We start from the raw sequence: 288,358 nt of genomic DNA on the forward strand, positions 1-288,358 counted from the left end.
TTTCACAGCTGCTAAAGGCAGAATGTTGTGATTTTGCTACTAATAAAAAAAACAAAACCAAAAAAAACACATTTATTCAGAGTTTATTCTCTGTTATAACAGAGCACTCAACTACATAAAAAATAATTAGAACTTTAAAAAAAAAAAGAGTTGAGAAGAAACTTCTACCAACCCTTTGAACAAAGATCTACAATGGTAAAATTAACCTGACACCCTCAGACATCAATGACCAACAAGCAAAATGTGTTTTTCTTTTCATCTGAGGCAAGTGCTTACAGCAGCTTATTGAGCAATTCTCAAGAGGGCTGAGAAATGAGGAGGGAAAGTGTGAAAAGAGGCCACCACAGACATGAACTGATTGTCTTGATAAAAGCTGACTACCGGAAGTGTACTGTATGATGTGTGCAAATTTTTTTAATCTTTATTTTATTGTACCCTAAAATGCAACTCAAATTTTCCATAACTTACAGGACATGCAAGTGAAACCAGAACCATTCACATGCCCGCAATATACTTTATGTTCCTGCACACAAGATATTAATTCCTTGTTAAGCAGTTTGTTTCCAACCCAAAGAGTAACTTTGTATTTAGTTGCTCTTTTCATCCGTGTCTCATTCTCTCCAGCTGTCTCCAGCTGTTTTAGGTTTCCCTTTTTTGAACCTTATGTTTTGCCTTTTTGATTTATGTGACAGTCAATAAATGGCTTGCTTTAAGTTCACATCTCTCAAGCTGTCTGTTGTGGTTTGTGTTTCCATGTTTAGTTAGTTACACGATGTTTCTGCTGCTGCTGATCAGGTCTGCCTGTCAAAGCCACCTCAGATGAAAACAGTCAAATGATGCAGTCAGACTGAAATTCACTCTTCATGCAGAAAGGAAACAGGAACACAGAAACATTCACTTCCAGCTACAAGCTGAACATCTCCTTCTCTCAGATTAGAATCAAGTCTAAAATTTGACCCACCTGTTTGAGTGAGTGGGGCTCACCTGTCATACAATCAGTGTTGCCTATAGCTCATTCTAAAAATGCTTGTTACTGTAACCACGTTACTGTAACCACATTACATTTTCATTAACACAGTATGTTGCTGTACTAAATTCAGTGAACACTTTACAGTTATAATTTTGTCATCACTTTCTCTACAAGGATTCTTCAGTTATCCCCATGCCAGGCAGTTAGAAAGAAAAATAATAACTTTGCTTTGTATTGTCGGCTTTGTGTTTATTCTTAAAGACTAGAAGAAAGTTTGTATGGATGTCCTCATTTGGATAGGGATTTGTATCAGTGTGTGGGTCTGCAACCTAAGGTTTATATAATTAAATCGTATATATGTGCTAAATATGCACCTCGGGTCATGTTACAGAGTATTAATGAAGTAATGTAATAAGTGCTGTAACACATTACTTTTTTTTTATTAAAGACCCCAACAACAAGGAATAATCTTTATTTTTATTATTTTTATAGAAGCATTGCAAAATACTACAGAAAGCACACAAGCAAGATGCTATTTAGCTGTAAGACCATAAACAGTTCAATGAAATGCATGTCTTGCCTTGTCCTGGTTTGCAATTATCATACACTGCATATATTAACAAGTCCAACTTTTTTTTTAGTACAGAGTCCAAAAACAAGAATTTTGGCAAAAATATCTTCATAAAGGGGAAATAAAGTTTCTGTCTAACAGAAAAAAGCAAATAATTTTATTCTTGATCCCATCACATTTCATTCACCAGAGGAATCACGTCTGTGTCAGTATTAAATATTCATTCTTCATGGGAACAGCCTTTTACTGGCACTCTCTAATGCCAGAGTATATGGTGTACTCTGGTGACTCCTTCTTACTCTTCCACCTTGAGGATTTTCTTGTGGGGTAATCCAGGGCCACATAGTTAAGTTCTACTTCTTCATCATCCTGCAAATTATTAACAGAAATTAGAGTTGTCATTTAACAAACTTTGTAAATATTTTATTAACAGAGATTAAATTGTTAAAAATCCAGAAAACATCACAAAGCTCCAAACTTCTCCCACACTTAGCTGCCTGTAACGGGATTCATCCTGCTGCCAAATCAAATCCTATCTGTTTTTACAATTGACGTTAAATGGCTAAAAATCAGAAGTGGAAGAAGATGGATGGATGGATGGATGGATGGATGCATGGATGGATGGATGGATGGATGGATGGATGCATGGATGGATGGATGCATGGATGGATGCATGGATGGATGCATGGATGGAAATCCAGAGAACATAGTCACAATAAGCTGCAAAGTCCTCCCACACTCAGCTGCCTGTAACGTGATTCATCGTGCTGCCAAATCAAATCCTGTCTATGTTTTACTTCCATTGCTGCACTGCAGTTATAATCTTTGTAGCAGCATATTAGGGAAATTAAGATATCAGATAACACTTTGTAGCACTGTTGAAAGAAAAAACAAAACATTGGAACAGCACATAGCTTTTATCAGCAAGACAACAAAATACTTTTGTCTATGTCTCAAAAAACACTACAATCGATGTTTTGTGATCTGGTGAAGGCCAAAAACAAAGAAACAAAGAATATTGTTGAAACAGACCAATTATCTAATGTTTCTCAATGTTCTTCCAGACAGAAATGACTCATTACAACTGCCAGTGCAGACTTTTCACACCTGAATGTTAACATTGCTGATTAGGTTGACTTGCTGAAATCTGTTTGTTTGTTTGTTTGTTTGTTTGTTTGTTTGTTTGTTTGTTTGTTTGTTTGTTTGTTTGTTTGTTTGTTTGTTTGTTTGTTTGTTTGTTTGTTTGTTTGTTTGTTTGTTGAGCAGAAAGTCTTTTTACATGAGATGACTTCATGTTTCAGTGCAAATGTAACCGCAGGTGTTTCCTGACCACTTAGTTACGATCATGAAAACACTTCTAGGTTGGATGTCAGATGTGATTGATTGCTATGCTGTCATTGTGCACCTCTGTTTCAAAGGAAAGCTTGTTTTGTTTTTTGATCTCTGCTGTCTGCACTACTTGCCTGAAACATCAAACTGTTTCCTGTTCCTTATACAAAATGCTCAGTTTATCACTGAATTCCTAAAATTCAGCATTCACTTTGTCATCGATGGTATCTGCCCAGTGCAAAATAACAATATTATGATCAGTGTCTAATCATGCATTTATTCATTTATTTATTTTATGTGCCATGTGTGTGTGCGTATGCACGTGTGTATACCTCATTGCTCACTTGACCCGCTGGGTATTTTTCCTGTTCAGCATTGGAGCCTGTTCCTTTTCCTGTTTATGAAAAAAGTCATTAACATCATTAAAAATAGTGGTTATTTCATATAAATGCTTATCAGGTCAAAAACAAGAATCTAATTATCAAGAGTGCAGTTATGCTGGATAGCTTCAGTTGTGCTATAAGCACGATGATGGGCAACCTTTGAGATTTTATTAAACTTAACGCGCATCTGCAGATTCGCACTGCTCACCTACATTTCTGCCACATTCAGAAATACTTGTGTTGCATTAAAATCTTTCTGCTGCAACAGCTGCTTAAGTCTAATGGAGTTTGAAACCACTCCAGCTTCACTTTCTGCATTTATGACTCATCCAGGAAGTAGCCATTTGAATTTTGGTAAAGTAGGTAACACGTTATTCTGACACTTTGCATGACTCAAAAGAAACTGAAATGTATCAAACTATGCATTATTTGTGAGTATTTCACCGGTTTTTCGGACAGTTTTCTAAACAAACACATTAGATGCTGTTTTTTTGTTTTTTTTTAAAAAGAAGAAGAAAAAGCGAAGAAAGAAAATTAAATTGATTCTTTCTAAATGCTTCAATAGACCAAATAATCAATTTTCTTAATATTAGCAAATAAGAAGTTATTTAAAATGCAAATTGTAGACAAATATGTAAAAAAAAATCATCCTCTTTTGAAAGATATTATGAATAACTGCAGAGAAACTTGATGTAAACTTTTATGAAGTTTGAAGAACTAACAGGTACAATAAATCTGAAATAAGAAAAGAATTAAAAACAAAAGGAACTGAATAATGATGGAAACTCACATTTAATGAAATACGTTAAACTATCAGTTCTTTAGTATTTGGAGGAAATTCACTTTGAAAATGAATATGAAATATTTCTTGACTCCAAAACTTTTATCCCATTATAATGGAAGTTTGGATTCTCCATACTGGAGAGGCTGTGGTGAGATCAATTCAAATGACAAGTTTGTGAGTTAGAAATTATTTACAAGTTATTATAAGTTTTATTCATGCAAAATCTTAAATAATATTTGGTTAGAAGTTCTTAAGTTTATAGAAGAGGGTTTTTTTAAAGCTTCTGTTTTTAAAGCCTGAACATATTAAATTAGGAAAATCTCCCATGGGCTTTAACCAAGAGCGATTTATTTAGAATTTTAATCAGCAGTACTCCTAGTTATATCTATTCAGGTATCCTGTTGGATAAATAGATAATGTCTGGTTTTAGTATGAGCTTTTAATATTTCACTGTCTCATTGGAATTTCATTTAATTGACTTATTATGTTTCATCTTTTGGCCGCACTGATAGCACTTGAAAAAAAAGGTAACACTGGTATTGTGAGGAATATAGACCCCACAAGGCTCTACTTCCATCTGCTAAGATCAGGAAACTGAGAACACAGTTCAGTAATAACAAAATGTCTGGGGAATGTTTCCAACACTTTCTAAAGACAACAGGACATCCAACCAGCTGCTAGCAAGGCAAGTATTACGATATACCACATTATGCTGCTGATCTATATTTGTACACTATGCTTTAAATGTGATGAACGTACCTTTGCAGTGTTCACAGGCTTGTTTTTTCTTTCTGGTGAAAATCAGAGCCAAATTCACAATCACAGAGCAGGTCAGCAGTGTTCCCTGTATCACAAACACAGTAATGAGCGGGAACCCGTCTGGAATGAGAAAATATCCCAGCAGACATTTAATATCTCACTTATATAGCACCATAATACTGTACATAACTCACAGAGTTTGATCATTTTCATATAGATGATTTTCATTAACTATATTAATCTTGAGTTTAAGAATAAAAGACACTTTTCAGGAAAAGCTAAAAACATTCTGGACTGCAGCCGCTTCACTGACTCCATTTCCATGTGCAGAATCTCAGTAATAAATTATAAATGTTAGTTCAGGCATTCATGATTTTTTTTTTTATGCATACATTAAAAGTTTATTCACATGACTTTAATAATAATTTAAAAATTCATCCCACACTGCAGTTTACAATGAAAAGCCTGCAGATAACAACTAGAGGGATGCACTCTGAAGCAGATTAATGAGTCAGAGAGCTATGTTGAGCTTAAAGTCAGTTTTCAGTGTCATGAACCTGGATAAATGAATATGGTGACATATGCTGAAAATATAAATTGGTCAGTATCAGGTTATGTTAAGAGTCTCACTTTAAAATCAATTGGAAGTGCTATGTTTTTATTAATTCTTTTATTTGCAGTATTATCAACCACCCCAGTCAGATACCCATTATCTGTCACATAGTTACAACAAAAGTCATCATGTAAACTGCACAAGACAACATGAGCAGCTGAAAGACAGAAACCTTTCTGTAACAGAGAACACTGCAGGAAATGAGGAGAAAACTCAGAGAGAAAAGTTCAGAGAAAGAACAAAGAGAACCAAATGATCAACGCATGTAGGCAGTGAACTGCAAAATTACTTCACAGATTTCCAGCTACTGTGGGCTCTGACCCTTTACAACTTTATAATGTTTATATAAAGTCTTTCAAGCTGTAAGCACTTAAAGCCAATCTAACTCAAATCAGTTTCAGATGTCTGGCATTTATAGAAATCAGTGCAACATAAAATACAATCAAACTAAATAAGTATGACTTTAAAAACATACTTATCTCCACTTCAGTTCCTTCACCAAACAGGATCTCTCCACATGTGACCACAGCACAGTAGTACGTCCCAGCATCAGATGAGGTAGTTTTATTTTTGGACAGACTGTAGACACATCTCCCTTTCTCTCTGTTTCTGATACCGCCATGGTAAATGATGCCTGGATGGGATTCTGATGCACCTTTAAACCAGTGCACTTCATCTTCACCTGGACACTCAACTGTGTCTTTTCTATTCTTGGAGAGGAGTGAACACTGCAGAGTCATTGTGTCGCCCAGATGGACTGACTCAACATCTGGTGTTTGTTTCACGAAGACAGATTTCTGCTGAGTTTTAGGATCTGTGTGATTCACAAAAACACATGAAATGGTATCAACTGTAACTGTTTGGGTTTTGACACAAATATGAAAAAAAAATTGAAGTTAATATACTTTACCATTCACTGTCAAAACTGTGCCATTAAGAAATTTAATTTTGAATGATGATCCTGCTTGACAGTAATATGTTGCTTCATCTTCTTTGCTTACATTTCTGATGGTAAGAGAATGCACATTTGCTACTTTTGTGGCACTGAATCTTGAGTTGGTAAATTGTCTCTCAACTGATATTTTGTCAAATGTTCCTGAGGTAATTGTTTCAGCCATATATCCAAAATTCAGCTTATACCAGTAAGACAACCCACTATCATCCTGACTGACACTGCATGTCAGAGTCACATTATCTCCAGGTTTAACCACAGTCAAAGAGATCTGCTGAGGTCCCTCATTCGTCTCAATCAGAGCTGAAGAAAACAAACAAACAGTAGCAGTTAGAATATGGCAGAACAAAGCACTTTAAAAAGGTACAATTTACATGTAAATCTAAAATGTAACACTGCCTTTCATATTTTTATTTTATATAGTTTACAATGCTACATATTACAGTACAGACTCACACACTGTACTTAGAAGAATCAAAGAGAGCAGTCTTCCAATCATTGTGGTTCTTCAGCCTTCTGTTGCATAACTGCCGCCTTCTCACTCAAAGGAAGATTTAGTCACAAGGTGATCATGGTTTACAAAGTGGAAATCATGGTGATTGGCTGAAGCACAGAAAATGCACTTCCTGTAAAATTTTACAAATCATTTTCAGCGAATCTGGCTGAGCAGTTTGTTTCCACTGATGATTGTGCAGGAATAACAACATAATCTGTATTTGAAAACCTGTTTTATACATAGATGGAAATACAGTTAGACATTTATACATAAGTCTGACTAAAAATTACATTTAAAAACTGTGTATTTCAGCTTGTTTATGATGTCCAGTTTGTTTTAAGCACGTGGTGATAAATACACTTTAAGTTAAGTACAATTCAATCAATAAATACATGAAAAGTCAAATAACCTTTAGTTGTAGTCACTTTCATCTTGCATCATTAAGGCAAAGTATTAATTAATTCCCACAGTTATAGAGTAGTGCAGATATGCCTAAAATGTAATATTAAAAGTTTTAGCACTCATAAAGTTTCTGTAATGATAGATTATAATGTGTTGGACAATATAATCCAGTGGCGCATGACTCAAGCATTGCAGTTTTGTTCTGATTTGTGTCTTTTTTTTTTCAGTCAAACTGATAATGGAGTTTGCAAAGTTGCTTCACAGCATAAAAAGAAGAAGAAGAATCAGAAACACTTTAAGGTATTTATAAGAAAAATCACTGAAAGCTGGTGATGGAGCAAAGAACATTTCTCAGCACAGTGTATTTACTAACTTGTAAACTATGTTACTATATGCTAGTTTCTACCTTTAATCTTCAGTTATTACATTTGATTGTTTGGTAAATTTAACTATGAAAAAATGGGTGGCATTAAAATTAGGTCCTTCTCAGTTAGTTAAATAATTAAAAAATGATACACAAGACTGACAATTTTACTGTGTGCTAATAAAACTTTTAACAGTTGTTTTAATACTTTCACAACTGCTAAAGGCAGCGTGACATGATTTTGCTAGTGAAATATAAAAAAAACTTTATTCTGTCAAACTGAGAGGACTCGACTAGACTAAAACCAAATTCAGTTTTACAACACTTTGAACAAAGCTCTAAAGTGATAAAAATTAACCTGATACCCTCAAACATCAATGATCAGCAAGCAAAAGACTTTTCTTTTCTTTTCTTTTCTTTTCTTTTCTTTTCTTTTCTTTTCTTTTCTTTTCTTTTCTTTTCTTTTCTTTTCTTTTCTTTTCTTTTAATCTGACATGACATTGTAGGCAAGTACAGGGGTGGCTGTAGCTCAGTAGGTAGAGCAGGTCACCTACTGATCGGAAGGTCAGCAGTTCGAATCCTGGCTACTCCACGCTACATGCCAATGTATCCTTGGGCAAGATACTTAACCCCAAGTTGCTCTCCGACCGTTCTGTCAGAGTATGAATGCGTGTGAATGTTAGTTAATTAAAAAGCACTTAGCTTCGTAAAAATGGAAGTGCTTGTATGAATGGGAGTGCATGGGTGAATGCACAGGTTGTATAAGCGCTTTGAGTGCTCATACTGAGTAGAAAAGCGCTATATAAGAACTAGTCCATTTACCATTTACAGCAGCTGATTGAGCAATTCTCTGAGACATGAAAAAAGATGAGGGAAAATATGAAAAAAGGCCACCAAAGACATGCGTTGATTGTTTTTATAAAAACTGACTGCAGGAAGTTTGTGCTGTGCAGAGGTGGGAAGTAACGAAGTACAAATACTTCGTTACTGTACTTAAGTAGATTTTTCAGGTATCTGTACTTTACTTGAGTATTTATTTTTCTGACTACTTTTTACTTTTACTTCCTACATTTTTACACAAGTATCTGTACTTTCTACTTCTTACATTTTCAAACAGACTCGTTACTTTTTAACACATCAGAGAGAAGTTTGCGTTTCCGGTCAGTGCGCCGTCAAACATCAAATGATCTGAGCCTAAACGGAGGAATAATAACACATAAGAGACAATCGTACTGCGTATCCTCCATCATCGGGGCTTATCTGGTACAAAGGGATTAAATACGCAAACCCATATAATTAATGTATCATTTATAGCGCTATAATCGGGCCGGACCGAGTCCGTAAGTTGCGCTGCGGCACATAAACAGCTTAATTAGCGCTACTGAAGAGGAGCGAGCATAAAGGGAGTAACGTGTGGCAGGTAAATGCAGCGTTTCTAAATGCTCAACAAATATCAGCAAACACACAAAGTGTGTGAAGTTTGTCACACAGTGTGTCTGCTAGCTAAAAGAAGAGCTTGTGGTGGCCACATATATGCACATTTCACACCAGAATGCCCCAAGCTGCTGTATTTCAGGGAGAGCAAAGAGAGAGAGAGGTTCACTCAGAGATGGAGAAAGAGGACAGGAGAGGAAGGAGAGAGGTTAGATTTAAAGGTAAGGACTGGAAAACAAACTGAAGTATGCTGACTTTGTGTAATTCAAAGATTGTATGAAAATACTGCAGTTTAGGTTAGCTTTTTGTACTGTATTTACAGTAAAGCTCTGTGTTGGTGCACAGAGGCTGTGTTCATGGTCAGAGTTACAGGTTACATCAGTGCAGCAGAGATGAGTTTGAATCAAAGCTGCTGATGCTGAGATTCATTCACTGAATCCAACATTTCTACAGCCTGTATGCTGTCAGTGTAGGGGATGGAGATCAGCTCAGATAGCTGTGAAATACTGGGTTACATCTTTGTGACTTCAGTTCATCCACACAGAGCAGCAAACCTCAGAGCAGCAGCAGCAGGTCAGCTGATCACAGCCTGCACACCAACATCATTTACTGCAGCTCACAATAGAAAGCTGTGATTCTTCTCCCCATGCAGAGCCACTACAGCTGATCTTAGGGTTCCTCCACCTGCTGAATCCCACTGTAACCCCTGAGTATCCTCATGTTGGTGTTTAGGTGGAGGCACAGTCACCCTCTACTATGGAGGACACAGAGAACAGAGCTGTGTTTAAACTCCCTTTCACAGCTTGTGTCCTACATAACAGATTCAAGCTGAGTGCATTCATTAGGATTAAAATTTAGATTGGAATAACGTTTGTATTCTCATGTAATATTATTTTATATTATTACAATAATATATAACAAAAATATAACAAAAATAGCAGGTAGAAACATCCTCCAAAGAACTACTTTTACTTTCTTACTTTGAGTACATTTCAGAGCCTGTACTTTTTTACTTTTACTTAAGTAGAGAAGTTGAACCAGTACTTCGACTTTTACTAAAGTATTTTTTAACTTAAGTACTTGTACTTCTACTTAAGTACAGAATGTCAGTACTTTTGCCACCTCTGGTGCTGGGTAGGCCTAGTGTGACAGGTCAGATTTTTTTTTTATGTACCCTAAAATGCAACTCATATTTTCCATAACTTACAGCACATGCAAAGCCTGAGTTTGGCGTGGTCCTATAGATCTGCAACCTAGTGCTTTTCTTCTGAGGGGACTTTTGTATTAGTTTTATGGTTCATATTGTTCTCTTTATGTATTCTTTAGTTCCTGGTGACTTTTGAATTTAGCTCTCCATGTGTTCTGTCCCACGGTGTTTCCCTCTCTGTGGACTTTCCTGTGTCTGTTTTCCTCAGTGTGCCTGTTTCCCCATGTTGTGTCAAGTCTGTGTCTCTGTTTCCTCGTCACACTTCCTGCTTTATTTTGCCAATCTGTGTGTTTATTCTCTGTCGTCCCCTTGTCTCTTATCAGAGTCTCATCATTGTATGCGGCAGTGTCTGTTCCCATGTCTCCAACATTCCTTAGTTATTAATCCTCAGTTTAGGATTTCCTTACTTCCTGTTCCCCTGGCTTTATGAGTTTATGTTCAGCCATAATAAACGTTCACCCTTTAAGTCACGCCGCCTGCCTCTGAGTCCTGCTATTGGGTCCTCACCTTTTCCGTGATAGAGTTGTCTCTCTGTACATAAAGAAAGCAGCACTCCTCTCACAAAACAAAGCAGTAGCACAACTCTGTAATGCTTTACTTTTGTTTCTGTGGGGATCAAAATAAGTGTACCAAAGTTTATTTGATAGTTTCTCAATTTTAGTGTTTCTGCAACTCTGTGTCTTAGCTTCTATGTCCCTTTATGTCCCTCATCAATTGGATAGGAAACATATTAATATAATATAATATAATATAATATAATATAATATAATATAATATAATATAATATAATATAACCACATACCCAAACCACAAAAGCAAACACAACTGAAGCAATATCAAAGCAGTTGAAAACATTGTTTCCATGATGTTGTTGAACTGCAGTCTCTGGTGTGAGGGGCATCTCCACTTCACCTCCAGCTCCATTAAAATGAACTCTTTAAAACTGGAAAAAATTTAATTAGTGTATATTTATATAAATCAATAGATAAAAGTTGCCGTTCTAATAAAAAAAGGGAAAAAATTGTGCAAGGAACACAAGTTGTTTTTCTGTTATTTCACTGACTGCTTTGAGACCGTGTTGTCAGTGCAGATGTGCTGAATGAGTTTTGTGTGGCTCAAAGTTTAGCTGCATCTCACTCACAAACATTTAGTCAACGGAAATGGATTGAACAAGAGTCTCTGTTGTGGTGTTGTTTGTTTGTCTGCTCGCTCGCTCGCTCGCTCGCTCACTTTCTACTAAATACAAAATTGTTATTGTACAAAATCAATCACTTTATGTCCAAAGGACACGCGAAACACATGAAACTCTTTACAGGTAAGAAATGATGAGAAAATCTTGAAAGAGGTCACCACTGAAGTTATTGACTCACTGATTGTCTTGATAAAAACTGACTGCAGGAAATGCATGCTGTGTGATACCAGACGGACTTTTTTTAGTGTTATATATGTTATGAGTTACTGTACCCTAAAATGCAACTCACATTTTCCACTCACATGGACATGCAAGTGAAACCAGCCCAGCTCACAAAAGTTCCCTGTCAGCACACTTGGTGGGCCTCATCACTTCAGAGCAGACTTTTAATCCTCTAATGTCAGGAACTGAGATACAAGACGCTGCCTATATGTTACATAAATACAGCTTGGCTGGGCTAAGACGCTATTTTTGTTTTGTGTAGAACAAAAGAAAATTAAACAACAAAATCATGCAACAGAAGACGCTGTGCAGTACTAGGAAAGTGGCTTTAATGTGACTGACTGTGTGTAGACCAGAAATGGATTTTGTTCACAGCGTATTGTAATGAGATGAACCAGTGTTCCTTATGTACATGTAACCCACATAAAATGGGGATGCCTCTTTAAGAAGCAGGGGTTAGGGAAGCTAGGTAGTCTACCTGGCCAATAAAAAAGTTTAGTTCTGGTGTGTATCAACCAATCAGAATGCAGACCGCCGCTGTAGGTCCCGCCCTCCTTCCCCGTGTCGGTAGCATTGTTTGTGTGAGCGTGAAGATCCGCCATGAGGAGAAGACTGCTAAGCTGTGCAGCGTGAGAGTCTGTGTGTTAAGACGATTATAGTACTGGATACGAACTTGAGGCGAGCTCTTTTGCAATTGCAATTGCTGTTTGCCATCTGACTTCTAAGCTGGAAGTCGTGAAGTGAGTAAATAGATTGAGCTTCAGTTTTCTGCCGAGCACTGTTAGAGCTTCCTCGTTAGCCTTGTTAGCTCTTATTGGCTACTGGTTTCCTTGAAGTTCATCTCGTTCTCCGTTCAGCTGAAGTGCCCCACGTGTCCGGACTGAGAGCCACCATATTGTTGTCCCAAACGTGTCGCATTGAGATTGGTGAGCATATTATGTGCCTTTCATTCAGGTTTTTTGTTCTGTTTATTACATTGTTGTTAAATAATAGCCCTTATCTGAACTGTTTAATTATTCAAATGTAAACTTTTACTGATTTTGGGTAAAATGTGATATTTTAAGGTTGCATTTGGAAAATGCTTGTGTAATCTACAACAAAGTGGGTTAGGAATGCAGTGAAATACTGCACTGAAGTGAAAGACAATTGTCTTATTGCAAATTTGAGTGCTTTGATGATGGATTGATGTCAACTATGATGTCTATAGAGATCTGATTTAAGGATTAAAGCTAGAACAGCTTAATAGAAATTCTATTATTTTGCTGGTCCTGTCTGTCGACAGGTCAGGTTTTTTTCCCATGCTGGATTGTTCCTGAGGTGGATTCCTCCTGTGACTGTGATGGCGAGCCTTCCCACCTGAACTTAGAGAAAGAACTGGATCCCTTCTTTTCCATTTGGAGTCTTGCTGCACCCTGCGGTGTGGTAGGCCTGTATCACTCATACCTTCACACACAGTTGGTTATGCGCGAGACCACTGACTGACATTTTTTGCTTATTGTTTCATCCTGGAATTTTGGACATTACCCTTTGGACAAGTTTATTTCAGACATTATAACAACCTGCTGTGTAGGAAATCCTCCTCATGTGAATGGTGTTGAGTTGAACCTGAATTGGAACTGAAATTGATTAATCTGTTGTTCTGTTATCCATTACAATTTGGAATTCAGATTACCAGGGTGCACCCAACAGATTTGATATTGAGAATTAGCACTTGGCCAAGTAGTATTATTATTTTATGTATTTTATTGTGTGTAATTTCATTTTCATAATTGTGAGCCTTGTATAACTGTTCGTCAATTTTATGGTTTATGTCACTAAAGTTGGTTGTCCTTTAAAATTATCCAGCTGCCTTTGTGTGTCACTTAAACACCTCATTGTGCTCCCATAGCCGAACCTATTGGCCCATTCATCTAGAATATATAATACCTTTCTCTACTGTGTTACAGAGAAGCTGTGGCGAGCCAGCCAGGAGCATGAGTGTGTGTGTTTAAGTGTCAGACCTCTTACACATATTGTTAGGACGTGCCAAGTACTCTTTCAAAAAAAAAGGGGAAAAATGGATGTAGTGCTCAGGGAGTCCATCAAAATTCCCCTCTCTGTGGTTGTTAGTGGTTTAACAGGGTCTGAGGCAGATGAGGAAGTGTCCACCTTTCTCCAGAAGTATGGTTCCATTAACCGTTACATTTGCTTAGATGATCCTAAATCGGATTACCATAAAAACATGATTATTGAGTTTGCACATGAAACTGGCATGCAGACACTAGAACCGTTTCTGCCTCTTCAGCTTCCAAGCACAACTCAAGCAGGCATTGTGTATGAGTTGAAGGCTTTAGGAAGTGTCTACACCGTAGATGCCAGAAGCAAAGCTACTAAGATGTACATGGAACAGCTCTCTGAAATTGCCAGGCTGAGTGGAAATTCATTAGGGGAAATGTTGAAGGAGGAACTTAAAAGTCTGGTTGCATCTGCAGAAAGTGCTTTTGCCCAACCACGTCAGACTGATTTAGAATCCTCAGCTTCACAGAGTCCAACCCCACAAAAAGACTCAACCAGCCAAAGAGATGTCACATCTTCTGAGAACCCTCAACCAGTGACGCTTACCGAATCCACGATTTTGACACCAGCAACTGATCCAAGTAAGTCTCTCACCCCTGCCATTTTCAGTGAAAACCTGATTGATCTCAACCCCCCACAGACTCTTTCAGTCCCCTCTGAATTCACTGCTACGCCCCTAATCGATGTCAACCCACCTGCAGTTCAGCGGGTGGTGGTTGAGCATGTGGTGCGCAGCAAGGATAACTCACCCCAGTTTGCTTCACCCGGTAGACTCAGAGCTTTTTCAGGCAAGAGTCCACGTCCAAGCCACGAAGCAGATTACGATACATGGCGTGCAAGTGTTGAAATTCTTATCAGAGATCCATCTGTGTCAGACTTGCATTGCACACATCGTATATTGGACAGTCTTCTTCCTCCTGCTTCTGAAATGATCAAGCATTTGAGCCCACAGTCTAGTCCCTCAACTTACCTTAAGTTGCTTGACTCTGCTTACGGGACAGTTGAAGATGGCGACGAGCTTTATGCTAGGTTCATGAGCACATTCCAGAATGATGGAGAGTTACCTTCTGTCTTTCTGCAGAGACTGCACACTGCTTTAAGCAAAGCAATGAGACGAGGTGGTGTGTCCACCCATGAGTTTGACCAACAGCTTTTGAAGCAGTTCTGTAGAGGCTGTTGGGAAAATGCTTTAATAGTTGATCTTCAGTTAGAACAAAGGAAAGAGAAACCACCTGCCTTTGCAGAGTTGTTGCTCCTTCTTAGGACAGAAGAGGATAAACAGGCTGCAAAAATGACTCGCATGCGGCAGCATTTTGGCCATGCAAAGTCTGGCCATAACTCCAGTAAGCAGCGTGTCATGTCACAAGTGCATCTCGCACATGACACTAATGATTTGATAAATAAGACTGATCTTGAGATGCTCAAGCAACAAATTGCTGATCTCAGCATTCAGGTGAAGAGCATTGTGTCAGAGGGCCAAAACCCAAAACGACCTAAGCAGCAAAAAGCAAGGTCTGTTCCTCTATGTGTCACACATGAAGCCCACGTTGTGAAACCAAAACCAGCCCGTCAGCATCCCTCCACGTTCAAAGCAGATGGCAGACCACGTCCCTGGTACTGTTTCCAGTGTGGAGAGGATGGCCATGTTGTTTCAGTCTGTGATAAAGCACCAAATCCTTCCCTTGTAGCAGCTAAGAAAAAACAGCTGAAAGAAAGGCAGGCTGCTTGGGAAGCTTCTAATGTTTCTCAAAGTGAGACACATTTAAACCAACATCTGCTCCCATAGAGGGACATATGGGAGCGAAGTTACAAAATGCCAGTCCCAAAACCATGAAACCTGTTGTCAAGAGTGTTGGGGTAGAAGGGTCAAAATTACCACATGGCCTTGTGGGAACTAAAACCACAGCCCAAGTATCCATTGCAGGGAAAGACATAAACTGTCTTCTAGACACCGGTTCACAGGTCACAACTGTGCCCCAGTCCTTTTATGAAGAGCAGCTTTCTGATCTGACCATCCACTCTTTGAATGACTTGCTTGAAGTGGAGAGTGCTAATGGCCAGTTTGTTCCCTATTTAGGATATGTCGAGCTTACCATCACCTTTCCTAAAGAGTTTGTTGGCTCTGATATTGAAATAAACACGCTGGCCTTGGTCATCCCTCACCTCCGCTCTGCAGCCCATGAACAGGTGCTTATAGGCACAAACACACTTGACATTCTTTATACGGACTATCAGAAACTTTCACCCTTTCAGCCTTTGATGAGTGGCTATCAGGCTGTTCTCAAAATACTTGAGCTACGACAAAGAGAGTCTAACCGCAGCAGCCTTGGTTGTGCAAAACTAATAGGCAATCTGCCTAAAGTTGTCCCTGCAAGACAGACCGCTGTTGTTGAAGCCTTTGTTCATGTGGATCGTCTGAACATTCAAAGAGACGTCATTCTTGAGCAACCATCAGCTTCTTCTCTACCAAATGGCTTACTGGTTTCAGCGATTGCAGTAACTTTACCAAGCAAACGTTCATGTCATGTTCCTGTCGTACTAAGAAATGACACCAACCATGACATTGTCATTCCCCCTAAAACTATTGTGGCAGATGTTAGTGCTATAGTGCAAGTGCTACACAAAGAACATACTGTCAGAGAACCAGACTGTTCTCAGTCTTCAGCAAAGTCTTCCCAAGAGCTAAGCTTTGATTTTGGAGATTCACTTCTATCCACTGAATGGAAAGAGCGAATAACAAACATGCTAAACAGTATGCCAAACGTCTTCTCTCAGAATGACCTGGACTTTGGCCATACTGATAAAGTTAAACACAGAATCAAGCTGAGTGATGAGACGCCTTTTAAGCAAAGGGCCCGTCCGATACACCCCAATGATGTGGATGCTGTGAGACAGCATCTACAGGAGCTTCTAGATTCTGGAGTCATACGGGAATCTGAGTCCCCATTTGCTTCCCCGATTGTTGTGGTTCGCAAAAAGAATGGCTCTGTTCGTCTGTGTGTGGATTACAGAAAGCTGAATATGCAGACCATTAAGGACGCCTACGCTCTTCCAAAATTGGAAGATGCTTTCACTGCACTTGCTGGTTCTAAGTGGTTCTCCGTCCTAGACCTCAAGTCTGGTTACTACCAGGTTGAAATGGAAGAAACAGACAAGCATAAGACTGCATTTGTGTGTCCAGTTGGATTCTGGGAATTCAACAGGATGCCCCAAGGAGTAACAAACGCACCTTCAACCTTCCAAAGACTGATGGAAAAGTGTGTTGGCGATATGAATCTAAAAGAAGTTTTAGTGTTCATTGATGACCTCATCATTTTCTCATCATCCTTGGAAGAGCATGAACAGCGCTTGCAGCGTGTCCTTGAACGACTGATGACATACGGTTTGAAACTGGCACCGGAGAAGTGCAAATTCTTTCAACCGTCAGTAAAATACCTTGGTCACATTGTCTCTGAGAGAGGTGTTGAAACCGACCCCGAGAAAGTTGAGGCCTTAAAGACCTGGCCGATCCCCACAAACCTTAAAGAGCTTCAATCCTTTTTGGGATTTGCTGGATATTACCGACGGTTCATTCAGGGGTACTCTGCTATTGTAAAACCACTTAATGAACTAACTTCCGGTTATCCACCACTCAGAAAGCTGAACAAGAGACAGAAGGTAAATCCAAGCTCAGAATATCGCAACCCAAAGGAGTCCTTTGGTCAGCGGTGGACATCCCAATGTCAGAAAGCTTTTGATGACATAATAAGGAAGCTAACATCAGCTCCAGTCTTGGGATTTGCAGACCCCCAACTTCCATATGTCCTGCATACAGATGCCAGCACTGTTGGCCTTGGGGCTGCATTGTATCAGGTTCAAGATGGTCAATCTCGAGTCATAGCTTTTGCAAGTCGAGGACTTTCCAAGAGCGAGAGGAAGTACCCGGCTCATAAGCTTGAATTCTTGGCCCTTAAATGGGCAGTCACAGAAAAATTCTCTGGTTACCTATACGGTACAGATTTCACAGTGGTGACTGACAGCAACCCACTTACATATATTTTAACGTCTGCAAAGCTTGATGCGACAGGGTACAGGTGGTTGTCCAGTCTTTCTACCTACTCATTCAGTCTTCAGTACAGAGCGGGAAAGCAAAACCTAGATGCTGATGCACTTTCTCGCCGACCTAACGACCCACCAAAGGATGATTATGCATCCAAGAAAGAAAGTGAGAGAATCCGGCAGTTCACACTGTACCATCTGAGCAATCCTAACAGTCCAGAAACTGTTCCCCAGGAGGTGGTTGAGGCTATTTGTGAACGTCATATGGTCACTTCACCTGTAGCTGATGTTCAAGCCACCAATCCTGGGTTGACATTAGTTGAATCCCTCACTCACCAGTCCACAGCCATCCCCGACTGCTTCCAGCAGGAGCAAGTGGATGGGTCCCCTCTTGTCCATTCATTTTCAGAAGAAGAGTTGAGGCAAAAACAAACATCAGATCCTACTATCAATGCAGTCATTGTACTCTTGGAGACCGGTGAAACTCCATGTCCCAGCCTCAGGTTGGAGTTACCAGAACTACCCTTGTTACTCAGAGAGTTGGCTCGGTTGGAGATGCAGAATGGAGTGCTCTATCGTAAGCGACAAGATGGTCCAAACATCTCATATCAGCTTGTGCTTCCTGAGGAGCTAAGAGCTACAGCACTTAGGAGTCTTCATCATGATATGGGCCATCTTGGAGTCGAACGAACAGTAGATTTGGCAAGAGCCAGATTTTACTGGCCGAAAATGCGCATGACCATTGAAAAAATGGTTAAAGCCTGTGAGAGATGTATTCGCCGAAAAACACATCCAGAAAAAGCTGCTCCACTCATGAACATTAAAACCTGCCGACCGCTTGAACTGGTGTGCATTGACTTTTTGTCAATAGAGCCAGATCGCTCAAATACGAAAGACGTTCTAGTAATAACTGATCATTTCACAAAATATGCAGTGGCTATACCAACTCCAAACCAGCGAGCACAGACCGTAGCGAAGTGCCTCTGGGAAAACTTCATTGTCCATTATGGTCTTCCTGAAAAGCTCCTTAGCGATCAGGGTGCTGATTTTGAATCGAGGACCATAAAGGAACTTTGTGAACTTGTTGGCATGAGGAAAGTGCGCACAACTCCTTACCACCCCAGGGGAAACCCGGTTGAAAGATTTAACCGCACTCTTCTTCAAATGCTTGGAACACTTGATAAGTCAGACAAACTCCGCTGGAAAGATTTTGTCAAACCTCTGGTACATGCTTATAACTGTACAAAGAGTGATGTAACTGGATTCTCCCCCTACGAATTAATGTTCGGGAGACAACCCAGACTACCCATTGACTTGATCTTCAGATTGCCCACCAATGCTAGCAAGCAGACTCATTCCCAGTATGTTGGCAATTTAAAATCTCGGTTGGAAGAAAGTTATCGTATTGCTACTAGTAATGCAGGAAAGAATGCAAGTTGCAACAAAGCCAGATTTGATCGGCGAGTGATTGAATCAATCTTGCAGAAAGGAGACAGAGTTCTTGTACGAAATGTGAAGCTGCGTGGAAAACATAAGTTGGCAGACAAGTGGGAGGAGGATGTTTATATTGTCCTCAAGCGAGCTGGAGACATGCCAGTTTACACAGTTAAACCGGAAAGTAAAGATGGACCAGTGCGGACTCTGCACAGAGACCTGCTTCTGCCATGTGGATTCCTGTCAGCAGCTGCAGAACCTGAGACAGTTAAATCTCGTACAAACAAGAGACCCAGAACGAGACAATGTCCAGTTGTTGAGAGTGAAGAGGAGATCATCTCCGACTCGGATGATGTTCCTGATTGGACGTTTTTCCCTCGTATTACACCTGATGCATTTGTCATAGTGCCTGAAACTCACAAGTCGAGTGAGCCTGCTTGTGCAGTCCGGCAGTCAGCAGAAACAGAGGAGTCTGTAGTTTCCCTTTCACCCGATGCTCCAGCAACTCAGTCCGTTGTAGGAAATGGAAATACTGGAGACATTCAAGGTGCATCAAATGTCAACTTACCTGAAAATGACAACCTACCTGAACATGACAACCTACCTGAACAAGACAGATTATCTGAAGCAAACGTCTTACCTGAACTGAACTCAGTTGACAGATCCCCCCAGTGTTTGGATTTGCAGCAATCTGAGGAAATTCCTCCAGATAATGAGATGAGTTCAGATGCAGTACCTGATGATGGGTGTTGTGATGCTAATGCACCTGTTACTGTCCAGCCTGAACCCTTAAAGTTTCAGACTGATGGACTTCAGGATGCTGAAACATCCCTTCGTCGCTCTCAAAGAGTGCACACAAAGCCTAAGAGATTGGATTATGTGAAACTAGGCAATCCTCTGATAATGGTGGTGAATTCTCTTTTCCAGGGTCTTAGTGAAGCACTGACTAGCTCCCTGAATGGTTTTGAGAATGCATCTCATGATTCCGTCAGGCTTGTGTAAGCCGTGTGACTCAGTGTCACATTGCAGATGCCCAGGGACGGGCATACCCTTCAGAGGGGAGGGTGTAACCCACATAAAATGGGGATGCCTCTTTAAGAAGCAGGGGTTAGGGAAGCTAGGTAGTCTACCTGGCCAATAAAAAAGTTTAGTTCTGGTGTGTATCAACCAATCAGAATGCAGACCGCCGCTGTAGGTCCCGCCCTCCTTCCCCGTGTCGGTAGCATTGTTTGTGTGAGCGTGAAGATCCGCCATGAGGAGAAGACTGCTAAGCTGTGCAGCATGAGAGTCTGTGTGTTAAGACGATTATAGTACTGGATACGAACTTGAGGCGAGCTCTTTTGCAATTGCAATTGCTGTTTGCCATCTGACTTCTAAGCTGGAAGTCGTGAAGTGAGTAAATAGATTGAGCTTCAGTTTTCTGCCGAGCACTGTTAGAGCTTCCTCGTTAGCCTTGTTAGCTCTTATTGGCTACTGGTTTCCTTGAAGTTCATCTCGTTCTCCGTTCAGCTGAAGTGCCCCACGTGTCCGGACTGAGAGCCACCATATTGTTGTCCCAAACGTGTCGCATTGAGATTGGTGAGCATATTATGTGCCTTTCATTCAGGTTTTTTGTTCTGTTTATTACATTGTTGTTAAATAATAGCCCTTATCTGAACTGTTTAATTATTCAAATGTAAACTTTTACTGATTTTGGGTAAAATGTGATATTTTAAGGTTGCATTTGGAAAATGCTTGTGTAATCTACAACAAAGTGGGTTAGGAATGCAGTGAAATACTGCACTGAAGTGAAAGACAATTGTCTTATTGCAAATTTGAGTGCTTTGATGATGGATTGATGTCAACTATGATGTCTATAGAGATCTGATTTAAGGATTAAAGCTAGAACAGCTTAATAGAAATTCTATTATTTTGCTGGTCCTGTCTGTCGACAGGTCAGGTTTTTTTCCCATGCTGGATTGTTCCTGAGGTGGATTCCTCCTGTGACTGTGATGGCGAGCCTTCCCACCTGAACTTAGAGAAAGAACTGGATCCCTTCTTTTCCATTTGGAGTCTTGCTGCACCCTGCGGTGTGGTAGGCCTGTATCACTCATACCTTCACACACAGTTGGTTATGCGCGAGACCACTGACTGACATTTTTTGCTTATTGTTTCATCCTGGAATTTTGGACATTACCCTTTGGACAAGTTTATTTCAGACATTATAACAACCTGCTGTGTAGGAAATCCTCCTCATGTGAATGGTGTTGAGTTGAACCTGAATTGGAACTGAAATTGATTAATCTGTTGTTCTGTTATCCATTACAATTTGGAATTCAGATTACCAGGGTGCACCCAACAGATTTGATATTGAGAATTAGCACTTGGCCAAGTAGTATTATTATTTTATGTATTTTATTGTGTGTAATTTCATTTTCATAATTGTGAGCCTTGTATAACTGTTCGTCAATTTTATGGTTTATGTCACTAAAGTTGGTTGTCCTTTAAAATTATCCAGCTGCCTTTGTGTGTCACTTAAACACCTCATTGTGCTCCCATAGCCGAACCTATTGGCCCATTCATCTAGAATATATAATACCTTTCTCTACTGTGTTACATACAGAACAAATAAAAATCACTGGGTCTTCTTCTATTAATGGTACATGATACCAGTTTATAGAGATTTATGAAAATCATGTATTAATGATATTACTAATTATGTGGTGTGTGAAAAAGTACATTAACCTTCTAATGTATTAAAGCTTCACATATCATTTGATGTGCACAACTGAGACCACTGTGGTCTCAATACCATTTGATTATTTTAATATATAAAACCTTTATTTACAGTTATTACAGTTCTGCCTATTTTTAAAAAACATACACCTGCTAACACCCTTATAGAAGATATTCTGAAGCGTACAAAACCTTTTGCGCAGACAAAGGAAATCATCCAAACTTGGACCTCATTATTTTATTGCTACATATGTTCTTAATTGCTTAATCAAGACTCTACAGATCTTCTTGTTGTTTATGAATGTTTACGTACAAAAACAGTGACCTTTACTCTCACTAGGTGCATGTGAACTAGCTAACAATAACCAGTGCTCATGCAAATGTGCAAAAATAGCTTGGCTGAATCAGCAAGAGTCTCGTACTTTTTCATTTCTGTGGTATGTGTGGTTATCAGTGTCTGTCAAAGAAGCAAAGCCACGCGTAGCAGCTGAACTGTGAGATACAGGCTGTGGGTGGCTACTTCTCTGTGTCAGACACGCCGCTTATCCTGTTTACTCAGAAAGCTCATGAATATCAACAGGACATGTAACTGGTTCACAACAAAGTCGCCGCTGGCTATTTTTATCTAAACAATGTTTTCAGATCTACCTTCCTGGATATGGCCTCATTTAGTTTCAATTAATGTACAAAAATAACTTTTTGACCACACAAACCCCACGCAACTACAACTCATAAATTAAAAAAAAAAAAATTAGGTAATGTTTTTGAGTATAAATCTTAAATATCATTAGCCTGATAGCATAATTGCCTAAGTCACATTTTAGCCAAAATTGAGATATCTATCTAAATGAATCTACACTGTTAGCAGAGTAGAATTAGGTAGGTATCTCAAAATATGCCAAAATATGACTTAGACAATTATGCTATTAGGCTAACGATATGTGACATTTAAGGTTTAATCTTAATCTTAATGTCAAACAAGGTTTGCAGACCACCAGATATTTGGCTTGTCTGTGATTGAGGAGATGAGAAATAAGTCTGGTTTCTTATGAGGTGAGTTGTGGGGGACTGAAAAACAACACGTGGTTAAACTGAACAATCTTTTGGCTTTTACACGCAGTTCAAGTTAAACCAAGTCAATGTTGGTCATTTAAACTTACCACAGAAGGCCTTGTGGTCCTTAGACTCTTGATGTTGATAAAGGACTGAAAAACAGGCATGTGAGGGGCAACTGTTTCAGCCCCTTACAAACAATGCAGGAAACCACATTGCTGCAGTGGAAATTCTCACAGACAGCAATTAAATCACAGGTAAAGTGTGTGCGCTATTTCTGCAAGCTGCTACTGTTTCTAAAAATTGACTTACCTTGTTAGAAAAGGCTCAAGCACGTTAGCTCCTTGCACAGCAATTAAAAATAAAAAGAGAAAAAGAAAGAATCCCCCCCCCTGTGGATTCACACCACAGTCAGATCACACAAGCATATTGATGCTGAATTTTACACGCATTATTTGTTTCTCACTGCTTGTGAAACATCAGCCAGAGAAACATGTATAAACCATTCATTTATAAGTTGCTTATTTATGTTTTTACTCACATTAAAGGAACTTAGTGCAAATCACCAATTACAGTGAGCTGATCAGACAGTATGGTTCAGTGCAGCTATGATCCCAAATCCAAAAACAGAAACTCAAGGAGGAAAAAATAGTGTTATAATGTAACTTTTTATTATGTCAAAACATGCATTGGGAAGGCTCTTTTAACTTTTAGTGTTACAAAGCAATATTTTAAAATCAAATGAAGGCTCATTTTAAAAGATTAAGAGCAAGAAGGGTTGTGTCTTGCTAACCCAAATAACTTTTATAAGGCGACGCTACCTTGGTGGCTATCTGAAAAGAAGCTTACACTCAATTTTTTTTTTAGCATCAAAGGTGATTAATAGATAACACTTTAAGGCTTTGATATGAACTTTAGAAAAAACTTTTAGAATTTTATAAATAATCTGATATATTTGATTATCTGTGCATAAACCACTGATCAATTTATCAGATAATTGTGGATTTTTCCAAGGCTGCTGAAAGGTGGCCATGAGAGAACAATATTTTTATCAGAAGAGGATGTGCGCTACATATTTACAGCACTCTCTTGCACTGCTTTCCACAGATGCAATTAAAGGCCCAACTTAATCTCATCTAACTATCCAGCTATGGTCAGCTATCAGCTCACTCCCAGGAGAGAAGACTTTTCCTCAGTGGGTGGTTAATATTAACTGAAGTTTCAAACCATAAAGTTGAACAGTGCATCTTTGTCACTGTGCAGATAAATGTCTTGTCACCACACCTTGTTTGTCTGTGTCTGCAATGAGCCAGTCAGCACATGCTAGGGCCAATCCCTTTTCTAAGAGGGTTTATGCTCCACTTTGTGTTTCAAGAGTACAGCAAGAGAATGAGCAAAGTATACATGTTTTAATTTAACTATCATGGCAAAGCATTGTCACGTGGTGTATCTATGGATCATTTGGCATTTTCAGACCTATAGTGTTGCGCCTTTCAACCTGGACACCGAGAATGTACTGCAGAAAAAAGGAGATCCGGGCAGCCTGTTTGGATTTTCTGTTGCCTTCCACCAGCAACTGAAACCTGCCAGAAAAAACCTGTGAGTGAAGACAAACATTTTTAAGTTTGGGTTAAATCAAATTTTTGTCTTAATGCTCAGTATTTTCCACCAGACTGCTGGTAGGAGCTCCCAGAGGAAAGCACCAGAACCAAGTGAATGTTACAGGAGTTGTTTACAAGTGTGATCTGACTACAAAATCCGAGCGCTGTCAGGCCATTGAGTTTGATGATTCAGGTACCTAATTTGTCTCAAGCTGTGTGTGTCAACTTTGTATGGTAAAAATAAGCATAATTTTAAAAGTAATGAGCAGCCAGCGACATTGATCACCTCACAAGCTGTCAGATTTGTCTGATCCATCTCAAAAGCAAAAGCATAATGCTGCTTAGGCATTGTAGAAACTGTTGATCTGCTGAGATATTCCAATACAATCGTCTCTAATGTTTAAATAGAGTGGTGTAAAACTGAGAAAATATCCAGTGAGCAACTGTGGGTGAAAATGCCTCACTGATGCCAGAGATCAGAGGAGAGCAATACACACCACACAAATGCAACCTAAAACTAAACCTCTTTGGCAGAGGTCAGAATATAATAGAAAGCCTTTTTGTCATTGTATATACAATACTGTGAGCTTGGGAGTGCCACTCTTGCTTGGTGTATTAAAGTGAAAGTTATATACATGCATTATGTTTATAAAAATTACATTAGGCACATAAAAAAGAACCACGTGCACACAATACACCAAAGGCGGCTGGATCATAAAGTGTCAGAGTTAATAAAGTGCTGGAGTCAACTGATGCATGGGTCAGTGTAATCCAGTAATCCACTTCAACTTTACTTATGTCCCTTGGGCTCACTCCGAGCCGATAAAAGACTCTGGTCGGTTACAAGTGCACTGATCAAGGGGCTGGCTGCTATCTGGACTGTGTTTTGGGTCGTCTGTGTGAGCCTTCCTGAACGATAGCATCAGAACACAGAGGTAGAGGGGCAGAGGATAGGATTATTAGCAGTTAGAGCCAGACGAGCAGCCCCGCCACAGCTTAAGTAGTATCACTGAGCTCGGAAGAGGGTAATACCCCACTGAGAAGTGATCGGGACCCTATGAAACGGAGAAGCTGTCACAGAGGTAAATACCTGTGGGATCAAACATATTGAAAAGTTAATTGAAAGTAAAATATAGCATAAAATATAATAAATAACCTAAAATAAAGATGATAATATGACTGTAATGTGAGGGTTATTGTGACAGTGAGTGTAGAAGCACAGGTAAGTTTGCTGAACAGAATATTCAGAATGATGGTGTTGAATGCCAAACTCTAATCAATGAAAAGCATCTGTATGTAGTTCCCTTTAGGATTTAGTGCTGAATGGAAAGCAGTGATGTCATCGTCTATGGACTCTATGGACATGTTTGCCCTGTACAAAAATTGATGTGAGCCAAAGTTGTGAGGTTAAATTTAAAGTGCCTCAGTACCAGTCACTAAAAACTCTTCATTATCATCGGAGTGAGTCCAACTGGTCTGTAATCATTCAAACTGTCCACACCAGGCTTTCTGGGGGGAGCAGGGATAATAGCGGCTGACTTTAGGCAGCGTGTGAGAGTGGCATGTGCTACACACAGATAAAAGGTGTTTGTAAAGAGAGCCGTGATTTGGTTGAAACACACCTTGCAAAGTTTCTTGGGTATTCCACTGGGGCCGGCAGTAACTCATTTCAACCAAGGTAGAGGAGAGGAGCATCTCTGAATGCACAACACATCAAACCTTGACAGATTTGCAGTTTCTGAGTGACACTATCATGTCAATATGGCCCAAAATCTGCAAGGAATGATTCCAGTGCCTCAGGGTAAAACAGGGTACAGCCTACTACAATCAAGGTTTAAGTAATGAAGTGGCCACTGAATGTGCACTGCTCAAAAAATTAAAGGAGCAATTTTTAATCAGAGTGAAGCATCAAGTCAATTAAGTTAAGTAGCAGAGGGGGTTGTTAATCAGTTTCAGCTGCTTTGGTGTTACTGAAATGAGCAACAGGACAAACAGGAATGGTTTTACAGCTGGAGGACACTGACATTTTTCCCTCCTTATAGTCTTTGTTGTTGTTTTTTTCACTAGTTTTGCATTTGGCTAGAGTCAGTGTCACTACTGGTATCCAGGATGGCACATCAATACATACCATTGCCAGAAGGTTTGCTGTATCTCCCAGAACAGTCTCAAGAACATGCAATAGATTCCAGGAGACAGGCAGTTACTCTAGGAGAGTTGGACAGGGCTGTCAGGCAAGCATACAAGTACATAAGAGCCATACAAACCACTCAGTACCATTTTGAGTTGCTGCAATGAGATTTTGGCAAAATGGACTAGAAAGCCACATAATTATGTCACTTTGATTTTTAGAGTGTCTTTGAATTCAGCCCTCTGCAGGTTGATCATTTTTATTTCCAACAAACAATGTTGCATCTTTTCATTCCTAACACATAAGTTCATATCAGTATACATATCCAGCATGTTTTTTTTCCTGTTGAGATCTGATGTCTTTTTGTTCCTTTAATGTTGTGCAGCAAAGTTATTACTTTAAAATCAGTTATTTTATTATCATAGCTCAATATCTAATAGAAAGATTTCAAACGTGGCGAAAAAGCGAGGAAGAAAAAGAAGAGGTAACAGCACTCCACCGCTTGCTCAAATTTCATCATCACTATTTAATGAAAGGAATCCACAGAATTTATTACTCTAAGACTTTGAGCTCGACTGTTGTAGGGTTCGGGGCTTAGACAGCAAAGTACATCCAGTTTCACTGTGATAATATAAATCTCTACATTTAATTTAAAAGTATTTCTGGGAAATAATCTTTAAGTGTCTCTGAAATAAAAGATGTCAGTAATTATTTACTGATATTGCAGTAACACAGTGAGCTCAACCTTCTTATTTTCCAGAGTTCCTCGATAGCAAAGGCATAAATAACCAGTGGATGGGAGTTAGAGTCACAAGTCAAGGTCCTGGTAAAAATCTAATGGTAAGGAATCCATTTGGATTGTAAATGAAAATATAAGAAAATCAATAGGTTTTGTGAATCTATTCTCCTTCCATTTCAGACTTGTGCTCATCACTGTCAGCAGTGGAACCCAAGCCCAGATCTTTATGTTCCTCACCTGCTCACGGGTCAGTGCTACCTCTTAGGAAATGACCTGAAGGTGGGGGAAGAAAATAGGAGGTGGCGGAGGGTCGTTTGTGATTCTGAACACCTAAGACGTGAAAAGAACCACAAGTGGTTTGTGTACTGCCAGCAGGGTCATGGAGCATCTTTTGCAAAGGATAATGTATCCCTCTTATTTGGAGCACCAGGAGCTTATCAGTGCATTAAAACACAGTAGCTAAAGTGTTTGATGAAATATATTCATATTTATTCATGTTTTCTAAAATGCTTCATCCTCTTTTCACTCCATTGATCCTGCTCAAAGGAATAGTGAGAATGGAAGTCTTGGACAATCTGGAAGTCTTCAGTGAGGAGCCCCGTGAGACCGGGAATAGAGATCAGTTTAACCCAGAACTCATCCCTCTTCTTTCAAACAGCTACCTGGGTCAGTTTCTTCTCTCTTGAATCCTGTTTAATAAATGTAAAGATCCTGAAGGTCATCCGTAAGAATATCGTCAAGAAGTGTCTGGATCTGGAAGCGAATGCCAAAATTAAGATGTGTATTATAATAGTGGCAATTGTCGTGTATTTTTATCTTGATGACATCAGTATTTTCTATCAATATTTTTATATCATGTATTGTTATATATATTAATCACACACTCTAATTAATGGTCACATTATATATTATTTGTCACCTATATTGTCACTCACACACTGGAGCACTGTATAGGTAGGTGGAAAAGGCCTGCCGCGACCTGGGATTTTTCCATTGAGTAATGCTAGCCCCCACCTTTGTGAGGAGCTTCACCTTTTACACAGTGCACTCTTGACCCAGCTTCTCCCGAGGGGAGGGCGAGTAGCCGGAGTGAGTCCTGAAAGGGAGGGGAAGAGGCGCACCTGGACTCCTTCCGTGGGAAAGTTGGGTGTCTTGCTAGCCCCCCGAGAACAATTCATAGAACTGTTGCCTAAAAAGCATCTTAATATGTCCCCTCCGCCTGATAACAGCTGGAGGAGGTGTGAGGTTGGTCTATAAAAGGGCATGGCAAACTTGGGAGGGAGCGCTCTTCTTTGCTCTTCCTCTCACCCGTGTTTGCAGCGGCTGCAGGCTCTCACTCCCGAGAGGGCTTCTGTTTTTTATACTCTGTTAAACTCTGGACGTTTATTTCATTGCTTTTCTACCACCTTGTAACAGCACCAAGGCACTCACTCTTGGGAGGCTTTTGCTTTCTTGCATTTTGTTTAACTTTTTGCTATCTTGTACTTTGTTTAACTTTGTGCTTCAATAAATCCTGGAAACGAAACCTGCTCATCTCCAGTGAGTTTCTGTGAAGTGTGGAGCTTTTCTCAAGGTGCATTTGCTCCCATTAGTCTCCCCTCCGCCTGGTAAGAGCAACATGGGGAGAGAGCCGCAAAAAAACCCGACACAATGACTAAAACTCTTAAATTCCTTTACAAAGTGCAACTTTGCAATCAAATGGCTTCATCCTACACTATCCAGGATTCTCCATTGACTCTGGAATGGCCCTCATCAGGAAGGGCGAGCTGACGATCGTATCAGGAGCACCTAGAGGAGGTTACAGTGGCCAGGTGGCTTTTCTGAAGGCAGACCCTGTGGCACAGAGAAATCTGTCTGTGGAGTTGGTCCTCTCTGGGCGAGATCTGGCCTCCTCCTTTGGCTATGATTTGACAGTGGTGGATCTCAATGGTGATGGGTAGGTTGAAGAGCCATTAAATCTGTAAAAAAGTCTAATAGAAGTCTTTTATTTGCTTTTTGTATGTCCTTGGCAGGTGCCACACTACATATTTTTTATTGGCTAGTCCATCCACATCTATCTTGAAATTCCATAAGAACCACCCATTTTCATGGTTCCTCATATTTATTCATTACTGGCATTGGGGAAGTACATAGTCAAGACTTCTGGCTCTATGTTTAGTAGAGTAGTCACTAGATTGTGCTGCTCTTTTGGTTTTATATTGTGTACTTTTGTTACGTGCAGGTGGGAGGACCTCGCTGTGGGAGCGCCGCAGTTCTTTGTCAAAGACGGCATGGTTGGAGGAGCAGTCTATATCTATATTAACAACAAGGGAAGAAACTGGGAGAAAATTTATCCAGTCCCACTTGTTGGGCAAAAAGAATCCATGTTTGGCCTTGCAGTGGAAAATATAGGAGATGTCAATCAAGATCATTATGGAGGTTGGAATATTTTAACTGCAATTACATGATGGTAAAAAGTGATTAAATAACAGCTAGCACGAGATATTGGATAAATCAGGCTGTAGAAGAAAACTCTCTGAGTAATACACAAAGGTAATAATCCACAGTCTTCCTCAGGGCAGGACGGAAGTGTCCTGTTGTTGAACTGAACTTTAAATATGTAACAGATAGGATATCTCATATCTGCTCAAATAATTATGAGGATTTCACTTTAAGGGTTAAAAATATCTGTAATTAAAAGACACAAAGAGAAATGGTACATGGTGTTACTGTGGTGGAAAATCTCCAGCTTGGACTCTTCTAGCATAGCTTTGCATGAGTCACAGGTTAAAAAAAATCATCATGTATCTTAGCCTGCTTACTTCTACTTACAGCTGTCTTCTAAATGGCTACACTTTGCAAACAGAAGGTTTGAATAGAAAGTGGGTGGAGCTTTTGTGCTCATAGTCAGACCTGTTGGCCTGCGATGACCATATTAGGGATGTCCTCTCCACTTGATATCATAGAGAGCCAAGAGTAGAAAAAAAATGCCTGAAACAGAGTGGTTGGAGCACTCTGAAACCTCAGTCTTGGCTCACAGGGATGACTTGTACATTCACTGACCTAATTATTTGAAACTTCATTTTTATTAATATGAGCATTCACCACTGTAAGAATATGTAAATGACAGTAAATAAGGAAATCATAAATGGGCCTCAGAAGTTTTTTTTTTTTTTTTTTTGATAAACCGCTGTCTTTGTGTTGTCACTCTGAGTCATGTTAATGCTGATCTTTATTGACAGATATTGCAGTGGGAGCACCATATGAGGCTTCTGGGTGAGTATACCTTTACTATGGTTCTTCAGATGGTGTCAACAAAAAGCCAGCGCAGGTGGGTATGCTGGGCTCATTAAGAAAAGACAACAATTTAATTAAATAATATATAAATATTTGCACTGCAAAAATGGCCCTTGAAATCACTTCTTTCTTTAGATACTCTCACCGGGATCGAAGGAAGTGAAACTGTTTGGATATTCTCTCACCGGTAACCTGGATGTGGATGATAATCAGTTCCCTGATTTGGCTGTTGGAGCGCTCTCAGATTCAGTTTTTGTTTTCAGGTATTTTTACAGTCACTGCTTTAAAAAAAAAAAAAAAAGTATATAGATATTCTCAGAAGTTATTTCAGGAGTTTATGCAGTGATTAGTTGAAGTTTGTGTTATTTAATTTCTTTTCTTTATTCTGGATAGAAACTGCTCCCAAATTAACAGTTTATATTTTTAGTTTCTGATAATTTAACTTTTTTAGATGTCATATTATATTGTTTTGTGCTATATTAATATTTTTAAACATATTTACTAATTTATTAACAAAGTGTCCATAAATCCAGCCATTCACAAATCACTGCATGTACTCTTTGCTGTTTAAAATTTCTCCCTTGCTTTGATTGCATAAATATGAAATTATAGAAAGTCTCAAATTAGTGAATTTAGATCTTTTTCTCATGTTGCCACCGTCACAGAGCGAGGCCAGTAGTCACCGTCAGCACCTCTCTTAAGATTACACCAAATGAAATAGACATCACAAAGAAACGATGTGATGAACAAACTTGGTGAGCTACTCAAAAATACTAATTATAACAGGGTCAAACTGCAATGCTATTTGGTTTTAATACATGTCTGCACAAAACTTTAAGTTTTTTTGCAGTGGAGGCAGGCTTTACCTACGCAGCACATCCTGAGTCATTCAGCCCTAAACTGAGTAAGTTTCCTCACTTCAGTATTGATTAAATCCACAGAAATAAGGCTGCCGTATAAGTCTGTTTGTCTCCAAAGGTCACCAGGGCTAATTATAGGACCTCAAGGTAACTATGTGCATCCTTTCGATGACCAGAAGGCACATACATCCATCCATCCATTTTCTTCCGCTTATCCGGGGCCGGGTCGCGGGGGCAGAAGCCTAAGCAGAGAAGCCCAGGCTTCCCTCTCCCCAGCCACCTCCTCCAGCTCATCCGGAGGGACCCCAAGGCGTTCCCAGGCCAGCCGAGATACATAATCTCTCCAGCGTGTCCTGGGTCTACCACGGGGCCTCTTCCCGGTGGGCCATGCCCGGAACACCTCACCCAGGAGGCGGCCAGGAGGCATCCTAATCAGATGCCCGAGCCACCTCAACTGGCTCCTTTGGATGTGGATGGATTTGGATTGGATTTGGATTCAGATGAATGGGTGAGTGTGTGAACTACAATCAAGTGCTTAGTGCTAGTAGTACATTGACTGCAGTCAGTTGTTCCTGATCAGCTGGATGGACTTATAATCCTGTTTATCTACTTTACAGTGCTCAACTACACTTTTAAAGCTGATTATGAGAGGAAACAATCAAGAGCCAGGGTTGAATTTCTGGGATCATCTCAAGGAAAACTGGAGCTCTCTGGTCAAGGGAGAAAAGCCTGTACACAAGCCAAACTCCAACTTTTGGTACTGCTTCAGTTTGTTAGAAGACACAAGATCTCCTATTACTGCTTGGTTTTTAACACTTTTATTTTTGGTGAATAGCTTTATTGCACATTGCAGAAAGTTTCTTTAATGTGAAAATGTTTCAACTGTAGTGTATTTTCCAATTTCAGAGATTATAACAGTTAAATAGAAGCATCATACCAAACCTCCTTGGTAAAAAACAAAAAAATCACATTGAGTCAGAACAAAGCTCTTCTGTTCCAGAGAGATATCAAGAACAAGCTGCAGAGTATCGCCGTCTCTGTCACTGTGTCTCTGTGGAGCTCCAGTCAGAAAACCAGTGCTGGTGCAGATCAACTCAATATTACTCCTGTCCTCAACCTCTACCAGCAGAAGACCACTGCCTCAGAGGTACAAGTGTGTATACATGCAGTTGTAATCAGTCACAATGATTCAACTTTTCTGAGTATATGAGGACTTAGAGACTGAAGATTTCTAATGAGCTTAAATTTTTACAAATTTAACCTGCATATGAATAGTGATATATGAACAGAATCTAGTTTTGTTAAGTTTAAAACTGTAAGAGTTTCTGCTCTGTTGATTTTTACAGATTACCCTGATAAATAGAGGCTGTGGCAGTGACAGGATTTGCCAAAGTAAGCTGAACTTACAGTACAAGTTCTGTTCCAAAAAAACACAAAACGGTCAAGATGTTTTCAAATCGCTGGCCAGGTAAACCAGAATATCCCAGCTCAGAAACAAAGTTATGTTTTTTTTTCCTTTCTGACAAAGCAAAGCATCAACCCAGCTGCATACTTATCTTTTACTGTCACTGCTCTAGAGAGGATGGCGTTGCAGTCATCACTCCATCAAATGAAGACATAGCTTTGGAGATCACTGTGACTAACAGAAATGGGGATGATGCACACCAGAGTCATTTGACCATCGTGCTCCCAGACACAGTGCGCTACTCATCCGTTGTCTTGAGTACCACAGAAGTGAGTTTTTAATCATGGTTTTGAGTTTTCGTATAGTATTTTTTTTATTTTTGGTTTCTGTTTTGATTTTTGTATGTATATTAGTTCTTGTGTTTCTGTGTTCTTACTTTTCTAGTGTGTCTGGTGTTTCCCTGTCTTTAACTTTCTTTTTTAGCCTTTTTACAGCTTTGTTTGAACACAGTGGAGAGAGACAGGAGGGTGGGGGGAGAGAGACAGGGGAAGGCATGTGGTAAATAGCGACAGGTTGGGACGCAAACCTGCGCCGTCCACACCGCCATGCAGCATACATGGTTGCCTGCTCAACCACTGAGCCACACCAGCTCCCTCTGTCTTTAACTTTCTGTCTTGTCAGTGTGTTAGTGTCTTTATTTTACCTTGATAAATAAAGTCATAACTCTGTATGTTTGCTGTTTTTTGTTTTTTTTACTCGGCGTATGCTGCTTTTTCATTTGTCAGATCAGGTTTTACTCCATGAGTCCATCTCCTGTTCCTTGTGCTTTAGATCTAGATCCCTGCTTTGTGTTACATTTTTTTAGCCAATAAGGGCTCAGCATTTGTTTATTTTCAGCCTGCCTCTGTATCATGCATTTGTGTCCACTCATTACACCACACAGTTTTGAGACTGTAGAATGTGGTGGACAAAAAGTTGATATATTGGGATATTTTGATGATGTATAATTATTCCAGAATTCAAGATGTCTTTGTTGGCACTAACAATTTTCCATAAACATTGTGTATTTATACATTTGGCTATGAGACTGTGTGCTTGTTTCCACAGGAAACACAAGTGAGTTGTACAGCCAATCACAAAGGGACACTAATAGCCTGTGATCTGGGAAATCCACTCCAGAAAGATGCTGAAGTGAGTAGCACTGCTCAGTTTCTTCCACATGGGCGTCACTATTTGCATGTATGATGGTTATTTTGTTGCTTTCAGGTAACGTTTTATGTCATGCTCACAACTTCTGGCGTCACACTGAGCACAAAATTAGTCAAAGCCACTTTACAGCTGGAACCGTAAGTAGGCTGATCTGAATGGAAAGTGCCACCAGTCACTGACTAATGAACAATAAATGATTATCGGTAAGCAATGATAATCATTTTCAAACCTTGTTGGTTCTTCCTGTGATGTAGGACAAGTGAGCAGACCATAGAGCCAATAGAGGCATTTGCCAAAGTTGTTTTTGAGCTGGAGCTGCAAGTTTATGGGTGGGTACTGCATTTTATTCACATTGTTTGTTGGGTTTGTCATCTAAAAATAATGCATGATGTAGATCAAAGGATTTAAAAATGATTAATGTTATATCATAATGGTCTGTGGTTCTTCATCAGGCTGGCCAGGCCTTCTCAGGTGTCAATTGGTGAACTTTTGCGGGGTGAAAGTGCCATTAACTCTGTGGAGCAAATAGGAAACTCGTTTCAATATGAATTCAGGGTGAAGATATTTGGTGTATCTTAATTTTAATTATATATAGTTGTTTAGTTTTTGCTCATAGGTCCAAGAAAACTTTTTGTTTTTAATAGATAATAAATTTGGGCAGACCACTGAAGCAATTTGCAAATGCATCACTAAGCATCTACTGGCCAAAGGAAAACTCTGTAGGAAAGTGGTTTCTCTACTTGACTCACATCAGCAGTGAAGGTGTGCAGTCTGTCCCCTGCTCACCTCAGGATGAGGTCAATCCACTTAAACACGTAAAGGTTGTAATTTCTGTCATTGTTCAAAATGTAAGCAATGCTTTAACAACATCTAACCACATCCTGTCTGATACTAAGAGCTGGAATGACCCACCAAGGAAAAGGCGTGAGGCTGAACACAAAGCCCTCTCTACTACTGATGGATTCTCATTTCTTCCAACACAAAGAAAATACAAAACACTGGTAGGATTTTTTTTTTTTTTTATGAAACTTAAGGTTTTAATTAATTAAAGGGCTGCAGGAGTTTGCTTTAACTATTGAACCGATACTTTATGTAAACTGGCTCATGATCATGGGTGTCTGCCCTTCCAGACCTGCTCAAATGGATTGAAGTGTGTGGAGATACGCTGCCCTCTGCTGGGAGTGGATAGTACTGCATGGGTTCTGCATTCTCGGCTTTGGAACACCACATTGGCAGAGGTGCTCTATTTCTGACAAGTGTTATTACATTGTTTATAGCCACAGCAAGTGAAGGAGCCATATTGCTCCATATGCCCCACACTATGAGGAAGACTGACAAAATTAGCTTTTTTAGCAGATATAGAAATATGTATATCCAGAGGTGACATGGAGTGAATTTTTGGATTGTTCATGTAATTCACTCTCACATGGGTACATGTGAATGTGATACAGGTGTGGGTAAAATATCACCAAGATAAAAAGTAGCTAAAGGCAAAAATGTAGCCTACTTTACTAACTTTTAAGAAAAATTGGCTTAATGTTTAATTAGAGATATTCATATGGACTTTTACCTTTGTTCCTCACTCTGTTACCCGTTTCCAGCCTCACCACCAGTCTCTTATTTAGTGTTCCTCTTCCATTTAGGATTACAGCTCTTTGAACTACCTTGAGATTGCTGTAGATGCGATTCTGACTCTACCCAACTCTCCAGAGAATATTGGACTTAAAGCAGAGAAGCTCAGGACAGAGGTGACATTTTTTTTTTTTTTGTTTGTTTGTTTGTTTTTTTTGGGGGGGGGGGGGTATAAAGAGGGACTTTACTTAATTACTCATGCAAGCATTTGCTTCTTTGTAATCTACCCTTTGAGTTTAGACAATATCTAACAATAATATATTAAAGTTATATGTATGTAACAGACTAAGATGGACAGAAATCCCCAGCCCCCTAGGATCTGTACATCTGGTTGTTTTGGGTCTGCACAGTATTATTTGAATGTCCACAGGTAAAGCTGACGGTGTTCCTTGAGAGAAGGTCTGAATTCCTGGTCAAAGTTGCGTGGTGGATAATTTTCCTGACAGTCATTGCAATGCTGCTGCTGTTGGCCTTTTTCGCCTTCATGTTGTGGAAGGTAACAAGAAATGGATTGTGTAAAATGTTTGTTGTGGAAATGTGCCAAACCAGGTGTGGAAGAACAATTTCTGACATTAACCTGCTTTTATTTTCCTATTTAGTCAGTCTAAATCAGTCAAGATGGCAATAAAACAAGTTTTTTCCAACTGTTGTGGACACTTATACTCCACTTTACTCTTAGCATTTCTCCTAAATTATGAATAATTTACAGTACATGGAAAATGTGAAATTCACTATACTGATTTCTGCAATGTGAAAGCGCTTAAAATGTGCATAGATAAGGACTTTTAGATGTACAGTGAGTATGGACAGCGTATTGGAACATTTACTGTTCGTCATTTACAAACTTCTCTATGTATTGTCTCACTAAACGCAGTCTTATGTTGTCCCTTCTCTGTGTGTGTGTCATTTCTTCCTGTAAGCGTGGGTGCATCCGATGCTTTGAGTATGAGAAGAAGCTCTCGCATGATGGAGATCCAAACACAGAGACAGCGCCCCTTAACGGCTAAAGGGCAAACCAACCTTAAGGACACCTTAGAGGTTTAAGGCGTGTGCAGTGACCTGGTAACGCGGTGGCTTCAGTAGTGAACTGTTGCTTTATACCAATTAACGCAGAATTATCTGATATTTTTCAGAGGAATTGAGGCAACCGGGATTAAATGAAATGAGACATCCTTATTTTGTAGTCTGATTTATGCCGATGTTGACTAAATATGACTTTTGATACAGCTGCATCATAGTTCTATTGTAGCCCAACTGCACTTGTACTCATGATCTCGGGAGTGTTCATGACTTTTTTTGGCATACATAGAAAATAATAGAATGCCACATTTACTCAAATTCACATTTTTTTTTTTTTTAAATAATCACACACAAACATTGAAGGGAAAGTTTCATCTTAAATATCCGAAACAACACATGGATAAAGAGGACAACTTGTTTATACAAAATATGACAAGGATTCTATTCAACTTCCATAAAACGCATTCTCAATTATACCCCCGCCCTCCTCCACCCCCCAGCAAACCTCTTCTCTCCTGTGCCCTCCATTTTAGGAAGTGGGCCATCCTTCAGCACGATGTACTGAGATTGATTTCCAGATCACAGGAAGGAGGACAGAGGAGACACAAATCAGAGAAATGATAAATGCCTCTAGTATGTATTTATAGGAGCTGAGGTGCAAAGGTTCACATCAGCACAAAATAAAGGACCAGTTGTGCTTTTTGCACTTTGTAGATGTCCTGTTCTGCCTCTTGCTCACTTGCCAGAGTACCTCCCGTCACCTCTCCTTGTCTCTGCTTTTACCCCAGGGAAAGATTGTTTTGGATTTTGTTGGATAACCTCGTAGCTCTCTGCAGTCACCTTGTGTTTAGTTTACCTCTCATTCAGCCTTTGTTCACCAGTCAGCTGACTCAAGTTCTCCTGTTCATCTGGTGACTTGTGCATTGGGTCTAAATCTGAACATTGAATCAAATATGCAATAAATTAAAGAACATCTGAGATGTCGACATATCTTGTTTAGTTGCTGCATTTTGGCTGCTATTGAATAAAAGTAAAGAATCAACATATTTTTCTTTAGTTTTTTAATGAAGCAGAAAATATCACTTGTTTGATACCAAAAAACTGTTACAACAACATGAAAAAAAAAAAAGGTTGTGCTATACTTTCACCATGGAGGAATGTGAGTTGTAGGAATGGGCCTCAAGAACAACTTTCCTAAAGTTTAATGGAAACACTGCAGCCACCACAGACATGTCTGACTGCTGAGCACTGAAAGCACACGATTAAAACACTGTTGCTTTTAAAATACTGTGAAACACTTTTGTCATTGTCTTTGTGCAATATAATGCTGTGTGTGGTGAAGTCTTCTATATGCTTCCTACTGAAGGTTTTCATTTCAAATGAACATATCCACCTTTGACTGCTGGCTTGTTGGCAGTAAAACGATTTCATGTCGTTGACTGAATATTTTCAGTCACTGAAAACAGTTGGTATTTGGGGCAAAGATGGATATGTTATAGAAGGAAATCCTTGTCTAGATCATATTCCTACTGTAGGTCATCTTAGTATATTTAATTCTGTTACAAGCAAGTGGGATTTCACTGTTTCTCTTTAAGTGTCCTTTTGCAGTATCTATACATTCTCTTATATCCTCAGTTTCTCTTTTCTCTCGAGCTGCTCTATACACTCACTTTCATCATCTCTGAGGAATAGTCGAGCATTTGGGGAACTGTGCTTATTTGCTTTCTTAAAGGTGGACCCAGTGCATGCAGCTAGCTACGATAGCTTAGCATAAAAAGTGTAACGTGACAAACGCTGAAACTTTACCCTATCAAGATGCAAATTAAACATGCTATACTGAATATTGTTTAAGATAATGTCACTTAAAGATGCTGAAAGCTCAGAGTTGTAAAATTGATACTGGGGCGATGCACTAACAAGCACTTCATTAAGAGCTTGCAGGTACCAGGTTGGACCCAATAATGCTTCAGAACTGCCTTAATTCCACGTGAATAGAATCTACAAGGTGCTGGAAACATTCCTCAGAGATTTTGGTCCATATTGATGGGAAACATCACACAGTTGCTTAAGATTGTCACCTGCACATCCCCCCATACAAGTCTCCCATTCCACCACATCAAAAAGGTGCTCAACTGGATTGAGAATCTGGTGACTGTGGAGGTCATTTAAGTTCAGAAAACCCATTGTCATGTTCAAGAAACCAGTTTGAGATGGTCTTTGTGACACAATCTGAAAACAGCCATCAGAAAGGGGGTACACTGTAGTGGTAAATGGATGGACTTAGTCCACAACAATACTCTGGTAGGGTGTGGTGTTTAAATGGTGTTAAATTGATGCTAAGGGTCCCAAAGTGTAACAAGAAAATATCCTCCACACTTTACACCAACAACAACAACAGTCTGAAGCACTGATACAAAGCAGGATGGATCAGTGCTTTCATTTCCCTTTTTCTTTTACACCAGATTCTGACCCATTCAGTGCATATGTGGCCATTTTCTTCTGACCTCTGGCATCATCAAGGCATTTTCATCCAGAAAACTGCCAATCACTGGATATGTTTTCCTTGCACAATTCTCTGTAAACCCTAGAGATGATTATGTGGGAGAATCCCAGTAGTTTCTGAAATACTCAGACCATCTGATACCAACAACTATGCTGAAAATCACTTAAATTGTTTCTTTTCCAATCCCAGCTTCAACTTAAGCAGGTCATCTTGATCTCATCTACATGCCTAAATGCACTGAGTTGTTTTAGCTGAATAGATATGTGTCAACAAGCAACTCAACATGTGTACCTACTGGAGTGGCTGTAAGTGCATGTTGGTCTGTATCGTGGCAAACAGCATTTTTACTAGTTAGTAGATATGTCAACTGGTTCCTGTCAATAAATAATCAGCATATAATTCCTGTAAAATGGCAGATTGTTTATGGACACATCAAACAAGCCAAACATTTGTGGATTTGCAGCTGCTGGTATGCAGATCTTATCAAGACAGAGCCAAGCTAGATGTTTCCCTTTAAACTAATCAGCAGCTGATTATATCTCCATGTTTTCTTAATCTTCTCATTTTACACTGTGTGAGCTAAGCATACTTCCCAAAAAGCCAAACTAATCCTTTGTCTTCCTGTCCTCTTTCCTAATGACAACTCCCCACAAGCCTCATCTTTTAAAGTCTTTGATTTTGTCTTCATCAAAACACATGAAAAGTTAGAGCCATTGTCTAAGTTCTGACATCCTGACCATTCAGTCCAATGTTACAATACATAGTGTGCTCACTCACTGTTTAACAACTTCTGGAAAAATAAGTACAAAAGCGCACTGTTAACCAAAAAAACGTCCCAACTTCCCCTCAACAAGACTTCAAAAAGTAACTTGAATCCAGCACATATAACAAGCCTTATAAAACAATCACACAAACACACTCACACATGATGCTCCTTAACACTCTCTGGTTAGGAGTGAAGAAGCCAGAAAACAACTACAGCTAATAATAAACGATGTGTGATTTTTTTTTAAATGATTGGTTTACAGAAAGGTAACAATTAATACTTGATTTTTCCTTTTTTTTGCCACCAGAGAAAGTTAAAGACAAACTTAAAAACAACACAGCCATTGCCTTAAAGCAATACTAAAAACAAAATATGATATTACAAATAAATTAAAACCAGCAATATATTACACTAATTTAAGCAACCCAACTTGGTTTGAGTGTTTACATTCAAAATCAGCCCATTGTTTGGTTTCAAGAGTCACACTTTCATCTTTTTAAAAATAAAATAAAATTTCCTAGCCAAAATATGGCAATTAAAAAAAAAATAAATCAAATCATATTATTTTTACTGCTTTCAAAAGATGGAAAAATTGAATGAACCATGCCTAAACTGAAATGCATTTAAATTAAATTTCATGAGAAAAGCAGCAAACAAATGTACTCACATTAAATCAGCTGCTCACTGAAACTACACAGTAATTACTGGAATGACTAATATCTACCTCACAGACCACCAAGCAGTCCCCTCCATCACCCAGACACGCTGCTAAATTCACGTGATGTTAAAAAGTTTGTTCTGTTGTTCCCTTTAAGACTTCCAGCACTGCACACCGTTCAGCATCTAACTCCAATCAGTTAAACATGGCACTAAAAAAAAATTGTTTTAAGTCTTGTATGTAATTATCACTGTGTGGTTAATGTCTCATTAGTTGCTTGGGGAGTAGGAAAAATATTCACTATTTATTTAGTGCTGTAAACAGGTCTTTGATTATTGCTGACTTAGCCTGTTTTTTTGAAGTGTTTTTTTAATGCTGGTGTAACCGAATGGAATGGCAATTATTTCTTAACAATGTGCTTTAGACTCCAGCATGAAAAATTCTCCTTCACCTCTGCACTGTAATAACCAGCTATCTCCACATGGTGGCAGCAGTGACCACAAAAGGTAAAGACAACAAAGAAAATTGGGAGAAAGCGGAGCAGACCGCCTCCAGATCGAACCCGTCCATTCCGTTTCTGTTCACTTGGACCCGTTTCGATCTCTGCCTCGAGGCGGCTTCGCAGGGTTGGAGGCAGGATTATTTGAGGGTTTGCTGTAGGGTGGAGAGTAAGGCCCATAACCGGCCAGTCATGATTGTATCTTTCCCCGAGATCCCCACCTCCTGAGCCACTGCCTCCTCACCCTGAAACAAGGAAAACACATTTTCAGCTAATGTATGGAGCAGATATAAAACAGAAAGGTCAAAAAACTCCTTTTTAGATAAAAATTAATTTTGACAGGAACACTTACTATCCATGAATCCATGTCCTGACCACTCATAGCGTGCCTCAGTTTATGGACACCACCCTCAGCTCCATAATCAGCTGCCTGGTTCTCACATCTGGACGGGCAATGTCCACCTCCACCTCAGGGTGTTGATCTGGCTCACCAGACCATCACCTGTCACATCTGGCAGGTACCTGAGCATACACACCAAGAGGCGTTCACATACAGAGTAACTTATGTTATGCTATTTAATTTCCTAAGAAAAGAAGTTAAAGTTTTCTTCAACATATAGTAATAGCTCTCATAATAGCATGGCTCTAGAGATGGTTTTGTTTTTTTGTTTATTATGGGGCTAAATCAGCCCCCCTACTTTGGTCCGAAGAAGCATCTCAGAGCCATCATCTATGGATTGATTCTGTGACATTTTGTACAGACACTAACTGTCCCCAGAGGATTAATCTACTGACTCCAGTTTCATGTAGCTGCTGCTGCACCACTGAGTGACATTTTTGGTACAGAGCAAATGTTTCTGCACCTGGGCTTGGTTTTATGGACCAGTTATTGAATTTGTAATAACTTATGTATTACCTTTTCCTAACAGGACAGTAAGCAGCACCAGATATTCTTAAAACTATTCCAAAAGGACATTTTAATAGTGGTCGATACAGTTTTAAACAAGATCTTAAAAATATGAGCATTCACTATTGCATGTGTGTGTATCTTTGACTAAGATCATTATAGAAGTGCCTCATTTGATAACAGCACGTCTGGCTTGAGCCCCCAATTTGTGACAGATGTTGCTAAGATTGATGTGCCTCTAACATAAAATGTTGACGATGAAGGTGGACTCCAAATCTGCCAGCGTGCACTTTTTTCCCCTTTTTTTCCATGTAGCACACTCAGCAGTGTTTCCTCTTCTGGAGCCTGATTCATTGGTGCTGAGCCAATGTGTGTGCACAAAACCAAGCAGACCCAGGTAAGAGACATGGGTGAGTTGGTGGATATTAAATAAACTCAGTTCCATCTGTGCATCTTCCACCTCTGGCACCATCACTCACTCACTCCTCCTCCTCCTCTGCCTGTGCAGACCCTCCCCTCGCAGCCCTTTGCTTCTGATCTCGCTCACTCCCCGGGTCTGCCCGTTCCAGCAGCGGTCCTCTTAGTGACGTCGGCAGGCCATCTTCTCATCGTTGAGATGGTGTGTGGGAGGGACACCCAGAAGCCCCGCATGGGCCGCAGTCGCTCTTTCAGCTCGGTAACCTGTGTGGAGGTGAAGGAAACTGGGATATGACTCAGACCTGGTTTTAAAGTATCCCTGTATTGAAGCTGCAGGGGATGCTGGGTAAAAGTAAAAAGCTAACACAACATTGCTTCTGGGTCAACTCTTAAAACCATACCTCTTTCAGTTCCTTATGAACAGATATAAATACCTAAAACCCTCCTCATCTGCTCCTGCTTTAAGATTCATTATTTTTTAAGCATTCAAGCTCGCAAATCCACTCTATTCACACAAATGCTGTCTGGGCTCTAACCGCAGGGCTCTCAGTTATGAGTTTCTCTGCTTATTTAGTTGCTTGTTTATCTGTTTTTTCCCCACTCGGTTCTGAATAAGATTACACACAGGGGCAACCACGGTTAGATCATTACAGTTACATTTAAATAATGCTCAACACAGAGAGATAACTTTGCACCATTATAATGGATTATTTTGGCAGCAGAACCTATTAGGCATTTTGGATGTGTTAACCATTGATCCAGAGCCACCATGCTGTTTGTTCCTTACCAGGCGATCCAGGTTGGTGCCTGCAGCAGTGGTGGGTTTCTCTTCAGGGGTGTAGGTGCGGAAGGGCCTCCTGTTACTCCCTGACTCTTTGGGTGAGCGTTTGGCCCGTGCTGAAGCTGGCCTGGGGTTTCCACAACCTTGGAACACCTGAAGTAAGCAACGACACCAGCGTAAGTAAACAGCTGTATGACAAACATTTTAAGGTTCTTCTATGCTGTGTCGTAGTTTAAGAAAATTAGATAGTCTCAAACTATCTCAGAATTACTTCTGGCAACACCTGAAGAGCAAGTGTAAAAGGCTTAGTGCTTTTTTCTGAGAGAACAAAAAGACAGGTTTGATTTAAGTTCTGAATTAAAGCTTTAAAAGAAGAAGAAAAAAAACACCGGGGACCTTGAGTTTCTGGGAAGGAGAGTCAGTGACGTCTGCAGACAAAAAATGTTGCAATTGAACAATATAACACTTTTGAAAAGGCTCCCTGTAACCTCAGCAGTCACGCTGTGTTAGTGAAAGAGTGCAGTCATACAAAGCTGGCCTGTAAAGCAGAGAGCTGTCTGTTCCTTAAAGCACTACCACCACAAACCAGCAGCTTTTCTGTTTCTAACAAGACGTGGGAGTCTCTCTGGTGGATTCACTCTTGGGATGTCTGCCATGTTTTAATCATACTCCGAGGCTATCGTGTTCTCATCTTTACTGCATGCTGTCTCATTAGAAAGATTAAAATTGAAATTAAACAATAATTAAGATTACAGCTCTTGCTTGAAGATGGAAGATCAGCATTTTATGTCCTCTCAACGGTTCAGTTAACATTTCAGTGGAACAGCTCAAGTGCCAAACGCTGGGAAAGCAATAAAAATGCATCAACGCTCATTTGGTTTTCATTTTTAAGTCCTGATCATCTGCTGCTCTTTCTTACTTTACTGGAGATGCTGACACTGTTTTCCTGCATGTGCATGATGGCCTCTGACACTTTGACAGAGATGGAGTCAGCTGCAAGCTCCATGTTGAAAGGTCCCTCCAGCTTCTCTGAAACCTGGTACAGAGCATCTGCAAAACATAGAGACAGAGATGGGAGGGTGATAAAGTTTGCTTTGACTCTAGTTCTCACTCTCAGATCATATATATATAGAAAACTCTGTGTGTAGGTGGCCTACTGAAGAACCTGATAAATGTCAAGACAATGGTTCCCTGTGCCTGGAATCTCCACCCCTGGCCAACCAGCTAAAAGAGTTTGATTTACATCTCTTTGGGGGGTGCTCAGTAAGATAAAGAAGCAAGCTGTCATAATAAAAAGAGAAGCGTGAAAAAGAGAAAAGAATGGTGGTTGGACAAAAGGGTGCATGAGGGTAAAATGGTTTTGAGTTCAGCAGCCATGGATGGAGTGATGAAAGGTAAGAGGAAGCACTCCAGATGAAAGAGGGCAAAAAAATAGAGAGAATGTAAGGGTTTGATGAAAGGAGAAAGGAAACACAGGAAGACAGATCAGTTGTGAAGGAGCAGAGAGGCATGAATGATTAATGGAGGAGGAACTCATTAGGGAAAAGGACGTGAAAGTAAATGAGTGACAGGGGAACAAGAAAGGATCCTACTTTTAGGTATGCCTCATTTAATTATAATGATAATAATTCAAAATGCTGTTAAAAGTCATTTAGACACAGATTTTTTCTTTTATGCTTAAGGACCTAAAAAAAGCTGAATTTAAGGTTCCTGAAATGCTTTAGGAGAAAAATGTAAAACATCATGCACCACGTATCAACAACATATGAGAATGTAGCTCCTTCTATCACCCACCAATGAAATTGTTCCATTCGGTGTCCAGGTCAGCCTGATTGGCCAAGCAGCCCTTCATCACATTAAGGCACAGTGAGTGACAAGGCTGCAGGGAGGGCATACCTCGACACAGGGGGCAGTACCACTGACGCATCAGGCCACGCACACACTCTGAATCTGCAGTTAACTAAAGACAAAGCCAAGAATAAAACAGAATAAATACACACAGGCACGCACGCACACACACACACACACACACACACACACACACTGACCGTCATTACGGCTACTTCACAAAGGAGTTTTACAAGTTTGCAGCTCCAAAGTTGATCCAAAATTTACATTTTAAATATAATTCCTTGCCAGTATATTTTAGACAGTAGAATATCTTGGATTAAAAATGCCATTAAAGATAAGCATGAGGAGATGCTGAATAGGAGCCACTTACCTTTGTTGCTTTGTTGACAATATCCCGACCAGTAGCAAGGCCTTGAGATAGCGCTCTAGCTGCAATGAAAGCTCTCGACACCTGAATATCAAACCAAAGATAACAGATTTGATCATGCTTTACCATTCTCCATATCTAGGTATAATACAAGTACGTATCAGCTCTGTAGAATTTACTATATACACACTTGTACACGAAGTTTGCGAGGCACATCCCCAAATGGCTGCAGCTGTTCAGCGTGCTTGCTGACACACTCCAGGTAGTCCTCACTGAACTGATACTGGGGGTTTACCAGAGAGAAGACCCGCTCCACCAGTCTTGACCAGAAATCTGAGAGAACCTCTGTCAGACTCACACTGCCCCCTGTGGACAAAAGAATAGCAGTTAGAGTCTCTTGGAATACATCGTTTTCTGATAAATGCTTTGAAAAAGAGTGACAGCAGAAATCCTTGAGCATCTTAGGGTGCATTTCATCATCTTAGGGTGATGAAGAGTATTTAAGAACAAACTTCTCTCATTTTCCTTCCAATAAAAGCTACATTAAGCTTGTAAAAGCCATAAAAGAAATTACTTTGGAAAGTAGGGACACATTTGAACAGCTAAAAGGAAAAATAAACCATGCAGAAATTTTTATGTGCACTGCTTGCTTGCATTTGGTGCCTTAATGACTAATGCTAAGGTGACTGCATAAAAATTCCAAGGTTGATGAAGGAAAATACAGAAAAATTATTTTACAAATATGTTATCCTTTCACTAAAGTGTTTTTCTCCTTGGCTACACACACAGTAAAAGATATTTGGAGAAATCTGATTGGCATTGCTTTAAATAACTCACTCAACTTGTTGATGCAGTGGAGAAATAATAATTTGGGGGAAAAGATGGTGCAACAAGAGAAGGTAAAGAGCGAGCACTTTCCTTCTTTCCTTCCTTTCTTTCCTACTTAAATAACACTCTAGCACAGTACCTCTCACTCTGGTGAAAAATACTGTAATCAAATAAAGTATAACTGGACAAAACTTAACCCAGCACTTGCTCGATAATAGCTGAAGAGTTCTTAAAATGACCGCATAGAACTGAACACTAAATCTTTTCTGCTTTGCAGCAGAGTACCATCCATAATGTGTTGTCTGCTTGAATGTCTGCACAGAATAAGCATGCAAATCTCCAATCTGTAGTCTACTATACAGCCCTAAATTAGCCATACGTGCTGTTTGGCAGACAATGACAGGCTGACTTAGCAGCCTGCAGATGGAATAGTCAGCGAGCGGCTGTGAAGCCAAAAACAGAGCGATCCGGAACAAAAATAGAAATGGTCTGGCATCTGTGGGATTCCAATTCTCGCTCTCCTTTTTTCCTCCGGTTTTTCCTGGCATTTCGGTTCTCCTCAAAAGACAATGATGCTTTTTTTACTGCTGTCCATAGCTGCTGATTTACCACAACATGAGAGTGGACTGACTGAACTATACATAACTGTCAGTGCTGGAAGGAATTATTGTACCTCTTTAACCAGAGTACAGCATTTCCCTGCAGTTATTCTTTCCTCATAGTGGTGTTGGAGCCCAAAGTAGGCTACATAAGCCAGGCGGCTTCCTTAAATTAGTGTTTTTTTTAACACTATGCAATAAAACTTGGATCCCCCTCACCCCCATTTTGTTTGGATTGGAAGCTAGCGCTTGCCATTTGTGTTTTAGATCAGTAAACCCTCATTAAATCCCCAGTTTCCTTGTTTCATATGGCAGATCCAACCAAAGTCCAGTCAGCAACCAGCCTGACAACTTACTGGGGCACTTATTAGGGCAGTTATTCTCAAGATTATCTAAATTAACTTTAATTTAAAACTTCATGTACAGAACTGCCAGTCAAATTTGATAAAAAAATCACTGACAAAGTTTGCTAACTGGTGGTATTCTCCCATAGATTTGAATTTCAGTGCTGTTTCTCTCCTTTATAATGTCTCAGATCCAACCGAGGTGTGATATAGCATTGCCAAAATCATGAGATTATCTGACTATCTATGACTGTCGAGGTGGCTAAAGGAGTGTTAAAACCAACCAGAATAATATCTGCGAAGCTCCAGGAACAGCTCTTGGAAGACATGTGCGTTCTGGGTGAAGAGCAGGCCATAGGTCTTAGTAAACATCTGGTTCATAGACTTCTCTGAAAGGTCTATAAGCTCTTTGAAGAACTCTGTGCAGAGACAGGAAAAAACAGCGATTAGATATAACCTGGTCACCCACCTTCTTTTTCTCTAATATCTCAGCCAGGTTTCTATGTAGGCGCTCCCTCACCCACCTCCCCTCCCTGAAAGATTACCAGCTCAGATCCTGCACACTGGTAAATGGGTTTAACAAAATGTACTCTATTTAAAATCCATCTTTAAGACTCATATGCAGTCTCCCACTCCTTAAGCATCTTTACGTGACTCATCATTATACATTATATAAAAGTGTGAAGAAGGGTGATAACAGTCTACTGCAGGTAGGAGGAGAAAGTGTAAATTCAGCTCTGTACAGCGACTGCTACAAACCTGCAGCTATAGACACAGAATTCGAAACAATAAGTGATAAATTCTCTCAGATACAGACAGCTATTAAAAATGTTTGGGTATCCAGTTTACAGTTTGCAAGCCATGATTAGTTTTCAGCCAGTGGAAATTTTTATAAAGACATCTATATCTGGGTGAAGTCATAGTAGTATAATCATGGTTAATTCAGCTTAGGCTACCAGGAAAACACTATAGCCTAAAATGCAGGATAGCTTGGCTCTGGTTGCTTCATTTGTAACTAGATTTATAAGTGCTCTCTTGTAAGTCCCCACCTGCATAAAAATGTCAGGTGCTGGAATTACATAAGTAACAAGCATGTTAATGTATGTGCTGTACTTCAAGCATCTAGCAGTCAGTTTAGTAGCTCAGAAGTATGACCTAAAGGGAATTAGGAATGTATTTTTTTTTCAATTCAAACCCACTGCTTTTATTTTGGTAGATAGAGAGGGTAATTTTTCAACTAAAAATTCCTACCATGGCATCAAAAGTAATAATTGCCTTCTAATCAGCTTCAAATCAGATAATGCTCCCATTAAAAACATGACAACTGTGAAAGTGTCAGCCTCTCACCATCAAACCTGCGGTGTCTCTGGGTAAAGGTGGTCAAGAGAAACTGGCTGTTGTCTGCAATTGCTTTGAGGAAGTCCCTCTCGCTCTGCTGGGACAGAGTCTCCTCCATCTGACTGGAGCAGCAGGTGTAGTCCTGAGGACAGAGCCGCAGGTGCTCACCTAGACCAAAGTACAACCAGGCCAGAAGAGAAAGCAGAGATTGATCACACAGTTAGAAAATGTACAGTGAGAAATCTGATTCTTCTGGGTTTATTAACAATATATAATTATATGTTTCTACTTTAAATCTGCACTTGGTGTTGTATAATTAAGAGCAAGGTCAATTTCCATTATGGGGGGGGGGGGGGGGGGGGGGGGGTTGCAAAGCACAGTTTCTTTTAGTTTGAAAGTCAATTCCTCCACTTGTCAGTCCATTCAGTGGGGAAATCTTATTAAAGATAACGGCGTGATAGAAAAAAAATTTAATTTCCATGCATGAATTATTCAACTTCAATCTGTCTCTCTTTGTCAGCACAGGTTGGGTCTTTGATAAGTCTGAGGTAATGATATATGCAAACGAAACACAGGAGGATTTGGGGGGGTAACCCACAGAGCACTCAACATATGCAAAAGGCTTGAATTCTTTGTTTCTATAATGTTGTATCTGACATAAATATTGCGACTCTTAGTAGAGCCGAAAGTCTGATTCCTAACTCCACCCTGGCCGATGTTCCTCTGTCTCTTTTGTTCTCTCTGTGTCTCTCACTATTAGCCCTCTCTCATCCCTCTATTTCCATTGCTAAACTGCCTCCCTTCATCCTTCACTCTCCCGGCCATCTGCTCCCCTGGCCCACGGGACAGTGAGCCAAGACTCAGGCAGTGATAGCCCAACACACACACACGTGCACACACACTCACGCACACACACAAAAATCAATTCAGCAGTTGCCTCACACACACTGAGCTGAATTGCTATGAAAAAAAAAAACCAAACAAACCAAACACTGCAAGCATAAATTTTATTCATAATTACTTTTAATAGTAGCCCCATGTGTGTCTGAGTGTAACAAACATCTTCTCACTGATTTACATGCAAAGCTAAACCTCCAACAAGTAAGCTGCATCTTCACTGTCATTTGCTTCCTCACGTGGTCAGACATACAAAAAAAATTTACATATAAAACCCACTTTTCTGCATCCCCTCCTCCTCGGTTCTACCCCCTGACCAACTTCAAATTATTCAAAATCTGACTGTTTGTAATCCACATCCAATCTTCTCATTCTGAAGATAAGATTATCACCAGTGAACAGAGCCTATGGGTGTATATGCAGGGATTTAGCAGTGAGCCAGTAGGCAAAGACTAATTAGGGGCGAGGTTCTTTGTTGCACCGGTGTTGGCAATTTGCTCATCCCCTTAATCATCCTATTTAAACCGCACAGAGGGGAGGAGGGGGCGGGTGTAATTTGTTTTAAACCATACTGCATTGTTTCTCTTGGGGGTGAAAACTCACCATGGTGTTCCTAGACCGGTTCTCTGAGGCGTTTTAGTGAGTTTAGAGCCACATTGTACTTCTTGGCATCACTTTTCATGAGTGATTTGTTATCTCTGTTTACAGGGCATTTTCTACAATATAATGTTCCCTTAAAAATGCCTGCGGTGCTGAGCAGTGAGTTTACACTGACCTTAATGTGCATAATGTTATTTTTATCCCATGCTGACGCGCCTACAGTTTCTGCTGCGACATAACTCACCCTATCTTAAAATTGACTGTTAAATCTGCCCCATACCATCATTACAGACCGTCCTGTGTGGGTCCCAAGAACTGTACAGTTTAATGTATCCCTGCTTTGGGATATACGAAGAGTCTTACCGGAATTTGAGTCTTGCGGAGCGGTGCTTGTGCTGTACCCCTTCTCCAAGTACACCTGCCGGGTGTCCGAGCAGCTTCTCCCCGCGGCAGCCAAAGGGCTCCGGGTCCCGAAAGGGGAAGCAGCCGTGCAGAGTAGCACCAGCAGCCCATACCTGGGGAAGACACCCGGGTATCCATCCTTCGTTTTTGAAAAATATTTCAGTGAAGGGTTTCAGATAAAGCCAGACTATGGTTCAGCTGCTTTATAATGAATGACTCTCTGGCCGGTTTAGATGCACGCAAAAGTGAAAGGAGTAACAGGATCCCAAAACGTCAGTCGTTGAAACAGTCATAGTTTTTTCCCCAATAAGTGCAATGAACATCCGGGCCGTGTTTACATCACACACGGGCTGCGTTTCCATCGGCCGTGTCCATTTAATTTGTCCTTCCTGGGAGACCCGCTGTTGTACGTAAATGCACTGTGAGTGTGAATGAGCGCTCCCGGCCCTCAGCATCATCTGACAGGCAAACTGCGTCAAAGACTCGGGACGTAACCAGGGGTGATACCGGAAAAAGACTGCTGTCAAAATAAAAGAGGCGACTTTAGTTGTAGTTGATGGGACAACTGGGAGAGTATAAGAAAAAGAGCATAAAACAACAGTATAAACATTTTGTTTTGTTTTGTTTTTTATTTTGAGAGAAATAGATGGTGTCCCAAAGTTAATAAGCACTGTTTTAATTTGTTCCAAAAATCATGTTGAAATGGCAGTCTGGGGCCTTTCTATAAGCAGATCTCCTAATGTCTGGGTGGATTTTTGCATGTACTCCAGCTCCCTCCCACGTCCAAAAACAATCCATGAGGTTAGGTTAAATGGTGATTCTAACTGGCAATGCAGAAGAAGATGGCTGGATTGATATTGAAATGGCTTGGGTGATCAGATCCCATCAAAATAAATGTGGGACAAGGAATGTTTGTGTGGGATATATGCAGCTTAAAAAATAAACACAACTATGCCTTATTGTTTGCAGTGGCGATGGACCGTTTGACAGATAAGGTCAGGTAGACATCTCAGTGATTATTGATGTTTGCAGAGTAACATTGTGATCTGTAGGGAGCATGTGGAGGTTATGCACTGAGAGAAGAGCAATGAAAATCAGTACAAGGAAGACAAAATACAAGTGTATGATTGAGAAGGAGACAGGTGGAACAGTGAAGCTGATAGGAGCAGAGGGCGTGAAGGTGGCTGAGTTTAAATACATGGGGTAAGCCATCCAAAACAACAGACAGTGCATATGAGAGGTGAAGAAGAGGGTGGAGTAGGTGGAGATGTTGGGGGTGATTTGTGACAAACGGATAGTAGCCAGGGGAGTTTTACAAATGGTACTGAGAACTGACAAGTGGCGCTGACAAAAGACAGGCGGACGATTTCACTGGGAGTGACCAGGATAGACAGGATATAATGAGAATATCAGAGGACCGGCTCAGGTTGAGCAGGTTTGGAGCCAAAGATAGAGAGGCAAGGTTGAAATAACTTGGACGTGTGCATAGTAGGGATAACGGATATACAAATGTTAAATATGGAGCTGCCAAGCAGGAGCAAGAGAGGAAGGAGGACATGTAGAGGGTTGGTGTGACAGAGGAAGATCCTAGAGACAAGTGAGATGTTTTTACATTTTCTTTTGCAATAACTGTTAAAACTATGAACTGTTATTTCACCTGCTGTTCTGTCTGAAAATCATCTTTGAGTTTCAATATGGATGTGTTCCTAAGTTACACTGGAATATTGTCCCAATATGTTGGACAGGAGGGAAAGGGATAAAATGCTGTGCAGGCCCATATAAAGTGAGCCACCTGGTACTCCTAGCACATTGTCTAATATTAGTTATATAGCAGTCTACACTATTGTTTTTGTAATCATCGAGAACAGTGTCAGATTAATATAATCAGACTTCAGGTAGTGCCTAAGGGTTAGCTTTTGTAGAAGGCGTAAAACGGCAGCAGCCCCAGTTATGAGCAGTGTCAGTCACGTGCTGGACAACTTACAGACATATATTGTAATTGTCCTTTACCTTTTTTTTTCCTCATGACCAGCCTTAATGTAAAAGATTAGAGTTTAAAAGCTCTTATTTTTATTGCCTAGTTAGCTGTTGAGGTGAAGGACCAGACTTCTAAATCAAGAGAACAGTTTTAGGCAAATTTCACAAGTTATTCAGAGACAAATTAGAATGTTATGGATAAGAATAGTATAGATCATCAAACATGTGGGCCAGGGACCAGAAAGAAAATATTTCTGGATCTTGTCAAGTTGAAGAAGAAGACTGAAGTACATTAGTTAGTTCTAAATATTTTTAAATCCACTGTGCATGTATCTTAATAGAGGTTGAAATTGCACTTATTTTAAATGCATCTCAGGCTGTCCATCATCTGGAACAGTGTGACATTCTGCAAGAGACATAAAAACAAAGAGGAAAATAATCATAGAAACATTAATTTATATGATATTTACAATTATTCCCATTGACAGCTTTGTGCTTTTATGGCTTAGCTTTCTTTAGAGTAATCTCGTGTCATCAGCAGGGGGCAATCAGTGTTTATTTGAAGGTGAAGACCAGAAGCTGTGTTTCACCCTGGCTGTTTTGACACTGGTGGTCACAGCCTCTCAAACACAGAACAATGGACCAACAGGGGAGAGAGGGGTGAGGTACCTGCGGTGCTGGGCAGGGCGCAGCAGTGAACCACCTCAGGGTGCTAAAAACTAGAGATAGAACCATGAAACATACGAACACAGTATAAATAAATAATAATAAAAAAAAAAACATATAACACTAGAGTAAATTAGCTGCAAGGTGAAACATTTAACTCACTGAGATATAGTTCCTTTTGCTGCCTAAACGACCAGGCAACCATGCTCAGGGACTGACCAATGAAAATCGTGTTATATTCTGCTAGGACCAATCACCTTCTAGTGACCATGCACAGCGGCGCGCTTTTGACGATTCTCGGTTTCTGAGGAAGAAAAGTTCGCTAAGGCAGAAAATTACTGCTCAGTAACATTATCAGGTGGTAACTTGTGTCATTAATCTGCTAGTGGTGGTTATTGATTGGTTTCATCTGAAGTACTTTGCTAAGTACGTCTTGGAAGCCGGATCTATCCAGTAAATTCGTGGGTTTATCAAATGGGCTAGCTAGGTTTCGCGGGTCATTTTAGCTCATTTAATTTTGCTAATTTTCTCCGCAGCCTCCACTCTTTCTACTGAATAAAGTGAGCCTGGTGCCTTCCTACAGCTAAAATGGCAAGTGGAAGCTCAACTTTGGACAGGTACTGCTTATACTTTAAGTTTACCGTGAAAAGGAACAGGTTAAGGATAACCTTATCTGGGGCCAGGACTCGCCCCGGATAAGCGGAAGAAAATGGATGGATGGAAGGTTAAGGATAAATTAAATAAATATAATTTGAAGGAGTTCATATTGAAAAGCACTGAAAATTGCCACTAATGCTTAAGGTGCTCTTGCTTAATTAGCTAATAGCCTAAGGGTTACACACACTGTAATTTCACTTTTTTAAATCATGATACTTATTCTAGTGCTGTAGTCTTTGCCTTTAATTTTAATTACTAAAAATAACGCTGAAATTTATCTAGACTCGATTGTTTTCCTTGTCTTTTAGTCTTGAGGAGTTAGATTGCTTCTCTGACTCAGGCAGTGGACTATGGAGGCCATCGTGAAAACAACAAAGCGAAGAAAACTAACAGTATTTAAGCATCAGGTAAATTTCTTATTCTCTTTAAAATAGTGCCAGTTGATTATTGGTGATTGTAAAAGATTAAACTGCCATCGCAATAGACGCAAATGTATATTTTTGTATTTACTGTTCTTTTAGACATTATTTTTGTGTTATATGGTGACTGTCAGACAAATATGACCACAACAATAAAGACATCTCAGTCACAGACATTAAAGAGATTTTTCTTTTAGCTGCTCCCTTCAGGGGTTGCTACAGCAGATCATCTGCCTCCATCTCACCCTATCTCTGGCATCCTTTTATGTCACACCAGTCCTCTGCACATCCTCATTTACTACATCCATGTCTTCCTCTTTTATCCTGCCTGGCAGCTCCAGACCCAGTATTAGGAGTACACACGCTTGTGCCCCAACCCCCTTGGCTGGGTCATTAAAAACATTAACAACAATAATAGCAAAAATAAATACATTTGCAGCAACGTCAGCAAAATCAAATGCAACTATGTGGAACTGACACTCATATCACCTGGATTTGTTCAACAGAATTATGTTACAAGGTATAAAAGACCTTTGTGTGCGAGACATTCACAAAGGTGGTATCCTGTCCCTCCATCCTGATAGTAGGAAGGTGTATTCACCATGAAGTGGGTGTGACCCATCAGTGAGGATATCTCACCCCTTTTCCACAACCCATTACCCCAAAGTTGCATCATACTATCTTGTTGCTGACATGCAGTCTAACTGCCCATGTTTACAATCCTGTTGACTTTGTTCTTATTAACTAAAAACAGTGAAAAATACCAGGAAATAAAACAAAAAGTTAGAATGCTCTCTGCAAATGAACAATCTGTCCATATTAAAACTGTCTCAACTTTTACATGACATATAAATGTTGGACATATTTTTGTAAAGAGACACGTTTGATGAAAGACTGCCATGGAATTCAGTCATTGTCCTCAAGTATTTGTACTCATTTACAGCCTCAATACAGACACTTTCCACCACTACCCGCTGATGTCTTCCTGCTGGACCTAAAATCCAGAAATTTATTTTGTTTTCTTGGTGTTTAAGTGAAGAAAAAGTAACAAACTCATCCAGATATGCACAATACTTTGTTTCATCTTCCAGGATCAAACCATTGATCACTGCATCATCAGCAAAACTATAGCAAACACTGTAGATGTCCAATATACTTTATTTTGGTATGTTACTAGTTCAGATGACTGTCTCAGTTCACTCTAAATCACTAAATAAACCTCTTTCATCTCAAGCCACCCAAGAGACCCGGCGTAATGGTGCATTGAAGGGGATGTCCAGCCCCAGTGGCAGATCTGTCCCACCCCCTCCAGGTCCTTCCCCCCAGCCTATGTCCCCGGGGACACCCAGGCAGGTCTCCCCAACACCTGCGAGGAGCACTAACGAGGAGAGCCAGGTTATCAGCGCAAAGGATATCTATGATGCTGTCTGCTCTGGAAAGAGTGCCATGGTGGTGAGCAAACCCTAAGCAAAGGAGTGTGGAAGGAAGGGGGAAGGTAGCACAGAGATAAAAACATGAAGGGAGGGAGGTGCTGAATGAGGCATGTGTAATTATAAAAGAAACAAGCAGACAATGAGGGGTTATCATGTGCTGTCAGTGGCTGACTGATGTGATCCTACAGAAGTGGCTCTGATACATTAAGAGAAAGGGGTGTTCTCATTGGACCATGTAGTCAATGATTGACAGCACTTGTCCATCCGAAGTATTGTTCTACTATAGCTGCTTCTGGGTAAAGACTACAAAAGAAGGGCCACAAAACAAAAGAAATACAGTAATAAATAGTAGCTGCAGTGTAGAGTGGCGAGACAATGCAGACTGGGGCTCTGGGGGAAGGCTCATTATGCACATTCAGAAATTCAGGCAAATGGCAGTTCAAGAAATCTGTTTTGAAAAGGTTTCTCAGTTCTCAGCTCAATTTGACTACAATAGGTTACACTTTCACTATCAAGAGAATGCAGCTCTGAAGGGGTGCCAGGTTTGACATGATTGCTATACAGTATTGTTCGTAAATAAAGCTGGAATTTAATGGAACCAGAAATAAAAAGGCCCTGAGTTATAGTGCAAAACATATAAAAAGCTAGTGTTAGGAGGAATGATTAAAGGTGAAATCAGTAATGTTTGATATATTCCTAACACATCCATCTGCTCTTTGATCTGAATGCAGTGTTTTTCACTGGCTGCTTTCTCCCTGTCAATCTTAAGACGGTGGTGGACGAGTGGCTGGACAGCTACAAGCAGAGCCGAGAGGCGGGGCTGCTGGTGCTCATCAACTTCATTGTTCAGTCCTGCGGATGCAAAGGTCAGAGGCTAAGAGGCAGGCCAGGAGATGGGTAGTGGGGGGTGGGGTTGAAACTTTTAGAGATTGAAATTTCAGCCAAGCAATTCTGACCCGCAGCGTTTCTGTCGGTATCCTAATGATGTAATGTCCAGACAAGAAAACTAGTATTTTGTGAGAGTGGAATGAAAATGAGAGAAAATTATTAATAAGTGAGGCAGGAGTGCCAGAATTATTGTAATGTTGGGTTTCTGAGGTGGATATTTCACTTCATTTCCTAATCTGGACTCTTGCTGTATCCTTTCTTGTTTTTATGTCCAGGTGTTGTCACCAGAAATATGTTTGACAGCTTGCAAAATGCTGAGATCATCAGCAAACTAACCAAAGAGTTCAATGAGGTGAGGGAAAGGTGGGAAAATAGTTCAGATATAGCTGGATTGAAATGTATTTTTAAAATAAAGCTCGATCTTACAGGAATGCAATTTTGAATCTAGTTTATAGTCGTCTGTCTGTCTTTTCCCTACAAATAATCCTTCTGGAGTTAGTTGAGAAACTCTAATAACCTTCATGTCTCAAGCGATTGTGATCTGAAGGATGGCGCACAGCATGATGGAAAACACTCATTAAAATCTAATGCTGATAAATGGACACATTAATGAGATAATCACTTTGGTTTTCCACTGATGTGATTGTCATTAGCAGAACAAACCAGAAGCTTGTGCTTCAGATAACTACACGAAGCAGAGTGTAGGAAGCTAAAAGCTCTTTGTCTCTCTCTGCTTCCCCCCCTTTTCCTCCAGGATTCAGTGAACTACCCTCTGTGCACTCCAGGGCCCCAGCTGAAGCGTTTCAAAGCAGGCCTGTGTGAGTTTGCTAGGGTTCTGTGCGCTCCTGTAGGAATAGCCTCGTTTATGATGAATACCTCTTCCATTCCCTGCTGGCTCTGCTCACCGGCCTGTCAGACTCCCAGGTTCGAGCCTTCAGACACACCAGTACCCTGCTTGGTAAGTGCTCTGATGCAAGTGTATTTTTTAAAAAGAGAGAGAGAGAGGTTTAGAAACACTAATAACAGCATGGCTTTCACCAGAAAACGACTGGGGAGGGGGGATTCAGTGCAGTTTACGTTTGCACTTGATTTGTGCAGTGCATTTCATCTCCTATAATGCTAATCATGCAGTGTGTTGGTTAAGATTAACTGATGGTGTTAGCTTTTGTCTTAAAAAAATGTTGGGGGTGTTTAACTAAAATCCTGCCCTTCGTGTCTGTGTTATCAGAGGTTTTCATCCTGTTGTGTGAGTCAGAATAAGTGGGATGCAGCAGATGTCCTTTTTGTGGTTAATGAGGTTTTTTTTTTTATAGTTTACTCCTCTCGTATAGCTCGTGTTTATCTGTTGTTTCTCACTTGACAAAATAAAGGTCATCAGCATTTCCAAAATGAGATTAGCCTGGTAACTTTTAGTTTTTGGCAAGGATTTACTTGTAGTTGTAAATTAAAGGTACATGAGTCTCTTCAATAATAACACATTATTTGAAAAGTTCTGTCATTTCTTTGTAGACTTTCTGTCTCCATGTTTTCCTCTATTAGCCATGAAGTTGATGACAGGATTGGTGGAAGTAGCTGTGGTAGTCTCTGTTCAGCTGCAGACCACCCAGCGGCAATACGATGTGGAGAACAGCAAGAGGGCACACGACAGAGCCTCTGACAGACTGGAGGAGCTGCAGGCCACCATCGCTGAGGTCACACACAAAGAGCAACCAGAGTTTAGACACGCAGCCACTTTTTCAAAAACACATAGGTCATGACAATGAACCAGTGACATCAGCTTTATGAAGAAATATCTGAAGGGAGAAGGGATGCAGGAATGTTTTTTTGCAAATATGACTTAAAACAGGTTCTATTTATTGGCACCAGTAGACCAACATTTTCTGCTCCTGTTGGTCACAGGTTGTTTAGTGGCTGTTGGGTTTGAAACAGTCTGTATTTTTTAACCAACAAAATGGATTTTTCAAAATAAAATAAATGTGTGTGCGTTACTTGAGTGTTTTAGTCGCAATGTATTATATGTTTGCTGCAGTTTACCATTTTGCTCATGTTAACTGTGAGTCACAGAAGTGCAGGGACAACAGGAAGTGCATGCTCTGTGAGGAAATATTGTTGACTAAGAGTAAAATTGGTAAAGTAGCATTAAAAGTGGTTTGGTGGTTTCATATAGTGTTTTGTATCCATGATAATCTCATAATCATCACAGAGTTATCACTTTGTGTTCTGTAAGGACTGGTGGTTGCTATGTGCTCTAGGAAATGCCCACTTCAACAAAAGATGGTTGCCATTGCTGACCAGTATACTGACAGACTTGGAGTCCTGGAGACTTGGTGACTGGGTTATTTAGAATGTGTGTGTGTCTGAGTGGCTCTGTTTTGTATTTGCATGTTGTAGTTGCAAGAACACAGAGAGGAGCTGTCCTCCATGATGAATGCCACTTTTCGTGGTGTGTTTGTGCACCGTTATCGGGACCGGCTGTCTGAGATCCGGGCAGTGTGTATGGAGGAGTTGGGCCTGTGGTTGAAAATGGACCCTGAGGACTTCCTTAACGATGGATGTCTTAAATATCTGGGATGGACCCTGCATGACAAGGTAAACACACACACAGAGGACAGAACAGTAGAAAATCTTTTACATCCAGGGTTTCTTCTGGACCAGAATTGGCTTTTGGGAGGGTGACTATGCATGTAAGCTAGGGTTTAATATTTTTCCCGAAAATGACATGAATCAAATCCCGGGAAAAGACGAGCCATTTCCCGGGAATCCCAGGAAAAAGTTTTTGTTTTGTTTTTTAAATTTTAATTAGGCCTTCTGTAGCCTGTGTCGGGCTTAACCTATTTTGATATTGTAGAGGTAGCTTTCCATCTATGTCCTGTTATGCCCAGTAGGGGTAACGTTGGCTTGATTAATGCAATAAAACCTACATCTCGGCATTCGAGTGCTCGAGCTATGCGGTGTTGTATCGTTCCTCAACACTCCCTTAACAAATATAATTCGAATATTCCTGCATTGTACATGGAATTATAACAAGCTATTTTACAATTGCTGGTGCAGAACAATACGGTTCATCTCCACACAGCATTGATAAAGGCTCAGCCAATTGCGCTGTCCACAGTGCACACCGTTCCACCAGTGGAACGCTGTAGTAGTCATTGAAAAGTTAACTACCGTACTACACTATAATATGACATAACACAGGGCCTTGAGTACTGCACTACGACTTGGTCATTGCCATTCTGGCAACAGCAAATTTATAACGCCGTGTCTGAGGGTTAAAGTAGGTTCGTTGTGAATCGTCTTTTGAAAAACTGGCCAATCCTTATAGCCTAAAAAATATACATTTTACTCAACTCCATTTTAAAAGCGAAATATGTTAAAGCAATCTATTTCATGATACTTTCTTCACACATGAGGCCCGCATCCTAATTCATGATTGTTAGTAAGCGGCTGCAAACGAGGAAAAGAAACACTCGAAGTTAAACAGATATTTCTTTATTGTTCAGGGCAGGCATATTTTATAGGCTATATAATGCAATATAATAATATAAAATTATATAATACAAAATACCTTAGGCTAAACACATTGCCTACGATTTCAACAAATTAAAGAGGAAAAAAGTACAACTGTGTAATACCTCTATTAAAATGCTTGAGATGAAGGTGTCATCCTATATACTTGAAGTCTAGACATTTTCTTGTATTTTTTGACCGTTCTTTAAATTTTAAAATGTATTTTTGTATATTTGTATGATCTTAAATGTGAAGGCGAGAATCTCTTTGGTGGATGCCAGAATATTTTATATGCAGTAAAAACCTTGACATCATGAAGGTCTGTTATGCCATCCCTTTATTCACATTCAGCACCATCATTTGTCACTGAGATAGCGGCTGCATGTCTGCACCCCAGCAGTAGAAATGGAAGTAATTGAATAGGAAATTGCATTTTCTTTAATGAGAAACTTTAATTTTGGTATTCATACTCTACAGACTTCCTACATATGACACTACTGCAGAATATCTGTAGACAGAGGAAGACTCACTTACACACAGAGAGAAATTCCACTATATGCAGGTTTGAGTCTGTATTCAGGTTATCAAAAGTGTGTTACTGTACTTTGTTTTTTCCCCCCTCAGCAAAGTCCAGTGCGTCTGCAATGTGTGCGTGCCCTGCAGGGTCTGTACCAGGAGAAGGAATTCATTGGCCGCCTGGAGCTTTTCACCAGCAGATTTAAAGTGAGGCATCCCTCTGGATTGCACCCGGCCCATTTAATTCTTTTCTCCCTCTTTTTTTCCCCTCCTTTGACTGTCTGCCTGTCTCAGCATCTGCCTTTAATCTATTGTTTTACTTTTTCTATTGTTTCTATTTTGTTGTCTATCTGCGTCTCCCCTCCCAGTATTTTGTGCCTCCTCCCCGTATTTCCTTGCCTTTTCAGTTTTTTTTTTCTTTTTTTATCATTCCTGTTTGTTGTTATGGTCTCATCCTTTGTCTGTGCATATGTCTGGGTGCATTAATTGCTGCCAATACTGATGGTTAATAAGCTCTTTTCAAACACATAAAAACCCTCCTAAGCCACATGTGCTGCAACAGATAAATTGTATTTATGCCATGGCTTAGTGCCTAATCGCTGGGCTCGTGTGTGCATGTATGTGTATGTGGGTACATTTATGCAAATCTAGCGATTGTCTGTTGGTATGATTGAACAGTTTTCTGTTTATGTGCCACTGTATATCTGAATGTGTTTAGGAGAGGATTCTCAGCATGGTGCTAGACAAGGACCCAGACGTGGCAGTGGAAGTGGTCAGGCTGCTGTTGCTGATCCAACAGTAAAGGGCTTTTTTCATGTTTTTTGCCACTATCTGAAGTTGATTTGGAGCTTAAACATACCAAAAACAGTGCTTTTTAAAGTATGAAGTGTTTTTATAATTATAGTTTTGAACTGCATTACAGAAAAGTCATGCAATTTTGAAAAGAAAGTGCTATCCAATTCTGAAATCCAGTCTTTGGTTTCATATTTGCAGTATTTGTCTAGAGGTCAGAATAAGAAACTTTAACAACCAAGACAGTATAATTATAATCTGAATCTAAATATAAAGATGCTTACTCAACCAACATAAGTGATGGTCCCGCGTACTGTGGCAGTCTGCTTGGTCATGATTGGTGATGATTCATAGCCTCAGTCGTGATCTAATGCTTGCCAACATCTCTGACTATAAATGAGATGGTTTTAGGGGAAATTAAAAAGAGATGTTTTTCATCTCTTTTTAATGTACGTAAGTAAATTGATCAATAAAAATTTGTGTGCACACTTGCAGGCAAACAGAGGAAGGACTGGAAGAACAGGAGTGTGGCCACATCTATCCCCTGGTTTACGCTTCACACCGAGGCCTGGCGTCTGCAGCCGGTTCCTTCCTATGCAACAAGTACGCTAGTTAAGTACTTTAATTTTTAATTGAGGTTTTGCGATTAATTGAGGTTATTTGAATAATTGCACTTTTAGTTTGGGTTAATATTATGTGACTTTTTTATTTTTTATGTGTGTATGTTAGGCTGAAAAGTATGATTAGCAGTGACAACCAGGAGAATGACAAAGCCAAAAATGCAGCCTTTGTTCAAATCCTCGTCTCCTTTTACATCCAGAGTGAGGTAGTATTCCTTTCCCTCCATGTCCTCTCTTTCACATTCTCTCCCCCATTTTAATTTAAGGCAATATGAAAGTATAAGAATGCAATTCTAGCAGAGCCAAGATAGCTTTACTCAAGTCAGTCATAACTTGTTAGCCTTCCTGTGACCCCATCAAAAACTTTCCAACAAGAGTTGGTCCAGAATCATAGATGGACAAACTGTGACCCCCAAACATCAAACAGCAGGGAAGCTAGTGTTGGATAAATTCAAAACTTATCAAAAACTAAGGCCACTCGATCAATCTCCAGAAAAGGTCTTTAATCTTCTTGCAAGAAAATCAGGAGCATGTAACATCAACACAAGCTCGGGCAGTCTCTCCCTCTGAGCCGTTTTTATGCACATAGGCGAAAAAAGGAAGTAACAGAAACACTGACGTCGCTAAAGTTTCACTTAGTGCAGCTCTGAAAGATCTCTTGTCTGGAACAGAAAGTCAATTTTGCACTTAGTATAGCTATAATTAAACACATGACATTAGTATAACATCTCACTTCTATCAGCCTTCTCGGTACTAACCCACACAGGTCAGCAGAAGGTCACTAGACATATAGTCTTCGCACTTCTGTCTTACACTTTATTTTAAAGAAACACATTCTGTACAAAGGTCATTAGGTTATAGAAAGTTTCCCGTTATGCAGGCATCTTTAACACAGTAATTTCAATGAGCAACACATATACGTAACATAAGCATAATTTTTGTACAAAAATGGTTATGATACTATTAAAGAACTTATTTTTCCAATACTAGTCTTGACTATGAGGACATGCTTTAACTCTCACTTAATTCCAAAGATAGAAAATGTATAATACTTAATAAAACACTGTAAACTTTTCTTCTTAAAAAAAAAAATGAATAGAAAAGCAGAATTTCCATCCATCCCTACTCTGCTGCTTATCTGGTTGTGGGTTGCGGGGCAGCAGTCTCAGCAGAGATGCCCAGAACTCGCTCTTGCTAGCCACTTCCTCCGGCTCGTCTGGGGGGGACACTGAGGCATTTTTAAGCCAACCGAGAGATGTAATCGCTCCGGCTTTTCCTGGGTCTGCCTCGGGGTGTCCTCCCGGTATGACATGTCCGTAACACCTTGCCAAGGAGGCACCCAGAAGGCATCCTTATCACATGCCCAAACCACCTCATCTGGCAACTTTCTATGTGGAAGAGTAGTGGCTGTACTATAAGCTCCTTCTGAATGGCCAGGTTCCTCACCCTATCTCTTACAGAGAGCCCAGCCACCCTTCGAGTGAAGCTCATTTCCATCATTTGTATCCACAGCCTCATTTTCTTTGGTCACTACCCAAAACCTTGTGACTACAGGTGAGAATAGGAATGTAGATTGATCAGCAAATCAACTACATCTCTGCTAGCATTGCACCAATGACTAATTTTACCTGTTGTGGTGCTAAACTAATACAAAAACCCAGCAAACGAGTCACTCTAGAGGAAACACTGTCAACTGTAGCTTTTAAATAAGAATTTAAAATTAAACCTGAACACTATCTTTAATCACTGGAATAATGTCAAAAGGTGATGTGAGAGGTGTTCTTACACAGAAAAAGAAAGCACCTCAGTTTCAACTGTAAGCCACCTGTTTTTTTTTTCTCTGGTGCAATAAATTATGGTAATTTTAGTTTAGATACATACTAAAACATCCACTACCCTAACAGTTCCATGAGCATGGAGCGTACCTGGTGGACAGCCTGTGGGGTGTGGCAGGATCTGAGCTGAGAGACTGGGAGACAATGACAGCTTTACTGCTACAAGACAGTGGTGAGGAACAAGACAAAACTGTAACCATGAGCCACAGGACAGAGTTGTTTTTTTTTTTCCAGCACTCATAAAGATGTCAAGTTAGCGATATCTGCTCCTTTTTGTTCCTGCTCTGTTTGTCTCAGCTGTCTGCTCCTGTCTCTGCCTTTGTGTTGGCAGGACTGATGTATGAGGAGGAGGGGGTGCTCATAGAGCTGATGATGTGTGCCATCAGACAGGCAGCACAGGCAACTCCACCTGTTGGGAGAACTCAAGGCAAAAAGGTGGTGACACATTCAAATGCAAGCATAATGCTCTGTACCTTGTGTTTAATGGAACAGTGGAGGCTGGAAATGAAATATTTTGTGATACAAAAGGTCTAGTTTTAAAGCTACAATTTGCACATTTTCTGCACTAAACGCTGAGTTTATTTCTTTTCTGATTGCTGGATGTTAATGTGGGATTAGATTCTGAGTATGAAGGATAAAAAAATCCAGGAGCAAGACAAGAGACGTATTACCACACACTTCACCCCCTTACTGCCACAGCTGCTGGCCAAGGTTACCTTGAGCACAAACATTCATTATCAGTATTTTTTTTTTTTTTATTGTTGCTTTACATTTTTAATGTAGAGTTTGTGTTTTTACTGACGTGCAGTACTCAGCGGATGCAGGGAAGGTGAAACTCCTTCTCAAAGCTCCCTTGTACTTTGACCTAGAGATGTACAGCAGCATTCAGTGGCTGGAAAAGGTAGGTTTATAAACCTAAATATGTAATGAAATCTGTTCAAAAAGCCGTGTTCTTGTGTATTTATGCTTCTCAGGGGCTTTTCTTTTCCAGTATCCAAGTTATAGTATGCCCTCATTGTGAATTGTTGGCACATTACATGGTAGCACTGCAAAGAACTTAGAGAAATCAAGGTTAGAGGATTTGCGTTAAAGAGAGAAAGAGGCCACTGCTGCTCAGAGAAAGTCATTTTTTTTATTGATTTCTATTATTTTGAGGCTTCACTGTCGTTTTATTATTTAGCATCTGCAAATTAATACAAATATTTAACATTACTCTGTATAAGGAAAAAGGTTATTCAAACTAATATTAGAGGGAAAATTGACAAACTGAAGCCTGTCAGGTCAACAGGAATGAAGTTCAACAGTAACTTTCAGGTTAAGGCAGCTGTGAGTTTTTAACCTTGCCTACAGTTATAGATCGGTTCAGCCAGATGCTGAACCAGTGGTTAGAGTCGATATCCTTGAGTGGGAGGGCAAACGGTTTACCTTTGAATAATTACCATCCTAAGCGCTACATGCATATTCCACTTCTTCTGTTCAGCATCTGGACCTGCTGCTGTCCCAGATATGTGGCATTGTGGAGAAGCACACAGAGGCCGCTGTATTGGAGGCTTGCGCCCACCTGGCCAGCACACTCTGCTCCGACTGCTACACCTTCTCCTCCCGCGCACAACTGGCATTCAGCCAGCTGTTTGATGGCCTGACTGAATGTTTCAGCTCCTACGTAAATGACCTGCTGCAGGTTGGAGAGTGTGTCAGTGGTGCTTGCATACCAGCAGATACTTTTTTTATTACGCATGCACATACTTTATACATTAATGAAAATTCTGATCAATTTTAATACATAATGCTGTATGTATCATTTTACAGCAACAGAGCCTCCTAAAAAAAATTCTGTGACTTTATCTTTCTTATATTGTTTAAAGGGGATGTGTTATGCTTATTTCCGTGTCCATATCTTTTATAAGCCTTGTACTAGAGTAGCTTTGCTTGATTCACAGTAAAATAATCCTAATTAAAAGCTTACATTGGGCCCTGTTGCTGCCCCTCAGTTCGTCCTCTGTCAAGCCAGCCCAGCTAATTTAGCTCCCTTCCCTTTAGGCTGGCTTTGTTATGATTGGCTGCCCTTCGTAACCTGGCAGGTGCGGCAGCATTTAAAGCAGTCTGAAAGCTGAGCTGTTCTGGAGGAATTATGTCAGTATACTGATCTCATGTGAAACCTATTTAATATGAGCATCAGTTGTGTATAAATAAACAGTATAAAGGAAAATAGATCATAACCTTCACAAAAATAGATTTTTGTTTGCTGGATTTTTATAGAATTGCATTCATTTCGTTTAGTTGTACAACAATACTATTATAATAATGGTGTATGATGAAAACTGGGCAACCATAAAAGCTCAGCTTGTATAGGTAAATGGCTCAATATGAGGTGTTAACCTGAAGTAGTATTATAGCACAAAACTATTGTATTCATACACCAACTGTGTATAAATTAACCAATGAAACAGACATGATTGCCCCTCAACATGAAAACAGTGTTGAAAGCTGCCTCAAGAAAAGCAAATTCAAAATGTCAAAATATTTAATCAAAGCGGTTTTAGAATTTTAGAAGGCTTTTGTGAAAATCAACATAAACTGCAGGTTGTTTTTCAAGTGTCTTTATCAATGTGTGATTGTGTACCCAGGATACCGCCGATGACGATGACACATACAATGCAGCCATTGCCTTGAAAAGGATTGCTGCCCTTAGCAGGTATGCTGTCATAATGCATGTGGCAGTACTGCTAAATAATCCTTAATCAGAAGTATATACATGTGTTGGTTGTTTTTGTGTGTGTGTGCATGATTTCCAGTGCTAGGGACCCGACTGCCTGGAAGCTGTTTGATTCCTGTCTTGAGCTGTTGAAGAGCAGGATGGAGTCCAGGGAGCTTGATAAGGAGGTTTGTGGCAGTGTTTCATATTTGAGGGGGAGGATTGTGAATGTCATGAATATTACAGTGCTATTTTTGTGGAAATAATAAGCAAAATATGGAATGTAATGAAATTCTAGTTAACAAAAAATGAATGCCTTATGAACTGTGAGGCTAAAAATTAATTTCTTACTTCGTATGTCAATATCTTGAGGTTTTTATACGTAAGAGTTTTTTTTTTTTGTACATTGAGTAGTTTAAGGAAATATTTTATGCATATAGCACCACAAAAAGCTAATTTTAATATCTTCTTTGTGTAATTTCAGCTGATGGTGTCAGCTATGAAGTGTGCAGCTTTTCACCTGATGTGGGCCAAAGTGAATGTGGTCAAATCCAAGCCAACTGAGGTGCTCGTTTCATGTTATAAAACTGCTGTTTTTCCTCCACCAACCTTTGAAATAGTGTGACTCCTCAGTGTTTGACACACAGTGGATCACGGATCCCAGTGGTGTCAGTCTACCTGCATGACATGAGCTAATCTGCATGATTAATACTTTCATAATGGCTATCACATCACGGGCAGCCCTAGGCGACCATGCTGGTGGCCTTCTTGTGTGTTTGTTAAGCTGCTCTTGTCTGTGTTGTCGAACAATTCACCAGCTGCGCAGACAGCAGGCAATTAACGCAACAGTCTGTTAGAGTGCATCTGAGCCCACAGCGACACTCGGATATTTATTTCCCACTGCTTCACACTTTTTCTTATTGATTGTTTTCACGTGTTTGGTGCTTCCACTCTTTCTTGCCTTTAGTTTTTATTCCGTCTTTTTGAGCTCGTTTTCACTTTTCTGCTGTTTTTCTCATTTTCACTCACACTGAGCATGTCATTATTACTCATGCAGTCATTTGTGTGTTTTTCTTAACACTGTTCCAGAGACAACACATCCAGATCCCTTCCTGTTGTTCAGTTATTTTCACTCCTTGTCTGCTCATGTTTGTTTTGTTGGATGACTCAAATAGCTTTTTCTCTTTCTGTGTAATATGCACTTAAAATGGACCAATTATGTTTTCCCATTGGTGTCACGTTATTACTGTTACAGTGGTGGAAGCTCAGACTAAACAAAGTTTTAAATAATGAGGTCAGCCAAAAGGATCTTAATGGGAGAGTAGCCAAAACAGCATGTAGATGAACTGAGGAGCTGCATTGAGGCCCAGTGAAAGATAAATAACAATTATTTCGAACTGGGAATCGTGCAAAGCGACTGTAGTAGTTATAAACTGGCCATTTTGTGTCTCACAAACTGCTATTTTAGTTAACAGACGAGAATGAAAGTGTCACATTCTGCCTTTAAAGCTCTGTACTTAAAGCCTTGAAGATTGTATTGCCTACAATTTAAGATAAAGAGGTGCTGCTCCTAGAATGTTTACCCACTTTTGTGCTAGACAAATATGTAATTTGTATTTAATATCACTTCATGGTTAACAGGTGGTTCCACAGTGCGGTGTTTACACATTCGCCTGACAGGCAAAAGATTCCCGGTTCGATCCTGGGACGAGACACAAATCCCGCGGGCGTTGTGTCAGGAAGGGCATCCAGTATAAAAATCTGCCAAATCAAATATGTGGAGCTACCCGCTGTGGCAAATTCTTGTGAATAATGAAACAGCCAAAAGTATCTTATCACTTGAAGGAGTTTAATTAGGATTTCTGTTATTGGTTTTTAGAAGGAGCTGAATTTCTAGGTTATCAAAGTAACTTCCCTTCCACCACCCACCTCCTTACTCTCTCACACATACACACACAAGTTTACACCTTAGTAAGAAGATAATGAGAAAATATTTTATCTGACTTCCTCTCTTTTTGTCCATCTGTCACTCCAGGCAGAACTGAAGTGCCTGAAGAAGGAAGTTCGGTCATTCTGCAGAGTCTGTCAGGATTGTTTGTCTTTGAACCAGATGGATATCAGAGATCAAGTGAGAGCTTTTTTTTTTTTTTTTTACTTTTACAATGAGCACCATCCCATATGTGAACTACTGATGAAGCCCTATCATTTTTAAACTCAAGGGTAGTTTATGCTTGGCTGTCTGAGGCAAAAGTCAATCTTAGGATATTAGTCCAAAACCACAGATAACTTAAAAACTGTTTGAAAATTACTGGGGATGATCTATTATTGTAAAAATCATAATAATTATTTGGTAAATATTGAGCTTCAACATCATGCTATTGAACTTTCAAATAGATTTTGTGTAGTTTATGCATTTGTTGTACTTTGCTGAACTCCTTGAAAGCAAACTTTTTCCAAAGAGATGCACAATACTCACAGTTTAATCTAGATTATCACAGCTCCTTAATCATTGTAACTGAGCATGATTTTTAAGTAATTACACAACCCCGTTTGGTACCAAACTCTGATCCAATATCTGCAAACCAGCCAGTGAGAATATGGTGTAAAATGATAAAGAATATATTGGCCTGTGTGACATTGTCAGGAAAAACAGCTGCACTAGAGCAATGGGGATGAAAGGATTGGAAAAATTGTGAGACTTTGATTTTCATTTATTTCTTTTATTTACTGATTATAACTAATTTGACCAGGTAGTTGCCAATTAGAGCCATCTCCAACAGTGTGATGTATAATGAATTTGGGCTTTAAAATACAGGTAAGTTACTGTTTGTTTTAATCAATATCTCTGTGCTTAAAACTTCCTGCTTTTAAATGATCAAACTTTAATGAAGAGCAGAGAACACGCAAAATGAGTCTTAGACAAACATACTGTGACTAAATCAAGATATAGCCACCATTGCTGTCGTTAATGAAGTCTCAATACCTATATAGATGTTGATAATCCTGGTACCCTAGGCAGTTTATACAAGTTTCATTCAGATTGATTAAGGCGTCTGTTAAGGAACAGACATACATATGATACAGTCATAGTAAGATGAACATTGTGACGTATACAGTGAGACTCTAAATTTGTGACTAAGCTCACAAACTGTTTGCTGAAGTGAAAAGTTTTGTCATTTTCTCAGACTTCATTTTGTAACCACAGGTGTCGCCCCCTGCTGCTTATTAGAAAGAATTCACTTCTGCTTAAGACACTTGAGGCTGAAGCTGTGTCCATTTTGTATTTATAGTCTGATTTTTACAAGCTACATAATTATTCATCAGTTTTGACATTCTTATAGATTTGTTTTTTAAAATTTGGGCTCAATAAATTCGGTGTTGGTCTTTCCCTGACAGGCGTTCGAGCTGCTTTGTGATTTGCTGTTGCTGTACAGTGTGAGTTCAGTCCGCTCTGAGCCCGCCCTTCAGTCTCTGGCCCACCTGCCATCTGATTCTCTGCGCTCCGAGTTGGCCGCTTTCCTTCTGGACTACGTCTTCACTGACACCGAAGATGTCGCGCTCGATGGTATCTTGACACCAACTGAAACATTTACACCTACTCTTAATAAATGTTTGCATGAACTGTGATACTTTCCAGAAGCAGTATGCCAGCCAGTTTTGACAGAGTGACAACGCTGTGAGCTGTCATCTTTTTAAAATAAATAAATTAAATGAACAATTAAAGGGATGTAGCTTTTCTTAACATGATATTTTGTAAATTGCTTCATTCTAACACTGCCAGAAGCCACTTGATACTTTACCCATCTCTGCCTATGGGTGTAGTTTTTGAGTCTTCTGTATCTAATCTTTATTTTCCATGTTTTATAATGTTCTGCCAATTCCCAAGAAAATACTTGTTTCATTAGTGTTCTTAGAGACACCACAGCATGCTTTTTCTCTGTCTCTGCATTCCTTAACTTAACTTTTATCCTCTTCTTTCTTCCACCTCGGCTCTTTTCTTCAGATGAGGGTGAAGAGGAGATGAAGATAACTCTTCTTCTGAAGAAGCGTAACCAACTTGCTGGTTACTGTAAGCTGGTCATCTATGGGGTGCTGGACCTCACTGCCGCCACCGATGTCTTCAAGCACTACAGCAAGGTTAAAATTCTTACCGTTTCTGTCTACAGTCGTGTGCAAATGTAGGCAAAATGTGTTAAAGGGTAAAGTCGTGACTTTAGTAATCCAATTGGAGATCAGTAGTTAGATTGACATTCTTTGGAGGAATTAATTGGGATAGAAATACAGGAAGCAGGTTTATAAAAAAGTAATAATGGAGAGGATGTGTAAGCGAGTGGAGGAAGGTGAGAAAATCTGTTTTAGAACCACTGAGGTGCTGAGAATGAGTCAGAGAGAGCGGTGGCTAAAAGAGGCACAGGTGACTAAAACAGGGTTTTAGTCTTTCGGATATTTAGCAGAGCTGTTAATTCAATAAATTTGATATTTTTTCCTCCCAGTTTTTTAGAGACTTTGGTGACATCATCAAAGAGACTGTGAGCAAGAGCAAGCTCATCAACCCCGTGCAGAGTGCCAAGACTGTCTGTCTGAGTCTGCAGCAGGTGTGCACTTACATGTCACTGTAATCTTTTGTATTTAGTGTAGAGGTTATCAAACTGTGTGGTGTGCCTCCCTGGCACAGAGTGGGAGGTTCGCAGCGGGGGTACAGAAGGAGAGAGGTGAGATGAAAAGTGCATGCTGGTCTTCTAAAAACAACACAAAGTTATTAGTGTTTCAGTCAGCTGTTACATGGTAGGGAGATGCTTTCACACTCTGAAACTTAGTAGACATAAATCAGTATTTAGAGTTTGACTTATCCAAACATAACAGTTTTCTTCACTATAAAAAAAATCCAGTTAACCATTTTCTGTATTCAGTTTTTTTTAATGTAGCACCAAATCACAACAGTCACCTGAAGGTGTTTTATATTATAAAGTAAAGAACATGCAATAATTGTGGAGAAACCCCCAACAGTCAAAATCACCCCCTGTGAGCAAGCGCTTGGAGACAGTGGGAAGGAAAAACTCCCTTTTAACAGGACGAAACCTCCAGCAGAGCCGGGCTCAGGGAGGGGCAGGACAAAAGACACACTGTGGACAGCCAGCGATTAATAATAACTAAGGATTAAATACAGAGTGAGAAAAGGTGAATGAAAAAAGAAATAAGCCGCATTTCCATACGGGTCGTGTTGTGTTTCCATTGCAATTGAGGACCACCACAGTGTGGGTGGAGTCGATATAGTAGTGCGGGCAGTACTCTCATGACGTGACTCGTGCGCGGCTCAAAACACAACACAACAATAGATGAGAAAGAGGCAAGCTAACAGCTAATGCCAGTTTAATATAATCATCATGCATAAGTCCCCCATACAATATATTAATGGATGAAGGTTATCATTGGTAAGTATAACCCTATACCCCCGAACATAATCGGCTCAGTGTACTTCAAAAGAGCCGCCGTTCGCGGACTTACGGCAACAATTACCGTAATAACACTGCAGTAATACCCTATATTGGTTGTGAAGTGCAGTTTCTCAGCTTTCAGAAACTATGAATTTTTCCGATAGGACAAACGGTCGCGTTATTACGGTAATTTAAAGTTCCTTTGATCAGCACTCCTGCCGGCTCTGTGCTAACCAGCTGTTCGGCTAGTAGGGGCAGGTAACGGTGCTTCAGCGGCGATCGCCCGGCAGCATAGGGTTATAATATGTATGCTGTGTGAGCGTTTCAGATGGCTCTCATGTTGCAAAACTACTGCTGCAAACTGTCGGTCTGGGGATTCAAACGGTGCTTTGTGCCTCCAGTTTCTTGCTGTCGGGTTTTAAAAATGGCAGGCTTGATTCTGGTGAAGGAGTCGCTCTCATGCCTCCGATAGTGACGACACTCCCTGGCCAATCAGTGGCATGCTGTCCTCCGCGTCACATTTTTGTATCACCTCGTATCGCTCAGAACCTCGGGTGAGTGGGTACGAAAAAGGACCGGCAAACTTGTACCAGTTACTAATGGAAACGCCGTCAAACCGCGGCGAGTCGAGGCGACCCGTGCCGAGTCGTCCCGTATGGAAATGCGGCTATAGTGCATCATGGGATGCCCATATTCATATTCATGTGTACTCTGTTGACAGAAACAGATATTACCTAAGTCAGCTCACCCTTAATGGTCCGAATTTCCAAAATGTATGCTTTTGTGACTTATTGTTAATAGTTGCATCACTTTTTATCATTTACTTGGTTACTTGAACATCAATAGAATGATCTGATGATGATTTTTGCTCTGTTTCCACCTTAAAAATGAAAAAAAATAAAAACAGCAGCTACCTAAAGCTGACAGGCATTTACATGTGGTTCTATGTAAAGTACTTTATTATATGCAAGGATGAATATCACAGATATAATAAACTATCAGTTTTAGTTTTCTGGGAACTACATTATATACTGAAAATAAATGAATACTATATGAGTTACTATGTGTCTGTTGAAGTACATTCTGAGTTGTTTTTCTGATTTAGATAACCAGCTGCACATATTTACTGTCTCTTAATTTGGCATTAAACACACATGTTCTTCATTTTCGTGGTTTATGTGGCAGCTCTCTTCTATAATTACAACCAATACTTGAATAACTTAAAAGTTTTCAGCCTTAACTAACCAGCAGAGGAAATTTGTTTGTGTATGTCCAGATATATATCATGCCTTTTATGCAACATGTCTGTGTGTGCTCAGCTGTTCTCTGAGATGCTCACGGAGCACCGCAGCAGGCAGGATCTCACTGAGATTAGAGACTTGGCCAAGAGGCTTGCCATGAGTTTTGGCATTGATCTTCATCGTGTCCGCAAACCACTGGTGGCCCTGCACATGTCAGTAACACACGTTTCTCTTGACAAGCACACACAGACCAACCTTGCCATGACCTAGTTTAACTTGTTGTCTGTTTGTTTTTTCAGTAACTTTTATGATTGCGTTTTTGGAAGGAGCTATAGTTTTATGAATGTAAACATTACTCCTAACACAGATTTCTTGCGTGATAATTAACTCTAGCTAGTAAGAAGTCGTCAGACTTGAGGATTGTAAAGAAAAATCAAGTATTTTCACACTGTAGCTGTTCATCCTTGTTTTTTATGTCAGAGTTTGTGTTGTTTTTCACCAGGGATGGCATACGTTTTGCATTTCGGGACCCACAGGAGGGAGAGGAGCCGTATCCAAATGTATCCTTCTTGGAGATCCTCAGCGAGTTCAGTTTTAAGTTACTGCAGCAGGACCGCACCCAGCTGTGAGAAGGAAAAACACAACCATGCTCACGCTTAACACTGCAGCTTTTCTACACATGCATTTCTGTATGCTCTCCATAAAAAAAAAAAAAAAAAAAATCACTTTTGTGAATGTAGCAATAGTGTCAGTGGATCTGAGTTATTCAGTGAATCCATATGAATTATTATATTACATGTAGCTGGTGGTAGAGGCATCTTCACGAGGAATTTTAATGATTAAAACTAAAGAATGGAGTCTTCGTTCTTGTTGCATAGTTGGTGTATTAATCATATTATTCAGTTGCATTAGATTCATCATCATTTGCTCAAATCCAGTAAAACTGAAAATGAAATGTAAACAAAGGCTTCCTTGGTCTTTGTCTCATCCTGTCATTCTGTCATCTCCTCCCAGAGCAGAGTTTCTGAAATCAGCGTGTCCCAGTGCTGCCCTCTCCTGGCCATCTGTCAGACTGTATCGGCGTTCTTTGGAATCTCGCTCCACCTCCAAACCCACAGAACAGGAGGAGGGAGGTGACGAAGTGTCTTCCCATGACACTCCTCTAGTCAAACGCAGGAGGACCACAGCTCAGGGTGACGCACATACTATATGAAACACTCCGTATGGATGTATTGTAAATCATAAAGGCAATATTTATCAAAAGGAATGTGCTGCTTAGAAGAGGGAGGGATTTTAGTGGATTACATTTACAATCAGAGGTGAGGGTCAGCAAAGGTAGATTATTGGAGATGATTTAATGCAAGGAAGTGCTCTTTAATCCTAAGCAACATGGCTGCAGCTGCAACCAATTATTTTTAATATTACCTACTTATTCGCCAAGGAGGTCACATTAAGAAAAAAAAAATGGAGATGCCAATCAAAACATGGGACATTTTCTGGGTTGGAGATGAACTGGGGAGCTGTCCGTGGTGCAGCCTACCTCTCACCCCATGTGTTGGATCGATTGAGCTTTCAGGCAGAAACAGATCTGATAGTTGAACTTGGAGTCATTCATGCTACTTTCCCACCGCCGAGGACCCGGTTCGCGTGCCAGTGCTCGTGCTGTTCCCAATGAACCGGCGAAAGGCTTAAGAACGGGCCCGCGTTCCCACCGCGTTTCTGTGAACTGCTCCTTTACGTATGAGCGTGGGCGGGTCCTCGTCCGGACACGGAAGCCGAAGCGCACAAACGTGGGAGAACACGCCCCCCTTTCTTGTGCTGCAAATATGTTTTACGGTCCAAACCAAACTACTGCAGCATCTGTGTGCAGCACAGAGGTAAACACAGACAGCGATTAGAGCAAGACGACAAGTACGCACTTTGTGTCCTTTTATCTGACATGAACTGATACAAAGCAGCAAGTTCAGCCTTAGAGCCCAACCTAATTCACAGCTGTGAAAATTGCTTCGCTTTTCTCATGTAATACACATGTAATATGGTAGAAAACTTGATGTTGAGATGGAAGAGTCACGCCCTTCTGCCGCTTTCGTCACGCGTTCGTGGTTCGAGACCAGCTAGCTTGCGGGGCCGGAATTTAACCCTTTTCGGCCGAGCACCGAGTGTTTCGGCGGTGGAAAACCCGCCTAACGGTTCAAATTACGGCACAGGCTCTAGAACCCTGTTGGTGGGAAAGAGGCAGAGGATGAGTGACCCCAGTGTCAGAGGAAAACTGTCATTTCAAGCCAGACTATTACTTTCAGTGCATGTCTGCCTCTTAAAATTACACTGTAAAGGATGAATGTGTGAAATCGTGCTTCATCATCAGTTATAGTAACAAGAATTCTTTTCTTTTTAGCACTTAAGCCCAGCGTAGTAAGAAGTATCAGGACTGTGACCTTATTCTCGAATTTTCAAGGTTATTCTTGAAATTTCAGCTGTGTTCTCAGAATGTAAAAAAATATATATATTTGTTTCTTCCTTCTTACACTAATAGTTTCCTTTTTATATGAATGGTTGTCTGTTTGTGGGTTGGTTAGTAGGATTACTCAAAAAATATGGACTGATTTATGTGATGATTTTACCAATGGTGGTACTGGGCCTAACTGGCTCTGACTTTTGGAGTTGATCTGAATTTGAATGCAGGAGATTTTGTAAAGAGTTTTTACTATTAAGAGAGACGGGGCAAAACTGGATATTTTAGATCTTATTTTCACAGATTAATACCACATTGAAATAAGAGCAGGCTGATTATTCCCTGTTGAGGAATCATCAAATTGAGCATTTGGGACTTTAACACCTACGTTAGTGTTTGTGAATCTACTGAATTTTACAAGAAGTGAATTTGCTGCTGTCCTCTGTTATATTTAAATTCTACATATCATTAAAAGTGTCATTACCAATAACCTTGTGTGGTGACTAGGGATGTTCCTGGCAACTAATTTCTTAGTCGAATAAACAAGGAAAAAAATTAGACTAACAGACTAGTCTATAACTAAGAAACACTCAGATATCAAGTTAAATTTTAGGAGTGTTTAATGGACAATGTCAAAACTGTCTAAACAAAGGCATTTGAAACCATTCATCACATTCTTCAATAATGAATCGCACTTTAAATGCTGCTTAACTGTGCGGCACCGCGCGTCATAAACACCGCATGTTATACTCCAAACAGACTACAAAGAAAAAAAACTTGAATTGATTTTAACTATATGAAAACAAATGACTGCAAACGATGTTTACGCATCATTAAAATCTGAGAAGATAACATTAAAATCAAATAAATTGCGACTTAAAGGTGTGGCGCATCGTGCCGCGCTTTATGAACGATTGTTGTGGTCGTTGTTGTACAATTCATAACACGCATCTCAATAAAAGTTAAAATCAAAAATTACAATAAAACAATACAATACAAACATCCATCCATTTTCTTCTGCTTATCCGGGGTCGGGTTGCTGCCCCGCAGCCTCAGCAGTGAAGTCCAGCCCTCCCTCTCTTCCTCCAGCTTACGCCTGATTCAGGGTTCAGTGCTGGGTCTTTGTAGCTACGACATATCATATGTAAGCGCCCGATGTTGTTGCCACATTTATGCTTGTGCGGGTGCGTTGTGTGTGTTAATTACCTTTCGGTCGTGTCCCGGTGTTTTACATGCGGTGTCAGCCGACAGAAACATAAAATGCTGAGACGTTTTCCCTGCTGGGTCCTACTCTTTGCTGTGGTCAGTTTTTTTTTAAAGGTACAAACACATTTGTCCCTCTAGTTTTTTCACTGCTTTGTACAAACTTGGGGGGGGGGGGTCAGAAATGCATGCAATGAAATGACGGTGTTTCCTGGGAGGTGCGCTTCAAGTTACATTGTAAAACTTCAAAAATAACTAACAATATTAGAACAAATAAAAATAGCAGGCCAAGACTAACAGAGTTATGGCATTTTTCTATAACAATGTCAGGGCTACAGCTCCATCTGGTGGCAGATGTCCGCATAACTTTTTGGACAACTATTTACGGCACCGGGCGTCAATTAAGATCTTAACAATTAGGCGAACAGACTAGTACGTCTGGTACTGACTGGTGACAGTAGCAACGATTAGTCGACTAGTCGCGCACAACCCTAGTGGTGACTTCTCTCTCCTGCAGGCTCAGCATCCAGCACTGCCAGAGGGTCCTGGTTTTACAACAGCAGTATCCAGAGCAGCTTGCACACTCCAACCCTCACCTCCACCGTCCAGAAACAGCCAGCCAAGCCGATGGCGTCCAGGAAACCCAGAGCCACAGAGTCAGATATCAGCAGCGGCTTAACTGAGCCGGAGTCAGAGGATGAGTTCTCCTCAGGGTAAGTAAAATGTTATCATCAACATGTCTGCAGTATCTCTGATTCCTACATTTGTAAATTACTGCTTTGGGTCAGTTTCTTTGAGTCTACCAGCCAACAGTCGGTCGGTCTCTGTTCTCTTCTGTGTGCTGTGTTACTGGTCAAACGGGCAGTCAGCTTTGCAGTCAGCCAGTCAGCAGAAGAAGGAAGATTAAAGCTCCTGCAGAGCTTTGCTGATGAAAGAAAGTTGCAAATTTAATTTCCCCAGTGTGTTAATGTATGTTCATAGACACAGATACAACAAGTAGACAATAAAGGTGGAAAATTACCTTCTCTCCAGGTTACAGATGCAAAAGGTGAAACCCAGCAAAAGACAGCAGGTCTCCTCCAGCAAGAATCCCCCCTCTGTGGGGCAGCAAGACCTGAACTCCCACCTCAACTTGTAAGGCTGATTTTTTTTATTTATTCTTTTAGACTGTTTTACTGCCTATTTAGAAAATGTGAATGTCTCATTTTACAAAAGCTGTTTTCAACCAGAATTAAGCAAAGATTGGATCTGTGTGTGCTGCACAGGCTTTCTCTGATTGAAGACATTTCAGAAAGAGATGAGGAGGAGATTGAAGCTTATCAAAGTGACTCTGACACTGGATACATGCTGGTAAGAAAAAAAATGACATGATATGTACTGTACTTTCTCTCATGACTCTAATCAGTTTAAGCAGCACATGACCAACTAAGATACAGCTGTATTAATTCTTTAAAAAACAACGTACTTGTCACCGCAGAGTCATACACAGAGGCCACAATTGTAGGATCACTACAGTATTAAAAAATATGTACAAGGCTCCATTGATTTCTGATGAGAGGAAGAGAAGTGCAGCTGTGATGTCTGAACTTTGCCTCTAGTGTTATTTATGTATTTTTTTGTTTTGTTTTTACTTACAATATTTTACATAAACCTAAATCTAGACTAGGAACTACATACCTGGAAAACTAAAAGTTCCCACCCTGTTTTTGGCATGCAGCCTTCCACCCGTCACACCTCAGTCAGTGTCCTCGACGAGCTCTTTGATTGAGGTCAGTCGTGGATCATCTCTTCAGGACTTCTTCAGTTTCAGTGTGATGAATATTAGAGTCATCTGTTCTTCTGAATGACCCCAAGTTCGCCTGTCAGACCTGTTTCTGTCTTTAATTTTGTTGATGATTATGAAATCTGGAAGCAAAAGGTGTTCTAGTTTAATATTGGGAGTGTTTGGAAATGTGGCAGAAGTTCAGATTAAATGTTTCATTCAAGTTCAGTTAGATTTCTGTCTTCGCTCCTCAGTTCTCTCCGACTGGTTTCCACATTTTGAATTCTTGCTTTTTCTAAATATTCTACACTGTTGACATCAACCTTTGTTTTTGTAAAACATGTCAATTTAATGTTTATTAAAAAAATGCCTAATTGTGCAAAGTACTACTTAAGGTGTCTTAAGATTTCAAGGTGTTTATTATAAAGTATTACAAGGTATTTATTGGTTTGTTCATGAAACAAACTCGTGGTAAAAATTGACTTTTTTTTTTTTTTTTACCAAAAACTCTATAAATGGGACACACACAAACTAATACACATTGCTTTAAAGTGTATCACATCATGAAGCACGAAGAGTTGAAAGAAATAAGTGGAGGGAAGCAAGATATACTTTTAATTTATAGTGATCACAACCCTGCTGGATGAGCTTTGTGTGGTCAGGTTTTCTTTAAGTAATTTAAGAACCTGCTTAATATATATTAATAATCAACTCTAGCCTTTACAAGAATCTTATTTAACTCAAATATTTTGCCAAAGCCTACTTAGTACTCAGTCTGAAGCTGTATATTTTATGGAAGTGCTGTGCAGTAGGGGAACCAGAGCTCACTAAAATCAAAGGTGGGACAAAGAGTGTGTTTGTGTAGGATGCTGTGAAATTCTGATACATCAAGACTGAAAAAAAAAGTATACCAGTTCAATCATGCAAAGAGCAAATCTCAGTTAGATGCAATTTTCACAGCACTTTATAAGTATGCTGTCACCTTCCTAAAATAATGGCCTATGTCATTTTTTGGCAGTTTTTTCCTTTTGCCTAAAGTATCATATTTTCAATATTCTGATCAGTTTTTCGTGTTTTCTGAAAAGTTTGAAAAAAAAATGACAGGCCATTATTTTAAAAGGGTGTCAGTGTGTATCTTTACAGACATGTTTTCTCTTCTTCTGCAGTAACTGTTACAACAGTAATCCCTGCTGCTGTTCTGGCTCGTAATCGACTTTGTGTATCATCAGGAATGCATTTTGAATACACACGGTTTTCTTTTTTTAAGTCTAGTTTTTAATCAATGAACTAAAACATTTTTTTTTTTTTTTAAATTTAAATAACTGAAAAACAAGATTTCAGGTTTCATATGTATGGAAGCTTGTTTTTGCCACTGGGAAAAAAAAAAATTGATGTTTGTAAGTCAGAATTTTGGTTTAGTATCTCAAAATTTCGACTTACTCTGAAGTAACAAAATTTTGAGTTAGTGAGTTGAAATTTTTTAAATATCTAACCTGAAATTTTAGAGATACCTCAAAATGTTGACTTGCACTATATTGCCAAAAGTATTTGCTTGTCTGCCTTCACACGCATATGAACTTTTGCAGCTATAACAGCTTCAGCTTTTCTGGGAAGGCTTTCCACAAGGTGTAGGAGTGTTTATGGGAATTTTTGACCATTCTTCCAGAAGCACATTTGTGAGATCATGTCGGATGAGAAGGCTTGGCTCACAATCTCTCCTGAAATTCATCCCAAAGGTTTTTCTGTCAGGTTGAGGTCAGGACTGTGCAGGCCACTCAAGTTCTTCCACACCAAACTCACTCATCAATGTCTTCATGGACCTGCTTTGTGCACTGGTGTGCAGTCATGTTGGAACAGGAAGGGGCCATTCCCAAACTGTTCCCACAAATTTGGGAGCATGAAATTGTCCAAAATGTCTGCTAACCTGAAGGCCACATGAAGTTGGAGGTCTTGTAGCAATTGACTCTCCAGAAAGTTGGTGACCTCTGTGCGCTATGCCCCTCAGCATCCACTGACCCCCACTCTTGTGGCTGAGTTACTGTTCCCACTCGCTTCCACTTTGTTCAAATACCACCAACAGTTGATTGTAGAATATTTAGCAGTGAGGACATTTCACAACTGGACTTGTTGCACAGGTGGCATCCTATCACTGTACCCTGCTGGAATTCACTGAGCTCCTGAGAGCGACGCATTCTTTCATAAATGTTTGTAGAAGCAGCCTACATACTTGGATTTATACACCTGTGGCCATGGAAGTTACTGGAACACCTGAATTCAATGATTTGGATGGGTGAGTGAATACTTTTGGCAGAAAAGTACCTGTGCCAGGCATTTTTTGTTTCTTTTATTTTTTTCCCAGTGGTGGAAACAAGCTTTCATACTTGTGAGACCATGCATGTTAATTTTTATAATCTAGGGCCAATCAAAACATGGGACATTTTCATACTTTAATATGTGTGATGGGAAAACCAGGATTAAAAACACAGAGGGACACCTTGACAACATACAGTGCAGGGAAACACAAATCTTGATTGTTTTCAGTGAGGTTTTACAGGAAAAAACATCTCATCTGCCTGCTCATGCATTGGTCAGTACTACTTTGAGAGGTTCGTGTATGTTGTAAAACAGGGAAATAAAGCTCTAACTTATGAGTTCTCTGTAGGTTCATTCACTCCATGTTTACCCTGTTGACACTGGGCTGTGCATGAATCCAATCATCGCATTTCGCGCCATTCCTGACAAACAAGGCGGAAGTTCGCGCAGTCAGGTGATACAAAATCGCCCGCAATTTTCGCGCCACCGTAAAAACCCGCCTCTCGTCGCTGGAAGAAGTGACACCATTGGCTGCTGGAGACGTCAGACTCGCGCCACTTCTTGTACCGAGACAGGGGAGAAGCGCTGGCTGCGAGTGAATGAGTCTCCGGTGTTTGTAAAAATTATAAAAAGGCTAAGCTTTGAATTTGAACTGCGTCCCATCTCACGTTTTTGGAAGCAAGTAATCTCACCTGAAGTTCAACGCCTGCAGTCATGGCTCGCAAGGATTACGCGGCAGAGAAAGGTAATGTTTCATCTTTAACGTCAGGGCAGCAACAGGTTGGCCCGTATTAGTTAACTTTTTTACAAAGTGACTTCTCTAAAACCCCACGCAGAAACTTGATGAACGTTTATTACGGCGTGTACTCACTATGAAGTCGGATATAATATAAAATCTGACTTAAATGTCATAACAACGTTGCCGCCTCATTTCCGTCCTAACTGAACTTTAATTGAACAACGATGATAGAAATAATAAGAGTGCATGCACGTGGTGTCAAGAAACTCACGACAGATAGGAGCAGTGTTAAATGTGAAGTTGCACAAACTTGTGTGAACGTTGGCTGCCCTCTTGGTAACGAGTGCAGCATTGTGTGCGAGAGGCTGCTGGCTTCACTGTGACCCGGATGGATCCTTAAACAAAGGAGCAGGCGCCACTGTGCAGCAGCAAGCACATGTCCCGAAACGACCATACGAGCCGCTCAGCAAAAGATAATCATTAATGTCGGGAATGTATTCATGTTTAATGTGTAACATTTAAAGTAAACGATAAAGCACCAGTTGAAAAGTTGCTCATCTTTTCACATACAATTTTATGAAGGCAAATCTAACGCTAGCTGTCGTTTTGTCAAAAGCGACCGCAGCCTGATAAAATTGGCACACAATAGCAGCAAGTTAACCCCTACCTTGCTTTTAAATATAGACTGTATAATGTCCACTTTTAGAGCTCAGTTCAGGCGTTTAAGCGTCCTGAAATCAGGTAACTTGGAACTGCTAGCGATCAGGCTAGCGCCCCGTAGCCGCTGTCAGTTAACCTGTTAATATGCGATTTATGCACGTATGTGCCGAGGGTTTAAATAATAAAGCTTAAGTCACCAAATAATTTTTACTTGGGTAAACAAACTTTATTTCTGTTGCACAAACGTCTAAAGAAGCGGGGTAAACGTCGGATAATTTCCACAATAGTTGGTTTAAATTTGCAGCGGTTCTTGAGCCACTTAAACGTCAAAGTAATCTAAACTTTACAAGAACCCGCGTCACCTTTCAATCCCACAATCTAACCGAGCGTCTAACGCCTGAAGTTTGCGGTTAATCAGCCGTCGAAAGCATTAAGTAAGCAACTTCTCATCGCTAAGAGATGAACAACTGGAAGCTCGCAGTGGTGGGGCCGCCTGTGCTTGTGTTCAGTACACCCTGGCTAACCTAGGCTAACGTTAGAAGATGGCTGGCTGTGGTTTGAAAACAACAGCCGGGACTGTTTTTAAGAGCGGAGGGATCGCGGAGGGATACCGTGAGTGACGGGGCACAAAAGCCATGTGCTGCTTTGTTTACAATAACATCCTCGAAGACAGAAATAAAAAAGCAGAGCTGCTGATTTGCTGCTACCGCGTCAAAGTAAGTGGAGTATTTTATGTATCACGGCCAAGATTAGTTTCGTTCTTCGCAGCGCGTAATTAAATATTGTTAGTTGTTGTGGCTCTCTTTCGAGAAGTGGGGGGATATTTTCCCAAAAAAAAAAAATGGACACTGAACTGAACGCGCCTGTTGTTGTATTTACATTATTGCCCAGGAGCTATCTGCTGCGTAGCGCTAGTTATTTCCTTCCAAAACTATCGTAGTGGGTACACTGGAGCGGAATTAGCTTCATGTAACACATCAGCGGCAGTTTGTGCTTTACTGTAAGGGAGTAGTGACTCATCGAGATTACAGGATGCCATGTTACTCAACAAAGGGGGTCGTCGCAGGACAACAAATTAGCTCCCAGTGTGTAGGCCCACTGCTGGTAGTGTTAATCAACAATTTAAACAGCTTTTAAACTCAGAAAATAGCTTTACTATCTAAATAAATATAAGGGGAACTTCAGTAAACAGAATTTTCTTTGTGTGTGTGTGTGGCTAACAAACAATCTCCACCTAGTGTTTGCTGCATGTGGCGTGTCTTTTTTTTTTTTTTTTTTTCTTGTTGTGAAATAGTGCTGAAGGTGTTTTTTTTGGTTGTTTTGCAGACAAATGCAAAAGGTTTCTGCAGGAGTTTTATACAGAGGATGACAATGGGAAGAAGGTGTTCAAGTATGGAGCCCAACTTGTAAGTATAATAAAGAAATAATGAACATAGGCTTAGTTTTCCGAGTTTGTGGTTGGTGGTAGATTTTCATTGATTATTGCACTAAAAGGGAGTTAAAATGTGGTGTGCTAATAAGCACTGATGCTTCACTGGTCATTACAGCGAATAAAGCATTTTGGTGGGGGTCTTTAGCTACACTATGTTCACTTGGATGTAATTTGTATTCTTTTCCAGCAGAAATTTATACCTGATTGCATGTATAATTGAAATTCAAATATTAATTAAATTTCAGCTTATAGTAGTTTTTTAAAAATGGAACAATTTTGGGTGGCTTGCATAAAAAATGTGAAAGTGAAAGCAAAACCAAATGGCTCTTAATAGAACCACCATATTAAAGATGTAAAAGGCCTTCACCTATTTACAAAATGCTACAGATTTGTAAGTGGATGCACTGCTCCTTCTGAGTCTAAGAGGGAGATAAAAGGTGTCTTTGGCATTAGTGGTAGCTGCAAATGTGGTTGTGTAATTGTTGGGTGCTCATCTAATTAATTGCCTGTGTACAGGTGGCGCTGGCCCACAGGGAGCAGGTGGCTCTCTTTGTGGATTTGGATGATGTGGCTGAAGAAGACCCCGAGCTGGTCGAGAGCGTCTGTGAGAATGCTAAACGCTACACGGGGCTGTTTGCTGATGCCGTCCACGAGCTGCTGCCAGAGTACAAAGAAAGAGATGTATGTTGCTCAGTTTAAGGTATCAAAATACATTGCTGTTGTAATTTCCCCAGAATTAATACCTCCATTAAATGTTTTTGTGTAGATTGTGGCCAAAGATTCTCTGGATGTGTACATTGAGCATAGGCTGATGATGGAACAAAGGGGTCGTGACCCTGCAGATACAAGAGACCCTCGGAATCAGTACCCACCTGAACTCATGAGGAGATTGTAAGCTGAATCAGATTCAGAGTTGAGTTTTTACTGCATGTTTTTTTTAATTTGTTCTTTGAATATCTAATTGTTGACTTCTCTTCACAGTGAGCTATACTTTAAATCTCCAAGCACCTCTAAACCCAAAGTGGTGCGTGATATTCGAGCTGACAGCATTGGCCACCTGGTTACAGTTCGGGGTATTGTGACCCGGGCTACTGAGGTCAAACCGATGATGGCCGTTGCTACATACACATGTGACCAGTGTGGTGCTGAGACCTATCAACCAGTAAGATTTAAAAAAAAAAATTTTTATCTATACATTTAGATGTTTTTACAGGCGCTATATTCATTATCATGTCCTCTCCTTTTCCTTCAGATCCAGTCTCCGTCCTTCATGCCCCTCGTCATGTGTCCTAGCCAAGAGTGTATCACCAACAAATCTGGAGGGCGCCTCTACTTGCAGACCAGAGGCTCCAAATTCATCAAGTTCCAGGAGCTGCGTATTCAGGAACACGTAAGAACCTACAAAACTTGTTTGTAACTTGTATCCTGTTATGTTAGTTTTTATTTGCTCATGAGTTTCATCTGGTATTCCACAGAGTGACCAAGTACCTGTTGGTAACATCCCAAGGAGCATGACGGTGTACGTGCGTGGTGAAAACACACGTCTTGCCCAGCCAGGAGACCACGTAGCCATCACAGGAGTCTTCCTCCCTCTGCTGCGCACAGGCTTCAGTCAGGCTGTTCAGGTATCATCTGCTTGTCTTAGTCCACATGGCTTACAACAATGACCTCCATCGTCTCCATGGAGAAACTGAAATGTGTTTTGGTTTTGCTCTTTTCAGGGTCTCCTGTCAGAAACATATCTGGAGTGTCACAGCATTACACTCATGAACAAGACCGAGGATGATGAACTCGGTAACGAGGAGCTGACTGATGAGGAGCTGCGCAGCATCACAGGTCTGCTTTTGGACATCACTACAGTGGGAACACACAAACTGACTTTTGTCACTCTTTAGCAGCTGAGGTGAATGTTTTCTGTTACAGATGAAGGATTTTATGAGAAGCTAGCTGGCTCCATAGCACCAGAGATCTATGGACATGAAGATGTAAAGAAGGCTCTGCTCCTGTTGCTGGTTGGAGGAGTGGAACAGGCTCCCAAAGGCATGAAAATCAGAGGTGAGCACAAAGGCACACTCTCTGAGCTCTTGGCAAACAATATTATAACACAGCAAAATAAATAAAATGTTTTTGAATTTCTGTTCAATCATGTTGGAGCCCAGTTTTGTAATACAGAGATTTTAATGTAATGAAAATTTTTTACATTTGTTATGATTCTGGCACAAGACATAACTGCTTTATTGCTTAAGTGCATTTCTGGGAAGATGGTTTTCCCTCATGACATGCTGTAATAACTGCAACACTATTTCTGTTTTGACTCTTCTTCCTCAAGGCAACATAAATATCTGCCTGATGGGAGATCCAGGAGTCGCAAAGTCCCAGCTGCTGTCCTACATTGACCGTCTGGCTCCTCGAAGTGAGTCGTCTTTGTTATCCCTGTCTGGTTTAATGCTTTATCTAGTAAGGTGTGTTCTCTCCATTAGGCCTTACACTGTGAAATATTAACTTCTGATGGGGTGGTGTGACCAGAGCACTTGCTGCTTTTGTTTTAATCCAACGTTTTGAATGCTAACTGCCTGTAGAGTGTTTAAATTGGAAGTCTTTCTTAGTGAAGCTTATTTTATTTGTTTGTATTCTACAAATGGGTTGAGTGCACAATTTATACTGCTACTGTTTGATCCACATCTGATTACCATTTTCTCTCATTCCCTGTCTGTTTTGCTTGTTTTCAGGCCAGTACACAACAGGCCGTGGTTCATCCGGTGTCGGTCTGACTGCAGCGGTGATGCGTGACCCCCTAACTGGTGAAATGACCCTAGAAGGAGGAGCCTTGGTTCTGGCTGACTTGGGCATCTGCTGTATTGATGAGTTTGATAAGATGGCAGATGCAGACCGAACTGCCATCCATGAAGTCATGGAACAACAGACCATCTCCATTGCTAAGGTATTATTAAGTACTGCGAGTGCTATAATTAGGGGAAATGTCTGGAAAAATCCAGTGCCTGTCAAACATCCCCACTCATGTTTTTTTTTTTTTTTTTTTTTTTTTTTTTTTTTAAAATCTCCCCTCCAGGCTGGCATCATGACCTCCCTCAATGCCCGTTGTTCTATTCTAGCAGCAGCTAACCCCGCCTACGGCCGCTACAATCCCCGGAAGAGCATTGAGCAGAACATTCAGCTGCCAGCTGCTCTGCTCTCCCGTTTCGACCTGCTCTGGCTCATCCAGGACAAACCGGATGCTGATGCTGACCTGCGTTTGGCCCAGCACATCACCTATGTCCACCAGCACTCCCGCCAGCCGCCCACTCACTTCACCCCTATTGACATGAAGCTGATGAGGTGATGATTTGCATATTTCAAAATTAATGCACTGATTATTGCTGTAGCTCAGATAATTAAAATAAATGGAGCACAGAATTTTAACAGTATTATTTCAAGCAGAGCTGCAATAGGCAATATTCCATATTAACTAATGGTAAGTGTAATTTTCCTTCAGGCGTTACATATCTCTGTGCAAGAAGCGGCAGCCTGTGGTGCCCGAGTCACTGGCTGATTACATCACTGCTGCTTATGTGGAAATGAGAAAAGAGGCTCGGGTCAGCAAAGACACCACCTTCACCTCCGCTCGTACCCTCCTCTCCATCCTGCGTCTCTCCACTGCACTGGTGAGAATTATACATCCACTCAAGTAGTCGTGGGTGGTTGGAAACCTTCAAAGGCCACTTGCACTGATTGAAATCCTACAGAAGGCTTGTAATTTTATCACATTTGTTTTCTTCAGACATGAAAAAGGGTTATTTTTTGTTTTCGCCCTCAAATTTCATAGCTGTTCATTGGTACAGAAATCTGTCCAGTGTAGGGTTTTGTTCTGCTAGTTTTGTGAAGCTTCCAATGGAATTAAATTGTCTTGATCAATAGTCTAATGTGGGATAAAGTGCTTACAGTGCAGGTAGTGATGATAATCTGGCCTACTGCAGTGTGAGCACTTGTTTCTCACGCTGGACAAAAGCTCTGATGGCCAGACCAGTATCCAGTAGCAAAACATACTAACATGAATATTAATTTGTTTTTTTGTTTTTTAAACTTGAAATGAGTGCCTTGGATCATTTCTGCCTCTGGTTGTCAAAAGTGCTGTTTGTGCAGGTAGCAGTCATCCACCTACTGCAAAACCAGCACTTCAGGTTAACAGGTAGGCAATGTGCTGCACACAGATGTCCACAAGGGGGCAAAACACAGCCACAAGCAGTGCTGATGCCACAGCTGCATGTCAGCATAATTCTGTGTTTTCAGATGACTCATTTGGTATTTTCCTCTTCATGACCACGAGGGAGCTGCTTTAATGTCTTTGCTGATCCTGGCCAGCTTTGCAGGGTGGGCAGTCAGCCTGTGTGCATAAGGACCAGCTGTGCAAACCCATGCAAAACTGACCATGGCCAGGAATGTCATCAGTATGTTCTACAAATAACACTTGACCAAATGGGTGTTAAGATTTCACTCTATAGAGAGACTAGCTGGTGTTGAGAGGCGGAGACTTGGGCAATTGCCGGGCATCCCAGAGGGCATTGCACTTGTCTCGGTCTGACAGTGCCGGCACAGCGCAGCCTAATTTGAGATGGATCTTGTAATATTGTGTCTAATATTTATTCACTCAAACTACCATCGTAACACTATCTCCACTTTTAATTTCCTCCTTCAGGCTCGACTTCGCATGATGGACACCGTCGAGAAGGAAGATGTAAATGAGGCCATGAGACTGATGGAGATGTCAAAGGATTCACTACAGGCTGACAAGTCCAGCACCACAAGGTTAGAGTTCAAACTAGAACCTCAGACTAACATGACCGGATATCATCTGATGCAGAGCTGTTTTATGAGTTTCTTGGATGACTTGAAGGAAGCTGTAAAACTTTCTGGATTTTTATGGAACTCTGTTCCCACAACAGCATGTTCACTGAACAGGGCAGGAAGAGTAGTGATGTTTACATGCCTTACTATACTTACTGTTCTCATAGGTCCATTCAGAGTTTCTAGATGTTTATAAGTTTACATGTTTCAATATTTCGGACTCCTCATCTGCAGGACCCAGCGGCCAGCCGACGTCATCTTCTCTCTGGTACGTGAGCTCGCCGCAGAGGGCCGTGGAGCCGGTGGGGTGGTTCGCATGGCTGAAGCAGAGCAGCGTTGCGTCTCTCGTGGCTTCACACCCGCCCAGTTCCAAGAGGCCCTGGAGGAGTACGAAGAGCTGAATGTGTGGCAGGTCAACCAGGCCCGCACCCGCATCACCTTCGTCTGAGCAACCCGAGACACGCTTTCATGCACATTTTTGTCATCTGAAAACTTTGTGGGCTTTCTACAGACTTGTATTGAGGTTCGGTGTGTTGTAAGTTCAGCAGAATGAAGATTTCCTTTTTAAATGGCTATTTTTGTAAGAATTCCTGCTATTGGAAATGCAGAACTTATAAGAGTCCTGTTAACAGTATATTGCTTGTAAATATGTATGTCAGAAGTTGGTATTGTGTAGTATTTTCTGTGGTTTAGCACTTAAAGCATCCAGCTGACGTTGAGCATTTCTGTACATTTTATACTTACTGATGCAAATTATACACATAAATTAATATTGAGCCTTGTATCGTGACCGTTAAAATAAAATGATGGTTCAATCCTGTGCCTGATGCTGAGTCTTCTGTGCGTATGAAATGAGATGAAGTGCAGCAGAATTTTGTGTGAACACCTGGTTTCACAGTGAAGCCGCTGCTACTTTGAGTTGCCCACTAAACAAAGGTTTGCAACTAATAATTTTCATGTTTCAAGACACCCCTCAACTTTGGTGTAGTGACTCAAACCCAAAGATGCTCAGGTTATCACACGACTTGGATTTTCAGAAAAGGCGAAGTATATAAATGTTTCAAAACCTCTCAAACTGTTGAAGTTGCATATTGAATTATCCTAAAACCACATACTGTATGCACAGGCTTGGTAAAATTAGTAGTTGTGGCATAAATGTTGTGGTCTAAAGTCCCTCTCAAACTGAAGTGAAAGTACAAAGTGTAAGCCTGTGTCCTCTGCAAAAGGTGCAGTATTGGGTGAACGTACTCGGATTGCACTAATTGGATGTAATTAATAATTACATTTAATATAGTAAGAAGCCAAAACAATGTAAAGTATGTTTAACCATGCCGGAAAGACGTTGCAAAGCTGATAAATAGTATTTTCTTAATACCCTCTGGCCACTTAAATCATTGGCAGTTATAGTGTTGTTCACTTACTGTTTACATTGAACACTGTTATGTTTAGGGCAGTGTGGGAAAAATAACATTAAACTGACATGTTTATGGCGTGTGTGTCTAGTATGACAGACTCCAGTAAGAATGCAGTCTGAATATTGAACGTGCCACGACAAAAAAACAAAGAGGCAGCTTTTTTCCTGTTGATGGCTGTCTTCTCTTAGAAAAAGCAGGTGTTCTCTGGGTAAAAAAATAACCACCTTTAGTAACTGACAGTATATTAGAAATCTGTAAAGGCTCATTATAAATATAAGTTAAAGCCATGTGGGTTTATCTATGTTCTTTTTTTTTTTCTCTCTAAGCTTTTCTGGCAGGGATATTGTGTTAGTAGGCAGCATTTTCTCCACAGTTGCAGTTGTCCCAGCAGGTGATGCTTCACTTCCAGACTTAATGGGGAGTTTCCATTTGAAGTCTCTTAGCTTTTTATGGCTTTGGTGCAAAGGTCCTGAGGCTTTCTGTTCTTAATTGGTGCCAAAGGCCCCACATTAAAGAGCATTAAGAGGAAGGTGGAGACAAGAGTTCGGTCTCAAAGTCGGTAGAGTCCGATTGGACAGAAGATATTGTTACAGGGGGACCTACACAGAGATATGTATTTAACCCACTCAGCCCTGTTCAGACCAGTGAAGACTGCCTCCTGAGTCAGGTGAGTAAAGCATGGATGGATGTTTTCTCTTCACAATGCTGGGTCTCACAATGAGAAACAAAACTATTATTTGGATTGATAAAAATCTTTTGGACCTATAAATTCTGTATTAATCTGTGCATTTAGAGCATCTGTTTGCACAGCAGTTTCACCTGAAGACATATTGTAGGCAAAATATCCAGATGAATGTCTATATTCTATAAACAGTGTAAAACAATTTTGAACATGTGGAGCAAGATGTTACCAACATATCTTTGAATAAATTATATTTCACATCCACACATTTAACTAATAGTTATTTAGTTTGAAATATACCTTTTCCTTAAAATCGACTTTTCCTCATGATTGCAGAGGTTCAAGATGATTTCTTCATCATGTTTGGCGGGGGCACTCTTCTGTCTACTGTTTCTCCCAGGTCAGTTCAGATTCTTTAACTTCACAGCTTCACATTTAAAAAAAAACAATCAAAATCAACATCCACCAATTAATTTTCATCCTCTTTCAGGTCTGATGGAGGCCAAATCTTTGTTGAATGCCATAAAGCAGGAAGGTAACTTAAGAAAGAATAACATTTGAACCCTCATGCAGCAGTGCTTTTAACTCTTTTTGAAGGACTCATTTCATCTTTTCACAGAGATGGTCCCTGCCGGTGATCTTAGCATTGATGCAGAGAAAGCAAATAACTTTCTGACTCGCTCCAGACCGAAGCGCAATGTGGATCCCCGGTGGTACAGAGGAAACCCAGACTTCCAGGCTTACTACAAATACTACAGCAGCATTGGACACACTGAGGGGGTAAGAAACACTTCAGGCTTCCTGCTGTGACGCAATAAATAAAACCTTCATCCAAGTTTAACGTGATATTCACTGTCTGTATAGGCTCTTCAGAAGCGCTTCTCTTCATGTCACTGCAGGTGTTACTATGTTCTTTAAAAGACTTAATATTGTAACACAAAACTGGAATAACTAACCCTTGCAGACCAGCAAAGTACATTCAGATTTTAGTTGAGAAGGATGTTAAATTTTAATCTCAATCCAAGTTCCAGTTGTTAGAATTTACAACCAGTATGATTACCTCTCTGATGAGGAAGATTTTAAATCTAAACTGCCACATATTTAAAAAGATAATTTTGAGCTTCTTTAAGGTCACAGCAGGAGGTCATGATTTTGGGATTCAAATCGGTTGTGCTTTTTGGCCGCAGTCTTGCAAGTGTTCATCATAACTGAGATATTTAATGCAGAAATACGTGTAATTCTCAAGGATTTCAGATTGTTTTTACAAACTAGTTTAAAATGTTTCCTTAGGGGTGTTTTCCCTAAACCAAATAAAGGTTTTTAACAAAGGCAATCCACACAGATTGTAACTCTACCTGAAGCAGCTTTGTGATTTGCAGTATCACGCTAAATAAATACACTTTTCCCACCTCTCAGCTCTATGAGATCGACAAGCTGCGTATGCTCTACCAGCAGATGAGGTACCTGGAGCACACCTATGGTCCTGATGCGTCCTACTTCCAGAGCAAACTGGGAGTGCCTATGATCATGTGTGACCCGACCACAGATAAGAAGTGCAAAGTTGTTTCTCCTACTCCTCCTCCACTTCCCATGAAAGGGGTCCCAAGACCCACGGATGGCCCTCCTCTTCCTGCTGCTCCAGTCATTTCCCAGGCTGATGTGCTCTACCTGTGTAACCAAAAGGACCCCCTCTGCAAGCCTCACATTGTCTACATGCCCACAGGTGCTGTACCTGTGCTTTGTGACCCTCGGTACCACCCCCACTGCACCCCCCAGAAGGCCCCACCAGCTCCTGTGGCAGTGCCTCAACGACTTCCTCCTCCTCCTCCTAAGAAGTCTGGCCCACCTCCACCTCCCCCAATTTTTATCAAGAAGTCTCCCCCAGCTCCCATCCGCACCTTTAAGGGCATGGAGTATGATTGTGACCCCTACTGGGACCCCGACTGCCTGATTGACCACCCACCCAGGGCCATCAAGGGGAAGGTTGTGGTCCCCCCACCACCACCCCCTCCAGTGGAGGAGGAAGAGGAGGAACACGTGGAGGAGCCAGCACCTCCTGCACCCATTGAGAAGAAAGTAACCCACTACCCTTACCCTTACTACTATCAGCACCCTTTACCCTACAACCCCAGGGATGATCTGTATGATCCAGCCCGCTTCCAGTACCCACAGCCTGCTGATGCTGCTGACCAGCCTGCAGAGGACAGCCAGTAAAACAAAAACAGACTATGAAAACATCCAAGTTGCACAATTTCACATCTTTTAAATGTAACGTCAATGAAAGCAATATGTGTCGGTGCATTATAAGATGCGACGTAATTAAATTGATGGCTTAATGTGTAACTGTCGGTATGTGAAAAAACAGTTTCTGACAAGAATAAATTGTAACAAATCACTTTTTCATCAGTGAGCAGCATTTTGAGTTTTCTGAGAGGTGCAAGTAGACCGACAGGAAAGCTTTGCTCCTCCCATTGCCACATGGCAGGTAAAATCACTTGTAAAGTACCGCCATGCATGCTGGGAGGTCATTATGTCCTGCTGTACATTTAATAGCCAAATAAATGCTGACTCCTGTTATTTCCCTTACACTCTGGAGCAATAAGTCGCCCTGCAGTATTTTTTCCTGTCTGTCTGTCCAAAACCTCTAAGGGCAATCAAACAGCAGGAACCCAACTTCAGAAAGGGCTCTAACTACAAACACTCTCAGCTACTGCCAATAAACCTCCAGCTAGGCAAGCCCCACGTAGCACACACATTCACGTGCTCATTTAAAAGTGCAGATCGGACATTCTTGTGTGCTCCGTTAACGTTACAGTCAAAGTCTCATAAAAAGAAAAGAAGAAAAAAAAAAAATCAGCAGATCATTTATTACATACAGGAACATGAAACAATAAAACAAACTGGGTAAAATAATAGAATGTTCATGTACAGTGGACACACCGCTGTGCAGACCCACCAAAGAGCTGAGTGACTTTGTACATAGCTTTTAATGATCGGTGCTTTTAGATACACTTGTGGTTGGAAATTTTAGACCGCTCTGAAAAGCTACGGTTGGCTTAAGAATAGCTTTTTAGCTAATCAAAGTACAAACAGACAAAAAAAAAAAAAAAAAAAAAGAACAGAGAAAAATAAACTGCGGTGCTCGTTTGTTTCTCTGCTTCGCTCAAAAGAAGAGTCCTCTCATCCTCCGGCCGATCCCCTGTCTGTCGTACAGGACGTTGAATTTGTTGATGAACTGGTTCATACTGTTGCAAGTCTTGGTGATAGTGCCTAAGTAAGCCATGAGGCCGACGTCATTACATTGCTGCGGGGTAAACAGGAACACTGTGTCAGAGAGGCCTCACTTTAACAGCACTAGAACACAGTAACATTGTCAGAACATGAGAGCACTTCACCTTAAATCAGGGTTTTTCCTGCATGGAGAACTTTTTTGGCCAAATGTGCACTTTATCCTATCTTATCTTTATTTACCAGAGTTTAGCACATATTTCTGTTTAATAAACGGCACCAAATTATGTCAAAACTTTACCGTGGACAGATTGTGCTTACTGTTATCCACTAAAGGACCACTCTGAGCCAGGATAAACCCTGTTTAATTATCCAAAATGTGTCTTAAAGACGTCAAACAGAAATGCCGATCTCACCTGCGAACACCTGCGTATCTAAACTCTGATAAATCTTATTCTTTTGTGGTTTGGAGCTTTGTTTGTGGGATTATATTTGTCTCAGTTTATGGATCCAGTACTTTGCTGTGAAAGTTTTATGTAACATGGGTAAAAAAGTAAACACACACAGAGAGACTGCAGTACACTGTGGAAAAGTGACTAAACAACCACCAGCTGGTACTGGAAAAAAATTAATTCCCTTGCTAAATGAATTTCTTGTATGCTGGCAGCTTGAAAAATCCAACATAAATAAAACTTGTTTGGCTGAATTCTGTAAGCCACAGCCTCTAAACTCTGTCCACTGAAACACTGTAGGTCCATCTTTATAATCACCTGTGAACACATCACATTTTAATACACTGATCCCTGAGTCTTCTCTGTGTGTCTCCCTGCCTGTGCACTGTCACTATTTATTATTTCTTTTCTCATTTTTCCAGGGATTTTCCAAAGATGCCAGGCTTGTTCTTTGCTGACACTTCACTGGAAACACTAGCATAGATTAAGGGTACGACATTTTTGTGTGGGAGTGTGTGAAGGAGCAACAAAGTTTACTTACATCATAGAAATCGGTTTTGAATTTTATGGTGCTGAGAACGGGCAGTCTGTGGCACAGGGCGTTTGCTTCTCGAAGGATCTCGTGGTTAAATGGCACCTCTCCTGTGAGACATAAACAGAGCGTGCAAAAAAAAGATGGCAAGTTAATTTAATGCTGTCAAGAAACTGTCAAACAGAAGCTTGTAATTACAGAGGCATGTTTGAGAGGCCTCCTTTAACGGTTTTTAGAAAAATGAAGGAGAGGAAACGTCTCATTTAGAAACATCTGCTTTCCTGATTTATTTTCACATTCTTCGCTCTCACTCCATCATTAAATGACCCTCTCACCTGCTTCCACGGCTTTGACGTACTCTAGAATGATCTTCACTCGGCTGTGGAGCATCTTTATCGCACTGTGCTGTGCTATAAGGTGTTCAGCAACTAACACAGAAGAAAGACACAAAACATCACAGTTAAACCCTGATTCATTTTGATGGTGACCGATGCAATGCAGGTCACAGGATGACTTGCTATGCCTCAACTAAAGACATTTTAATAATTCTTTCCTTATTAGTCTTATTAGTCTTCCTTAGTCTAGCTTTACATTGTTATATACTATAAATCTGTCCCCCAGGGTGAGGTTGTCAAAGCAGAGTTCTACTGTAATGTCCCGATGGGCCTGAGGGAGAAAATTCAGCTGAAACCATCTGAACTGTGGTGCCTGCCACCATAAATGTGGCAGCACAGTGAGCAGATTCACCTCTTTTTGACTTTGCCCACTTCCCAAAAATTAAAATCAAGGTGAAAGAACTGGATTTTAACACTCGAGAAGCTCCAGTATGTGTCGCAGAGGCACAAAAGAAGACAGAACAGGACTTTTACTGAGAGAGCTAAAAATATGAGCTCTATTAAAAATGGTCCAGAGGTGCATGAGAAGATGATCTTAAACTAGAGACTGGCCAAATGAAATCATACAAGTTTTTTTTATTTTATTTTATAGGGCTGTTATCAGAATTGATTACGCTGATCAACTCTTATTATAAATGCTCTTCAAAAACAAATCATTTGTATGCTGTAGTTTTTGTAAGAAGCCTGTCTTTAATTTCTTCTAACCTAACTTCACTCTACAATTATCTTACTAGTACAAGCTAGAAAAGCCATTTCTTTCATAATTCATGATAAGCTGGAGATAGGGTAAAGGCTGATTTACCATCTTTTATGGCTTACTGTAAAATAAACAATGCTTAATTAGAAACAGTTTATGACTATTATTGGTGTGCAGCTGTCAAGATAGTGGCACGTGTACACATAATTCTTCGGGTAAGGCCATTAGCAACAGCCTGTCTTGCCTGTTGAGTTTTCTCCAGTGCCGGTGGCTGTCATACGCGCTACATGGTCAACACCAATTCTCTCCGCTTCCTCTGTGGCCAGAGTGTACGTCAGCTCAGCAAATAACATGGTGGCCTGAAAAAAGGAAAAAAAAACAAAAAACTGAACTGAATTATTTGTGTTAAATCAGGTTATCTCTGAACTACATAACAGTGGAAGGACACACTACCTCGCCATTGATGATGTCAATCACAGATTCATAAACGCTAACAGGAAGCTGCGGGACAAAAGAAGACTACAATTAAAGCAGATGTGTTTGTATTCCTCCCTGTACTGCTGTCGTTATTCTAATAAAACTGTAGATAAACTCACGTCGGTGTGTTTGGTCATTGGGTTGAGCTTGAGGAAAAGAGGGCTCTCAATGATCTCACACACCTGCCAGAAATAAGAGCAAGAAAATGTACACAATTTGAAATATCAGGTATCAACTATTTGTGTGCAGATTCTACAACAGAAAAAAAGCATGCCATTTATATAATTGGAGCCACTGTGTAAAAAAAAATACATTAAAAAAAAATTAAAACAGGAGCAAAAAAATGGATAAAATTCACGTTTCTGACCAGGAATAGTTGACAAAATATGTTAGAATCAATGCTATATTAAAGTTACTGATCTGTTACTACTGTTATATTTTTGGAGCTTGTATATCAAGAAATTTTCATACATTAACTCCATACAATGTTTGGAGAATTACTGTTTAATATTGCTCTTTGACACGAGGAACTGAAGATGAAATTCAGACTTGTTCTGAGTTCTGAGGTCGGGGAACTGCCTATATACAACATGCAGGAGGCAGGACAAAGAATCACTCACTAGCTGTGAATTATTCAGAATGTTACCTGTACTATTCTCACATCAGTGCAAAACAGCACAATTGGGCATCACAAAATTTCTACTGGGAGCTCGCAGGTTAAAGACTGTGTCCAGTCGTACCGTGTCCATCACTAGCCTTCTCCCATGCACCTCTGTCATGTTCAGGGCCACAGCACATGAATCAAAACAGCAGCATCCTACCACCTGTCAGTGGACCTACCTGCTTGTGAATGTGTATATCCGACTGGTCTGGAGGACCACCTGTGGTGTACCAGCCCAAGAACTCCATGTCTTTGAAGACCTGTTTGACTAATAGAACAGAAAACAATTTTTAAAAAATTATCTGACTTGATTTACTAATAATAAATAAATCTGAGGGGGAGACCACAGTCATCCACCAAGAACAATGACCGAACTCATAGTTTCATCAAACTCTTCCGCTGCTCATGCTCTGCTTTTACCAAGGTTATTAAAGTGAACTAAAACTAACTAAAACAATATTATTAACTTATAACACTTACTAAAATTAAATAAAAATATAGATGAAATGTCCCTGATTCAGTCTTTGTCGGTTGAGTAAAAACCTGCCTGATGAGGCTTTGCTGCAAATCTTTACTGAGACTCAGGATATCTACAAGACTGTTGGTCAACTGCCTTTGCAAAGAGCTGTGTATTAATTGAAATACCTGTTCTGATTTTCTGGAAACTTACATAAACTGAACTGACTTGAAAAAACAAAAACTCAAAACGAAATAAAAATAAAAAAATAATTAGAAAATGTAGAACTATGAAAAGAGTTTTTTTTTTAGGTAATTTTGAGCTCTGAGGACTTGTGAGTAATCAGAAATAATTTACCTAGGAATGACTCAACCACTGGACCCGATGCTGCCATCTCTTGGTCAAATATTAGAAACCTCCCATCACGTTTTACTCATTGCACAGCCAGAAATATTAACAATGTATCGGTACTCTTTGGCAACTAAAATGTAGCACTCTCAGACTCAAAGACTACCGATTATCATTCTCACCTTCAAGACTTATCAGCTGCATTGTTTATTCATTACTTTGTACTTTGTATGAGAAACTCAGAACACAGAAACAAAACATCTCATATTAATAAAGCAAGCAAGGACAAAACTAAAGTCTACAAAAACAAATCAGGACAAGCTGCTCTGTGAACTAATCTCATGGATGATGTTTATGTTTATACCAGTATTGCTAATTTTTGGACCTTCCTGCAGACCAGAACTCTAGCTGCCAGGACTTTCAGGTCAGAGGGTGGCAACATTTCAAACAACTGAGTCACTAAAGAAGATAGACACACAAATAGGTGCATTCTTATCCTTGACACTTGAACAAAGCTTACACTGTTCCTCCTTGGTGTAGTAGTACTCCTTGTCAATGTGCACTTTGTCATCTATGGTGTGAGACAGCAGCTCAAAGGAGTTCATCACCTCTATGTTTCTACCTTCCTGTTTCCCAATCAGAGCTCCAATCACTGAGCAGAGAGAAAAAAACACAACAGCACAAGCTTATCTCTGACATTTTTATTGGAATAACACTCAATATGTAAATATGAAACGGGGTATGGTGTTGTTTTGTTGTACATACCCTGCAGTGGTTTGCCCTCCTGCGAGCGGATGCGTATCCAGTGGTCAGATATGTTGAGGATAACCAGAGGGTGTAAGGCCACAGAAACACTCCCAGTGACCCCTGAGGCCATGACACTGGGGCTGGCTACAGTCACACACAGACACAAACAAGATGGGCATTAGCAATTTGGTAACTACAATCTACAAAAGTCAAAGGATACATTAATTGGAAGCACTTTAGCAAATCCAAACAATTACTGAAAAACCAGAGAAAAGCAAGAGCAATACTAGCCCATCATATGAAAACTTCCTTGCTGGAAAGTTAGTAATTCAGTATACATCCTAACCACACTGCATGTATATATGAAACAAAATAAAATCAGCACATACAGCAATAGCTGATTTGTTCCACTATCTAAAACAATCCAGTATGTGCCAGTATGCACAAAGGATGCACATATAACATATAAGTAATACATGAAGGACAAAATAATAAGACATAACTCTATAGGTAAATATTTCCACACAGATTTGAGTTGCTGACGTGAATTTATTATAAATCTTTGAGACACAAAGTAATAATCTGTCACTTAGCTTCAGAGCCAATAAACAGTGCATAAATTGTTTTCTTTACATTCAAAATAAGTGACTGGATTTTTTTCCTTTCAGCATTACTCATCTTGGCACAACAGATGATTCCCAAGATCTTTATCAAAAAGCAGTCTGAGTATATGTAATCATAAAAATAAACAAGTTACACAGATTCCTAATTGGACACCCGAGCAGGCAGAACAATCAGTGATGTGCCCAAGGATGATATTATTTATAAAATTAATAAAACTCGACTTCCCCGAATCTGAATGATCTTCTTATATTCGCTGGGTACAGGGATTTGATGCATCTGTAACCTTTCAGCCAGGGGTAGGCCTGCATATCAGCTAATGCTGATGTTTACAGCTCTGTCACAGCATTTTAATCAAAGCACGCGTGATGGTAGAGTTTGGTTTCCATTACTGGTGCAAACTCCAGCAGGACAGCGGAGAGGACTGCCTCAAACATGCACAGTGATTAATGTACAAACAGCTTCACAGAGCTCAGTACGTTAACCTGCTTATGTCAGCAAGCAAGCTCACTCCTCACGACCTCTAACGCCACAGAGTCGTGGCTTCCGGCCACTCGCAGCACACATAAACAACATATGCGCCAACCTGCGCACAAGTTTGCGTTGATGTGGACAGAAATGATGAGATGAGGGATAAATACTTGCCTGCCCCATCCACTTCCATTCCTCCACCATTGCTGGTCGCCATCTTGTCCGGTAACCCGCGCAGGCGCAGTGGACTGTTCACTTAAAGAACGTAAGGCGGCTCTTCGCGGGGCTGTTTCCGACATGAATTTCGTCGCACATTCACGGTCATAAACCTAACGAGAGTTCACCGAAACAGAGACTGTTTGGACCGAGGTCTAATGTTGAACGTAAAGAAGCATATTTGACTTAACTACCAAGCGGCCGCTAGGTCCCACAGTCAGTAGGCCAGTGTTTCCCGGGGATTGCTGATTCGGGCGCAACCCGTGTGCGTCCGCGTATCGCTCCGTGTGTGAGGTTTGAGAGTTTTGTTTACAAAATGGATGAATTCAGAGGCTGCAATCTCGACTACTTTCCCGAAAACATTTTAATCGATGTACTGTCCTACCTGAGCATACGGGAGCTCGTCAGAGCCGGGAGGTAAGGGGATTTTAACTTTGCTGTCAGGGTTTTACTAGTTTTCGGTGTTTAAAATAAAACTCTGGTTTTCCTTTGTTGTGTCTTCTGTCATGGGTTTATTTTTTTAAAATATATGTTTTAAATTGTGTTTTGAGGGTGTGTAAGAGATGGAGACGCCTTGTTAAAGACCAAAGATTGTGGCGAAATGTCGACCTGACTTCATGGAAAGGGGTAAGGCTGTTGCTGCCTGTGTGGCTTCATAATTTCACTTTTCTTCTGCTTAATGCAGGACGATGCTGATGTTTAGTCAGCTGATATATTATTTGTGGACAATAAAACAAGTAAACCCATAAAAATAACGTCCTTTTTGGGTAAAGACAAAAGACTAGGAGATTCAGTTTGACTCAAATCTTGTGACGCTTTGGACTCGGGTTTTAACTTTTCCACTCATCAAATCAGCACTGGCTCCAGCTGTGTCATAAAATAAAAATACACCTGTCTCAAAATGGGTCCATATATACAGTTATGGTCAGAAGTTTACATACACACATCATGGGTATGAGTGTCACTGTAATTTTGGACTTCTGTTAATTAATTGCAGTTCTTTTTTGTTAAGACATTAAAGATGTACAACATACATCTTTAATGACTTTAAAAAACAAGAACTGGGTGCACAAGTTTGAATTTATTTAGGTGTTTCACTAACTCACACAGGGTCAAAAAGTATACATACAGGCTTAAGTATATATGTCCACCCCCCACTAATATTTGGTTAAATGTCTCTTAGCAAGCTGTACCTCGACCAGAGGCTTTTGATATCCACCAACAAGCTTCTGGCTTTTTGACCACTCTTCCTGGCAGAATTGGTAGAGTTCATTTAAATTGGATGGTTTCCTGGCATGGACCTGGTAGTCCACAAATTTTCAATAGGGTTTAGGTTCAGGAGCTTAATGTAAGCCTGCTTTATCCAGTTTTGATGTGTGCATGGGGTCATTGTCCTGTTGGAACACCCAGTTATATCCAAGGTGAGGCTGAAGAATTTTGAGGTTGTTCTCCAGCTTCATTATTTCATCCACTTTGATAAGATAAGATAAGATAAGATAAGATAGTGTTTATTTGTCACATGTGCAGTTAGACACAGTACAATGCACAGTGAAATGTATTTTGTACCTGCAACCATATATACACACACATATAAATAAGAAGAATAAAAATAAGTAATTCACACTATACACTATATACTATACACTATACACACTTTTACATGGAATTATAGAATATTATAATATTTACATAGTGCAATAATGGTCCAGTTAGGGCAATTTGTGCAATGTAACAGCACCAATGTCAGCAAAACAGCCCCAGAGCATGCTCATACCATCACCATACTTGACAGTTGGTACAGTGTTCTTAGGTTTGAAAGCCTCACCTTTACTCCTCCAAACATACTAATGTCACTGTAGTCAAATAGCTCAATCTTTGTCTCATATGACCAGAAAACCTTTCTCCAGAAGACATTTGGCTTGTCCATGTGGGCAGCTGCAAATTTCGGTCAAGCTTGAAGGTGTTAATTTTAGAGCAGGGTCTTCTTTCTTGGTCGGTACCAGCTCAGTCCATGGCGATGTAAAACTTGCATCTCTATGGACAGTGATGCTGGTGTTCCAGCAGTTTCCAGTTCATGGCATGCTTGAGCCTTGGTGATTCCTGGGTTGTTCCTGAAGCTCCTAACCAAATTAATTTCATTTGAGGTGAAAGGTGAGAGGAATTTGGGTCTTCTTCTAGACCTTGGCAAAGTGGTGACACATCCTAATAACTTGCACTTAAGTACAGCTGTTTGAACTAAAGATCTTGGAATCTGTAACTGTTCAGAAATTACTCCGAGAGCTTCCCAACTTATGTAAATCTGCAATTCTCCTTCTTAGATCTTTGCTGAGTTTCTTAAACTTTTCCATTGTTCTGAGTATTGAGAGCTGTCAAACAAATCCTTTTTATGGTGGCAAGGAGAAACTGCCAGTCGTAGTTAATCATGATCGTTAATGAGAAAATAACAGGCCTTGGCCTTGTTGAGTTGAAAGACATTGTAGAACCTTGACTACCGCTGACTAAAATGTTTAAGTGATTTTATGTATATATTTGAGCTGGTAGATATAATTTTGACCCTGTGTGGATTAGAGAAAATCCCAAATAAATTCAAACTTGTGCATCCAATTCTTGTTTTTTTTTTTTTTTGTTTTTTTTAAAGTCATTAAAGATGTATGTTATACAATTATTCCACCCTGGGTAAAAAAAAAGAAAACAACCTGTTTTTAAAAAAAACAAAACAAAAAAAAAAAACATTAAAATAACATGACATTCATGCCTATGATGAATGTATGTAAACTTCTGACCACAACTGTTGCTGAGTTAATAGGTCTGTGTTACATTACTCGACAGTCATTCTTATTAACACTCCACTTATATTTTCTTGTGGCAATCATGTGTTTTCTGTTGTATCTGTTTTAGTTTCTTAAAGAGTGAATAATATTTTGTATTTCTTTTTAAAAGCCCCATGTAAAGCACTTCTAAATGCATTTTGTGTGTGACATCTGCTCTACAAATAAACTACAAGCATCTTTTTATAACATGGCTTCTGTGTTTGTGCAGTTATTGACAGTTACTGTTTCTCTCTCTCAACACACACACATTCATGGACCGTCCACTGTGTGTTAGGTGACATCCCGCATCCTTTGGGTCCTGCTGCGTCAGTACCTGGGTTGCGGACTAAGGTGCCTTCGCTTGCGTGGTTTGCTGCTCTCCGCACGTGGCGGAACCTTTCTCTCTGAGTCTTGGCTCAAAGCTTTGTCCACAAAATGCCCTCGGCTGAGTAAGCTCTATCTTCTGCATGCAGACCTAAGAAGCCTACTGAGTTGCCAGATCCTACCTCCATCTTTGCAGGTGCTGGAGCTGCGTGGTTGCGAGCTGCCTCGTGGCTTCTTCACTCAGACCCTGCCTACTTCATCAGCTAGCCCCCAAGAAAGAGCAGAACCCACATCCAGTGTTGGTGTTCAACCGAAAGGAAGGGACCAGAAAGGGAAAGGGGCTAGCTCTCCTTCAGGGATTGGTATTGAGAGGTTAGTCCTTAACAATGTGCCCTCTTTCACAGACCAGCACCTGCAGAGTCTGACATCATGGGGGAGGCTCCGTCAACTGGAGCTACGTGACACCTTTCGTGTAACAGCTAACGGGCTTAGAAGCTGTGCTGCCAAAGATGGTGTCTGTGGTATAGAAGGGCTTTCCAGGCTCAAGTTTCTGGAAATAGGCATTACAGGGCGGCAGGGCTACCAGTTACAGATGGCCTCCCTTGGCTTGGGGGCAGGATGGCTTGGACTGGAGGAACTGAGTCTTGGTGGAAAGGAGGTGGGGCCAGGTTTGCTCTGCGCCAGCCGTCTGAAGGACCTGAAACGTCTGCGCCTGTGGGACTGCACACTCAGCGAGTTGCAGATAGCCCGGAGCTGCAGGATGCTCCGTGGACTCCGCCAGCTGGAGTTTGTGGACGTCAAGTTCCAGCCTCGTCAGAATCCACCAGCAGTGGAGGGGGAGGGTGAGGGTGGTGAGGTAGAAGAGCAAGACAGAGAGGAAGCTGCAGCTGCAGGTGCAGATGGCAGCAATGATGAAAACAAGACAGTGGATGTGATTGATCCTATTCTAAGTTTGCGTCGCTCACTCGCTGTCCTACTGCCATCCTGCATGCTGGTGTTTACCAACTGCTCTGTTCAGAATAATGAAGACTGAATGAAGTCTCCGGCTGCTGTATACAAGTGGCCTACATGGGATTAGAAAGAACCCTCTGTCACGTAGGCTTTTAGATAATGTTGATATGACTAGAACCAGATTCTGAATACTTGTCAAAATAAAGAAAAGTAATTTTAAAAATTAGGATCACATTTTCAATATAAAAAATATAAAAAAAAAAACAAAAAAACAGGAACATACTGTGTAATAATGGAGCAGTCTACTCCCAATGATCCATATTTTTGTTTATTCTTTTGTATTTTTTTTGCTTTTAGAATGAAATTGCAAAAAACCGAATAGCTGTACACAAAAAAACTATTCAAGTATTTTAGGGCTTTTTGAGCCATTAAATGAAAAATAATAGTAATGAAGGATTTCCTCAACATAATTCCTCATAATTACTTTTGGGGATTTCAGTAGTTAGAGGAGGATCACAATTCTCAACAGTGCAAGAGCAACAATAAATGTTTTTGTGCCCATTTATTTAGGTTTTTACAGTATATGTTCAAAATGTTACTCATCTTGATTAAAGCTTTCTTAGAAGTAAGATATATATTGTGATATAGTGTTTTCTGAAAAATCCAATTAGTAACTGTTAGGTAAAACTTCCAAACTTGACTGTCTGTTGTTGGCGAATCAAATTACTTCATCACATTGATGCAAACATCATGAAAAATGTCTTTCTCATCGGTTTGTAAGGTTACCTCAGGCTGAGGCTACAACATCATGAAAGATAGGAAAGAAAAATCTTTGATCGAAGACACAGATTATCTTGCCACGAGGGATATATCGTCATATCCTACTATACCCAGTGTCTTTGAGGTAAGTCAGTGGGAAGTCTCTCCTGGAAAAATTAGTTTTTAGTGCTTTGAAACTAACAATATAAAAGAAAATGAACAGTTACTGTTAGACTGTAAAAAGATAAGCAGGTGTAAGCTACAAAGATGCAGTGAAGCAGACTGCTGGCAATGAGCCACCTGTTTCCTGTTGCTTTACCGCTTCTCAACAACCTATACTGTCAGAGAACATATACTTTACTCCAGGTGTTTGATGCACAGGATATCGTTTTGCATATGTGATTTTTAGGAATTGTGAAAAACAGAAATGCTCGGCATGAATGTCTGTTGTCTCAATTTTAGGAAAAAACATGGAAGATCTGTGTCATTACACTGAAGTGTGTTGCATTTAAAGCAACCATTTAGTGAAGGTTAATCTTGTAAAGGACACATTGTTTTGAATAAACCTATTTTATTAAACCCAGAATTTGTGTTTGAATGCAAAAATATATCGACTGCACCGTTACAAATGTTGTTTTGACTGATCCTTTTTTTTTTTTTTTTTTAATGAAACTGCACATATCATTTCATAAAAACAGCTTCATATAGCAAAGTGGAAAACCCAGAATTGAAGTAAATTTCACACAAACAGTAATCAAAATATAAAGTTTCTGAATTGAATGTGATCATTTTTGGACTAATGTATTTCATATACAGTATGTCTTGCAGCTGGAAATTATTTTAATAACATGCTGTTGGGTAGTGTTATTTATAATGTGGTGCAATTATTAATAGTTTTATGTGCAAATAACTAAAGCTTGAACCCTTATATATTATTCAGTTCAAATTTTACAGCAGTAAAAATACCATAAATTTGGTTATTTTAGCCTGAAATTTGATAACTTTTCCTCAAGTGACCCAAAATATACAAAAACTACAATATTTAAATTTTTAGACTGTTGTACAGGTGCTACAAAGTTTTGTATATTCAGGCTCTTCCAAGTCAAATTTGAGCTCTAGCTGTGCAGATGGATTTTAGATTGACCAGTGTGGGTCAAATCAAGAAAGAAACTGTACGTTCCATGCATGTGTGTATTTTTTGTGGGACAGTGGTCTCAGAAACTGTGTTCTCACCATATTTGCTTAGGTTTCTCCAGAGACCGGCACTTTCTGGTCTTTGAAGTACACTGTATTCCCAAAAGTATTTACTCATCCATCCAAATTATTGAATTCAAGTGTTCCAATCACTTCCATGGCCACAGGTGTATCAAACCAAGCACCTAGGCATGCAGACTGCTTCTACAAACATATGTGAAAGAATGGGTCGCTCTCAGGAGCTCAGTGAATTCCAATGTGGTACAGTGATAGGATGCCACCTGTGCAACAAGTCCAGTTGTGACATTTCCTCGCTACTAAATATTCCAGTCAGCTGTTAGTGGTATTATAACAAAGTGGAAGCAATTGGGAATGACAGCAACACAGCCATGAAGTGATGGGCCACGTAAAATCACAGAGCGGGGTCAGCAGATGCATGACGTGCACTGAGGTCACCAACTTTCTGCAGAGTCAATCACTACAGACCTCCAAACTTCATGTGGCCTTCAGAATAACTCAAGAACCATTTGTAGAGAGCTTCACAGAGTGGGTTTCCATGGTGAAGCAACTTCATCCAAGCCTTACATCACCAAGTGCAATGCAAAGCGTTGAATGCAGTGGTGTAAAGCACACCGCCACTGGAGTCTAGAGCAGTGAAGACCTGTTCTCTTGAGTGGTGAATCACACTTTTCCCTCTGGCAATCCGATCGAAGAGTCTGGGTTTGGTGGCTGCCAGGAGAACGGTGCTTGTCTGACTGCATTGTGCCAAATGTAAAGTTTGGTGGAGGGGGGGAATTATGGTGTGGGGTCGTTTTTCAGGAGTTGGGCTCGGCTCCTTAGTTCTAGTGAAAGGAACTCTTAATGCTTCAGCATACCAAGACATTTTGGACAATTTCATGCTCCCAACTTTGTGGGAACTGTTTGGGGATGGCCCCTTCCTGTTCCAATATGACTGCACACCAGTGCACAAAGCAAGATCCATAAATAGATGGATGAGCGAGTTTGGTGTGGAACAAGTTGAGTGATCTGCACAGTCAAACTTACCGGACTTCACCCTAATAGAACACCTTTTGGGATATATTAGAGACTGTGAGCCAGGCCTTCTTGTCCAACGTCAGTGTCTGACCTCACAAATGCACTTCTGGAAGAATGGTCAGAAATTTCCATAAACACACTCCTAAACTTTGTGGAAAGACTTCCCAGAAGAGTTGAAGCTGTTATAACTGCAAAGGGTGGGACAACATCATGCTAAGAATGGGATGTAAAGATCGTAAAGGCACCTGTTCTGCCATTTCAGTGAGTGTGGGAAACACATACAAGCCCCACAGATGCAAAGTTTCCATCACTGCCTTGAATGCAAAACGTAGTTGCAATAAGTTTTGATTAATGTTTAAGTAATACTGATCTTTATAAATGATAGTTATGAGCATTTTTATGATGTAGCAGTGAGGACAGTATTTAACAATTGTAGTGTTTACAAGTGGTTATATAATAAATCCCAACAACTGCAGAATATTCTTGCTATTACAAAACAAAATACTCACTGCACTCCCATGCAGTGAGTATTTTATATTGTAAGATTAACAGAACTGTAGACCAATGGCACTGGTGGAGGGCAGGCCCTGTAACTCTTAGCTGCTATTTTGTCTGCGTATTGACGTTGGTTTTAAGTCACGTGTTTTACTTTTGGAGACTTCAGCCAATGAAAATGCGAACATTTTGTGTCAATGTGAGGGACTGAGAGGGGACGAAGGATATAAATGCTGTACACTCCATAGACATATGTCTACGGTACCCTCCCAATGATACGTCATGCATCATTATTTACCATGCTTTAAAAAGAGCTACAGCATAGAGGGCTGGTCCACAGCCACTGTTCACCAATCACACGCTGCCTTTTGCACCACTTCTGACCAATCAGAGCTTTCTGTGTGTGGGACGCTCACCAATCACATTCGTGAAGACTAGGTTTTTGAAAACGTTGGCGGCCGAGGAAGTTCTAGTTTACAAGATTGGGATTTTTACGCTGTAAAGTTAACAGTGGTTTTTCTTCACTACGATGCAGGTAATTTGATATTTATACTTTGATAACGACGCTGCACCACGAGACATTTGATAACACTTTAAACTCGGAATATAAAATTTACGTAGACGTAAATTTGAGCTTAATTTAGCCAACCTTGTTTTTGCTAGCTCTCTTAGCCAACTAACGTGTAACGTTAGCTCGAGGTAAAACGATCACAGGTAGTATACTGTATGGACGGAGCTTTTTTTCCCCCTTAAGAGCATGTTTTATTTAAAGTAGATTAACACACTGAGTTGTATTGCAGCTGTGAGGCAGTTGTTTTACGCTGGCTTTTATCAGCAGAGGCCCACTGAACCTTTTTCTTTGTTGAACGTCTAGTTTAAATTTTCAACACGGTGATCCGCAAATCTTGAAAAATTATATTTAGCCACATTAACACTCATATTAAGAAAGTGTAAATGTATACTTGCAAAAAATATAAGTTCTCATTCCTAGCATTCGATGTCTTCGATGCGCCTCTCTGCGCATTTCTATGCAGCCCTGTTTTGTAAATGGTAAAGAAAACCAATTAAATTCAAATGTACTACTCCCCCTGCCACTAGAAACTGCTTCAGATGTATGTAGAGTTTAAAAAAAAAGTGTAAATTATCCACATTTTCATTGATGATTCATAAAATGTAATGTGACCTTCAGTAAAGTCACAGTATACAACAACCTAACTAAACACACAGAGCTGGCTATTCTGTCCATGAAATCTCTTAATTTTACAAGTTGAGTAATAACTTGAAGTGCAGAGTAGTTCTCCAGTTAAGGACATTTTAGTAATGTGGTGTTACATACTGTGTTATTTCGGTATAAAACAGGATGTAACGGTGAGTTGTAGAGGTGGCCCTTCCACTGAGTGCAAGAGTGTTCCAAAGAATAAAGACTTATGAGAAGGTATATGAAAGTAAGTAAGTGTTGAGCTAAGCAGTTAATATTCACAAATTGATTTTTACAAGTAAATGAGTGTTCTTCAATAGGTCCTGTGTAGAAATGTCTGTATTTTATACATGAAGTTGATTTCATTCAATATTGATAAACATATCAGACATAGGAAATGCAAAGATGAGACAGGTGAGAGACCAATGATGAGAAGATTGATGACAGTGATTAAACCAGTGTAAGAGGAGGTAGGGCTATGGTTCTTATGCTCTGCAGTTGTACTCTTCAATATGTATCTGTCCTCCAAGTTTGAAGTCATTATGTTGCACAGTTACTGAGATACTGAAAGTGTGATAGTCCATGGAAAAGTGATCCCCACCTTTCAGCAGGTGACACAAAAAGAATACAAAGCTTGTACTGTCGCTAGAAAGATTAGTTTGTGTTTTTGATTGGTGAAGTTACGCTGTCATTGTGTGTACCTCATAAGCAAAAATAAGTGACCAGATATTGTACAAGTTACTAAATAAATGCACTCACTTTTTCCCTCCAGTCTGGAGCTCAGTGTGTGTGTCAAGTGAAGACATGAAAAGTACAACTGGTTATGTTTAATAAGTGTAGTCACAGTGTGTCTATAACTGTGACTTGGATGAATGTCACACCACATTTTATAAGTAATCTATTCAGACATCAGGTTATTTCAAAACCATCTGTAAATCTGTTCTTAGAATATAGGTTAAAAATCATTTGTAATGATGAACAGGGAAAGTGCTGAGCCTTAACACAACATGCTAAGCCATGAGTTACAAAGTGTGGCTCTGTTTTTTTGCTTGCTTCCCTCTAGTCATTGTTTCAAATGAGTATAACTTAAAGCTAAAAATAAACCTTTAGAACAAAGGACAGATAATAGCTTAAATGTAGTATGAGTTTAGTAAGTTGTATTTATTTCTTTACAGAATAAGGAAAATTACGAGCCCAGGGGTCCAATAAGACCGGTAAGTAGCGATAGCTATAAAAACTATGTAGATTTGCCCATTACTGTTAAGTGTGTTTAAACTTAGGAGGCATATCTGGTTAAGTTTGGACTTAAGTGTTAAAATACTGAAAGTCACTTTATACAAATAAAATAAATTTGAAGGTTAAATCATTTTGTAGCATGGACTGGTTACCTCTATAAAAAAGTGAAAGTGATTTAACCAATAAATCACTTATGGCTGTGTTTTTGTGTTTGCTTTTGATGTCAGTTTGCCACACCGAACCTGGCAGGCCCACAACGAGTTCTGATGAAGCAACGAACAGAGACACTCAAAAATGCTGTCACGGGTAAGTCTTTCCTCATTGCATGCAGATGCCATTGAGTCCGGTTAATATAATTAACTAAAACTATGTTAACTAAAATAAAAATAAAAGGTAAGGTTTTGGGGAAAAATAGAAAATAACTAAAATGATTTTCAGAATTTGGAGAACTAAAGTAAAAATGTAGAGGAAATATCTTTGGTCTTAAGTGTTTGTTAATTTGGTAAAATTTATTATCCCAACTTGCCTGAGGAGGTTTTAATGGACATGTTTATTGAGACTTTGTATGTCAACAAGATTGTGAGTTAAATAATGCCTATACTGACATTGCTAAATCTTGCCTCTGGCATATGCCCATACAGTAAGACTTAAACTAACATTGAAACAAATAAAAACTAAACATTTCCAAGCAATAAAAACTAAACTGAAATAAGCTATTCCACTCTGGCAACTAAATTGGATTAAAACAAAAAGAATGAGACAATAATAATAATAAACAAAACAGAAAATGCAAAGCTATAATAACTCATTAAGACACCTCAGAAAATGTGCCTGTTTTTAATTGTGGTTTCATTTTTAGGTCCTGCGAGGGAATGTGGAAGCTCATCTGCTAGCTCAGTTTCAAAGTAAGTACTACCTAAGGCTAGTTACATATTCCTGATAGATGTTGTCTGTGTAATGTAATGAATCCTTAATATATATAAATGATCTTTTGCGTGCTTATTTCAGAAAAATTTCCATTGATGATTTTGACATTGGTCGACCACTTGGAAAGGGAAAGTTTGGAAACGTCTACCTTGCAAGAGTGAAGAAGTTACAGGCAATTGTGGCGCTGAAGGTGTTGTTCAAGTCTCAGATGGAGAAGGAAGGCGTGGAGCATCAACTCAGGAGGGAGATTGAGATTCAGGCTCATCTCAAGTTAGTACCCTGCTTTTAAAAATCGTATCTCTTGTTTTTATTTTGAGCAAAATTTCCTGCAGAATTGCTCTACATTCTTCTAGGCCATCTTAAACACTCTCTGAGTTTGCAATCAAATAATTACAAACACAAGTTAAACCTGTGAACATATGTGTTTATACTTTATTGCAGTGTTCTTGTGTTCTCCAAATAAGAAGCATTTGTCAAAACAGACAAAATAACCTTTTGTAGAATTGTCTCACTTATTTCAGGGCAATCATAACACGTGTCCTATAATCCACTCATTTTCTGGCAGGGTATGTGCCACCCTCTGCTGTCTGTTGCAGGAACATTTGACTGCTCATAAAATGCCAGATAAAAGCTGAGCGCTGTGAATTTAATATATCCAAAGAGCTGAACAATTGGTGTAATGTTTAAAGCCCAAATATTTACTCCATTTTATCAGAACACAACTAATGCAGCACTGAAGAATTTCATTAATGTTTGAGCTGACTAACCAGTGATGCATCTGAGGTCAAGATAGACAAACAAATGGGAATGACTTCAGTGGTTTACTTCCCTTTGTAGATTAAGCAGATACCATAAAGATACATTAATTGAACTCTTAAACACAAAGCCTGCTCACACTCAGAACTCTGATTTAAATTTCTCCTCCTTCATTTCCTTAGGCATCCAAACATCCTGCGCTTCTACAATTACTTCCATGATCGTAAGAGGGTGTTTTTAGTGCTTGAGTATGCCCCACGTGGTGAAATGTACAAAGAGCTACAGAGATGTGGTAGATTTGATGATCAGCGTACTGCCACGGTAAGAACTGGTCCAGTCTTATTAATTGTAGGAGACAAATTTGCTGATAAATATTGCACTCTGAATAGAATAAACAATGGGACTAGATTGTCTTACAGTGATGTTATAATCTAATGCTAGCCTCTTTAAAATTCCAGTACATGGAGGAGATATCTGATGCACTAATGTATTGCCATGAGAAGAAAGTAATTCATCGTGACATCAAGCCTGAGAATCTTCTTCTTGGTTATCGTGGAGAACTAAAAATTGCTGATTTTGGTTGGTCTGTCCATGCACCTTCTCTAAGGTGAGGAACCACGCTGTCACCACTGCACTTAATCTAAGATGTCTGTTCACTGCTTCCCTACTCACCTCATTTTAAATCTTCCCAGACGTCGCACAATGTGTGGGACACTGGACTATCTTCCTCCTGAAATGATTGAGGGACACACCCACAGTGAGAAGGTGGACTTGTGGTGCATTGGAGTCCTCTGCTACGAGTGCTTAGTCGGCAACCCACCGTTTGAAACTGCAAGCCATTCAGAAACATACAAAAGGATTATGAAGGTTGGTGTTTGTCTCTGGGTGTGTAATGCACTAATTATCAAGTCACATGTTCTTGTGTGAATCAGTCTGAAAGGAATGTCTGCAATAAGCTGCTTTCATTGTACAGTTGTGAGAGAAGTTATTCAAGTATCAGTCTAGTCAAGTGTTGGCTGTACTTCCCCTGTTTAACTTTACCTCTTAGTTTGTTCTGAAATCCTAACCTGTCAAGGTAAAGTTTTGGTAGGTTATTATTTCGGGGAATGTAGTATCATACACAAGATAATTTGCAAGCTTTTCCCAGATCTTAATTATTCTGAACATAGTATTGTTAACAAAAGTCACAACCAAAATTTTAAAATTAAGATTATTTTGTACTACAGTGGTGTGAAAAAGTGTTTCCCCCCTGCCTCATTTCCTGTTTTTTTGCATGTTTGTCACACTTAAGTGTTTCGGAACATCAAACCAATTTAAACAATAGTCAAGGACAACACAAGTAAACACAAAATGCAAGTTGTAAATGAAGGTGTTTATTAGTAAAGGTGAAAAAAAATCCAAACCATCATGGCCCTGTGTGAAAAAGTGATTGCCCCCTAAACCTAATAACTGGTTGGGCCACCCTTAGCAGCAACAACTGCAACCAAGCGTCTGCGATAACTTGCAATGAGGCTTTTACAGCGTTCTGGAGGAATTTTGGCCCACTCATCTTTGCAGAATTGTCCTAATTCAGTTAGAGGGTTTTCGAGCATGAACAGCCTTTTTAAGGTCATACCACAACATCTCAATAGGATTCAGGTCAGGACTTTGGCTAGGCCACTCCAAAGTCTTCATTTTGTTTTTCTTCAGCCATTCAGTGGTGGACTTGCTGGTGTGTTTAGGATCATTGTCCTGCTGCAGAACCCAAGTACGTTTAAGCTTGAGTACACGAACAGATGGTCTGACATTCTCCCTCAGGATCTCTTGGTAGACAGCAGAATTCATAGTTCCATTTATCACAGCAAGTCTTCCAGGTCCTGACGCAGCAAAACAGCCCCAGACCATCACACTACCACCACCATATTTTACTGTTGGTATAATGTTCTTTTTCTGAAATGCAGTGTTCCTTTTACGCCAGATGTAATGGGACACACCTTCCAAAGAGTTCCACTTTTGTCTCATCGGTCCACTGAATGTTGTCCCAAAAGTCTTGGGGATCATCAAGATGCGTTTTGGAAAAATTGAGACGAGCTTTAATGTTCTTTTTGCTCAGCAGTGGTTTTCTTCTTGGAACTCTGCCATGCAGGCCATTTTTGCTCAGTCTTTTTCTGATGGTGGAGGCATGAACGCTGACCTTAACTGAGGCAAGTGAGGCCTGCAGTTCTTTGGACGTTGTTGTGGGGTCTTTTGTGACCTCTTGGATGAGTCGTCGCTGCGCCCTTGGGGTAATTTTGGGCGGCCGGCCACTCCTGGGAAGGTTCATCACTGTTCCATGTCTTCGCCATTTGTGGATAATGGCTCTCACTGTGGTTCGCTGGATTCCCAAAGCTTTGGAAATGGCTTTATAACCCTTTCCAGACTGATAGATCTCAATTACTTTCTTTCTCAATTGCTCCTGAATTTCTTTGGATCTCGGCATGATGTGTAGCTTTCAAGGATCTTCTGGTGGACCTTACTGTGTCAGGCAGCTCCTATTTAAGTGATGTCTTGATTGGGAACAGGTGTGGCAATAATCAGGCCTAGGTGTGGCTAGGGAAATTGAACTCAGGTGTGAAAAACCACAGTTATAGTATGTTTTAACAAGGGGGGCAATCACTTTTTCACACAGGGCCATGATGGTTTGGATTTTTTTTCACCTTTACTAATAAACACCTTCATTTACAACTTGCATTTTGTGTTTACTTGTGTTGTCCTTGACTATTGTTTAAATTGGTTTGATGTTCCGAAACACTTAAGTGTGACAAACATGCAAAAAAACAGGAAATGAGGCAGGGGGCAAACACTTTTTCACACCACTGTATATCTGTTCTTAATGTGCACAGGAAGAGTAATTTACTCAATGGATGGATGACTCAGGAGGGCACAACACTGGCTACTTACTCCTTCCACACATTTTAGAAAATGCATAAAAATATTTTTATCTATACATTTAATTACCTGGTTAGAAATCATTAAAATGACACCTCTTACTCCCTCTCCATTGAAAGATTTCAATGGAAAGATTGTATAAGTTGCCTGTTGCATCAGGATTGGGTGCTAAACTCTAGTTGTAATATCACAAAACCCATTCACAGGACTTTAAACTAATAATTCAGTGCCTTCAGAGACACTTTGCAACTTCATCCCGCTAGTGTCAAACTATCAACATAACATGATTTTGATTAATAAAACCCAAACATCAATGAGAAGTAATGAGACAGTTTTTTAAGTGTAAGGAAACTTTAACTGTTTTTTAACTGTAAAATTTGATTGATTGAAAATTTGGTCTTTGTAATTTTTTTCATAGTTTTTCCTGACTTGATTGGGTCATTACATCCCAAATGTCAGGAAATGATTATCATTATTGGGGTATGATACATCAAGCATCAATCAAAGAATCAATACATGGATATTAACTCTAAAATTTCTGGTTGGTGTATCCATAATAAATAGAAGCATAAAAGCTATACCTAGCATATGAATTGGTTTATACTTTAAAGAATGCAGCTGTTCCCTGTGCTGATAAATCAAATAAATCTTTGCGTTTGCAGGTGGATTTGAAGTTCCCTAAAATTGTCTCTGATGGTGCCCAAGATTTGATCTCCAAGCTGCTTCGTCACAACCCCATCGATCGCCTCCCGCTACAGAATGTCATTGACCATCCGTGGGTGCGCACCAACTCTCACAGGCTCTTACCTCCTACTTGCCCTGTCAAGAAATCCTGAGGTCCCCCTGGCGAGCCTGCCGGCCTTCCTCTGATGGGTTTTTTTATCCCTCTGCAAGAGACTCTGGCCCAGCATATTTTGTTTTCACTGCCATGGGCTTCAAACTGCCATTATTTTGGCACATTTTCTGATGCTATACATAAGAAGGGTTCAGATTATTATATCATACATGACAAAGATAAACAGCAAATCCTGAGAACCTTCAAATGCAGAGAATCTTTCACTTCTTTTGCTTTAAAATGACAGCAGTTTTTGCTATTTATTTTTCTATCCAAGCATACCCTCTTTTTTTTTTTTTTTTTTTTTTTTTTTTTTAATGTACAGTGGAATGTGTAGTTCTTTTCCTCTAGATTTCTATTTTAATGTGATTTCTTTACTTTTTAAAAAGGACACAGCTTTGTTTTGGGTTTTCTGTCTCAGATGGTGTTGACACCAAAATACTACTGTTAGACTGCCTCATTTATATTCTTGAATAGTTTATGCAGAGGAGTTTGGATCTCGTGTGGGAAAGTGTATTTTACATTTTTTTTCCAGCTGTACTTCAACTTTCTAATAAATATTGTAAAAGGATTTGCTTGCATCTAATGAGTAATTGAGCATGTAGAGGTTGTAACTGACTGCTTTGCTGACTGGGTACTTTAATAACAATAATTCCTAATAACAATAATTCCTTTTCTATGGGTTATATTAAGTTGTTAATGAGACTGGTCACAAAGCTGGTGTAACTTTATGTGTTTTATATTGATTTGGGGTCACAGACTTCTGTCAAGTAAGGTAACAGATGCAGTTGTGTTCAGATATTTACATGCACTCATGGGCTTGAATGTCAGGGTAATTTGGGAGTTTTAATGATTTATTTTTCCAGAGTGGAATACAGCATGCATCTTTAATGGCTTTAAAAAAAAAAAAAAAAACTGGGTGCAAAAATTAGAATTTTAGGATTTTCTCTAATCCACACAGGGTCAATAGTGTGTGTGTGTATATATACACATACACTGCCACTAATATTTGGTTAAAGTTGCATCTCGACCAAATGCTTTTGGTAGTCATCAACATAATTCTTACTACTTATTACTGTGGCCAAATAGCTCAATCTTTGTCTCATATCACCATAAAGCATTCTTCAGAAGGCATGTGGCTTGTCCATGTGGGCAGCTGCAAATTTCAGTTTAACTTAAAGCAGGGGCTTCTTTCTTGGTTGGTACCCTCTCAGTCCATGGTGATGTAAAACTTTTTCCTAAACACCCTAACCAATTTCATTTGAGGCAACAATTTTAGGTCTTCTTCCAGATCTCAGCAAAGTGGCGACACATTTGTATAACTTGTACTTATGTAGAGTTGTTTGAACTGATGGTCTTGGAATCTGCAGCTGTTTAGAAATGGCTCCAAGAGATCTTCCTAACTTATATAAATTGACAGTTCCCCTTAGATCTTCACTGAGTTCCTTGAACTTTTCCTTTGTTCTGAGTGTTGGTCAATCCAGTAAGTGCTATCAAATAATTTTTTCTTTGCTGGCAAAGAGAAACTACCAATTGTTGTCAATCATGACCACTAACAAAAGGTTAACAGGCTTTGGCCTTGTCAAGTTAAAAGACATGGTAGAACCTTGAGCACCACATATTAAGTGCATGTATATATTTTAGCCTGTGTGGATTATAGAAAATCCAAGATAAATTAATGCTTGTGTACCCATTTCTTTTTTTTTTAATGTCATTAAAGATGTGTGCTGCATAATTGTTCTACCCTGGGAAAAGAACAGTTCAAAAACCTCATTAACCCCAAATTACCCTGACAGTCATGCCCATGATGAGTGGATGTAATCTTCTGGCCACAACTGTATCAGTTATGATAATCTCAGCATAGCTTTCAAGATAAGAGGATTATTACTGTCTTCGTGAAGGTAGGGTTTATTGGGTAGCCTTTGCTAGCAAAACAATATTGGTTTAATAATGCGATCTATAAGAAATATGGACGTATATTCGTAGATATACTCAGCTTTATGAACCCTGCACTATACGGTAGCGTGGCCGAGCGGTCTAAGGCGCTGGATTAAGGCTCCAGTCTCTTCGGGGGCGTGGGTTCGAATCCCACCGCTGCCATACATTTTGTCCTCACATTTTCTTCCTGGCTCTACATATGAAACGGTCCAATTAACCGTTATCGTTGAAATAAAAGTTTGGAGCACCAGCGGTTTCGTTGCTGATTCAGTTACTCGAAAACACAAATTACACACAATTACCTGCAAACGTCAAGGTTTGAATATACCATGCAGTTTCAAACCGCTAGGGAGCGACACATAAAGTGTTCAATGTGTCTACTTATAGGCTAAGGTGCACAAAATTCAGTAGCTGTATGCTTAGCTGAATATCATAACGTTCATGAACAATGGAGAAAGAACACCAACCAGAGCCCTTTTAAATATGCCTAAACTAATAACAAATTAACGTAATTGGTTAAATATTTATTCCCGGACCCTTTTATTTTGGTATGAGAAGCGTCCTTTGGAGCTCTTCCGGTTCAACTGAAGCGGCTCGGGTTTTCTTTTGACAGGACGGAAAATTCTTCCGAGTCACACTTGCTTCGAACTTCACAAACCGTAAACAGAAGGCTGGTGCGTTCTGGTCGAATTTTGCCTGATGTGTTGTCAGTATTATCGCTTTTAGTCACCAAATTCTAAGCCAACTACATCGGGACATGGCTGGGTTACCACCTGGAGACCCACAGCTGGTCTCAATGATCGTAAATCACTTAAAAACGCAGGGACTATTTGACCAGTTCCGGAGGGACTGCCTGGCAGACGTTGATACAAAGGTAACCCGTGAAAGCATGCTTGTGACGTATCATTAGACAGTTAAAATGAGTGTTTAGTGTTTAGGGAACTATCTCTTGTGCTTTACCTGTGTTTTTGTTGGAGCTTTTTTGACACTGGCGTCTCAGCTTGGCTACAGAAGCTACCCACAACACATCCAGCTAAAGCTGGGGCGGTTCATTCATTTTAATTTGGGGCTACAAAATGAGCTATGGTTCATTTTGAGGAGAAAGCACGATTTAGTGAGCCATTTACATTACATACCTAATAATTTAAATACAGCTTAGTGACTAGGTCAGGGCTGCCAAACTAATTTTTTGCTTTTTTAAAATCCTCCTTCTCAACGTCCTGAATGATCAGGTACCAGTATATTTAGGTCCCAGTATACATCTACACCGTTTTCGTCACCTGTTCTTTTCAACTTATATATGGACCTCCTTCTTCCTTAGGCTGCCCCCTTTACGGATCGCCCATCTCACCCAATCCCTAGTATTCTTTTCTATCATAACAACCCTCTGCATGTCCGCCTTTGTTACATCCATGAATCTTCTTTGTGGTCTTCCTCTTTTTCTCCAGCCTGGCAGCTCCAAATTGAACATCCTTTGTCCAGTATATCCACTGTTACTCTTCTGCACATGTCCAAACCATCTTAACCTCGCCTCTGTAACTTTGTCTCCAAAACTGCTCAATCTGAACTGTCTCTGTGTTATACTCATTTCTAATCTTGTCCATTCTGGCCATTTCCATCTTCAACTCTGCCACCTCCATCTTTACCTCCTGTGTGTTTTTTTGTTTTTTTTTTGCCATTGCCACAGTCTCATACGTCATAGTAGTTCTCACTACCATCTTGTAAACCTTCTTTCACTCTTGCTGCTATCCTTCTGTTACACTCACCCCTGACACTCATCTCCACCCTCCCTGCACCCTCTTCTTCACCCCTCTTGGATTTCAGCTTATATATGGGTGATCTTTCTAAAATACTAAACAAGCAGAATACTGGATGTGTGATGGGAGAGAGCCTTGTTAATCATTTGATGCATGTTGAAGATGTGGTTGTTTTGTCTCGGCTTGCAGCAGCTGCTCAGGGTGTCCTCAAGGTATAGTTTGCAGTATGATATTGAATTTAACCCCATAAAAAGTATAGTAATGAGTGTAATCAACTAAACAGGACTGGAAGTAAGTTTTTCCCTCATTGTATTTGGAAGATAAAGTTTTAAATGTGGTGACTAAATATTTGGGTCACATCATCAGGAATGGTCTTTGTGATGATATGATGATGATGTGCAGCACCAATGTTGTAAACTGTATGCACAAGCACAGTTTAGGAGACAGATTTCTATTTTCTCTACTTTTAAGATTAGGTTAAAACTTTCCCTTTTTGATAAAGCTTTTAGATGGGCGTGCCCCTGAGCCATGCATTAGTTATGCTTCTATAGGCTTAGTCTGCTGGGGAACTTCCTATGATGAACTGAGCATTTCTTCTGTACTGCTGCCATTGCTAAATTAAAGACAGCTTTGTCACTAAAGGACTTTATCACACCCAGTGCTGCCTTTTAAAGGTTAGCTTTATTTTGTTTTCAGCATTTAATCTGCACATACAGTCATGTTGATGTGTGTGGGAACATTCATAATGGAAACAATAAAATCTTTTACAGCCAGCCTACTTGAATCTGAAACAACGAGTGGACAACTTTGTCTCCAATCACCTGTCCAATCACACATGGAGCCCTCATTTGAACAAAAACCAGCTGAGAAACAACATCAGACAGCTTGTCCTGCAGTAAGTGAGAAGTAGTTCTTCTTCTCTTCCTCTATGTTGTTGTTACCCAGACTTACAGCAAACTGTGTCTCTTAGATCTGGGATGCTGGAGCAGGGAGTGGACAGGATTGTGGCCCAGGTGGTGGATCCCAAAATCAACCACATCTTTAGACCACAGGTGGAGAGGGTCGTCCGTGAATTTCTGTCACCTGGCAGCTGCTCTGAGGAGCCACCAGCCCCTCTGCCTTTAACAGAGACCAAACCAGACAGCAGCATTCCTGAGCAGGGTACACAGCATTTCAGTTTTGATCATTTGCATATGCCATGCTTGATTGCATGTCATTCTGACTTTGATTACTGAAAAAAAGATGATTCTGTTTCTCTCTTCATAAGAAAGTCAGGATGCAGGGGTCAGCCTTTGGCTGGTGTCTACTGAACTCTCGGGCTCTACTAGTAGTTTTGCATGATTCACAGTTCAAAAATCTTTATTTCTCTTATACTGGACCTTTGTGCTACCCCTCAGTTCACCTTTCTGAATTAAGAATGGCTGCCCCACAGATGAGTCGGGCTTCTGCGCACACACAGGCAGAGCTGAGTGCCTGACCTCAATAACCTGAACATTAGAAACTTTGTGCATGCTTAATATGAACATCCATCTTTATAGCTGTATAAATATGACAGAGACACGTAACACTTGCCATTTCATGTTCACAGCCTCAACATCGACGCCAACTACCACTGCTGCCATCAACGCCATGTCCATCCTGGACACCATAACTTCTCTCAACCAGGAAGCTAGCGTCAGAGCCAGCTCAGCAACCGAAAAAGCACGTAAAAGCCAAGCTGCAGATGAGTCCATGCAGGGGGTGGTGGAGGAGAGTGAGCAGGATATGAGTGTTGTTGAGGAAGGTGACAGTTACCAAGAGGGAAAGCCACTGGACGAGGCAGAGGAAGTAAAACTATCGGCAGAGGTTCAGGCATTAGAAGTGAAGACAGAGGAAACACAGGAACAGATGGAACTGGGAAAAGAGGGATTAAAGGAGGATGTGAAAACGGAAGAGGAGGAGTCAGGAGCTCAGGAGCAGACAGAGGAAGAGAAAGACAAAGCTGTAAGCAAAATCAGTGGAAAACCCTCAGAAGAGAAACAGGATGATGATCTGCTGAAATCTACAAGCAAGGCTAAACAGAAAGCCAGAGAGAGGATAAAAGAAGGTGAGCTGCAGCAGGCTTTGTTTGTTTTTGTATTTATTTACCATTACCTACTTCACATTACTGATAAAACCATTTGTCACAGTGAAGGAATTTATATGCGTTTTCTTATGGTGGGCATGACTTTAAAAGTATTTCACACAACAAAAATGCCACGATTGGGTGCTTATTTAGACAAGAATGTGTATCAACTATGAGAATCCTTAATCTAATTTAATGTAAAAGATATTCAGGTTTCTTTTGTACTTCATTACCTTATCTGACCTTACTTTAAAAGAAGTTTAAAACCTCGAAGTACCTTTTGTCTTGCAGAATACTCTTTGGAGGACTCTGACCTGGAAGGCCTGAGTGACATCACAGTGAGCTCTGTCCACACCAGCGATCTGTCATCATTTGAGGGGGAAAGTGAAGACGAGCAGCAGCTGTCTGATTCTTCTGAAGAGGGCGAGCTTCCACCTGATGGTCTCTGCCAGCAGCGAGCTTTCTGTTCTTGCTTAAGTTTTTGAATAATATCACTATCACAACATTAGTTGGAGCATTTTTAAAATATTTATTTTTGTATGCGCTCATGTTTTTTTTGTTGTTTTTTTTCTTCTCCCAGATGAAGGTGAAAGGGTAGAAAAGAAACACGGTGCTGGCGACACAGGAGATGAAGACAAGGAGCGTAAACCTCGTCGCAAGGCCTATGTTCACAAACCCTTCCTCTACTCCCGTTACTATAGCGACTCAGATGATGAGATCACCGTGGAAGAACGTCGGAGATCTGCGGTGAGCCGTATACATGTTAACATGTCATGTGCAGCTCCAGCAGAGATGAAAAACTCTTTCCAGCTAAATGAAAAGCTTAGATTGATGGACAGTTATAGACCTAACACATTACGATTTAATGTGTCATATGTTGTCTTTTAAATACATTTGTTTAACAAACTGTGGTCCTTCTAGGCAAAGGACAAAGAGGAACGGCTACTCAAGAGACAACAGAACAGAGAGCGAATGGAAGAGAAGCGTAAACAGAAAGCAGCGCAGGCTGAAGAACAAGGTTTTACTGTCTGCTGTCAGTGCTTACACTGTTGTGGTGCTTCAGTGTTTTTTCATCTTGTCTATTCCATTGTTTTAGTTCAGTGTATTTTAGTGTGTTTTAGTCCTGCTGCATGCTGCAGTCATTTGAAAAAAGTTTTCACAGGGCTCTATGCAGTCCTGTTAAAAAAATTAGGTATACTCTTACCGCTTCCATAGAAATTAAGGGAGTAAATAGCAGCCAGGTGCTGGTAATCAATGCACTTGATTGATTTATCATCAGCGAGTGTGACCACCCTCTATAAAAGTAAATGTTTGTCCTCTTCCTGAGTATTCTACAGGAAAATGTGAGCCCATCTGTCGGGACAGCTAAAGCTTAGCTGACATTGGGTCATGCACCAGGACAAAAATCCCAAGCAAACCAGCAAATCTAAAAAAAGAATGACTCAAAAAGAAAAGAATCAAGGTGCTGCAATAGCCCAGTCAAAATTCAGACCTCAGCCTCAGTGAAATCCTGTGGCAGGACCTTTAGAGATCTGTGCATAAATGAATGCCTACAAACCTCAGAGCAAATTCCTCCTGAATGATATGAGAGAAATTGCTGTTGAACGTGATTCTACAAGCTGTTGAACTATGGGGTGGACTTAATTATTCACAGGATGGGTTACAGTCATGTAAAAACTTTCTTTTTCACATGACTGTACATAACAGTGGGGGAATATTACGTTTTTACAGCACAAAAAGTGAATTTTTTAATAAAGTTATATTTGTGTTTACAAATTTAGTTTCCCCTTGATCTGTTTGGGATGATCACAATGTTTTTCCAACCTGTTCAGTTTTCTGGATGTTGTAGGGAAATGGAGGCATGTTTAGTTCAGACTTCTACATCACAAACTCTGTAACATGTATTGTCATTCTCATGGAGATGACTTTGTGCACTTGTAGCCCCTGCATGACTTATAAGGCTTAATATCCTCCACAGATCACAAAAAACAGAAGAGTGGAGACTCTAGTGTGCTCGAAGGCCCTGGAGCCAAAGAAGCCCGCAAAGAAAGGAAAGTTTTGGAGAAAAAAATGGCTCTCAACAGGAAGAGAAAACTAGACTCAAGGTGTGTAAAGCAGATGTTAATCACAAGCAAATATTTAGGGTTTTTTTTGTATTATATACTGAAATGCATATATTTATTTCACCATTTCAGGAAAGAGGGAGATGTTTCAAGCAAGAAGAAAGGAGACACGAGAGACATTTTAAAGAAAGCAGTATGTAAAAAGCTACCAAACTGATTTCAGGCAACAGGTTTTTTTTTTCATCGTGGATTGGTGAGTTGTAACTTTTGTATTTTTATTTATTTTATTAAACAGGAAGTAAAATCTGCCACCTCAAAGACCCCACAACATAAACTGATGAAAAATCTGTCGGAACCTACGTGTTCTGAGGAGCGACACAGAGGGATGAGCGGCAGCATCTCGGAAGATTCCAGTGATACAAAGAAGATATCTGACAAAGGCAGAACACACTCGTTCATATTGGAGCTGGAGCAAGGCTCCCAAGAGGCTCTCAGACAACGTTCAGTTGGGAAATTTGACCGTCTGTCTCACAAAGAACGCAAAGAGAAAGAACGTAGCTTGTCTGATGAACGTGCCAAGCTCAAACAGAAGCAGGAGAAAAAATCTGAACATCAGGTGGATGAATCTCAGCAGAAGGAAGGCACTGCTGTCAAAGTATCCTCCGAAGAGAAAGGGGAGAAGAAGCCCAAGATCAAAACTGAGAAGAAGATGGCAGGAACTGTAAGAGAAGGAAAGGTGTGTGAAAGTGTTTCTGAGGAGGGAGGTTCTAAAGAACCAAAGAAGGTGAAGACTGTGGAGGCGGTCAAAGCAGAGAAGGATAAAAATAAGGACAAAGATAAGATCAAAGAAAAGGAAAAGGTCAAAGGAGAGAAAACTTTAGTTAAAAGCGATTTCAAGCAGCTGCTTCGCCCAGATTCTGCAGGTTCCTCTGAGGATCGATCCGACATGGAGCCTGAGTCAAACAGCAGCAAGAAAAAAGAGAAACACTCCAAGGAAGTCATGAAAAAGCCAAAGAGCCACAGTGAGGACAGGCCAGGAGAAAAACTAAAATCTAAAAGCGATAGTAAAGACAGTGAGAAGGAAAAACCAAAAGCAGATCAAGACAACCAGAAGTTAAACAAGTCAAGCTCTGAAAGTGACAAAGATCCAAAAAGGGTCAAATCAACAGAAAAAGGAAAAATTTTAGAAAGGTCTAAATCAAAATCCAAAGAGGAGGCAAAGACTCCATTGTTGTTAAAGACAGAGAAGAGAGTTCACAGTCCGGAAGTAAAAAGTGCAGGTGGTGGATGCACCAGCAAACCTGAAGCAACAAAGGAGAAGAAAAAAGAGGGAAATGCAAAAGACCAGAGCAAAGTTTCTGAAGAATCTTCACAGGAGAGATCAGACAAAAATGCAAAGAAAAAGCTGGAGAAGAAGGATAAAATTTCAGAAAAGAAAGATGAGAGTCAGGAAGAGAAAGTGCCAAGAGAGGAGAAACTGGAAAAGTTGGATAAATCCTTTTCGGTTTCCTCTCTGACTCTTGAGACGGATGAGCCACTGAATAAACAACCTCTTCTTCAAGACACGAGCACAGACTCTGAGCCCATCACCACCACTGTCACCACGTTGTTCTCAGATGATACCTGCGATGCTTTAAGCGACATCACCCCTGAGCCGCCCGAGGGAGAGACGGAGTCACGCCTCTGCGAGATGCCAGCTGTGCCTGCAGAGGCTGACGCCCTGCTGACGCTTATGGACGTCTGCACGTCAGCAGAGGCAAGACTTCCACCTGAGAACAATCGAGAGGATGTGACATCAGAGATGGCGCTTCAGGATGCTGATATGAAGATGAAAGAGGCAGCTCTGACCCTACTCTCCATGGATCCCGACAGCACAGTGTCCACTAGCTTACTGTGTCAAGAAACAAGGGCAGAGTCAGCAGTTAATCCACCCGCCCCACATCCAGTAGAGACAACTACAGCTGAAGAGGAGCAGCTTCTTCCTATGGAAGAGGAAACAGCTGCTGAAACTGAGTTTACAGCTGCTGAGCCTTCACCAGCATCTCAACAAACCGATGAGCTTGCTGATGGAAAATCAAACATTGCAGGTTTGTGGCAAACTGTGTATTATTGGCTCTATAAGCAAGTCAGAATGAACCAAAGCTAACCATGCATCTCTTTACAGATGAGTCAGAAAACACAGAGGTAAAAATGGACACTTCAAATGTTGAAACCTCTGAGATGTTGGCTCCACAGGTAAATACATGCCACATGTGCAAAATAATTCTTTGTCATTCAAGAAAACGTTTTCACCGTTTTCACAGACCAAGAATATGTTTTCTAACAAAAGGATAATTTTTTCTCTAAGTTCTTATTCTAAAATGTTTGTCTTGTAGGAGGATGAGACTATCGCAGATGAATGTGAAGCTCCCTCAAATGAGGAAGAAGCTGAAAGTGCTGAAACACTTCCTGAAATGCAGCCAGATAAGACACCGGCAGTACCACTTGAAGAGGGTATACTTTTATTTTTTTTTTAAATATATAAGATATTTTTATTAAGGTTCTCTGAGTAAATGCATACACATTTGTTAGTTCTAACATATATAGAGACACCCCATCTTCAACATGAACACTTTCAACAGAACACACAGTAGGTCATCACCATCCAACAAGCATGAAAAACAAACAAAAAACAAAACAAACAAAAAAAAGGGGGGGGGGGGCATGTGAACCCCTATGTAATTGTAAAGTTCAGGCCTGTGGGGTCGAGTCTGTCCAGGACTGGTTTCCATATCTTGAAAAATCCCGTAGTCTGTAGGTTAGTTTTTCCAGTGGGAGAATTCTGAAGAGCTCCTTATACCAGTCACTCAATGTGGGGGCATCCTGTGATATCCAGAACTTAAGGATGGCCTTCCTTGCAGCATGTAGGCATATTCCTGTCATTTTAGTGTTATGGGTGTTCTGTGTACTATCCACTTCAGCTTCCAGAATACAGTGAAGGGGTGATAATTCTAGGTTGTGCCCCATCAACGAGGTCACCTCCCCCTGCACGTACACCATGTAGTGTGGGAGCCATTTTTAGTGAAATCTCAGCTGTAACTTTTATCCACTATATAATGCCTGACTAAAAGTAGCAGTCATCACTGTGTCAGTGGTGATATCTGTCTGTGGTCAGACAATAAAGCCATTAGATGTGGACCTAATGTAATGCACTCATTAGACATTTCCTCCTCTGCCTGAGCAGCAGTGTTAATTTTCAAAAAAAAGAAACAAAAATAATGAAATGCAAAGCAGAACCATATTTGATCATTTAGTAGCTTGTTAAACAATACATTAAGTAGTTGGATAGGTTGCCGCATGTGACCTATAACAGTGGAGCAACTGCTAATGTTAAAAAAAAAAAAAAAAATTTGAATGATTTGAAGGGTTAGTAAAACAGCCTCCTGGCAGTTCATCTAATAGTCACAACCTCTGATCTGTCGATTTCACAACAGAATCTTTGTGTCACTGAACGTGATTTTTCATCTGTCTGTCCTCATGTTTGTGTCCACATACATAAAATCAATATTTTACACTTTTAAAAGGCAAGAAGGTCCATATCTGGGGTTGGAAGGGATGGCCGTGGAGTGAATTGTTTCTCCGTGCGCACCAGAGACCCAAGTTCAAAATGACTTGGTTTTATATACGTAGAAAAAGACCACAGTTTGGATTAAAATACAATAATTGCTTTTGTTGCTGCTGAGACTGGGTTGTGTAGTTGCAGTGGCAGTCCCTATCATCCTTGTGTAGGTGGATAGATTTCAGTTCAAGTATTTATGATTGCACATGTGCAGATTTGTGTTCCAATACATTTTTCTTTTAATTTTAAAAGCGATGTGTATTTATCCAAAAACAGCAGGGCTGTTGAGTCCTTCAGTGCGGTGGCCAGTGTTCTGTCATTTGTTGATGCAAAATTAGCAACTTTGCATGCAAACAATGTGCAAAAGGCCTCAGTAGCTGGTGTGACCATTATTTTTGTAAATACTATAGTGGGTGGGTGAGTGAGTGAGTGTACAGTTTGAAAACAGCCCTTCCTGCTTCTTCCTTTCTAATGCAGCTCAAACATATTTTGTTTTACATCAGTGTCATAGCTTTTTTTTGTTTTTTGTTTTTTTACTTTATTCATTTTCCAGCTGCTGCTGCTCTTGTGTCTGAAGCAGAAGAATCCACAGGAAGCACAGAGGAAAACACACTGACTGTTGTTTCCAACACCGCTGAACACGTTTCAGAAATTCCCGGTGAACAAGGTGAGTGCTGCAATAAGTTGCTGCAGAGAAGAATACAGTGGTGTGTTTGGCTGACTATTAACTCTGCATCTTATCATAAAGAACAACCAGAGCCAGATGATGCAGTCACAAAGACAAACCTCGAGGTGAGTAATGATTCACACTGCCCTGAAACACATTTTAACAGTTTACTTTGTTATATTTTTGTGTATTTTTATGTATGTACAACTCTAACTCAGTCATCTCATTTCAACAATAGGCAGAGGAGGCAGAGGGTGAGGAGGATCAGGCCAAGATGGCGATAGATAACAGTGAGTTTGTCGACATATATTGAGTATTAAAGATAAATTTATTAAGAATATTTTTCAAAGGCAGCCCTTTTAACCACCTTCTTTTTTCCGCCACTAGGTGAAGCTGAGAGTAAGACCGAGGAAGAAAATGTCTCAGCAGAGAAAAGTGATCCACAGACTGTAAGTGTTCAGCCTTTAGCCATGCTCACTCACACATGTGACTCATCCTTAACTATTTAATTGCATCTGTTGGTTTAGATGGAAACCAGTGTTCCAGACAAGACTGAGGATGCCAGAGAAGCTGAACCTACATCTGAACTAGTCACACAAATCAGTGAGTGAAATTATTCACATTTATTGATTGAGTTTACACTGCTGTTTCTGGTTTGATGAATGCCAGCAGAAAAATGCTTTAAAGAGGATGAAATTTTAGGTTTTACATGCTCAATGCTCAGTCCTTATTTCTCCACTACACACGGTGGTCCTTTACATTTAATCTCAGTTGTTGCTGCTTGTTTTGAAATTTCCAGGTAATGTCTCCAGCACAGACAGCCAAGAAGATGAAAAGGGCTCAGATCTGTCAGAAAAGGTAACTCCCAACAGTTTTTTTTTTTTTTATAAAGATCAGCTCATAAATGTGCAACAGTGAATGTGTTGCTAATGTACCCCACTCTCTGTGTTCTATAGGAGGAGAAAACAGAGGGAAGAGGAAGGCGGAAACGAAAGCTGTCCTGTCAGAGATCTGCAGCAGTGACAGAATCTGGTACAGCAGCTGAGATTTGTTTCTGAACCAAATTTCAAAATGTAAAGAAATTTGTTAGATTTTGGAAAAAGGGTGATTTGTTTAAAGAAAAAAAAAAAAAAAAAAAAAAGGTAGCTGAAGGCACTGACTGGGTTAATGGTAACACTTTTAATACAATCAGCAAACAAGAGCGTCCTTCCAGCAGGTTATGTGTAACTGCTCTGGTGTGAATTTTGTTGTATAACTGTCGCAATCTATTGAAATAATGTATTAATCTGTGTTTCTTTAACACATCAGGTGAGGAGGTGAATGAAAAAGAAAGTAAAGAGCAGCTGCCTGCTGAGGTAAATATTCACTTCACCTCTATCATAAATAATGTACCTGGAAATCTGGTTCTTGTTCTTCTGAAATCATCATTTTTTTGTTTGTTTGGTTTTTAAAGTACACTAAAAATGCATGTTTTTGCTTTGCTTTTCATCTCCAGGACACTGAGCAGGAGAAGATTGTGGATGTAAAAACCCCTCGCAGGCGGCGATCGTCCAAAACTCCCGAGGAGGCGACGAAAGACGAATCGAAAGACCCGGAGAAGCCAGAGGAGCCTCCGAGCCGCAGGAGGAGACGATCGGCAGGCAAAGAAGCCACAGCTGGTAACCTGCTCACTTTAGATTAGTGTTTATTGTTAATGTGTTAAAAGAAAATTGTCTGAAAGGAGAAAAAAAAAAAAAAAAAAAAAAGCTGCATGCTGTAGAAATGGCTTTGGCCTTAAACAACCAAACTGAACACAGCTGAAAAACGCTGATAGACTTTATGTGGGACTATAACAGCTTCATCAGATTCATTTATCTTTAGCTTCATGGCTACATGGGACCTATTATTCTTTTATTTTCTGTCATATATATTTTCTGTCACAGTGGGGATGCTCATGCTAAAGATCGGCACAGCAGGTCTACCTTATTCAAAACTTGTGTTTGTGAAAGATGACTCAGAGGGAGCAGCAGGGGAGCTAAAATAACTGGTTGTTTAAGTATAAGATAAATAAAGATTTTTTTGCACTGTGAATCATGCCAAACTACTCTAGTAGAGTCCAATAATAAAAATAATGCAGCTGGGCGTAATAGATCCCCTTTAATAACATGTCCAGTAAGTACAAGAAAAATGTATATATTAGGTTGCTGAGGAATTTAGCTTCATATTGCAAAATTATAAAATAATGTACAAAACGAGCTGTCAGTTTTTCTTTGATTTTTGCTGATTTTTGTTTTGAACCTCAGATAATCAGAAGGAAGATGAAGAAAAAGTCGAGGAAAGTTCTGACCAAACCTCCGCACTCGAACCAGCAGAGACAGAAGAGGTGAGTGCAGAAAATCTGTGTCTGTAATATGTAATAGTACCTGTTGAACTGTTACAGCTGCACTGCCTTTATTTCTCATGTGACATTGTTAGTTAGCTGTGATGTTTTTATGCCCTCTAAGGCAGCAATAATCAAATACTTTGTTGCATATATTAAGAGTTTTTTTTTTTTTTGGCTGCTGTTTCCTATTTTTAGAGAACTGAAGAGGAAAATGAACCAATTAAAAGCGAGGCGAGTCTGCAGTCTTCTGCTCCAGAGGACTGTGAAGGAGCAGCAAGCGCCGACTGCAACGAGACTACTGACACCAGTAAGTTTGTTTTTCAGATCACATGTATGCAGTTCACTTCTTCTCATTCTTCAAACTGTCTTTGTACTTGTGTAGAAACCCACTAGAACTTGACCAATAAGCTTACCTGAAGTGCTCAAACATGTGTAGTTATGTGGACCCCCACCAGTGGGCCAAACTTCAAGAGCTTTTCATACCAAGAATTTACCAACTTTTTTCTCAGAGAGGTTAAACAAACAAGAAGTTGGTATTTGTTTCTTACTTGAATCCTTTTTATTGTTAATGACTGATAAATTTGAAAAATTGGTGCTAAATGAAGGCTGGAAATGAGTGAGCTTTAAAATACTTTGTTTTGTTTTTTTAATCTTATCTGTGAATGAAAATTTTTTTTCATACATTTTGATCAATCATTATTTCAGGTGAACCAACAGTGGAGACAAAGGAATCCGAGGAAATGGAGGACTGTGTGGAGGTGAGATTACATTGCAGTCTGTACTTGCTCCCCTCCCAGTTTACATTCACTACCCTTTTAGTCACCTTCATCTAAGTTGCTTTTTGTTTTGCAGGAAGCCAAGGCTCCGGAGGAGGGGGTGCAGGACAACAGCGGACAGGAGCAAAGTGAGCCTGACAAAGACAGTGGTGAGAAAGCACACAGACTAATTGTGTAATTACCACAGTGATTCATTTTAAAAATGTAAGAACTGCTGGAGTACTGGTTGATCCACAGACGGATCTTCAGTTGAGTCTTTGTGTTTTTTTTTCAGGCTGTTCCCCCTCTGTGAGTCAGCCAGACGGTCACGAGGATGTAAAAGAGGAGAGCTGCAGTGAGAAAAACACTGAAGACGTATGTGTAATGTTATGTATTTGCATACCTTTTATACTTTTCATACTGACGCGGGTGTTTGTGTAAGGACTTTTTACCTCAGTCTCACCTTTAAACAGTTGCCAGTGTACATTCACTGACTTATTGAAACTCTCCCAAGGGTGGGGAAGAGCAACAGCAAGACGACCAAGAGACGACTCCAAAGAGGTCTGGTCGGAGGGGACGGCCATCGAAGGCAGCTGCTGCAGAGGATTCAGGTGAGGAGCTTTAAAATCTGATTTAAATTGAGCCAAAAAGTCACTATGGAGTTAATGTGATAGTAGGATATACAATTATTTCCCATCTCAGTGCTGTGGAGGAGTGTTTTATACTTTTAGACCTTTTCTAAAAACTGTATATGAAAGTATTTCGTAGCTCCATCTTATTATCTTTAGAACAACATTTGACCGACTTTTGATATGAAACCCATAATTCTTGCAACACTGTCATCTCTCTCTCTCTCTCAGATAAAAAGGTCAGAAAAGCAGACGAGAAAGAAAGTGAGCAGAATGATGAAGAAGAGGAGGAGGAAGAAGGTGAGAAAGAAGGAGAGGAGGGAAAAGAAACTGCAACTAGAGCCACAACACGGTTGGCATCTCGCCTGGAGGCTGAAAGGTAATTTAAATCCTATCTAATGGTTTAAGTTTCAGAGTTCCAGTAACACTGAAACACAGACGTTGCCAGAAAACCTGCAAATAGGATAAAAACGAACAATTATTATTTAATGCTGAGCAATAAAATTCACCTGAACTGGAAACCTGCTTCTCCAGTGTTCATGAATGAGCACTTGATCGTTTTGGAGCTGAATATTTGCACCCAGAAGGCATCACCGCTGTCACATCATATTAAATAAAAATCAAGAGAGATTTAGTACTAAAGCAACAACCGTTGTTTTGTATTTTTCTTTTTACTGTTCCTCAGAAACAAGCCAAGTAAACCATCCACCCGGGCAAGCCGACAGAACGGTAAAGAGGAGACCGCAGCTGGCACACGGTGAGCTTCAGAGCGAGCTGCTGGCCGCTCGCCGCTCTGTGAAAAACATTTTGCCAAAAGATTTCCTGGAATTTCAAGATGTTTTTCACTTATTAGCTCCTAAAATAAAAATAAGTCTGCAGAGCCTGAGTTGTGTTAAAGAAAAGCACATCAAACAGTGGTAAGAAGAGTTCAGTATGTAATTGAGTAATAAAATGATGATAATAATACTAATTTGTCCAAATTAGTATATGTTTCAGTTTCCAAATGAGGCATTATCTATGTAAATATGTGCCAATGTGCAAACGTTTCCAGAACAGAAATCTGAACATGTATAAAGCCAGATTTTTTTTTTTTTTTTTTCCCGTCCTTCTGTCATGTTGACACATTAGAGTCAAAGGTTTTTGCAGCAGGGCTTTTGGATCTGTTTTAATTCCTTCAATAATCTGAAAATGGAGTCAGCGGCCAGAAAAAAATCAAATTTCTCCAAGTTTTCAGGAATAAAATGTTCTGTAATAATAGACAAAAATAAAACTGGAAGGTTTGGTGATTTCTGGCTCAGAGTATCTGATAAATTGACCTTTTAATGATTTGCACTGTAAAAGTCCTCATTTATTTAGTGGAAAATAGTATTTACTTGTAAAATTTAATAGATGTTTTAGCAATTTTTTTTACTTAATTTCTATGGTTTAGTAATTTTTTTTAAATTAAATATTTAAATTAGTTATTTTATCATTAAATATTCAATTTGCAGACATGTCAAAGTGCAAGAAAATGAACACCTAAATATTATGGACATTTTATATATTATATATTTTGAACATTAATTTCCACTAAAAGGAGACTCGTTATGAACACAGTATAGCAAAAGAGATCAAAAACTGACCAGTGATGAAAAGAAAAACATGTTTTTAGTATTTTATTATAAATCACGATGCCCCATCACTTAAACGAACAAAAAAAAGTGAAATGATGATCGATTAACATAATTTGCTGCATTAGTAATAAGAAACTTGGACATTTTGTGAGGAAAAAACATTATTTTTGATTTTATCACTGAATTTATAAATCAACTAATTATATTAGTTTTAGATTATGAATTCAAAAGAAAATAGATAAACTTTAAAACCTTCATAGAAAAGAACCTTCATTTAGGGGGGAAATGATTGGATATTTTTGTTGATACAAACTGTAAACTGAGCACTTGTTCAAACTCATTTTTTACACAGTAAATTCAAAACTTCTTTTGTTTCTTAGCATTTATGGATCATTTTTTATACCAGCCTGTGCTTGACTTTCATCATTTACACTTTAAAATAAATGTAATCCAGTAGAGTTCAAGTCTTGGTCCTAATTTAATCCTCGACACTTAAACTGCTCAGTTTATGGATGCAGACTTCTCTTTACACATCCTCAGTTCCTTGCTGTGTTTTTTTTTTCTCCTATTTTTAAATCTGTTTCTAGTATTTTAATTTTATTTTTTTTAATAAATCCAAAGGCTATGTGAACAAGCACCAGTGTTTCTACACACATTAAATATTGCACCACTTTTCTCCACATAACCATATATTTAACATGAACATGACTCTTCGACAAATGGACTGACACTTGCGCCTTGTTTTCCCCCTGCAGCGGGACAAGGGGCCAGGCAGCGGCAGCGGCAGCTGTGGCCAAAGGGGGCCGTAAGCGGGAGACCAGCCCTCCTGCGGTGCGAACGCGGGGAGGACAGAAATCAGAGGAGCCGCCTTCCAAGAGAGCCAAACGCTAGGATGTTTGACAGCGGCGCACCGGTTTGCCCCAGCAGTGTTGTTTTTACACTCCATATTCGAAGCGCCTCTGCAGTCATTTAGCACGTAAAGCTGTTTCTGCTCGGTTGGCTGCAGATATCGGAGAGCTCTGGATAGTATTATACACTCTCCTCTGATGGTTGAGTGTAAACCTGAGGATCTGTGTAAGAATCCCCCAGAATACCTTCTGCAGCTCTACACACATATGGTTTGGATCAGACTTCATATTTTGCCATTTATTCAGTAATGTCCGCTGAGTATTTCAGACCAATCAGAAGCCTAATGTGCAGCCAAGTTGTGCTTTGAGATAAAGAGGGTGAAGTCTGCAGAGGCCAGATTGCGTCTCATGTACACAGTTGTACATAGAAATCGGCCATTTGTGAATAAGTACATTTTCATTCTGTGAATGAAACAAGATGTTTTGCTCCCAGGTTTTTGTTTTAAAAATGTGATATTTTTTATTTTATATTTCCCATTTAAATTGATGATAACTCTGTTAGTTAAAGACAAGAAAGATGAGACGGAACATGAAGAGTCTCTTGTGACATTTTTTTTTTTGCTGCAGACAAAGTTCTGGTTTTTACTTACTAAATGGAGGCCATCTGATTATTTTTATTGTTACACAATTAGCTGTCAGTGTGTAATGTATTAATGTAAAGCAGGCTTTTCAACTTTTTTTTTTTTTTTTTATATATATATTAAATAATCCATGAGAAATATATTTTTTTCTTGCATTTCATCATTTAAATTCACACTTTGTTCCCTTGCCACATTAAAAGCACTACAAATCAATATTTTATTATCTCTATTTTCTCAGGGTTGCAGTTAATCCAGCTGATTAAAACAAACACCTTATTTCTTTTTTCAGTTGCAGCTTAGAAGATTTTTCTTTTTCCAAGAAACAAGCAGTATATCCGCAAAGGGAAGCCCAACCACACAGCTCTGCGCAGCAGTCTGTGTTTATGAAAGATAACACACAGCAGAATATACAGATTTTTATTAATTCACCCATATTATGTCTCAAACGTTATCTCCTCTGTTTCTGAAATGGATGTGCTGTCTGTGATGTGTAAATAGCCTGAGACAAGAACCAATCACCTCAGAGAGGAGAAGAGGAGAGGACATTCCTGTCTGCTAATGGGGGATAAAACTGACAAACTCGGAGTGAAATATTCCACCATCATTAACATGTTAGGGGGCTCTAATCGCTGCACCTGAACCTTCAGGAGCCGCAGAGAGAGAGGTTGCAGAAATCTGGAGTTCTCTGGTTGAAGTTTTCCAACCATTCCTGCGGATGGCTAAATTTGATTCCTTAAAGGTGTACCTCTCTCAGGTATTTCCTGGTGCTGCAATCCAAGCATTAAAATATTAGCCCAACGACTCTCCTTTAAAGGTTTGGATCAGCTTTCATTTAGCCACCAGGTCTGGCAGACACACAGCGCTCCTTTCACTCTCCGATGCCACTGGAGCAACTTGAGACGTCATTTTTATTATAGTCGTTTGCATTGTAGTCCAAAATAATTTTTATATTTGCTTAGCAGCTTTTGCTGTGGCTGAATATCAACTAAATATTTGAGGCAGATTTATAAGCATCAGGTTTTATTGATGACAGGGATGAAAAGCACGGACCTCACATTCAGAATAAGTTTTTTAGAAAATAATCGTCTAGATCTGCTTACTGAGCTGCTGCTGCTGCATAAATCTGAGCAGATGTTGACCTGCGTTTTAGATGTTTGCTGTACCTGCAGTACTTTTCCACATCCTGGGAGAACAGGAGTCTCGGTTCATAATCGCAAGTCAAGTTTGCCAAAACGAATCCATAACTGCAGCAGATGGTTGGTGCTTGTTTCAGTTTCTGGCTTTGAGCGCGCTGTCAGGTGGCAGCCAGTGTGAGATCAGAAATCATTTTAATTTCATCGTGTAACTCAAGTACGAGCTGCTTTGTTCACTAAAAATTTCCAGATCTGTTAGTTTTATTCTTTATTTTCAGGGACTGTGCACAAAATATTGATTTTTACAAGATAAAAGAACCATACTAGAAAACATACTATATTACAATAGCTGAAACAAATAGTTAAATAATTGATATTTGTGGTCTTTATCATACAGGAGAGTATGATTTTTTTTCTTTTTTAGGTTTTGGAATGCTGGTTACAAATTTAAAAAAAAAATCATGCAATAGAAAAATAATGAAATAATTAGTTACAACTCTGTTTCATTCAACCTTCTACAACAAAACTTAGTGTGTGATTAAAAAAAATTTTTTTTTAATATCTTGAATCCATCAGTGGTTAAAGACAAAAACATAAACCAGCTTTTAACAATCAGCTGCTAAATGAATTTAGACATTAACAGATGCTCTCTGATTTATAACATCTAAGAGGTTTAAAAAGTGCAACAATTCTATTTCTTCTTTCAAGTTTAAGGTGAATCTCTACTTTATTACTACCAGATTGAACCCCCTTTCACCTTCAGATCTGCCTTACTTCTTCACAGCACAGATTTAACAAAGGTGCTGGAAACATTCCCCAGATATTGGTTCATATCAATATGATGGCGTCACACAGTTGCTGCAGATTTGTCGGCTGCGTGTCCATGATGTTAATCTCCCGTTCCACCACATCCCAAAGGTGCTCTATTGAATTGAGATTTGGGGATTGTGGAGGCCAGTAGAGTACAGGGAATCATTTTCATCTTCAAGAAACCAGTTTGGGAGGATCTGAGATTTGTGATATGACACGTTAACCTGCTGGCAGCATCCATCAGAAGATGGGTACATTGTGGTCATAAAGAGATGGACATGCTAAGCAGCAGTATCTTGACCATGTCTGCACACCTAAATGCAATGAGTTGCTGCCATGTGATTGGCTGACTAAATATTTGCAAACAGCTCAATATGTGTACCTAATAAAGTGGCCATGAGATGATAGTAGTGTTGTTCTGTTATCTTTGAACTGATGCTGATCTGTAACACGACTACTCACATTTTTACTAAGTAAAATCAGACATAAAACAGTGTAGAAATCCTATTTTATAAATCTCGCATTTGAATTTTTCACAGTAAAAATAAAGGTGGCCACAATGATAGTTTGCATTAGTAGTTGATGTAAGTTGTATCTGAAGCTGTGAGATAAAGGCAGTGGAGTAAAGTGTACATTTACACCAAAATGTAGACTAAAACAAGTAGAAATACAACAAAAAGAGACTGGTTCTTTAGTGATACACAGAGTAGCAAAAAAAAAAAAAAAAAATGGTTTGGTTTTCTGAATGAAGCTTGCTGTGCTGCTGCAGGGTTGTGCAACATGTTTTTGATTTGCTTTAAAGCAGTTTGGGACTCTTCACACTGGGTGGTGCAGGTTTTCTGGACTCTGGCAGGACACACTGCACCACCTTGACCTCAGCGCTGGCATCTGGACCTGAGAGGCAGAACAGAAAACCTGATCCTGGACAGCAACAATGTAAGCTGCCTCATGTCTCCCTACTTTCCTTCCTAAGCATGCCTGCTGATGGGCAGCAGCTCAGTTTGTGCAGCAGAGAGCTGTGGAAAGATGGCGGTTTCACACAGCTGTCAACTGGAATAGAAGTAACTGTTGGGTTTGAGCAGAGGGGATGCTCACAGCCTGTAGCAGGGGTAAGGGGGCTCACTCCCGGTGCTGCCTCTCCGCACTGGGAGTGGTCTTTCCTCTACTGGGGATTAGGCCAGGCCGGCTGGCACTGAATATAATGCGCTCCCATTCAGCCACTCCTCTCACAAGACATAAAAGTTAACAGGTGTTTAATGTCAGGAGCATTTCATACAAGAGTCATAGAAATAGTCAGCGACAGACAGCAGGGAGGGGTGGTGGCTTACAGTCTTATGGGATTTTTTTTATGCTTTTGCATTATTGAAATAACCTCAGGAGCTGAGCTGAAATTTGGATCAGGTTTGGCATGTGAAGCTGTAACAAATACACACCAGAGTGCAGGAATGTTACTAATATATTTGTTTACTCATCTACATTTTGGGGGTCAAATGGATTGTTTGCAGTATGTCAGCACTGTGTGAAGTTTAAAAAAACACCACATGTTTTTACTAAACTGACTGACTCTTAGCTTTGCTGTGACAAGTAGATAGACTGTATGGTTTTTTTTTTTCTAGTGCTGTGATGATTGTGGTTTGCTTCCAAAGTACATTAAGAAAAGAAAAACAAGAAGGTCACTCAGCGAGCCCGTCCTGCTCCGAGGTCCATGGCCTATCAGTATCAGGATCTGAACTATAATTTAATAGGTTCTTAACTTGCCCATTCTCCATCTCTCTTCTAAGTTTCATGAAATCCAGACCCTGTATTATTATTATTTTTTTTTTCTTTTGCAAATCTTGCTGACAACTGAAAACATACTGTTACCGTGCATGGGCAGAAGAAAAAAAAAAAACAGCTCTGCTCATTCTTTTCTGTTTAGATACTTCTTTGTTAAACTGGGTAATTTAAAACATTCAAATTCCTCTACCACAGCAAATCTTTATTAGTCACTTCACAGAACAAACACATTATATTTGCAAAAAATTCAATGCGCAAAGCGTTAAGGGCAGCAGAAAATGAACTAATAACTTGTTTGTGTTATTTTTCCAGAAAAAACTTTTTTTATATGTGATCATAAACTGAATATGTTTGGCTTTTGGGCTGCTGGTTAAGCAGCTATGTCAAGCAACATGAAAAGCCATTATATATTGTGCAGAAGAACGAATAGTTGACCTTTGAGAAAATATTCAGCAGATTAATTAATAATGACAGCTGTCCGTGTACTTATGGAAACAACGTGGATGCTTTAAAGAAGATCTGTTTTAGCCTATTTTATTCCTCAGATTGTACAAACAACAGCTGATCGCTGTTTCCAGTATATAAATGCTTTACCTGATTTATCAGGGACATGTTTGTATGTTTGTATTTCTTACTAATCTGGGTCTTACAAATAAAATGTCAGCAAAAAAAAAGAATCAGCAGGATGTGAATTTGCACTTTTAATAAAAAGTTTTCTACCATCGACCAAAAATCGAATTTATCCCCCACGTTTTCTTTGGCGTCACCAATTTGGCAAGTCATGAACCACAACCCCACATTTTCCCCATGGAAAATCGTTTTTATGATTTTTTTTTTTTCCCTCCAACCCCACATGAATGCACACTTGCTGCAGTTCCATCCCTGACTCTGTGGCTTTGGTTTAATTACATGTGAAGTTAAATGAAATGTCTTCTGATGCTAAGATGCACAAATTTTAAACTACAATCTTGTTGATATTTTACAATTATGTGACTATCAAAAAATCTCATAAAATGTCAAAAATCTAATAATTAACTGAGCTTGATTCCAAAGTATTTTCTGCCACCAAAGCTGCTGACTGTATCTCTCGTTCCTGTAATGTACTCACATTTATATAACCCTATTCCAGTCTTACTGACCACTCAAAGCCCTTTAGAAACAGTGTTATACACTTCACTTACTTCACATACTGTATGTGAGCGATGTAGAATTACCTGTTAGCCTAACATGCATGTCTTTGGACTAGAAACCTGTGGAACCACAGGGAGAACATGCAAAGTCCACACAGAAAGGCCCGAGTCCAGGCTCAAACCAGGAGACTTTTTGCTGTGAAGTGACCATGCGAATGACTCCACTACAGTGCTTGTGCTGTCATCCAAAAACCATCACCATCCTTCTGTAAATGCCCTCTAGTGTCCCAACCTTATTAGTCTGATTGGATAAAAACGTGTTCACTTACTTAATGGTTAGATTTATGTTTGCAATGAGTGGGCTTGGCCTGACAGCCAGATTTGATAGAAAAGACAAAATGAAACACAGACTAACACCATGTGTTCACAATAGCAGAGTACAGCATTGAAACAATCACGTGATGAGCCATACAATGAGTGGGAAAAATTATTACCAACAGTTGTTTGCTGACAATCTTGATTCAATCATTTCTAAAGCAAAAATAGGCTCATGATTTCACATGCACACAGACAGCATATAATGAAGAAAACTCTTCAAATCATTTCTGTACAATAACCCTACAGGTTATTCTTCTGGCTTTAGAAGTGGGCCTAATGTTGATTTGGTTGCAGTTTTTGGCAGAACTTCGATGTGTTTTTCAGCCCAGAGAATTTAATGCAGCTTTCCCCTGAACTTAAAAAGTTATGAGGGTTTAAAAATGCTAGAAAAAAACAAAAGTACAAAATTTTAGCCCACCCCCATGTACATCACAGAGCCTGTAACACTGATGTTTTCAATAGGTGAAGGTAAAAGTTTGTATAGATGCAAGTTATTGTACAAAAACACACTTATTTTAAGTGGGTGTCGGTGGAATCTTTCACTTTTGTTGATTTTTTTGTATGATCTTTACGATGTCTTGTCAACAAAGTGTTGCTTTCCTTTCTGTTACGCATCCTCAGGATTGATTATCTTCATGTTGTGAACTGTCAGACATTTGAACAATTTCTTTTCATTTCATAGAATAAATATCATACATCATGCATGTCTTAATAACTAACTGCTTTTGTGCTCTCAGCTGAAAAGAGCACTCAGAGAGATAAATGCAAAGTCTAGGTGAAGCGGTAGGTGCAGCTGCAGTCTGAAAAAGAAAAAAAGGCCCATAATATCTCAAGAATTTCTAAATGGTCCCTGAAGTTTTCATAACTACATCAACTTGTATGTTCAAAAGTGGCGTTTTGCATGTGACAGGAAACCACTGAAAGGGGTCCGCTGCTTTGAAGGACGTCTTTATTTAGGCGTGAGTGGAAGAGAAAAGAGACGGTCGCTGAGCCCCGAGGAGGCAGCGAAAAATGCCCTTCAAACCTGAGAAGCCTTTCATGATGTGCTTGAGCTGCATGCATTATCTGTTGCATGTCAGAGGTGGATGGGAGCTCGTTTGTCAGCACAGCAGAGCCGAAAATAAACTATAAATCACGTCTGCACTATCTACACACATTAATTGGAGTGTAACAGCGGGCTATCCCCCCACTTCTGCGCCGGTGTCTGCAGTATTGTAGCTGAGAAGTTTTGAATAGCTTCCAAGAGACAGAGGAACTTCTCTCTGCTTGTCTCGGTTCCATTTACTGTATTAAGTGTTCTGTCCCAAGGGCTATTCCATTTAGTGCTCCATTGCATGCAAGGATAATTTTTCTTTTGGAAAGTGGGTTCAGTTGTAACTTAGGGGTCTAAAAGCATACTTAAAGCTGGCAGTAAACCCCCCCTCTCCCTGTCCCTTTCCTACCACTTTCCAGTGTTGAGGTTGATTAAGGGTGCTATCATGGTGGACCTGATATTTGGTGAGAAATCTAGAGGGTGTTTGGGAACATTTACTGCAAATGACTCTTGGCAGTGCCCTCTTATGTGTTGCTCCATCTGAACACAATTTGGCAGCTCTAAGGAGGGGGCGTGGGGGTATGGCGTGCCGGGAGCCTCCTCCTTCATACCAGTACATGAGAGAGAGAAAGAAAGAAAAAAAATCAAGACCTGTCATAAACACACCCTGCAGAGGAGGGGAAACAGAGATGTTACCACAGCAACTGGTACATTACTGCATGGTGCAGGATTTCTGTTTAAAACATAAGATTAAACTCAAAGAAGAGGCAGGAGGGTGGTGGCAAATTAACAGCTTAATATGCCATGAAGGTTTATTTCTTTACTGGAAAGGTGGCAGGAATTTCACTGGAGGGGAGCTGCAGTAATTAACTGTGTCACCGTAGAAAAAAACAGACTAAAGATACCTTTTCAAGGCATGGTCATCTCAGCTTTTTAACATCAGCATTTTCTATGGCAGGCAGTTTCTCATCCTCACCAGCAGAGGGTGCCATCCTGTGCAAAAAGCAGTGCTTTAAGCTTTATGTTGACCACAGACAGACAAAGGGGTGTTGATAAAGAGCAAAGTGACTTTTTCATGCTATATTTAACTTTATTTATTTATTTGGTTTAATCTTTGTTCATATATTATCCAAAAACATAAACATTCAGTCAGTCCATCCATCCATCCATCCATTCTCTTCCAATTATCCTGTTCGGGGTTGCAGGGGGCCTGGAGCCTATCCCAGCTGTCACAGGGGGAGAGGCAGGGTACACCCTGTACAGATCGCCAGCCTGTTGCAGGGCAAACACAGAGACAGACAATCAGTCACACCCACATTAACACCTATGGGCAATTTAGAATCACCAGTTAACCTAACCCCAGTAACTGCATGTCTTTGGACTGTATGAATAATTAATAATAAAAATAGCAAATAAATGAATGGGTACCTCTGAAATCAAATTTTAACTTTATTTGTAAAAAGCTAATTTTTGTGAGGTGAAGGTGCAGAAGAAATCTGAGATTGGTCTCCATGAGGTGCAAACCACATGGGTACAAAGGCAGTACCTTAGAGGTCACCACCCTTATTGTCTTATTAAGGTACCTAAAAGTACAATAAGGCAATAATGTACTTTATTTAAAATCTCTTAAAATATTATGCTCATCATTATTATGAATAAATGTTATATGAATTAGACTGCTATAACTGTATCATATCATTATATCTCCAGCAAAGTACTTAGGTAAGTAATATACTAACTGTATTTAAGCAAGGTTATGAGGACAACTACATTATCTGGGTATTTAATTTTATGCTGTTATACTTGTCTGCATTAAAACAGGAGTTTGGATTATGTTACTTAAAAAACCAGGGTTCACAAAAAAAAAAAAAAAAAAAAGGACTTGCCCTTAAAATACGAAGGTGTGTTACAGATAAAACTACCAAACAATATTTCTTTGTACTTAAATATTGCTATGATAGATCAGAAATGTGATAGTGTGACACTTATGGTAATAAGTTCATCATCACATCTCCTGGTCCGACGTCGATGTTTGTTAGGAGCCCATCGCGTTTGAAAAAAATCTATTATTATTACTTACGTATCCATATAAAGGGAAAAGACGGGAAAAACATGACACTAAAACGATATTCGCATCTCTCCTTTCAGTGATTTTTTTTAAAAGAAAAAGATGTAAAATACTGGGTAAAAAGCCCAATTTACTTTTACAATTGTTATGAGGTTACAATTAATTCCAGTTGTTCAGATGAGCAGCTGTTTTTTTTTTTTTTTTGTCTGATCTGCTGTTTACATTTCCTGCCACTTACAGCTACTTACAGCTTATTGCTCTTCCTCACAGTGTGGTTACTAAAACACGGAGTAACCCACGGAGCTCTGCTTGACATCACAGTGATAGGCTGCGTACTGACTGACTGTTGGAAAACTGGCAGACTTTTGTATTTATTTTCCATTTTTTCCCAGGATAAAGCGCAGTGTACGGGTCAGCGAGGCTTGTTTGGGACAAAAGAAAACAGTGTGGTATGCGGGGAAAATAACTTTCTACAATACAAGAGAATTAAAAAAAACTGTGATGTACCACTCTGTGTGTTGTTGGCCTTGGGTGGAATGAGCACTTTCTAAAAGAATAAGGGCAGGGTGTGTGAAAATATCCAGATGTGTCGGCGGTTTGCGCTTTTCCTTTTTCCAGTTGTGTTTGCATTGCTTGCGGTGAAACAGACTTTCATTCGCAAGGTCGCATCCAACCCTGAGACAATGCCACTTAATTTAATTGAATTCATTTTCACGGAGCAGGGCGATGCAGTCGCACCGAGTGATCTTTAAAAGAAACATCAGACTTGCGGCTTCGTATATCGTTGAATTTTGGAGTAACGTCTTGTTGTGATGCGTTCAGTGAAAACTGCCCAAAGAAATCAGAGAGTTTCTGTGAGCACGGAGGTGACTGGGATGGCCCCAAAAGATGCCAGATGTCAATAAGTCAAGAGGTATTTTCACTGGCCACTAGATGGTATAATGTATGCACGCAGCGGGTTTTGGACAAGATGACAGCAGCACTGACTTTCTCTGTGTCATGTTCGCATGATGTTGGATTCGTTCAGGAGAGATGTGAGTGCATCACAGAGCCGCACCAGGTGCTTTCAGGATGCACAGACCATACAAAAAAAAAAAAAAAAAAAGCAGTAGCAAGAAAGGGCATTTTTTAAATGTATCCTACAGCTTCGTATTTAAAGTTGTTGTTTATTCAGTTCCCCTGTTTTTACGCTCGCTAAAAGAAGTCCAACAAGCGTCTGGATCAAAGAATACTGACTGAAGCTTGAGCTTTTCTAATTCAAGGTAATTTAAAATGAGCTTTTCAGCTGGTGTCTTCAGATAATCTATTCTGCGTATAACTGCGGATTAGAGCTGGCAGTAAGATTCAAGCGCAGAAAAGCGTAACGGAAATAAAATATAAATATAAATATGTAGTAAAATGAAAAACAAAAAAGTTTAACAGCTATTCTGATAAAATCCTCACCCTCAATAATAATAACAGGAAATTATCCTGCCTTTTTTAGACCGTGTGCTATCTTAATTGATGCGCTTCTTTACAGACAAACTTCTTTGCTTTTCATAGTTCAAAATACATGGTAACATTTGCAAGAATAAACTGAATTAAACACATAAAACATTTCCACACATATATGACTTAACAGCAAAGGTTTTATGACCTTCAGGGTGGTTTATGATGACGATCATCTGAAGACTTCTCACTCTGAAAAGGCAAAGCATGTCAGAAACCATAATATTTTTTATTAATGCTATTAATTCGGTCGTGTCCATATAATCCATTGTCCTGTGCGGTCAGACGATGACGAACTCATTATGCTGAATATATATTGTAATTTAGTGGCAAAATAAAAACAGCAGAAAAGATCTGAGAGCTGCTTTATAGGCGGAAAACGCCACAAAGGTCAAGATCCGGATCTGCAGTGCAAATGGTTGTCCACTTAAACTCTGAGACAGGGTGGACTGTCACACTGGATATTCAATAACATATTAATAACTAACAGTGCTCAATACCTCCGATATTTAGAGCGTATCAACAAAACATCAGTTGTTTTTTTTAAAACGGCAAACTTTCATTTTATGCACAATAAAAGAAAAAAAAAGTCAGACAATTCCAATTAACTAACCGACCTGTCAAAGATTCACGTTATATTAAATGGAGGTTAGATCAGTTTTAATTCTTATTTATCAGGAAAAATGCAATTGCGCTGAAATAAATAAAACAGCCTCTACATAATTTAATGAAACTTCAGAAATTCAGTATGTGTAAGAATAGTGGGTTTTTTTTTTGTTTTTTTTTGAAATTATTATTATTATTTTTTTATTCAGCATGCTGAGGCCTAAATGGTTATAACTATTCAAGATGCAGGTGCAGAGGAGGTGACAAATCGAGAGCTTCAATTAACTAATTAAAGGTAGACGGCGTGAACCGGCAATAGCCCGTCACTCGCTGGTCACATTACTCACTGGATTCTCAAACAGACCCCCTGGATGATGAAGGGTTAAGTTTTTAAAATGATTAAATTTCCTACATTGTCCTGATGATGCATTTAAGTGATGCGGGGAAAGTTGGAAACAATCCTTTATTACTACACAGTTTTGACTGATGTTTCTGCTAAATTTTACCTTTTTCTGATCGCAGACTTTTACGCATGCCATCCTCCTTTTTCTTACTGCATAAATGTTTAACTTGAGCAACACAGGAGATTCTGCTCTTTAGCTAACTTCAGCATACATTTTTGTTAAATTAAGCATGACCAAAAAGCAGTCCTATACCCACGAGCCATATATAGATAAAGATAGTTCTCGTGTTTTGAATGAAGTTTCGGTTAAAATAAATGTGTTGGTTGACATTTGGAGTTTAGGCTCTGACCAAAGTAAGTTTTTTCCCAGCTGTCTGAAAGCAGCATGACGTCGTTTACAGTGACCAATCATTAAGCGGCTTTCCTCTTCTCTAGGCCAATGGGACGCGAAAAGGGGTGCCTGTCAGTCACAGGTGAGGGCGTATGGTGAAAAAATTGGGTGAAAAGAGCTGGAGACTGTAGTGAGCCCGGGCTGATGGTAGAGCTATGCGGTGGAGCAGCATCGCTTCTGCGGATGTAGCAGAAACTTTTTACGGCTTGTCCCGAGGGATGCGACCAGGAACCAACACTGGAGGGGAAACGTTAGGAGCCAGCAGTGATCGACGGAGGGAGTAGAATAAAATGTGGATGAACTGACATTTACGCCGCTATCTGGACCGGTTAATTACTGAACCTGAAGTCAGAGCAATCTTCGCTTCTTTGAAAAATGGCCGTTCGTGGCAACTCGCTGATGCCTTTCTCAATCCAAGCTATCCTGAACAAAAAAGACGACAGTCGACACTTGCCAGATTTGGACATGTGCTTCTCAAAGACTGCGTGCTGGAAAATATTTGGGGAGATGAACGGCGGGTCGAGGAGAAGTGATAGTGAAGCTTGTGAGCCGACCGACCAGAAGAGCTACGACTCGGACTCGGGACTCAGTGAGGACAACGACAGCAAGACTCCAGCCGCATGTAAGTCGGAGAAGGACGGAGACCCCGCGTCGGACGTGCCGGAGGAAAGCCTGCAGGAGGAGACGGACCACGAGTCTGCAGCTGCGGAAAACTCCAAGAGTGACACCGAGCCTGGTAATGGTACGGGTAAGTAGGCCAGAAAGATCAGAACGACACCATACCCAAAGGAAAAAAGTATCACTGATTTAAGTAAAAACAATAACGAATCCATGAAACTTTTGGCTTCAAACAGAGTTCACTCTGATAGAGCCGAGTGTTCTTTTAATTTAGATGTTTACACCGCTGCTACAGCTGTGTAGAATTATGAGGAATGTTGCGATGTGTTATTGCAGGACACAGGCCCTATTTGCAAAACTTCTCCACATTTTTCTAGCTTTTACGCACCAATTGTCCTCGTTACGCATGATTATATATGTATACACAGGCTTAATTTTAGACTTTGTCACTATAATGTTGATGGTATGATACGATTTAGGTTCATACCTAAGGACTAAAAGGTATAATCTACCAGAAACACACAACTGGTTTGATTTCAGGATGATCTTTGGTTTCAAAATGAAACAAGAAAATTAAACGCAGTTTATTTCTAATAAAAACTGAAAATAAATACACCATCATATAGGATTGCACATTTCTTTAAGATTTGTTTTTCTCCTTTTCGTCTCACTGATTCAAAATTCATAGCAACCATCATATAATCAACAAGTATGAGTCTAACTGCCTCGAAATGCAAGACAAATATGAGCTTCAAACGCATGCTCCATCTGTGTCCTCCTCTCCCAGATTCCAGCAACCTGGACGAGAAGAGTCTGGATCAACCCAAACAGCGGAAAAAGCGCTCCAGAGCTGCCTTCTCTCATGCGCAGGTCTTCGAGCTGGAGCGCCGTTTCAACCACCAGCGGTACCTTTCCGGGCCGGAACGGGCGGACCTGGCGGCTTCCCTGAAGCTCACAGAGACTCAGGTCAAGATTTGGTTCCAGAACCGTCGGTACAAGACGAAACGTCGCCAGATGGCCGCCGATCTGATGGCCTCAACCCCAGCAGCCAAGAAAGTGGCGGTGAAAGTTTTGGTGCGGGACGACCAGAGACAGTACAGCCCGGGAGAGATCCTGCGGCCCCCGCTGCTCTCCCTGCAGCCGTCCTACTATTACCCCTACGCCTACTGCCTCCCTGCATGGACGCTCTCTGCGTGCGCGGGGAACCAGTGAGAACTTGGTGACTGTATTTATTCGTTTTTATTATTTTTGCTCCCAGGAAACCCAAATAACTTGACTTCTGACAAGAGGAGAAGGCCTGAGGGGACTGCTCAAAGTCTCTCATTGAATTTCCTCACCATGTTGTTCAGGCAAGACAGCAAAAAACATTTGATGGCTTTACACATCCTGCAATACTTTAAAACGACTCTTTCATGTATTTAGTAAGTCCCCCCAACTCTTCCTCCAGGGACCCGTTAAAGAAGACATTTCTCATGATTTAGACACTAAAATCATAAGCAGAGAGACAGGACCTCCTAAAAATGTCACTATGTTATCCTCTGAGGAGTGACACAGCAATAATATTGAACTATTTGTCTCTTTGCTTGGACTCCCTCAAGGACCTCTGAAGCTCCCGGAACCTGCTGTGGAAACCGGAGGCCTTAACAGACTAAAAATGTCACCTTATGTTGATTTATATTTTACATGCGTCTTCCTACCTCTGCAGTGATTTGGAAATAGGCATATTCCATTAACTTCTCAAACAGCTGTCTCTGTTGCAGGTTGTGTTTTTTTTTTTCTCTTGCTGTGTTTGTAAAGGTAAGATAATTCAGCACTTTTGAGCATATACATTACTTTATTTGCATTTACATGCATTATAGTGTGGTTCGCTGTTAGACTGAAAAGAGGCGGTTTATTGAGTTACTGGCCTGATGGCAGGAAGCGGGCTAAAACAAGCCGACCTCTTATTAAAATGTACATGTTTTATTTGTGTTAAATGACTGTTTAGATCGAAAAACATTAAAACATATCAGGCATTACTTTCATTTGGATGCTATTTTATTTTTTTAAGTGTTACGTTTAACGTGGAGGCATACATATACACAAAAATAGATTTTTTTTTTTTAACCTATAATTAAAACCGTTTGAACTCGTTTTCCTCCCGCAGCACTGGTTTACAAATAGGCTCTCTGCCTCTCTTATAACTTAATAGCCAGAAAAAAAAATGCACGAAAACAACATTTGAATTACTGTTGGTATTAACTGTAATATTTCTAGAAATTGCAGCCTATTACGTTGACTTTGGAGGTTAAAGGTTCAGATACAAGCACATTGTGCTGCGCCTCCTTTTTCTCACCGAAAACTCGCTCAGAGCTAAAAATAAATAAACAAATAAATACATTAAATCGGATTAACGTGGCTTTAAAATAATTTAATTACTGATACAAATTAATTGTGGGAGGCGCTTTGAGAGCTAAAATTTATTGAAACACAAATAATATCCTTCTAAATCAATAGTGGAGACATACGGAGTAAACAAAGCAGTATATACAGTTTTTATGTAGCCTATTTAGTATCAATTAAATTATTGTTTATACAACTATCGCTGTAAACATGATTTTGCTTAAGTTGTGTGTCTCGTTTTACTTTCCTCCTGTTTACTATGGTATTACTGCCAAACACTGAGACCTTGTAGATGTCATCTGGGCCACTATGGCTTTCTTCCTAAACACACCTGTCAGACAGTGATGAATGGCTGTGTAATTCCCGGACAGGGCAAACTGACAGCTACCTTTAGGGCCATATGTCAACAGGAGGAGAGGAGTATTCTGGGGTTAAGGAGGCCCATGTCACTGCTGTTAGAAAATAAAAGGGGGGGTTCTCATTTATGACTTTTGGCTGATAAAAGACAATATCTTTTAAAATAAACAAAAAAAAAAAAAAAAAAACACGAAGCTTCTCTAACTTTATGCCTAATAGTGGAACTAAAATATTAGGGGAGTCGTATAAGCTGTTATTCTGTATTCAGTAACGGCCTAAGTGTTAAGTCAGGGTCAGAAGGGAGCTGTCGTGCATTAGACATCCATCGCTTGCCTTGCAAAATACTCCCATTTCTTGCAGACACGAACTCAGCATCCTGTATATTATAAGGTGTTGGCTGTTGGACTCTGAACTCGGCGTGGATGGGTAAAGATCCACTGAAATGTCCAGGTTATGGAGTAGGACACGTGGACGCTGAAAGCTACCAAGATCGTGAAAACTGGAGGTTCCGTTTACTGGGACACAAATGTGAAAAACCAACGCGTTTTACGCACGTTTTTACGCACCGACATCTGGGTACATGTAGTGGTTCAGTTAATCAGTGCCCCATTTTCTTTAACCCTATATGGTAAAACATGCCTACTCGCGAACGGCGCCTGTATGTATGCATCTAATCTCCTTGATGCAGGTATACAGGCCACCTGAAGCCATCGCCAGCGGCAGTGATGCTCCTCATTGGCTCCGTTGGAGCTTGAAGGACAGAGAGGGATACTGGAGAGTGGACCGTCCCACATAGCTTCCTTTCATACCTGCATGTGAAGATATCTGATATAGAGGGACATATCGCGGCTCTTTCTCCTTTCAACCTCTACTATTTGAAATGAAAACACCCCCATCAGTGTACATTAAACCCATTCCAGTGACTCCCCATTATTTCCTCATAGCTGATACTTAGTACGTTGGAATATTAATGTTTTGGTTTGGTAGTTTTGCAATTAGGATTTGCCTTATAAGTGCGTGCGCGCGCGCATATGTGTACGTGTGTTAAAATTTGAATTTGCATTTAATTTGGATTTTACGCACAAACGTTTACGGCAAAAGTAACAGATTCTTCTTCTTTTCAAGGTTATCATAAAAAAGTAGCAGCTTCAACTACATCAAATTAAATCGTGGTCTGTAGAAAGATGCAGATTCGAAAGTTTAATTGAATTTTTTCCCGGAAAAGCAGGAATTACGATTTTGACCAATTAAATCCAAATCAGACATTTTATTCCATCTACTTTTTGGTCGTTTTGTGAAAAATATTCTAATCTTTTTCCTAAACGAGGTCTGGCTTTACTTGATCTCCTGGAGGTCAAGGACAGGTCCACCGCCCGTTCTTGATTTTTATAGAGAGCAGAAGTTATTTTAATTTGAACAGAAACGCCCCATCTGTTTTCTATACTGAGTTATAGTACTGATGATAAAAACCGCCATTAGTTAGACACCGTTTGCCGCGTTATAAAGCCTCAAGGAATCAGCAAAAGACCACCAAATGGTGGATTTAAGTTTGTGATTATGAACAGCTTTCCCTTACTGCCGGATCTAACTTTAGACAGTGTTTGAGTCTTTTCTGCGTGAAGTACAGAAGGATTAAAAAAATAAAAAATAAAAAATACAGGCGATTATAAAATCCCCCTTGTGTCTTTTCAAAGTCACTTAACGCATAGTTGAATGTTTAAATCTAAATTCAACAAACAATTTAAACATTCACTCTTACAAGAACACCAGTTTTTAAAAAGAAAACCTTTGTGTCCCAAAAAGAGTCAAACTGTGAACACGACTTCATTTACTTCAAGATCATTTTTAGCAGCTCACACTGAGAATATTTAACTCCTACAGCTTTTGGTCATTCAGCCTTTATAGGTCTCAGCATTAAAGTTTAATCCGCCTTGTTGTGTGTGTGTGTGTGTGTGTGTGTGTGTAGGTAAATCTAAAATGACTCGTGCTCACAGATCCGTTTTTGTTAATCAGATAAGCTTCTGTTTTGTTGCCACATCTTTTAAATATCCGTTTTTTTGCATACAAAAAAAAAAAAAAAAAAAAAAAAAGAAGAAAAAATGGTATAAACAGCCAAATCTAGACACTCAACGTAGGCTTGAAAAAAATATCCATCGTAGATGCCTGGACGTGGATGTTTTATGCCATTTTTTGGTCACAATCTTTCCATTTTTTTCTTTTTTCGCTATTGTTCCCGGGGAGCACCGGTCGATTGAGGGACGCCAGTAGCGCTCCCGTTACTTCTTTTTATCCGTTTTTTCCCCCATGTTTATTAAATACTGCTCTACTATTTATTTTTACATGAACTGTATTCTCGTGTTTCAAGGACTGAAGCTGCAAACTGAAAAACTCTTATTCAACATGTCAGTTTTGCGACACCAAACTTTTCACTGACTTCGATCATTTTCATAATCACAACATAACGATCACGGGAAATTACCAAAGACATACTGATCTTTGTATTTTCGTGTTTTGGCGCATTTTCATTGAACAGTCTACCTTCAACACAGAATACAATTAATTATAAGTTAGCAAAAGGTCCGAGACCTTTTTCGTTCACTCTCTCTGATGGTTTTAAGTTAAACCCTTTCATCCTACAGCTTTCATATTATTTGCAGATCAAACAGAAAGCAGTCTGAACTTGCAACGCAAAATAAACAGTGAAATTCAAAGTAGCTCCTTGAATTTTTTTTTTTTAAACTGCTGTTTCTTCAGAAATATATTCACCGCCTTCAATTGTGCGTCTCTTCTTACAAAATCCTTTAAAAAAACATTTAGCCATTATTTTCCTCCGAAGCTTTCTGTCCCGCTTGGGAAGCAGTCAATCACACCCTTATAAGGATTTTGGGGTATACTGAGCTGCCATTCACTGCCACCTGCTTCAAAGTGGCCCAGGTGCGGATTCCTCTTCATCCCCCATTCGCGATGCCATCCTTCCCCTGCAGTAAAAAAAAGCAAGTGTGAAAGATGACGATCGTGATTCAAACTCGGGGTTGTAAAACATTACAATAACACAGAACATACAGAAACAGGAGACAGCTGGAGGCACTATGCAGTGAGATGTCTTTGGACACAACTGTAATTCCACAGTTTCCAGATTATAGGTTTTAATGGTAAAATTGTAGGCTATGAAATATTTTGTGTGTATATCCTCATGTTTGACAGATTCATGTTTACTATCCGAGCAAAGATTTAAGATATTCTCCTGATTCCTGTGCTTATTTTAGTGAGTAGAAATGGTGCATATTTGTAAAGTAAACTTAAAACAAAAGAAGTTAGGAATAAGGCTTGAATAAAGCAACAGTTCATGTAAAACACAAATGACTCACACTTCTTTTAATGGTTAACTGAATTGCTTAAATTTTTTTATTTTGTTCAGTGTCAAGGGTTGGAGATTTATTTTACACGCAACTGGTGAGATTTTTTTCCAGCCTGAGCTGTGAACTGAATAACGTTAAAAGCCGTACCTTTCTATCGTTGAATAGAAGGCTGTAAATGTGTAGTTATCTTAATACAGATAATTGACACATGGTGCACAAACGTGTTTATCATCACAAACATAAATAAATAAATAAATACATAAATATTAAAAATTCACTAAAGTAGTTATATACGGTTTTTAGTCCTTTCAAGCCTTTATACTGATATAATCAGTCATCTTGACCTGCATCCCGAGAGTCACTTTTACCATCTGATGTGAGATGTGATTACAGATTAAATGGCAACTTCTAGAGAACTCAATTCAAAATCTTCTGTACAGATAATACAGATGTTGGTTTATAGTCAATATTTCATAAACCCTATTAAAACTAATATTATGATACTGAACAGATGTATGTCTGCTATTTGTTTGTGGAAGTAATAGGTCTCTGTCAGGACTCAGTCAATGGGAATTTCCAGACAGTGCATTAAGTACACACAGATTTGAATGAAGGGGCACCTCTGCTTAGTAGTGGAAGTATTCAGACTGACTACAAGAAGCAATGCCAGCCAAGGCTATACAAAATAAATCATTATAAATAAAAGGTCTGCATTCAAAACTTGACTTAAGGCTATAATAAGCTGCAAAGTAAACATACTTGAAGGATGGCTGCTTTCATGTGTATTACTGGATTGCTGATGTATGATCATTTCACTGAGTGGTAAGAGCTAGAGCTTTTTTAAGAGCCTAAACTGTTTGATGGTGTGTTGTATTGCATTGTATCATATTTCAAAAGATGATTATATGTTTGTGCACAACATTATTATTAGTTATCAAGTTAAAGTAGTGGAACATTTTTTTCAAAAGGTGATGTGACATGCAAAAAAGCCGACAATGGTAATAAAAAAATACACGAAAACAGTACCTTGGTATAGTATATACAGCTCAAAATGTCTGGTTTCTACCCTTGGATCTGTGTAATACAGGCATCTCAGGCACAAAGCACAGAAGCCCCACCCACCTGCTGTTCAAACCTTCTGTTTGTAAAGGGCAGCCAATCAGAAGAAGTTAACTGTAAAGGACGGCAAGGAGCTGAAATGGCTTGTTTCAGACAGAGGGGGTGCACCAAGTTAAACAGGGATTATTTTGAACTGTGGGTCCAAGCACAGCTACTCTAGTAGTCCAAAATGAACATATTTAGCCTTAAATTAATTATTGTATTGCTATGTTGTGGCCTTTCTATTTTTTGGAAGCAAATAATGTACTTTGTACTCTGTTACATTATTTTAAAAGCTTGAGTTGCTTGGTATTTCACAGATGTTGATTATTAACATAAATTTAAATCTACTAATAATTTTTTCTATACTATCATGAAGTGATTAAAGTTGGTGTCAGCTTCAACATTAAACTGAACCAATAATAAACATGTAAATTCTAACATTTGGCAATCATGCACATTGTATATAGTGTTATTATTATTAGTAGTATTAAGGTTAATATTGTTTGTTGATTTTATATATATTCTTTTCTTAACAGTGTGAATTATTATATCTTTATTTATATTTATAATAACTGCGGCTGCTGTTACACCCAAATTTCCCCTCTGTGGGACAATAAAGGCTGTTTCTTCTCTTACCTTGAAACACAAAGACACTTATTTGGGCTGTTATTTTGCAATATTATCTAAATTTAATTTAATTTCAATGGTCACTGGGACGTAAAAAGCAAATGTATAGAAATGGATTCAGGAGACAGACAATCTCTCTGTTTTGAAGATTAGGCTTAAAACTTTTACTTTTGATAAAGCTTGCATAATTCTCCTACAGGTTTCGGTTCATGATTGTTTGATTTCAGTTCACTGATAATTTGCATTTTTACTTTAGGACTTTTCTGAAGTTTATACATTTGTACTTTGGTTGGATTGCTACTTTTACTTAAACAAGGGATCTAAATATTTCTTCAGCCACTTTATTTTACTGAATAACACTATTTTTGTATTGAATGACTAACAGCTATTCAGTTGTCCTGTGTGTCTTCACTTTTCATTAATACTACATGAACCCGAACATAATATTTTGATATCTGTATATAGTGTTTGACGTGTGTGTATATGTGTGCATATGTAAATATATATATATATATATTTATGTATATAGTGCTTATGTATATGTGTATAGTTTTTTGCTATTTTATTTTATTCTATTGAATTTTAGTTTTAGTTTTTAGTTTAGTTATTTGTTCTTACTCATCCTTTTCATTTTTTCTCTGTATTGAGCTGCTGTAATGCACAAATTTCCCCGTCGTGGGATCATTAAAGTTTTTTTTTTTTTTATCTCTCTGAAAAATGTATGTTTTCTTAGGCACTTTAAAGGTTGTAAGCATTTTATTTCTGCTATAACTGCCTGATTCCCAAACACCCTCTCACCCCCTCATTGGTTTTTGTCTCCCTTTGTGTCACCTCTCTTAACCTTAACATACTATTCATATTCTATGCCTTCACAGCATGGTCCAGGTCAATTTTGACTGAGGCCAAGAATTCCCTCATAATAATTGTCTACAATAAATTTTGAACTACAGATTAATTTAGAATGTATATATAACCTATCTGATATTAATAAATGGATGATTAATCCTTAATTAATGTTTCAGTGAGCCAGAAGAGTATATCTTTTGGGTTTTACAGCACTTGTTTTTGGAGAAAAGCATCTGTTATCACACAGTATCATGTCCTGTTTTACTTAAGACATGGAAACATAACAGCAATGATTTATTACATTCATCCATTTTCTACTGCTTATTCGGGTTCTGGTTGTGGGGGGTAGCAGTCTAAGCAGAAAAGCCCAGACTTCCCTCACCGTGGGCCACTTCTTCCAGCTTATTGTTCCCAAACCAGCCGAAAGATATAATCTCTCCAGCAAGTCCTGGGTCTGTCCTAGGCCTCCTCCCAGTAGGATATGCCCGAAACACCTCACCTAGGAGGCATCCAGAAGGCAACCTAGTCAGATGCCTGAACCACCTCAAACAGATCCTTTCAACTTGGAGGAGTAGCGGGTCAACTCTGAGCCCCTCTCGAATGACCAAGCTCATCACCTTAACTCTAACAGAGAGCCCATCCACCCTTAGAAAGAAACTCATTTCCACCACTTGTATCCACAACCCAATATTTTTGGTCACTACCCAGAGTTTGTGACCATAACTGAGGGTAGGAACGTAGATTGACCGGTAATGAAAAGCTTCACTTTCATGCTGAGCCCTCTCTTCACCACAATAGAATATGTCTGTCAATCTAATGCTCCACTCTCCCTTCATTCGTGAACAAGACCACAAGATATTTAAACTCCTCCACTTGGGGGGCAGCATCTCGGCCTGGACTTGGAGTGGGTTGAGAACCATGGTTTTGGACTTGGAGGTCTCATTTTCGCCGCTTCAAACTTGGCCACGAACCACTCCAGTGGAAGCTGAAGATCACCACCTGCTGAGGCCAACAGAATGACATCATCTGCAAAAATCAAAGATGAAATGCACAGGCTACCAAAGTGGAGACTCTCCATAAAATCTATGAACAGAATTGGTGACAAAGTGCAGCCCTGGTGAAGTCAAACACCTACGGTAAATTAGTTCGACTTACTGCTGGCAATACGGACCCAACACTTGCTGCAGTTGTACAGGGACTGAATGACCAGTAACAAAGGGCCAAATACCCTGTACTTCTTCTTAACCTAAAAGTGCAGGGAATCACCCCTCTTGTGCACCGGGGAAAACCCCATCGTGCAGGTAGCTGCCTCAGACCTAGAAGAACTCCAGAGTGGAACAAGGAAATTGGTTCCACAGCATGATCTGTGTGTTGAGTGCTTTGCATACCCAAATAGATCTAGTTAGTACCTCTCAACCTCATGCACCAGCTCAGCCTCCTTCCCCACCAGAGAAATTACATTCCATGTGCGACAAGCTAGTTTTGGAAGCTGGAAACAGACCGCCAGGACCTTCACCCCTTAGTGACCACTGAAAGTACTTTAAACTGCAAGTTACACTTTAACCTTACATTCATGCAGCACTTTATCAACCTCACATCCATGACCAGTTTGGAATCACCACTTAATCTAACATGCATGTCTGTGGACTGTGGGAGAAAGCTGGAGTACCCGGAGGAAGTTTGTACTCCAGAATACCTGGACTGGGTCAAACATGCAAACTCCACATATAAAGGCTGCAGCCAGGATTTGAAGCAGAAACCTTGCTGTGAGGTTACAATTACAATTAGTGTGACAGTGTCAAGGTACCCCTTGAATTCTTTTATCACTGTCCCATAAAAAAAATTCAGACATATGGCATGTACAGTTTTACAGTTACAAGATTTCCCAAAACCACAATTTTCCTTGATTTAACTCACATTGGTGGATCTAAAATATATCTCAACCAGTGACGTGCAGTCAGGGGAGGCAGGTGAGGCACGGCCTCACCTGTCATCGTGGAAATATAAAATTAAAAAATAAATTAAATGGTTATATTCATTCAGTGATTTGTATTTTAAAGTTCTTTTCCATTTAACTACACCATTTTTAGATTAGTTTTTTCAAAATCGCTGAATTTTCGCATTTGCCGGTCAAATACTAAGAGACGAACGGTGAGGCACCAGCCCGGCGAGCCGCACCACGGATTGCGCAATCCGTGGTGCGGCTCAGTATAGTCATTGCCAATGACTACTAACTGTGCTGGCATGCTATGCAGTGAGACCGGATTACTTTCCGGTCTCACTGCACTTTTACTATATGAACTAAATTTCCATATTTTAGCTGGTGTATATAATGCACAGTTTATTTTTTGTTTTTTTCATTAACAACTGTATGTGTGTGTAATGCATTCTTGTGTTGAGCGATCATGAAACTGCTGCGAAGAGACTCTAGGTGAGGCACGCAGTTCTCGTGCCTCATGGTAGGGGGCGCTGGTGATCCCAGGGACTCTACGACTCCTCGGCGGCAAGCTACCATAAACAGTTAGCAAGGCCAGTTAGTTTTTCCTGTTGCTTGGCCTTATGTTCAACATGGAAGATTACATAACTCAACTGAAAGAATTTTCTAAACTGGACTTTCAATCGAAGCAGAAGATAATAATTAAAGGAAGACCAACACCGGAGCTAAAAGGTTTGCTTCAGACTATGTTAATGTTAAACAAAACAACTGTTGCCAATCAAATGGTGAATAAGCTATATGTTTGTAAATCTGATGTGATGACGTCAGTGCCTCACCAGTCACGACCCTCACCGCACGTCACTGATCTCAACATATACAAAAAATTGCAGCACCTGTAAAACAGTATAAAAATTTAAAATATTTTGTTTTTTGTTTATTCTGGGTGACTTTAAAAAAAAAAAAAAGTCTTCAAATTTCAGACTAAAAGAATGAAATTTATTTTTGCTGCTGTCAAATGTTAACAGTATGTAACGGTTAAAACAAATCCACAGGTTACCCCTGCATAAATACTTAATATATTTAATTTCTTTTAGGTGCTATTTGTTGTACTTTTTATATATCTTTTAAACCTACACGTTGACCTCCTGTTGCCATAGTAACGGCAACGCGTCACACACAGGACTTAACCACACACACACACACACGCGCGCGCACCGTGGAATCGGTTTCCGGTTCGGATCTTTCTCCTGTAAAGAAGGGCTTCATGGCAATACGGACAAAATTCACAGACTGAAATGCCAAATCCTGCGGCTTGGCTTTCGGTAGACGATACTCCCGCTTTAACCAGAAAAATCAGCGCTGGTGGAGGCAACGGCGGGTGGAGCGGATCATACCGAAAGCTGGTGCAGCCAGTCGAGTCTTAGCGGAGTCAAAATGGCGTCTGCGTGCCCACTCAGCGCTCGTCTAATCCATCTGTGATTATTAGCCTGACAGCTCCGCACAACCACCCGCGACTCGTTTCTGCTGTTTGGGTTTTAACCGCTGATACAGTCGGAGCGATTTTTGTTTGTTAGTTTTGTTGTTTTTAGCGCCATGTCGGACTCGGAGGAGGAGAGCCAGGACAAGCAGCTAAAAATCGTAGTGGTGGGAGACGGAGCGAGTGGGAAGGTAAGACTACCGCAAACAAACAAAAAAATCGCCCACCTGCATAACGTTAGTGAAGAGGCCATGCTTGAGAAAGTGTAACATTTCCACGCCTGCAGACAGCTTTTGATGGCTCAGTCAGTTTCTGCTGACACTGCTCTGTCCTCGCAGTCACCATGGCGACCGACGCTAGTGTAGCCACAGCTGCTAATGAGCTAATACCACAGCTAACAACCCCAGCAAAGCGAGGGAAATTATCATCAAAGCTGACGTTTACACCGTCAAATAAACGCCCCAGCCCAGGTGTCACTTTAGGTTCTCCGTAAATGGTGGCCCACCTGTAGCCGGCCCGTGACGTACACACCGCAGCACCTGAAGGCTATCAGGCTAGCCAAGGAAAGAAAGCGAAAGTTGTTGCTCATAGTCATAGACACTCTCAGATGACATTCAAAGAGTATAATTTGTTTTTTTGGAAGGTGTATTTGTCATTTTTAGGTTTTTAAATGCAACCAATTTTATATCAGAAGGCTAGTCAGTAAAGTTCAAGTAAACTACAGTGACTAAGACATCTTTTTTTTTTTTTTTTTAAATCAAATTTTCCATGCAGCCATTGAGTTTCTATATTTAGGCTTGTGAATCAGGCATGTGGTAAATGGACTGGTACTTATACGAGGTGTGTTTCAGAACTAAGTGTGGCGTGTTAGCTATGAGTGTGTGTGTGTGTGTGTGTGTCACTGAAGATTTGGGTCCCCACGATCCCCATGCACCATCTGCCTGGCACACTCAACGTTGGACTCAGTCCTCCTTGTTGAAGGCCTTCCACTCCTGTCTTCTTTCGCACCCTCATGTCCCTGTTCGAACCTCTTGTCCCACTCAAAAACACGTGAGTGTGACATCAGCTCATCTCCATACACTTGCTGCAGCTTTCATTGTGCTTCTGATGGAGTTTTCATCAACTGGATGAGAAATTCCAGGTTGATTTGTTTCTCTCCTCGTTGCTGAACGATCTGAAACAGAGGGCATCTATTCAAAAACATGTAAAAAAAAAAAAAATTCAATGGCTACAGAGAGCTGAGTTGACACCTATATGCTCCTTAGATCTTACATCACATGATGACACAATCTGCCAATCCCTCCCCCACTCATAGCTAATACAGCACATTCAGTCCTGGACCTTTCCCGACACACCTCATATATAGTGCTTTTCTGCTTGGTTAACCCAATCACACGCATCCATACAGCACTTTTATCTATGCCTAAGTGCTTTCTAAAATTCACACACACTCGCACTCCGGTGGGTACATTGTGGGTAACTTGGGGTTCAGTATCTTGCCCAAGGTTACTTTGGCATGCAGACTGGAGGAGTGAGTGATTGATCCACCAACCTTTTGATTGGCAGATGACCTGCTGTGTCAGGTCAGACTATGTTTTACAGGCATTTTAGATTAAATTAAAACTTGTGAATGAATTGCCAACCATTGCGTTCCACACACCACACAGCTACAGGAGAATGGTAGTTTATTTAGTATTTAATCCCACTCACTAACTTTGTGCTTCCAAGGGGGTTACTATTCCTGCACATAACTTGGCTCCTGATGCAACATGTTTTTTTTTTTTTTTTACAACAACAGAAACAACTGTAAACCATACAAGGAACATTGTAAACCAGTAACACAACTATAACAGATATGTAAATACATTAAAACAGAATACAATTCCCTTAAACCAAATTCAACAAACACACTGTCATAGAGCACACTGGAATATCCCATGTGGTCACTCTTGACCTACTGTATGAGTGGCCCTTGATGTGATTCTCATTTTCCAGTATGGGCTTTTATGAAATTGAGCTTGACATCCCTGCGTGATTTCCACCCAGAGGGAATAGCATCTCAGCCCTCAGGTAGGGTGAGCAGATCCCACCAAACTAAATGTGGGAAAGCGTGTGTTCATATAGAAAACGTTATGTTAAGAGGTAGTCTAAAAATGTGGTGCGTCTAACTTAACTATACAGATGACAAGTTTGGTATTAATCACGTGAGGGTCAGATTTATTTTATTTTATTTGACTGCAATTTTATCAAACAGTAATGAAAGCTCAGTTTAATGTTATTGTCTTATGTGTTAGCTTTTTTCTTTTGCAATAGCTGTCAAAAACTATTAACTGTTATTTAAGCTGCTGTTCAGTAAAAATCTTTGGGGTTCAGTGAAGATACATCCATTGATCAACACATCTGTTTTTGACTATTTGCTTCGTGTTTGGGTTAACTTTTGTAAACTAGAGCAAGTCAAAATGTGGAACAATTAAAGGTTAAAGCTCCAAGATATGTAGTTAGCAGTTACTGAAAACTCAGAACTGCAGAAAACCTCCTGGTAGCTCTTTTTAAGACTTGGCGTACCCGTACAATTTATGTGCCTGATAGTTTTCCTGTTTTTACTGCTCACCTGAACCATATCGAGGCTCGTTAATGACTTGCTTGCATTCAGATGCTCTTTGTGAAGGGGTTGCCTATTTTGTACAGGTTTTTAACTACAAATTAGGGCTGCAACGATTCCTCGAGTAACTCGAATTATTCGATTATTAAAAAAAAAAATCCTCGGCACAACTTTGTTGCTTTGATTCGTTTAAACTCTGCAGCGCTCAGGTGTCACTGCTTAAGTGGAGCATTTCATCCACATTAACAGTATTAAAGTTCTCTGTCGCTGCGATTGATTTTGTTATTTGGAAAAAAATGACCCTTTAACACAGAGTGGCTCATTGCTGACACGTTTTTCCACACCTCCACTACCCTCTACACCCGTTGAGGCTGGGCTGAGAATTTCAGTTGTTAGCTACCTGAATGGATTCCTATCACTACAGTTTGCTAGCGAGCAAAATGTGAGAGCTTTTACTGAGACAGTGGAGTGAAAAGAAATGTTTTTCTAGTGTCCAAAGCAGCAGCGCTTTTTCATTTAACTGGGAAACAGCTGGAGGAGCCCTTCATCAACCACCAGATCAACAAGTGTCAACATGAAGAAAAGAGAACTTTTTAGTTGCTCCATCCACCGCTGTTTGTTTCACACAGCAAAAAAATCGGCAGTGAAACTACGGAAGTTAGAATATGCAGATGAACTGTTAATAAGACAAAAGTATTTCTTATTGGATTACTTGATTAATCGACAAAATAATCAATAGAATACTCAATTACTAAAATAATCAATAGTTGATGCCCTACTACAAATAAACATATTTGTTGGTTGTTTCACACACACACAAAAAATTAGATTGTCTGAAAAAGTTCATAAAATTTGACAAGATTTCAGTTTACTGTGCTACAGTCTTGAGTCACCCCTTATTTCTTTATAGCTTGCTTCGAAAATGGGCAGTAGGTGCATCTGTATATTAAAACACATCTGAGCATAAATGAAAATACAGTATATAAGGTAAAAACAGAGTTTGTACAATTCTGATGAGCGTGAAAGTCAATATTTGGAATGGCCAAGTTTATTCTTCAACACAGCCTGAACTCTCTTAGGCAAGCTTTGTTGTAATTTCTTAAAGTAGTCTTCAGGAATAGCTCTTCAGGCTTCTTGAAGGACATTCAAAGCTCTTCTTTGGATGTTGACTGCCTTTTATTGCGTTCTCTGCCAAAATGATCCCACACTGCTTCAGTAACGTTGAGGTCCGGGCTCTGGGGAGGCCAATCTATGACTGATAGTGTGCCCTTTCTATCCAAGTATGTTTTTACTACATTGGCAGTGTGTTTCGGATCATTGTCATGCTGAAAAATGAAACCGTTGCTGCTCAGATGCTTTCCAGATGGTACTGCATGGTGGATGAAAATACTACTTTTAGTACTTTTCTATGTTCATAATTTCATCAATTTTGACAAGATTGCCAACACCAATGGGTGAAACGCAGCCCTAAACCATGACAGGGCCTCTACTGGGTTTTGCAGATGGCTGTAGGCATTCCCTGTTGTACCTCTCTCCTGACCTTCTCTATACATATTGACAATGACTTGAACCAAGCATTTCAAATTTGGATACATCACTCCATAAGTGAGTTTCGATGCAGTTCAATTTGGCATACCGCAGCCTTTTTTTCCCTGTTTCCCTTCTTTAAGAAAGGCTTCTTGACAGCCAGTCTTCCACTGAGACCATTTCTCATGAGGCTTCAGTGAACAGTAGATGGATCAACTGAAGGACCAGAGGCATCTCTCAGGTCTTGTGTCCAGGTCTTTGCTGGATTTTTAAGGACATGACTTTCAGGTGCTGTTCTTCTGCTGTAGATAGATCTTGACCACTTTAAAAATTACAGTCAAGTCTGGCTCCTTGGAAGCAAAGTAGAAAAAAAATGACGGGTGGCTTAAGACTTTTGCACAGAAGTGTAGTTTCCAGTGTGAGTATGGCAGAGTGAAGATGTTACAAGTGTGCAACAAACTTTGCTCTGTGTTCCCTTTTATTTCCGAACCTTTCCTCTACTTGAGCTAAACCTTTGCACAATATTAATGAGTGTTAGCTGCTGTTGAACAACCTGTTTCAGTACAAAAAATCTACAGAAAGTCTGTGATGTGATGATTTAATGACTGTCATTATGCCTGTCTAAAAGCCTGGTCCATGAGTGAGCCCTCTAACACTAGTGAATTGTGCGTTTATATTTTATATTTACCATAAGAAAATATGGATAAAACCTAATCACCACAGAACGGACACCGAGGAATAATAAACAGTAACATGGATGCAATCCTTTAACTTAAAGGCACAGAACTCTAAACTGAGCTTTTGTGGATGTTAGCAGATGATCTTCATTTCAATACAAGTGCGCATTTTTCCTCCAAAATTTATTATGTGTTGTTCCAACTTTGAAAACAGCAGCATCTTTTTTTTTTTTTTTTTGTCCATCAAGAAAATCCAGGGGTCTGTTTTTACAGCGTTCATGGACTGTAGTTTTGATTCTATCTCAAAGATAGCATGATGAATTTAGATCTGAAGCAATCTGTTGTTCTAAATCTATTAAGTCTACCCAGCCCTTAATCCATGTTGCATGTGCTGTTGAACTTCGTTGTGGGCCATGTGCCTGTGGTGTGGTGCTTTAATGAAACTGAGATTGAGTGTCCACTGTGAATAAGTATTTGTTTATGCATTTATCTGCTGTGTAATTCCCACCCACAGCTTGTATTTTAGTTCAGACTGATCACGTTTGTCAGACCTGTTATTTTTTTTTTTTTTTTTTGGCCAGTGTGCTTGAAGAAAAAACTGAAAATATCACTTCACCTGAAGACAGAGTGCATTGGTTGTTGTCTGTGATTATACTTGAGCCACATAATACAATAATAAAAAAAAAAATCTGTTCTGATCCACAGGTGTTTGCTTACATTTATCAGCATGAAACCTGTGTAGACTTCATGTGTGCCGTTGTGATACTTTTAATTGTAAAGTTGTTTCCTGCCATGATTTTGTCAGTCTACTTTTTCTACAACTTCTCGTAGTTTTTTATAGAAACTGGTGTGTGGGTCATTTATGTATATGTTTGTTTTTAAAACATTAAAGGCTTTGACTTTATTGTAATTTTCCACTTCTTCAATCGGTGCTTTGTAATGCTTTGCAGTCAATCATGACTAACAGGCCAAAAATAAGATTTTCTGCAACAGAAATTTGATGGTAATCCTAATTCTTATTATATAAAATTGATTTAAAATATAATTTATTACATTAGAACGTTTTAAATTATGTCATAGATAAAGTAATCAATAAAGGTATAATAAACACAAATATAACCATTTTAGAAAAAAGCTTGGGCTCTTTAAGGTTTAAATGTTAAAATAAAATAAACACAGAGATCTTACATGTTGCAACAAACCATATCATATATGCTTAAAAACAAAAAAAAAAAATCCCTTTATAACCACCTTGTTTCAACGAATTGCTTATTTTCATTGTTCTGATTAGTAAATAAGGCAGGATGATTTCTCACAGTCCCTGACCTATTAAACTGCTGCTGTTTGCTCCTCTTTGGCTAAAGCTCAGCCGTGTGCATGAACATACAAAATATCATAGTTGATAAAAGCTACAGTTTGCCTGGCTTGTGCAGCTGCTGGTTGTTTTCCATCAGTATGCCTCTTCTCTTCTGGCCAAGGACCCTCATTTGGCTCCAGAGAGAGGCCCCATTTAACAAAATTATGCCTGGAAGCCTATATGAGAACTGTTGCTGTTTTCTCAGTTGATGGAATAAAATAACAGTGGGAAGATAGTCACACACAAAGACTTCTAATATAGTCGTTGCATTGCTAAACTTACATGAGCTAGTTAGTTCCTGTCCCCTTTCAAACCCACTGGACTGAATCATATTCATTAAAATCACTTAAAAGACTTGGAATAAAAAAGGCCTAACTTACATCAACAACAGTGGATTTTTTTTCCTAGTTACACCAAACAGTCATTTGCAGAAAAGCATGGAGGTCGTCATGACAATTCAGCAATGTTTCTTCTTCTCCACCGCATCTCGAATCCCTGAGTGAACGTGAATGTAAGGCAGGTATGTCAAGTGCCTCTCGGCTACACATCCCCTTTCAAAACTAATCTCTCGGTCCTCTGGGAGAAAGAAAATTAATGTAGCAGTAATAGTGAGACCCAATGAGAAAAATGAATGTTCTCATTCTGGAAAGTTGACATTTTTTTTTTTTTTTTTTCTTTTGGGGTGTGTGTGTGTGTGTGTGTGTGCGCGCAGAGAACACACAACTCAACTCAGTTCCCAGTAGATACGCTACATTAATAACCCTCCTCACGCTGCTGCCAGGTGTCAGCTCGTCACTGTCTGAATGACTTACCTGCTTGTCTGTTTTGGGCAAAAAACAGAAGCCCTGCCCCCCGTTTTTGAGTAGGCACCACTGACTGACATCTTGAATGCCATTTCCCCCCTTATTAATGTCAATTTGCTGAGCAAATTGCAATTGGATCCGTTTTTCTTGGACTGCGTTTTCAGCGGTATTTTTGCTTGTGGTCGGTTGTCCATTCAGAAATACAGCGAGATGTGGGGAGGCTTGTCCACCTGAGCGAGATGTTTTTAAAATATGGAGTCTCACATTTAGCCAGATTCTTAAGGCGCTGGGTCTAACTTACACACAGGTCCATTTTTCAACCTGAGTTATAAGCTACTCAGTTTTTCCTAAATATTTGCTGTTCTCTGACCCATATGCTAAAAGGAGCTTTAGGCACAGGCCCTGTACATTAATGGATATTATACATCACCAAAGTTTATATTGATTTTAACTGTTTAGGGGAAATAACGAGGCAGTTTGATACCTCTTTTGAGTTGCATCACATGAGCTCTGAATCAGCCTGCCATATTTTTTCCCTCTCTCCCTGTTTCTTGTTTCAGTAGAACTTCCCCCCCATTTCCCGGCATTGGTATCACTGGTGACCCTGTACTGTTCTCTGTTTGAGTGTCAGGATTACGCCAGCTTTTACATTTGCTGGTTAGCTCCAATTGTACGGTGGAAAAAAAGGACTACGCTGAGGGAAGTGAGCCAAGCTACTGAAATGCCAAGACAAATGGCCGATGAGGCCAACGCGAGCATGTGGAATAAATTTTTGCTGTCCGAGCTTGTTATGCCTGTGTTGTCAGTGATTGTTTGGGCTACTTAAATGGCCGATTTTCTCCTTGTTGCGTCAGTCACCTCTAGTAATTTTTCAGTCACTCTTGAGCCCGTGACACGCTTCACAGGCTGAGATTAAAAAAGTCTGCATGTCTTGAATTTTTAGAGAATTAGGGGGATAAAACATTATTCCGAACCCCAAAGGAAGTGTTAATCAAGAGTGCCTTTGGCAAAGGTTAGAATTGCTCAATCAATAGGGTTAATTAAAAGATTAGATTTACTTATACTGTCATCTTCAAGAAAACCAAAACTGTTTACTTTACAAAATTTTGTGTAAACTATGATAAACACTATCTGAAATGGCACCTACCCTGGAGTAACAGGAGCAAAATCCTGTCTTATTTGAAGCATTACTTGACTGAACCAAAACCTTCTAAGCATGAATGGAGATAGATAAAGTCACAGGCTCAAGTGAAAGCTTAATGGATTGAAAGAGAGTTTAATTTTAAGTCCTCTAACGCTCAGTAATTGTCAAGTGCCACATTAAAATGCATTTGCTGCCACATGAACACTCAGGGAATCCCACTGCTTCGCTTCTCTGTTGTGTTTATGTAAGCACACTGCTCTAAAGATTGCTAATAGACATTCAGCACTTCATTTTTTTCCCTATCCTCATCCATCAAAATGAATTAAACTTGGCATGTCAAGCCTGCACAATGAATTCCCATGAATTTCACGACAGCCCCTAACATGCCATTTTTTTTCCCCCCCTCCTTAAACACAACAGTGACAGTGATGGAGGTTTTATAATTTGTGGCAATTATTAGGTCTGCAGTCCGGAGACATGACACATACTCTGACACCTGTTTTGGTAATTCACGTTGATTTTCACTGTCACACTCGTGGTTGAGTAGTGAGACAGCAGAGGAGGCAGGCATTTACATCAGAGACCCGTCTAGTCAATCACGGAGTATTTGTGGGAGCTTAAAATGGATGTGAATGATCACAGATTTCAAGGTTTCACTTCCAAAGAAATGCCCCTTGTGGCTCCATGCTATTGTGGAAAAGAATCACACAGAAGTGTTGTTATATGATAAATTATACCCTTGTATTTTTAGACATTTTAGAAAATAAAATATTGTAAAAAGCTTATTTTGGCTTTCGGTTAGTGTGAATGAAATCAAAGTTTTTCTCCTGCTGCTCCCAGTGATATGTCACTTTTTCAAGAAGTTCTTTAATGTACTGTATATTTTCTCTGGAAGGAATTTTGCAGCATCTTGCATTTTTCCTTGGTCTATGCTGCTATTTGAATTGGGTTTTTATGTTGTGCATGCATGTGTAAATATATTAGACACATAATATGCACCAAATGACAGTTTCTCCTTTTATCCTCAAAGCGTTTTCTTTTAAATTGTTTTGAAAGGCGTATTATTAAAGTCCCATTGATCACTGCAGAGGTGTTTGGCACTCATGCTCAGCGTCTCGCCTTTTGTCTTTCTGTTTCAGACATCACTCGCCACCAGGTTTGCACAGGAGGCCTTTGGGAAGCAGTACAAACAAACCATTGGCCTGGATTTCTTTCTGAAGAGAATTAGCCTTCCAGGTGAGACACCTTTGTAATCTTTAGGGAGAAGTGTGTGTCGCACTTGGGTGTGCTGGCACACTGCCGATTTGTAATTCCAATAAAATGCTGATGATAATACACAATGAATACTCAAACAGAACAGACTCTGTTAACTGTGAGAGGTGGTTTGTATTCTGTATATCAGCCTTAAGCTTTTGGATGTGTAAAATTATGAGTGGTGAGTAGAATACAAATAGAAAAGTCTGTTAATTTGGCAAAGAGGCCTGTTGTTCCAGGCCACATTTATCCATCAGGTAAACTCAGGAGCTGAATGCGTCTTTTCTGGGAGCTCCTCATTGTAGAGTGTCTGTCACTTCTCAGGCTTATTCAGCCTGAAAGGTCTTCTCTCCAGAGCAAACAGCACACACACTCTCTCTCTCTTTTTTTTTTTTTTTTGAGGGGTTGACTCCACAAGGCCAGTGAACAGGTTATGTCCAAATAAGCGAGCCTTGCTCATAATTCTGTGGGCACGGTACAGAGTAAATACATTAACATTTTATATCCATAACGCTGATCCCCCAAGTTCAACTGATCTTTGTCCTGCACCACATAAAATACTGATGTTCCTATTTGTTTATGTTGAGCCTGCAGAAATAAAGCTACGCTCTGTATCCCCTTTAGATGTGTAAAATAAATGTTTATTGACTAGTGCTATATTTAGACGAAAGCACTCCGTTTTTACTTCCTACCATGTGAAATGGGGATTTTCAGCATTTTAAATGGCATTTCTCGAGCTCTGCCAAAGCCTAAGCTCCAGAAATCTGCAAAGTGGCTCCATTCTTTCATTACTAATAAAACAACATTAAGCGAGGGCAAATTAAGTGCTAAAAGTAAAAGTTATGCTGATTTGTGACTTGGCTGAAGGATTCTATTTTGATTTTGTGTCAGTTTCAGCTTATGAGACTTAGGAGAACTAAACCCCCAAAAATGTTGTGGTGGAGTCAGGATGAAAAGAGCCAACCATAAGCATAGGCTGGGCTCGGCTCCTTAATACGAGCTCGAACAAACGCTGTTGATCGTTTGACTTCTCTTTCCAGTAAGTTTCTTTCCTGAAATAATCACAGATCTTTTCAGCGTTAAATTGTAAGCTTTGTTTGAATCTAGTGTGCATATGTCTGTATCACCGGGGCACCAACAACACTGGGTTCAACAGCGGACTTGTTAAATGGCCCATTTTCTGGGGAATTGGGTGTTGATGAGCTGATGAAGAGGAGGGTGGCTCTGCGAGCTGGGTGGTCCCAAACTTTGTTAGGACCCCCACCTTGCCTTGTATTGGAGAAGTTGTGTGGTTCTCCAGGTCTCTATGGGGCTGTAAGGGTCTTTTGCAGCAGGGGGGAGAGTAGCCTATAGCCAGCGTTGGCCCCTCTCACCATGAAGGCCCAGCTTGTCAAACTTAATGTACATTTTCCAACGTGGGGAGAGGTGAGGCGAGGCCGGCTGGCACACAACAGCCTCCTCTGTGTGTGCTTTTTATAACAATACCTCTTCCAGATGTCCCTGCCAAACCAGTGAGGTACAGGCGGTGAAGGGGATTGAGCAGAGGTGAAATTCACTTGATAACTTCTGTGAGAGTCTAGCTTTCGGAAGCCTTTCGCCCGTATCACCTTCAGGACACGCGTTTCTCTTACCTTGTTATCAGTTTTAAAAGTTTGTCTATTGGACTCACAGTTGCAGTTTTCACTTCTTCCAGAGCGTAAGCAGAAAAATGTCAGCTCTGCAGAGTCAGCGTGAATCTTTGAAACACAAATAAAGCTAGTGTGTGAGCACGGTGGATGGGTGGGGATGGCTCTTTATGACACCAAGGAGCCGTTATTCATTGCACTCCGCAATGTAGCTTTACATTGACACTGTATAGTCTAGATCAAGTGACTGTAACCCTCAGTGTTTCCTTTCCTTGCCTGAAAAAAGGGCACCTATGAAGGGTTTGAGTCGTCCGGCCGTGTCCACTGTGTACGCTCAGCTCCCCATTGCTGCTGGGCCTTCATCACACCAACATAAACTCCTCACTGTCTGGTCCTCCCTCCTCCTCCTTTTTTTTGACTTTTTTTTTTTTCTCAACCACCCCTTTCATTTTCCAGAGGAAGAAAATATTTATTTGGATTTGGGTTTTGTGCCCGTCTTTCTCTCTCCACCTCTCATCCACTCCTTCTTTCTCTTTCCACAGGCATAAGGACAACAGTCTTCTTTTCCTCTTATTTTCTGTTTAATTATTGCTATTTTCCTTAATAGCACATAATTCTCCTCACTTTCCTTACTTGGCAGGATATGGCACAATGCAAACAGCTCTTCCCAGGCTAATAAGAAGTCTTTTTTTTACTGCCAGTGTATTGAGACTGTTTAAATTAGAGGGTAAGCATACCTATTTCATCTTCCCTCAATCTCTGGGCTGGATATTCTTGGATGTGAGGTGTAGGTGACCTGCCAGTTCAAGAGTGCTTAGCATGAAAGATTAATCGCTGATTTACTGTTTCCATTATGTATATCAACAATGTTGACTTTTATTATAGAAATCGCTCACCCCAAAATACAGGCTCTGGTTACAGCTTGCCTATTATTTCCGCAGGATCTTGAGTTTTGTTAAAACAAACAAGTTAATGATTAAAAATGCAACATCTGGAGTTGAAAGCCACAAATTGCATTATTTATTATTATTTTTTATTTGTGTGTGTGTTTTTTTTAACTGGTTAGCAGACAAAAGCATTTTAGGAAATTAAAGTGTTAATCTAAACTCTAAAGCGTCTATGGCTTCTTCATAAAGTAGACTTACACTTCTTGTCATTTACATGTCAGTCTTCTCTAATATTGGAAGTTTTCTGTTTCTTCTCTTTTCCACAGGCAATTTGAACGTCACTCTGCAGGTGTGGGACATAGGAGGTCAAACATTAGGCGGGAAAATGCTGGATAAATACGTATATGGAGCTCATGTAAGGCACACACACAACCATCTTTTTATTCTATTTAACAAACATATAGAGATCCCTGCTGCCACTTCCTCTCTAGGAACTTAAGTCTTCTAACATGAAGCACAAAAAAAAAAAAAAAAAAAAAAACCCAGCTCAGGAAGGAGAGGAAATTTGTAAACGTGCAAACTAAATGTTAATACAAGATTGTCACAATGGTGAATAAAGTCACAAGAAGCACAGGAAGAATTAGTTTCCAGTTCGGTAATAGCCCTGTATTGGTGACTCTATGCATGCTTATTATTACAGTCTCAGCAGTCATTCAAAGCCTGCCACTCCCTCCCTGTGGAGCCAAATCATAATAAACTGTCATTTGGATTCACAGTGAGTGCAGCAGGTCAGTGGAGCTTAAAAAAAAAATCACTATATCTCTAGTTTTCACAGAGCTGCCAGACTTGGGTGGTTAAACTGAAAAATGTTGATAATACTGTAGACTGTAAGTCAACACTGTCAGCAATAAATATGAGCTGACATGACTAAATGATCTGTTGACTTTCACCTTTTCTTTAATGCTTGTCCTCTGGAAAATTTAACACTCTGTTGATTAAAGTTACAGCTGAGCTTTGTACAAACACGGTGCTTGCTGGTTTGTGCTCAGCAACTTAAGTGCCCACAGGTAGTTGTGTCGTTTTACAGCGATGACACACGCAGTCACCTCTAGATCATATCTTGTTTGAAAAACCTAACTTTAATAGCGATACTTAAGAACTAATAATGTACCATCTGTATGAAAATGTATTGTAATTGTAAAATTGTAATATTTATGTTTAGAAGCTGGACAAACATTAGTCGAATGTTCTTCTTTTCAGAAATCTATTTGGCTTAATCAAAGTATAATTTTCTGGCCTTTCTTGAAATCTGCTCTAATATGATATCCGTCTTCCGTCCTTCCTTCGCCTCCTTCCTCCTTCACGAGCAAAATGCCCCATTACAACACTTTGCTTTGGGAGTTTGTCATTAGGGAAGTGTAGAAGTCTCACACCTTTTGTTCAGCACTGTGCGTCCTGTAATCAATCATGGCTGTTCAGAGAGCTTCGCAGTAATTGTCAAGAGGCATAAGCTGTCGTCGCCGACCATGCGTGTTGTGACAGTGCGTGTCTGTTGGACAAAAAAGCAACAGACACCCCCTCCAGTCATGTTGCATCATGCAGTAAAAGTACAGACATTTACTTTGGCTCATGTTCATTTCCACTCCTTTTGAAACAGCGAATCCTTGTGTAGTGAGAGATAGTGAGTCATGCGATTATTATTTGTCTTGAATTGTGCCAGCACCTCTTGTATCTGTTTGCTTTTTGATTAATTTACGTGTTCATGTAAACAGCTCCTTCTGGCCTGAGTGTTTAAGCAAACACGGTTCTTGTATTGTTGCATGACTGTTTCTGTCGTGCAGTGAGTGTTTAGGATTATGGAGGGAGGAGAAAAATGTCTCTGAGCAGACAACCTTCATTCATTAGCTCAGACAGCAGATAACCAAACCTGACCTCCATTCTGCAGTGATTCTGCAGTATGCTTACACAACTGGGAGTAATTTATGTGCAAGCCACTATTTTCAGTATGAAGATCCCCATCTTTGTTTTAGTTCCTTGATAGTACTAAAGTTATGTTTGAGTGAATGAGTGGTACCCCTCCTCTAAGAAGAGGAGCACTGCCATCTACTGTTGCCTTCCTGGCTCAATCTTATTCATGAATATGACTGACTATGTGGGTCAAAAATCAGCAAGTGCCTCCCACTCGATTCCCTCAGAATAAGCTGATTTTTTATTTTTTTTTAATTTAATAAATTTAGCATATTTTATGATGCCATACAGAATTTACCTACATGCTATGATTATTTTCTGAGTTACAGGCTCTTGAAGTACATAGGTTTGGGTCAAAATGTGGCTCTTTTTAAGCCGCCTTTTTTGTTAAATGTCCCCCACCTATCCCACAGCTGGATATTACCCTTGAAAGTTTACCTAGCATGTACTTTTTATGTTTTCTTCAGAAAACAGATTTAAAAAAAAAAATCTCGGTTACCAATGTTTGTTTCTGTTATAGCTTTGCAACTGAAACTATTATATATATCCCATTTTATTATTGCTCAGTGTTGGCTATAGGCAAAAAAATCATGCTGAACAAAAATGTCATTCTAACTTTATAGTTATTAACAGAACTTGAACATGTTTCTCAGCCCTAAAAATTTCATGTTACCCCCTCCCGTATTTAGGAAGTTATGATGTTGCAAAAATGCTGGAAGAACCTAAGGTACCTTAAATGGTGCTAGATTTCAACCAACCTCTGTGTACTTTGAGGGCCTGTAACTCGGAAAATATTCATAGTAGGAGGGTTTTGCATGCCTTCATCAAATGTACTATTGGACAAAAAAAAATATTAGCTGATTTCACAGATTTGGCTGACTTTACACGGAGTGATTCATGTGGTAGAAAATAATGTTTACTCCCACCTGTTAAAAATGTGAACCGCTAATATGAATGTGTGATTGCATTAACATAATTGTTAACCTCCTCTTTATCCAATGCAGGGAGTTCTCCTGGTGTACGATATCACCAACTACCAGAGCTTTGAGAATCTAGAGGATTGGTTCAGCATGGTCAAGAAGGCCAATGAGGAATCTGATATTCAGCCAGTTATCTCCTTGGTAGGCAACAAAAGTAAGTATTACAGATACAGTACACAAAAAAACCCAACACATACTCTAAGAATCATTACACTGCTTTGAAAGAATACAGTACCAGTCAAAAGTTTGGAGTGTGTCCAAACTTTTGACTGATACTGTAAATTATATAATCTTTGTTTCAGAAGCTGCATATGAAATTAGGTTATCACAGGTTTTTGTTGGACTGAGTATTTCTCTGTTAATTTTACCCTGATGCATTTTTCATCTGGGTGCCTGTGTTTGTGTGGAGGAGTGAATACGTGATGGTAGCAGATGTGTTTGTTAGAGCACCAGATAACTGATTGGTGTGATAAGAGAGTGAGGTTTTTAGAGCGATGGGAATGCTGATGTTTGTGAACTCTGGGCGTGACTGATGATGATTTAACATGGGCCAGTGGACCCAGGCTACCGCTTATCTGCACCTTTTCCCCTCCCAGCCAGTCCCTGTGCCCCCCCCCCCCCCCCACCTCCCCACCCCACAGTCTGAGCCTGCTCTCCTGTCCCGAGTCGGTTAAGGTGAGGGACTGGATGTTAAGCAGACGGCTCTTCTCCTATTAGTCTGCACCCATCCCTGCATCTCCAAAATAAAGACCAATAATGATGACTCTTTTAAACATCCCCTTGACAGATGTGGAGTCATGGCTGCCGTTGTGTTATTTTAAAGTGAGGCGTCACTGTGTGTGTGTGTGTGTGTGTGTGTGTGTTATGGTGACTGTCCACCTTCCCAGGCAATGATGAACTGTCAACAGAGCAGTGCCTACACACAGGAAATTCACTAATGTTACTCAACGGAGATCATAGGTCATGGTTTAATTCTCCTGTCTAGAGCAGATTCTGTTGTATTTGCAACCATTGCGTTGCGTTTTCTAATGCCCCGGCTTTAACGGTGGGCGCCTCTGTATTTAGGCTAGGGTTTGGGGTGTGCTGGTGAGTGTGTGTACTGTAATACTTAAGTAGTGTACATCCCGCTGTCAAGCTCCTCATCCACGCCCCCCACCCCCACAGTAACTTTACCTCTAATGGCTCTATTGCTGAGATGTGTGTTTTTTCTGTTCCTACACACTGAAAAAAAAGAAAAGCAAAATCCCACACAGATTGCCCCGCTAGGAGCAATCAATTACCTTGTGAGAGTAAGAATCCCCAAACCCTCCCATGAAGTCTGTCTTTTTACTCTTTTTTTCAGGGTGCTTGGTGAAGTTAGTCTAGATAGGTTTTTAAAAAAACATTTTTAAACTGTTTTTCAAAACAACTAACATTTCTTTGTCTATTTACAAGTTCTGTGGCTCTTCCCTCCTCCAATTTTAATACTTCGACAATATTGTAAGTATATGAAAACACAGCATTCTTGGGCGAGTACAGTTTAGATTTGCTTTTAAATAGTTCCCATGATGCTGGACTGAATGAGGCAGCATGTTTGTGACAACCAAAATAGAAGTACAGACATAACAAGGAGCTTATAAAAACACTACAGATTTATGTCTCTGTGAGGGCATGTCTTAGGGGGAGATTGTGGTGTTTGACCACTCAGACATTTTTAGTGGTTCAACTTAGATTAACTTAAGGTGAACAGTGGCTGTGGCAGTACTGACTTTAGTTCCTAGTTACTGCAGAAAGAATATGCAGATTAAAAAAAAAAAAAATCTGTGCTAAAAGATCTAAAACAGTATTATAATGAGTTGATTTTAATACATAATCAAGATGGATCATTTGACCACTGTCTTCTTTTCCCTGTGTACGGTAATTGAGCCGTTGAGTCGTTTCATTAGTGGTGCTGTCCCCTCCTCTCCTTACCCTGGCCTGACTGCCCTCCTGTGCCTTCTGGGAAACAGCATTTCCTTTCTTTAGCTTTGCGTAGCCAGCTGGGGTTAAGTGTACTTGTTATGCACCACTATGCTGCACCCCCCATACCCTCAACCTGCTGCTCTGAGTCTTGTGTCAAATATTGGCACCACTTGTAGCAATTCAGAGAGGGAGCCCATGAAATGTTTTATTGAGGGTGCACATATGTGCACACAATTATTTATGCAGTTGCATGCACACACACATGCACTTAGGTGAGGGGACAAAATCATGGGATTTCTGGGAAAATATTGGTAATGGAAGAATGCTAAGCTCTTGGTCTGACTAAGCACACTGTAACTGTTTATTACAGTGCATCCTCATGTATGGTATACAGAACCTCTCAAGAGAGATGTTGGCTTGTTGCACAGTTATCCCTTCCAACACTTGAATGTTTCATTTTTAGTGGAGTAATAAGTGCTGTGTGTTTTGAAAATGCTCCAGATGATAAATTCTCTCTCTTTTTGCTTCAGCTGCGATGGGCCTGTTTGTGACTGTTGGCTTCTTAAATGAGAGATTGTCTGAAGTCACTGATATAAAAACCGTGGCACGCTGTGTCACATGTTATTGAGCGCTGTTAAACTCACATAGTGTTATTGTGCTGAAGTAAATTATGCTACTGCTACAAAGTGAGTACACATATTTCTTTGTAGACATTAACTCTGTATCGTTTATCAAACCAATTTGTTTTTATTAAGTAGGGATCACAGGACCTCGCTCCCTCCCCACCCATCACCATTCCCACTGCCAGTGCTCTTTCTCTCAGGAACTCCAGAGCATCCATCACGGGCTTGTACAGCCCTTATTTGGGTGACTTAAATGGGTTCAGTTCTCTTAACCTCGCCTCATCACTCATGGGTTTTTTTGCTCAGAGGTTCTAACACTGTTCTTTGCAGATCCACTCAGGCCTGCCATGGGAAACATCCCTTCTGCAGGAAGATAAGGTCCCCACATGAATGGAATCTCTCTACCTGCTTTTTTCTTTCTTCTTTCTGCCTCCGTCCTTCTTTTCTAAGCCCTTATCTTGTTCCATCTCTCAAACATACTTGCGCCTTCATTTTCAGCCCTGTGCAAACACTGACTCTTTCAATTACATACACTTATACCTACAACAAGTCCTCTTATCTCTCACATGTGTAGACCAACACCTCCGCTGTAGCTGCCTTTGCTTACTGTAATGTCTTTTCATTGGCTCTGCGTTTCTGTTGTGTTAAACAACACACGTGTTTGCTTTCTGCACGCTACAGCAGATCTCACTGCATACCATTACCCGTTGCACTTCCCGCTCCCCAGTTTTCCATCCAACCATGTGAAAGTTAAAGTGAAACATGGATCTCTCCTTACTCTAGATTCTCTTGAAGCATGTCTTTGCCCAACAGCATTGTTAGTCTTAAGCTGTTTGCCCTCTTGGATAGGCTTTGGAAGGGGGGGGGGGGGGGGGGGGGGGGTTGTAGTCTCTCCCTCCACAGCTCGCTCACCCCTGTCACCTCCTTGCCCCTGTAAAGCTGCCACAGTTCCTGTCTGTTCAGTGTAGGCCTGCACGTTTCTTAATAGAGAGATGCTCAGAAGTCCAGGAGTGCAGAGGAGCTCAATGCGCTTCTGTTTTTGGTTTAGCTCAAAAATGTTTTTCCTGGCTCAACCCACTCATACTTAGGTCCTCTTACAACAAACTAAAAGGTCCTAATTGCCCCCAAGGGAAAGGTTTAGCCACAATAGACATGTGGTCGGACAAAAGCCCAGTACTCCTACCCCGGCACCCTCACCCCTCCCCAGACAGGAGGGATGAACACGTCAGCAGTGTCTGTTTTGCACTGTGGGTAGCACGACCACAGGTTTGACGCTGTAAAACATTATATATACAGTATATAGACCCAGTAAGGCACGGTGTATGGTCGGATAGACATCTGGAATGTTTACAGTTTACAGCAAATCCAGTGTTTCCTGTTTCTCTTCACATTTTATTTAAGGTAAAGGGTCAAACTAGATGTGTGTATCAGATTGTCTCAGTAACCGCACTCACTGCAGCCTGCTGTCTGGCTGTGAGTCTGGAAAAGATGGGAAACCGAATCAGGTTACAAGATTTAGATATAGAGAGAGATGAATGAAGAATTACAGCTGAAGTACACTGCGGTTGATAATCCAGTGTAAAATCACAATTGCAGATACAGTGATTAAAAGATACTTAAGTTCTTTTTTGTCGGTCTTACTCACACAGAGCTAAATTGAGGAAATGGTAAGATTTAACTGTAACAGCTTTTGACCCAGCTCTGGTCCCTGCACTCATCTCTCTTGACTCTCATGCCTGTTGAAACATGGAAAGTCCTCATTCATTTTAGCCATCCATAAAGCAAATATTGTTGCACATGCAGTAGATGATCAGTCTTCGAATACCTTCTTGTGTGGTAAGTCATGGGCCATTTGACTTGCACAGCACAGCTTAGCCACCTGACCGGAGTGCAGCCTGGAACCCTCATCACACTCAGGCTATACTTTATTTCTTCACTGCTCCACAACATTGATATGGAGGAATTCCTGGAAGAGGCCTTGCTGGCACAGGATTGGGTAAACAACTGACTGATATAGATCCAGAGGCATATATTATAAATGTATGAAATATCAACACAATATTTTCCTCCTTTTTTGCTAAATTTACTTTTTAGTGGTGTGAAGTATTACATCACAGTCTTTGCACTCTGCTTCTGCTGCACATTGTAAGTTGGTTTGTTCAGGCAGCTGTGAGCAGGACTCTCTGTTATGATTCATTGCTGTGGCATGGTGCTGAATATGAAGGCCAGTCTAACGCATCACTGTTCATAGGAAGACTTTATAATTGTGAATAGACTTATAGTGATGCGACACATACAATTATGAAAGCTCCCCTGTGCTCTGTTTAATTGTTATAGCTCATAGTTACGCTGTCGGCTCACAGAGGCATGTATTACCGCCCTCTCGTAAAAGTCCACTTAGTTTAACAGCAACAGGAGAGCTTGGAGGACATGGCCAGTGAAACCCTGGGCAGCGACTTGTGCGGTCGGCTCAGAACTGGGCCTTTTGTTCGCTTTTCACGAGTCCTGGGAGCCCGTTAACCCAGCCTGTGAGGCACTCGGCCCCATGTTTTACTGTTGCAGTGACAGCCCGGCACTCCAGCTCTCTGCCTACATGCAGAGCTACCGCTGGACACTCTCTGTTTTTCATTCCCCGACCGAAGAGGAAGACCGTATTGTTTTACTAGCCGCTGTAAGGTATCTGATTATGTTTTCAAGTGTGAATGCATGTGTGCATATGAGTGTGTCTGCACATCGTTTCATGAAGGATGATCAAATGACAAGATGAGCTGTGATCAATGAGCTGTCGACAGAACACTTCTGACCTAGTGGAAAGCGAGTCCCCTGATGGTCCTGGCCCGTTTCAGGCCACCGGGGCTGGGGCGCCGCTGCACAAAGAGTGCTCTGTCTCTGTCAGGATTCCCCCGAGGAATCCTGCACGGGCCCCGCTCACCTCGACAACACCCGGCTACTAACAGCGCTTCATTTGTCTGTATCCACTCAGAAAAGTTATGATAATATTATTAGCTTACCTCAGAGCTTTAATATACTGATAATTACTTCCAATTATTCTACCACAGGTTTAGACTCAGCTGTACAGTGTCCAAAGCCAGCAATAAATTCCTGAAATATTGATGCTGGAAGTGTGTTTTCTATACCGTAATAGGTATTAATACAATAAATTTAAATTTTGAGGTACTTTGGCACTGAAATGAGATGTTCCAGGCTTTCAAAAATAAACAGCACCAATTATAAACAATATCTACACTGTTAAGGTTTTAATGAAATGTACAGGAGTGCTGTTACTTCACTTCTCAATGACCGCATAGTGTCTAAAGAGTAAATAAAACACTTGTGTATGATACTGTATTTCTGAAAAAGAAACGGGGACAAGCCAGCACTTTTTTTTGGAAGTAGAAACATAGTTATTGTTTGCATTTACGTCATGTTACATATATACAGGTTACAGGACTATCACACCCTTCATATTTAAAACCCTCAGTTTTTATGAGCTCTCTTTGAGTCATGTAAACCAGTTGGACCCAATCATTTAAATGCTTCACATAAATTCAACTAGTTATTTTGTTTTATTAGCCACTTGTGGTATGTATGAACGTTAAATCAATGTCTAATTCAATCAGACATCACGCAGAATGATTTATTATACTTTTACTGACCTTTTTAAACTGGTAAACATTTTCCTAAATCTTGTACAAGAAAATTTATGGGTAAATAAAATGCCTTGTGCAATTAATCTTACTTGTTCACCTATCAGACTCCTGCAGTTTAATATTAATGTCTTTCTGTTGTTTTTTTGCAGCTTTTTTCAAGTGGTAGTAGTGGAATATGCAAAGTATGTTTTATAGTGTTTTTTTTAATGTGTCACTGTGGAAATTTTGACCACTAGTGGCACTAGTGAGCATTGCTTAGATGAGCAGCCATAAACACAGGTAGGAGTGAACGTGAACGTGAGCGTGAATGGCATGCTGTCTCAGTGATAGACTGAGAGCCTGTCCAGGGTGTACCCCGGCTCTCGCTCCATGACAGCTGGGATAGGCTCCAGCTCCATCGCAACCCTCAATTGAATAAGTGGAAGAAAATTGTTGATGGATGGATAAATAACATGGTAGATTGACAGAGATGATAAGCCAACTCTGTTATGCAGTGCAAAGTTCAATTATAATGAAAAAAGTTTGAATTTGTAACAAACCTCAGCATGCTATATTTAACAAAGAATAACATATAAGACAATTATGTTGATGGGTTTGAGTAAAAAGTTGCTGTGCATATGCAGAGGATGCCAGAAGCATATAAGAACAGCACTGCTCTCTGCCATTTTAAGGGTAAAGTAACAGTTGAGGCTAGCAAAACCCTATTAAGTGTCAGAACTGCAGAATAGTCTTGGGATGTTTTTAAAGTTAGTGGTGCATGGAGAACAATTTGCCCAGACAGTTGTAAGTCATTTCATTAGGATCTGGTCTTGATATTTCTTGCCCTCACTATACAGTCTGATTTGATTCCTGGTCATTGAGGGTAAACTGAGGCAAATCCTTTTAACAGGGTCTTAAAGCCATAGCGTGAGGTAATGTTGGAAGTGATAGGTTCTCCCCTGGGGTTGATTAGGCTCAGCCCTGTAACTTTCACTTAATGGGATATGACCCCTCAGAGCCTCAAGTCTCTGAAAACACATACATGCCCAGCTATTACTACCACACACAGATACATAGACACGCATGCACAGTTCACACATTCCACCCTCGGCCCTCACGCTCCCCAGCGCACCGACTGCTGTTTAGTTTAAAACGAGGCCGCCGGCAATTAACTGTGTTATGCCAAGCTTATTCTCTGGCTGTTTCTCGCTGAATAAACTGTTCCAATTGGTCCCCAGCAGCCAACTGAGGCAAACAGTAAGTAGGTGTCTCTGTTATCACAGTGTGGTTTTAAAAAGGCCTGTGAGGATTAGACAGTGCAGTGTAGGATTTCAGGCTGGTTAGCTAATGCAGACCTTTTAGCTGATTGTTTTGCCTTGGCAGCATGTGTCAGTGAACTCCAGCAATCAAGGAATCCCTCCTTGAATTATCACATTGTCCACATTTGGGTACTATTGTATCAATGACAATAACCAAATAGTGTCTTTTGAAGGTACTTGGACAGTAACCTTTGGGTTCTAGTGTGTATTTTCACTTGCAAAGTGAGTGTTTTAAAAGAGGAAATAACTTGATCGGGGTGGTTAATGTTATCAGAGTTATTTAGAAAGGATTATGAAAGAGATCTGATGGTTAACAGTATCATTTTAAACAAGCAAAAGTCAAATATTATGATGTGACAATTACCGGACAAACTGACTATTATGGGACAAATAGGCAAGCAAACTGACTCAATATCTAGCAGTATCTGGCTACAGTTTGCTGATATTAACTCGTGTTAACAGGCTGCTGCAAACCAAGCAAGACTATGAAAAGTTGAGGTAGCTTCTGGGTCTGAAACATGAAGCACCTTAAACCTGCATTCTTTGTGTTGGCCAGCAGGGGGTGACCTCTTGGCCAATTCTGATTTTAGATGTTTTTTTGTGTGTATGTTTAACCTGACGATTCTGATTTTACTTCTAAGGACTGTAACTGACAGCATATACAGACAAAAATCAACCTTTCTTCAATGCAAAATTATATTTTCATCATAAAAGAAGTCATTAAATTCAACAGTTTCCTCCAAACCCTAGTAAGTTACAGGATGTTCTTGAACAACTGAATACAAAGTGCTCTGCTACTAGAAAGAGGTACAAATAATTAACAGAAATTGCTGTACACCCACCTTCACCTGGCATACTTTACCTTATCAATCAAAAGGACATAAAACAAATTTATTATAAAACAAATGTCATTTACCAAATCCCTGGCCAGGGACTGGCTTAAAGAGACTCGCAGTTTCATTGAAGTCAATAATAGAATGTCTATCGACTCGCATTCTTACTTCAAAAATACTTTCCTTATTATCACCACTGTTGAACTAAGTAAGAAAGCATTTTTGATGATCTTTTTTTTTTTTTTTTTTTTTTTTTTTGCTGGCTTTGAGCTTATTTGGTTTGTTAATCTCAACAGAGTAATGTGTAGAAAATGGTTTACTACAGGAGGCTGCTGTGTTTTCTCTCACATGTCCTCACAACATCTTCACAGGACACCTATTTGTGTTTTATTACTGACTCAAAGGGCACTTATAATTCAATGCATAAAACACCACCAGACACTGCTACAGCATATCCATTATTCAACAACCAACCACCATGATGATCTGCTGGATAAGCTTGGCGATCTCAGCCTGGCTTCGGTCCCAGGCAAGGGGATGTTGTAGGCAGTGTATGAGAAAGTGTGGTCTGTGTTAAAAACAAACTGTAATTTTAAGTCACTCAGAACAGTAAAGATGGTATTAATTTATCACTAATGGCTTTTCAGTTTCTTCCATTTCACTGGCAGTTATTGCGTGATTGTCTTTTCAGGGAACGTGACAGAGCAAATGGTATTGCTTTAAAAGCATGCTCTAGGCAGATCCGTCCAAACAAAATCCAACCTCTGTACTAATTTCAAGTTTTTAAGTGACATAAAAAAACCCCGCCAAGCCTGTCTGGTTTCAGGATGATCAGGTCTGCCAGTGAGTGGATTCTTTCCATGGAGCAAAGCTGACATCTACATAGACACTAAATTGTGGAGGGGAAGATCCATATTTTCTTCTCATTTGGTTGTGTTCCCATTTAATAGGTCATTGCAATAACAAACTAATTATTTATGGTAAAAGCCTAATTTATCCTCCAGATATTCATCTCTAACTGTTGTCTTGTAATTCACCCCGATGACAGGCAGACCTTTTAAATAAACACTGTTGGTGACCACAGCGAGGGAGGGCCATCGCTCTTGACGAGTAATGATCCACTCCACTATCTCTATGCTCTCGGAGGCCTAAACAGTTTATTTCGTGTTTGCAGTCACTTCCTAGGGGTTGTTAAGCTGATGTACAGTTTGACAGAAACAGAGGTAAACCAGATCATTGGAGAAAGATTCTTTTGACCTGATAAGTAGAAATGGGTACATTAGGGAGAAAAATGGAGCAAAACACTAAAACTGTGGGATTAGTCTTATATTCAGTTTACACAGACAGATGCTGAAAAATTCTTTCGTGTGAGAAAGTGGGCCCTTTACCTGCAGTATTATTTTGTGACTTAAAGGAGCCACGAACCATTAGTACCATGTACAGAATTTAGGATTGTCTTGTTTGCTTAGCTATCACAATAGATATTAATATCACCATAAGACTCATTTAGTAGATGTTCTTTTTTCAACATACACCCTGTTTTCAAAAACATTGGGTTCTATGTAAAATGTATAAAATGTACATGTATATACACATACATACACACACTTTTGTTTGGCAGCAAATCTTCAGGAAGAAAAGGTTCACACAGGTTAACAAGACTGCTGAAAGTTGTGTAATGCTAAAAAATACCTGGTGTAAGATCTCACAACTAATTTTGTTACTGGCAACCGGTCAGTAATATGATCATATAAAGAGGATTCCAGTGAGGTTGAGTCTGTTTGAATAGTGTGCAACAATTAAGGAGTATCATTTATCAATGTTAAATTTAATGATAAATAAAAAAAAAATTGAGGATCTACAGTACATAAAAGATCAGACAAGGTCAAAAACAAGACTCAGGGCTGTGATCTTCATGCCCCCAGGTGGCCAAAAAAAATATAATAAAATAAAAATAAAAAATCTTCTTGGAAATCATGGATACTGCATCCAAAAGGCTAAAGAGGAGAGGAACAGTCAGGCTTGTTGTCAGCCCACAATTCAAAAGCCAGCATTTGTGCTGGTCTGGAGGAATATGTGAGGTCTCCAGAGGTGTGTACTAATAAGCGAGATTATGGATTCGCAAACTTTTTTAAGCCTAAAGTCAGAGTTTTCAGTGTCACGATGGTGGCTCTCTTGTAATTCACTGTAGTAACTGATGCTGAACACATAACCTGGTCCAGAGCAGGTCATGGTCATGGTCTTGAAGCGCCACATTGTGATATAGATTGTCTGCTGTAGGAATATGTTTTATATATGCAACCTATTGAGATGTACACTGATAACATTATGACCACAGACTGGTGAAGTGGATAACATGGATTTTCTCTTCCTGTTAGTGGGTCGATATATGTTAGGGAGCAATTGAACATTTTGCCCTCAAAGTTGATGTTTTTAGAAGCAGGAAAAATTGGCAAGCGAAGGGATTTGAGTGAGTTTTTGGGCCAAATTGTGATGGCTAGATGACTGAGTAAGAACATCTCAAACTGCAGCTCTTGTGGGGTGTTCCAGGTCTGCATTGGTCAGTATGTATCAAAAGTGGTTCAAGGAAGGAACAGTGAAGAATCAGTGAAAGGGTCATGGGCAGCCAATGCTCACTGATGTATGGCTGGCCTGTGTGTTCCGATCCAACAGATGAGCTACTCTAGCTCAAATTGCCAAAAAAGTTAATGGTTACATGGTTCTACTTTGTTACATAAGGAGCTGCATAGCCACAGACCAGTCAGGATGCCCACGTTGACCCCTGTCAGCTGTCGAAAGCACCAACAATGGGCACTTTAACATGCACTGGACCACAGAGCAATGCAAGAAGGTGGCCTGGTCTGATGAATCACATTTTCTTTTGCATCACATGGATGGCCAGGTGTTTGTGCCTGAGGAACACCTGGCACCAGGATCCACTATGGGAAGAAGGCAAGCAGGTGGAGGCAGCGTGATGCTTTGGGCAATGTTCTGCTGGGAAATCTTGAGTCCTGCCATCCATGTGGATGTTAATTTAACACGTACCATTTACCTAAGCATTGGTGCAGACCATATACACTCTTTCATTGAAATGGTATTCCCTGATGGCTGTGGCCTCTTTCAGGATTATAATGGACCCTGCCAGAAAGCAAAAAAGGTTCAGGAATGGTTCGAGAAGCAACAAGTTTGAGGTGTTGTCTTGGCCTCCAAATTCCCCAGATCTCAATCCAAACGAGCATCTATGGGATGTGCTGGACAGACAAGTCCGATCCGTGGAGGCTCCACGTCACAACTTACAGGACTTAAAGGATCTGTTGCTAACATCTTGGTGCCAGATACCAGCGTACACCTTCAGGGGTCTCGAGGAGTCCATTGATCAAGGCTGTTTTGGCAGCAAAAGGGGAACCAACACAATATTACGCATGTGGTCATAATGTTATGCTTGATTTGTATATCTTACCAAGTAAAGCCAAGCTGTAAAGGTACAGCAGCAACAAACCATACATTGCATTGTCACAGGAATTTGCATTCATTCAGTTGGTGGTGCAGAAAATGTGTCAATATTTTTATGTTCTCTGGCCCCAAACTGTTCTTCTCTTTTACACTACTAGAACTGCAGCATGCTTGTGATAAATATACAATATTAATGGTTTTCTGCCAGCATCTCTCTTTTCATATTTGTAGTAGCTGTGTTGCGTTTACTGTTATATTTTTATTTTTTTTATATAAATCTCTGTCACCAGTTCCTCTGATAATATTTCTAATTGGAGAAGGTAGTGATCAGCTGATCGATTTTTGCAGAAGAAAAAAATGCGAGCGGACACAAAACATGAAGCAGAAAGGGTTCCTATTCAAAATTGATAACCACCATGGTGAAGCCTGTAATCGCTGAATTTAGGTTTCACGTTTTGTCAAGATAGCGAACGCAAAGAAAGCCTCGCTCCATAGTACTCCCGCCAGTGATTATAAAGGGTGAGGAGCAACGTATCCTGCCATCCAGAGGTCTTCTCCAGAGATGTTGCTTATTTCAGCATGGAGATGTCTGAGCACTTTCTGCACATATTCCAATAGCAGTCCAATAAGAGTCCAGGTGCTAAACTGGCTCACTGGCAGTCCAGGCCTTTCACCCACTGAAAACATGTAGTGAAATATTAATTAAAAAGTAGAGCAGAGGATGCATCCACACTGTTCAGCAGCTCAAATCATGTATCTAAAACCAAAAGGTGTAACATTTTGGTTTTAAAACTACAGCGACTGATCTCATTGGTGTTGGTTAAAAAAAAAAAGAAGGTAAATGTGTTTTTATTTACATTTTGCACAATTTCCCAAAGTTTCAGAAATGGGGTCTTAAAGAGTTGTTTTCAGAGAAACATGTAAGAACATCTACAATTCTAATACAGCTGGACAAAATGTAATGCTTGTGCCACTGTGACCAAGCACTCCAGCCAGAAACCAGCTTGTAAGTCGTAAATCTGCTGCCCTTTAACTGGCACTTCACAATGGATTTCTGGCACTTAGAGCATAATCTTTAGAGTTCAAAAGACATGACTTGCCTTTATTTTTGTTGTCACATTGCCAACAGATCAAATACCTTTAGGGGTAACTCTTTTGGTGCTTTGTCAGAAATTTAAATATGCAAATGAGCACACTTAAACTTTCCAGGTGCTGCTTCGGTGGTGTTTTCTGAATTTTCTGAACAACTTACCTCCAGTTTTGACATCAGCGTGATGCGCAGACCCACAGGCTGACACCTTTTTCTTTATTTAACAGTAATGTGCCTTCCACAGCTTCTGAGCCACTATGTTAATGTTTGTTAATCTGACTGTGACACATGATTGATAGCCTCTCCCAAGTGTGCAGGATCCAAAGGATTAGTAGTGTTTACTTCTAGTAGCATGCTGGGTACCTTGGCTGTAAATGACTGGAATTAATAACCTGCTGACGCCTATGAGACAGCTCTGTTTATGTACAGGCAGAGACATGACAGTCTGCCCTGGACATTGAGTAGTTGTAAAAGTGTTTTCCCTTGCCCAGAAAGGTTTGTTTATATGTCACTTATGACGACTGTAATATTCATATTAGTCTGAAATGATTCTTTCTCAATGTATTTTTTGGCCTTTAGCATTTTTAGGTCATATGTCATATGTGTTAGTTATTAATAATACAGGATTATGCAGTGTTTACGTTTCTCTCTCTGCTTTTGGCATTATCCACACCTCCTTTCTTCCCTCTTGCAATCTCTCTCTCTCACACACACAGACACACACTAAGGGGCATGAGAACAGGGTAAATCCTTGACAACTTCAATGAAGCCTGACACAAAGGCTAAAACTCGAGGGGGGTGAGAGAAATGCAAAACCGTACAGTAGCCTGTCCTCTTCCAGCTAACATAGCCATGCATGCACTAGATACCGGGCGTGGTCACCTTCCTGCACAAAGCCAGAAATAAAGAACCAAGATATTGCTTTCAGCAACAAGACCCCTAGGTGACCTTCCTTATCGACCCTAGCATGACCCCATAGTGAGGAATGAGAGAAGCAAAGCGCCCAGTATCACTATACAGGAGTCAAATGCACAGGGACATCATTACAATAGCGAAAAAAAGGAAGGTGCTGTCATTGTGTGCTCACAGTAAATCAGTGTGTAGGTGATAGTCCCAGATCTCTGGGCCTTGCACCCACCTTAAAGGCCCACTGCGCTCATAAGTCAAACAGCTTTCTCTGTCTACGCTCTCACTGTGATTGTAGCCTCAAGTCTTTGGTCATTCATGTATTGTTTCTTAAGCATTTCTTCACAGCTGGGCTGGTTTGTCTGTTTCGGGTCAAATAGAGGTTCGTGGCTTCAGGGTGCAACTGTACTCGGCTTAGCGCTGAGGAATGTGTCACATCCAGCTTTAATACCAGCTGGGAATGGAAGCTGATCATTTCCACTCTCAAACCCTTGAAATGACGCCATCCATAAAAGTTACGAAAATCCGTGCACTCCACAGCTGGGTTTGAAAACAACATAACAATTGAATTACGCTTTGTTTTTACATGCCTCTAATGCATGCCATCCTTGTACACTAGGCAGACGCCTTCTATCTTAGCAGAAGTGTAAACAGTTATCTTTTCTGTTTATGCTCTGATATTTAGCAGTTAAACCTGTGAGAGTGCTGTATAACCATCACATAAATCCATCTGTCTGTCTCTTGTAAGTTTTCTCACGTCTCGCTGTGTTTTGTCCACAGTCGACCTGGAGCACATGAGGACAGTGAAGTCTGATAAACACCAGCGCTTCTGCCAAGAGAATGGCCTCATCAGTCAGTTTGTATCAGCCAAAACGGGAGACTCGGTTAGTACCAGCCAGTTTCCAGTAGGTCAGAAATATATTTGGAGTGGCTTTCATCGGCTTTACCTTGTCCTATTTTTCTTCTAATTCCTTTCTCCAGGTGTACCTTTGTTTCCAGAGATTGTCTGCTGAGATTTTGGGTGTAAAACTAAACAAAGCAGAACTAGAGCAGTCACAGGTGAGCCACGATAACATCAAGGTTTACCTGAAATTTTACAAGTATGCCTTTTAATCTTATATGGCTAATTTTCTCTTAGTCTCATCTGTACTTAACCAGCCAGGGGCACTCAGGTTGTCCCTCACATCTAGCAATTTGTGTAATGTTACACATGAGCCTAGGGGAGGTCACAGGGAGTGCGTTCGGTCAATGGAGGTCACCACGCACTGTATAGGACTTTTTGTTGTGTAAACATGATTTTGCTATGTCTGCCTCCTGTGATGGTATACCTGCCACTGACACTGCCCATCTGTAAATAGACCCACATTGACCACATTAATGCGTGAAGTCAGAGGTTAAAGGTAGGCAGTTTTTGGGGTGAGGAGGTTAGGAATGGCTGCCTGATTTATTTGCTTTATCTCCCACTGTTTTTTTTTTTTTTTTTGCTTTTTGTTTTTTTGGACAAAACTGAGTCTTGGCTTGCCAGCCAGTCCATGATGCCCAGTAGGGGCAGCTGTAGGATTTACAAGGTCACCTCCCCCAGAAGCATTAATCCTGAGTGTGATATGAGCAGCTGGAGCCACACTGGCTGGGTAGAGGTTGGTGAGCCTTAGGGGCTACAGAGAGGTCAAGACCCCCAGAGAAGGGAGAGCGTGTAGGTGAAAGACTGGCCAAATTCTCAAGCTCGTCTCCAATCAACCAACACTGCTGCTGACTGACTGAAAATGACCACAGACTAATGTAGCTGTCCATTTACTTCTTGCTTTCACCGCCTCCCTTGATAGTTCTGTCAGTAAAGTAAAGTGCTTTAATCCAGGCTAATCAAGCCGGGTGAGTGGCTGGATCCAGTTTGCACTTTATAAAGAAGGAATAAGAGTAGTTGACAGAAACACATAAAGCATAGCACAGCACTGTAGGGAAGAAAATATATAGTATAAGCAAAAAAAAAAACTGACTAAACATTTATAAAATTTCCTTTGTTGGCAGGATTATGCTGTTATATATTTGCATTAGTTGTAGATTTACAACAATTAAGATGTTTCTAGAAATCTGAAAAACCACAGTGTTACCAGGACATTCCAGAAATATCCTAATTTAAATGAGGGAAAGGACATTATCTGCTAGTTTTGAAGAGTTTATTTTTTCCATTTTTGGCCACAGCAGCTTTTGTCCATAGCAGAGAGATACAGGAAATGGAGGAAAGACACGGGGGCAAACTGGCGACAGGCCGGGACTCGAACCTGCGCTGCCTGCACCGCAACGCGGCATATGCATGTGTTTGCCGGCTTCACCATTAAGCCACCCGGGCATCCGTGAAGATATTATTTAAGCCACAATCTGACCTCATTCAGTGGCTATTTTATGTGTGGTGACTTGAGGTTCTAGTTGATTATGAATTAAACCAAGAATTATTTCTTCATTCTGTTGGTTTGCAGCTCATAATTTCTCAGAGCTCAGGTTGGTATTTTCATTAGCTTTGTCAGAGCAGTGGTCCCAAACCTGAAGAACTGGGGCAAATCTTCAGATTTTTGTCATTATTAAAATGGACCATGCAAAATTTTTGCAGTTTTGTTTGTAGGAATGTGTTTCATTTGGTCAATTTTTCTTCTCCTTCTAAAAAAGGAAAAACTGCACAAATTCTCACATAAACAAACCAATGTTGAAAACTGGAAGTAATGGATATAGAACGGAGGCTCTCAGCAGGTCATGCTTCTGGGTGTAGCCGTGGGGCGAGCAAGGCGTCATTATCAGCTGTCAGGTTTAGAGAGCTGAACACGAGGGTCACAACCCCCGACAGTATTATATCTGCCTGGCAGGCTTCTCCGTCATGGTCCTCTGTCTGTTAGATCAGATAGCGAAGCCACGATCACTCACCGACTCCGACACCAGGTTTCGGCAGCTCGTTAATCAGGCAGCCAACCAGGGCCTGCTATTCAGCCATGTGGGCTTCTCTAAGGTTGTTCTTCAGCATAGGGTCCAGTTGCCTTTTACACTAACATGAAGTCGAATTCAGATTAAGTAATGAAATCAAAACTTTAATGGCTGCTCCAACAGAACAAGTATCTTTAAGTCCCAGTTTAAAACATACAACTTCAAATTGCTTTAGGTTCACAGAAAGATCTGTGAGCATTTCACATTAATCAGAGAGATTAATTAAATTTGCAAGAGGACACAGGAACAAATGCAACCTAAAATCTTATTTTTTACATTAACAAGCAGCACAATCAATAAACATTCACTGTTGGATAGTAGAAAGAAAAATACATTTAATATTCAGCATGCCAAAGATTTTCTCGATCTTGTCATTTTCAGATATAAAAGCAGTTTTTTCTCTCTTTTAAATTGATTTAAATGGATCATTTTTAACTTTTACAGAGTTTGAAGGATAACCCAGCAATTTAAAAAAGTCTCATAGGATCTAAAAAATTGACATATTTCAAAATGTATTAACAAAGTAACTCAATAATTTAAGCTGTGTTTTATGGTTGCTTCTTTTGTGTATTATAGCTTGTGTTTAATTAGAAACCTGGCTTAGTTGTGTTTGCTGGCTACATTGATGGCCGATTTCCTTTTTTTCATTTTATTTGTATCACTCCATGATTCATCCTTGGTTTCTATTCTTCTCAAGCCTCATGATTCTGTAATTGTCCTTTTTCTGTTTTGTTTTTATTCTTTTTCCTGTCTTCCACTCATCCGCTGCTCAATGCACTGAACCTGCTCAGAGGATTGTGAAGGCCGAACTGGTGGACTACCCACAGGACGAAGGCCCAATTACACAAGAGAACGCCCAAAAAAGCAAAATATGTTTGGTTCAATAGCTGAAAGTATGTCTCTACAGTTACAGATATTTCCCGTAGATCTTAGAAAACACAAACAGCCAATTTGTAGTTGTAGCAACCATTAGGAATAGAGATTACCTGGTACCTGTGGTTCAGAGTTTAACTCTACAAAGTAGAGAATAGACAGTGGCAGTGACACCACAGAGTCCCCAGTATTTTTGCTAAACCATCTTAGGAATCTAAGCTATGTGTGTTTTGGTCAGTGTGATGTAATGAGAAAAACCTCCATGATGGTAAACAGATATGACTCCAGTCTGTCCTCCGCCTGCCTCCTCACAGACTCAGGGCACGGCTGCACGTTTTGAATCATAGCCATGTTTCAGTAAATGTTAAAGAAACAGTTCAGCAGTTTGGGAGATATCTGAATAAAACAGACGTGAACATCCATACAACTCATGTCTGTGCATGACTACAGCCTGAAATGGGACAGCTCAGCCAGACATACAGACTTTCTTCACAAAGCATAACATACAGTTCAGTTAGGTGACACAATTTCCCCCGTGTCTGTATTTATGAGTCTTAGAGGTGTTTGTAGGTAGATATTCAGACCGAGAGGCTAGATGTTTATCCTGATTATAGTTTTCATGCTAAGCTAAGCTAACCAGCTGCTGGCTGTGGCATCAGATTTATAGTTGAGACGTGAGAGTCTCAACTTCTCATCCAAAGCTGCAAAAAAAGCAAAGACTTGTATTTCCTAAGATCTCATTCACAGAGTATTTTTGTGTATTTTTGCACTCTTTTTAATAGTCTGCAACTCTGTAATATGGGGGACTTAATTTAATGTGGCCTGACTGGAGGTTACTGGTTTTTCCTTTAAAATGAAGCAGTTGTTGCAGCTTTTAAACTCCGTGCCCGATCATCTGTGTTTCCATCTTTTCAGCGTGTGGTGAAGGCGGACATTGTGAACTACAGTCAGGACACCGTGGCCAGGACAGTCAACCCCCCTCGCAGCTCCATGTGTGTGGTGCAGTGATCCCTTCTCTGACACACACAAACACACAAAGCTTGTTTACAGTCAGTATTCTTCTTTTCAGATTTTTTTTTGGTTGACTGGATGAAAAGAACAGACCGTGTGATTTCGAGGCCTTGGCCTGTAGTTTGGATATTTAAGAGGAATAATTTCATAGGCGATTCACCAAAAAGGATATGGGACCTCATTTTTTTCAAGTTTACACGCAGCTATCCTTTTATTTCATCTTAAAATTATGTTTAAAAATGATTCTTATGCGATTAATTGAGCTATGCTTGTACAAAGCTGGTTATTCAGTCTGCTAGTTGAAAATAATTTTATATGTGAACATATTTTCCTCTGCCATTGCTGTTAGGGACATTTGTTTTAAACAGTAACATCTGTTTATTCTATGGCTGTTGCAAAGTGGCTTCAAGGAAAGAGTTCATGGGACATGAATATGGGAATATGAAACAAAATGTGATTTTCATTTATTCCTGTGGTGCTCGACAGTTGAACGGAGGGGAAATAGGTGTTAAAATGTTGTAGTGAGTAGAGTGAAATGAATCTCTGCTTTCTATTTGCCAAGAAAGGGCCTCCACTAGCAGTGATGTGATGTGAACTATGTTCTGTTGTTTTGCATAGAAATATTTTAATTTTCAGTCTTAAATTAGGATGTACATTTTCCACTGTTTATTCTTCAGAAAAAAAATGTCTGTTCTCCAAGTGTTGCTTGTAGTCTATAATCCAGTTTGAAAATATAGTTATATATTTCAGACTACAAATCATTTCATTTTGTTAGATGCTTTATTGGTAAAGTGTTAATGACGTTAGATGAATGTGACTGAAGAGGATCTGAATATCAAGCTGAGCTGAAATATACAATATTTTAGATTTCTCTACATAGCCTTTTTTTCGACTGTCCGTTATAGAACAGAATTTTGCATTGGAGGAATGGCTATGATTAATAAAAGGCTTAATTTCAACCACCTGGTATTTAGCTTCTGCGACTGAGATATTACCAGTTTTGTCAGAGTAGTTTCGACATAACAGTCCATCTGGTCACAAAAAAACAAAACAAACCGCCACCATATGTGTAAAATATGTATATGTATACTAAAAGCAACCCCTGCTCCATTTCAAAGCTGCTTTCAGTGATTTAAAATCATCACAAGGTATCGTTGTAAATTCTGATCATGTTAAGAAAATGTATTCTTTAGAAATGGAAAAATTGTACAGTTAAACTGTGTGTTTAGCTATAAAGTGACACAGATTTGTGTTTCTAAATAAATGCTACATGGAAAAAAAGCAATTTGTTGCGTGAACCTGTGAATATGTAAGCTGTTTGTGATTGTTTGTGTTAATTAATCCCCTGTGTACAGCAAGACTTTGCAGGTCTTGCTTGGAGAATGGGAAACAGGTGCAGCAGTTTATTGAAGCATATAAATAAAAATAAAACATGGAAGTACAGTATATAAAACAACAAAAACAGAATTTTTCTCTGTTAAGATGATCCCACACTGCTTCAGTAATATTGAGGTCTGAGCTCTGTGGAAACCAGTCCATGACTGATAGTGTGTCATTGCCAGATGGTATCACATGATGGATTAAAATCTGATGGTACTTTTTTATAATTGATGTTCATAATTCCATCCGCTTTGACAGGATCCCCCAACACCACTGGCTGAAATACAGCCCCAAACCATGACAGAATCTCCCCCGTGTTTTACAGATGGCTGTAGACACTCACTGTTGTACCTCTTGCCTGACCTCCTCTGTACCACAATATGAACCAAATTTGGATTCTTCCCTCCATAAGACCTGTTGCCACTGATTTTCAGTCCAGTTATTGTGTAATTCAGCATACCTCGGCCTTTTCTCCCAGTTTGCCTGGGATGGGTTTAAGACCATTTCTGATGAAGCTTCAGTGAACATTAGATGGATCAACTGAAGGGCCAGATGCATCTCTCAAATCCTGTGTCAGGTCTTTACTGCCCCCCTGATCTGACATGACTTTCAGATCTTTCAGTTTTTGACTTATAGCTCTTTGGGAATCACCTGATTTCCCTGAAAACAGTCAAAATAAGTGAAAAAGCAGCCAATATCAAGAGAAAAACTTTAATAAGAAGCTTGGAGAACTATTGCTCAAGTGAACATTAAAAAGATTATGGGTCACTCAAAGTGGGATTTTTGTTGGGAGTGTGGAGTTAAAATCGGACCAGGACATTTAATGGTTCATAGTGGGAAACTTGTTTATTAGCATCCCAATAACATTGACTTATGTGCAAATAATCCCTGTGAACTGAAAACTAATGTGAGATTTACACCAATCAGGAATAACATCATGACCACTGACTGGTAAAGTGGATAATGCTAATTATCCACCTGTGTATATCACCTGTTAGTGGGTGATATGCACAGTATAGTGAACGTTCTTTCCTCAAAGTTGACGCGTTAGAAGCAGGAAAAATGGGGACGTGTAAGGATTTGAGTGAGTCATACAGGGACCAAATTGTGATGGCTAGATTACTGGGTCAGAGCATTTCCAAAACTGCAGCTCTTACGTGGTGTTTCTGGTCCGCATTATCTATCAAAAGTGGTCCAAGGAAGGAACAATGGTGAACCAGTGACAGGGTCATGGGCAGCCAAGACTCACTGATGCATGAAGGCTGGCCCGTGTGGGCCGATCCAGCAAGCTATTGTAGCTCAAATTGCCAAAAATGTTAATGCTAGATAGAAAGGTGTCAGAGTACACAGTGTATTGCAGTTTATTGCTTATGGGGCTGCATAGCCGAAGACCAGTCAGGGTGCCCATTGTTGGTGCCGAAAGCACCAACAATGGGCACGTGAGGTTCAAAACTGGACCATGTCTCGAGGAGTCAGGGCTATTTTGGCAACAAAAGGGGGACCAACACAATATTGGGATGGTGGTCATAATATTATGCTAAATCTACAATGTAGGTACGGTACGTCATAAGTGGAAACTCTTCTGAAACCCTGCGCCAAAGACAAGAGATTAAGGGAGACTGAGCAACTAGGCCTGTGACGTGACCAAAAGCGGCCTGATCGAAGCTAGCGTCCGCCATATTTGCTTGTCTGTTTAAAGCTGTCAGAGGCTGGTGTTTATAATTAGCACAAGGCTATACACACAGGAGAGCTCCCACACGCAACATAAACAATTCATTTGGGTCATATTTTTCTTTTTATCAGGTATAAAGAATGGAAACAAATCCAGAGAAGCTTCAGAGGAAATTAAATAAAAAAAATGTTTTAACAGTGATCTGAAACTGACACTTAAAGAAGTACATTGACAGCCACCTGAACTAAATCTGCATATATATTTATAACAAACTGTATATATTTTTAACAGAAAATAAAGCAAATAATGGGTTTCAATCTTAGAATTGTACAGTGATATAATTATAACCCCCTGTACCCAAGGGTGTAGGTTTGGTATTAAAATTATATTGGTAGAGACACCACCATCTCCCCACCATCCCTAGCTAATCATATTGCGTGACTGGTAGGGACATAACAAACATTGATCCTGGTAGGGGCGTGTCTTTGACATGCATTGTCATTGGCACTGTGATTGGCCGTTCAGTGTTCAGTATTGCCATTTTCTCCTTTGTGTTTCTGGCTACTTTTGCTGCCATTTTCTAAATTGACTGGAATAGAATGGGTTAGCTCGAAAAGAGAAACTCCACCGCCAGCTAGTGTTTTGGCAGAGCAACATGGAGCACCACCGCAAGTATAAATGCTGGCAACGGCATCAGCCACTTGCATAGGCTACACCATAAGCTCTACATAGATTCAACACAGAAGTATAAATCATGCAAAAGGCTTCAAACTGCAAAATGTTAGGATTAAGACAGTTTTTTTTTCCTGCTCTTGGCTCTATGATGTGAATGAAAGGGGAAATCCTTAATATCATCATTTTAGGCACACAGCTCAGTGAGCACAGAAGTCTCACCCACCTGCGATTCAAACTTTGGCTTAAAGCTAGGCTGGTATTAAAGGGAAAAGAACATAAACCTGTTTCCAACAGAGTATGGCCTAAGAGAATGAACTAAAACCCAGTATAAGATAAATAAAGATTATTTTCAAGAGTACGATGCTAAAGCAAGTCTAGTAGAGTCCAAGAATAAAAATGTGGAGCTGGAAATGAGCCATGTACACCAATGTTTACCTTGTCTTCCACTAAAAATGGAACATAATGATAATAGTTGTTTTAGGTTTTCATCGTTTGTACTTTGGCCCATGTTACTGTGAAATTACTGCATTCTGTGTGGTATTAAAATGTAATTAGGCTTACCCTGCAGACACCCTGAATTAGCAAATGATGCGAGTTTGAGGGGACTATTGTTACCACAGAACGAGCTGTTTGAATGTGTGCAGACATTCCCATTACTCAGTCTTTGTTAGCTTGTTACCACATTTGGACACTGGTGTCACTGTAATTTTTCACCTCATTCTGCTAACAGAAACCAACAGGAACACGCCCTGGAGGTGTTCATACAAGTGGCAGATGATGGGAACGAGACTACTCCTGATGAAGATGTTACAGATTAAGGATCCATATGTTGAAATTCAAGCTTAAGGATGGAAACTTGACCACCCCAGAGATCCCCGTCTATACAGACTAAACTAAGTCTCTGGTAGCTAATGAGCCACCTGGTCTTTGTTCACTAAATCTTCACTGAATTGGCCCCTAAATCCACTGGATAGATGATACAAACGGCTTTATTAATGGTTGTAAGCTGCATTAATTAATCACTTAAATAGTCTAGCCTTTGGTTAGTGTCACACCACTATAAGAGGGTTCTTGTTTAGCCTTTTCTTTTTTTTTGCTGAGTCAGTGTCAATGAATCCACTGACGTATTTAGAAGGATTAAGTGCATTCGAAACCACTGACACAAGCAAAACAAACACTGTATCTATACAGGGATACCTTCCATTTTCTCCTTTTCCAGGTGTTGTTAAGTGCGACTGCCTGGTGCAGAGCTACTATAAACAACAGTGTGTCTTAAAGGAGAATGAGAGGCAGCCCAGCTGTGGTCATTCCAGCACACTTGCATTGTTTCGCTTGAGTGGATGTCTTAGGAATTGTCTCTGCTGAATTTTTGTCAAGAGCTGTCACCATCGCTGACAAGCGAGACTTGCCCTTGGCTGTGCTGCTGTTTAGACAGGTGTTTTTGCAAAGAAAACAACTGCAGCCCCGTTTCTAGCTTAGACGCGCACAACAGCAACGTTCCCCTAAAGACGAAAGGAAAGAAAATCCCGTGGATAATGCCTGAGAAGGGCGAGAAACGATTTGCGTCAAAATGAATTTGTCTACCTGCTTCCTCCGTAGCTTCAAGTGAATCATTTTGTGTGTTACTTGGTTTTGGTTTTCTCACTTTCCATTTGGGTACACATACCAGCGAAGATCCAGAAGTAAACAGGCAAACTGGACGGTGTATTTGTTGGTATTTAGTTAACCACTCTGACACTTTAAATTTGCTCAGTACTTTGTCGTCTCAGACTAAGTTTTAGTCCTCCACAAAACCAAAACACTTCTTCTTTTCAGTGGGCAAAAGTCCTCCTTTTCTTTTTTGTATTTCTCTTTCCTCTTCCTCTCCGTCTGTGTTTCTCATCGCTGAAACTCTGTGATGACAGTCTCAAAAAACCACACATGACAAGCTGGTAAGAGGGCCATAGTTGTGGGCTGTGCTCTTTTTTTGTGCGGGCAGAACGGGGCCAACACCCTCATGATTACCCACTCACCCTCTTCCGTTTTCCACCTGTGCACAGTGCCAGACCCACAGCATTGAGGGAGTAGGCAGGACTGAGTCAACCCTCTCTGTTGAGCTCCAGTCCCCCCCCCCGGTCCCCACACTGGCTCCTATTCTTTGCCGCTGTGCACTGGGCCAGCCAGCAACAACTGGAGTGACAGGCAAAGCAAGGCAGGGCCTGTGCTGGGCCAGAGCTGGCATCCATTTGTTCAGAGCATTGATGTGAGCCAGCAGTGCTTAGTTCCCAGGGTACTTTAGAGGATTGCTCTCCTCTGTTTTCTCTGTGTGTTGGTAGATTGTGATCTGAGAACTCTGCTTGTCTCATTTGCAGCTTGTGTAGACAGACGGGACTGTCCTGGTAGGTGCCGTGTGTCTGCTCCAGCCAAGAGGCACATGATTTATTTTAGGGCCAAGGATGTGGGCATTCAGAGGGGTCATATTTATAGTCCGTTGGTCTGGTGAGAAGACCTGCCAGTAAAAGCAGAGATTCTGAAAAAGAGGCACAGGGGACAGAAAACTGAAAGTCTTTCTCTCTTTACAGAGGCCATGGATGAATGCTATTTTCAGTGGGGTGTAGTGAATAGCACTTAAAACTAAATAGCTATCGTATTGGGTTCTAGATGCAGAGAAGAGGAGTGCAACCAGTACAATAACAAAACAAGAGCATATTCTTTAAATCTTCAAAAAACTGAATTAGGTTGTTATATGGGGTCTTTTGATGAGGAAACAATAACCTTTTCAATTAAAAAAAAATTGATGAGGGTTGCTTAAACAATAAATTGTTCTTTATATTACAATGAAAGTGCACCCCAGACTGAAACGGTTTAAATAGTCCAGTTCTAATCTTTTGAGTATATAATACCACCTTCCTTTTGGGTGCCTTTGAAAAGTTTGTAATTCACGTACAGCAGTGGCCCAGTGTGACAGCAAAACAGGTCATCTACAGAAACTTGTTAATCCATTCTTTTATTCATTCTTAAATAATTGAGCTCAAGGGAACTTGTTAAAATCTTTGTTTATTATCACATGTGCACACAAAGGTTATTTTTAAGTAAAAAAAATACTATGAATGATAGCTGGATATCTGCGGGGTGCGGTGACTCCTCTGAGCTAATATGTTTGTGTTTGTTGACGCGATGTTATCTATGGCTTTGAGGCTTGAAGCCATGTCAGTTGTGTAAACAGTGCATGAATTTGATTATTCAGGGAGTCTAAAGATTGCTGAATGCAGGTTTATCAAATTTGCAGTTTGGCAGTTAAAATGTTGGGAACATTTGAGAAAAAAAAAAAAGCCAATTTTGGGATTTTTGTCCAAATAAATAATTACAGGAATTAATTTTGTAAATCTATTTTCTTTAACACTCACTAACTAGGAACATGGGGAGCTTTTTTTTCTTTTTAATCTGATATTAATTATAAATGAGTTTTTAAAGCATTGGCACTTCATCTTTTTAATTAATTATTTTTTTAATCTTGTCATTAAGGTGTGTTTGCAACCTCAGATTGTCAGCTGTGCTTCTTCTATGTCTATGTGACTCAATCATAGGGCGGATTACTAACTCAAACACTGTGAGCGAGGCAGACATGCTACATGTGTGCACATCATAACAAACATCATAGGCCGTCTATTTCTAAAAGAGTGGATGATGAATGAACCCAGTCTTTTCAGTGCTGATAATTGAAACCTCTCCTGGCTTGCAGGCTTGTATAGATCATATGTTTGATAAAGGATCTGCTCAGTTAGAAGAAAACACAATGATATCATCATGTAAAAATGACAGTAATGATCCAGCACCTGAGTACTTACCCTCTTCTCTGCGCCTGAATCCACCCTGTGCCATTCTTCAACAAAGAGACAGTGACTGGGTGGGGGTAGAGTTGGGTGTCGGTACTTACCGCATCTGTTGGAAGATAAATATACATAAAAGAGTTAATAATCACAGAGAAAATATAAGGAGGGTGAGGGTGATGGTTTACAAAGTCATTACTCAGTTTTCCTTCTCTGTGTCTCGTTTGCTTTGTAATATCTTTGTCATTGTTCCCCAAAATACTTTGGATACAAAACCTGATATGAGAGCCATTCAGTTTTTATAAGTGCTATTCATTACAGGCAACTGAAAATAGCATTTATCCAAAGATGACTCTTTGAAGCTTTTCAAAAGACTACTTAGGAGATGCTGCAGTGCTTTGAGATGCTGAAACGTGTGAATATATGTGGACTTTTTCCACTGTGGAAATTTTTTGAGGTGGGAAAGTTTGGCTCTGGGATTAAATAAATGCTTTTGTGGACCAAAAACGGTTACAGCCAAAATGAATCGAGCAGTATTGTTAATTACAGAGGGCATATCTATTTTGGATTTGTGCAAGTATGCTAATTCCACATTGATGTCTGCCACAAATTATGTCCCATTTAACATGCGACAGAGTGGAACTTTCACCCCATGTTTGACTGGAAAATTCATTCAACTCGAAGCCTCAAGAATGAGACTCTTATTCGGGCCTCAGTGGAGAAACAATAGTGTGTGAAGATGGCGTGTAACACAGAACAAGTCCATGTTTATTGACATCCATGAGTGACTGCTTCAGGTGTTCGTGTCTCTACAGGGACGACTGCTCAAGCCCAGAAAATCTGTTCAACCTGAATGAACATATGTGGTCTGTCTCTTCTCGAAGAACAAAAGGTGCAGGAGTTTGACTTCTTTCCACCAGGTGTTTCTGGAAATGGCCTGCCTCATGATTTGTACAGAGGGCGAATATCATCAGTGAACCTTCACAGTATCAACTTTTCAGGAATTAAGAAAAGAAAAAAAAAAACATGTATTTCTAGCTTGATGTCAAATGCATTTCTCATGTTATCCAAAGGGATTTGAAACGGTTTCATATGGTCAGACAGTACTGTGAGCCCAATGAAGATGAATAAACAGAACGCTACATTTATCTGAATCAAACATGTAATATATGAAGGTGATGAGATTTTGTTCAGTGTTTCATAAATTAGGCAAAAAAAATCTCACAGGTTACAACATCTGATGGATGACATGCTGGACCCCAACCAATAACAGCTTGCCAAATTTCATGACTTGACCCCAACACCTAACATATGCAACTATGGTTAATGTATAAAACTGAATCTAGACACATTCATCATTTCTTGGTGGTGAGAGTGGTTCGGACCTTTACTTCCTCATTTGGTAAAAATAGGTTTTGGTTAGTAAAAAGGAAGATAGAAAGATTCTCACAGAAAAACTGAGGTTTAGGAACTCAACAAATGTTTGAACAAGTAAAAACAGGCCTTTGTTCAGTGGGCTAGAGACATTAAAAATACACCTTTCCCCAGGCTGTAGAGACATGAAGAAACAAACTGACCAACGGCAGCTTCACTCAACACAGATGTTCAGTTCTGTAGAACGGAGAGAGCGTAAATCATTTTCTCTCTTTTTGTCAGTGTTGTGGAGGCTCCGAGATGCTGTGTAGGTTCTCTGTGATCTTCGGACACATAAAGACTGGCGTTGTTGGAAACCAATGCTAACCTTTCCACCTGATGCCCTTTGTATACTGGATTAGTGTGTCTGGCTGACATCACATCATTTTGGCATAAGATGATGCTCAGACTTTTTATATGATAAGATCTGGAAAATCCAGGTTGAGTGAGACATTTAAGCGTTTTAAGTCTTATCAGACAGCTATGGAGGATTACAGTACCCTGGAATGTTATGGGAGGAACCATTTTATCTTTCATCACATTGTTTGTGAGGTAAAGAGGGGCAATGCTTGATTTTACAAAGTTATCCACCAGGACTGTATTTTATTGGCCAACTTTTTTCCTAAACAGAGTGGTCACACTGAAATGGATGAGAGAGCTGCATTTTGTCAGTCGGAAAGCCACCGAATTCCGCTTCACAGTCGCGTCCCCCTGCAGCTGGAAGGAATTCTGAGTCTTGCTGAAGGGCACCTCAGCAGGGTGGATTTTGGCTGTCAAGGGGAATTGAGCCGAGGCCGTCTGGCTGAAGCACCGTGACACCAATCACAACACCACCCCGCTGGTTCAGCCAAGAACAATATAAAGTTAAACGAGAGACTTGCACGATACAGAGCAGCACCGAAATGTTCGAATCAAAGAATATTTCTTGAAATGTTTGAAAGAAATGTCCTGCGACAGTGTCTGGGCCATTTCTTGGTGGTAACAGACAATGTTCTCTCACTGGATTGCCAGTAAAAAAAAAAAAAAATTGTATGATGGAAAAAGTGGCTGGCTCCTATTGAGAAGCACGAAAGCGCTGATATAATGTGAGGTGACGTTAGAATTCCTGTCTCTGTCCAACACAATGTGGGCAGTGTGGAAAACCTGGATGGTGTGACTTTTTTCAGAGAATCCATCACAGCATCGCAAACCCTGCAGGTCTCACTTCAGTACACAGCAGTGTTAATCAAAACCAGCCCGTTCAGGGGGGGGGCACAAAGGTCATCAGTCAAGGAGAGGAAATTATTGATGGAAATAAAGGTGCTGGACTGCCCCAGTGGCTCACCCTTACCCTTATTTGCTAGATGAGGAGTCTCTAGACAGGCTGCGTTATGAACAAGGCAGAGTTGTTCAAATCTGATTTAAGGGCTGCTTTTGTCATGACGTGCGCCAAAGAAGGGCTCATGCTTTCATTGGCTGCTTTAGTCTATTTCCATTTCTTGACCTGCATTGAATGTCCACTAAAAGTTAATAAGTCTTTAATGTTTTCCTACTTTGAAAACTGCCTATGGACAGAGTGGAGCCTGTGATTTACTGACTTCAGCTGCTTGAGCTGCACATCAAGAAATTTTTTGCTCCCCCCCCTCATATTAAAACATATGAAATCACTTACAAGTTGCTACTAATTCACAGTGATCTGTCAAACTGTTTTAATAGAGACATGGAGTCATTACAGAATGTGATGACATTGCGTGTGTGCGAAGTATGCCGGGCCGCTGTAATTTGGAAAGAGAAGTGCCATAGAGAAAAGTGTCACAAAAGAAGAAAGGGACCCGTGAGGGTCAAGTTCCCGTGTGCAGGCTGTTGTGTGAAGTGTCTGATGATTGCCAGGCTGTTCTGAGGACGGTGCTGGACAGGGAGGTGAGAGGCAGGTTAATTACTATACTGAGAGGGGAGGGTGAGATGCTTTACACGGCCCTTTGTGTCCTGTGGTCTTGGGTTTCCAGCACAGAGAGAGGTGTGAGCAAAGGGTGCTGGAAGATGGCAAAGGGTAACACTGCACGGGCCAAATCCATCCTGAAGTCGCCACATTGATCACCAGATGACAGGAGCTGCGAGTCCCATATGAAATACTCTGCCGTCGCAGTCTCAGTCATACTGTTAGAATATGCATGTACAAACCAAGAGAAGAATATTACATATCGTCTGGTAATTAGGATGAATTTCCATTTCCATTTGAGGATGGTATTTTGCCCTAAACCCAGTTTGGTCTTACTCTGTATCATTTTTAGTTGCTACAGAAGCTGCCTTATGGCATGTGGCATGCCAGGGGCAGCTGCAGCTGGGCAACATTTCTGTTTCACATCTAAGGGTCGTGCACACTAAATGGGTTTTACCTTTCAGAGCTGTCAGAAACTGCAGTTCCTCTAGTGTCCACTTGAGGTTGGCTCCAAAAATTAGTCAATCCTCATAGATTTGCATGTTACATTCCCATGTTAAAAAGCTATTTTTACATCCATGTGCAAAAAAATGACTTTTGGCCTCTATGGATACTTCCCCGCATTATAACAAGTATTCAGGGGGTAATTTTGTTTTATTACTCATCCGCCTTGATATTGGTGCTTGACAGGTGTCCAGACACAGGCTGCTAATTAGAGTCACTTGACTGGACCTTGTTTGTGCTGTTGGTACCTTTTGGAGCATTTTAATAATAATAATAATAATAATAACAATAACTAGCACTTAAAAAAAACAGTAAAAAGGTACTTCCAGGTTTGGTCAAAGCTTATATTAAGGAAATGGTCATATCCCAACATACAGTAAATACAAATACACAGTCTTACATTCATTCATATTTCCATTTGGGGTAACTAAAATTAAAAAAAAAATGGGGTGAAATATCAAGGAAACCCTAAACTACAAAAATTAGTTTTCAGCAGTCATTAAAAACAAACCACAGACTCAGCATCAAGAGTGGGGAACAGTTTAAAGATCTTGATCAGAAAGGCCAACTGCTGAAATAAGGTCTCAGCAGGTCTGTGACATACGTAGGAAGGAGTCTGATCATGCAGGGCTTTATATGTAATTAGTAAAAACTTTAAATGAATTCTGGATTTTGGTGGAAGCGAGCGAAGGAAAGCAAGAATACGAGTGATGGGTGAATGCCGGCTAGTTTTTATTACCAGTCTAGCCGCTGCGTTCTGGCCTAACTGAAGATGGGCTCGGGTGGACTGAGAAATGCACGTGAAAAGTGAGTTCCAATAATCGATACAGAAGAAGATAAAAGTGTGTATTTTGGTAGTGTGCAAAGGTTTGATTTTTGCAGTGAAGCAGTCAATACTATTATTGATAGTATTGAGGGCTGTAGAGGGTAACAGAAAAGTACAGCTGCGTATCATCAGCATAGCAATGGTAAGAAATACCATGGAGTTAAGGGAATTACAGGGCTAGTACGGTGTCTTGTTGTGACATACAAACCATTTAAGAATTTTTGTTTCAGTTTTCCATAAGTGAAATTTTGAAATTTTACCTTAACATTAATTATGTTGCACTCATACAGCTTATGGATGCAGTTTGCTGGTGTTAGGTGATAACATAGCACTCAACACTTTTGTCCATTTAAGGTAATTTATGGCTCCAAAAAACCCAGCATGGTGGCATCCAAAATATTTGCCAATGATTCTTGCAAAATGATAAAAAGGGCAGCAAGCATGACAAGGAGGTGAGCATTTTATAGGTTATAGGTGAGAGTTGAAAAATGGGCATTTTGGGGTAAAACACTGTGCTCACCACTGTCACCTTTTACCCAGCCATCCAGTCACAGTGGAAGAAGGGTGGGATGAATGCTACACCGACCAACCATCACTTTCCTTTTGTACAAGTTTAAAACAATAATGGAGGAGAAGCTAATGTGAATATGACCACAGTACTGATATAAAGGTATATTTAGTTTGCTGTGGCTCTACCAGCAGCAGCTGACTAGATTGAGGTTATTGTATCACCCTCTAATGTGGGAATGCAGAGGCTTCATTTGTAGTGCTTTACACATTTACTTAGCAAATGAAAGATCTCTGGTTTGGTTCTGGGATGAGACACAAATACCTTTAGGGTTATGTCAGGTATCTGGTGTAAAAAACAAACAAACCCTGCCAAATCAAACATGCAGTGGAGCCTGCTGTGGGAACCCCTTGGTAATAAGGGAGCAGCTGAAAGCAGCTTTACTGGTGTGGAAATTCAAGATCGTAGTAACCAAAGCATCTCACGTGACGGTGTATACACCCCCTAAGCATTTCTGTGATCCTTTATAAAAACCGATTATAGCAATTTTAATGTATCATTTCAAAAATGAATAACGGTAAATATTCCATGAATGTGTTGAGGCCTTGTAATAACAGCTGGCACACGTCAGTCATCATTGCTGCCGTAAGTGACTAGAAATAAAATGTTACCACATGTGATCAAAGTTGCAGGAAGTTGTACTTTTTAAATGACTTCAAATACATTAAATGTACTTTAAACGAGGAGCACCTGCCCCCATTTGCTTCATCCCTTTCAGTTTTTCACTTTTTGCTCCAGTAGCCCAAATTGTCTCTTTCATAACCAGCTCTCACTCGCTTGCGTGTGCACACGGAAATATCATTAATACAATCCAAATGGTTTCTTTTGGATATTTACCCTATTCCTTATTATTCCTTGCCCCAGGTCACCTGAATCCCTTCATTATTTTTCCAGTGGAGGAAACACTTGATTTACAGTCCCAGAAAGCTGCTCCAGCCTGTCTCTGCAGGTAGATTAACAAAAGCATAAGTGCTGATATTTACATTTTACTATTGCAGTTCCACTAAAGGTTTGTATGTCTTGAGACCGCTATGTTATGCCTTGGTTTGTTTTCTTGCCCGTGAACACAGTGCAGTGTTTTCTGGACTTCATTAAGTAAATGAACAGGTGTTTCCCCCCTTAAGTCTTCATACACGGCTAATGAGCCAACTTAAGTGTGCTTAAATTATTAGGCAATTAGGGACGGGAAATGTAGAGAACACCGAACACAGGCAAACATTAGGTGTGTGTACATGCACTGCTAACTTGTACAATGTGGAGTTTTCTTGTGTGATTTAGGAGAAAATCAGCAAGCTTTTTTCGTGTGTATTTTCAGTGCTAAATGTATCATTAGTGATTATGAAAAATGGCAAAGTTGAAAATGATGTTTGTTCTGCTCAAAATGGATTCATGTTAATTAACCTGTTTCTAATCTAGTGTTAATGAATAAAAACATAAGCTGGCGGGTGCTCTAATTTAGAGTTTCAGCAATTTGTAGGGTAAAAGTTAAGGAAGAATAAACACATTTATAGGGAACTAAATACAGTATTGGTTTTCCCCTTTAGTTAAACTACAGCTATTTGTCAGGCCAGAGCAACAGAGGAATAGAGTTGCAATGTTAGAGACGGGCTGCTTTGTCAACCGTAACACACTGTGGCTGTGTTGTTAACTGTAGACTCATTCACTCACCCACCATTTTCTGTTTGCAACATAGTGAACTCAATAGAGAACAAGTGCAGGCAGCTTTTGGTACATTTTGAATACTGTGTTTATGTACTAATGTTACGTAATTCCCATTATGTATAGTCTGGTTTTGACAGTAAATATATTCGATTTTAATAAGCAGTACAACTAAATAACACATCCTTTGTTTCCAGTTTGCAAAGTAAAGGTGTTAGGGAATGGTAGGCAGTGGAATGAGCCAGTATAAGGTGCATGAGGGGGAGTCCATCTTTCAAAAGTTATTGTTTCTCATCTATAATTAAAGCAATAGCTTTCACTGCATGTAATATTATTCAAGACTGAATAGTTATATACACTCACCAGCCACTTTGCTGACAACTCAGTGCATTTAGGCATGCAGATATGATCAGGATGATTGGCTGAAGTTCAGTGAGTTCAGTGAGTTGAGCATCAGAATGGGAAAGAAAGTGACTTTGAATGTGGCATGGTTGTTGGTGCCAGACGGGCTGGTCTGAGTATTTCAGAAACTGCTGATCTACTAAGATTTTCCCACACAACCATCTCCTACAGAGGAAATATCCAGTGAGCTGCAGTCCCCTGGGTGAAAACACCTTGTTGATGGTGTCAGACGAGAATGGCCAGATTTCTTCGAGCTGATAGGAAGGCATACCTCAAATAACCACTTGTTACAATCAAGTTATGCAACACATTGAACCTTGAACCAGAAGATGACACTGGGTGGTTCATCTTTACAGCCTATCTAAGTATTGTTGCTGACCGTGTCCATCCCTTAATGACCACAGTGTACCCATCTTCTGATGGTTGCTTCCAGCAGGATAACACACCACGTCACAAATCTCTTATCATCTCAAACTTGTTAACGGAACACAGTAGTTTCACTGTGCCCGGAAGTCTCCACAGTCACCAGATCTCAATCTAATAGACCACCTTTGGATGTGGTGGAACATGAGCTTCACATCATGGATGTGCAGTGGACAAATTTTCTGCAACTATGTGATGCTATCATGTCAACATGGACCAAAATTACTGAGGAATACTTCCAGCTCCTTGTTAAGGCTATGCCCAGAAGAATTAAGGCACAGTGCCACCCCAGCTCCCCCTTTAGTCCCACACCTGGAGGCCATGGACAAAATGCTGCTGTTTCACACTTTGTCATTGATCTCACTTTCCACATCTCTGAAAGAAAAATGTACAAGTCACATTGTACTTGGAGATATTTTATAAGTGAGCTTCTCCCCAACATATTAGACTCAGTAACTAATAGTAAAGCCATTATATGGTTCTGGTAGCTATATTAACCATGCATGGTTGAGCCATCTGAAGAGTATCATCCTAAATAACGTATTCAAGTGAACGAGCGGGCAATTCTAACCCCGTTTAAACTAAAATTTTGTCGTAACATGACACATTTTCCATGTCATTAAGCTGATTTAGTTCAAAGAAACACAAACAAAATATCTGTCGTGCAGTCAGGCAGAGGAGCGCCGGTGTCCCAGTCATCAGCTTGCTGTATCTCAATAATTCACTACAGTCACAGTTGGTGTATGTAAAAGAGAAACCGTGTAGCGCTCTGGGAGGAAAAAACCTGATCTGCCTCCTAACAAGAGAGAAGTGTGAATATGACAAAGCCTTCCCTATCTGACACCCAATCCAACAAACAGCCATCTGTCATCATTATAAGTGGCACCTGATGTGCTGCACTTAAGAGGCACCTGAATCTTTTATGCTCCACTGCCAATTAAGCTGGGCCAATTATCTGCTGAATTATTGAGTCAAATTCAGAAATTCAATCACTTTTTCATAAACGTGCCAATAACAGTGTTTCATCATTGAGGGTGGCTGTGATGAAGAATCCGCAGAGTACCATCCAAAGTGTCTTCACTGTGTTACTAATTCATATATTTCGATGAGCTAATCTTGTCTTCATGTCAGCTACTGCCAGCATTTCCCCCCTTTAGCAACGCCAGCTCTTTGGTTATTCATATTCTTGGCCTCGGGCAATGGGAACCTCTTCAAACTCCATAACAGATAATCCTCTCAGCGCAAAAGTCACCTGTCTCAGGTGTATCAGGGGAGAATGTCAGCTGAAACATTATCACCGAGATGGATCCTGTGAAAAATATTTTCGTCCTTTTTGTTCATTTGACAGGAGTTAACACCACTTACTGCCTTTCTGACAGGTCCAGGAGTTATATTCACCATTATGTTCAGGGGTGTGGAAATTAAATCATGCAACAGAGGATTTGATGACACGTATTATTCATTTTAACAAGAGTCATTAATATCTGCAGTATCCTGTGACTAATCCCAAAACAGCCACAAAGAAGCCGGGTGGAAGGGAGCTGTGAGAGAAGTTTTGTGTCCATCTCATTGTCTCCCACCTCCTTCACCGGAACAAACCCCCACAAGAGAGCCCTATGAAAGACATTAAGTTCCACTGGGAGGAATGTGAACAAAATCTAGTAAAACATGTTCTGCGTGTTTTCTGCAACAGATTCAAATTTCTAAAACACTTTTTTAGTGCTTTGATTTTCACCTGTTTACCAGCGCTGCCACAATGATGGCAGCACCTCTGCTACTACTGATCCTTATCATATTCTGTAGTTCTAATCTTGGATTGTGCAACTTGCTTTGTGCCATGCTCATGGGCTACAATTGTGGCCCATAAGTTTTGGGAGTGGTACGATTATCAAAACTAAATTGAGATTTACTTCCCCAGTAAAAGTCTGATAGTTCTTCACTGTGTCATAGAAACAAGTGAAAGATAAATAAAAACTGAAATGGCAAAGTGTGTGAAACACAAAACTTTTGCCACTGCCACAACATTTGGCCACATGTGTAAATATCATGGCTCATGGTAGTTAGCTCAGGTGTGATAACAGGGTAATACTGGGACTGAGAAGCTTGGGGAGTAAAAAATATTAGAAAATAATGTTGGTAAGTTTTATAGATCTATGTTCTCACAAATTAATAAGTATATTAATTAAATATATTTTTTTAAAGTTTCAGTTACTTGTAGCAAGTGTTTCAGTGGATGTGTGATTAGAAAATGGTAGCTAAAGTCTTGGAATACCACTTTCAGAAAGACTGACAAAAGAAATGCTCAATAGATGACAGAAGTCTTCCTTCCTTCCATCCAGAGAATGCATATTAATTAACAGTAAAACATATGATGTAAACCAGATTTTAGCAATATTGTTCATTTGTATCTGTAGTCCATAAAAAATACAAAATAAAACATAAAATAAATGTAAAAATAAAATAAAATAAAAATAAACAGATAAAAATACACAAAATGCAAGTGACAATATACAAACACAGACTGGACTGGAGCCCTGGGTGTAACCTGTCTCCTGCCCTGTGACACCTGGCATCAACTCCAGATCCACCATCACACTAATTTGGATAAGTGGTTAAGAAAATGATTGGATGCATACTAGGGCTGGACAGTTCATTACAGTTTTGGATCTGGGTGATTATGAAAACAAGATAAACAAGATGTAATGATCACGGCGCTGCATTCTGGTTCACTATAAAACCAGAGTAACTCTTTCCTTTACGTCTGCCCCTCCCTCCCTCAAAGCAGAAATTGAACTCCTATTCAGCTGTGATAGGTTAAGTTTAGCTCAAATTAATACATTTATTTAAACTTGATTTAATTAAGATTCATGGAAACTTACAGTGAACAAGACAATAAATTAATGATTTTTTTCACAGTCATTAAGTTAAAAAAAACTGCTTTCAGCTGCTCCCTTATTCACAATGGGTCGCCACAGCGTGTATCTCTGCATGGTTTTACACCAGATGCTCTTCCTGAGACATCCCCTGAAAGATTTGTGGGAGCATAAATTTGTCCAAAGTGTCTTGGTATGGTGAAGCATTAAGAGTTTCTTGGAACTAATCGGTCGAGCCCAACTCCTGAAAAAATATTGGAGGTCTGTAGTGATTGACTCTGCAGAAAGTTGGCGACTTCTGCGCACTATCCGCCTCAGCATCTGCTGACCCCACTCTGTGATTTTACGTGGCCTACCACTTCGTGGCTGAGTTACTATTGTTCCGAATCGCTTCCACTTTGCTGGAATACCACTAACAGGTGACTGTGGAATATTTATTAGCAAAGAAATTTCATGACTGGACTTGTTGCACAGGTGACATCCTATCACGGTACCACGCTGGAATTCACTGAGCTCCTGAGTGTTTGTAGAAGCAGTCTGCATGCCTAGGTGCTTGGTTTAATACACCTGTGGTCATGGAAGTGATCGGAACACCTGAATTCAAAGATTTGGATGGATGAGGGAATACTTTTGGCAACATATTGTACATCATTTGGGTTTTCTGCTACTTTATCATTTTCAAAAACCTTATTATAGACAGTGAACACCAAACAGTGACAAAGAAATAAAGAGACATACAGACACATACTGTTCTCAAGTAGATTTAAACCAAAGATCCTGGCCATCAGAGAAACCCACCTCTCATTACCCATCTTTTTACACCAGTGCACCAATTGTGATGGGCAAGGGAATCTATAAGTGCAAAAAAGGAACGAAATGGGAAATTAAATCACAGAATAAATCTAGGATTTTATACCAAAAATCCACAATAAGCCATTATAATTTCTACTTTCTACAAATGCCACCTGGATTTTAGATTATGTTTTGCTGACATGAAATCCTAATCTCATGTTTTTTTTTTTTTTTGTGGTTTACACAATATCTGGAGAACTTTGTGACTTCCACTGGCTTTTTCTCATATGGTGTATTTACAGTTGTGACACCACCAACCACCACAGAGTTTATAGACTTTGCCAACGACCAATCCAACAGCAGCAACCCACCAGCTGTGAAAAGTGTTACCCGTCCAGGCGTGGCTGGGCTGCCGCTGGTGACTGACAGCAGGTTTAATATTTGATGAGGGACTTGGGATGAACCAGAGGTTTGACTCTCAGAGTGTGTGATACAGGGAACACCCAAACCCTCTGCTATTGTTATCCCCTTCTGCTGCCCTGCTATTCATAGAGTGGAGGATAGGGTTCTACACTCACACTCAGAGTTTCACCGAAGAGAGAAACACAATGAAGTCAGAATAACAAAGGTCGCTGCGCCCTTCTCATCAATATCATGTGAGCTCCTTCATAACGGGACTGCTGAGTGATGGGCATTTTAAATGAAGGCGAGTACAGTTTCTGCACGTATTATACCCCTCAGATGAAAATTACACTAATTTATTATAAGAGTGGTACAGTTTTACAACTCTATTTAAAAGCAATCTTAAAATTAAAACATCCTTACTGTCAGTGTAAACAAAGAAGATGCATGTGGCCACTATTTTCTAAAAAGGTTCAGGTAAATTATGCAGACAAAGCTTCAATATTAGCATTTTGGCTGCTGCCATGTTGTTTTTTTAGAGCCATTATATAGGATCTTTGGTAGTCTCAGATTTGTTTCACCAGCTTCTAGGCATTATCTCAATCCCTCCGCTTAACCACCACCCACCTTGCGGACCCCTGACCTCTGACATGGTGCCAACAATATCACTATCACTCCCTGCTCCTGCATGCATAACTCACTGATCAATGTAACAAGTTCATACTCTGCTTTAAAGGCTGCTGAAAGGCATTTTGGGAAAGTGGGAAGTCACTAGCTCAAAGTGAGGGAAACTAAGCCAGTTTACTTTGAAAGTGGATGCACCAAAAGAAGAAACAATGCAACATTTTGTCATAATTAACAGCATAATTTGAACATGACATAGCAGAATCTAGGTGAAATTGGCCTTCAACAAAGGTTCTGAGGAGAGTAAGTGTGCAGAAATGTGGCTTTCCACACTGTGTGCTTTTGAAATAAGTAAAAATAAAAAGTGAGTAAATTGTTATCATCCTTGTGCAAACTGCTTGCATTGTGCAGAATACAAAGAAAAAAGTATTTGTCTTCTTTTAAGATATAAAATGTAAGTATTTATTGTTGTTGCACATCAAATGTCAAGTTTTCTTTTTCATGTTTTCAAAGACAGACTTCAGCTTTACAAATAAAAAAAAAAAATCAAATTTACAGAATCAATGAACAAATTACATCCCAAATTTTCCATCCATCCATTTTCTTCCACTTATTGATTCAGGGTTGTGGGTTGGGGGTGGAGCCTATCCCAGATGCCATAGGGCGAGAGGCAGGGTACACCCCACTGTACCCCTCTCCAGCTAAAAATAAAATAAATAAATGCACTTGTTTTTGATTATATATTTAATTATTAAACTGACAGAACTGACACATTTGAAAGGGTATTTCAGTGTTTTCTTTGGTTTATTTACACCATCTTATGCTAACATGTAGGATTTTGTGCCGTACTAACATCATAGAAAGTGATGATAAAGTCTTTCTCTGAGTTAAAGCCAGGCTAATGCGCAGTGATGGCGATGTACCTGAGCTCAAAGGCCGAGATGAAATATACAGTATCATATATCCTGCAGGTGTCTCTCAGTGGCTCAGCATGGATCCGTGGGATTTACTGCAGGACTTAGAGGTGCACTCTCTTCATACCACTTCTGGCTGAGCGCCTGAAGGAATCAGCAGCTCCAGTTTTTTTTGTAACGACTGTCAGGACGTCCATGAGGGAATTTTGGCAGGTTGGAAAGAAACTGTGAAACCGATCCTCCTCTGTTTGCCCTTTTTCTGCTCAGCTCTTAATCCATAAACCATCCCCGAACAGACCCATCTGGCATCTGGGCGCCTCCTCATTGACTCCCTCTCATGCTGCCTACAGACAGCAGCAGCTTTTTCCCCGTCTCTGTGCCTGTGATTTCACTTTTCACGTCCACCTTTTTAGGTTTTTTTGGATCATTTCCTCATCTCTGTTACATTGTCATTCAAGCATAGTAGTTAAATAATGAGTGTTGATCTACAGTAAATGGTGATTCCAATAACAGCTTAACTTGAGCTGCAATGATTGACAGTTCTCTCAGTTGACAGAAAATTAATTATTGCAACAATTTTAATATCTTTTTTTTAAACTGTTTATCCAGCTTGGGGTTGTGGAGCATATCCTACCTGTCACAGGGTGAAAGGTGGCTTACTCCCTGGACAAGCCGCTAGTCCATTACAGGACTAACGCTATTTTAATAATAATCTTTTACTACTTTTTGCTATTTATGTGTAGCAAGCTTAATCGTTGAAAATGGAAGTTAGGTAATGGCTGATATATTGACCATTATAAGCTATAAGTCATCTTCAAGGTATCAAGGACATAAATGTCATAAACATTTCTTTTAAGGAAGATCACGGACAGTGTCAACAGGAGCACATTAACATGTTTTATTTCAGCTTTAACATATACATAATGTCTTGCTGATAGTTTAAGCTTATGAATCATACATGTTTAAGTTATGTGGTAATGTAAGAAAAGGGAGAGAGGACATAAATCTTTTCTGGTTTGGTTACTGCTGATATGATATCAAAGTTTGGTACCAACACCCAGATGATACTACGCCTGTTTTCTTTCAACAAAATAAACAAGTTTTTCAGTACTTTTCTGACAATTGGCAAAATTCTGATTTAAATCAGGAACCATGAGCTCAGGACTTAAGAAGCTCATATTTAGTACTTGCTTTTGGTTCTTGCTCTGGACTTTTGTTTGACATTCCTGCATTAAATCTAAATTGTAGCCCTATACATATGCTGCAGTTTACATGCCCGATGTGCATCTTCCCAGAAATTTACAAATAACAACACAATGATGCAGACCTCAACATTTTTTTTGGTACTTGTGTAGACTCAGGCAATTCTGAAGTTCTTTTCACTGCGCTTCAGTAAAAGTAACTATTCTCCAAAGCTTATTAGCTTCAAGTCAAGCATGGTCAGCTCCATTTCACTCTTGATGCCAGAGAAATATAGACACTCGAGTACTAAAATATAAATGCAAACAAGGACGTCACTAGTGTTGGTTGTAACTACAAAGTAACACGTTACTGTAATCACAGTAAGTAAGAGCACTTGAGCCAAAATCAGCTGATTTCAGTTGGTGGGCTGTGAGGAGGAAAATTGTGTGGTGGTCTACAACTTTACATTTATTTTTATTACAGAAAATGACAATAACGTGACTGTAAAATGCAAATTGTGTCCAGGACAGAAATTGCAGCCTACTGCTACTACTGCTATCAGAACATCAGCTCTTTGCAAGAATCTACATAGGTAGTAGGCTAACACAAAGCCAGCAAAGAACCCAGAGTGATGAACCTAAAACTGAGCATGCCTGCCACAGTCAAACAGCAGGAGCCTGATCGTCAACAGGTAACAAAGGCAGTAATGAGCAGTCAGGTTTGTAGCCTCTGTTTCTACCTGAACAAGTTTCCACAGTAGAACTGCAATGGTGATCACTTTGAACTCTCTTTGGGCTGGTTTTCAACTTTGCTTCGTGTTGTCATATTTACATCCTCATTCAGAGAGGGATTTGTGCCAGTGTGTGGGACTATAGTCTAAGGTTTATATTGTGAACTGGTAATTATGTGACAATGCATTCCAGGCCACGTTAAGAAATAATACTGTACAACCCCAAAACTGGATGTTGCCCATTATGATGTAGGCTCTATGGGGATTTAACACAGAACTATAAATTCAGCTTAAATGTAATGATAATCATAACCTGAGTCAGTGACTGTGTCACAGAAAAATGTGGAAAGAGTATAAGTTTAAAAATAGCCATCCATCTATCTATCCATCCATCCATCCATCCATCCATCCATCCATCCACTTCTGCTTATCCAGTTCAACATAAATTGTTAGATTATAAAAGATAATACTTATTAACTTCAACAATATGTAGGTGTGTTCCTGACAATAAAATAAGTCCTAGAACAATTAAACCATCTCGGGTTTTTCATGGTTATATCATATTCACTTCACCAGAATTCAGCTGATTGAGCTCTAAGAACATTAATATCATTAACAAAGATGGTACAAGTGAACAAATTAGTACAATTAGTTTTTTTAAAGGCAAAAAAATTGCAGTCAACACTTGGAACTAATGTAATTTACTGCCACACACAGAGAGACCCACAGCGCATCTTCAGGTACCATTTGGAGATTTTTTTCCCCTCCCCATCTCCCAGGAAACACACTAGAGTCCCGCTGCTTTCTCCTGAGCGACCTCGCAAAGCCACAACACAAACAGCATCAGCCGTATCGAGCCTCAGCTGCCGACATGTCTGCTCAGCAGCGTATTTATTTAAACCTGCCGCTGGCCCTGGCGGTCCTGAGCGTTCCTCGCCGGGGGCCTCCCCGGCTTGTTTGAGAATCCATTCACACCTGCGCATTAAATTACTGACACTAATGTTACTAGTAATGCTTGGACGCACTCCCATTTTTGAACCTATAAACCGGCAGGAGCAGGGAAATATTGGACATGCTGGGGAGAGAAGGTGACAGATTCAGACACGATACAGGGGGAGTTTTGTTAGATAAGCAGCAGCCCGTCTGTCCTGTGTTTTTATTTTCAAGCTTTGCAAATGTTTATGTCTGACTGTGTTTTTGTCACTTCAGTGTGATTGAATAATAGATGAAGTCATGTTTATGGCGTGCTGGCTTTTTGGGTCGATATGTATGTTTTTATTGTAAACGGGTGAGAACGACGATGGTGTTTGGCTCCTTAAAGCCCCACACTCTGACAGTAAAGCTGAAAACACCGTCACCTCAGGGAGGGGGTGGGTGACACATTGTTTGAGTGTTACCTGGTTGCTAAGCATTCAATGGCTTTTGAACTTGAGAGGTGTGGAGGCATGAACACCTGCGTAGCCCCCCTCTCAGGATACCTTTCACCTTGTCTCACTCTGCAGCACTCACTGAGGGACCGAGAAGAAAAGAGGAGCACAGCAGAGTAAGGAAAGTATCCGAGAGACGTCTCCCATGTTGTCAGTCTAAGGTCAGAGGTCACAGGTCAGAATGGAGGGGTATGTCAGGTGTTAAGTGGAGCAGACAAGCCAATGGAGGCCTTGTTAAATGCTTACCTGGCGACCCGATAACCTGTGGCCAGGTGGGAACACAAAGCAGTTAGCTTTAGTACAGGATTACCCAAACAGGATGCAGATCAGAGGAGACCGACTCGATGAAAGATGTGAATGGATCCATAAGAGTTGGTGCTGAAATGATCTATATAAAAAAAAAAATCTGAGCAGTTATAAAGTCTGATTTTAAGCTTTAAATATCAAAATGTTTATACTGACTTTCAAACTTTTCAGAATTTACATACATAGCAGGCTTAAAATGCAGTATTTTATTTTTGTCTGATTTTTCCTTTAAACCACGATCACCCAAAGTAAAAATAAAAATGTAAGTAGAAAATCAGAGTAGACGAGCTATATTCTCATATATATTCATCATCTTAGGACTGTCACATTTATCTTGTGACCCTCAAGAGTTCCCCCCCGATGGGGACTGTATAAAAACTAAAACTAGCTTCACCTCAACCAGCTGCAACAATAAAATAATGGCTCTACATTTGTTTGGCAAATCTAATCCATTTTAAATGATCATTTTGAAGCATAAAGGAGTTAGAAATGACAAAGTGTACAAAAAAAAAAAATCACATTTCTTTACATTTTCTTTATGACTGTGATCAACAACAAATTGCCATGAAATCACACTCAGTGTGTTTATTCATCCTTTTTTACCTCAACATTATCTTTTTTTAACAGTAATATTATTATTATTAAAATATGTTTTGCAGAAACATATCTGGAATTTGTAAAGTCTACCATATTCTCTCTCTTTCCATATATAAAGAATTATTGCAAAATAATGCAATAAGGCTGCTCTCCTGATTCCCTGTACCTGCTGTACTTTGAGCAGCATGAGCTGAAATAACAAAGGCACTACATTCAAAGGTTAAATGTGGCATCACTGCACTAATCTGCAGCATCAGTGACATGCGATCGTCTGAGCAAACAGTCTGGGACCTATTTAATTAGAACAGAGATTACCACAGTGTGATGCTGGTCACACAGCATCCTGCAGTACACCGGGATGGTAATAACTGAGAATCTGGCCACGGCCGATGATAAAGCCTTATTTGCTTTAGTGCTGCGCATGTCTCTAAGCTGAGGGACAAGGCGAGACAGTATTAATGATGATCTGTGACAGACGGCTGAGGGGTGAGGGAAGGTCCTTCTCCTCCTCAGTGAGGTGAGCAATGTGTGGAGCTGGCATTCAGCTCACTGTTCAGCTGCCTATTATTTATTTATATCTATTCATGATGTCCATTGTCCTGTGGGCTCAGCATGGAAACGCATGCTGTTGAAGTGAGAAGGTAACACTCCAGAGCAGCAAGTGTGGGAGTGTACAGACTAACAGGGAGATTAAGCACTAAGAAAAAATGTTGAGCTGCCTTCTAAACTTGAGCTCAATGTAACATTCAATTTCAGGAATGTAGATTTATATAAATATATATAACACAAGTGTGCAGTATGTGTGCAATTAATCAGTTCAACAAACCGGTTGGGTCAGTCTCTTCTCCACTAATTAAAACACTTTAAAGGCTACACCTGGGTCAAATAATGTGTGCAAACAGCTTCACGTCCATTATTAATATTTATTAGGTCTTTTGGCTCTAGAATGGCAGCTTTTCATAGTGGGACAATGCAGCTGAAGTTAATCCCATAACTACCCGTGATGATCTGTTTTACGTCCATAGTGTCTGTCAAACTGCACGCACACACGTTTAGATGGTTTGATTTGAAGGCCTACAGATCGAACGGTGTTTGATAAATAATATGCAGCTTGTGTTCATCTCAAATGTTTGTTTGCATTTTTCACAGCAATCTTTTCATTTGTTGTTATGTTACAAGTGTACCACATAATATGCTGTGAAACATAATACATCACCACAAAATTTAGGCTCTGAAGTGACACCGAAGCCGATTCAGCCTCGCCGATTTGTAAAAAGGATGACCCAGATGAAACACCTCCACCCTTTCTCGATGAATCATTGAAATAGGTAAGATGGTTCCAGAAATCACTACTATAATTCTCAAAACAAGAAAAAATCCATTTGTCCATCCCATCCTTCTTCTCCCACTAATCTGGATCCAGTTGTGGGAGCAGGCATCTAAGCAGACATGCTCCTCCTCCACCTCTAGGTTCACCTTCAGTGGCCCACAGGTGCATTTTCAGGTCTGACTCGCTGCTCTGGTAACATTTCTCTAAATGTTGCCAACCGTCTGATCCATAATCAGGGGGTTTTACTAAGTGGGCGGCTATTGTTCGTCTGATTGTAGCCTCAGGTATTTAAGCTCTTCAAACCAGGAAATGTTTAAAGGGGAATAATTAGCCGATATTCCCTTCAGTGCGTGGCTGGCAGTTCTTGTCTGTGGCTGATCTGACAGCAGTCGTGCCCTCTGGGGTCCCGCGTATCAATTATGGGGCCTTTCACAGTTCGCCGTTTTGGAAACATTAGACAAGTTCAATCCCAGGTTTGCCCTCCACTGCTTTTCTGCATGACTTTGGTTATGAAATCAGGCAGTCATGAGGAAAGTATAAGGAACCCCCCCCAGAAATTACATTTAATGAGAACAGAAAGAGCGAAGCATTTACTCTGGGAAACTGTCTGTACAGAGACAACTTTGGCTCTCTCAATCATGCCATCCCCCTTTACACACACACACACACACACACACACACACACACACACACACACACACACACACACACACACACACACACGTTTCCAACACTTTTGAATGCATTATTTTCTTGGTGACTTACTTTAATCAAAACCATAACCATTACTTTCCATCCCTATTCTTACTCCAACCAAGTCTTCATAATAAAATAATGATTTACATTATGTAGACAAAAAGGAGGTCAGTCTTGTGACTGAGGACGCAAATTTAGGACTCCACAATGTGAGTAATGCAAGTGAACACACACACACACACACACACACACACACACACACACACACACACACACACACACACACAGCTTCTCCTCTGTAAACACAGCTCCCCCTGGCTGTTTCTCACCTTACTGAACATACAGACATCTGCATTGTTAAACTTGTGTTATCTGTTATCAAACTGTTAAACTCACCAAATGAATTTTTATTTTTATGGCCGGTATAGATTTACACCTTTTGGCTTCTAAACTGTGATGAACAGAAGATGGAATTTCATACTTAATGCTGTAGGAATTGTAAACACATGATGGATCAAAAATTCAAGAACTAAAAACCTCTTCTAATGTTTGAGCTTAAAGCAGTTTTGCATGAATCTGTCCTCAGCTTCTATACTGAATAGATAGATTTAATGCTTCTTTGGAAGATTAAATATTAAATACTTGGGGAAATGTGTTTTGGACACTGCTGCATAATTTCCACAGTAAATCAAAAGCGATAAAACTTTTACTGTGTTTCGCTGCATTTTTGAGGCTCAGAACTGAGCATAGGCTCAGAAGATCCTCTCCATATTTTGAGATACACAAAAAGTACACTTACTATTGAAAAGTCCAGAATCTGAGGATATGCAAATATTTAACTGGACACTACATGTCCCCTACACCCCTAAACTTTACATAGTTAACAAAATCGTTACATGGGAGCTGTTTGATGTGGAGGTCAGTCTTTCAGGATGTTTGGCTTTTGTTACTGCTTTTGAAATCTGAAGTTGAACCGAAGCTGTCTGTCAGACTCATATGTGCGTAATTCATTCTCATTCCTGAGGTGTCCATTAATTCAGTTTTGTGAAAGTCGCTGCCATGCCTCAGATGCACAGAAGGTGTTACTTGGCACATCTGGTTATGGCATTAGTGAGATGAGGATGTCACTTAAAACATTTTTCAATTTGCGGGGTTGCTGTTTCTGTTGTGAAGGGATGTAATTCAAATGACGATCTTCACCTAAACCTGATCAAGTAATTGTAAATGGAGCTGAATCACAGTCTCCTGGCTGATAAACCTGCAGCTCATGCTACCTTCACCCTCCTAATGCAGTCCTTGCATTTCTCTAAAACTGGACCATTATTTCTCGCTGCAATATTGCAGAAGACACATTGCATATAGAATAATGTGGTATTAAACTTTGCATCATTCTGCACTGTGAATCTCCGACATCCATAAAAAGTAACAATAAACAAAGCATATTTCAGTTGATTTCTTTTTAAAGTAAAAATGAGACATTAGTTGTCCTGAGAGTGAAAACCAACCGGGAGGTATGTGAACATGACAAAGCTCTGGTTATTTTTTTGCATGAAAAAAGACATTGTGCTGGAGTTTTTCCAATTTTAATTTGTCCTTGTGAAAAAAAAGTGTGCCTCAAATTATCTAAAATGCAAGATAAACAAGAGTCAGACATGTGTCACCTTTTTTTAACCAATTATCATTAATAAGAGTCGTATTTGGAGGGAGAGGCTCGAACGAAAACACTCGCCGCTGCTTCTCGTGATGAAATTAAGTTGTCATTGGAGCGTCTGCCTAAATCCTGCACGCTTACGGGAAAAAAAAAGAGACCGTTCTGGGTTCAGAGAGCCATGTAACATTCAATTACAATTTAACTGACGGGTCTTTATTAGTCGGTGTTCATTTCAGGGTTGGAGGCGGGAGGTCGTGACCCGCTCCTCAGGCAGGTGCTTATGTTAGACCCGATTTTTAAAAAGTACGACCAAACAGAAAGATTAAGTGCAATACAAAACACACCTGGCAGACACGAGCTCCACATCGCCCTTTACTGGAGTTTGTCTGTCACACAAAAACACACACACTCACACACTGGAGTGGAAATTTAAGCTGACAGTCAACATCTCAAATAAATATATTCCTCCATCTTTTTGTTTTAAGATATTAAAGTAATTTCTATAATTGTTTGAAACAAGTCCACTTTTCCTAATTCCCATCTGTGTCCTTGACAACGGGGTCACCGCCGAGCCCTCTCTTGGCAGCTGCGCCAGATGGTTAGAGAGAAGAAAGAATATGGGGGGAAAACGGGGGAAGATAGAAGACTTCTGTCAATGTCAAATATAGAATTAGAGTTATTTCCTTGCCTTTTGAGTTGGCTTTAGTGTCCACTGCCGCAAAATGACAAGCTGATACCCTAAGGCAAGAAAAGTCAGCAGCAGTGGCTGAGTGAAGGGCTAGAAAAATCCCTACCTGTTAAAGAAATGTTTGAACTTCTAATTGTGCAGAGCCTTTGGCAAATCAGGGGGTTTTAGAGGGGAGGCTTTGTCCAAACAGAGAAGAATGAAACAGCTATCCTCGCCAACTTTGGAGGGACAGGAGTCAAGGCAAATAACGGAGATAAGGAGACTGATGAAAGATGGACACGGAGCCGCGTTTGTTGTTGTTTTTTTTTAGACCTGGCCAGTTCTGATTTGTCCTTAACTGACACTAAACAATATGAGGTTTCTATGGCACTCACATGCATGTTCTTCTTTCAGAGAATACTTTTAAATGAGTGGGTAGCTTTGGTGTGAACGGCTGCACCTGCAAAGTAAGTTGTCACCAGCCTGCAGGCTTTCAAATATAAACTAAAATTTCAACACGGATTCTTTTAATCAACAGATTTCACAGTCTGTTATAACAGTGTGATCTTCGACAGCAGTTAGGTGGTTAGTCTGTCATGGCTATGTCTGCGGGGTATTGTGTTTTAGTAGCAGTGCTGAAAAGGAACTAACTATATTTACACAAGCACAGTCAATAAGTAGAGTTCAGCTGTGTGAGTATATTTGGGGCTTTTTCTTCTAGATTTAACTGGCTTTATGTGTGTGTGTTCTTATTAACTTCAATTACTGGTGGCACAGTGGATCAGTGGTTAGCAGGAAGAGGGTTCTAGGTTCAAACCTAGGCAGGGCCTTTCAGTGTGTGAATTTGCATGTTCTTACCATGCTTACAGTATCTCCCACCTTCAAGAAATCACACTACCGATCTGGGCCCAGAATGCTATTCTAAACTGGAAGAGTTTCTTTCATTGATTTATTACATTATTATTATTTTAACAAGCATCACCTATGCTGTCCACAACAGCAGCTGTAAATGGCCCTCGACCAGTAAATCAAGGTGTCCACAAAGTAAAGTTGTGCTGTAATATAAAAGAGATGGAGATGATTTAAATAACAAACCAGGTATTTTGTGACCATAACCTTTGGACAAATAGGAGTATTTCGGTTGAAAGCTGGTATAATATTAATAGTTTTAGTGGCATCTGAGAGTATAGATGACAGAATATGCTTAATTAGTCTTTGTAGTTTGAAGACTGGTGCTGTGAGCTATTGACCACAAAAAACCCCCATTTAAATCCCACCCAGAGCTCAAACCCACATTAATCCAACACATTCAAAGGGGGGTGGTTCTGTTATTTTAAATAAAATTTGCCGTGCCCGTAGGTACTGCTGATTACTGACATGTTGTTTGCATTTATACAGGGGAGGATTTATCAGGTTTGGGAGTTTATGAACAATCCAGGTTCTGCGATTCCTTCTGAAAGTGTTATTAATGACTTTTTTCTTTATAGGTCTGCAACCTGAAATCACTGCAACATTTAAGTATTACAAATATATAAATCAATACATACTATAATATATAAATAAAGCAGTCCTCACGAGAGACTAGTCTGTGCTCAGACACCGATCGTCTGTTAACAGATCGACATTTCAAAGTACTATAACACATACTTTTTGAGTATTTATATAAAAAAAATGCTTAAAGTATTTTATGTGAAAGCATAAGTTTCACTCTACTGTTAAACTTTTGGAGAAAGAATATTATATTATCTAACACTGATTCATTTTTAACATGATGATGAAAAGTGAAAACACACAGGACCGAGTAACACAATTCATTTTAAAAGTCCGACCCACAAGTCCTGTGCGACTCTACACTGACTTCAGTGATGACAGTGGAAATACTGAGGCTGCATGAGGCTGGGAAAAAATCTGTGCAAAACTAAAGATGCAAATAACTGAATTTTGTTTGAGCTGAATTAATTAGTTAGGACATTATCTTGTGATTTATGTTTGAGAGTTGCCCACAAAAGTTTTGCTTGAATTTCTATATATCAAAATCTACCGTAGAACATCCTTTTGTTTAATGAGGTTAATTCGCCCTAAGTTTTTTTCTAGCACATCTGTCTCATCTACACTAACAGGAACCTCCAGATGCAGCATTTTAGGTACTTCACAGAGAAAAGGAGAGAATAATAATGTAGGTGTCAGAAAATATATTTCATAAACAGCGTGCAGTTAAGTGGAAACATTTTCTACATGCACTCTTTAAACTGAGCCTCTTCAACACTGAGACTGTGTGAGTCGGCCCTCAGGAGAAGCAAACCAGAATAGCTCACCCTCTCTCCTGTGACAAAGCACTTGAAAGGTAACATAATAAGGGCGAGTTTGCAGAGACAGAGCAGACTACACAGCCGTCCTCCCGTAGGACGTTTTTCAGCCACGCTCTCTGCCAGCATCTCCTCACCCAGACGCTGCTCGGAGCTCCGCGAGTTAAAATCTGGTTCTTATCTCGCAGAATGTCAAATGTAACCAAACAAGTGCAGGGGGAAAAAAGTGGGCACCGGTCTGCACGTGCTCAGTCCCAATAGAAGCATGAAAAATAAGCAGGCGGCGGACTGACGACATGCGTGGCTCCACTGGGGGTTCCTGAGAAGGTCTAAACAGTCCAGCCAGGGCTGCGGTGTCAAACTTAGGAAGAGGAGCTCCAACAAATCGTTTTGCTTTCATTTGGCTGGAAAATGTACACAGATCCCCTTTTTATTTATTCATTTATTTTTTTTGCTTTTTGCTATTATTTTCCAATCTTGGAACCCAGTTCCATCTATATTTTAAATGCATTTAGATGAAGTGTCTGCATGGGAATATTCAACCTGTTTCTTTTATGAATATAAAGCTTTTATTTACCTGGATAGAAATAAATGACTCTCACAATAAAACAGAGCTGCACCTAATAATTCTTTTTATCTGGACACTGTTTTGCTGCCTAATCAGTTATTTGTTGTTTTCATGTCCTGGTGAGTCAGAAAACTCAAAACCTGTGAGGTGTCACTGAATAAAATTAAATAAAGGCAAATTTTGAAAACATGAAGCTTGCATGTGCTAAATTAGGATAAATCTGTTTTTTTTTCATTGTCAACAAAAACAAATATAACAATTAAATTATCCAGCTATCGGAGTCTGACATACTTTATTCCAATGTGCTACAAGCAATTAGTGTTTTACTAAAGAAAACACATGTGAGGCACATCTGTATTATTCCACAGTTGCGAATAGTCCAATATAAATACATATTTTACTCATTTTGAGTAACACTTGCTTTAAACTACATTTCCCAGCTTCATTTGAAAGCATATTTGTGAAGCAAACAAAGTTTCAGGCTGACTGCCACACACAGGGTGGGAAAGTAAAAACTGATGGGCCAACATGTTATTGGCTGTAATGTTTTCATGAGACAGTAAGAACAATAAAAACTGGCCTTCTTCTTTTAATAATAAAGATTTCAATCTTTTCTTGCATGAGAAAAAGGAAAATAAGTCCTGACATTTCAAACTGCACCAACGGATAGTATACAGATATTACAGCAATAATGAACTGAATTGTTAAATTAAAGGTAAAATAGTGGGAAAAGTCCATTGAAGTGTCCTAACCAATATGACAAAATGATATTTTGTCTGTTCATAAGTCCAAAACCTTCTATTATTGTCCTTTGTGCCTGAAAAATACCTAAAATATGCTCTAAATACTCTAAATACACTGTATATTCCAGATATGTCAAAATACAATTAGCTGGGAAGAACATACACACATACACACACACACACACACACACACACACACACACACACACACACACACACACACACACACACACACACACACACACAGGCGTCAGCCCTGCGACTTGTCAGACGCCATTACAGAAGCAACCAGCCAACGTCTTGTCCTCAGCAGCTGGCAAAAGTCTCCTCCATTCATCACTGCATCTCTTCTCCTTGTAGACCTTTCCCTATTATTAGTGTTAATACAAGGCCAGAGGACATGGAGCGAAACAGGCCTGGCAGTGCTTAAAAAGCCCAAATGTCAGACTATGACAAGCTGCCAGCTGCCGGCGTCTTTGATATGCCGTGGCTCGATCATGCTTATTTGATCGTTTCATTAGAAAATTTGGTCTAGGTGTCAAAGAGGTTCCCTATGTCTGTGCTGCAGCTATTAGGCTCAATTATAGCTGCCAGAAGGAGAGAGAACTGAGCTGGCTCTGTGCACTGCATTCAGAGTGGCCTTAAAGAGCCACTGAGAGGGTCACAGAAATTGCCATTCATAACACTTAATGGCTTATGAATTAAGTTTTCCTTCTAATTATTCATAATCGCACATGCATACTCGACAACAACAACAAAAAAAGGGTACTAACATGCTTGGCTTCAGGGGACTCAGGAGCCATCGTGGTGGAAATATCAGGTTTTCTTGTGGCTAAAGTTTGATTAAAATGATAGTTGAACTTTTGGTAATAATAATCTGTAATCCTTAAGATTTGGGCTCAAACTATTGGTTGATTAGTGTGATAGTGTCCAATCAGAGACAGGATAGGACAACAAGCAGGGTTGGGAGATACCCTGAAGTAATCTGGTTAATTTATTTCATTGCTTTTGCTGTGTGCGAAATTACTGTGAATATAAGCTTTTGAGAACATGCTACTTTCAGAGAGAAAAATGTCTATATTTCTGTGTGATGCCAGGAGAGCCCCATAAACTGTGGCCTGATTAATCATGTTATAATTTGCTGCTGTGGCTTCAGGTGGGCAGCTTGTATGGGCTATCTCACTGCAAATTTATCAGATGTATCATAAAAAAGACAATGCAGTTACAGCAGCTAGCAGCAAAGTGTAGCAGAAAAAGATGATTTAAAGTAAAGTGCTCTCCACGATCTGTGCTGAACTGGAGGTTTCTACTTTATATGGTTGCAGCATCAGTGCACAGTGGTATGAGATGAGGTATATTCTTTAAAAATGCACATGATGACAGTGCCCCAGATGAAATAGGTCTTAATGTTCTGTTTCAATAGTCTTCCGTATTTAAGATTTCTTGGATTTTGCAGGAAAAATATATTAAAAGCCAAAAAAGAGAAGCAATGAACTCAAAACTCCCCAAAAAACAACAGGAGATTTTTGCCTTTCTGAGGTAGGATGGAAGAGCAGAAAAAACAAAAATGCATAAACTTTCTTTCTTGTCTCTGTTTTTTACATGAAAAATTTACAGCTTATTTTCACTTTCAATCATAAAATAAAAATAATCTGTGATTAATTTGTGGCTGAATTGACATATGAAGCCTCTAAGAACGGCTTTGTTTGGAGGATTCACAGGTTGAAAAACACACAAAAGACTTGATTAACTGATTAATCAATTATTTTATTAATTCATCAATTTCCTTTTTTAAGCAAAGGCGGCAGAAATATTTATGTGTTATAATTTTTGGCTTAAATTAGACTTAGCAGAGGGTTTTTACTGGTCAGATGAAACAGGCATGTTAAATGTGTCACATCATAATTTAAAAATTTTCTGCATAATTTCCAGCAAACTAATCAATAATGACACCATATTTATGACAAATAAATAATACATCCTGTATCACAAACATATATAGCATTACATGCAGTACAGAGGAAGGAAGGCCAGCTTTTCTGCTGACTTTATATTAATATTAATCTGTGCACCACTGAGGAATAACAGTCAGGGCCATATTACCTTTTCAAATGTCAATTTTCTAAATTGCATGCATGACGTATGTGCACATGCACGCAGCTCTTTTCATTTTTTTTGGAGCTACTTACAGATTAGATGTAATAGACGTGCCGGGAAATGTGCAGCTGAAGGAATGCTGACCACATGTTCAAAAATAAATAGACCAGTGAGAATTGAAACAAGCACTCATAAGGTTAATCAAACCTAATTTCTTCATGGTTTCTCTTCTTTGGTCTGCCAGCATTTTCCCTGTCATTCTATTATTCTAGATTTCTCTCTGGGCAACAGTAATCCAGGCATAACTAGGCCCTGCCACAGCAAATTAGCTGCAAACAGACATAGAGCAGAGTGAGGGCGTGCATTTCTCACCTTTTGCATAACACTTTTTAAAAACAGGCTGCATACCAGTAACACGTGGGGAAATTAACTAATTGGACAACCAAGGAGCGGGAGGCTGGGACTGGCCTCGAATTACATAAAATACTTTTCTTCCTATGATGAATTTCTGTGGCTGATGTGGTGACGGAAAACCCTCTCAATCATCCGGAGCAGCTTTAACCTCGGATGTGATTAAATGACTGGTCAGAACAAAAGAAATGAAAGGTTAAGAGAGGAAGAGAATGTGAGGTCTGAATCTTTCCCCCTCAGTTTTTTTCTCCCCTTCACTCAGGGTGGCGTGGTTTGCATGGCCCAGGCACATGCTGAAGGCTGCCGTGGGAAGACATGACAGGACTCCCTCAAGCTCCCCTCTGTTCCTCTAATGGACTCCTCCGTCGACATGGCGGGGTTAGAAACATCATAAGTTCATATTCCCCCACATGAGACCCCCCCCGCCTTCCTCCATTTAGTGGTGTTGCCTTTCAGATTCCTCAATGGCTCCATCTCTTTCACCCAAAGAATCAGAGTCCTATCAGTGAAATCAAAGGCGATTACACAGCTCACTAGTCATTTAGGATCTCTGTGGCTGCGGTAAGTATGTAATGCATGCCGCAGCCCCAAAGTCTCTGTTTATTCAGTGAAAGTGCTCTGTAATTTATTTAAAATAATCTATTTTAACAAATAAAGAGGTCATTGAGTGAGCGCATTGCTGCAGGCACACATTTAAATACCTCTTTAAGAGTCTGACTGGCTGACGGGCTGCTGAGCTGGCTGGACCCAGAGCCTCCTGCTCTGAACAAAGTGATTTGCCAAAATCTGAAAAGCAACATCACATGTATTAGTGAGGGAGTACTTGCCCTCTGCTGATGTGTGAGCACTGATCAGCGAGGTGAGGCCCTTTTTTTTCCTCTTTTTATTGAGATGTTTGATTCAGATCCAGAGAGCTTGTTTGGAGAGGGGGTGGGCTCAGGGCCCTTGCGAATGTTTTTTGGGAGGGAGTAAATATGACGGATGGGATTACAAGGAAACCCTCTCAGCGATTTTGAAGGGCTTGAAATAGAGCTGGTTTTTCCTGCATACCAGTACATCTCCCCACTTGCTCTCTGTGGTGGTTTGAGTAGCTCAGGTGCACTGTATCTACGTTATGTCTGCCTGTCTGATGGGATCTGACTGCACCACAGAGCTGGACGCATCAAAGGAAGTCAAAGAGAGGAGGCCAGTCCAACTGTAAGAGGCCCAGTTATATAAATGGAGCCAAAGTACTTTGCTTTATTTGGACTTGTTTGGGCTTATTTGTTTGTACACCACACAGCTTCATACTTGGCGAGATGCAGAGTGCAGTTTTTCCTCCCACTTTAAATACCTACAGTCTGCAGCCTGTTGGGTTATAAAACAACTTATTTCCATCATTAAATCTTATACGTTATATCTTTCTTTTTTTTTTAGCCAACAATACTTTCATCACAGATTCCATTAAACTCATATTATAAAAGCTTTTCCATGTCATACTTTGGCAGAGCCGACTTGGACTGTGAATGTATCACGCTGGCTGAGTTATATGCCAATGAATCACACACATTCAGTAGACATGTGAGGTTCAAGGGCTAATAAAGTGGCTAATTTTTGAGCATCTATATCCACTGAAAGGAGGGGGGGACTGAAGAAGACTGACATTTCACCAAACTGTTCTACAAAAACATCAGCAGACCATGACTGGCATCTGGTGTAATAAGTGGTTGGTGTGTAGTGAGTCTCTTCTGTTCTGGCCAAAGAAAACCCGGTTTAGTGTAACCGCCGTTTCCTCGAGTGGCCCGAAGTCCAGAAGAGAAGCAGGAGAAAGGGTTTGAGAGTTTTCTAACATGTTGTCACTCCAGCATAGAGCTTTAATCTCATGGAATTGTGCTCTTTGTCAGAGAAAATGTGGATATTAGACTGTGTTTCTTTGAGGCTGTGTCTATTATCACTCATTTTCTGCTATCTGTGTGTTCATCCTCTCCTGATGCTGACAGATAAGGTCTGTGTTACTTTGTGAACAGTGAATAGCTCCATCTGTATTGGCTGACATTGTGGTTTGGGTCAGTGAGTCAGGGTTAGGCTGATGGATTACTTTACTAATGATTTTGGCCGGAGAGTGAGCTTGTTTTAAAAAGCCAGGCATTGGGTGAGTCAGTTTGAGTTTCATACAATGTTATGGATTGGTGGAGTTGTGTGTAGAGCTCCTCTTCAACAGCCAAAATCGACGCTTGATTATTTAATGTTCTTGTTTTACAAACCTGGTTTAATCTGCAGAGCAAAGAAACAAGAAATTCAATCGGCACAGCTAATTTTAAAGAGAGTAGGTTAGAATTTTTTTTTTTTCCATAAGCAAAACCTGTAGACTGAATAGTAGGCGCTGTCACTGTAACATAATATACTGATTCACTTTTGAGATGTTTGCATGTACTGTACCACCAGCGGAAGATGTCCTCTGTGATTGAGCCCACCCAGACTGCAGTGTTGTGAGGGAGCGTGCCCCTTACCTCCCATTGGGGGCAACAAGGTCCTGTGTCCACATTTCAAGCTGGGCTGTCACTCACAGTAGGGGAGAAAGAGTTCTGTCTTGGGGTCAGCACTTATGTTCTCCAGCTAAGAAAGCAAGGCTTGCTCTCAGAGGACAGGCAGAAGTTCAACACAGCATGCTTTGTGTTGCATCTACACATGCGAAGATGGAGGAGCTCAGAGATGAGCAGGAAAAAGACAATTAAAGGGATTCTGTACTTTTTTTTCCCTCATAAGATGCAGCAGCGCAGTACTTCCATTCCATGGAAGGACATTTTTTCAAATTCAGTAGAGGAAAAGGTTTATTGGGAGGAAATCAGCTATGTTTTGATCCTACCATGTCAAAATTTATGAACCTAATTCATTAAGAGCTTCTGTTGGGACTTTTTGTGCAAAAGTTTTGACAAAACCATGATGGCAACTATTTATTTATTTATTTTTAGTTTTTTGACTTCACTTAATTAAGCTGTAAAGTACCCATTTATACTGGCACTCGAGGCACACCGTACACACTGAATGACAGATATCGCCACTCAAATAACCTCCACATCAGGTCTGGTATAGGAATAAAAGATGTCAAAACTGGAAGCAAAGCAGTTGCAGAGTTTTTCCACCCCCCAATTTTCTCTATAAAGTCTTATCTTTCAAGGTGTTGCAGCACTTCCTTCTTTGTAATCTGGGAATATCTGAGCTATCTGTACAGGTATATTATTGAAACGGCAGTAAAGACTGACATACAGTAGTTGTAGACTCGCGTCTTCAACCAGGCCATGCTACTCACGCCAAGCTACAAAAATCGACAGGTACGAAACCAGGTGAAACTAGACTAAAGCGCAGCACACACGAGCAACAGGTACATCACTTATGGGGTGCGCTGTGATTTGCAAGGGCAGCAAGCATAAACAGTGATAACTACAGTTAGTAACTGATTACTTAGTAATGTTAAAAGCTGCTGAATTAAAAAGTTGTTCTTACAAATTGTATATTAATGAATTGTAGGTCATTAAAAGTAAATTGTTCCACAAAACAATTAATTAATTACTATTATTATTAGAAAAGCTTGGTAACTGATAATTTCAGGCATGTTGCAGCTCTGTTCTGCACTGACTCTGATGATGCCTCATCTGTTGCACCGATGGCAGAGTGTCTGGTGCCAATTTGTCCATCTTTGAACTTCTAATTGAGTTAGACAGGATCAGCAAGCATAACAGTCCGTTTATCAGTCTAAAGGAGATTAAAGAAAAGGGCAAGAGTGAAAGAAAGAGAGACACATGTTTAGGCCAGTGTCACCTCTTAATGTAATTTGGCACATGGTCGCATGTGCTTCTTTAGGTGTAGAGTTTCTTTTTTAAGTGGCTAATGCTTGTGGTGGATGAGCACCCACGGGGGACAAGAGAGGTCAGTGTTTTGGGTGGAACGTGTCGAGAAAATGTGGGGGATCTTCCTGTCATTCACCGCTAATTTCTCTGAGCCCTGGTGACCTCTGACCTCCACACAGACAAGCTAACCATCTAAACCTCAATGACGCACTGTGTAAGAAAAAGCCCGGGTTTTACACTTCAGTGGATTTTAGAAACAATAAACTTGCCATGGGAGTAGAAATTAAAGAATGAAATGAAAGAAATAATTTGTTAGACTTTTGGCTCCCCTTCATGAATCGCCATCTTATCATGGTGAAGAGGTTTGTGTTGTTGCATGATCCCAGGACTTATCTTGTCAGGGCAATTTGATCCTGGTTGGGTCTCCCAAAAAAAAAAAAAAAAATCAGACCTAGGTGACTAAGAGTGATCCAGAACCCCTATAATGAAGGAGAAATGATGGGAGATTGTTACCCTGCCTGGAAAAGGGTTAACGGGGCTCCATCTTGGAGCCAGGTCTGGGTGAGGGTTGCTTGCCAGAGAACACTTAGCCCATGGGGCCCAACTGGGCATAGCCCAAAAGCAAGACATTGGCCCACCCTCCTGTGGAGCCCACCACTTGCAGAGCAGTTCGGTGGTTTGTGAATTGGGTTGTGGTCAGAGGTGGTGGTCATGAGAATCTGATCCCCTGGTTGACAAATCTGGCTTTAGGAACATGGAATGTCACCTCTCTGGTGGAGAAGCCTGAGTTAGTGCTTGCGGTTGAGAAGTACTGGCTAGATATAGTTGAGCTTGCCTCAGTGTACAGCAGGGGTGCCCGATCCGTCGATCGCGATCTACTGGTCGACCGCAAGGCCGAGGCGTGCAGGTAGATCACATGGCACCCCCAGTGGAGTTGGGGGGAAAATGTAGATTGCATGGCATTAAACGAAGCAGAAGATGATTGATGAACTGTCATCCATCCGTTTCCTTACCACCCTACACACGCGCATTTAACCTTGCTAGCTTTGCGTGTAGCTCGCGAGCTGAAAAAGTGTGGGCACCCCTGGTGTACAGCTTGGGGTCTTGAACTAGTCTCCTAGAGAGTGGCTGGACTCTGTATCACTTTGGAGTTGCCCTTGGTGAGAAGCGGCAGGCAGAGGTGGATATACTTGTATGCCCCTGATTTGGTGCCTGTAAGTTGGGTTTTTCCCTAGTGGATAAGTGGTTTGCTTTAGTTCGGAGGATGGCTCCTGACTTTCATTTGTGCTTATGCACCAAACAAAAGTTCATTGTACCCAGCCTTCTTGGAGTCCCTGGATGGAGTGCTTGAAGGTGCCCCTGCTGGGCACTCCACTGTTTGGCTGGGGGATTTAAGTGCTCACGTGGGCAATGACACTGTGATCTAGTGGGGGGTGACTGTGAGTAACAGCCTGCCTAATCTGAACCTGATCTGTGTTTTGGTGCTGGACCTCTGTGCTAACCACAATTTGTCCATAACAAACACAATGTTCAAGCATAAGGATGTCCATAAGTGCACTTGGCACAGGACACCCTAGGTCGCAGGTCGATGATGAAGTTTGTAATTGTATCAGCAGACATGTGGACATATGTCTTGGACACTCAAGTAAAGAGAGGTGCAGAGCTGTTAACTGACCACCACCTGATGGTGAGTTGGCTCAGACGGGGGGAGGATGCTGGGCAGGCCAGGTGTACCCAAACGTATAGTGAGGATGGGTTCAGAGCATCTGGCAGAGGCCCCAGTCTGCAAGATCTTCAGTTCTCACCTCCAGCAGAGTTTTGGCAGCATTCTGAGGGAAGCTTGGATTGTTTGGACCATGTTCTGGAAATTTGTTGCAGTAGCTGCTGGACTCATGTCTTTTATGCTGCAATTTTGTTCACAGTTCCTTGTCACGGCTTTTAGAGCATTTAGGCTGCACAGGGTCTTTTATTTTGAATGTTACCAGATTCTTTTTGTTCTTCCTGTGTCTGACTTCCTGCCCTCCTCATCTGTTTTAGACAATTTGACACCACTTTTGTAAAAAAAAAACTGACCCAATGCTACTTTTGAGACACAGAGCAGAGAACCTGGTAGAATCACAAGTGCTGTATTGACTGGGTACCATCAGCTGAAGCAGCCATGGAAGAAGGTAAGACAGTGAAGTAACTTGCATGTTTATTGTCTATGTTGTCCAAAGTAGTCCAAGTTAGAAGCTTAAAGTTAAGAAGCTATTTTCTTTAGAGGACAAGAAACAACACATTATGCCATCCAAGATTAAAGAATGTTTTTTTAATCAATCTGATTGTAGCTCAAGAGATGAAAGTGTGATGAAAGTCTGGTGAATGTTATTTTGTATTCCAACTGGTGGGTTGTAGCATCAGATACACTAGTCCTGATATTGTAAAAATCATAGCATGAAAAGTGGTTAAACAAAATCCTGTTAAATGTGTAACCAATGTTACACAATTATGAGAGGTATGAGAAGTTGTGTTATAGAAGTCAAGAATGGGCCACAAAAATACTAGGTGATTCACAATAATTTGCTCTTCAAATGTCCTGAAATGTTTGTCTCTCCATTCTGGAGGTGAGGAATCCACATCAGCCTGACACACGGTTCACATTAGTCATCTGACTTACCCAGGAAAGGTTAAGATAATGTCCAAAGTGGAAAAAATTGAGTTGTTAATTTCACACTGATCCTACATAGCATGGCCAACTATTGGTCGCCCCAGGCGTCCAATGGCTGCCACTCAGAGCCTCTTTGCTCCAAACTTTCCATCTCATTTATTCCTTCTCTTCCTCTTCTTATAAGCACAGATGTAGTGAGAACCTTCAATCAGCTCCATGATGACACAACCTCTCCATTTTCATGCCCCTCAGTCTCTGTCCAGCATGCCACCACACACACACACACACACACACACACACACACACACACACACACACACACACACACACACACACACACACACACACACACAAGCCAATACACATAGAAAGGCACGTGCACATACACACACCAATGCGCAAATGCAATTTGCCCAACTGGCAGACATCTGTTGATAATTATTGCCCAGTCTCAGCAGAGAACTTGTGATATTTAATATTTCCTCACCACTTGAACAAATAAGCTATAATAACTGCAAGGTACTTGACCACAGGAGTAGAGGAGATGTGCAGCATGAAAGGAACTGTGTGCACGTCGGTTCAAACTGTGTTGTTTCCATAGTATTTTACCCTAGGCTTATATACTGAAAAAAAAATCAACTTAAAAACCCACCAACTTCCATACACCCCCAAAACCACCAAATCTTAAACAGTGGACAAACATTATAAATCACTGCTTAAAAGAAGATATAAATAGTTATAAATACCTACAAACACACACACACACACACACACACACACACACACACTTGAACTGATGCGCTGTGGAGGTGTTGCAGAGCTGCAGAGCATCAAGAGACATTCACAAAACACTCATTAACTTACTTTACAAAGCTGCCTTTGTGACCTGCCAGATCCTTGGCTACTCTCCCTGCTCTCTCTCTAACACCCACACACACACACCCACACCCACACACACGGATAGTTTCTAGGCCAATGAGAAAGTACATAAACACTAAATGGGATTAAAGTTTAAATTGTTATAGCTACCTGGACAGTTTTTTCCCAAGTATGCCGTCTTGAAATATGAGACTGTGCAGCCGGTTAAGAAAAGAAATAAACTGCTCTTGCAGCAAATACACAAACTAAAGTTTGACCTGTGCCCAAACCCACCTCACAGAATTCTGCAAAGATGTACATATATGTTATCTAGACAATTTCTGCGCTTTGTTGTGGAGACAATTCACATAAAGACACATGTACATGCAGTTATTTTCCTATAGATTATAGATGACACTAATCTAACACAAAGAGGAGGCAAAGAAAATACCGTCCCATTTAAGGTTCAATATAAATGTACGAGAAAGTGTGCCAACTTTTCTATTCTATAAAATCCAGTAAAACATTATTTTTCCATTTAATAAAGTCATTTAAACCTTGTACAAAAGTATGGCAGCTTTTCAGATCACAGACATCTACAGTTCTATAGTCAGTATTCTCCAGATTAAAAGCTGGTGGCAGAAATGGTAATGATATATGAAAACGTTTGAGATTTCATATAGGAAAGAATTGACAAAGAAACAAATATACTGACCAGCTGAAGCCAACGACACAATTACAGTGATGGTGAAAATAAGACCCAAGTCAGAATAAACCTTTATAAAGATTCATCTATTATGAATCAACATATTCTACACCAGCAGCAGCGTGACAAAACTGGTTTTCCATGATAATGAGTTTACCACGAGGCGCTCCTTCCTGCCTGCCATCACATCAAAGTGTGCAACCTGCTCAGGTTTCATCAGCCAGGAGGACCAGCCGAGGCAACGCGGCCTGTTTCACTTCCAGCAGATGAGTGGGCAGGCTTGAGGAGGAGGTCAGCAGCACACCAGGGGATTCCCTGACAGCAGCTTTGCCGGAGACCACCAAGGTGATCGGTTGATGAAATGACAGGCCACATTCTTATCCTAGCTCCCGAGGGCAAGGAAACACACAAGGTACCGGTTGAGGGAGGATATCAGTGGCATGTTTCACTTTATTTTGGAGTTTAGTCTGTTTGTCTGTGTGACTGTGTGTGAAGATATCTTCATGCACGCTGCCATTTACATTCAATACGTCCACTGTACTGAAATCACCTGAAGAGAAGTTGGTGTTGGAGCATGAAATATTTTATAAAGGCATACTTGTTAAGTAAGACTTACAGTGAAGAGAGTTGAAAAGTAGGGAAACAACCTCCATGATGGATGACAGAGAAATAAGTATCTGGGCTGGGGGGGGAAACTTCTAATTACGTGAAGGGAGGCACGTGCTCATTCATCCCAAGAGGGACTCTCAGAGCCTAGGCCTCATGAATTGAATAGTGTGGTGAGGGGGTTTGGGATGGACCAGAAGTGGCACCTTTTGCCAACCACAGTGCACAAGTTGCCTTGACTCCTTTTACCGCATGCGATCGCTGCCTCCACATTCTGTGACCCGTCACATAATTGGGCCCTTCTCGCTGCCTTGCACCAAAAAGGACACAAATCTGAATTCACCGCCTCTCATTTATTGCCTTATAAAAAGACTTTTGGTCAGTTTTTGCATCTCTAAAACGAGCATGCTGGTTTTCCCCCCACATAGTGCTCCATTCATCATAGGCTGGTGTAGGGAGACCTACTTCTCTTACATTTCCTGTAATTGGAGTGGCAGCGGTCCAAAGGTTGGCATAAATATTAAAAGAAAGTAGCAAAATGAATTATTTCCTGACAGTTCCTCACCTTTGCCAACAAGTATTTTTATAATCAGTTATGTTTCAGCATGGGGGTGTCTGCATATGTCTTTGTTTAGTTACAAACCAATTTGTCACCTTTTATTCTCCCAACTTCCTCTTAGGTCAAGAGGCCCCCGTGGCGCCCTAAAAGTTCTCCACAAGCTTACGAGGCTTGGTGGTGAATCTGGTGCCTGTGAGACATAACTCTCCCTGTCAAAACAGAGAGGGAAACCATGATTCTCTGCAATGCAATGTCCCATGCTGCTCGAATCTAATAAGCCAGCAGACATGAGGTCTTTTTTTTTTTTTTTTTGCGTTCTCTTGTCAGCATTTATTGAACATGACCGCATTTTCAGATTATTTGAATAACTTTACAAAGGTTATTAAGCATGTGATATTATGAGCATCAGATTAGGTTTGCGCGCATGTTCAGTTTAAAGTTTTCAGGAGCTCAAGGTGCTAAACCCTAAGAAGAAAGTTATCTCATTATCACTGCAGGGTAACTTGGTTTTGCAAGAATTTGAAGTTGAACTTAAAAATGAAAACTTGGAAAGGCTCCTTCACCCACTTGACCACTTTCTCAAAGTGGGCTGCTGTCCAGCAGCTACATGTAGTCACTTCACGGTTTGTGTTACAGTACATATTGACATTTGAAGCTGATGTTTTGAAATATCGGCCAATCATATATTTTGACAAGACAAATGTGAGCCTCACTGAGTGTTTCTGTTTTTGGGGTAAAATGAAAACACCATGTGACGGTCATTTACAGTAATGTCTTTTTTTCCAATGTGCACACACACACACACACACACACACACACACACACACACACACACACACACACACACACACCGTGTACACAGTTTGGATGTGAAAATGAATTTGAAAAGGAGGAGAAAAAAAAAGGACTGAAAAAGGAGCTTTTGATAGAATGAAATGCACCCAGCTGTGAGCTGGACCTGCCACATTTGATGCATAAATAAACGTGTATCTGTTGCCAGGTTTTCAACAAACCACCGACTAAATGGGATATTTTGTTTCAGATTAGAGAGATAGGGCACTTAATGATAATAAGAAGTGATGGGTCTTAGATTATTTGGGGTTTGATATAGGTGTTGAATTAGTTTGCTATGAACAGGGTCCTGGTTTATTGAGTGAGCTATGCCTGCTGAGATGGAGTCAGTTAGTTAAATATTAAATTTAATTACATGTTCTTTATTTCTGCCATGTTCAAAAAGCATGCAAATTTCAAACATTGATGACCCTCTTTTTTTTTTTTTTTTTTTTTTTTTTTTGCTGTGCTCATGTTTTTATTTGAGACTTTAAATTTGAGGAAAACAAGCTTTCTCCTTCCGTAGGAACAAACTTTTGATGAATGTAGCTGCAGCAGCTGAACTCGTTTTAATAATTCAAGATGTTTATACTTCTCTTACACTCTAATTATGCACTTACACATTTACATATTTGCAGGAAAAGTTCAACGAGCAAGATAAAAGTCACATTCAAGCACCTTTTTTATTGACAAATTGGAATAAATACCTAAACTCTTGACCATCACACGCATTAAGTTGTTTTCTTTTTCTGTGCAGTCAATCATACGCTTTGACATACAAAAATATACCGGGACACTTAGAAAAGAAAACCTCATTTATAAGACACTTCAGCGCATATATTACACGTATTTAAGAAACACTTGGGGATGTTGTGGGGCTGCTTCAAGAGGTCCTTGAGGTGATGTTTGCTTTAATTACTGAAATGGAAATGACCATTAAAATTAACACTTCAATTATCTTTGGAATCAGAGCCTGCCTCGTGCAGGTAAAATATAACGTCATAAGTTAAAAAAAAAAGAAAAAAAAAAGATGTGGACAGCCTGGGGAAGAAATACTCCAACATGAAGGGGTGTTAAGAGCTCTACCCTTCGTGGTGGGGTGCGTCAAGAGACTTTTTCTCGTTTACTTTAAGCCGGCTGCCTTTTAAGAGTGATAGAACACAGGTTTCCTCTTCCATTCATACACTGTGAGTCTTGGATGCTGTGTTAAACATGGAATATTTGTGTGGGAACATCATCATGGTTCGGATATATTGGCAATGGCAACGGGGCATAAGGGCTTCCCTATTTGTGCCACAAGATGAGAGGGTGTTTCTTTCACTGGCGCCGGAGGCCCTGTGAACCGTAAGCTGATTAAAAGGGCGACCTCATGTTCGTGCTGACAGTGGCCACATTTAAATAATGCTGTCAGTGTCAGAGACAGAGATAGGTGGGTGGATTCAGCGAGGGGAAAGGATGAGATATTTGTTTTGAGAGTGTATGGAGAAAGTGACCATACAAATCCTTTACAAACATCCAATACAAATGTCGCAGACCTCCTCATAGAATCGGTACCTTAATAGACCTGCTTTAAAAATTTAGTTAACACTTTCTTTTTCCCCCCAGTTTTTTCTAGCCATAAGATAGATTTGCCCAGCTTTCTTCCTTCACCCCACTTCAAAGAAGGTGAATGAAATTTAAATAAAACTTTAAATTTAAGATAGGACATAAGACACTTTATTGTCTCAGATAGAAAAACGATGGCAGCACGGTGGCTCAGTGTTTGGCTTTAAATGTCTTTTGCATCATTGTATGAGGGTCCTGGACTCAAACCCAGGCAGGGCTTCAGTTTCTCCCACCACTGAAAAACATGTTAGCTTAAAGCTGCGTATGACAGCCTAGGGCACTCTTGCAAAACAGACTCTTAATTTCAAGTGACTACATACTGTATATTGTATGTAGTCGCTTGTAGGTGCAGAGTCTGTTCTGTGTAAGTACATCACACAGAACAGACACAAACAATTTGCACCCCTAATACTGTACATCAAATAAGTCACAGAGTATATTAAAAGGAAAAAAAATGCAATAAAAGACAGAAACCACATGGTAAAAAAACTGTTATGTACACAAATTAAACAGTCAGATACTACCATAGTCACAACTATAGGCAGTATTTTCCCATGAACACATTAAAAAAAAAAGCAGCAGGATGTGGACTCGAAGCTCTTCAGAACTCAAGGCAGACTCAGACACACAATGACCACAAATTAGTCAAAATAATAAAAGCAGCGGCACGGGGGCCGAGGTTTCCAGCTGAGAAGTACCGCAAGAAGTGACTCATAAAAAATTAAAGGTACTTAAATGGAAAATGTTTGTACTGACAATGGTTCAAATGACTATGTGCAATACAGACATCGAGAATCTCTGCAGTTCCTCTGAGCTCTAATTTATTCAATGTTTTGGTTTTATCTGCAGCGTTGAAAGGGTGATCTCTCTCCCCTTCTGCTCTCACTGTCACATCAGCATTTTTGGCTACAACCGACAGCTGTTTCCAGCAAAAAGCTTAAAAACCAACTCTATGTTGCATGCCCAGCCCAGAACAACATAGAGCCAAAGTTAACAACTAGCTGATGAACACACTTAGCAGCCAGAAAGTCTGATACTTCTCTCAGGAACTGATGGAGACCAACACAGAGCTCAAAGGATGAACAGCACAGACATCTGACATCCTATATATGCTGGATGTGTCAACAGATAACTCTACCTAAACCGTTTTCAAAAATATGGTGTTATGTCTTCTGCAACCCCCATGTGGTCAAAATATTATTTACTACAGGAAAATGTTAGCAAATAAACTAAAAGTAAGATAAAACTTTAATATCTCCCTGTGGTTCTCCCTTTGTTTATCAGCAGAAAGTGGTTTTTAGGTTGTTTCTCATTGTGGTCCACTTACTAGATATCTTGTATCCTATCATGTTTGTACAAGTATGTAAAGAGATACAGTTCCAGATGTTTAAATGTGCATAATCAGTTGAAGAATGTTAAAGGCACTATGGTCATTTTCCTGACAAGGGACTGCATGTAATTACTGACTGTCTTTCCCTAGCAGCAAAGTTGGAAACAGCATGACCTTATGAAATCCTAAGAGGCAATGCTGGGGTGGATGGGTGGGTGTAAAAACTGTGTCACTACGACTTTGGAGACTGTGGTTGTCCCAGAAGTCAACATTGGTTTCTTTTAACGACGAGGGCGATTTTGTTCCTGACCTTTACCAAGTAGCCTAAAAGTAACCGAAACTTAACCATAGGCGTAGTAGATCAGAAAAATATTGTGAGTCACTTTGGAAGAGGCTGACAAACGTTTTCTTTTTTTTTTTAAATATAAGGATTTGAATAGGAGCAGTTCCAATCACATCAGAATCGGTGTTTAAAGTGTTATTTGTAGGGGATGTAGAATCTCTCTCCCTCTCTCCTTTTTTTCTTCTTCTCTTCTTTTGTCAGGTGTTGACTTGTTAAGTGCCTGAACGTGGCTTGTATGGCAAAAGAAGCCTCAGTTGTTTTTCTTTTTTAAAGGTCAAACTTGACCATGCCATGAGGATAAAGCCATTTTAGGCTCCAGTCACATGGGAAGAATGTGTATTCCTTGACTGGTTGGCAAGTGGTTGCTGGAGGTTGCTGGCCATCTGTTAAATTGATTGCTAAAGCCTCACTCCCCCAGGCCTATAGACTGGTCAGTTACCACCTAGCAACCCCAGATCACAAATGTGTGTTCCCTGACCAGTTGTTGAATTGTTGCTGGCAATTGCTAGGTGCTGGTACAAGGTATGTCATGCTGCACTAAAATCCTTCTTACAATTGTTTTGGTTGCTAGCAGATTCCTGTGATTGCCCACAGTTTGCACAAAAGATGCCAAATTGTCTAAAAAAAGCTTGTAATCTACTTACCCCCTTTAGTTGGTTGCAGCGATAAGGAAGAACCTTTCCTTTGTAGGCAGATATTCTCCATTTCTCATTTTCCATTTAATTTTTTCAAGTTTTACAACCACTTGGCAAGTATGTTGGCAAGTTGCTGAATGTTTATAAAAAAGTCAGTGTCTTTCATGCAAACTATGGGTGATTGTGGCAATCTGCTACTGACCAAAGAACTCTCAAGGAGATTTTTGGTGAAACACCCTCTTTACAACCAATTTCACCCGGTGACAGGTAGCAACCTCCAGAAACCACTCACCAACCGGTCCCAGAATAGACATATACGCATTTTTCTCTAGCAACCAGAGGTTGCCAGCGGGTCACCAACTGTTCTCCAGGTGTGTGACTGAGGCCTTAATTGTTATATATAAGTGGGAGTGCCTAGGAGTTTTTTTCTTGCTTATACTTTAGAGGATTTGTTTAGAAGATCCTATTTGAAGGTATATACCGAGTGTATATACACTATAGGCCCGGCAGTCATGACTTTGATCAAGACAAATGTAGGACCCAGTATGATGTTCTAACATCGTGCAGAGCAGTACAAATCTGAATGAATCCTCATGAGTCATTACACATGACAATGGGTATCATGTCCTAAAACCTCACTGACAACCGCAGTCATCTTCACTTTGAAGACAACATATGATATTTATTAGCCAGCATCATGTTTTCCATATGCAGTATTCTTCTCTGTGTGAAGAAAATGGACAGCTAAAATTCCCTCCATGTTGTATTTATTCTGGTCATGTTGCTGTGATTCCATATCAAGCAAGTCTGTCTTCTTTTTCTTTTTTACTGTGAGTCATCATTACTGGTTTAACAATGCACTCATCGTGATTTACATCTGAGGAACAGTCATGGGAAATATAACAAAGCACAACTGACAAAACATTCCAACTGTCCTCCATCTACAACATTAACCCTCCACTTTTTAATACTGAGGCCATTGTGACCAAAGGGATCAAAAGAAGAAAAAGCAGTCTGCTTTTGGCTGTGCATTGGAGTGGGAATGATACTTTTCCCCACTCCATTCTGCCGTTATTTATCACCTCTGACGGTTAAGCTTGGGTCCACAGGAAGTGAAGCATAAGTGTAACAGGAAGAGGAGAAGGTGGATGGTCTGATGTAAATCAAGCTCTTTTTTATGAGGCTGGGCCACCCTAGAAGATGAAGTGCTCTTGTTGTGAAAGAAAACAGTGGAGCAGTACACATGTCATAACATTGACACCTTGGAGGGGGTCGGCCGGGATCCATCCTTAGGTCACTGCTCCCATGTGCCCTCTTGGCCCGAAACACTACCAGCACCCAAACCCCTAAAGTCATTCTCCTCTCCTCATGCATGTTCTTCCATCTTATCCACTTTCTTTCTCTCTGTCCCTTTCTTCCTCTGTACAAACCTGCCTCCATCATCTACGTTCAACATCTTTAAGAGCAGTGCCGAGCTTCTGACTACCAAAACACTTTCTCATACAATAAACAGAGGGCCTAGGTGGTCCTGTCAGAGCCACTGTCTTTATAGAATAACTGGCTACCACAAGAATCTCCTCCTCTGCTTTTTGTGGACAGACTGCACATCAGTGCATGCACTCATACTGTGTACTTGATTATTAAAACCTCCTTAGGTTGTGCAACCCCAAATGTTACAATGCAAATTAATAGTTGGATTTAGTCCACACGTCATCAGTCCACACAATTGATTGTTTGGTGCACTGCCAAAGGTTCGCGCTCTCTCATAGGAATTATGTTATCCATTTGTTTTGCCAATTATGCAACAAGTATTAACCTCCAAGAATTCCCTGGGGCACAAACATGAGCTATGGGCACCTAATGGCCCCCCTTCGCTCATTAAGCTTTTAATTAAATTTAAGAATATTCTGAGTTCCAGTCAAGGCCTCAATATCAGCTACCAAAGCAGTAACCGCCACAAGGCCTTTAAAAATTCATGTTAATCAGCTAAACCAATTAGTTTCCACACTGTGAACTGCTGGGCTTTGGGGCTCCGGAGAGTCTGGGGTTCTGGGACAGCTACTCCTTTGGTAACACTGCGGTTAGGAGTGAGATGTAGCTTTCCCCTGGAATATTATGTTACGTTCTTGTAGTACAGACAAGCTGTAGTGGTGTAGTGGTTGGTAGAGGCAGTCTGAATGCAACTTGAATCTTTAGGATGGTTAGGTTAAGGCAAAAAGCCCTACCCTTTGGGTGTACTCACACTTGGCTTGTTTACCTCGTACCTGGCTTGAGTACAATTGCTTCCCCTCCCTGCTGGCCCATGTGCAAACTGCCCTTAACAATCCAGGCCTGAGTATGCATCAGTTTGTCTAAGCATTTCAACTCCTCTCTAGAGCTCACCTTTCCTCTTTTTTTTATGCACACATTGGCTTTTGAAATGTGCTGTTACAGAACACAAGCTGGTGATTTCATGCATTTCATCTCTTAATTATGAATGTGGTAGCACATTGTCCTCCCACATATTGTATTTGTTATAGAGGCAGCTGTCACTAAGGAGGCATAGGGGATCCATGTGACCTGTGCCCAATTCCAACTGAACTGCATCTGGTCCCACCTTTTCAAGAGGGCCAGGGAATGGTTCACTTAACCATATCCAGGCACAGCAGTCACACTAGTCAGATACAGTACTGATTGTCTAGTGTGAATATGCCCTTAAACAAAACTACACAACACACTACTTAGAAATTGCAATGGACAGTTAAAAACAAAAGATGGAAAATCAAAGCCAGCAAAATGAAATATAGAAAACAAATATTAAAAAAAAATTTGTCTAATTTACCCATAGCGCTCAACTCAATCTTGAAAAAGAGATAGGAAACAACAACTTAAGCTTATTGTAATTCAAGTGGCCTGACAGGGAACTAGATTCCCGCACTTCCTCTGGGCTCTATTTTTAGGCTTTACAAAAAATGTAGCACATATTGGCCAATCAGTGGCATTTTCAGGTGAGCAGTACAGACTGTGACAATGTTTGTATAGGAAGTGAGATGTGGTAATAATAACAATGGGTTAAGCAAAGGACTTTTACTTGGGCACGAATCCTTAAGAAAGCAAAAAAAAAAGCACTCGTTTTCTTTTGTCATGTAGAGGTCCCGTGTATATCAGGTGAGAGGGGATCAGAGCACAGATTATTGCTACTGCAGTTTTAACCTTAAACATAAGTTTTTTTTTTAAAAGTTATTTATTTTTTTATTTGCTAATAGCTATTGCAAGATCAAAGATCAAATTTCTCTAGTGTGTTCACTGACCTAATGGTTACATCAACAGCACACGTGTGTTGGTGAGAACACTTCAGTGTTTGTGTGGAAACAGTTTGTCACATTTCATTAGTTCATGTAGACCACTTTGCATGGTGCTCACCCAGGTCAAGCACCATGCATGGTGCTTATTCCATGTGGCTCAGTTTGTGTTTAGACAAATACTGCACACACTTTATCCACTGACCAACTGTAGGTTGCAAACCTCGGCACATGATTGGACATTGTTGTTTTCATTGCTATTTGCAGCACGGACGGTAGCACTTGGTTTTGTGTGGAGAGAACCAGAAGTATTTTGCAGGAAGCTCTGTGTTTACGTGGAGTTTGTGACAGGAGCCGGAGAGATGGCTGGTATAATGGTGTTTATTTACATTCACACTCGCTTACACTGCGCAGTGTCTGGCACACTAACTAAGGGGAAACGTTCTTGCTGGGAGACGTCATTAGTGCCGCCACACATTGAAACTGTGTTCATGAGCAGTGGGGTCAGTCACAGGGATTGCTTAAGTGGAATGACCGGGTCTTGTGAGACTGCAGCGAGTCAGATATGGCCATCGCAACATCAACAACCTTACATCTGAACTGTTTACACACTTTTACATGCACAAGCAGTCGGTCGAAAACACATTAGGTTGGTCACTCCACTTTTAACCTCCCCCATTAGCATAATCAAATTACACAAATATTTTCATAATTAAAGGCCATGCACATTAAGTCTTAAAATAGTTCAAGGGTGAGTTTAAAGCCCAACTTTTTCTCAGAAACATAACAAATTAGAGGCAGTTACACCAACAGTATGTAACTAAGGAAATAATCAGAGGTCAGATGAAAGCATTTATTTAGCCAAGATCTACAGTAAAAATGTGTGATTGCTTATCTTTTTGTAAAAATTACCTCAACATTTATGACCTCGTTAAAAATTTCAGGTTTTGATTTTGATTATAGCTCTGCCCATATACTTTACAGTGTACAATTTTATGTAGTTTTTCAACAGAGTGATTGTAGAGCTGGAAATTACACTCATTTACATTATCAATGAATTAAGCAAATTTAATGTTTTTAACAAACATTCAGAAAATATCAGCAAACTACGTCATCATTTGTTTTTGACTAACAAACTCTCCAAAACCCCAAAGATATGCAGTTTACTATAATGGCAGATAAATAAAGGACCTTCGCATTTGAAAGCTGAATGATCACATTTTACTTATGTGACATTGCAAGAAAATGTGATCTAAAGCATTACTAATTCATTTTATGTCAAATCAAAATTATTTTTTTATTGAGCGTCAAAGACAAAACTAATCACTAACTGCATATATCTTTATTAAGCTGCAAAACATTAATGCAACAATTCATATTTACATTAATTTAGTGATAATTATTTGGCTCTGTATGAAATGTATGTTTCCTTGTAAGAATATTCAGAAATGTCACAGTAATTTGAAAGAGTCTTGCACAGAAGAGCAGTATTTGAATTTAAAGCGACCAGTATATTTGGAGTCACTGTATATTTATGCTGGACTGTTTAGCTTGGCATCTCCCTGCTGATAATTTATGACACATCTGGTGTCAATCTGCCATCACCTTCCTCATAAAAGGTCCCCAAATCATGAATATATTCTTTAGATGGCAAGAAATGCTCGTTATGTGCTGGGGCTTGATTTGTGGAGTCTATCTTTTTCACAGTTGACTGGATATTTGGGTACGAATCAATGTGTCTCAAAGTGAGTAAGTGAATTTATATACTTGGGAGTGTCTCCACGGCCAGTGCCGTGGCCAAGTGTGGGACATATGCAGCACCGCAGCGGAAACCAGGAAAACGGCATTAATTGAGAAGGGGGCAAAAAGGAACAACACATGTGAAGTTCTTCTCTTGCAGTAATTCAGCATGAAATATACTATATACTTCCCCTTTTCCTGCAAAAATATATGCTTCATTTTTAATCAACTTCAACAGATATTATGCTATATAGTCTCCACTTAATGTGAAAAATGATCAATCTCTGATATTTAGCTTTGTATTTTTACCTTTTTGGAAACCATGAGGCACTCAAAGTGTCAGCAGCTGAAAAATTACTTTTACAATGAGAGCAGCAAAGATGATTTATGGCGAAAGAGTAGTTTTCTCACTACTGCAGCATACATGGTTAATGTCACCATACTTATAGGAAACAAAGCTTTAAACTTTGGTTACAAAAGCACACGAAACCCAAACTACTCAAGTTTCTCCTCACATCTTGCCATGTTGCTCTGGCATGGTCTAAGCTGGACAAACTTGTAGAAAGGTTTCAGTCAGAGTATCCTCTATGGAAGCAAACGAGAGAGGAGGCTGGAAAGAGGGCCGGTCAGTGAATGTTTCATTATATCTAATGTTGCCTTCCCTGAAGCGCTCTCCAAAGTAAGCGAGCTGCGTGAGCTGGGGCTCGAAATGCTCAACCCCCTTGTGACCACTTGGAGCAAAGCAACTCTCCACTTTCTTATTTTCGCCCTCAAACGAAAGCCTCTGCAAGGATAACACAGTGGTGCTTTTTATTTAACTTGATTTTTGAAAGCGTAGTTTCTCTCGCTGAGAAGGGGGTTGAAATGATTAGAACAGGGGCTATATTTCCAGGGTGATAAACAGGCAAAGTGTGACAAATATTTTTTTAAGGGACGCTGCCATCACAAACATATTTAAGGTCAATGTTGTGGAGATTAATTGACAAGATTTTTGGTGCAAGAGTCTTACATATTCATGGAGTAGTCAGTCAATTGTAAATGTTTAAACAGAACTAGAATTCAGTCACTTCATTGTGGAAACTACGTTTATACTTTTGAACATTTTTAATCAAACTGTGTATGGAGATGACATGAGCAGCTGTGTTTTGTTAAAGTCAGAGCCCCATGGCTTACTGATCCTCTATCCAAAAATCAAGAATGATCTTAATTGCCTCTATCATTTCACTAAATGGTTAATGACAGTGATTTAATACACACAGAGCTGTTTGAGTGTGTGCACGCTCTAACAGCTGCGAGTGTGTGCGTAAGTCGTGGTGCTCAGCCGGCTGCTGGGTCTTTGCTTTGATTCCCCTGCCCCTGCATGTGCGAGGACTTAGCGGGCTGAGATCCCAGACATCTGTTGAATATTAGGGGGAAATAACAGCTGGGCGGACCTCAAACATGGTCACCCACTTCACCTCGCTGTGTCTCTGAGGATAACCCCAGCTGCCTCACACTCCAGATGACAAGTGCCCGTTCACCGGCCCGCTGAGTTCGGGGCCTGCTGATGAGCCGAGCACCCTCACTCCTAAACAATCCAGCAGAAAGCCTCTCCTCCTTCTCGTTTTGTCTCTCTCACTGACTTTCTCCTACTGTTCATGAGAACAAGGTGGGTGGTATAGAGTGATTTCACTGTGATAACATCCCACTATGTTTGATTTCCCATAATGTGTCAGCTTGTTGTTGAAATAAATTCTGGCTCCACGGTGGTTGTCTGTCAATCACTCTCCTGTGGCTTTCTTCTTTGAAAGACTGAAAAAAAAGAGAAGGTCGGCCATAAAGGCAAGATGCTGGTGTCACAAGACTCCAGTAGCCTTTGTTTCACAAATTCAAATTTATAATTTCAACTTTTAGCAACAAAAGGCACATTTGTTCAGTTCAGTACACTCAAAAACTTTGCTCCAGCAGCTTAAATAGGTTTGATATAACTACTAATTTACAGGGACTAATGTTTGCTAACTGTTAGATACTGTGTAACATAACCTGCACTGTTATTTACTGTTGAAAATGAAAACCTAAATTTGTGAGCAATAAAATGCACTAATTTTGCCATTACAGCCTTAACTGGTCTATTATGACAGGTATAATGACTAATGTAAGCAAACTTTAGACAGATACAATGTACACAAGCTGGGAAGCCACAGCTACAGTTAGACGGAAAAGGCCCATGACCTCAGGCTTCTGGTGTGGCCTATGTCCGAATATCTGAGACAAGATCAAGCCAAGAATTCCCATTCAACATGTTACCACTGGTTACTGTCCAACTATCAATCTGGACAAATACAAAGATACACTGCCAGACGATAGCTGATGGTGATGATGAGACTGCATTTCTGCTGCCGTGTTCCTCTTTTGCTCTCCACACGGACGGTTTACCTGCAAGCAGCTAAAGCTCATTCTAATGTGATCAGTCAATATCCTTCTTTAAAGTCTGAAAGAAAGAGTCACACACACAGGAAGAGACAAGCAATGATGTGGTGCCAAGTCATGACAGCGATGTCTGGCTAAATAGCTGTTAGATGCAAAGTGGTGCAGAATTAAACTTCTCAACTTTGAGGTGAGAGATTAAGCAACAAAGGGAATGAAGAAAACCATACACACATATGAAGATGTGGTTTATCTATGCAACCGGAGCAACCAACCATCTTTCAGCTACTAAGTGCTTTATATGGCTTTATATAGGGACAGGTCTTAGGTTGCAAGAAGCAGGAACTTTATCCTCACCAGCTGCAGTCACCACATCACTCATTCCTGATGAATAAACCTGTTGATTCAACCATTTTGTCCAAATTAAATTCTGCTGTTCAGTGTGGACATTCTCTCACCCACATTCTAGTAAATCACAACTTTTCAGAATAAAATGCAGAAGCTGGCATCACCTGATAACCTGGTGCCCACTGCAGCAGCCACTTAAAATTCAAAATTTCAACCCAAGTATTTACTAAGAGATTTCCACATTTCTACATTTAAAAGTACCACCAAATCTCAGTTTACTTGTAACTATATATTTACAATGACTACTTGACTGGTCAGTTTAAATTCAACCAACTCAACAGCAGCTTCCCTCTCACTATAAACTGCATAAATAATAAACCTAAAACTAAAATTACAGTGAAGTTTAATATACTAAACATGTATGTATGTATGATGTATGTTTTGGTCCCTGGTTGTACTTAGTCCTTCCTTCTTACAAAAGAACAAGTGGTGTTACAGTAAGCCAACATTTAAATAATTCATTGCATTTGATATTAGCAGGTTTGTATCAGATTACTTTGAAAAAATAGTGAATTACTGAGTTATTACTGAGTATATGCAGCAACAACAATCTGATTACTTCATACAAATTTAAATGCAAATGAAATGCATGTAGAGTGTTCAGCATTTACAGTTATTAAAATTAAAATTCCCTTGCAAAAACAACACAAAATACAGCTGTAGCTTACAATGTGCATTGGACATGTGGGAAGTCTTTGGTGTAAGTTTTCATTCCTGTTGCGTTTAATCCAAGGCCACATGAAAGACTTTGGCTATTGTAACACAAATCACTTTTAATAAAACTGGCATCCTTAGGAGAATAGCTTACTTTGATACACAGTAAAACACGTTTAGAATGCTTCAAATCATCAGGGATTTAAAATCAACTATCAAGTTTCACATTTTGAAATATAAAGATATAATCAAAAATGTAATTCAGTAAGACTAACTAAAGTAAATTTAATCTTAATTTCACAAATGTAATACGGCAATTTTACTACTTGTGAGTTATGGCTCACTCCCACCTCGGACAATTACTGTACCTGAAGCAGATTTAAAACTGAGCCATAAATGAATATTAAAAACTAAATCAATAACCACATTCATCTTGAGCTACACTCATTTTCTGGCCCCTGCAACACTCCAGTCCAGTTGCTGCATTCTGTGTGTCGTTATGGAGTCACATTTTATGACCTTGTGATTAGTGTTTTTATGGCAGTAGGGAGGTCTGCAGATGGTCTATGTAAACTTGTCACACTGAGGGGCTCTTGTGGGGCGGTGAAGGAGAGAATTAGAGCTCTGTTACAGCTGAAGGGGGATAAACAGAGATGGAGTGCCCTCTTCTGGAGGCTTTTACATTTTACATTGTACAGTATCCGACAGACAGGAGGGATTTTACAATGTGACAGACTGAAACTGTCAAATTAGTGAAGTGTGATTGTAACACAACCGCACAATTTTTCTTGTTCAAGTGAAAAAACATCTATTTATGACAGTGTTTCCTCAGTTAAAAGAAAGTCTAGATTAGATTTATATCTCCAAACATGCCCAGATCTTTCAATATTTACCTTGAGATGGTGGTGGTGGGGTAAGGTAATACCCAATGCAGTGGAGTTCATTAACATTTAAAAGAACTGAAATATTTTTTAAAACCTGAAATTAATTATAATTTTTCATTTTAGAGACTTGCAATTAATTAAAAAAAAAATCTAATGTAGAATTTTAGTAAAAAGGACCTTTGTAATTATAAAGACCAAGATGACACAAGACACTTCTGAAAAAATGAAACTATAATGTTTATCATATGATATGATATGATATCATAATAATTTTGTTTTTGTTTAAAACATGACTAGCTAGCAAAGAAAACTGTTGATTAATTGAATAATTGTTTCAACTTTATATTTCTCACAATAAATTACAATATCTGTTCACATGGGGTTTGGATTAACCATGTTATTATGTGTGAAGTCGGAGGTTTAAAAAATATTCTTTTAAAATATTATACTTTTTTTAGCAAGTAAATAAAACCTCTATTTTGCAATGCATTTATTAAAATTTGCTAGTTTAAGATACAGCCTCATAGGAGAAGTTATAGTTGTAAATGTGCTATACATTAATAAACACTTAGAGACGTCCTTGAGTTAATAACCCTTTCTAACAACTTTAGAAGGCAAACAGGGTGACCTAGAGCGTCTTTGGTCTGCATTCAAATTATGTTTATGCAACATTATGGATAATTTTGCTCATTACTGAAATTGTATTTGTTTCAGGTGCATCCTCTTATTGAAACTGAAGTCACAGAGTGCTATGTGTTCCCAGATGTGATGATAGCTTTAAACAATGCTCTTACACCAGCAAAGCCTCTGCTGTCCTGGCAGCACAGATGACCCTTACATCCTGCACAGCAAGCTGGCATTAACGGGCCATATGTTACGCGTTTTACACATTCTTTAACTTTCAGGATCCGGTTTCACCTACTTGGGTCTCTGTGGTGCACGTGTACCACACTGCAGAGGGCTGATGAGATTTAATTTGGAGGATGGAGGTTATAAAATATGACTGTAATAAGCTGTATGACAGTTTTTAAATGTTATATGTCAACTGTTAAAAAAAATAGTCTAACAGCTTAATTATTTTAACATTTTATTCAATTTATATGTGCACAATTATTTGTTTACCAATCCTATTTACTCCCTCTTGTCTCATATATTAGATGCATATAAACATAAATGTCACTGTGAAAAATATTTTATCACATTGTGCAGCATTAGATTGAACTTTATATTTTACACAGTGGATTTGGATCTGAAGATTCTTTACCATTGTGATGAGATTGGTCAAAATTGGACACTTGTGTTATATCTTCACAAATACATATCAGACATGAAAAAAAAAAAAAAAAAAAAGATCATCTTGATGTTCTAAAGAAAATCCAGGCCAGGTATCCTTCTGGATTCAGGGACTTAATTCATATATCATGTGGAGAGATACGATATCAGTACTTGTTTATATGTTTGGTTCATTTTGTATAATCAATGCAAAAATAAAACAAAAATTTTTAAAGAAAATTTTAGGTTTTGTCAGTCTCAAGCAAAACTTGTATCTTCAGAACTTAAAAAAAAAAGACATAAAAAACTTTGTGCTAAGTCACTGTCAGATGAGCCAGTGTAGCTGTTTTATTTTTGACCTTAGTCTCCTTGGATATATGAAAAAGTCCAACATTTCTGACAGCAGCATTAATATGTTGCAAGTTAAGTGTTCATACCGAGGCCTCAAAGACTATTACTACCATTTGCTGAATTCCTAAATGTCATTTATTTTTATTCCATTCTGTGACAATCAGACGTGCCTGCTTTCACGACCTCATTTTAGAAACACAGTAGTTACATTAGTTCATAAAACTGTTAAAGCAGTGATATGGCGAATCAAACTTCATTTCGCAAATCATTAATTTCAGCTCCCACTGTTTCATTTTCCTCCAAACATGTCAGTGAAGACGTAATGAAGTTGGAGAAATGGCTGGCACATGTAAAATGGAAAATATGTAACAAGTACCATGAAAATGCTCCATTGTAAGCTATATTAGGGGGTGAAATACATTCCTGGATGGTGTTACTCTAAATGACGCACACACACACACACACACACACACACACACACACACACACACACACACACACACACACACACACACACACACACACACACACAGAGGATTAATGGAACTTCAAACGTGTTTTTCTTTGTAATGCATCATTATGAAGCAGTGAATCTGTCAGCGAGGGGAATCTGTGCGCTTTGGTCACCAAGCTGGCCCTGCAATTATTACAGAAGCACTTTGAGTTCTTTCACTGAGGGTGGAGGGAGACATGGAAAAAAGGCCGACCCAGTAATACTCCACAACAGGTGTTTTCCTGAACTTTTGGACCACATATGCATGGAGTCCTGGCATGCTGGTATTTTTTTGGGGGGGTTCTTTTTAATAATGATTTGGGTTACTGTGTCAGAAAATTAGAAATGTGTTTTTGGCTTAGCAGTTAATACCATAGAAGTTGATATTGATACAAAACAACAAGAAAAGAACAGGTAGATGGAATTTGAAAACTGCTCATCAGTTTACTCAATCTGTCCACTTGGCATCCATCTGTAGGCTATTTTAGTCAAACAAGACCGGGTTTCTAAGTCAGTTGGCATGGAGCCATAACATCAATTTCAATAGTCGTTGGGACATAAGAGGCTTAACATGTATAGGATCACCAATCAGGGTGTTGCTGTACCTCACCTGGTTGAGCTGATGATCCATTTCCTGCATGTCATTCCCCCTTGCTCTATCCCTACCTTCCTGCCTACCCTCCACCACTGCCCTGTCCAATAGCAGCAAAAAATGCCCCAAAAGAATCACCTGTAAATTCCAATTTAAAGCTTGTGTAACCCGCCCACAGGTTATGCTTATACTATACATATGAAAAGACATCAATACACTTGCAACCTGGAGCTGCAACTCCTCCCGTATCAGTGCAATAAGATGATCAGTTTCATCTTCTGTATTTAATAAGATAACACTTAAATATAAGCAAAGGCAGACTTTGAAACTGAAATAGGACCCATTACACTAATGCCCCGCTCCATATTTTTTATTCTTGGTCACTAATATCATAGCTGTGCATGATTTACAGTTCAAAATAATCTATAGTTATCCCATACTGGGCTTTGGCATATCCCCTCAGTTCTGACCTGGTGCTCCTCATATAGTTATGATGGGACTTTTGCGCTTTGCAAGAACTGGGTGCCTGAGATTACAATACAAAGGATCTCCTCTCTCACTTTTTTCTTTTACTTTTCGTGGGGGAAAAAAAAAAGAGAAAAAAACAGCATTCAGTGAAGTCTGAAGTCTGAGTTTTTTGCTCATGGGAATTACTTACATATACGTTGATCTCAGTATCTGAAACTTTTCCATGTTTAATTTGAGCATCTACCATTGGAATAATATATATGAAAAAGTAGAACAATAACAAAATAATAATAAGTTCACTTTTAATTAACAACAAATGTTTGATTGTATCCTTATTTGACTACTAAATCAGTCTGTTTGACCCTCCCAACCGCAGAACTATTTAATCACTGCAGTTTTTGCTTTACTGTCAGCAGTCACATTAAAACATTAATCAGTAAAACAAATGTGACTTAAATGTGTTTCAAAGCTGTTTCCAATTTCCAGTCTTTATGCTGAGCTGATTGGCTCTGCTTACTGCTTGGTTTTCTCCAACAGCCTTTATCAACAACAGCTAAGGAGAACATTTCTCAAAATGTCAAACTTTCCATTAAGTTTTAATGTGAGAAGTTTTTATGCTGAAGCAGTTTCATGTAGTTGGTGTCTGGCAGGAAAACACAGGTTCTTTTTTTTTTTTTTATTAAATCATGGTATTTGCTAAAATATCTCTCTTTTTAATGATGGCCATATAATTCAGAAATCAGTCTGTGTGCTTCTGTTTTCTGTTCATGTTTTAAGCCACTGTGGCATTTTCCTGAACTCACTCATTTTGGCCCATTTTGGCCACATCTGAGCCCAGCTCCCTCCCTTACCCACTAAGTGCTTAAAAGAAACCTACTCTGCTTGTCCAGCAGCTTTCAGACTGCCAATCACTGCCACAGCTCTCCATGCGCCCAAACTAATTAATGCGCGGATTATTCTCTCATAAAACCACCACTGAGGACTTTGTTTCAAATGTCATGTCACGCCACACTCTGCAGATTTCCTCCTGCCTTTTTTTTTTTTTTTTGTTACGATCTCTCACTGTGGTAACCGTCCTGTAAGAAAGACATCTTTAATTTGTTTGGATACAGCTGAAGGAGAGGGATATTACATCTATATTTAACTCAGCAGTGCCTCCGCTTGGACAAGCCGGCAGAGGCTAGCTTATTTTTTCAGGTGCTTGTACTTTGGAGAACGGTGAGCCACAGCCTTGGAGATTTCCACTCTGCGGAGCCACACTCACTCTGGAGCAGGGACTTCTGGGAAGGCAGTGTGTGTCTGCTGGGATTTGGCGATGGTTGCTGGATAATGATGAAGCAATTAATCATAACATGGTCTGTTAATGCTGCAGGGGAGAAGATGGTGTAGGACATGGAAGACGGCAGAATTTATATAAACACGGACACATGGAGACTCCTAATTTACAACATGTCGTTAACACTTATGAGGTCATCAAGTGTTAATCATGCTGTGGCTCTACTTCCTGTTCAAGCATGCTACCTGTCATTCACTTTTACATTCATGTATTAACAGTCATGTGTTACTCATACTTTTCTTGCTCGTACTATACGTATTTTCTCTTTGAGCCGTGGGTAAGTGGAAAAACCCGCAACAGGATGTCAAAGTGGCTTTCACACCAAGTGATGATAGGGATGAAAGACTCAATTAAGATTATTTGACTTTTCCCCCCTCATTTTATTGCAGTCACATTTTCTGCATATACATTATGAAGCCAGTAATCCAATTTTAACAATCTACTGGCTTGCATACACACAGGCAGTCTTAAATACTGCAATACAAAAGGATATGCCACTTTTAAAGAAAAAGCATTGTTAGATGATAAGCTAAATACTGTTCTGATCAACTCAACAGTGATGAGGGGCAAGCAAAGAGAGACACATCATAACATTGCATGAACCATTTTTTTTAAGGTAACAATTGCAAATTGGCTGATGTGGTGTAAAAGAGCTTTGCATCGCATAACAAATCAAATCAGTGAGTTTCACTCACTAAACCTGAAACACCGACTTCTTGGATGGGCTGTACCTCACAGCAAAGCATAATACCAGTTAGATTATTACATTAAAAAGTGCAAAAGGAACTAACACTATGGTTAACAGGACCCATTTGTACCCACCTGTTCGTAACCTGCTCCTAACTTAAGGCCTTAAAAACTTTGGTAACACTTTATTTGAAGAGGTGTACATAAGACTGACACGACACTGTCATAAACATGACATAACACCTGTCATGACCATGAAGGAGTCTTCATGACTGTTTATAACTGCTGTCATTAAGTGTCATTCTGTAAATTATGACACTAATTTAACACATGACACTGTCATGTTTATGACAGTGTCATATCAGTCTTATGTACACCCCTTCAAATAAACCAAGTGAGTTATAAAAAAATATATATATATATCAGTTATAGTACTGTATAGTATGAAGGGAGAAATTAGATATTGAGGCCAGGCTGTAAACATTTTAATTTAATTGTTGAAGTTGGGCATTTTGGGCTCTGTGAGGATTTATGCCAGTCTCACAGCAGAAGAACTGCACTGGCTTAATTTTTTCTGCCTCATGAGTTGTTGTTTGGTCGCACACAGATTCCTCCAAGGAAAAAGAACATCCAGTACCAACAATATCCACAATTTTCCACGTTTACCCAAAGTGCAGCAAAAGATATGCTTGACTGCAAAAATCTCAGGGATCAAACCTTGATTTTTTTTTGATGATTTGATGCTTTCACTTTCAGAAGGTAGACTATAAAGACTAATGTAGAAGTGATTTTGATGCCTTTAAGTATGCTTTTTATTACAAGACTAAATCATTTACATCATGTCATTATTGTCTGTAGTTTGAAATTGAAAAAAGCAAAGCTCTTATGGCTGCAGTGGCCACAGATTGTTTGATTTTGTCATGTTGAAGGTGTGACTGCGGTCAGAAATCTTGCAAATTCAAAGGTTGCAGGCACCAGTAAGTTACAAAACCAACAATGACTAACAGAAAGTATAAAGTTGCAGGAATAGTTTTCTGAGCCTTTCCTTCCACCCAGCTTTCTTCCAGTATAAAAAATAAATAGACAACACAGCCGTCCAAGCAAACAGAGGTGTCACCTAAGTCTGGGCTCCTTCACTGTAGTAAACATGTTGGTACTCAATAAGGAGCATAACAAGAGAAAAGCCAAAGAGGTTCTCGTGCTCCTTTATTGATTTTTTCTGCCTTGCTGTAACAGTTATGTGATAGACTGAGAATAAAGCAGAAAGATGGATGGACAGACAGGCAGACAGACAGACAGGCAGAGGTAAAGGTGAAATAATGTTTTGGGCAGAGAAAGCGAGAGCGAGTGTGGAGGAGTGGCAGCATGTTTGTACAGCTGAACACAAGCTGAAGAAGCCCAGGTCTCCCTCTCACACTCCATTAGGCCCTAAGCTCCACGGAGTGCTGCACTCAACACATAAACAGCCTCCTGGAAAAGCTCCAGGATGTATGGAAGAGGCAGGGGGACGCCAGGCTTGCCAGCAAGAAACAACAACTGTCTTTTCCCATCAATGCAATGCCTCCAAACTACAGAGAGAGACTGCAAAGACAAGATGGGCACAGGGGAACGTGAATTAAGGCCAAAGTCCTTTTACTAAATCACTGTATTGGTCAGTTGTTCCTACCAACTGAAATTACCCATGTAAGTATTTCTGAAACTACATATGGTTTCAACCTTAGCCATACAATCTGTGTTAGAAGGTGAGGGGGCAAATACACCCAACAAACAAATCTGGCTTTAGACCAGCAGACCAGAGCTGCAGACAGCAAGTGTCAACTTTCACTTGCTGTTAGGGTTAGCCACAAAGACTCCTTGGTTTGGGTTAAATTAGACCCTTTGGCAATATTAAAATGTGAGAAAGCTACATTAGCTAGATTATTAGGGTGACGAGTCCTGCACGATAAACTTTTCCAGTGAGTTTGGACTTCATAAGCCTATGAGATCAGATGTCAAAGAGGAACAATAGAGCCAGTGATGCCTCACCCTTTTCATTTTATGGAAAAAAAAAAAGTCACAGCATTGTGTAATTACAGCAGTATGCACATGTGCATATATAATTGTCCCAGCTCATACATAACCACTATAAACCTGGACTTCATCTTAGAGAAAACATAAAAAATGTATTTATCTTCTAAGATGTTTACTGATTGTAAAACTGACTTGTTTAGTGTTCATATTTTATTTAATATAGAACACAAATTACTATGAATGGAACCAAACAGAAGAAAATGTATTAGCTTTAAGCTAACTCTGGTACAATGCATCAAATGGTAACATTTATGTTAATGTTGTACAGGGTCCCTTTTTAAATAAATTAAAGTAAAGTAAAATGAGAACCTTTTTTTTAAAGTGTTTGATTGCAAATAGTTGACACTTCAGACTGGGAGGCATCTGATATTATAACCACGGACGTGAGTTAAAGGTAAGGGCTGAGCAACAGTTTAGTTTCAACTGTATTTTATATGTAAAATGAACACAGAGAGAAATTTAATTCAATTTCAATTCAATTTAGTTTTATTTATATAGCGCCAAATCACAACACAGTCACCTCAAGGCACTTTGTATTGTCGGTAAAGACCCTACAATAATACAGAGAAAACCCAACAGTCAAAATGACCTCTATGAGCAGCACTTGGTGACAGTGGGAAGGAAAAAGTCCCTTTTAACAGGAAGATGTATTAATGATTAAATACAGAGTGAAGTAAAAACAGAGTAGAAAGAGGTGAATAAAAGAAACAGTGCATTATGGGACAATTCCCCCCCCCCCCCCCCCCCCCCCCCAGCAGCCTAGGTCTATAGCAGCGTAACTAAGGGGTGGTTCAGGGTCACCTGATCCAGCCCTAACTATAAGCTTTATTGAAAAGGAACGTTTTGAGCCTAATCTTAAGTTTAGGTCTCCTGCTGCCCTCTGTCACTCTCTGAAGCCTTGTTGCTCACTCACACAGTGAACACAGCAGAAAGAAAGCACTGTTCTGAGCCAGGAGAGCACAAACAGCAGTTTTTTTTTCTGTGCCTAAAAAAACCCCAAAAAAGAAACACAAATTTTTTTTCACCAGACCTGATCTCTGTGCAAAAATTGGTGACTTTTCGTGAATGTTCTTGGGGGTCAAATTTACGATCAAAGCCGGAGAAATAATAATAATAATAATAATAAAAATGATAATAATAAAGAAAAAAATAAAAATAAAAATAACGAATAACTCCAATTCCAATTAGGTGATTTTAAAGTCAGATGTAATAGGCTCCGTGCCGACCCTTCGGTTGGCTTGGACCTAAAAAAACAAGACCTATGAAAAGTGGCTAAATCTAGCAACAAAACTGTTAGTTATTTGTGTACAGCCCCAATTATAATCACCTTTTTAAAGTGACCTATGTATAACTGCCAAAGTCACGTGGTCAAAAAGAAAGTCATTTTTCTTTCCCAGTCCAATGTCAACTGTCTTTTAGCTCTGCTTTTGGTCCCTACCAATTCCTGAGCAATATATCTGTGTGCATAGTTAAAACTTGTTTTCTATCTGTTTATATTTAGTGGCTCCATAGCATGGTGGTTTAAACCAGCTAACAAGCAAAAGATCCTGATTCCATCACTGGAGGAGGCACATTGAGGGTTGTGTCTGGAAGGGCATCTGGAATAAAAATATATCAAATCAAATATGCAGAGCTAACTGAGGCAACTCCTTGTGAATAAGGGAGAAGCTGAAAGTAGCTTTTCTTTCTATCGATATATATTTGCTAGTCCAATTGAAACATGCCAGGAAATGAGTAGAGAGAACCAGGGAGTAATGATGCAGCATGGGCCAAGATGAACTGAAGACGCTGCAGTCCCAGCCACCTGGACGCCTTTTAGCTCTTGACACCCCCCCCTTTCTGTTAAACAAAACATACGGGATTCATCGTATACTACAAACACAGTACTTTTGCATAAAATACAAGTGTATTTTATGCAAAAGTACTCAAGGAAACACACACTTGACCTCAGTGGATACATGCAACATGTACACATATATATATATATATGACAGTGTCCTTGTGAAAACACGCATGCTGCACATTACTGCGCACACATAAACATGGCCCCTGTTCCATACACAAACACTTACAACCCACCATAGTGGTCCTGTCAAAGTGGCAGGGCACATAAACCATGTGAGGTGATGTAAACAAGCATAATGTTGCACTTATGAGCCACTCTGTGCAGTTGGGCTTTTGGGTATTTGGGTTCTTAGAGCTGTTAAATTTCAAACTCAAGTCTGGATCTGACGTCCAACCCAGCAACACATTTCAGGATTTTAAGATTACACCCAAGTCTCTCACAAAAATGCGTAAATAAAATCAGTCTTCAGTACTCAATAACCCTTCATGTACTTCAAACATACAGCAGAAAGCCTGTGTTATATATTGGGGGTGTTGATTTAAGTGTTAATGGGGAAATATTACCTTGACATAACATTAAAGTATTTGTACTGCTGCTACACACTACATCAGAAAACTCTGACATCAGATCCATGCAATTCTTCAGTCAATCAAATCATATCAAATAATGAACAAGGATGCATGAAGATGACAAATCGAATGTGTTTTTAACTGCATGACGCAAGTTTTTTTTTTTCCTCCCCACTGTCACAGGATTGAGGATCCTCAGATTGGTAGGTTTCTATCAGTAATGTTGAGAAGCTTTACCTATGACATAACAAGCCTTGAGAGGACTTCTGTTGTGAATTGATACTACATAACTATGAAAAATATCCATCCATCTTCTCGCACTTTTCCTTTTCAGGGTCGCAGGGGGGCTGGAGCCTATGCCAGCTGTCATAGGACAAGAGGCAGGGTCACCAGTCTGTCGCAGGGCACTATGAAAAATACTTTTGGTTTTTCTGGTTTGTTTTTTGTGCTAGACTCTGCACGATATCTCACACAGCTCTTGGTCCATTGGCAAATGAGTGGCAGCAAATCTAAGGAAAGCTAGCTTAAATTGACAGGAGTTAACAAACACAGCTTCTTTCAGTATTGAAGGAGAGCAAAAAGGGCCAGGATAAGGCAAATAAGAATTATTTTGAGCCATGAATAATCCAAAGCTACTTTAGAGTCCAAGAATAAAAAATATTGTATGGAGCTAAAAAAATGAACATCATGAGGGCTCCAAAGGAAAATCTGAGGGGTCACCAGCAGATTAAAGGAATAGGAAAATATTGATTTTATATGAGTATATTTTATAGATTTTTCTATTATTTTCCCTTCTTTTCTGCTTGTAAAAGACTTTCATCCAAGAATCCTTAAATTAAACAGCTGCAGGGGAAAAAAATCCCTTTGGTTGCTCTAAATTTACAGTATATCCCACAATGAGGCTGTAACAGGGGCCGCAGTAAAAACTGGTTCATTTACAAGCCAAAAAAGGTGCAAAAGCTCAGTTGTAAATGGTAGATTATGGGTTTTAAACAAGATTGCACACTGATATTAAAAACACAGAAATAAATAGAGGCTAACAGCTCCATGAAAAATAGAAGAAACACTAAATAAAATCCCAAAGTCTGGAATACTTTGGAAAATAGTCAGAAATAATATATGTTTATGCAATTTCTAGTAAATGAGCTAAAACACGCAGAAACCCTGATGACCTGCCTTTTTACTGTAAGTGTAATGTTTCATGATCAGATGCAGAAATCCATGGCCTGGTTCTCGTGCTAGCCATGTTACAGCTCAGTCAACCATTCTGCACCCTCCACCCAGATGCGCTCCTCTGCTTTTGGGTCAAATGATGTGAGGGAACAGATAAGTTTGGGCGGCTGAGGAGAAAGACTAAACACTCGCCGAGGGGAATGTCATTGTTTTGGAGATCTTCAGGAGGGTTTTTATGTATTCAGCTGCTCTCTGGCTGCTCCAGAGCGCCAGTGTTGGATCACAGTTACACATTGTTTGCTGCTTTTCTGCACAATCAGGCCTACGGCACACAGACAGAGATATAAGCCTGTCCCACTTTGTCTCCTCTGACCTGTTTTCTCTGTTTGTGTATTTTTGTATTATTAATGTACTGCATGCAGTGTGCTATTACTAAATTAATTTCAGAAGAGTATTTCTCTTTCAAGAAAATTACCAAAAAAATACAAAATAATGTGCAAAGTAAATAAACTGTTACCAATTTTATCTCTAAGACATACAAAATTCAAAATAGAAAATACGCTTTTATTTTAGCATCCAAATACATATATTGAAAAAACAATGGCTACACCAGACTTTTTCATTCACAAAGAGCAACAGTGAGAAAAAAACAAACAAAAACCAAAACAACCACCTGTTGGTTGTATCAAATCTTTTTATTTTTTATTTTCCAGAAATACAGTACTGTGGTAAAGACCTGAGACTTGAACCCCAAGGAGCCAGACTTTCTTGTAATATTTTTAAAGTGGTTTTGAGCAGTGGTTTCTGAAGGCCTTAGTTTTTCTTTAGGCATTAGTTTGCTTGTTAGGCCACAGTGAGGGTCTAAAGCCATGGTGGAGGCTCTGTCATGGGTTGGGGCTGCATTTCAGCCAGTGATGTTGGGAATCTTGTCAAAATTAATAGAATTATGAATGCAGAAAAGTACCATCAGATTTGGATCCTCCATGCAACACAATCTGTAAAGTGTATGACTGCCATGAGCTTCATTTTTCAGCATGAAAATAAACCCAAACACAGTGCAGTAAAAGCATGACCTCAACATTACTGAAGAAGTGTGGAGCCTGGAGAAGTATTCCTGAAGCGTGCTTAAAGAAATCTTGGCTAAGAGAATTCAGGCTGCATTTGAAGGATAAAGGTGACTTCAAGCTTGTTAGAATTGTACAAGCACTACTTTTGCCTTTTATACTGTGTTTCCATGTATGTTTGTAAAAGCATCAATCCGGTTCTTAAGTGATGACGTAAATTCCATTTCCGGGTCCAAACTGTCACATGATCAATATGCCGCAATGCTGTGTCCCTGGTTGTTTTAATGTTTTAACCGATCCAACTCGAAAAAATACACTCAGTTGTCATTTTACCAATGAGAAACAGAAGCGGAAATAGCTGCAGTTAATAAGATATGTTACAATCATCTTTAATAGTGAACAGTCACTGGTTATGCTATTGCTGTTTATTTAGAAGCATTTGGACCCGGAAATGACGTCAGACTTAAATTGCTGTACCTATTTCCAATTTTTCAACACTTTGGCACAGTACTGTATCCTTAAGAGCTAAAGCACCTGGTAAGTGACTGATGAGCGGTTCAAAAGGACAAGAAAAATCCACAAAAAGAGGAGGCTGGGGTACATGAATGGGTCAACAAAGAACTGCTGTTCTAAAATATGAACTGCTTAATTTTAGGTCCAATAAAATGTGTCAGATTAAATCCAAAGTATGATTTTTTTCTACATCTAATCAAACCCTCACCATAGCACTATGAGACTTAGATTTATTTTCAAAATTACAAAAAAAGGGCAATAAAGAATGGTTTTATCCAACAAATAGGGACATCAAAGCAGAAAACACCTCATGCCAAGGCATGGACTTTTTTTTCATGTGACCAAGAGAAATTAAGGTACAATTTATTTTTCTTGCAAAGAAAAATAAAGTAATCAAGAGAGCCGGGTGACAATGGTCAGTTGCTAAAAATCATAAACAAACCAAGCACTTCTTTCACCACACTGGGTATCATATTTTAAGGTATTCCATTAAGAAACTGGCACCCTCTCAATCTTTACACGTCACATCTGTTAGAAAACAAAACTCTATCATTAGATACGGGACCCGTATTAACACCTCCAAAACTGGCTGGTTTGTTAGGGGTGTACGTGCAGGCGAAAGCAGTTTTGTTTCTGGTTAGAGTCAAACAATGCCCCCTAAAGACTTTCCTCAGGATGTAGCTGGTTTGATAAATGTTGACCTTTTGGCATGTAGAATACATATATGTTCCAAATGTGTGTGTGTAGCATGCAAGGCATGTGTACTGCAACTCCTCCACTTGTATTGTGAAGACAGCCAAAACACACCTGCACGGTTTAACCAATAAATCTTCAAAAAACCAACAGACACAAACAGATGTTCCTACTTTGTAGAGCCCCAAAGTTTCCATTCAGGTGTTTCGATTGACGCTTTATGATGAAGATGTTGGTGACCCCGTAGTTAACCTTGCAAACCCTTCACAACTGACACACAAACCTTCAGGATGCCTTCGCAACTCAAGTCTGCCTCGTCCAAGTCCAGAGCCAGACCTATGATGTGCGGCGGCACTGTGACGAGGAGAGCATCACTCAAGTGTGACGGCCAAAGAGATGACTGTATTCCAGCGGCGTCTGTGGAGTTTTTTAGACTGTGTAGCGAGGACCACACAGACGAAATGGCTCCTCTCCACCGGCTGACTGATGATTAAGCGAGACGTAGTGTATTTTCCTATGGTTCCATAAAGACACAAGCTGGGAGAGCCGTAAAAGACGGTGCCGAAAGACAATCAGGCTGAAAATAAATAAAGCAGAGTGGGAACCATAGTGGGCGAACACTGCATTTTTTTTTTATTGCTCACTTATTTTTTTTTTCAAATGCCTAAGCTCGTTCGTCATCCTCTGTTATTACAACTGAGTTTGTTTCATTTAAGCAATGCGGCTAGAACGCGAACTAACGCCTCAGTGACTGAAATCAATGAGTAAAATGGTAACACGAGGAAGAAATAAATGAATGCGCTTAAAAGATTATGAACTTTCCTTTACATATTCCAGCAATGATAGGTGCTGTGAGATATAATGTGCCCCTATGAGCCTGCGTCTTCCAGTTCTTCTTCAGATTAATGAGCCGTGTTGGGAAAAGTGTGCAGTGAGGCAGAGAGCATAAATAAGGTATTTAAGTAGGCAGCTATGGCGGCTGTGGGCTCAGCGGACTGCTCTGTCTACACACAGACAAAGACCAAGCTGTGATTTACTGGTCCTACATTATAGCTCGGCCCACACAGATAAAAGGGAGAGGCGAAGAATGCCATTGCCGACTGTATGCGATCTTCCAAAGTCACCTAAAGCCCCAGCTGTGTCGATGGAAAAGTTTCACCTCAACGTCGCTTGAGCACTCGGACAAGTTGTGATGCTTGCCCAGACAGTGTTTTCTTTTTTGTTTTCTGAAGTGCATGAACAAGGTCATGAATTCTGCAAAGTGGCTGCTTTGTTGGTTGGATGATGTACACTGCCTGGGTCACAGTTTAGCCTCAGATGTAACCTAATCTTAACCCGTATTTTTACTTTCAATTTCAGTGCAGCTGTGAAACTCGAGCAAGAGATAAAAGAAAAAGAAAAAGCTTCAGCTTGCAGATTCTCACTCGTCTCTCCAACAAAATATTTTACCTTCAGCCAGTTTTGTGTTTATGATAAATGGCTTTTTCATGACTTGAAAGGAAAACCTTTCTTAGAGTGGAAGGGATGCCCTTAAAACAAATTTTGAAACCCCTCCTTTGAAATTCCTCTTTTGCCTGAGGTGTTCGCCTGACTCTTCAAAATAGTGCAGTGAAAAACATGTTTTGATGTAAACCTGAAGTTAATTGGAATATGTTTTAGTTCATATTTTTTTTGTATTCAGTAAAATTACAGCTCTAACTTAGTGTGTGATTTTTTTGTCTTGATATCTTATTTGTGTATTGGCAGCAATAATTTGCTACGCAGAGTCTGAGTTTCTACTATTGCAACTGAGGTTTCATTTCATCTTATAAATTTTTATTTGCTTCAGTTTAATTATTTCAGCTGTTATTACCTTGTATTCCTTATGTCTTTTTTAAATGAAGTTATTACATTAAACAAGATAAATAGACTACATCAGTTTATAAGTATCACTTTCCACTTTCGGACATTTAAATAACTTAACAATATTTGCTTTATGCAAAATATTTGTGTTGCCTTCACAGGTACATAATTACAGTAGTAGGACCCCAAAGGGAGGACATATTGTAATTAAAGCAACAAAGTATCAAAATCAACATAAATAAATAAATTGTACCATTTGCTGACCTGGAAAATTAATGAAAATCTGACGGAGAAAATGTTTAACTTTGCTTTTTAACTATGCCGATATGAGAGAAAGACCAACTGCCAGAAGCTTTTACAGACGGGTAGAAATTATAGATGATATATTCAGCCCAAAGGTATGGTGACTCATTTTGAACCTCAGACTTGTAAAAGCAGCACGGTGATAACAACACAAACAGAAACATAAGAGCGTGTCAGATTCCTCTGTGGATTCCTGGAGGAGGTGGAGGTGCAGAGAACAGCCGAGTTAATTTAGCATTAAGAGCAGGTCTCATGTTAAGCAACCCTGAAACAGCGAGAGCAGATGTTCACAGCAGCTGGGTGCTGAATACTGCAGAGATGTTAAAGCTTGGAAGGGCGACTATATTGTAACCTACCGCAGTGGACAGGAGTCACTGCACTTGATCCATGAATTTAGGAGCTGGACAGTGAGCACCACCCACTGAATACCACACACAGCTGCGCTGCTGCTGCTGGAGGAGGCAGGCGCACTAACATGCCTTCAGCCACACAGCAATAACAGATGAAGATGCAGGAGCCAAAGCTCTTAATCCAGAGGTGTTATGCGTTGGTGTTGAACGTGTGAAACCTTTCACACAGAAGAAGTAGTGAAGTACTAAGTGGCCTGATCCCCTCTTCATATATATCCCAGCCCGGCTGGTTTCTAAACATGCATCTATGAATCATCATCAGTACTTTGTGAGGCCTGTGTCACTCTGAGGACAAGAGGACTGATTTTTTCTTCTGTCCATTGTTAAGTCTAGATCATTTGTTTTTGCCAAACTGTGTAATTGTGTTTGATTTTTAGCAGCCTGACAACACAAGTTTACATACACTCATCATGGGCATGAATGTCATAGTAATTTTAGGCTATTTATGATTTTTTGATTGCATGACATACATCTTTAGTGACTTTATAAAACAAGAATTAGGTGCACAAGCTTGAATTTATTTAGAATTATCTCTAATCCACAGTCAGGCTCCGATACATACGTACAACCTCACTAATATCTGGTTAAATATCCCTTAGCAACAGAGACTTTTGGTAGCCATTAACACTCTTCTGGGATAATTCTGTCTGGATATTTGACCACCCTTCTTGACCACCCTATGCTGGGACAAACCCAGCTTTTAAGAGTAGTCTGGAAATTTTCAATAGGGTTGAGATTGGGGGTTTAGGAAAGCCATTACAGGAGCTTAATGTTAGCCTGCTTTATCCATTCCACAATTGTACATTTGCAATAGTTTGTAATGTAACAACAAACTGTGGTGAAGTGAGTTGATGCAACTGAAAAGCTTCAACAATACTTTTTCTCTCTTGTCAGCATGCTTGCTCTCACTGTCCATAACACTTGTTGGGAAGCTTTTACTTCACGTGTTGTCGCCAAATCCATTAATATTATTTCACTTCATCTGTCTCTATTTCACTGTGTGTGTGTGTGTGTGTGTGTGTGTGTGTGTGTGTGTGTGTGTGTGTGTGTGTGTGTGTGTGTGTCAGTAAAAAGAGGTGCACTCAAGCCTTGATTATACTTTCCAGGTCCACAGGTCCGCTACGGTCTGAGTGACATAATTTTGTCATCAGACAGCGAGCATGAGGGTGCCTGCCTGTGTTTTTGTGACCGCATGGACTCGTCTGCAGAGAGAATATATTAAAATGCACCAAATGTACCCCAGGAGGTGCACTTCAAAGTAGTATAACACAAATGAGTACTCGGCTGAGGCGTTTCAAGCTGTCCATGTCCGCAACAGATAATCAAGGTTTCAGACTACTTCTTTCGGCTGCTACCTTCAGGGGTTGCCAACGTCCAAACCATCTAAATCTCTAACTTTGTCTCCATACCAGACTCCAGCCTGAGCTCTACCCTCTAATATATTAATTTTGAATCCCGTGCATCCTGATCACTCACAATGAAAATCTTAATATGTTCAACTCTGCCACCTCCAGCTCACCTTGGAGCCTATCCCAGCTGCCATAGGGTGAGAGGCAGGGTACACCCTGAACAGGCTGCCAGTCTGTCACAGGATTCACATGGATCTGAACCCAGGACCTTCTTGCTGTGAGGCAACAGTACTAACTACTGCACCATCATGCTGCCCAAGCTAAATAACGTAAATAAATTTTTCTCCTGCTGTCAGTTCTTATGTTAGTAATAAATACCAATTCACTAAATTTATACTTTTTATGTATTTTATGTATGTACATTTTATTTTATGAAGTTAGGACAGCAAATACCTTAAGCCAGTGGTATCTGTAACAGACTGGATGTGGAAAAAGCTGGATCGGGGCATCCTTAGTGCTCTCATACAACACATAAGAGCTGTGACAAAAGTGTTAAAGGCACAAAGTGTTAATTAACAAGCTCCAAAGGTGCTGGCAGGATCAATATAAAGGCTACGTGAAATTTTAATTCAGTAAGTGATTAACCTATAAAGTCACTTGGTTTGTGCTACAGATGCACACACCTCCGAAAATACACTACATGAGCAATTGTTTGTTTGATTGAAAGTGTGTGGATTGGAAAAATTTGAAACCCAAACTTGAAGGTTATTTTGTTACCTACAGAGCCAGGCAGCTGTTTCCATCTGTTTCCAGTCTTTGCACTTAGATAAGCTAACAGACTTTTGGCTATAACGTTATACTCTTTGTACAGACATACGTGAGCCTAATGTCCCTCTCCATCATCAAACTGCTCGCAACTGAACAAATAACTGAATTGTTGAAAGCAAACCAAGCAGCTACTTCTGAGCTTTTAATACAGCAAGCCTACAAATAACAAACCAAAATCTCATCCAGTGTGCTATAACAAGGTGTATCTGTTTTTACTTTGTTAAAACACTACTTCAATTCTTGGCACTAATAAGACTGCAGATGAACCCGCCCATATTCGAACGATGTGTTGGCCATCAGCACCACAGAAAGCGAGCTTTGCCGAGTGAAGGAGGTCTTGATTTAGTAATCAACTGAAATAACAATGGTGAGTCAAACAGATCTGTGTGTTGATGGATCGCTTTAGCAGGAGCCATGAAAAATGAATATTGTGATGAATGTTGTTAAAAGTTTGGTATGATTGGTTGCAGATCGACTCTGCTCTTACAAATGACCTCACTTTTTGGAGGAACAAATATTATCTTAGCAAAGTGGAATGCTTACAGTACTGGAGCAGAGAAGAGGCTGTTCTGCTAACAGTGTTTTCTTTAGAAAAGTCTTTGTCAGAGTAACCGAGGTTAATGCTGAAAGACTTCATGTTGACAGAGCTATATTGTGGCTGAACAGAACATTTACAGACAGGTTTTCAAAGCTGATGTTCAATGTAAATATGGTGTGGGCTATTTTATTGTGAATAATGCGATGAATCCATGCTGCTGACTAGGAAAAGCTGTTCAGATAATGCCCATTTGTTTTTACTATATTATCTTTTCCTCTACTAAAATTACACTTTGTTGGTATTTTCCAACAGTAAGGATATAATTAACATCTTGAAAGGGGTGATAATTAAAAAAAAAAAAAGATGTAAGAAGCACATCTTTGACTGGCATTAGATAAAGAAAATCATTAAAACATCTTACACAAGAAATACCTGGGTCCCTCCACCTTTTGGTTGAGAACTGAAGAAGCCTTTCAGATGAGAGGTGAAACGTCTTCAAGAAACAAAAAGAAGTCCAGTCGCCTTTTTTCAAGCTCCAGAGATTACACAAGAAACCTTTCAGGTTCTGTTAAGTGATCAGAACTGCAGTCGGTACCATTGATTTAATATATGGTCTGCTTTTCAGGGGAATACACATGCACAGTAAATAAAGAAAGAAACTGCAGTGCTCTGCAATCTTTCCTACTCCAGATGTTACCAAGTGGGTTAAGTGTGGCACAATTACATCAATGCTCACAGGACTCACTGCACATCTTGGACTCATAACTTATTTTGTAAGCACGACACAGCATGGCAGACAAAGAATAGTGGTGACTGCACCAGTACGCTGCATGAAAGCGGCCCAGATATGGATTTGGGCCGCTTTCATGCAGCGTACTGGTGCATCTTTAGCTGTAGCAGATCAGTAGATGACAAGAATTCAATTAAATCTGTGGGCAGAATGGTTATATTTTTTATTATCATCCACCCCTAGATGCAATTTATGATATTTTTCAAATATTAAAATATAATTTTAAATATTATTAATGAATTCATTTAGTGTCAGAAAACTGAGCTTAAGTCTTAAGTTTTAGCTCCTCTCCCTTTAAGCCAACTTTATTCTGATTGGTTGTCCCTTACAAATAGAAGGTTTGAAAAACAGGTGCTCAAACTGTGCCCAAAGCCACATTTGTGTTTATGAGATAACCTTAACGATTTCAAAGAGAGGGATACCTTTGACACCAAGAGCAGAAAAAAACTGAAAGCGAGCATTTAGCACAGCATTAACTCAGGTTTCAGCTCACAGGGATTGCTTGCGCATACGCTGACCTCATTAGTTGAAACTTTTGCCAAGTTTAATATGAGCATGCACTGTTATGCTTTTCTACATTATATATACTGTTACAAGATAGGCCTACTTGGACACAAAGAAAAGCAGCAAATCTTCACATTACTGGAATAACAGTGTTCTCTCTCTTTAAAAAAAAAAACTCAAAATAGTGATTGTTTAGTTAGATTTGTTTAATAGTTTATTATTCAAAAGGGGTTAAGATCCTCTTCACTCCACCCCACCCCACCACATCTAGTTTGAGAGTCATTGTCAAAAATAGTTGAATATTTTGCCTTGTCAGCCTTTCTAGCAGACACATTATATTCACAACCGGTACCACACTGTCATAACAACCACATTTTCTGCAACAAAGCACCACCTTTATGTTTATATCATAAAATCCCAAAGTAGAACATTTGGAAAAAAATTTTTTTTAATCTTTCCACAGTGTTAAATCATATGCATTACAGAGAAAATGCCAGTAAGTGAGGGTAGAAGTGGTCATTAAATTAGCTTTTATGTCCAAAGTTCTGCAGCACACAAGAAGTGCATTATTTAAGACACAGAAATAGCCAGAGTACTCAGACATTTAATTCATGCAATTATACTGAACCTCTTCCAAATGCATAAAGTGTCTTTACGTAGTTTCATGTGTGGGCTTCTTTGTAGGACTTATTTTCACTTACATAATGATGGTACTATTAAGTGGCAAAAATTTAGGACTAACTAGTAACCTATATTAAATAAATGGGACATCATGTAAATTGCACAACTTGGTATTTCCTTAATGGTTCACTGACTTATTGGATTTATAATTGCATGAAGTCAAACAAGTCTATTAACACTGCTACCCTGCTGTTCTCATCTAAAACAAAATCCCATCACTGATGCTTCTAACTTTTAATTGCCTTGTAATCCTGCTTTCTGGATTCAAAGAGATAAACTACAGAGTTGTAAGCTGTAAGAGGGGAGCAGTCGCTGCACTGGATTAATTCAAGAAGACATACTGCAACACAAGGCTTTATAAAGTTCAAAGCATAATATTTGGAATATTATGTTGAGAGCCACAGGGCAGACTTTTTAATCTTGTGAGGAAGAGATACACAATATTTAATGTAGCCACATGAGGGGGCCAGAGTACTCTGGTTGCTTAGCTCTCACATAAGACCCAGATATACCATTTGTGTGAACAATATTTTACTTACTTGAAATGCTGGGTGTGAGGAAGCTGTCTGGCACATTTTAAATTTTACATCAACTGTTTTGCACATATTATTTTAATCGCGTGTGCTGAATCTTCTGCGGAATCCACTGAGATACAAAAATGTGACAGAAAAATGACACAAAGTACAAAGATGAAAGTAAAATCACAGTTTAATGATTTGACATACATGATGTATGGGAAGGTCTGACAGAAGAGGGAGACAGCAGCTGATTCAGTCAGTCCAGAAAGTGAATGCTGCCGAGCGCAGTTGGAGCCTGTGGGTTCATTTATGCTGTCACCATAGACCAGTGATATTTCATACATCTAATTATTGCCCTATGGGCCAAATCCTACATAAATATCTGACCCTAAAACCAAAGAATAACATTTCTTTAATTTTTAATAAACCTGCTGCAAATCACCATTTAAACATAAGTGTGCAAAAACATGCAGCAAAGTTTGTGTTATGATACGAGTAAGAGACTATTGGTCAGTTTGTTACCCACAAATGATTTTATGATGACAACTGCTCCGAGTAAAGATTCTTCCTACAGTATACAGGTTCCAGCAGAACAATAAGGAGGTTCCTTCATGAATGAAGTAAACAGTACCTGTGGGATATAACTCAGTAACTGTGATTGTCTTGTCACAACAATATATAGTATAAAATACCCATAATATAAAACATTAAATCATTAAATGGCATCTCAAAAGAAACACCTATAAATCTCCTTCACTGCATTCCTTATCTTTTTGTAGACACTGGAAATAACAGCTAATGAAAATCATAACAAATAACATAATATTACAAGAAATAAGAGTTTTTTATAGCAAAAATCAAACAATACCGAGCTACTCAAAACATTTTTTCCCCAAAGCAACAAAGCTAAGTTTTTAATCCCCCATAACAGAAACAGCCATTGTTATTTCTGAATATGAAATAATCATCTGTAGCTCTGTTATACCTCTCTTATTAATGGATATAAAGAAAATAGAATACTAAAAAGGGAAAGATTGAAACTCCTCCACTCTATCTGCAAACCATATCCCACACCACACTCCACCCTGGTGCATTAGTACCACGGCCACTTCACTGCTGCTGCAGACTGAATGCTGCTATTGCCAGTACAGCTTCTCACACTACTATTACTATTACTACTAGCACTGCTGCCACCACAATTACAATTTCACACCACACACATGCTAATAGTACAACAGCATGCTTCTACAGCTGCTACAGAACCAACAGAACTACAACAGTTATAGACTAAACTACTACTTGCTGATCATAACATAGAAAAAAAAATCATCACGAAACTATAACAGAAATGGAATAATTCAATATTTATGCACAGACTGCAGTGGCAGTTTCAGATAATCAGAAAACAAAGACAAAAGAGAGAGAGACTATTTTAATAGACGATTAAATCCGACCCATAAAATGTGCTGCATGTCATATGAGCTGTCTCCACGCCACTCTGCACTGTACCATTATGCCGTCTAATCACGCAGAAACACCACAACAATAACCTCAAAAACTGCATTTTCTGCAAGGAGTGATATCAAAGTGCACGGAAGCACTTAACTTCCACACCGAAACGGAGCAGAAACCGTCTCTGGTTTGCATACAAATAAATCTGATCCAGACACGAATGATCAGATAAAGGAATGATCTGCAGATTAAGACAAAGGATTTAAGAACTATCCCCAAATGAGACAGTTTCAAAGCTTCCTCATCACAGAACGCTTCAGGCAAAGTGTTGTGTGGAGACGAGAGAGAGAGAGAGAGGCGCAGAGGAACGTTGCAGCAATGAGGCCATTTGATGAATCAGATTTATTATCTGTTGCAATCACTGAATCTGTAGTATTAGCCAAGGCAGTTAAAACTTCAAAACCTCATATTTAGCATTCATAAGTAGTAACTATTAAATGTTATTTAAATCACAAAAATCGCCTCAGGGCCCTTTACATAGTAAGGTCAAGTCCTTATGTGAAGAAAGCCAGTGATTCTCACTGAGCAAGCACAGGGTGACCACAGGGGAGAAAAAACCCCCTTTGAATTGGAAGGAACCCTCAGCAGGTGCTCTCTATAATTAATTCATACTTAATAAATCAAATATTTACATAATATATAATTAGGTGCACTGTGGTTGTAAGCATTTACACATATAGGAATGCTTTGACATCTTGGAACGAATACGCATGGCTGACAGTGGATGAGTGAGGTCATTTGTTTGGACAATGCAAACACCAGGAATAACAAGGGAATTAAGTTCAAGGCTTTCTAACCCTCACTAGGACCGTACTCCTCCTTTCAGCAGATGAGATAAAACGTGCTGATTATTGAGTCTGAGGGGTATCTGTGGGCAGGTTTTACTCTCATTGGACGGAGCTTGTCAAGCAGCTTCTTCCTGTTTCGATCATAAACTATGCATCTACTGGCAGTAACTGACCACAAACAACAGTGGTATCAATATTCTCATCTAATGCTTGACAGGCAAGTGAAAAGTGTGTATGCAAGAATGCCAAGTTACTCCTTTCAGTGTATATTACTGTGAACAGTTACAGTGTTGCCTATGAATCATGTAGGGAGCAAGAAATGTACAGGAAATTATGCCATGTGCCTTTTTTGTTTGTCTGCAAACTCGCCCTAGACCATCAAGAGTTGAACAACTAAAATTGGCACACAGCTCTATCTTAGGGGCTCGAAGGTTCTTATCCATATCATCTATTATGATGTCATCGTGCTGCCTGGCAACCACCTAGCAACAGGCTAAGATGACCAGTTTGTAACAATGCTTTATGTAAGCATCCTATCACTTTAATTTAACAACAGTATCATCTAATTTATGATGCCACAAATGTTGAATATACATACCTAGCAACCACATAGCAATTGGCTAAAATAGCTCATTTTTGGTATATAAACAACATCTACAACCCCAATTTTTTATTTATTTTTTTCTGAATGTGATTCAGTATATCAATTTACCAGCAGTACAAACAGGCCCAACAATACTGTAGCATGGACATAGTATACTAGTCAGTTTAATAAATATGTCCAATCATTTACTGGTAGGTTTCAAACTATCCATGCACAAAATTAAAAACCTCAGAGAAATGTTCAGCTTTGATAATAAATAAACAAACAATCAAAAGTCCACTTGCTTTCATCTTTCACTTTTTTCAGGTGAGTTGATGTTTGTTTTTAATTACAGCTAATTACAATTTTGTTGTAAACATACATTTTTTTTTAATTCAGATAAACTCATAATGGATGAACTACTCACTAACTGGCAGAAAATTAACTGTCAACTATTTTAATAATCAGTGTGTCTTATTTATTTATTTTTAAATTGCCAAGTGAACATGAGTTTCAGCTTCTCAAATTTTAGCTCTTGTTTTCATTGGTTGACTTTAAACTGAATATCTATCAGGTATCAGGACTGTTTGCCCGATAAAAGAATACATTTATGTGTTCATTGTGTATGTATTTTTTTAATTATCTTTGGCCTTTTACAGATACCCAACTGAGCTTATTCAAATTATCAATCTTGGTTTACAACTCCATTTATTGTTTTTATAATTACCTGTAGATGCAAAATGAGAGGTAAAATAAAATGCTACCTTAAGTATTCGCACATGTGGTGTAAACAGCTGAGGAGTGTCTCACCTCGGTGTATTAGTGTAAAAGGATGTTTAGACATTCAAAGGCACAGCGGAGCCACAGTGACTTTGAAATTAAAATCGGATCCTTTGGAAACCCTCTTAACTCGGCTAAAATGGCAGTAATATTATCTGACTGCTATTCTGAAATGAATCCCTGCTTGCATGTGCTTTCAAAGTAAAGAGAAAACTGCAGTGAGAAGAAGCACGCTGCTTTTCTGAGTACTCCCTGATGTGTGGTGGCTTTGTTTATGTCTGCTGGAATCGAAAACCAGCACTTACTGTACAGGACTTTTGATACTGAACCTATATGAACTACTTTCATTTATTTCAAATAGGAGCGCAATACCCCCCCCCCCCCCCCGCCTCAGTTTTAGGTAATTATCAGCTTCATCTTCACTGCAAACATTTGTTCAATTAAGCAACACATCTAAAGATTTAGACACAGTGTTAATGTAACCAATGTAATTACTGCTTGGTCCTGAATGCTCAATATAAGTACTTTTTACTGGTTTTTGGAAACCACCTAGATGATTATTATTACTGACTCTGGCTGCTCATTGCAGTTTCCAACACTGCCCAGATTTAATATCAATGGGAAAAAAGTGAGAGTGCCTGGACATTGGATTATAGCCCAAAGACATTTTATTATACCGAGAAAGACATTTTTACAGTTCAAAGTTATAATTTAATGGACCTTTTTGGATGTAGAACAAATTTAACCTCACCACATTAGAAAATAGAAATCTTTCTCCTTGAGGATCTTTAATATTTTGAGAACCTGTTTTATATTTGCCTTTGGTGTCTCCGTTACCAGTTAAATACTGCTTATTAAATAATTATTCATCTTGTCTTGTTATGCTTTATATACATTAGATATTTTGAAAGTTTTTTTTTTTCCCAGATACTGAAAATGCTTTTCATCTTGATTATGGCTCAAGTTCTATAATGAAATGTACATATAAAACTTTGTCCTTCCTCCTATCTAGTATACTATAACAAAGATGGTACAGTACAGTACATTATAGTCCACATTGTTTGTTAAGCAGTATAAGTAGTATTTGCGAGCTGTCATCCAGTGTAAGTACACAGAGGATGGCATGCTTTATTATCACCTGCAATGGAAAATGCAGAGCTTATCAGCACGTTCCTCCAGTTGCCTTCCAGTCAAGTACACTCTGTAACAGTTTGAGGATATTCATCAGTGCAAAAAGCCTTTCAGTTCTTTACTCGAGTGATAGTATTTTCTTTTCCTCCTCTGAGCTTCTATTGTGATAACTGCAAGCAGATAAGTGAAACTTATTTGCATCAACACACTTGATATTTTGATAGGGGGCCATTTTTCTTTTGTCTCCAGGAGGATTAGGTTTCAAGGAATTTTCATGAAACACCATTTAAGCGGGGCCGATAAGGCCTCCTTTGGACAGAGATAAGAGCCTATCCACACACATTATTGATCTTCCTCTGACCTGTTTGTGGAAGAAAAGCTGAAGGGGTGAATTATTGTCAAACTGGGAGCTGTACCCAAGAGAAGAGATGGAGAAAAAGCTGAAGTACATTTCATAGATACAAAGAGGAGAGAGACAGCAGAAAGAAAGAAATGAATTGAAATCAAGTTAAGGCTCTTAAGCTTTAATAATAAGTTAATAATACTTTCATGAAGAATAATGAGCAAGGAACTCCTTGAATTGGCTTAACTTGATTAAACCACACATTGTTATAAAGCAGCAACCAAAAGAGACAACATGGAAGTGCCCAAAACTGCAGTTCCTGTTGTGCTCACTTGAGGCAAGCTCCAAAAGCAAGTCAATCCATATAGACTCCCATGTTAAAATGTTTCAATGATTTACAGCATTATAAAAAATATTTACAGCCTGGCACTAAAAACGTTTGGCCTCTGTGGTTTCCCTCTTCATAACAACTGTACAGTGGGTGATCTCTGTTTTATATCTCATCCATGTAGAAACTAGTTAGCGGTGTGGCTGCTTTCAGTGCTAGTAGTGCCAACACAGAGAGATACAGCTGATCACTATCTGCCTGACCCGACTTCCAGTAATGCAAATCATTTGTGACTGTGTTCTTACTGTTTTTTGCTTTCTGTGCAGTCAACTGTACTAACAGAATGTCCAACAAGCCTGCTAACATTACCAAATATGATCATTTCTGACTCCACAGCAACAGCATGTCAAGTAAATCTTCACATCTGAGAAGCTGGAACCAGTTAAAATTTGGCATTTTTCTTTGTAAAGACTAAGGCCACAGACACACAAACCTACAGACCATTCAGTGACCCCCCTGGCGACCTGCAGTCAATGGGGAAAAAATATGTATCACCTAACTGATTTGCAACTAGTTGCTGGCAGTCGCTAGGTGAAAATAGTCATAAAGAGGTAGACACACTCCAACAAAAAACCTCCTTGCAATTGTTTTGGTCGCTAGCAAACTGCTGTGGTTGAAGTAGTTTGCATGGAAGATGCCGATTTGTCTGCACTCGTGCGACGCAAACGTCAAAAGAAGACCGGCCACCATCAAAAGCAAAAGTTGCACCTTTTGAAAGCTGTTGGTTGCAGCAATAAGGAACAACTTTTAATTTTGAAGATTGAATGAACATTCAAACATTTTTCTGGTTAGAATTGCAGCTTAGAAATCTGTTTACTTCTAAAATCAAGAAGGTTAAATCTAACTATTACTTTTTCAAAACTACAAATAACTTATATGATACAAGGAAACTCTGGAAAGTGATCAAATCCATTTACAGAGATGCCCAGAGGTGGCAAAAGTACAGATATTCTGTACTTAAGTACTTATGTTAAAAATACTCTGGCTAAAGTTGAAGTATTGATTCAACCTCTTTACTCAAGTAAAAGTGAAAAAGTACAGGCTCTGAAATGTACTCAAAGTAAGAAAGTAAACGTAGCTCTTTGGAGGACGTTTCTACCAGCTATTTTTGTGCAAAGCTAACTGAACCTCGTGATACATTAATGTAATAATAAAACAATATTATTACATGAGAATACAAACTTTATTTCAATCTAAAATCTAATTCTAATAAATGCACTCAGCTTGAACACTGTTATGTAGAACACAAGCAGAGACAAAAGAAAGAGAAAAAAGCTATTTGTCGTTACCTGCATTATACACGGTGACTCTGCCTCATCACCTAAACTGAAAATGAGTACAGTCAGGGGTTACAGTGGAATTAAACAGGTGGGGGGACCATAAGATTAGTTGTAGTGGCTCAGTGTGGGGAAAAGAGTCCCAGCTCATAATATTTTCTAGGGTGAGCCCCAGTAGGTTTTCTTTGCAACCCAGTATTTCATGAGCTATCTTGGCTGATTTCCACCCTCTACACTTACAGTATACAGTTTATACTGTCTTTATACTGACAGTAGAAAGCACAGTGATGGGAAATCATACCTTGCCTTTAGGCAACTGTTTCTTGTGATTTGGCGCTATATAAATAAAACTGAATTGAATTGAAAAGAAAAAAAAAAAAAAAACCTCAAAAGTGTTTGTGTAGAAATGTTGGGAGTAAACGTAAAAAGTTGTCAGAAAAATAAACACTCAAGTACAGACACCTGAAAATTTTACTTATTCTACTTACTTAATGATGTACTTGTACTTCATTACTTCCCACCTCTGGAGATTACACTACAAATGAATTGCTGAGTTGTATCACAAATGGTAATTATATGGTAACCAACAAAGCAGCAATTCTTGACCGTTTTAACGACCACTTTGTTTTCTCTGGGCACTTATTTGAGTCCCTTCATCCTCCTTTGCGTGTACAGGGGACTCAGTTATCATCACCCCCATTAACCTCAGAGACTCAGGCCTTTAACTTTATTCCTTTTGTAGAGCTCTGAAAAATCTTGACATAAGGAAGTCTGCTGGTCCAGATAAGCTTGACCCTGTCTTTCTTAAGGTTGCTGCTGACATTATTGCTGATTTAGAATTTGTCTCTTTCTAATAATGAGATTCCTAACATATGGAAATCTGCATTTGTTGTTCCTCTTGTGAAGGGAGGCCTTGGATAACAAAAAATACTGTGCAGCTTTATTTATTGACTTATCAAAAGCTTTCAATACAGTTGACCATGGCGTCCTTCTGAACAGATTCTTTGACATCAGCTTGTCCAGCCAGGCTGTAGGTTGGTTCAGGAATTACTTGACAGGCTGAAGTCAATGTGTCCACTGTAAGGTCCTATTCATCATTTCTTCCCATATCAAAGTGTGCTCCCCAGGGCTCAACATTAAGGCCACTGTTGTTCACGTCCTATGTTAATGACCTTTGCCAGGATATGCCAAATGCTATGTCTCACCTGTACGCTGATGACAGTCATATACTGGGTGTCTCGCTCAGTGGTGTAAACTATTGATTTCCTCCAATCTGCCTTTGATAAGATTCAGTCAAATGTAATTAATCTTAAATTGGTGTTAATTGTTGGAAAACCCAACGTGATGCTTTTCGCTCACATCATACAAGTCTGGGTATCACCACTGATTGTAACCTGTCATTGAGTGAGGACACTGAACTTAGACACAAGCATGTCAAACTTAAATGGGATTCTTTTTCAGAAATAAGTCCTGTTTCTCTCGTTGGGCCAGAGATTATTTAATCTCTACAGTGTTTTTACCCTTACTGGACTATGGTGACCTGCTTTTCAGGACTGCACCTAAAAAATAATTAAAGAAACTGGACTTGGTGTATCACTGTGCTCTATGCTTTATCACAGGTTGTGGACATGGTGTCCATCACTGTGTGCTGCTGCAAGCTGTCCCTCTCTATTGGCCTGCAGACTCTCACACTGGCTTCTCTTTGTATATAAATGTGTTCATGGTCTACTTCCCACTTATCTGACTACATACATGATCAGGTCTTGTAATCATGATCTACACTCATGGGATTTCCTTAAAATATTTGTTCAGACAGATCTGGGTAAGAAAGTGTTTAAATATGCTGCCACTTCTTCATGGATAGGTCTCCAGATGGATTTGAAAATGACAGAACTGGCCACTGTTGGGGAATTTAAGACCTTTTCAATGCACCGGGAAAGAAGTGGTCTCTTGACTTAGTGTTTCTGGATCTGTTTTGTTTGACGTGTGACGCATGAATGTACTGAAGCTGTCTCTTTTTATTGTTGTAATTCTGGCTGCTGCTGTCATGCCAGGTCCCTGTTGGAAAAGAGATTTTAATCTCAATGAGGTTTTTTTCCACACTTTTTAAAGTTTATATTTTGATCAGAAACTATGGAATCATTCTACAATTATGTAGAAATGAAAAATGTATAATTATTATAAAATAAACTCTCAACAGAGAGAAGGGATGCTTGCAATCCAGAATAAAAAGGAGAGAAATTGGAGCTAGACACCCTGTAGGTTTTTTTTTAATACATTAATGTGGTTTTTTGTGGCTTTTCAGTGTTGCCTGAACATCATGTTTAATTATACATAATAGTGTTGGATCAGTTGTCTCTCCAGGGAAACATCTCAGGGTTGACAGCAGCTGGCGTGTCTCCACTGGCACACATTCAGTCCTGTTTTCACTCTATAATCCTAAAATTTTAAAAATCTTACCTGTGCTGGAAAAGTTAAGCTAAACTCTATGTCCCAAGCCTGTCTTAACCGTGCCTCAAGCTCAGTGCACAAAACAGTGAAACTGGCCCATGGCAATCGCTGAAGCTGAGAAAAAGCGTTGTCGTGTTGTGGCATGCCAACAGTGCACCCTTGCTGCGTGCTAGATGGCAGACGCACACTGGGGGCCGATGCACATGACCTTCTGCTATCAGAGGAGACACACTCATTTATCACCGCAACCTTGAATCATTGTTTTACTCAGCTTGAGCCCTTATGCTTCTGCTCACGCAAAAACACAGAATAAGTGCATTTTGGTTTGGGGGTAGAGCAGAGTCAAGCAGCAGAACTCTCGCGCTTCCTCTGTGTACAACCTCTGTTACTGAAATTCTCTCCACACCGTGTCCACAAAATGTGCTTCGCCTATTTCTCCTGCATTTTCTATTTTAATGAGGCTTTCTTTATCACTCTGCACCCTGAAACAGAGAACCATTACACCTAGGAGGCCCCTTTTTGCATTGTTTTGAGGAGATTGGATTATTTATGATGCAGCAGGGTTACAGCTCATAAACCTCATGAGGAGCCTTTGGTTGTGCATGTGTGTGTGTGCGCGTGTGTGCGTCTGTGAGCTGAATCCCAGACAAAAAGACTTGGAAGGGTCTTTAGAGGTACAAGCTGGCAGATCACCCACTGTTTTATAGATCTGCTGTAGAGTGGCAAAGCAAAGAGGAACAAAACAGAGCTGATAGTGAGGACGGGCCAGTGATGTACTATAAGAAGTAGGTGGAAAAAAGGCTTAGTGTGTAAACACTTAAATGGACATCTGATGTGTGATAAAAGCATGACTGTTTAGTAGATAAAATGTATTTTTACATTACTTAGAGTGCAGGAATGGAGAGATTGTCCTTCCATTATATTCTCAAATACCACACAGGCATGTTTTGACCTTAAGAAACAACTTTGTAGATGAGATAGGGTTGTGAGAAAGGACCGATGGATCATGGTCTCAAAGTGCTTACCACTAGACAGCCAATCAAGGCAATATTGTGCTTGTTCTCAAATGAATGCATCGAATCAATGTTATTATCATCAAATGTACTATATTAAATCTAATCTAATAAATGCCTCACTCTACACTTCTTCTTTCACCTTGTGTGTTTTCCAGTGTGTGTGGGTGGGGATATTGTGTTTTAGAGTAGAAGTGGTAAAGGTGAGCCATTTTGACACATATACTGAAATTTCAAAATTTCGACTTACTAACTCAAAATTTGGAGAAAACAACTCGAAATTTCAAGTCACGAATGGCTTTTTTTTTTTTTTTTTTTGTGGTGGAAACGAGCTTCTATCCACGGGTTTCTGGAAGAGCACACGTAGGCTGCCATGACAGACTGCTACTTCCGCTGTTCGGTTTTATACTTCCGGTTACCCAAAGTTACAGCCAGAGTTAATGACAAAATTCGGTTACTTTGTGCTGTAACAGGCGGCTTTATTAGTTGGGACATGAGCTCGGATTCAACTTGTGCTGTTGTCGGTTGTCACTACATCAGTCTGTACATTTTTTCAAATTATTTCATTCTGTAAATTTGTTCTTTTTCCCCCAAATTATACTACCCAGTTGCACATCCTATTACTGTATTTTCTCCTTATGTTTTAAGTTTTCCTTTAATGTACAGCCTCTTATTTTTTTACGTTATTTTATTTATAGTGTGACACTACCGTATACAGCCTACACAAAGCTTAAACAGTGCCTGCCTTCATGTAAACACGTAGCAGTTAGCAAGATGACAGCTGCGTGTCTCCCCGATCACAGCTTTTGGCCAGTCCAGTGTTTGTTTCAGTGATCTGAACACTCTGATATCCTTCCACTGAATAGCTGCAGCATCACTACATGATTTCCTGCGATACAAGTACAGCTGACTGTCTCCACCGCTCCACTTTCCCTTAGCATGACCCATGCTAAGCGCTTAGCTTGGCCCATGCGCTGGCTCGGCTCTACAGCTGCTTTAAGGAAAACAACGTTGCCCTGTTTGTTAAGCATTATTTTATTGATTTTATTGCTTTGAGGGTAATCTGGTGCTCTTATAATTACGCGATTTCCCCGCCATCAACACCTTCGGAAAAAAAAAGGTAACTGATAATGTCGATGTAGCTGACTTTGGGCCATAATTTCATGTCATTTACACGAGTGATGGGTGAGGCACTGTTACCTCGCTGCTTTTTAAAACATCCTTGCAATGTCTCCACCTCCGATGTGGTACCATTTAGGCCAGATAAAAGAAACTGCAGTGTTAAAATGTTAAACTGAACGGCAAGTTTTTTTTTTTTTTAATGTGCTCATTTCGTTTCTTTTTTTTTTTTAATTCAGAAAAATAATAAACAATTTGTACATTTACAAACAACAAGGCATAATACAAGTAAAATAGAGTAAACTGAATGGCAAGTGTGTAAGCACGTAACCGTGAACAACAGCGGAAACGGAAGTAAACAACCGGTTTCCGCTATGAATTATGGGTAGTGGCGCGAAATCAGGAATACTGTGGATATAAGTGTGTGTGTGTGCGCTCCAAAAATAAAAAAAAAATGTAAAAGACCAAACTGCATTACATTGAGAGCTGGCATCCCTCCTCATGGTTACATACTGTAGAAGTGTTTTGGTCAAAAAGACCTCTGTGAAGCTGAATGCACAAACAGCACCGAGCTTCAGTGTCACACAAGGTTAACCATATTTTGGAGTCAGCTGCCATTTTAAACAGCACTCAGCCATTAAGAGGTGATAAAGTAACACGGGCTTGTTAGTAGTAAGGGAATGTCTTTTTTTCCTGATGTCTGATTTGCAGTACATTAGCAGTAGATTTTTAACAAAGTTCATGCCAAACAGAGTAAAATGCAATGTTACACACATACACACTTTTATACAGTATTTTTTATAGGTGCTTAATGGTGTTTAATCTTTTTTGTTACTGAGTGAGCACACTACATACTCCCCCACCCCAATTTACTATATGTGAAACAGAGATGTCAACACTGCAGACAGCTTGTAATTTATATTAATTAAACACAGTATCTACACAAATCTTCAGGTAGTTCATTATTTTCTCCACCTGGAGCCCTTTTCCACTTAAAATGAAACACTGTGGCCTACTGGGACTCAGACATGACAGGCTGCAGATGTAGTATAAACTGGCCTTTAACATTTAAAGGCATGTCGAATGGTAATCAACAACAACATTGCTCTGTCCTCACTTTGAGGAAACTGACAAGCAGAATGAAGCAAATTTTAACAGCTCAGTGATTAATAGCCTGTGAATAGGTATTTCAGTGTCAGCCGAGTGGATGCAAAATGATTGTGTTCTCTCACCCATTCTTCCAGAGTGACAGGCTTCAGCCAACCACACACACACACACACACACACACACACACACACACACACACACACACACACACACACACACTTCCTGCAAAACACTCCAATTTGCACATATGAATCACTCAACCCATCACTGCAGTAAAATTCAGGAATGGTATTCAAGGTTGCACTTGGGCATGTAAAATGGAAAGGTTTGGTGCCTGTTGGGACAGCAGAGGCTGTGGAGGGAGTGGGGAGAAAGTGAGGAAGAGAGAGGGAGGTGATGGATAGTCCAACTTCCTGCTGTAGAAAGGTTTGATTAATGGCCATCCACTTGGCAAAACACACCAGCTGTGAGCGGAGATAAGTACCAATACAAAGAGCCAATTCCTGTCTCTACTGTAATAATTAACCTTAGAGACCAGCATGCATAGGAAGTATAGATTCCTTCAAAAACACCCCGGCTTCCTCTATTGCACAATAACTCCATCCAGGGAAAAGAAACAACAAAAACAAAAAAGGAACTAGTTAGGCACTGAATCCCTGTTTTAGCTCCAGTATTAAGGCTTTTTTATGGCTGAGTGAGCTGTTCCCAAAGATGTATGAGCAAATTACTGGCTGGACTTATATGAAAAGAGGAAGTCCATTGTGGAAATGACAGTCAACACACGGCTGCCAAGCTCATCCCCCAGTGCAGAATGGGTATCCAAACAGTCTTCGGTGAGATATATGGAGTGGAAAAATTGCTTGTTGCATACTGGGTGGGAAGGGATACAAATAAACTAACTTTTTAGGTTTTTGGACTTGAAGCTGCGACTGGCTCAGCTGTTTGTAAAAGTTTAGCTCCAGCTGGAGGAGCTCTAGAGCGAGATGTGTGCCAGATGAGGGAGGGTGAGAACATGCTGCACAGTGTTGCTCTCTGTGGGGTGACATTTTAAGTAAAACATTTGATCAGCCTGAAGAAAACAAAGCAACACTGAGCAGAAAATCAGAAAGCATTCCACCTGCCTGAACTACTCACTGTGAACATACATAATTACTCTTCATGCCCTGAGTTCCCAGTGGTTTTAAACCCATGAGCCCCTGAGCCTCCCAGCACTAAAGTTAGTCTTTGATAACAGCTAATGACTGCAGCGGCAAATTCTTCAACCATAATATTATCTGAGGCCGAGCTGATTAGAAACATGTGCCTGAGTGTTTGAGTGTCAGAACAATTTATGGCTCTCTCACTGATGACCTTTCCACGCGCTGTACAGTACAGTACACCCAGATCTTACATCACCCAGGCCAACACCCCACTGAGAGCTTGTCTCGCTTACTTCCTGCATGGATTGGTAGCTCTGTTATTTTAGGGTGAATGATTGTAAAGACGAAGTGTGCACGCACTAATGTAGAAATTAAATAAATAATTTATTACGTAAGAAAGAAGTCAGTTAACTTGATATTAATTGGGGTTAAATGGATTAACTGTTCTGAAAAAGTTAAATGAAATGTCAATAACCTTTCCTTGAGGAGCTGCTAATCCACTTATAAGAAAATATCTGAGGAGTGCTGATGGTCTTATTGCAGCTACAGAATAATTTTCAATCTTGTGACAAAATAAAAATCTCATAACAACTCTTGGGAGAACAGCACACATCAGCTAGACCACTCAATAACAAAGCTCCAGCAAAGACAGTACAGTGTTTTGTATTACATTGAACAAACACGTTCATCTTACAGCTGTGTAGTCCTATCACCATGACAAAAAGTCTGATTCTTTTTCTTGTTTCTCTTGGTCTTCGCAAATAGAAGGACTGAACAGCCGGTGGGGATGCCTTCTGCGCCCACAAAGACTTAAAACTTTGGCCCACAGAGTTTGTACAGTTCTAACAAGCTTGAAATTTCCTAAGACCACCTTTATTACAGACTGAACTCTCTTAGGCAAACTTTTAAAAATTTCTTTAAGTAGTTATCAGCAATAGTTCTCCAGGCTTGACTGTACTACCCCTCTCCTGACCACCTCTGCACATACTGATGATGATTTGAACCAAAAATCTCAAATTTGGATTCATCACTCTATAAGACCTGTTGCCACCGATTTTGAGTCCGGTTCTTTGGCATACCTTAGCTTTTTCTCCCTGTTTCCCCTTCCACTGAGACCATTTCTGATTTTTCAGCAAACAGTAGATAGATTAACCAACTTCTTGCATAATCACTCTTTGGTAATCACCCTGTTGGTACAAAAAATACTATTTAATGTCATATTGTGTTACATTTTTCACAGATTCAACTAAAAAAAAAAGTGAACAAATTATTTTGCTAGTAACAAAGTGCCTAAAGATACAATTTTAAAATGTATGAAAAAGCAGTCAATGTCCAAAGAAAAGCCCTGAAAGACCTTCAGAAAGCTTGGAGAACTATTGCTCGACCACTTTAAAAAAATTGCAAGAGGGCCTGGCTCAATGGAAGCAAAATACACTGCTCAAAATAAATTAAAGGAACACTTTGAAAGCACATCAAATCTCACTCATTCTGGATATCTGTACTCATATGGACTGGGTAATATGTTAGGAATGAACGAGTGTCACATTATTTGATTAAAATGAATATTACAAACCTACAAAGGCTTCAAAGACACCCCAAAAGTCAAAGGGGCCACAGTATTCAAAAGAGGGGCCAAGTATTTGTGGTAAATGTATGGACCAGGGTTATAATAGTTTTGGATTTTACATTATAGTTTAGTTTTAGTTAGTTTTTACTTTTTTTTCTCTAATTCAGTTAGTTTTAATTAGTTTTCAGAGTGGTTTTGCCCGTTTTTATTAGTTTTTATTTTTGGTTTCATGCTTAGTTTTAGTTAGTTTCAGTATTAGTTTTAGTATTTTCATACCTAATCAGGTGCAAGATTCAAGGCGCAAAAGTGACTATTGTGTAATGAAAACTTGACAAAAGATACAGTTTAAAGAAATATAGTCAACAACCAACTGTTCACAAGACATGCTAAATTTGTGTAATATTAAGGACACACATGAGCATAATCAGGGAGAAACAAAGAAAAACATGAACTCCCAAACTCAATAAATTCTACAATAAACTCCACAATAAACTTCAGCATCAGTGCAGCAGATTAACAACAGCTACATGTGGTGTTAGACAAAAACAAACTCTTTGAAGAAGTCAAAGCTCAAATCCATCTGCATCCTGATGTTCTCACCACCTGAAGCTGCTTCTGTTTTGGAGCTAGCTTGGTTAGATGCTGCTAATTAAACCTGCAGGGTCTTTGCGGCCTCTGTACACAACCTACAGAAGTTGCCGACCTCATGTCCGCATTTATGCTTGTGTAGCTGGATTGTGTGTGTTAATTACCTTGTGGTCGTGTGCAGGTGTTTGTACTCAAAGAACCTCCATACGGGACTCGGCAGACCGCAGCCATTACTTTGCGGACCAGCGCGGTGAGCGCACGCACATGCGCAGGCACTCACACAGTTGTCCTGTGGCGCTCCCAGCTTAAACTCGGAGAGCGGAAAAAATGATTTCATATCAATCCACAAGGCTTTAAAAAAAACCCCAAAAAAAGCAAGTAAATGAAAGTCAGTTTATCGATAATTTCAGTTAGTTTTAGTTAGTTTTGTAAACTCACAATTCAGTTTTAATTAGTTATCGTTTTTTCCTTTTAATTATAGTTTTTATTTATTTCAGTTAACGACAATGTTTTTTCAATTTCAGTTTTCGTTATTTCGTTCGTTTTCGTTAACTATAATAACCCTGGTATGGACCAATTAAAATTAAACTCATTACATTAAAGTTATGGTAAATCTTATCACCATGAGGTATAAGAATTCAGTGAACTTATGTGTTATTTCACTAAATAACAATATCAGACATTTCATACATTACAGGATTAACTGTTGTTGCTCTCCCTAAATGATTTCTGACCTGATAAAAAAGGGACTGGAGGTGCCCTGCTCTTGACCAGCCTCTGGTCTAGTGTGTTCTGCTGCTCTCTCCCTCCTCTCACCCTGCTCATTTTCAGCTGGCAGACTCACTCTTTTGCTCAAAAACTGCTGAATTCCCACCTGAGACTGACCCTTACTTTTCATATTCTTCTCTATCACTGCCAAA

General features: G+C 39.8%; 10 protein-coding genes, 1 non-coding gene and 1 pseudogene across 16 annotated transcripts; 10 read left to right on the forward strand and 2 right to left on the reverse strand.

Annotated features, from left to right (window-relative positions):
• The first annotated feature begins 24,334 nt into the window (after positions 1-24,334).
• On the forward strand, positions 24,335-37,088 carry LOC115786971 (integrin alpha-6-like; annotated as a pseudogene).
• Positions 37,089-37,918: 830 nt separating this feature from the next.
• Positions 37,919-50,738, reverse strand: gpc2 (glypican 2). The gene is given in 19 exon segments (XM_030738569.1): positions 37,919-41,295; positions 41,297-41,354; positions 41,356-41,452; positions 41,455-41,523; positions 41,630-41,671; positions 41,674-41,745; positions 41,748-41,791; positions 42,637-42,638; positions 42,724-42,791; positions 42,794-42,857; positions 43,381-43,527; positions 44,294-44,424; positions 45,169-45,334; positions 45,596-45,676; positions 45,783-45,958; positions 47,648-47,782; positions 48,711-48,869; positions 50,562-50,723; positions 50,726-50,738. Coding segments are annotated over 19 exon segments (1,740 nt in total). The 3' UTR covers positions 37,919-41,241.
• Positions 50,739-53,516: 2,778 nt separating this feature from the next.
• stag3 (STAG3 cohesin complex component) lies at positions 53,517-79,062 on the forward strand. The gene is given in 33 exon segments (XM_030739092.1): positions 53,517-53,669; positions 53,780-53,860; positions 54,209-54,307; positions 55,554-55,771; positions 56,522-56,618; positions 56,916-56,992; positions 57,395-57,476; positions 57,479-57,598; positions 58,180-58,331; positions 59,032-59,229; positions 60,772-60,870; positions 61,382-61,461; positions 61,951-62,058; positions 62,185-62,281; positions 63,980-64,082; positions 64,242-64,345; positions 64,529-64,621; positions 64,719-64,811; positions 65,391-65,591; positions 66,538-66,605; positions 66,706-66,793; positions 67,090-67,170; positions 68,641-68,733; positions 70,002-70,170; positions 70,609-70,742; positions 71,099-71,200; positions 73,360-73,493; positions 73,784-73,906; positions 74,296-74,474; positions 77,454-77,649; positions 77,969-78,070; positions 78,202-78,286; positions 78,654-79,062. Coding segments are annotated over 30 exon segments (3,489 nt in total). The 5' UTR covers positions 53,517-53,669; positions 53,780-53,860; positions 54,209-54,307; positions 55,554-55,591; the 3' UTR covers positions 78,705-79,062.
• A 3,983-nt stretch (positions 79,063-83,045) lies between these two features.
• mcm7 (minichromosome maintenance complex component 7) lies at positions 83,046-89,257 on the forward strand. The gene is given in 16 exon segments (XM_030739363.1): positions 83,046-83,091; positions 83,094-83,126; positions 83,737-83,816; positions 84,359-84,523; positions 84,609-84,733; positions 84,824-85,004; positions 85,095-85,232; positions 85,318-85,467; positions 85,564-85,678; positions 85,766-85,897; positions 86,172-86,255; positions 86,572-86,783; positions 86,913-87,178; positions 87,336-87,504; positions 88,536-88,645; positions 88,919-89,257. Coding segments are annotated over 16 exon segments (2,220 nt in total). The 3' UTR covers positions 89,133-89,257.
• A 1,412-nt stretch (positions 89,258-90,669) lies between these two features.
• On the forward strand, positions 90,670-93,121 carry and4 (actinodin4). The gene is made up of 5 exons (XM_030739833.1): positions 90,670-90,766; positions 91,118-91,181; positions 91,272-91,316; positions 91,401-91,561; positions 92,198-93,121. Exons 2-5 carry the CDS (start codon positions 91,127-91,129, stop codon positions 92,993-92,995), a joined length of 1,059 nt encoding a protein of 352 aa, XP_030595693.1. The 5' UTR covers positions 90,670-90,766; positions 91,118-91,126; the 3' UTR covers positions 92,996-93,121.
• A 498-nt stretch (positions 93,122-93,619) lies between these two features.
• Positions 93,620-100,227, reverse strand: cops6 (COP9 signalosome subunit 6). 2 transcript variants are annotated; one of them, XM_030739835.1, is made up of 10 exons: positions 100,042-100,227; positions 98,794-98,919; positions 98,549-98,680; positions 97,403-97,491; positions 96,682-96,744; positions 96,539-96,604; positions 96,330-96,444; positions 95,329-95,421; positions 95,003-95,103; positions 93,620-94,085 (listed from the first exon to the last, which is right to left on the reverse strand). In XM_030739835.1, the coding sequence occupies exons 1-10, from the start codon at positions 100,082-100,084 to the stop codon at positions 93,945-93,947; spliced, it is 969 nt and encodes a 322-aa protein (XP_030595695.1). In that variant the 5' UTR covers positions 100,085-100,227; the 3' UTR covers positions 93,620-93,944. The 2 variants fall into 2 exon arrangements, with proteins under 2 accessions (XP_030595695.1, XP_030595694.1); XM_030739834.1 differs by having other exon boundaries at positions 96,539-96,586; positions 100,042-100,099.
• A 57-nt stretch (positions 100,228-100,284) lies between these two features.
• Positions 100,285-105,466, forward strand: LOC115787238 (uncharacterized). Its single transcript, XM_030739832.1, has 3 exons — positions 100,285-100,500; positions 100,635-100,710; positions 103,189-105,466. Exons 1-3 carry the CDS (start codon positions 100,400-100,402, stop codon positions 104,248-104,250), a joined length of 1,239 nt encoding a protein of 412 aa, XP_030595692.1. The 5' UTR covers positions 100,285-100,399; the 3' UTR covers positions 104,251-105,466.
• A 2,616-nt stretch (positions 105,467-108,082) lies between these two features.
• Positions 108,083-115,790, forward strand: aurkb (aurora kinase B). 3 transcript variants are annotated; one of them, XM_030739525.1, is made up of 10 exons: positions 108,092-108,186; positions 109,011-109,096; positions 110,025-110,063; positions 110,313-110,391; positions 110,945-110,990; positions 111,094-111,282; positions 111,951-112,089; positions 112,227-112,375; positions 112,461-112,635; positions 115,338-115,790. In XM_030739525.1, exons 2-10 carry the CDS (start codon positions 109,079-109,081, stop codon positions 115,509-115,511), a joined length of 1,008 nt encoding a protein of 335 aa, XP_030595385.1. In that variant the 5' UTR covers positions 108,092-108,186; positions 109,011-109,078; the 3' UTR covers positions 115,512-115,790. The 3 variants fall into 3 exon arrangements, with proteins under 3 accessions (XP_030595386.1, XP_030595385.1, XP_030595387.1); XM_030739527.1 differs by having other exon boundaries at positions 109,011-109,086; XM_030739526.1 differs by lacking the exon at positions 109,011-109,096 and having other exon boundaries at positions 108,083-108,186.
• Positions 115,791-117,528: 1,738 nt separating this feature from the next.
• On the forward strand, positions 117,529-117,610 carry trnal-aag (transfer RNA leucine (anticodon AAG)). Its single transcript has one exon. It is a non-coding gene; the product is annotated as a tRNA-Leu (tRNA).
• Positions 117,611-118,077: 467 nt separating this feature from the next.
• bod1l1 (biorientation of chromosomes in cell division 1-like 1) lies at positions 118,078-134,608 on the forward strand. Of its 2 annotated transcripts, none has more exons than XM_030740233.1 (30): positions 118,078-118,322; positions 119,976-120,100; positions 120,176-120,366; positions 120,794-121,291; positions 121,601-121,750; positions 121,890-122,056; positions 122,231-122,342; positions 123,288-123,414; positions 123,505-123,565; positions 123,668-125,459; positions 125,537-125,607; positions 125,748-125,865; positions 127,524-127,637; positions 127,719-127,762; positions 127,876-127,927; positions 128,025-128,086; positions 128,165-128,240; positions 128,437-128,495; positions 128,594-128,669; positions 128,946-128,992; positions 129,133-129,295; positions 129,920-129,999; positions 130,195-130,306; positions 130,705-130,757; positions 130,852-130,924; positions 131,050-131,129; positions 131,269-131,365; positions 131,615-131,762; positions 132,069-132,140; positions 133,752-134,608. In XM_030740233.1, the coding sequence occupies exons 1-30, from the start codon at positions 118,206-118,208 to the stop codon at positions 133,885-133,887; spliced, it is 5,073 nt and encodes a 1,690-aa protein (XP_030596093.1). In that variant the 5' UTR covers positions 118,078-118,205; the 3' UTR covers positions 133,888-134,608. The 2 variants fall into 2 exon arrangements, with proteins under 2 accessions (XP_030596093.1, XP_030596094.1); XM_030740234.1 differs by having other exon boundaries at positions 122,231-122,327.
• An 11,240-nt stretch (positions 134,609-145,848) lies between these two features.
• Positions 145,849-148,343, forward strand: nkx3-2 (NK3 homeobox 2). Its single transcript, XM_030739079.1, has 2 exons — positions 145,849-146,449; positions 147,107-148,343. Exons 1-2 carry the CDS (start codon positions 146,077-146,079, stop codon positions 147,529-147,531), a joined length of 798 nt encoding a protein of 265 aa, XP_030594939.1. The 5' UTR covers positions 145,849-146,076; the 3' UTR covers positions 147,532-148,343.
• Positions 148,344-158,125: 9,782 nt separating this feature from the next.
• rab28 (RAB28, member RAS oncogene family) lies at positions 158,126-192,922 on the forward strand. 2 transcript variants are annotated; one of them, XM_030739080.1, is made up of 8 exons: positions 158,126-158,595; positions 167,654-167,750; positions 170,607-170,695; positions 173,253-173,382; positions 187,803-187,906; positions 188,004-188,081; positions 190,784-190,885; positions 191,781-192,922. In XM_030739080.1, exons 1-7 carry the CDS (start codon positions 158,521-158,523, stop codon positions 190,877-190,879), a joined length of 669 nt encoding a protein of 222 aa, XP_030594940.1. In that variant the 5' UTR covers positions 158,126-158,520; the 3' UTR covers positions 190,880-190,885; positions 191,781-192,922. The 2 variants fall into 2 exon arrangements, with proteins under 2 accessions (XP_030594940.1, XP_030594941.1); XM_030739081.1 differs by lacking the exon at positions 190,784-190,885.
• The last annotated feature ends 95,436 nt before the right edge of the window (positions 192,923-288,358 follow it).

This window comes from Archocentrus centrarchus, chromosome 10 (genome assembly GCF_007364275.1).
Source record: "Archocentrus centrarchus isolate MPI-CPG fArcCen1 chromosome 10, fArcCen1, whole genome shotgun sequence".
In the NCBI taxonomy this organism is placed as follows: Eukaryota; Metazoa; Chordata; class Actinopteri; order Cichliformes; family Cichlidae; genus Archocentrus; species Archocentrus centrarchus.

Bases quoted from the DNA above. Each gene is read 5' to 3' on its own strand.
- nkx3-2 (XM_030739079.1), top strand. From the start codon at position 146,077: ATGGCCGTTCGTGGCAACTCGCTGATGCCTTTCTCAATCCAAGCTATC. The intron at 146,450-147,106 runs GTAAGTAGGCCA...CTCCTCTCCCAG, and splicing joins CGAGCCTGGTAATGGTACGG to ATTCCAGCAACCTGGACGAG.
- cops6 (XM_030739835.1), bottom strand. From the start codon at position 100,084: ATGGCGACCAGCAATGGTGGAGGAATGGAAGTGGATGGGGCAG. The intron at 96,605-96,681 runs GTGAGTTTATCT...CTTTAATTGTAG, and splicing joins CAATGACCAAACACACCGAC to TCTTCTTTTGTCCCGCAGCT. The intron at 95,104-95,328 runs GTGAGAGGGTCA...TATGTCTCACAG, and splicing joins CGTCAAAGCCGTGGAAGCAG to GAGAGGTGCCATTTAACCAC.
- and4 (XM_030739833.1), top strand. From the start codon at position 91,127: ATGATTTCTTCATCATGTTTGGCGGGGGCACTCTTCTGTCTACTGTTT. The intron at 91,182-91,271 runs GTCAGTTCAGAT...ATCCTCTTTCAG, and splicing joins CTGTCTACTGTTTCTCCCAG to GTCTGATGGAGGCCAAATCT. The intron at 91,562-92,197 runs GTAAGAAACACT...CCCACCTCTCAG, and splicing joins GCATTGGACACACTGAGGGG to CTCTATGAGATCGACAAGCT.
- bod1l1 (XM_030740233.1), top strand. From the start codon at position 118,206: ATGGCTGGGTTACCACCTGGAGACCCACAGCTGGTCTCAATGATCGTA. The intron at 125,608-125,747 runs GTAAATACATGC...TTTGTCTTGTAG, and splicing joins CTGAGATGTTGGCTCCACAG to GAGGATGAGACTATCGCAGA. The intron at 127,928-128,024 runs GTGAGTTTGTCG...TTCCGCCACTAG, and splicing joins CAAGATGGCGATAGATAACA to GTGAAGCTGAGAGTAAGACC.
- aurkb (XM_030739525.1), top strand. The intron at 110,064-110,312 runs GTAAGTAGCGAT...TTTTGATGTCAG, and splicing joins CCAGGGGTCCAATAAGACCG to TTTGCCACACCGAACCTGGC. The intron at 112,376-112,460 runs GTGAGGAACCAC...AAATCTTCCCAG, and splicing joins GTCCATGCACCTTCTCTAAG to ACGTCGCACAATGTGTGGGA.
- LOC115787238 (XM_030739832.1), top strand. From the start codon at position 100,400: ATGGATGAATTCAGAGGCTGCAATCTCGACTACTTTCCCGAAAACATT. The intron at 100,501-100,634 runs GTAAGGGGATTT...TTGTGTTTTGAG, and splicing joins GAGCTCGTCAGAGCCGGGAG to GGTGTGTAAGAGATGGAGAC. The intron at 100,711-103,188 runs GTAAGGCTGTTG...ACTGTGTGTTAG, and splicing joins ACCTGACTTCATGGAAAGGG to GTGACATCCCGCATCCTTTG.
- rab28 (XM_030739080.1), top strand. From the start codon at position 158,521: ATGTCGGACTCGGAGGAGGAGAGCCAGGACAAGCAGCTAAAAATCGTA. The intron at 167,751-170,606 runs GTGAGACACCTT...TCTTTTCCACAG, and splicing joins GAAGAGAATTAGCCTTCCAG to GCAATTTGAACGTCACTCTG. The intron at 173,383-187,802 runs GTAAGTATTACA...TTTTGTCCACAG, and splicing joins CTCCTTGGTAGGCAACAAAA to TCGACCTGGAGCACATGAGG.